Here is a 252,175-nt window from a genome sequence, read left to right as displayed (position 1 = left end):
AAATCATAGACAAGTTGTGGTTTGTATTATTTAGCCTAAGTGTTAAGGATCCAATTTTTCAAACCCTAAAAGGGTTAGACTTTGTTACAAATTACGTAATCAACATGTTACAGCGTTATTTATCACGTTTAATTATATACTAGTTGTCGCCCGCGATTCCGTCCGCGCGGAATTTAAAAAACTTAGTGAGTGGCTTTTGTGTTCTTCCAGACTATGTTCTTCTCCATCTGTACCAAATTTCATCAAGATCCGTTCAGCCGTTCTGGAGATACCTTCAAACAAACATACATCAATCGATCCATGCATCTAGATATTCGCATTTATAATATTAGTATGATATAGGAAGCCATATTGGTGTTATTATTTAATATAACTAACAGCTATTGAGTTAATGACGTCACTATTTATTACCGGAGTACCCATAGAGTAATTTAATAAATTCCCATCCTGACTGGGAAGACCGTGCCAAGGAGCTAACAAGTAATTATAAATTTAGAATTAATAAAAGTCTTGATTTACAAATTATTTAGGTATTTAAAATAAGTAAATACATTTTCCTACGCATTTGTTTTGTTTTTCTAGAAATTGTATTGTTTGTTGTAATTGCGCGCGGACGAAGTCGCGGGCGACAGCCAGTATATAATAATTATACGTATTGTAAATAAATCAAGTGATATAATTATTTTTCTATATGTCACCTCTATGTTGCGATGATGCGTAGCTCTTTGTTGTATACTGAATTACATTGGAATATTTAGGTTGAGGTTTTGAAACGCCCTCTGCACGGTTGAGTGCAAAACGCGTTCGTTTTCCGTCACCAATTTAATTAAGTGATGATAAGAGTGAATTAAATTAGCTTTGTCACTTTATATGTGGATTTTACTTGATATATTTACTAAGGGAAACTAAAACAATTTATTAGTAAGCATTTAAATAAACACAAATACTTGAATCCGCTAGCATGGAAATTGTTCCACCAGATTGTGAGTGGAATACTTTGAAATGCATACGTAATGTGCTATAATCTATATATATCTCTTAATGGTTTTATATTTAAAATCTTACTAATATTATAAACTAGCTTTTACCCGCGACTCCGTCTGCGCGGAATAAAAAAAATGCACACAAAATAAAAAAAGTTCCTATGTCCGTCTCCTAGTTCTAAGCTACCTCCCCATTAATTTTCAGTCAAATCGATTCAGCCGTTCTTGAGTTATAAATAGTGTAACTAACACGACTTTCTTTTATATATATAGATATAGATATAAATGCGAAACGAAAGATTGGATGTTTGGATGGATGTTTGTTAATATGTATCTCCAGAACGGATAAACCAATCTCGTTGAAATTTGGCATAGATATAGAACATGTTCATGGAAAGAACACATAGGCTATTAATAAAGTTTTTTATATATTTCGCTCGGAGGACGGAGTCGTGGGCGACAGCTAGTTTGTAATAAATAAACAAATAGTTCGGAGTTAATTAAATAATTTCTATATGAGTTACTCCTTACATCCACAAAACACTCTCAAAAGCTCGTTGATTTAATAACATTATTAAAGTTTTGCGCGCGGTCTGTTTTGTAACAATTTTTAAGGTCCTCATACTTTACTTAACTTTATAATTTAACTCTGACCCTTTTAACACTTTGTACAACGAAATATTTAGGAAGATTCATTTTTATTCAGAAAATTGAATTAAATAAAATATTTTGTTTTTAATATTGACATATTTTGTTAAAAATAAAATACCATAGAATGTAATATATGGGTAATATGTGAAACGAAATACATTAAATTAGTTAACGTCTTGCAGTCCTTGAAACTATACAACATATAATGTTATTATAAAATATATCTACGTTACAAAAACTGTAAACAAAACGTAACGTATAATTTCACCTTTACATTTCTGATAGCATTTTATTCCTACCGCTATTGTCTTGTTAAAAAGATGTGAATACGTGCGCTGAATACGTAAAACTGTTTCATTGGGTGTGTGAGTGACACACACACATGCATCTAGTTACATGTCTCTGTTACCTCGCCTTGAAATCAACCAATTGCTAAGAATACGAAGCAAATGTGAACAATCTGGAGATGATATAAACATTTAACAAAAAAAACAAAAAAAAGTTAATAATTTTTGCTGTTTTAAAACATTATTGGCGCTGATATTGTTATACACGGATAGTTTTTGCAGCATTTGTAAAGAAAAACGACTGTAAATTACAGTCCGTGTATGGCTTAACAGCGGTAGCTGATGATACCAATTGCCTGAAGCTTGTTTATGTCAGCACTTAGTTGTGGACATCTTTACGATGTTGATAACGAAAGTCGAAAGTATTAAAACAATTTTCTAACAATTTTCAAGGCACATCGCAGTAAAAAGGGTACCTAAAGTAGACCGCAGCACGTCCCTACCATTTGTTTCCGCGTGGACTCCTCAACGAAATCCCCTGTGAAATTGTCGGCCGCTTTCCCTTGGTTTTTTTATTGCAGGAATCTTACGATGGTCTGCGTACCCGTATACTTTTTACATGTTAGTACTAAGATAGGGAAAATAGGTATAAATTTTGTTTATTGATCCCTAATAAATATAATTTAACTAGCTTTCACCCGCGACTCCGTCCGCGCGGAATTAAAAAGAAGCGTAATAAGGAGCCTATGTTTTCTTCGTTAAGATCCGTTGAGCCGTTTCGGAGTGACCTTCAAACAAACACCCATTAAACAAAAACATTCGCATTTATAATATTAGTATGAAGTATGATTAACAATTAGTTTTACTACTTAATGTTCATGATTTAGTTTAGGTATTAGACTTGGACAACGTAAAACCGATGTCTATTGACTTTATTTATTAGGTCATTATCTATTCACCATCCCATAAATTCAGAATAGCGACAGATATCAAGTCCAATCGCCAAACTTAATTAGCAAATTGAGAGATTGAGACCTCCCCTCAACTTGTTTTGATGCCGCGCAATAAAGGGAATCGAATAGAATAAAGGGAATCGGGAATAGAATCTTAAATGCAAATCGGCATAATATTCAATAGTAATAGTGTTGATGCTTTAGTTATTTTTCATAAAGTAATAAAATCTGCCTCTTCAAAGTTGCTTACACAAGTTTGCTATTAAAATATGTCAGGAGTCATGATTCAATCAAGGCGCCTCAGTCTCAGAATAACATTTGTGACTGTTTTATTTTTTTCAAAAAAAAAAATACTTTAAATGTTTATTTTAACATCTGAAGATTATTTGAATTTTTTGAACTGTTTAAGATTGAATTGAGAGCACCTGCTGACCTATCTTTTTCAATGAAAAATGACTTCTATCAAAAGGCGATATTGACATTTTTATTTGCTCACAGAATATGTGATAAATTGTAAGGATTGCTAGAAAACATTACAGTTGTCTAATTTTTGTATTAAGTTTCATACTCATAAATTATGGAAATATTAGATACATTTTAGACATAGTAATTTTTAACTTAAAGGCTTACACGTCAGATTTTTCTATCAGGACCCCGTATGAATATTTTAAGATGTTTGCCTCATCAAATATGTATTTTCATTTTTGCCCTTCGCCTTTTACGACGTATCGATTTTGTAACACGATTTCTTGAACCTTTTAAAGTACATCTTGTTGAACGTTTTAGATATTATTAATAAGCATTTTTACATAAGAATATTAAGTATAATAACGTTTTACTCTCACGTTGTTAAAAAGTAACAAAGAAACTAAAGGTCACATTCGCCTTATAATTTTTATTTTAGATGTTAGAGAAGCAAATACACTATGAATATTTATTCTTTATAACTCAAGTACTCGTATCTGTCAGGATTCTTAGTTCCACTTCTACAAAGAATATAACAGTCAGTTTTTAACTCTTGAAACACATGTACTAAAACTCATTTTTCTTCTATTCTCTTTGGAAAGAACAAAGAAAACAATGTTTTTGTAGACATGTTTGGGTAGTGAAAACCCAGGGTAATGTTACCCGATTGTAAGCTAAATTGGTAGATGTAACACGTTTCTGTTACGGTATGACAGTACTCTTCCATTTCACCGGCGAGTTTTGTGAAAACGTGACGTCACGCGCTCGCCCCGGGACCTAGCGCAGTGTTGCCAATTTTTCACACATTCTTTTTAATCTGTCCAGTATAAGGTTGTTGTTTTGATTCATGTAACCTCCTCTGTTTTAGTTCGTTCTAGTTTTGAAAATCAAGCCAATACTTTTTTTTTTGTAATTATTACAAATGGCAATAATTTCTTTTAATTACCGCACTAATAGCTGACGAATTTGTTTGAATTTGTAAATCTCAAGCCAATATGATGTGAAATATTCTTTCAGCAGTTGATTAATGTCTAATCAAGCATGCTATTTAACATTATGTCATGGCCCTTAAGAGCCGAGTAGAAATAGATGTAACGCGAGAAGGAAATGTGAAAGATAGAAAAAAAGATTTAAGATTTAACCTCGGTAACCCTTTGTGCCTGTTTCGGATTTCTTTGTGCAAATCTCGAATCAAAGGGCTGTCCGGTGCACAAAGCGAAAGGCAAAGGTCCCTGCCTATCTGATGCCACCCAAAGATTTATTAAAAGAAATATAAAATACACTCTAGTCGACTTTGGATGACGTTTTACATTAAAACTTTCATTTTGATTAGATTTATATGAAAACTACTCTAATTTATGAATAAAATTATTTATTTCACTAACTGTAATTTCCTCCTGCATCCAGGATACTGGGAGTATCCCGTATGCGGGTTGCACATCACCTACAATGGTGGCGATTTTTGGGGGAGGCTTATGCCCAGAAGTGGGCTCTACATGGCTGAAAAGAAGAAGAATTCCGATTATACGTAATTTTTATCAAAAGAATAGCACAATCAATACAATGACTTGTTTTACTAAGACGTTTCTATCTGTGTGTTGAAGAAATACCTTATCTTCATACTGAATCTGCAGTATAAATGTATTAACAAAGTAAACTAAACTAGTTTGAAACAAATTTAAGTTTCCTTCATCACGTTTTGAAATGAATAAACAATGTTAAGCAGATGCAGTGTTTGTGCAGTGTGAATAAAGCTTAAAATCGTGTAAACAGGGATACCCTAGTGTGTTTACAGCTTAATTGTATCTTAGACGAGTAAATAAGTATGCTTTATATGTATTATTCTTGAGCAAGATTAACTCGCGCTATTCATTAACTGTTGCCGCATATGTTCTTAGCTGCAGTGCTGCAAATACTGTTGCTGTCTTGATTTATTTTTACTTGTGAAAACAATGGTTCATTACAAATTCACTTTTAGAGTAGAAGGTAACTAGGATACCAGCAAGGTATTGAGATATTTATGCGGTTGTCGAACTGAAGTCAATCACTTAGAACAATATGTTTTATGGCGGCGTTAAACTCTTGATTTAAATTAGTTACAAATGTGTTTAGATTGTCTTTTGTTCTAATGATGAAAAGAATTTTTATATTTTCTTCAAGGTAACTGATGACATATATACGTATATACTAGTTGTTGTCTGCGACTCCGTCCGCGTGGAACTGAAAAAATAATATTAATAGCCTATGTGTTCTTCCACACTATGATCTACATCTGTGCTAAATTTTATCAATATCCGTTGAGCCCTTTTGGAGATACCTCCAAACAAACATCCATCTATCCATCTATCCATCCATCCATCCATCCAAACATTCGCATTTATAATATTATTTAGATATCTTTTCTATAATATTAGTAAAATGTGATATATTAAAAGATGTGAAAGTCTGTTCAGAAAAGAAATCCAAAGCTACAGAATCGATTTTAAAATGCTTTAAAATGTCAATAATTTATTATCTATTCCAAAAAAAGGTGGAACAAAAGTAACAATATAATTTTGTAAGCATATCATCTGTTATTGGTATCCGGTTAGAACATTAACTTATAAGAACTTTTAACTACACCTAAAAGCTTTTTCATAAAAGTTGAGTCGTAAAAGCATAAGTATTCCAAACTCTTAATATATTTGCTACTAGCGCGGAATAGATTTGTATATACAATTTTTATTACATACTAGAATAACTATTTACTATTGTTTTAATGTAAGTAAAACTGAGCGATATGATTATATCGCGTCTTTATCATAGCGGATTGGATGCTACAATGAATGCCGCACCTATAGACATTTAATGTTCACACAGAGAGTTTCTTAGTGTAGATTTCTAATGGGTTATTCTAGACTGAGGGATCGCGCAAGTTACTGTTAAACGGCCGTTATCATAGTGGATAGAAATCTAAAAATAAAGACACATTGATAACCTTCTTTTTGAAGTCGGTTAAAAAATAAAATGTTGTAAGAGAATTTATCGCTTTTAATTTATATTAAAATAGAAGCACAGTTTAGTAAATTAAAATATTAAAGTTTTACAAAAGGGTACCGAGTACAAGTAAGTATTACGCGGAATTTGAAATTCGTCGCGTCGCGTCGACTGCAGCCTTCCCGTAGTTGTTTAAAATATAATTCCTTTTAAAAGGCAGTTTGTCGGTTTTATAACTCGTAAAGAAAATTAATGTTAAAACAAAATGTTACTTAATGTACTTATCGTAAGATGTTTTTTGTATCTCAGACCTTTTAATAATTTATTCAGATTAGGATATATTTTGTCCGTATTTCAACTGTCGTAGATAACTTATAAGAACACTATAGTAGTCTCTATTTTTTTCAGTGGTAAAGAGAGGGATGGCAATGTGTACAGGCATTATAATAGTAGAGATAATAATAACTTATCTAGCTAGGCAGAATCTTTATCATTCTGAGATTGGAAAACATTGAAAATTTTCTGGAGTGATATATAAATTTTAATGGCACAGGTTCTAGGCTTGTGGCTGTGAACTGGAACTTCGCCAAGAAATAGTTTTCGATCAAAAATATAAATTTATATACATGAGCCATTTCAATTGCATATTTTGAGAAGAATAGAAAATGTAGATGAAAAATTTATTGCTAGTAAAAAAAAAGAAATCTGTTTTTATAAACAGAATAAATTTGAATGGAGTTTTTAAATAATTGGAATATAATGATAAAAAAAATCTTATAACGTCCATCGAAATTTTTAAATATTATAGAATATATCAAAAACTAGCTTTTACCCGCGACTCCGTCCGCGCGGAATCAAAAATAGAAAACGGGGTAAAAATTAACCTATGTCCGTTTCCTGGTTCTAAGCTACCTGCCCACCAATTTTCAGTCAAATCGATTCAGTCGTTCTTGAGTTACAAATAGTGTAACTAACACGACTTTCTTTTATATATATATAGATAATTAATCGTTCTTTGGCGTTTTAAAATAATTCATTCTGATTATGATTTATAGAAGTACAAGAAGTACAATGTAGGCTATATTAAAATGTGTGAGAAATTTACTTGATTTAATGTTTTATGTCTCCGTAGTGGGGTAAAGGGCGTCCACATTGCGCCGCCAGCTCGCTCTATCTAAGGCTCTGCGTTTGGTCTCAAGTGTCACCAAAATGTTTGAAAAAGCAATACAATCATAATCCAAGTTCAGCTTTATTGAGAGAATCAAGAGTATTGTTTGGAAGGAGGAATTTATAAATTAAAAAATATTACATTAAAGTAATTTATGTAATTCCACTGAGCCAGCGTTGTGTCAGTCGTAAGTATCAATTTGAGCATTACGTGTAGCTAGTTAGTGAAAAAAGGGTCCAAGTAACACCGTCAGACAAATTGCTGTAAATATAATCTACTAATTTAAATTTAATGAAAAAATATCAAGACAGAGTTGGGACGACTAATCTAATCTATATATATAAAAGAAAGTCGTGTTAGTTACACTATTTATAACTCATGATCGGTCGATCAGATTTAGGAGAAAATTGATGGGGAGATAGCTTAGATCTAGGAGACGGACATAGGAACTTTTTTTGTTTTGTGTGCATTTTTTTTTATTCCGCGCGGACGAAGTCGCGGGTAAAAGCTAGTCTTTAATAAATGAAATGATTTACATAGTAACGCTTTTAGATGAGTTTTCATGTTAGTGAAAAATTGCAAATTTTATTCATTAAAATGGATATTATGATGAAAATGTTGTTTTACATTAAAAAGGACTTCTAAATTAAAGAAGATCCGCATACTATACTTTTATGGTAAAATTTACTAGATGTTATTTAAAAATGAAATAAAAATATTTTAAACAAGAAACTTAATAAATATTCTACAATTAAATCCAAAGAATAATAAGATTTACAAATTAAATCAAAATATTATTTAATAAGCCAACAAATAATTATAATCTTGAAAATACCTGGAATTCCCAGTTACAATAAAAGTATCAAACCTAATTAAATCTTGCCTATTTACAAATAAATAATAACCTTCAAAAACCAAAGTAACTGTTAAACATTTAATACATAAATAGCGGCGACATCACTGGGATTTCCTAAAAAAATGTTTGGAATAACCAACGCTGATATCAGAGGATACGATTACTATCAGGTTATTCCGGTATATGTTTTTAAAGTTATAACACAATAATACTCCATGATATACAAAAAGAATTACATCGCATAATTTAAACTCTATCAAGCAGTTTAAAGACAAGGGGCAAATAAGCATCTTGAACGACAGAGTAATCTTTGCCGCTCATAAACATGTGCAATACCGGAGGTTTTGCAGATGCGTTTCCAGCCTTTAAGTAAGATGTACTCTCACTTAGGCCCTTTCGTACTACGAATCTAACATTGTAGGGTCGCGCCCCGTTCACACAATGTTGAATCGTCGACGCGAGTCGTTTCTTCGGTTTGCTATTGATTATCTGATCAAATTAAAAACTACTGTCATTTAACTGTTATATATCTAATTATTTATTAGCTAGTACTAGTTATAATATTTACCAACCTTTATCGTTTCAAGACGTTTGAACGTTTTTAAGCTGTAACTCTACCAATGAAGGCGACTAAATAATTTGAACGAATACCAGTGGAAATATCATTAATTAACGACGAATCTTACTGCCTCACTCAGAGTCTTTACTTGAACGTTAAGAAAAATAATAAATCTGCAACTAAGAGAGACGACTAAATGACTCTGCAGCAGTAGGCAATATTGTCGGGATCCTTGGTTTTTTTAATTCATTTTTTTTTAATATGATATACTATGGTAACTTTATACATTGTTCAGCTTAATCGTAGTGTAACAATTGTTGTGTTATACCGACCTTGTGGAGTTAGTGCTCGTTAGCAAAAGTTTAGCTACAATACCTCCAACGCCCGACCAAGAGCACACATGTGCAAGATTAATGTCCGAATTACAAAGGATCTTGAACCGTTCAACGCTTTCAAGAGACCCTTATCAAGTTTCAGCAAGTTCTTACATTGTGCAATCGTTAAGCAATTAATAGATATTTAAGCCTGCTCTTGTCCCAATAAGGGTCGGCACAGTATGTACTACTCTTACATACATATGTACATCTCTATTAGCCTTATATCTCAATTCACTAATTTCTTACACATATCCTCTTTCATACAATCCATCCATACTTTCTTCTAGTAATAAAAGATAGGTTTGCAATATACTTGCTATGTGAATTCGTTTTTAGTCATGTCTTTGTATAATTAATAATAGTAATAAGAGTTAATAAATAAATACTCCATCAATCTTTCAAAAGGTGTACTTGAGCATAGTTACTCTACGATGTATAGACAAAAAAGGCTAACCACCTTCTGCACCTTTCTTAAATCTTCATAAAAAATCGTGAAAGGTGAAAATTGAGTCTGCAAGAGTATATCCATTTTATCTAGGAAAATGGTACATACATGTTCATACATACAATGTATTCTGTAAAACTTCTAGAGTCCAGTACTTATCGGCAATTATATGTTGCGTTTTGGGACGTTATAAAAAACGGAAACGAGCGTCTGACTTTAAACACATCATTAACGTCTGAATAACAAGATAAAGGGTTTTAGTGTTGTTTTTGCCTTCTTATTTCAATAAAAAAACAACAATGTAATAATTTTCCTCCTTCAATATAAAACGTATTAGATATAAATGGTTTGCTTAAACATATAGGATAAAATCCCATATTTACTAGCATTTTCTATAGCAGTTTTTGGTTAGAGTTGACTCGTATATCAACTTAAATAAAAACATTTATACGTACAAATCGTCATCTCCCAGTCCTTACCAAACTCCTGTAGGCTCGACTCACCAGTTTTCGTCCTCCATATCTTCCGTCATTTCAGTCATTACTCCTTTCTTAATCATGTCACTTTCCACACAATCCATCCATCTCTTCTGTGTCCTACCCGTACCGATGTACTCCTCCATTTGTAATATTATCCATAAAAAAATGCATACATTTTCCTTAATTAAAAAACGTACTCCAGTCGGGCTATAAAATTAGACATAATGAAATTAAATAAAACGTATTTTTAGTTGATAGTACTAATATTATAAAGTATGGTTGATAATACCTATATAATATGGTCAAATATCAAGCGGGGGAACTGGTTTGTCGGTGCGTCATTTTATCAACATTTATTATTTTGGCGTCTACAGTGATGCATGTCTTTATGTACTACTTTATAAATAAATAATATTTATTTAAAATGTTTACAAAATTTTATATATCGCAGGCATTTTTATTAACCGTACTGGGTATGTTTCTGTGAGTTGTTATATGATTCGTTTTAAATAATTTTATTTTGTTTTAATAGTTATTGTATAAATAACGGACTATAATATATTCTGTTGATTCTTTTGTATAAAAATGATTGCTAACAAATGACGTTATTTTAGATGTTGTTTTTTTACATCAAAGTCTGTTTATCTATTGATCATTTATTTTTTGTTCCCAGCACTCACATGTGCTCAATATGCGAACAATCTAACTCCAAAACAGCGATCAAGAATTAGGTCGAATTATAATGATGACACGAATAACGTAAGTATTACTTTTCATTGACTACTAGATGTCACCCACGGCTTTTTCAATGTAGAATCAAAAAAATCCGATTTCACACTATAACATTATGTGTTCCAAATTTCGTAAAAATTTGTTTAACCGTTCTGAAGTTATAGAGTAACAAACAATCATATCTTTTGTCTTTCTAAAGTTAGTAAGTATTGCTAATGTGTATGTACACTTAGATCTTTTCCTTCTATTGTTTTGTGAGCGTTTTCTGGTTATATTGAACGATCGAATCTTACTAATACTGAGATTTTTTAAATTTGTCCAAACTGTCACCTTGAAATATCATTACAGTTAACCTCAATCGATTTAAGTTCGGCGAATCTATTCAGAATAATTCATCGTAGGCCTGAGAATAGAGATCTTGAGGTCGAGCCGTGTGAGACTCCGAAGCTAGTTATGCCCGACTTTCGAGGCCCTGGTCTTCGCCTTAGTGATGTCAGTAAGTAACCTAGTAATTCTTGTTCGGTTCATTTACATCACTATTGAGGGACTTTAGCCTACTAATAAATGACAATTAGACATTGGTGCTTTGTCAAACACGTTCGCCTCGCTCGCCAATAGTATGCATTGTTTGACAGGACATATCTTTGAATTTCTTAGAAGAAACGTAAGTATGCGTAGGTTACATTACAATGTTTTCCTTCACTGCATGAAGCTAATAAGTAATTATTATTTGAATGACAACTTCAATATTCTTAGCTACATTATGTTATAAATATTTATTTCTTATTTTCAGAATGTTTAGAATATTTATGGAACATACGGTACTACGATGAAGCATTGATAAGTGCAGCACAGTGTAAGTTATTCCTTTAGCGTAAGTTCACATTACCGCTCGGTACTATGAGGCACTGCTGGTTGCGCGCATTCACAAAACGGCGTCATAATCTCAGCGGTAATGACTGACTCTATAGTCATTATTCCTTTTAAGTTTCTGCCTCAAACCACACAAAACAAATGAATGGACGAAAGTGGGGTCGAAACATGTCGCGCGGGTCTCAATGGTGGCGCACGGTAAAGTGAACGAAAAGTATAATTCCACTTAATCTTGTCGTCGAAAATCTCATTTACACTGAGATATAAAAGTCAAAAAAATGTGTTTTAGCCTTCGGTTTTGTGCCTGTAATTTATTAGGACATGTATGTATAGATATATGGAGAAGGAGCGACAGAGGTGTGCCACGATTGCGGTAACTGAAAATCCGTTAATCCTGCCTATACGTCAGGGTTACATTCAAGTTTTATATTCGTAATGAATTTTTAATTTTTTTTAAGGTACAAATAACAGCAAGTCGACAGAAGTGTACAGTATAGTGACAGCAGTTGCCGGTGGACTGGATGGGATTGCTGGAGAATTTCCTCACATGGTATGTACGCTAATAACTACATGTACACAAGAAAGAAATGACATTGAACATGGCTACAAAGGTAGAGAAAGACTTAGGTAAGTAAGTACAGTTGTATGGAAAAGGATATGCTTTAGAATAGAGTGAATATGATAGTTGATAGAGTTGTATATAGGAATACGAATATGAGGAAGATGATGATGTTGAATTCAATACTAACCGCCTTAAATAAGTACTTTGTATCCAGTAGCTAATATATTAATTAGGTACTATAATTTATGGAGTTCTTCTAAATGTAAATTTTAATTAATTTTCAACCATGTTGTAATTTTTTTCTGATGATATATAGATAACATGTACTTAAGACATGTGGCTGACATGATGATGACGATGATATACTTATATTCTTGAATGTCCTTGGTTATACATACATAATTGCTGTTGCCGACTTTACCAATAGTATATTCTCTGGCAGGGTGCTATAGGTTGGGAGACAGTGAACAATACTTGGTTGTTCATATGTGAAGGAGCGCTAGTTAGTGAGAAGTTCATGGTGACTGCTGCCCACTGCTCGCAGTTGCCGACGCCCGACCCAAGAGTTACTGACCTCTCGCCCAAAGTTGTTCGCTTAGGAGATGTCAACATATCTGATGAGGTACGACGTATGCTCTTTGTAATATTAATATGTATATGTTATATGTTATATGTTGTATGTTGTATGTTATATGTTATATGTTATATGTTATATGTTATATGTTATATGTTATATGTTATATGTTATATGTTATATGTTATATGTTATATGTTATATGTTATATGTTATATGTTATATGTTATATGTTATATGTTATATGTTATATGTTATATGTTATATGTTATATGTTATATGTTATATGTTATATGTTATATGTTATATGTTATATGTTATATGTTATATGTTATATGTTATATGTTATATGTTATATGTTATATGTTATATGTTATATGTTATATGTTATATGTTATATGTTATATGTTATATGTTATATGTTATATGTTATATGTTATATGTTATATGTTATATGTTATATGTTATATGTTATATGTTATATGTTATATGTTATATGTTATATGTTATATGTTATATGTTATATGTTATGTTATATGTTATATGTTATATGTTATATGTTATATGTTATATGTTATATGTTATATGTTATATGTTATATGTTATATGTTATATGTTATATGTTATATGTTATATGTTATATGTTATATGTTATATGTTATATGTTATATGTTATATGTTATATGTTATATGTTATATGTTATATGTTATATGTTATATGTTATATGTTATATGTTATATGTTATATGTTATATGTTATATTTTATATGTTATATGTTATATGTTATATGTTATATGTTATATTTTATATGTTATATGTTATATGTTATGTACATTTTAATAGTTATATAGTGCGACAAGCTTATCTGGGCCGGTAAGAGTGGCGCTGCTGTCGCCGTTAGTTCATTAACAAACTATGTAAAACCTATATAAGTAAGAAAGTGATAAAAAAAAATCAAGACAGCTATAGTACGATAAGGCTCTTGTGACACTTTTTGGAAATTGATGAGGGCCCTAGTGAGTTATGAGTGAGCTCACCAGGTTAGATAACTTTGTTGGTCTATATGCATTATTCTTACTTATTAACTATCATGCTTGTACTTGTACATTTGTGGTGTGTCAGTTTGCTTTTTGCGTAGTCATTTGTCCAGTGGAAACAAATGTCGTTTTACATTACTTCGTTTACTAAGATTATTTACAAATATATGTTAAATTTATAATTATTTTCAGGAAGGCATCGGAAAGTCACCCAAAGATGTTTTAATACACAGATTTATATTACATCCTTACTACAATCATGCGAAGCCATATTACGACATAGCTCTTGTCGAGTTTAAAAATGAAATTTCGCTGTCAAGTAAAATGTATCCAGCTTGTCTTTGGACTAACATTGACGACCTGACGGTTCCTGTGGACTTAACTGGCTGGAATACGATAGAATCAAGTAAGAAATATTAATTTTATTATGCTAGAAATGGGAAATAATCTCAATTGAGATCGCTAATATTATTTTTTGCTATAGATAAAACGGTTGCAACCAAGGAGTTCATCAGTGACAGTTTCGATGTTTTCACGAGGCTCACTCTCTTATCCAAAATTTCCGATAAAGACCGAAATAAAGGTAAAATATTATATTATGTTAAATTATTGTAATGTAATACTACTAGTATTCTTCCTCGCAATGTCAGACGGGCTTATCGATATTTTTTTATATAAGTAAGTTACTTTTTGTTTATAGATCATAATGCAAGTAATCCAGTGTTACAACTCGCTAAAGTTAACATAATGAGCTCAGAGAACTGTGACAAATTGATGCATCGGAACATAATATTCCATCAGCTTTGCGCGGAACGAGACGCGGAGAAAGAATCTAATTGCAAGGTGAGAAAAATTTATTAACAGCTGCTTGATAATCCTCTACGAGCTACTCTTGAGCTTTAATAGCTGGATTTTCGCAATTTCAGGATACAAGTGGAGTGCTCGAGGCGCGGCTCAATATTCCAGAATACACGGATTGGAATATGCATTATTTGATTGGCATTAAATCTTTTAATCGTGGATGTGAACGTGGAACTAAAAGGCCATTTGGTGTTTACACAAAAGTGTCCGTTTTCACTGATTGGATTGAAAAAATTGTTTGGGGAAAAGAATAATGCTATTGAAAATTAAACATAGAACATACTTAAATAATATTTACTAAGTGAAACCTAAGAATTGCGTCGTTGCATCACTTCTTCGGATAGTATTCCACATGACCAAATGCCGTGGCATGCAAAGCAGAATGACACATTGCTCGTCATTCTGAAGATCCACGAGTCATAGGTATTAACGTCGCTTGATATTGGAAAACAATGCACAATCAATCTGGTATTTTCGAGCGTCACGCACCTCAAACACAAAATGATCAAATTGCAAAAGAAACGTAAGTTATTTTATATTTCTTTCATTTAAACAATTGTTCAAAGTAATAAGTAGGATTTATTAGTGCAAAACACGTAATAATAATATACATTATTATTATATATTTGAGGTGTTTAAAGAATTTCAGACTTTTTATTAGTTACGCATTGTATGTAATTATAAGAACTTGTGACATTGTAAGGAAAAAAATGAACAAGAATAATTTTGTCCATAAAATAATATGGCTACATGGAATTTTCTTAATAACACAACAAAACAACACAATTTTACAACAGGCGGAATTACAACGTATGCTTGAGGAAAATATAGCGTATATTTTATTGATAAATACCAGCTTTTACGTCACGCTGCGGTGGTATTTTTGATTTTCCTTATGCGTCCACAGCATGGTAACAATTTTTTTTAAACTAACAAGGACACGATAATTAGAACACGATTTTACTGTATGCTAATTATGGAATTTGGTTAGTTACTTAAAATAAACTATTTGCAACAAAGAAAATTTTTATTTTATTTACAAAATAAATACATCAATTTCCTTTAGTTAGTAGTAGAGATTTTTATATCAGAATTAGTTCTTTCCTCGCCACACGACGTCTTCGATCCAGTCTATAAAACTACTAACTCTGGTGTAGACGCCGGGCTTATTTGCGCGCGCGCAGCCGATACCAAATGACGTCACACCGATAACGTAGTGCATGGCTCCTTCACTGTTCGATGGCAAGTCTATTTTCACTTGCAACGGACCTCCTGAATCTCCCTGCAAATGGCAGTTTTGCTTTCAGTTTAATATTAATTAAGCCTGAAACTAAAAATCGCGATCGCTTTGATGACAACATAAAGTTGACGAGAACGAGAGAGAGGGAGGTAGAGAGAGAGAGGGAGAGAGAGAGAACGAGAGAGAGAGAACGAGAAGGAAGAGTTTCTTTTTTAAATGGTGGAAAATAAGGTAGAAAACTAGTTAAATTAGCAAAGACACCGCTGGCCATGGACATCAGAAACAAGTCAAAAGGTAGCAGATACGTTACCTACAGCTACCATTATTATTAATAGATAGAGAAGTTATACAGAAGGAGGTAATTTTCCTTTCCCATCTTTTCTTAATAAGAAAATAAGGAAGAGAAGAGGACTGAAAGGAAGGAGGAGGACTAGATAGGAATCTAGACTGAAAAATTAAAATTTTCAAGAATTTGGAAATATTACGTTTAGTTAATAGTTATATACCTGACAAGCATCAACGCCACCTGCTAATTTTCCGGCGCAAAGTTGAGTTTCATTCATACCGCACCAAAGTCGGGTACAAGATGGCTTCAATAAACTGTCACAGACCTCCGAACTTAATATGTCTACTTCTGCAGCCTGCAGTTCAGGAGATGTTAGAAGTCTTGCTGCAATATATAGAAAAGCCTTAAAAAAAATGCAAAAGTTGAAACCGTCGGTCTGATGTTAAATTGCGTGACCAATTCTTAAGTGGTAGGAAAGTAAAAAGAGATATCAAAGATAGCATTAATAAAAAGACAAAACGCATATATTTAAGCTTTCAAAGGATCACACCACGCACACCATTAAAACAAAGCATCTTTTTACCATAACAAAGAATCCGAATGTTTTATTCAGTCCCAAATTTTCTTTGTTTTTTTTTTTCAATTTTACAAACTTGTGTATTTTTCAATTTTATGAAAGTTTCTAGTTCTTGATTTGTTGCTTCACCTATGCATGTAGGAATTATTAGTTTACCTGTTTCAATGACACCCCATCCAGTCAAGGTCGCCTTCGTTCCCAGCGGACTGGTGTCGTACCTTGGCCATAGACACGCCGGCTGAACGTATTTACTAAAACGCACATCTGTTTGCAATTCTATAATTGCGATGTCGTTATATTTTTTCGGTGGGTTATACAGCGGATGATTTATGATTTTTTTAATTATCGCATTAACTGGATTCAATCCATTAGAAAACTGAAAATGAAACATCAAGATCTATCATACCTAGTAAAGATTATATTTTAAGATGTCTATGACTTCGACTGCGTCAAAATGAAAAAAGTAAACTGAGTATTGAATTTATTGTTTAGATGTTGCAAAACTTTTTACGGGATAAAAGGTAAACTTAGCCCCTTCATACACAAGGCAAAGTAAATCTTCGAAAGTAATACTGTTACCTTGCGTCGCGAGTATCGCGTTGCAGATTGCGAGCGGTTGACTTTGGCGGTGAAAGAACAAAATATTAACAACGCTTTCCTTTGTACGAAGCTAAATTAAATTGCATTGCGTGAGTCGCTTTACGACTAAAATCGTCGAGTTTCGAAGAATTATGTTGCCTAGTGTATGAAGGGCCTAATTCTTTATACTAAACCGCAATTTCTTCTTCCATATCTGTCGTTAATTTGTTTTGAAATTATGTTTTGACAAAAATCTGTGTATCTATCCAAAATGTTGCATTTATATTATAAGTAGAAGTAAGGTTAATTAGCTATAATAGCCAACGTCAGGGTTTGTGTTATCTTACTCGACTTCGCATGACCCAAATGATTACGATAACTTAGATGCTTATTCCACTAGCCGCTAAAAATTATAAGTTTTTTTTAAATCAGAAAGCAACTCACCTTATCAATAATATTCTTATCACCCAATCTCACGATTTCCGGTACTTGCCTTGCTACGGAAGTATCTCTCGGTGATATTTTAGAACAATGTGCCGCTGTGAGCATAAACTTAGAACTTATCAAGGAGCTGCCGCATTTGAATATCCATGTACCAGTTGATGATCTCCACCCCACGGCACCCTGGAACAAAGGCATTTTAGATACGAACGAGTTTACTCCCAATTGTTTATGGGCGCCTAGTACAATTATTATATTCCAAGAAGAGAAATGACTAGTTTTCATATAGGATAAAAAAATATATATTATGCATGTTTTGGTTGTTATATGTTTTAACTTCACAAAAAAAGATTCTTTCTTAAATTGTATTTTAGATTTTGTAATAACTATACTTTGATAAATAAACTTTATTTCTTACCATGTGGGGGAATTCACCTGGCTTCGTTATTCTACCACCTATCGCAAAATGTGGCTTGACTGGACTATGTTCGTATTGGTATAATGAACCTGCCAATAAAAATAAATATTTTAACTCTAAAATATCGCGGTTTATCTTTTGAACGCGGTGATTAATAAAAAAAAAATATCTTGCATTAGCAATAAATTTTAGTCCCTATTAAACGTTTAAAACATTGAAAGATATGACTAATTGTTCTTGAAATAGATATATTAATATATAAATTGAAAGAAGATTATCTTCTTTCATATTCATATTTTCCAAACTCCGACTTTTATTTCAAATAGTTTTATATCATAAACGTATTCGTTTATTAATTATGTTCAAATATTCTAACAATTAATAAATTTAACGAAAAAAATTACTCACATTCGCGCAAATGCTTGTTGTCATATCGCCTCTTTTCTATTTCCCAAAGATATTCATAGCATTCTGTAAAGAAAATGTAACTATTTAAATATTTTGTATTCAGATTATTATAATTTATTTCATTTAGAAAAAAAAAGAAAAGAAAAAAGTGAAGTTGTATCTTAAATAATAGCGAGAGAAATGGCAACATTACAAAAAAGGTAAAAAGTCAGGAAAAAAGGTATGAAAGAAAAGATTTGGAATAATTAATCAAAAATATTACGTACAATGTACAAGTTCATAGACATATACTCACTCGCATCGCTAATTCTCCGGCCGGGTATTTCAAAAACAGGTTTTTCAAGTTCTTCGTACATGCAAGGATTATTCTTATCATTGGTAGTATTTTTTTTTGTTGCTGATGCTCCATTCTGATTAATTTAAGTATTATATTAAGGCTATAAAGGTAGAGTAATGCTGAAGGTATGGATAGATCGTGATGAAGAGAGTAAATTTAGATATGACGTCCGATAGAAATGTTTGGATGATAGTAGGCAGGTTGATGATGATGGTGCATTAAAATTACAATTTGATTTTGATTTTGGTAAAGTAAACGGTCATGAATTAAAAAAAAGTTTATTCTATGGTTAAAAATAGTGAACATTCGATATTGAATATTGATTATTGTCAGCAGCCGATGGACAAAATTAACAGGTATTTATAAAATTCTAGTAAAAAAGTGGACAAAAATTATGCCTAGTCTACTAAATGTTATGGAGGAAAAACAGTATACTATTGATATTTTTTTACGCCGAAATCCCTTAGTAGAAATACTATTACCAATTTGAGCTATTCTGTTTGAAGTTTTAGAAACTTACCCGTTTTGACCTTGACATAGGTTTCGATACATTAAAATCATCTTGAGGCCGAATCCCTCCTACTATTATAACTATAGGTGAGATTACTGAAATAGAAAGTACATTTTACGTGATATTAGTAAATTAACGGAGGTTTTGTTCACATTAAATTTAATTCGAAACACTTTAAATGAAATATTTTGTTTGCGAAACTAAAAAAAAAAACTAACATTAATTAGTTAAATAAAATTCTATTATATTATAACCTAACTTTTCTTATAATGCAAAAATATCAGGTGTATAAAACTTTGAATGTTAAACTTACACAAAAATGTTAACAATTCCTTGTCACACTTCATTTTGTTTTAAAATACACTAAATTCTATAACACATTTATTCAAAGTTATGCACTGAATGCTACAAACTTGTCAAGATGTATCCCACGGTATGGATACTTATCGAAAGAGCCGGTTTTGTGATGTCAGGTGCGCTAAACCTGTTATAAAAAACAATCATTGTAATATATCATGAGTTTTTGAAATAGTAGACTATAATGTGCGACATAACGATGCGTATTATTTAACCAGTTTTTAGTTTCGTTGTCCGGTTGACAGAAGAGTAATGTTTCCGCGCGTATGTAATTATTTTTGTATGTATGCATATTCATTGCAGATAAAATTGGATTATGGTAAAGTCCTAGTTTTACGTCTATTGCGGCTTCGTGTACCTAAAAGGTTGGATCGATTTTGACAAATGAAATACCTAATTACAGATTATATAATGGCTTTTATTTCCTGAATGAATATTGGAATTTTATTCTAATCATTCTGAAATATGTACAAAATATCGAAATAAACGAATATTTTAATTTAATACGTTTTGTTATTATAAAGAAAAAAGGTTGCACGGTGGATATTATGAATTAATTGTATTTGCCGTGAGTATATTATTATTTGATAAAATGTACCAATAGTTTGTTACATCTGGATATTTGTATTAGATGCGTCTAGTAATCTCGGGATTGTTCCGTACAAAGATCGAATGAATGTCATCATTTACTTAATAAGTCAACATAAGGTTCTTTTTTTAACTTAATGTCTATTGTTTTTAACAGTGATAGATCCCGCAACAATAATATTTGTGGGGTACACGAATAGGCCGGGTCGACAGGTGAATTACCACGACCACACAGAAGACAGGCGTGAAATGGAATCAATTCCGTTTCGTCCGATGAGTGTGCGTGCTGGAGCCCTAATTTTAGTCCACCTCCCTTTTTCCTCTAACTTCTTCCACCTTTTTCTATTAGGAAAGGATAGGAAGGGGAAGTGGATTTGATGGAGGAGGGGATGCATAGCAAGAGGATATATCTCTCTTTCTGTGCGTCTCCTCCTCTGTAGATTAAGGGTAGGCAATGCATCTGTAATTGCGGATATCTATGGGCAGCGGTCACTCCACTTTTTAGGCGTATTCATATGGCTGCTTGCTCGCTTGCTACCTTAGAGGTGGTGGAGGTGGTCGAAAAGGATTGCAAGTGGTTGCTGGTGTTTGTAATCATTTGGAAGTTGTTGTACGTATTCATTAGTATAATAGTACAAGTTATGAGTGGAAAAATTAAATTACAATTCCATTCCAGGTATCATTCTAGTTTCATGCCTTATAAATGACGTAGACATAGAAGAAATCTAAGTATTCTTCTTAAGGTATCAGAAGCTCAAACCTTGTCTTCTTTGACGAAAAGAATTTTATTTTTCTTTTGTTTTAAATAAAATCTTGATATTCTCCGTATACTTTACTCTATTTGTCTTCATATTGTAATAAGCTATGGTGTGTCATAAGCGGGAAAATGGTTATAACAGAAATAAAAGACGTACAGAAAATTAATTTTCTTTTGCATATCAATCAAGTAAAGAATAAAGTCACTAATCAGTATATACCTATATATAACAAGACCTACAGTCTTTCATATATTTTTGCGAATTCATTTTCTGATAAAATTTCCTTTACGTAATGGTCTTCGGGCCAAACTATATCTTCTATCCAATTGACAAAGCTTGAAACTTTTGTATATATATTGGGGTTGTCAATGGAGTCACAACCAAAGTTCTCAGACTGTATGGCCACTATATAGTGAATTGTAAAGTCGGAATAATATGGATTAATAATGGGCATCATTAAAGGACCTCCAGAGTCACCCTAGAAAAAAACAAAATAAATATTTTCAACAAAAAATCTAATATATAAAATTCTCGTGTCACAGTTTTCGTTCCCGTACTCCTCCGAAACGGCTTGACCGATTCTCATGAAATTTTGTGATCATATTCAGTAGGTCTGAGAATCGGCCAACATCTATTTTTTTTTTTTTAACTGCGCGCGGACGGAGTCGCGGGCGACAGCTAGTAACTTATATAATACTAGCTGTCATCCGCGCTTGTCACTCCGTCGCTTATATGTTGTTCCAAACTGTGATCTATATCTATGCCAAATTTCTACGAGATCCATTGAGCCGTTCCACGACATATCTTCAACAAACATCCGTCCATCTATCCAAACATTCACATCTATATATATAAAAGAAAGTCGTGTTAGTTACACCATTTATAACTCAAGAACGGCTGAATCGATTTGACTGAAAATTGGTGGGCAGGTAGCTTAGAACCAGAAAAAGGACATAGGATAATTTTTACCCCGTTTTCTATTTTTTATTCCGCGCAGACGGAGTCGCGGGTAAAAGCTAGTTTATTATATTAATAAGATTTATTATAGGATTCATAAAGTGCTTTTTAAAAAAAAGACATAATGGTAAAAGTTACAAATATTATTTTCTTCAATGTACTATACAAATACTACCAACCTTACACGTATCGTTGGCGTTAAAATAATTTGCACAGATTTGATGAGGTAGTTGTATTGAATCAACGTGTAATATTTCCTTTAATTTTTCACTGCACACATTCGTATTTATTACTTCGACGTCGTCTATCTGATATTCTGGTTGATGATCCGAATCTGAGAAACAGAATTTAAAAATCCTTTTTTGCCATTTATACAAATACAAATATACTTTATTGTGCACTATCATGGAGTTACAAAAAAAGAAAGTACATTAGGATTTTCACAAAAGGCGGTCTTATCGCTACGCAGCGATCTCTGCCAGACAACCTTTGGGTAGACATTAAGCTAAGTAAACCAAATCGGTAGGGTGCACACGAACAGTGACAAGAAAATAAAAACAATTATAATATTTCAGCAATCCTACTATATATAGATTGTTGTTGTTGTACATTTATATTGTAGTTTAAAAAATTTTCATATAGTTTTTATCTCAGTTTGCATTAAGCATGTATGAATTCTTAACAAATAATAAAATTTATACCTGATTCCACGACACCCCATCCAGATTCATAGCCTTTTCCAAATAATACGTCCCCTTCATATGGCCAAATACAAGACGGATTAGTAAAAGCTTTAAATGGAATTATATCTTCTACCTCAATTAGTGCTATGTCATAATTTTTTGATGGTGGACGGTAATTGTCAGGTACTATAATGCTCTTTATAAAAACATCTGTTGGTCTTTTCTCGTAATCATCCTGTATCAAATTTAAAATACTAACTACTTAAAATGCCTACCACATCGTATAGGTTACCTATTGTCGATAATGATTAGTTTCAGACCAGTCAGGGATCCCCAAAGACTGTGTGACTTATTTGATAGTAGCTGATTTTAATTAATTTATAATTGTAAATGAAATAAGATACTAAATAATTATTTACCGAGTCCAAAATATATTTGTCTCCGAGTCTTATTATTTTAGGCGATGGATTGATAACTCTATTGTGGTGTGCAGTCGAGCAGTGCGCGGCGGTCAAGAAGAACTTGTCACTTATCATCACAGCACCACACAAAAATATCCAGACCGGCCCGACTGACTGCCAGCCGATAGCTCCCTGAATTAAATAAGAAATCACACCCGTGAGGTATGCAGGTTTTACGGATATTACGAAGGTAAAAGATCGAAACTAGTTTTTGGATGTTCTAAACTAGATATTTCAGAAATGATGATTTGAATATCTTGTTTACTAATGAGTTTTTCAATGGAAAATACGTAGCCTTAACACTTATATCACCAATGTTAACTATTGTTAAATGTATGAATTCGGAATGTACTTGCTGACCTTTATTGCATTAAAATGTTTAAGCAAATAAATATAAGAAAGAAATGTGTGTGTATTTTTTATTTTGGTATCGACGGATGGACGAGTTGCATAAAAAATTTCGGGAGTTACAGGTCCACTGGGTCGAGACGGTGCGGGATCGGAGAAAGTGGAGATTATTTTTCTTTTCGGAGGCCAACGCCCACTTCGGGCCACTGCGTCATCCTAGTTTAGTTTTTTATTTTATTATTTAATTTAACTTACTGTATGAGCAAATTTTCCAGTTGACACTTCTTTACCCCTGTAAATTGCGAAACTGACATATGCATTTTCCACACCAGATTTACCTTAAATCATAAGAAAGGGTTAAAGTATTTTTTATACTTACTATTTTGATACTGATTTTATTTAGGAACAAATTACTTACATCTTACTTTTTTTAAAAGCAGTTGATCGTAAAATCGCATTCTCCATAAATGTTCAAGACATTCTGGAATTAAATGTCAGTAAAACATTACTAACTACAAACATGTAAACTCACAATATAGTTAACTTGTTTCTTTTTAAATGTGTAATCTTGTTAATCTGTGAGAGGTGGGTAATTTTGAGATCATTCGATTTGTATAGTCCAACTAATTTATCTGGCATGATGACAGAGACGCTGTTTGTCGTTTAATTCTGTCACGATATATGTATATAACACAAAAGACAAGACATGACAAGACTTCACTTATGCCCACCGGGATAGATCAGTTTATAAGAATTTTTTTATTGATTAATTTAAACATTTTATATTAATTAAAATGTTGCCTGTTTTAAAATCTATTACTTACTAACTTCACTAATACGTCGATTTGGTGCTCTGAAATCTGGCAATTCTTGTTCCATCACAGCGCATGATGTTGTATGGAAAAGATAATTTTGCGGTAGATCGTCTATTATTTTGAACAAATTACGGGTACGGATATCGATTGGAGTCAACTTAAAAAAAATTGCCAATAGAATTATTTAAATGCATATAAATATAACATATCTAAATTCCAAATCGGGACCTAAACTTGTAAATGAATGTTAGCAGTATCAGAGGGCCTAGCACGAATATTTGCGATGCATGGTTGTTGCCTGTCGTAACGTCATCGGCAAAATATGTCAAGTTTTTTTTACTTGTTTGGTGTTTTATAACCGGTAGGAGTGCTGCAAAAATTTTAATACCAATTTTGTCGATGATGTTACGAAAATTTCTCCAAGAATATTAGTGATAGACCCTCTATTGACCGCTCGCTCATTAGTCATCTTGTGGCCTAAAAAAGCACAAAATTAAAGACCGATCTTGCTACGTTTGTTTACAAAGCTTAGGTTTTAATTTGGAATAAGCTGTACGCATAAATATAATTTTGTTACTCACAGTTTCATTACCATGTCGTCTCTTGTACGGTCTAAAAGAATTATATGACATCACTTGTAATAGGTTAGAGAAAATAATTAATGCTGAAATTTTATTTAATGTATTAATAAGTTAGTATTGTTTTTTTATTAACCACAAGTTATGTACAAAAGCGTTACTCATAGCGAAACTTCACTATCTAATATATAAAATTCTCGTGTCACAGTTTTCGTCACCGTATTCCTCCGAAACGGCTTGACCGTTTCTCATGAAATTTTGTGAGCATATTCAGTAGGTCTGAGAATCGGCCAACATCTATTTTTCATAGCCCCCCCCCATTTTTTTTAACTGCGCGCGGACGGAGTCGCGGGCGACAGCTAGTATTACTATATTAGTAACCCTGTCATTCTTTTACAAAAACACATTGAGGGTATATCACGAATATTTACGATAAAGTTAAATTGGCATGAGATTTGTCGTTATGCATTACGTCCAATAGGATGCGCTGTACAAATCTAATACAACTTTTGTCGATAACGTTACGAATACTTTCTAGCAAATTTTCGTGCTAGGCCCTTATTTATTTCGAAATATTAAACGAATAGTCACTAATGTAAAAATGGTTATGTCGACCAAACGTTTAAAAAATGTAATTTTTGCAAAAAAAAATCTTTTTGTATTATTATGGATTTATCTGTAGTCTATTTCCTTAGTATATAGATCTAAAGTACATACAATGTAGCAAATGATTAACGATACAGTTAAAATAATGAGTTTTTGATGAAGTCATATAACTATGGAAGGAAATGAACATAAAATTACATTAAATACTAAAACAATATTTTCAACTAACTAGTTAAAGGAAAATAAACATACTATAAGGAAATAACAGGATTAACGTTTATTACTAATTTTGTTGTTAAATTATTTAATCTTAAAGTAGGACAGGTCTTAAAATGGAGAACAATTCATTTATTATTGTATTTATTTCAAACTAGGTGTCGCCCGCCACTCCGTCCGCGCGGAATATAATAATAATAATTAACCTATGTGTTCTTCCAGATTATGTTCTATATTGATGTCAAATATCATTGAGATTAGTTCAGCGGTTCTAGATACCTTCAAACAAACATCCATTCATCTAAACATTCGCATTTATAATATTAGAAAGATTACGAACAATAATGATATTTCTTGAACAAGATTTACCGAACACAAAATTTACCAGAGTAACGAAATTATCAGTATACCAACAAATAACACAATCTCTATTAAATTCATAAGAAATATCTTTCCCTTAAAACAAAATATTAAGAAAAATACATACCAAAATAAATCTTTACTATAATTAACACAGATGTGTTTGAATGATTTGCCATTTTATTATTCGAAGTATTAACGCGACCGTCATAGAATAACTCTAAATCACAAATGCGAATAAAACTAATAACAATTATGATATGACGTAGTTAAGTAGTTTTTTATTTAATTTACTTATAAATATAAACAAGAGTACTAGACTCACGACTTTGACCAGGTGGCCGAGTCAAAAAATTACTAGTGGTAGAAAAAAAAATCAAAAATTAAACAATTCGAGGGAAAATTATTTTTACATACACAAATTGAAAGGAAGAAAAAAAAAAGAATTGATAAAGCCGCCTGACACTATCGTGAAAAATACTAATCGATTTACATTTCACTTCTTATAATTGTTTAGATTTTACAAACATACAAACACACTGACCCAAAAACATTTATATTTCCGCAAAGCATTCTCTATTGTCAGTCGGTTATACTATGTTCTGCTCTTTCTAAACTCTTTAGTTAAATGTTTTAAACTTACTTAAAAATTACTATTATGTTTATTGTCGGCTGTTGACTTTATAAACTTTATGTTCAATCGGGTCAGATGTCTGTTGTTATCTGAGATGCCCTTGTAGAAGTAGCTCACCCGTTGTAATTTGTGTATTTATAACTATACTAGCAGTCGCACGCGACTCCGTCCGCGCGGAATAAGAAACATGTAAGTAGCCTATGTGTTCTTCCAGACAATGCTCTACACCTGTGCCGAATTTCATCATGATCCGTTCAGCCGTTACCGATACCTTCAAACAAACATCTATCCATCCATCCATCCATCTAAACATTCACATTTATAATATTAGTAAGATGAGATTGTAATTTAATACAAATAAAGACCGACAAAGTTATCTGTCCCGGTGGACATAAAACACACTAAGTTATGAGAGCTCACACACACTGTCATAAAACGGTCTTGTATTTTTGTAGTGTGCAATGTGCTTAAGTCTAATGTCAATATACAGACAGGTCTCAGTGAAGGTCGAATATTCAATTTGTTTTAATACGTATTCTTTGAGGCCAGGTCTCGTGGACTATAGTACGACAAGCTTACCTGGCACGGTAGAGAGGCAGTGGTATCGTAGTCAGTTCTCTTAGAAAATATATCATCATCATCATCATCATCAGCTCACTATACGTCCCCACCGAGGGGCTCGGAGCCTACCTCAAGTTAGGGGTGACTAGGCCATAGTCAACCACGCTGGCCAAGTGCGGGTTGGTTGACTTCACACATATCTTTGAATTTCTTCTCAGATATGTGCAGGTTGCATCACGATGTTTTCCTTCACCGTAAGAACGTCGGACAAATTTACATATGTAAATCGAAAATCGAAAAACACATGGCGGGATTCGAACCCAGGACCTACAGATTGCAAGTCAAGTGCTTAACCCCTGAGCCACCGACGCCACAGAAAATATATAAAACATAGAATATATGGAAATTTCCATAAGTTGAGTAAAATTTAACAATCAGTTTCAACAAGAAATAAAGAAGATGAGGTAGATAATTAAAAGTCGTTGAAATATATTACAGGAAATATATTGAATGCAAAATCATATTTTGTTACAAAAATCACATTTAATTAATTTTTAATTTCATATATATTTTTAGCTCTAAACTTAATGTTGGCTTTATTCATGGTCACAACGTTGTCCGTTTAGAGTTACTCTGCAAATATTGCTCTTTTATCATAGGAGTGACAGACGCTTACGTGATTCTGTAATACAATAAAAAAAAACATAGTACAGTTGCCAACCTCTGTCACGCTAGAATTTGTGGCAATGATATACTCGTACATACTCTTTGGTATCTGGAAGGTGAATGTTGTTTTCTAGAAACTTCTAAAACTAATTTGTTTTATTCAGTCTCAAATAATCCTCTTCCCAAACGATACTTTCGATCCAATCCAGAAAACTGGAAACTCTGGTATAGACACTCGGAGTGTTAGGACGTCCGCAACCGTAGCCAAAAGATGTAACTCCAAGAACATAATGCATGTTCCAATCTGTAAATCCTGGCATTTTGATTTGCATTTGCAATGGACCACCGGAATCACCCTGTAACAATGAAAATGTTTTGTGAAAAGTTAAAGTGACAAGAAAAATTGTTGTCAAGTGTTAAAAGTAGAAATTAAAAGGGAGAACAGCTGTAGATTGATGATGTTCAATGGCGATAATGTTTAATCACCGTAAGAAACGAGCTTTTGTAGTCCTGCTAACATTTTATGACGACCTAAAATATACAGAAGAGAAGAGAGGAGATGAGAAGAGAGAAGCGGTGCTCAGGATGTAGTTGGAGTTAGCTCTGAGTCTGCAGAGCAGCGAATCAGACTTTTTTGTAATGATGGCATGGCATCCATCAACTCCTGCCTGAGCGAGCATACCAGATGCACTGTAGAAACGAGGCAGCCCCATCAGCATTCTGAATCCATTATTGTATTGGACCCGTAAAGCGCTGACAGCCCGCTGCGGATAGTTGGCCTAAAGGCTGCACGTGCACTACATCGGACTGCCAGCGCCCTACGCTCCCTCTCTATACCCACTTTATTTAAGGTCGGCAGTCACATAATGACCTAGATATTTTAACCGATAGACGCGTTTTAGTTCAGTACCATTCAGTTAAACATGATCAGTCCATAGCATTAGATCTTATTAGATTAGAATATAGATCTCTAATTTTTTTACCTGACAGGAATCAACTCCACCAGCTAAGTGTCCCGCACACATCTGATGGTAGACTAGTCCGCGCCAGTTTCTGTTGCGACTAGACCGCAGCAACTTGTCACACTCACGCACCGGCACCACATCCACCTCCGCAAATTGTAAAATGGGATGCGCTTCTTCGCTACCTAAAAATGTCAAAATCTTAAAGAAACGGTACACTGACAGCATTCTCTAGCACACCAACTACTTGAAGTTGTCTGTCACAGAGGTTCTTGAAACTAGGCACCACATTATAATATCAACGAAACAAATAATTCATTTCGATTTTTAAGCAGATAAAGGACAAGTTAATTATGATGACATATTACTTAAAAGAAAAACCTAGAAAACGAACTCAGAAGATGGCCTACAAGATGACAATTCCCTCTTTATCCACAGAAGCTGTTGCTTATAAGGTAATACGTTTACCTAATTATGAATAAAACACAAACCTGCTTCAGTAATACCCCAGCCAGTCAGTGCAGCTTTTCCAAATACTTCTTGATAAGGATTCGCCCAAACACACGCGGGATGGCTTTTCAAAGTAAACGTTATAGGTGTCTCTAGTTCTATTACTGCAATATCATAGTATTTTCTTGGAGCTCGAAAATATGGATGTACAATGAATCTCTTGATGGGTGAATCTTGAGGTGGCTGTTCATCTTTACTCTGCGGTAATTAAAAATCAAACATGAACATCTGAGAAAGAACGATTCACATTTAATTATAGATGGTCTTCTAAATCGCATATTACAGTAGTCATAGAAGGATGGCAGCCGTTGACCGAATCCGATTTCATAGAGTCATTTGTTATGGGCTACTGAGGTACTGGTGGATTACAAACCTTCCCCATTTACCCTGGGGTTTATGAGGAAAACGTATCTAAGTAGTAGCTGTACATATCAGATATTTGTAGGTAACTTTACTTACTTAATATCTAATAAGAAGCATGCATTTATTAAATGCGTTAAGTTAAGAGAAAACATGTTTTTTAATTAATTTACGTTACTTACATGCAAGCCAATATTTACTTCTCCCACTCGTACTATTTTGGGCACAGGATCTATGATTTTGGTCTCAGTCCTCTTCGCTCGAGAACAATGAGCTGCAGAAAGCATGAACTTTTCTGTCACCAGTGTACCACCACATTTGAAGGTCCAGGTGTCGTTTACTGACTTCCATCCTATTGCCCCCTGGAATAAATGTTTAGTTTTTATATATATGGTGGCTTTCTAGTTTAGCTTGTTCTGTCGCATTCCATTATTTGTCTTCACAAGGTCTGCTAGGATCGATCAGTACGGAATAAAAATTGATACCATATGAGGAAATTGTCCAGGAGTTGCATCTTGCCCTCCAAATATAACGGTCAAACTGGGATCAAACGTGGCGCCACCTGGAGATGATAAAACATTACTATTCTGTAGAATTTATTTTTTTATTTTTAAGAGACAAGTATCATCTATAATTCAGTAACTTGTATAAAAATATCCATTTTTATAGATATTTTTAAAAATGATTTCAGTAAAGACGATTGACATTTATGTCTATTTATCTCTTAGTCGTTGTATGTTATAAGTTTCGTTTTATATAACCTATGATCGTCTATCATTTATAATTATTATAATAATATTAATACTTTTTTAGTTCAAAAACTTACATTTAATAACTCTCACAAGCGAATGATCGTAATACCTCATCCGCCACAAGTATTCAAGGCATTCTGAAACATTAAATAAATTGTATTAAAAACAAATAAGAAAAACATAAGAGCTACAAATAGGCAGCTTTTATATTTCAGATTACTGTAATTTAAAAAAATGTATTGCATAGGTATTTGTATAAAACGGTTAAAATTATAAAATATACTTCAGGCGTTTTAAAAAGATAAGCTTGCTTTTATTCGTACGGAGGTAAGGCTTCGTATAAATTACTCGTCCACACTTCTTTATCAACCATCATATGTGAATTCACTATCCTCTTACGTATAGCCTCTTTCCCACAATCTATTTATACTTTCTTAGGTATTTTAAAAATTGTTTTTTTTTTGTTTTTAAACAAATAAAAGATTTAAGAAAAATCGAGCATTAACGATATTTAGGGGTGGATCTAGTCGGACGTACATATACGTAAATTCATTGATAATATTAAAAACTACGTACTTGTCTCGCTTATTCTTCGGCCAGGTTTAGAAAAGTCCGGCATTGTCGATGAGATCGGATCGCATGCGTCCGGATCGAAATTTGGATCGATCTGATTTAGTTCCGTGAATAAATTCTCTGATGTTAGATGAACCAAATTAAGCTGTAAATGTTTTATAAAACAAATTAAATTAAATAATCTTTTCAAGTATTGCATATATATTTCAGTACTTACGGTTTGACTTGCATTGACATAGTGTTCATTTAGATTGAAGTTCCTTTTTGCTGATGCTAAGTTCAAAATGAAAACAGTAACTGAAAAAAAAACAGTTTAATGTTAATCAGTTATTTTAATCGCAGTTCAATTGATATTACTGTAGCGGCAACGTCGGCCCCGGGGTTGAGTGGCCTGTGCGCACCGCGCTACCTTTTTTGTATAATTATTTTTCTTTCTTTTTTCCTCCTTCTTGACATTTTATTCATTGTTCTTGATTTAATAAAAATCCAGTCTTGTCAACATAAACAGTTTTTTATTTTAATAAATATAAAAATATACATTTTGCTATCAACAATTACTACCTTAGATTGAGTAGTTTTGAACTAAATAAAAACGGAAATTATATCAAAAATACAAAATGTAAAGAAAAGAAAACAGTTTTTTGTTTTTTTTTTCTATATTTAACACTAAAATAATATGAATTATAACATACCATAAATTAATACTAGTTTCTGAACAAAAATCCTGTTATTAAACATTTTTAAATTGATTTTGCGATGCGAGAACAGAAATACGTGTGATTCTTGTTAAATATCCATTGTTAATGTTAGCAAGAATTCGTTCTTACAAGTATAACTTGTTTAAGGCTTATAGCGCAGTGGAACCCATGCTAAGCTTTTTAATAGCATACCTTTTAGTGCGCAAATTACGTCAAACACATGTTTCTATGTCACAATATAATGTTTTTAAGCGGTTTTAAGGGTATTTATTTAGTAAATATAATAATTAGAGTAAGATTTTGTCTGTTAGTGTATTCTATAACTATTCAACCGGTTTTAATAAATGTTTTGTGGAAGAAAGCGTTTTTTGAATATGTATACATTATGTATCAAAAACTATTGAATGCAGTTTTGGTAAACGCATGCAAATTTTTCTTATAGATTTTTTTTTGTAATACACAATTCTTCATAATAATCGTATAAAATTTAAACTTAATTATCTACTTAAATAAACAAAGATATCAAAGACTGCATTCTTATGTTAACTTTACGCAGCATTTGCGTAATAAACTCAATCAAAATAAACAACAGCCCCCTAAAACTATTAGGCCTTACGTAACCAAATCTTCGAATCTCTGCAATTTTAGTCGCTAAGACTTACGCAATGTAGTGTCATAGAAGACATATGCCTGTGTCTGCATATTAAACACAGGTACGCGTCGCCGAGACTTTATTTATAGTCATAGATTCACGTGGCCTTGTGTACGAAGTGGTTTACTCTAGGTACCGACTTCAGTGTCACTCGTATGGACACATATTGCAGTCTCTGTTTCCTCAGAGAGAATGAGAGGGATGACAAATGTTAATACAAGTTTCACTGCAGTCTAGATACACAGTTAAATACAGTTATGTTTTAAAACGGACAAACCGGCGCGTAATGATTATTTTAATCAGAACGTATTTTCCGTAGTCAGTAAAAGTCCGTTCACACAGACCGGGGAAGAGCAGATTTTTGTCGTAAACAAATTTGAGCGTTATCTTATAGAAACAAGGTATCATTTTTCTTTTCACGTTATTTTTTACGCTTTATTTTTTGTTGATAAAAGATGTGCAAAGTAAAATTAAACTTTGTTTTAATCATGTAATGCTCAATTTTATTTGCGACAAAAATCTGACCTGTTCTCCATCCCGGTCTGTCTGAACGGACCTTAAGTGTTGGTGTGCTTGAGATCGAATAAAGTGTGGGATTTTTTAATGTTAAATGTTCTGCTCTTTGGATTCTCCATATTTTTATATATGGAAATAACACAACTGGTTTTTATGTTTTTTAGAATAAAAAAAAATCAACTGATCAAAAAGATTTTACTAATTAACCAAATTACTTAAATTACTAATTAATTAAATAACTAATTAATGAAATTTTTTACTAATTAACTTCAGAACGGCTGTATAGATCTGGGTGAAATTTGAATAGAGATACATAACAGTCTAGGATAACATATAGGTTCCAGTTAATACCGAAAAATGTGCAGTTTTCGTGTCATAGATTTAATTTTTTTCTTTCACGTAATAGAAAAAAAACTAAATCTAAATTCACAGAGGAAATAAATAATACTATTTTTTTAAATTCCACTTGTACGAAGTCGCATGTTAGTGTTATTTTACTAGCTTTATTATGTAGTTATTATTATTCATTTACGTAATGTAAGACTAGTTATTTTTATCTAAAACATTAAGAAACCACATCCTTTAGCGTTCAAGTTTATTTACGTTTTAGATTTATATAAGGAAATATTTACTTCATAATTAACTGTTATGTAACGAGTACATAGTATAGCTAAGCTAGTGAAATAAACTTGTGTACGTTTTTGAAAATGCAATGTAATTTTTTTTAATTTAAATTGTTTCGTATAATTAATTGTGTTTTATTTTGAACATCCAATTTTACATTCTGTTCTACGAGAACTTAGGACATTATAGTAATATTAAATGTCCTTAATCACACTTCAAAAGCCTTCCTTTCCAACTTTTATTATGACAACTCTTTCTTTTGTTTCCTATACCCACTAAGCGTGGGTTTTGAGACCAATATCTCTGTACAAAACATATCGTCATCCCTGTCATTATTTCTGACAAAACAGAGATAAAACAGGTATTCTAGTCTCAGAAACCGACGGTAACATGAATACAGTTAAATCATACAGCCGATTATGAAATTAAAAAAAAACGTACAATGAAAAACATTAGTTATAATTAATTTTAATATTTTTTTATAATTTTGTTAGTCATTACAACATTTTCTAGTCCGTTTCTTGATTAACTAATGACTAGAATTCAAATAAGATATAGCTCTAAGCAACTGCAGTTAAAAAGCCTCTGTTGTTATGCCAGTTTTACAGGAAGGTAATACAGTGAGGCAGAGCAGTAGACAATGACACACAACAGTGCTGTTTTGACACAGAACAGTAGAACAATTGCAGAACTGCATTATTATACTATTTCTCCTCACTTTGATACCCTCGTATGAAACTAATATTACCGCGTCAATGTTTGGCTTCGCGCCAATTAAATGTACTCAGCCGTTGACCTGCGGTAACCGTTTTAAGATGATTTCTTGTATGTATTTTTAATATTCCGATCTTGTAATATCTTGAGGTATTCCGTTTTCATGTATGTATGATACTTTTATAAATCTGATGTTAATACATCAGATTTGAGCTTTGGCATATTAATTTCAATTTATGTCTAGACTAGCTGTCGCCCGCGACTCCTTCCGTGCGGAATTAAAAAATAACTCATAAAGAATGCTTTATTTAAGACTATGTTCTACATCTGTGCTAAATTTCATCAAGATCTGTTTAGCGGTTACGGAGATACCTTCAAACAAACATCCATCCATCCATCTAAACATTCGCATTTATAATATTAGTAACATATCTATTTATTTATTGCATTTTATTAGTACATTTTATTTAAATTCAATTTTATTGTTTTTATGCAATCTATTAAAACCAATAAGATATGTATAATAACCCAGACAAAAAAAATTATACATCTTTTAAATGTAACAAATTATGATAATATATACAAGGAAGAAAGCTTCGTGAGCCTGTAATTAAGCTATCCCTTAGTGAAGATTTCTCTTCTTAATCTCGATCCCCGTTAACCTCCATTAAACTATTCTAACCGATCTTTTTATAAACCATCGAATATCTACAATCATTTTATACTTATATATAAAACAACGGAATCTCAAAAACTAAATTCATTAAGCGTCTTCTCAGTTAAACTTGTTAACATAGACAAACAATTGGATGGAGCGGAACACTCGAGTCCCCAGACTAATAAATATCCAATGATTTCAACATCCAATTCGCTTGCTTGAATCTCCCCGATGGGAGTCGTGTATCACCATTCGATACGACACAATTATATTTCTCACAAGAGGACGATTAAAAGACTCCAACTCGTCTGATTCTTGAAGCGAAACGAACACAATTTAGTCTAAAAATTTTGTTCTAAATATACCATGTGAGTTCCACAGCTGTACAATTTGCATTGTTTTCTTAAAAGTGAGTGAGAGGTATAAAGAATTTATACTTTTGAAAATATGTTTCTGCAGTTAAAATCCACGATTACGCTTTTCATCATAATTACAGATAATTCAGAAGAAGAGCGTCGATGGCTCAGGGGTTAAGCACTTGCAGGCGGGGTCACGGAAGAAAGCTAAAGCGTTCCCGTGGCGCCCGCCATAATGCGTTAGAGGGCAGTCAGGTTTTAGTGGGTATTCCGGTCACCTTCTGTGGCCGGCGAGTCCCACACTCCCTACGCCATTGCACAGCCCGGCGTAGGCGTGCGTAAATGCATTTCCTGACTATAAAAAAAAATAATAATAATAAAAAAAAAAAGGGGTTAAGCACTTGAATTGCAACTTGCAGGTGCTGGGTTCGAATCCTGCCATGTACCAATGTGTTTTTCGATTTACATATGTACATTTATCCGACGTTCGTACGGTGAAGGATAACATCGTGATGCAACCCGCACATATGTGTGAATTCCCGGGGGGAAAAGACGGCGACGTGGCTCGCCACCCGTCACGTTCCGTCTCCCGAAATGGATTGTTTGGCCACACTTAATGGGAACTCCATTTGGTGATCTCTGCCTACCTCTCTGGGTTATATGCGTGAGTTGTGTGGACAGAGAATTTACAATGTTTTTTAATACTGGCTGTCGCTCGCGAATTCGTCATCGCCGACTTAAAAAAATGGTCTAAGTGACTAAATCAAAAAGTGAATAGGTAGCTCGTTTCAGTGAAAGTCCCATCGAAATCGGTCCAGTCGTTTCGTATAAAACCTGGAATAATCTTGAATTTGACAGGCAACATTTTTAATTTGTTTTTCGTTACAAAACACTTTATGTCCGCGAAATATATATTTTCATTTCAAAAAGACACTAATAAAGAAATAGTTGACAACAACAAAAATAAACATAAATTGTCCGTGTGTTCGTATTCGCTGGTTCTGGTTGTGTATCAAGATAAATAATTCCACTACATCTAGTTCAAACATTGGTCGAACTTTATTTACGTCACTTCCCGAAGCTGACTTCTTGTAAAGTTCAGATAAAACTTTTGAAGATAGTTAATAGTCGACAACGCTAAACAACCAGTATAATAAGACCCGTAACATGACAACGAATTAAATACGGCAGTTGGAATAAAATCATAATTAAACCGGGTCTTACATATCCTGGTCACTCAGAGAAACTGTTAACGTCAAAACGTCTAGCATTTAATTAGCGTTCAGAAGAACTAATTCTATCAATATTAAATAAAATTCTTCATGCAATAGATTTTCGATAGATATATTATCAATAACTAAAAATACCTTGGGTAAGCAATAGATTTATAGATTTATTACAAGATTTGGGCCCTAACCTTCGAAATCTGTTTACTGAGTTCATTTCACTATCATATGCATCATAGTGGCCACTATGAGCATATAGTTAGCTTTCAGCTGCTACAATCACGTGTATTGTACGCCAATTAATGTTCCAGTACGTCAACGTCTGTGCTGTAATTGTTGAAACTGGTTCACACTACGGCACCTACCAATCAATATCGTCACTCAATCTAATTGCATCTATGATCCTGGGCTTCATTAAAACTTCATGTATTCCTGATGTTTTTGAAAGTTATAGTAAAAATTCGTTTTCACTAGTGGCTCAAATAAATGGTCTTGTGGTTTCGCGTACTACGATTTTTTCTGAACTTCTAAATGTCTTACTTTGATTCAAACTCTCTATTTTTTTAGCAGAATTTCTCAAAATTTGGTAGACTAGCTGTCATCCGCGACTGCGTCGGCGCGGTATTAAATAAAGACTTAGTAAGTAGCCTATGTGTTCTTATAGACTTTGTTCTACAGCTGTGGTCCGTTCAACTGTTTTGCATTCACATTCGCATTTAAAATATTAGTAAGATAAAAGCATACATCTTCATTTTATAGTGTTAATGGCATTTCTTTATCCTTTCAGTAGTCTTTAGTTAATTTATCTTTTCCTGTCTCGTATTTAACGCTACAAAATTGAAACATTATTTTGATATAATTACAGACAACAACGGAGCCCCATAACACATTCTAGTCGTCGCTCGAATTTAGTTCAACGTCTGAGACAATGTCCGCAGTAAACAAGGAATATTTAAACAGCGACAAGTATTCAAGCTATCTTCTTTGATGTTGCCGACGTTATGCTCCGCTTTCGCTACCAAATGAATTATGTTAAAATAGTTTGCCTACAGCATTTTGCTATGGTTGGTATTCAAAAACTGTTTTTCATGCCGTGAAATGTTACAATCGTTATATATTTTGTAAAGTATGTAAGTACTTCTTCGTTGCTTCGTAAGAGGAAATAAACAAGTAGTATTTCAAAATAAAAATGCCATATTGCTTCCAGTCTCTAATTCGATAATGAAATAAAGTGTTGTTAGATAGCCTATAATTAGGCGCGTAATAAAAAAAGACGCCACTGGTAATATACTTATAAGCGCCAAAATTTCTAAAGAAAATTGAAATCTTCTCAGTCTAGATAATTTAAACGAATCGTACTCAAGTTAAACATTGAAAATATCTGAGTTTTCAAACCCGCAAGAGGGAAAAGTGGATCAAATTTTCTTTTTACAATTTGCGGTACGACGCTTCGTTCAAACAACGATTAAGGACTCCATTTGTAATATCTCAAACGTTCGTGGCTAGAATTCAAAGTTGTGGATTTGAAAGACGTAATTTTTTTATTTGTCCCTCAATGTACGTTGGACTGTATTTTTAAGGACGTTTGAGGACATCCTTAGAAAGAGAGAGCGAGAGATACTTTCGAGAGTTTTACTTATACAATGTTATACCCTTGAATCCCAGTTGGCTTGTGACAATCATTTTTCATTTATTATCACTTATAATGAAATTTTTTTTTTCACAGAAAGGGACCAATTTACGATGGTCCTTAATAATATTATTATTTTTCTTGACATTGGTTTAATATTCCGGTATTATAAAATAAATTACAGATGTAACCAGTTCATTTATGACTCTTATCTATAGTGTAATCCAGGAAATTAATTCAGATATGGCGGCTGATAGAGAAATATGGAAAAGTATTTTATACTCTGAAGGATAATAATATAATGCAGTATAAGACTGACATCGTCACTTTTTGTAGTGTCATTCGTCGGAGACAGATTCATGATTTGCACACACTGCGGCCACAGTAACGTCGTACAAGCGATTGGCAAACGTCCAAATCGTTCGCAGCCTGTTACATTTCAGGTTTTGCTTGGAATGAAAGCTTTTAATTCCATTGCAGTCAAATTTGTTAATTTGTCAGCTAGTAGCTTACGGTTTAAATAAAAAAAATATCATGTCGAAGTCTCTGTGGATTATTTATTATTACTTCCTACATGTTGTCTAAATGTATATAGGTAAAGTCAATAAATAAATGATAGAAGTAAATTTTTAGTACATTTATTAAGACCAAGAAACTTTTAAACATTATGATGTTTCAAACACTATATAATATTAATATCCAATTGAATTATTAGGATGTGGCAATAAGATGGTGTAAATAATAACTCAAGGAAACAATTGCACAATAACTGCATCTACAAAATATAGTTTGTGTTACAGGTACAAAAACTTAATTAAAATAATATGTGGAATACAGGTCAAAATCCTATTTCTATAACAAGCCCGTCAATATCTCGACAATATTCCATAAATACTGCATTCTAATTAAAAACTGGTTTGGACTATAGATATCAACGGTGCACATGATTTATAATGAGCAAATTTAAACACAGTAAATATCAGACTTAATAATTTCCCAATTTGGCTTCTATTCTATATCTAACTTTTATTAATCCAAAAAAACATTTAAAACCCATTTCCAATAAGACGACTGGCCGCATATCTTCTTAGTCTACACACTACTACTAAATCTTCATAGAGGCGATCAAATTTGGGAGATTAGTCGCCTAGTGGAAAAGGGTTTTTACTTAACATTTAACAATGTAGACATAACGACAAAAATCTTACGCTAAGTGTCTCTGTCACAGCCATTTTCTTCGACTAGAGAACTCTCTTGTTACGATACACGTCTAACGAGGGTTTTCCATTAAAAATTAAACATAACATGAAGTATTTTCCTCGATAAGCACTTAAGTACGAAATTACATCGAAATACAACTTCGCGAACATATTTGGTTCCATATGTTTTACCCACCTTTTTTTGTTCGTTTCAATAACCCTCAGTACACTCTAATGGTAGGTTTGACAGTGTTAACAATAACTAACAAATAAATTGACTGACGTAATGTTTCCTGTCAAAAAAGCGTTTAACAGCTTACTTTGAGATTGTGAAACGCCATCGACGACTTTATGTGAAAAATAAGTTCCAAGTAGTTTATTCAGAACTTACTTGGACATTGTTAACGTCTTATATTATATGACTACACTTTGTAAATCTATTGTCAACTAACAGACATGTAAAGATAAAAAGTTTTCATTAATAATTTCTAAATTGTCTTATTTGGCTGAACACTAAAATCTAAAGAAATGAAACACATACAGATACTATCTTAATTAATAACAATAATAGCTTAATTTCACAGCCCATTTTGGCTTTTAAAGTGCAGTTCCTAGCAAAGTTTATGAAAAGTTATATTAATAATACAATAATTCTCGTATCCTATCGAGTGCATTACAAATGGTCGTTCAGAACAAGTTTTGTTATTGAAATTAACTGGATTGCTAATAAATAATTTGCAAACGTAAAACACATTTTTTTCTAATAACTATACTTTGGCAATCACCAAAATTTATGAATTTCAAAAAGTATAAAATCTCATATCTATCATAAAAAGATTTGAATTACAAGATTCTATGATTCCATTGTATGAACTCGGAATCGTAAATTTATGATTCGTGACTTAAGAATCCCCGCTGTCTACTGGAAGAAATTGTTGCTGGGCCACAGATGACAGGACCATGTCAATAGGTTTAGTGTCATCGTAGAGAGAGGGCGCCTCGCAGAGGATGGCGAATGTGCCGACAATCGAAGCGATGGTGAAAATCCAAAGGAACAGCCTGTCCAATACCATTGCTACGAAACCCCAATCTTGATCTTCCTGGATAAAAAAAATGCTTCGGTTAATTTATGGCATATAATAACTTTTTTCGTCTATTAATAAATAGCTAATAGACTTCTTTGACGACTTAAATAAAAAAATATCTTTCTGTCTTGAGATATTTCTGGTGTTAACAGTTCTTTATTCAACTCACCGCATTAAATTCATCTTGCCGCTGCATGTGGTGCTGTATGAACATGACGTTGTGAATGGCCTTCTCGAGTTCGAAAGGGTACTTCTTGCGAGGGGCAACATCGCTCAAAGAATCGTCCAGGCCTGACATCACCGACGGAAGACCGTTGTACCCCGCACCCAAACTTCCCAGAGCACCGACCAGTCCACTAAATCTAGTTTAGTAACATTTAAAAAGATAATTAAAGATTGACATAACTTAAGACCACTTTAGTTACAAATTTTATTGATGTTTGATGATCATTTAGGATGACCTTTAGTCACTTGTACTACTACTTGCTTTTGCATAATTTTATGTATAAAACTCTCACATTCATCTTAAGAAAATTTTTTCTAGTCCTTCGTTAAATAATAGCTTATGATTATTTGACTGTTTGTCACATAATTGTGCATACCTGTTAGTTGCAGTAGTAGTATGTAGGCCGTTACATCCGCCGGGCATATTATGACGTAAAGAGTCCGGGCTGGATGCATTCGAGTTCGTCTGTTCCACCGCCGCCAAAGCGTTCTTGAATTTATTCTTCTTCATACTTCTACCAGCTATTTTCTGAGCAGCCAGATCTCTCAGCAGATCTTTCGGTACTCGCATAAGAAGTAACTTCGGTAGTTTTGTTATAAAGAATTTTCTAACCCACGGCGCCATTTTGTGTGTACTCGGCTTACGATAGTGTACGTTCAGTATTATTATCGTTATAACTACTGACAATCCAACGAGTAACATTGTGAATAATAAATATTTACCTAAAAGCGGTAGAGCTAGAGACGTGGAAGGTATGATTTCTGATATCAGTAAAAAGAACATGGTCTGCGATAGTAAAATCGAAATGCTTAATGCTATCTTTTCCCCAGAATCCGCGGGTAAGTAGAACACGAGAACCGAAAGATATGATATACCCACACAGGGGACGATAAGGTTGACAGTATAGAATAATGTTTTCCTCCTCAATGTTATGTTAAAGAAGATATCTGAAACAATGAAATGGTCTTAGATATTGTGAATAATAAATATGATTACTTTACTTTAGCAAAATTCAAGTATTCATATTTGTTAATCTTTGTTCAGTATAACAATGTTACAAAATATAAAAATCTTCCGTCTGGAAATGCAAATCTTATAATCTGCTCCCTAATCCTTTGTTTCAACACGTTCTTTTATCAAAAATAAAAGCAGCAAGGCCATAAATTTCATTCTGGAGGTCGTTCTTTTAGCCGAGCATACCCCATACATTAGAGTGTCGGGATACCGCGCTTGTGCTAATCTCCTCGGTGGCTGTAAATTACATCGCAGCCTCGACGACGCTTATCTATGCTAAATTACTGCGTTTTACTGCCGACTTGAACAGGTTAAACGCTTGTTTTGCTAACGCTACAGAGAACACTTAAGGGCCGCGCTGCGTGAATACTGATTCGCTTGAACTGTCTACTTGATTTATTTGTTTTTAATTTGCTTTGTTTAGATAGTATTTTTTTAAGCGACGTTCTATCACTCCCTTTGTTCTTACATAGAATTTAAAAATCTCAGTTTCAGTTTTGTTTATTGATGGACTTTGAAGGTCACTTAACACTAGATGAACTGCTTGTTTGATACTCTCATGTATAAAATATCGAGTTTCTTGAAGTTTATACAATCGTTTTCATGGTACTTGGAATTTTGAATTTCACACTTGATCAGGGTTCAATTTTTAAATACATTTTGATATTATCTTACTTAACATTATAAATGCGAATATTTAGGTAGATGGATGCATGTTTGTTAGAAGGTATAACCAGAACGGCTACATACATCTCACTAAAATTTCGCGAAGATGAAGAACATTGCCTGGAAAAGTGGCGGGTGACGGCTAGTGTTTCTATAAACATATTACTATTTAAGAAATTATATACCTGGATATGGTTCTTGACAGCAAGGGTAATATCGTTCATGTCTTTCAGCTGGAACTCCAAGAATATCCCACTCCACAGAGGGATAATATTCACGTAAATCAATACCAACCTCCACCATATCACCTTTCTTCTGATTTATATGCTTTAAGTCAATCTAAAAAATACATAACACTTAAGACTATTCATACGCGTAAGTAGTCAAATTCATGAATGTAACATATTTTCCATGTCAATGTTATAATTTTTATCAGCCGCAAATTCCATAATAAATTAACAATTGCGTAGATGTCAAGTCCTTTGTTAAGATTGAAAGTTGATTAATTTTCTTTTTATTATAATATACAGAAGATAATGTAAAAACTCACCTGATCTCCATCGTAACTCCAGGAACCGAATTTCAGGAAGCATGTTTGTTGGTCAAATGGAAAATATCGTACATCGATTTCGCAGGAAGACTTGAAGATCGCCGGCGGAGTCCACAGTACTTTACCAGTATGGTGCAGCACTGCTTTAGTCATCGTTGTAACTACGTATTCTCCATCAGCGCTGTTGGAATTTGCTTTATTAATAGACGAAATTTTTTTTTATTACTTATTATAAAGTGGTAAGCAAGCAAGCGGTCACTTGAATTCGCCGAAATAGTGCCCATAGACATCCTCAGTTGCAGATGCGTTGCACATATTTAGTCAACGGAGGATCCCTCCTGCATCAAATCTACTTCCCCTTCCCATCCTATCCTTATAAGAAAAGATTGGAAGGTAAAGAAGACCAAAATTAAGCCTACGAATGTCCGAATGTCAAGGATTGGATAAGTAAAAATTATTCTAGACCAAATCTTGATTTCGGCTAAAAGTTTTATGCAAGAAAGAAACAAACGAGCAAAGCAACGTAGTTTAGGGAAAAATTAACAATAACAACAATCAGAATATTATTCTAATTTTATTGTTCCAACTCTGGCAATTTCCATAACATCCTCATGTATGGAAAATTCAACAAGCAGGTTAAACTTTAGTTTTAACTACGAGGAAACAAATACTTGTTTTCAATATGTAGTCAATGCGTACATATTTATCAACATGTACGTAATACAATATATACTTGGATATAAACTTTGTTAAATTAAAAACAAACAAATCTGTAGCCAAAAAGCGAATGAATGCATTTCGACTGATGTCCTCGCGCTTTTCCCACAATAAAAGGATGGGTAAAGGGGTTCCACAGGTGACGGGAAGGTTGTGCAATAGTGCTCTTTCTGTTCTTCCCTTTATCTGTCCATTAAAGTTAAGCAACGTATCTGCAACGTTTAAACTTGTAGATAACTACGTCAAGTGATCACTTCGCGATTCAAGTGATATCAGTTAACCGCATTCTCATTTATCAACTTATAACATCTTATCTTACTAATATTATAAATGCGAAAGTTTAGATAGATGGACGGATGGATGTGTGTTTGCAAGGTACTTCCTTAACTCTCAACGGATCTTGATGAAATTTGGCACAGATGTAGAACATAGTTTGGAAGAACACATATGCGACTTTTTTTTAAATACTGCGTGGATTAAGTCCCGTGCGACAGCCAGTAACAAATAAATAAAAAAAAAACTTGAGAGGTGTCAAGGGACACCCGGATGGAACGAAGTTCCTATGAATTTTCGTTATATATTGTCACGTCGTTGCCATGGTTACTATAGCAAAAAGTGTCGTGACAACTTTTCGTAAGAATTTTTTCCGTCTAGCCCCCTTTCACAACGCGCGATAAGGAACTTCGTTCCAAAACGCTTTAGATCTTGGTAACATATCGTGATTCTTATAACTTGCGTCGTCGACCGTCTTTACTCAGCATAAGATTGGCACGTGCGTCTCGTATCCTGGCTATGATTAATAGCCGCCTGACGGTCGTGACACAACAAGATGTATTAGTGGCAGTTCAACGCTTTCTTATCGATATACTCTGTCAGTTAACTTTTGCACCGGCCTTGCGTTATTTTATATGATTGATATGATGTATAAAAAGGGAGTTTATACATGTTTAGAGCGACAAGGCTATCTGACACGGTGGGCATAAGTCAAACTTAATTATGATACCTCGTTAGCACGTTACAATGTCTTTCAGTCAACTTTTGGAACGAAGTTCCTTATCGCGCGTTGTGAAAGGGGGCTAGACGGAAAAAATTCTTACGAAAAGTTGTCACGACACTTTGCTATAGTAACCATGGCAACGACGTGACAATATATAACGAAAATTCATAGAAATAAAATGTACTTCTTGTGAAGACTTAAGTTTTTTATTCATAGAATAAACATTGGTTCCTTCACTAATTAATTGAAAGGAACTTCGTTCCATCCGGGTGTCCCTTGACACCTCTCAAGTTTTTTTTTTTACATTTTGCGACAATATTTTCTTGACAGTTTTTTTTAAATTCATAAAAAGACTAAATACATTAGCGTTATTTTATAATAACATGCATACATTAGAAGAAATAAAGAAGGCTATTATTTTCAAAGTGCAACAATATAGTACATAGTGTTGCAAAATCGTTACGTTAGGATTATCTAGGGCTTATTTCCTCAAATAACAGAACCGGAGCAAAGCCGAAGTGCTGCGGAGATGCAATATACCTCCGGCATTATCCTACTAACATTGAAAACAAAAACAGCATACGATATTGCAAAAATATTTGTATGTTTTTCTGTATTGTTAAAATTTCCTGACATTTAGAACTAGCTTTTACTATATAACCAAAGAGAAATCTAGTAATAAAATATAGCCAAGATTACTCAGTGATAATGTAGCTTTCTAACAGCGAAAGAATTTTTAAATCGGCCCAGTAGTTTTTGAGTTTATTCAATACATACAAAACTAATCTTTCTCTTTATTAAAATTAATTATAGTAGATAAGAAGTTATAAAGTACAACAAAATTTCTAAGCACCTTGTAACTAACAGGATTTAAATTATACAAAGAAATGCCCTTGTAATAGATGAGAATAGGGGCCAATGTTTATTAACCTTCCCGTCAGCTTACAAGCTTGCATCATTATTCACCAATGATTACAAACGGGAGCGATACTGCGTGACGTAGATAAGCAAAATGTTTCTAACACCGGATACACAAGGATATCTGCACAGAAACATGGTCACCACTCTTATTTCCTTTCCTTTAAAAAATACCGAAAATCTATTAAAAACTAGCTTATACCCGCGACTCCATCCGCGTGGAATAAAAAAAATGCACACAAGATAAAAAAAGTTCTTATGTCCGTCTCCTAGTTCTAAGCTACCTCCCCATCAATTTTCAGCTAAATCAGTTCGACCGATCTTGAGTAATAAATAGTGTAACTAACACGACTTTCTTTTATAATATACTAGCTTTTACCCGCGACTCCGTCCGCGCGGAATAAAAAATAGAAAACGGGGTAAAAATTATCCTATGTCCTTTTCCTGGTTCTAAGCTAACTGCCCACCAATTTTCAGTCAAATCAGTTCTACCGATCTTGAGTTATAAATAGTGTAACTAACACGACTTTCTTTTATATATATAGATAGATAGATATATACATTTGGAATAGCAAATTACTTTAAGTCTTTACTATTTGAATTATTTCAAACAAAGGAATTGAAGCTCTTCGTTAGATGTTCTCTAGAGAAACGAGGAATTGAGAAATTAGATTAGTATAATTTCTATTGCAGTTTCTCCCTCTGAAATACAATCAAAATACCTTTTGGTTTAATAGACGTAGTTAATTCGTTTTAGTAGAAGATAAATTAGTTAACTTATATAGTTATTCCAACATTTTACGATGTAAAAATCTACTTTGGTGCATTTGTAAAGCCAAAACTAATAACAAATTTGCATTGTGCTATAAATAGACAGATTCATTTGGATCATTACGGTTCAAAAATAATATTTAAAAAATACGATATATGATGAAATTTTCTGTGTCGCCTATCCTTTACTTAAATTTTCTATTAATATAAATATTTATTCTCGTGGTATATGGAATTGCTAGTTACTAAAATTACCATAGTAAGGTAAACTCTCTCAAACTGTCCAATATAATTCTGTTCATATTCCACATCCGTTCTCAAATTGCTCTTATGAAAGGCAAGTAATTGGTGCATACCGCGTACACCAACTAACTTGGTCTTAGAACGTTGGCAAGAACATTAACTACTAAATTGCATTGTTTAGGCCAACTTGTTTGAAAACTATAGTGCTCGGTTCGATGTGACCATATTATAGTGAGGTACGAATGAAAAGTAGTGAGTACGAGAATATTTAAATCAAAAACTTTCAAATCTATATATATAAAAGAAAGTCGTGTTAGTTACACCATTTATAACTCAAGAACGGCTGAATCGATTTGACTGAAAATTGGTGGGCAGGTAGCTTAGAATCAGGAAACGGACATAGGATAATTTTTACCCCGTTTTCTATTTTTTATTCCGCGCTGACGGAGTCGCGGGTAAAAGCTAGTTAATAATATATTAATTATAGTAAAATATTGTTACAATTTGTTAGAGAATTTTTGTTAAACTACACTGTTTTTTATAACTCATTTAATGGTAAATTCTTGACAATGGTGTTCGAAGTTAATTATCGTAATGAAAAGTCATTATTTGCTTATTTGAATGTTTTTTTTACGTTTTTTTACAGTACTGTTAATGTTCATAACAGTACTGTATGTCATTATTAAAAATAACAAATGATTTTACCTACATTAAAAAAAAACTTGAGAGGTGTCAAGGGACACCCGGATGGAACGAAGTTCCTTTCGATTAATCAGTGAAGGAACCAATGTTTATTCTATGAATAAAAAACTTAAGTCTTCACAAGAAGTACATTTTATTTCTATAAATTTTCGTTATATATTGTCACGTCGTTGCCATGGTGAAGTAGCGCTCATTCGTCGTTAACATACTTACTATAGCAAAAAGTGTCGTGACAACTTTTCGTAAGAATGTTTTCCGTCTAGCCCCCTTTCACAACGCGCGATAAGTAACTTCGTTCCAAAATCACGTATTATTAGGTGTCTATATATTTTTTCATCACATACAAGTTTTACAGACGTATATGCTTGTAATATATTCTACAGGCAGTACATTAAAAATCTCATAGCGGATAATAAAATAGCTGGGACTATTGCAATCACTTTGTGCTCTCCGACGTCATATCCGTTGCCAAACCACTAAAGTATTCATTCATTATACTCTTACGCCGACCCCACCCGCTACTTCCTAGCAAACTCTTTTCATACTCAGCTTTAATCTTTAAGCTAAAGAACATATACTTTTTTATTTACTAGTAATCCATAGAAGTAAGAAATACCTTGAGCTTCATTTATTTTCTTGAAAAATTTCTTCAAATTCTAGTTATGTAAAATTGTGCATTCGTCATTTATTTCTGTTCATTTTCTTGTGATGTATTTCTTTGCATATGTTTTTCTTTTAATGATGTAATATACTTTGTTCGCAGTAGCTTTATTTTTGGTTTTTATCAATTCATTTTATAAATCTCATTTACAACTTATCATTAAAGGACTACTTTTGACAAAAAAAATAGAGTTACGTTGACCACAATACTTGATCTTGTTTTTAAGATTTCTAAGATTCAAAAGAAAGAAAGCGGTGAAACATTTTGAACAAGAGTATATAAAAGTACTTACTTATTGTACAGAACAATATCAGGTAGCCAGATATGTTCAGATGGCACGTAGAGTTCCTTGACCCCACCATATTCGTTAGGGTCCCACTTGAATTTATGATCTTCCCATTCCTACAAATTTTATTAAAAATATTAAGTGTTTTTATGTTCAGATCGTATAATTCTTTTGCCATTCTATGTAACCTTTAAACGAAACCTTTAGAAACGAGAGTAATTTTAATCTTATTACTAAAGTAGAGGGTCTTTCAAGCAATTGGACCAACAAATAACGTAATCAACTCATATAGGTAGAATGGAACAAACTGTTCAAACCAGTTGCTATACTTGCCAATCAATATTTACATTTGAAATTGTATGTATATAAATACTTACATGCTCCAACCACACATTCGTAGTTAAGATTTGATCCTTCAAATTCTGAAACAAACATATTAAAACATTAAAGTCCATTTCCACTGGCATTACTACATAAAAGTTACTCAGGACAATCGATTTTTGTTTGGCCGAACGCCAAGTGGTTCTCCTAACTCATCAAAATGAATGTGTAGGCATCGTGAATAGTGTTACGTACGTAGAATATCAAAATGCTTTTATTAGGTCGTATAATAGAGGAGAATAAAATACGAGTTAAGATGTTATGCTCGAAAAAAATACATTTATTTCAAGGTAAACTAGAAGATTAACTTACATTCCTTTTCTTAATGCTATTAACGCTAATTATTGGGCAAGTGAAATAGACATACAAATAGACTCTTTTGTTTTTATTTATTTTAAAATGTAAACACGAACCCACGGTGGTCGCCAATGGCATAGCGCCATCTCATTGCAAGGTAAGAGTCGACGGGATCTCCGTTCGGAACACAACCGTCACCTCTTAAACGCTTAGCTAGTTTCTTTGAGCCAGCTCCTTTTCAGTTTTGGATTTAGCCACCTTCTCAGGGCTGTTTAGTGTCTTTGAACATCCTGAATCCTCTGAACGCAAAAGAAATCCCCTAACCGGAGCGGACAGCTAGTGGAGTAGGTGCGGCTGCCCTACAATGGCTATGCACTCACCTAACCACCTAAGAATCTAGGATTCTAAGTATATCCACATTACATCTTACTAATATTATAAATGCGAATGTTTTGATGGATGTAAGTTTGAAGGTATCTCCAGAACGGCTAAATACATCTTGCTGAAATTTGGCAAAGATGTAGAACATAGTCTGGAATAACACATAGGCTACAAATTAAGTTTTATTTTAATTCCGCGCGAACAGAGTCGCGGGCAACAGCTAGTAACATATAGATTAAAAAATTATCCTCTATCGAGCAATAAAAACCTTTAATGATAGTTATCTAGTATTTGTATAAAAAGGCGTTATGTTAACTAAAAATATTTTATCAGCTTTACTCCCCTTTGTAGACCCCATGTTTAACATTCCGACGGCGACTTGTCAGAGAAACGCGCGGAATCCGGACGCTCTGAAACTTTCAACGGAATCTTGTGGTAATGTATAGGACGCGAAGAGGCTTGCCTTGTATAAGTGTCGAAAGAATTATAGCTCTATTTCATTTTTGAGTTTAATCAATATTTTAAATTAAAAGAAGATTGCTAATTCTGTACCATACGTGAATGTGTTATGTCACTAATTTTGTCGTTACAAGTTTGTTTAATATACAACTGATTTGAGAGGGTAATTGTTTTCGGGCGTATGTATGTTATTTCAACTACCATATTATCAATAACTAAAAATACCCAAGGTATTTTTAGTTATTGATAATATATCTATCTAAAATCTATTGCATGAAGAATTTTATTTAATACTAGCTTTTACCCGCGACTCCGTCCGCGCGGAATAAAAAAAAAATAGAAAACGGGGTAAAAATTATCCTATGTCCGTTTCCTGGTTCTAAGCTACCTGCCCACCAATTTTCAGTCAAATCGATTCAGCCTTTCTTGAGTTATAAATAGTGTAACTAACACGACTTTCTTTTATATATATAGATTGTACTATCAAATCATGTATATGTTGAACGTTATATAGCATAAAATGTTTATAATTTAGTTGAATATCAAAACAGTACCTTGAGCTTGTCACCTCGTTAGCAGGTTAAACACAGAGTTTAATTAGTGAAGAGGTTTGTTTTAAATTCACAGAGGGTTCTGTGAATACTAAATTTAATCACCGTCTATTGCGACTGACTTTGTTAGTGAAAGTTATTTATTTTACAATAGCTCTAAGTCTGTTTTAGTACTGCATCTGTTGTTAGGCAACTAATTAATTTTATTAGAATATGTGAGTTATAATTTCTATTAACAACTCTGAGTATGAAAGGCCAAATCAGATTTAAAACATAAACATGGCCTGTCATTTGTTTTCTGATCAGTTAGTTATGGTGAGAGGTTTGGAGATGGTCAATTGAGACGTTAAAAAAAACTCAAGCGCCCTTCAATGAACGCACAGCGTGCCCTAGACAAGAACCTGACCGAGTAGCATTTGCATAAACTAATGACCAATTGGGGCGAAAGAATAGCGGCCAAGTATAGATACGCGAAAAAGTAAAGCGTGATTTTAAATTTATTCATATATGATCATAATTGAATGCAAGTGAGAAGATAATATGTTATTAGAGGTTTCCAGTTTTATGCTTTTTCTCTGTAAGCTTTACCCAATGTATCCAAAGCCGAAACTCTTGTGCGAAAATCTCTGTTTCATAAAAGAGTATGAGCGGGATGCCAAGATGTTTTTCAACAAGACTTTTGAAAGTGAAAACCTATGTTTTTTTACGCAAAACACACAACATTACTTTAGTAAAAGGACTTAGATACATTTAAAAAAAAAAAAGCAATTAAAAAACTAAGCGGCCACCTGAATCGGGAGTCGGGGACGTACAGAAAGGGGATATTTCTCCTTTGCTTGCTTTCTAGCTTTCTAATGACGAAACATTTTTTTAATCAAGTGATTTTTTTTTAAATATTAAATTATAACATACCAAGTCAATTAGTTGAGAAAGACGCAGTCCCAGTTTAACGAGCACAGTGTTATTATTTTTGTCCACCGGTCGAATAAGTCTATTGTAATTGCTCAACAAGTCATCGTACAGTCTCTTTGCGTCGGGATTCGCGTAAATAACACCACATGTTGCAAATAACACGATAACAAATAATTTAATCATTACGTACAATAAAATTTCACGTTTTAAGGTTATGAACCACTTTTAACCTCAATATCTTTGTTTAATTTATAACTTAACACATTTTATCACTCAATATAACTAGATATCAGAATTATAAGATTAATTTGAATGTTTTCATATCGATCTTATGAGATTTTAGTATATTTTTGACAGCTCCGCCCCGGAGGACGCGGCGACTGTGGCGCCACGACTGGCGGAAAAAGTCAACTCGATGCCTCGTACTGCGCCGAATCGAAATTGTTTTGCTAAATTAGTAAAGAATGCGTAGCGAGTTTATAAATATTCCCCTTTAAAATTAAAACTTGTTAAACTGTGTTTAGAAATTTAGAATGACTATTAATCAAAACAAAATACTCCAATCAACATGATCATTGAGAAATGGAAAGCTTCTTAGTAGTCATAATGAAAGAACTTTAAAATCATACTAATATAATAGATACGAATGCTTAGATTAGATGGATGGATGGATGTTTGAAGATATCTCCTGAATGTCTCAATGTATCTTGAAGAAATTTGTTGTAAAACAACAAACTTCCCGTGCCAATGTTTCTCGGGCTACTGCCGATGAGAACCGGACCAAACTTGTGTCTGAACTGGAGACCCTACTGGGTGAAGTTTCGGATTGGGGTCGACGAAATCTCGTTGAATTCAATCCCAAAAAGACACAAGTATGCGCCATTACCGCTAAAAAACAACCCTTTGTCGTAGATCTTCGTTTTGAGGGCACTCCCCTGGTTGCCTCAGCCAGTATCGGTATTCTCGGCGTTGACATATCGAGTGACGTTCAGTTTCGCGGTCACTTGGAAGACAAGGCCAAGCTGGCCTCCAAAAAGCTGGGTGTGCTCAGTAGGGCGAAGCAGTATTTCCAGCCGGGCCACCGCCTACAACTGTACAAGGCGCAAGTTCGGCCCCACATGGAATACTGCTCGCACCTCTGGGCGGGAGCACCCCAATACCAGCTTCTTCCATTTGACCGCATACAACGGAGAGCGACTCGAATCGTCAACGACCGAGCTCTTACCGATCGGCTTGATACTCTGGCCTTGCGGAGGGACGTTAGTTCCCTCTGCATTTTTTATCGTTTATACCACGGGGAGTGTTCCGAAGAACTGTTTGGAACGATTCCTGCCGCCGAGTTTCGTCATCGGACGACCCGACAGACCGCCAGGTACCATCCATACCATCTGGATGGCTGGCATTCCACAACAGTGCGGTTCTCGCGAAATTTCTTGCCGCGCACGGCCGCGTTGTGGAATGGTCTGTCCTCGAAAAAAAAAAAACTGTAAGTAACTGGAAGAACACAAAGGCTACTTCTTAATTAAGTTCTTTTAATTAAAAACTACACTGGCCTAATAAAAAAATCTGTGAAATAAAATAATCCACATTTGTTTATATTAACTACAATATTGAAATTCATAAGCTTAATCGTAGAATTCCACTGTCGTAACTTTTGTATTGTATATAAATTGTCTCTAGTATTTCCACATATAATATATTGTGATATATTTTCGAATTTTAACATCCATGTGAGTACACGCGCAGAACTGCATTGCGGCCGACACACTACATTACGACTAGAATTATACATTTACTGCTTCAACAAATCCTAGTTTTAGTTCAGAATTTGAGCTGCTTTCCTTAGTATTTATATATTTTGGAATTTCGTATAATTTTTCCTAAAATAAACAACTTTCTTTTAAAGTTACTTTTATACAATAATAAGTTCTTGATAATAAATAATGTACGTCACTCTCTTGGTTAATATAAGACATAATAAGACATTCGTTCGACAAAAATATTTTATGTAATAGTCGTTGCTATGTATCGAATATTTTGTAAATAACATCAAATTAAAAATCTTAACTAATTAATTGTATTAGTATATTTTAGTGTATTTGAAATGCTGCAGCATTTCGTACAAGGAAAGATCACAGGAAAGCGAAGTGTAGGTCGAAGACGAACATCCTGGCTTAAGAACCTACGCCAGTGGTTTGGATAGAGTACCAGTTCGCTTTTCAGAGCCGTGGTCTCAAGGGTACAAATTTCCTTAATGATCGCCAACCTTCGAAAGAAGATGGCACTATAAGAAGAAGATATTTGAAATAGACAATTTACATTCACTCTCAATTTATGGAAAGGCCTTAGTTTGAGATTTACAAACATTGAAACTCTCGTTTCTATTGTTCTAAAGAATACATATTTCGTAAAACTCTACTGAAATGTAAATAAAGAATTTCGTCATGTTTAAAATATTCAGCGAACTACAACAAACCCTTTAAACTAATTGGTCCATTTTAAAGCTGGATTTTTGTATTTTCCTCTTTGGTAAATAAGTTAAAGAATTCGTATAGTAAGCTCTAGTCTAGAAAATCTCGTGTCTGAGAAATGATATCGCTTTAGTGAGGCAGAGAAGCTGATTTGTCAACTGTAACGTTGCTAGTGTACGTGAAGTTGACGGAGAAAAGATTTATTAAATGTTGCCATTATTTTTGCTACAATAAACTGCTTGCTTTATCTTTCGTATGTATTAAGATTTTAAGTTAGTACAATACAAGTGCATTGTGATACGGATAAATTGTATTAGTGTGGATTTCCACTGTTGAAATACATGTAATCAAACATTTGTTTTCTTCTTTTTGAAAATACTGAGGCAAAGATATTCTAAAATATAAGTTTGTGACCTCAGGATATCAAACAGGACAGATTTATCAAACGTTTTTAATTCTATTTTCATAAAAAAACCATAGTTTTATAATTAATAGCTTTTACCCGCGACTCCGTCCGCGCGGACTAAAAAATAGAAAACGGGGTAAAAATTATCCTATGTCCTTTTCCTGGTTCTAAGCTACCTGCCCACCAATTTTCAGTCAAATCGATTCAGCCGTTCTTTAGTTATAAATAGTGTAACTAACACGACTTTCTTTTATATATATAGATTTTTGTCGATTTATAAAATTTAAAGTTATTTTAATTTTATTTATTTCAATTTAACTGAACGTGATTTAATTTTTCAGATTTGAATTATTCCAATTTAAGGAATGTACCGGGTTTAAAGTGTGCGGCAGTGTAAGCTGCAATGCGGCGAGTTCAGTACATAACAGCCTGTTGTGAATTATGCAGTTACCGCATATTCGCTAGCCCACTTTGTGACTGGATTGGATTTTATTAGGTACTTAAAAAAATTACTAACCGTGGGTTTCTGAGTCCAAAATCTCTATTTAAAAACGTATTATTATCTCTGTTTTGCTAAAATTAAAAATACGTTTTATACAGAAAGAGTCTCAGTCTCAGAAACTCACGGTTAATCTTAATTTCATTGAGTTACATAAAAACATAACTAACTGGGATACCAAATTTTCCGGGGAAAGAAAAATGGTTAAATATGCTAATCCAGAAGATTCTGTTTACATAATAAATCCAGACGTTTTATAGTTAAGTAGTAATCCATCCATAGATCTGTCCAAAATTCAGCTTTTTTTAAACGAAATAAAATTTATTATATCGGACTCAGGGACACCCGTAACAATATTTTATCTAGTCAAATTATTCTATATAATTTTATGGGACATAGTTCTATTTTAGGTTATTATTGTATTGCAAATAAATAAATAATAATAAATAATAGTGCCACAGATGATAATTTTTACAATTCACTTCTATCACCTAACTAATAAAATAAATCTTTGTTCTTACAACTTGATAAACAGACATTTTATTTTGACAACTAAAATTAAATACTAGTTTCGTTTCGATAGTCCGATTCACACTACATAAATGTGTATATTTCCTGTCAGAACAATTCTATATCATCAATCGTATCCTAAACAAACATACGGAAGTAATATGTTTCAATTGAGATTTGAAAACATCGAAGAACTGTGATACTAAACGATAACTTATTCAAATAGCAATAGTTCACGGGACGAATTCATATTTATTCTTATTGTATTTTGATTTACGAGATATCTGTCTGTATATTATTCAAGTTTCGATATTACTTGCCTTTATCTCGTATAATTTTTAAATATTCGCCATAAATCTTGACTGTGAAAGTTATAAAATATATATTTTATATATGTTCGTATTGAGGTATTCGTATTACTTATTCATGTATAAATATCGTAGTAAAATAGTAGTCAGAAGGCGTAGATATATAGCTACTAGTTGTTACCCGCAACTCCGACCTCGTGGGATTAAAAAAAAAACTTAATAAGTAGCCTATGTGTTTTTCCAGACTATGTTCTACATCTATACCAAATTTCAGTGAGCTCCATTTATCTGTTTGAGAGATACCTAATAAAAAATCATCCATGCATCCATCTTAACATTTGCATTTATAACACGAGTATTTGTAAGATAGATTACCTAATGTTATTAGTGTGCGTGATGCAAATTAATGGGGATTCGAACCCCAGGTCTTGCATTGCAAGTCGAGTGCTCAATCTTTAAGCCACCGACGATCATTAATAAAATGACAGTATTGGGTAATTTCACCACGAAAAGGCTTTCGAGGGTGTTTCACTTGCTTCTTGTTTTAATATTCATAATTATATTTTTTGTTACCGATATTTCATAAGCAAAGAACTTACAAAAAATAAAAAACAGTAAGTTATCATGTAACTTATGACTATATTATGAACAAATTCCCGATCTATTCGATTTTTTTTTATCAATTCCCGTATCAGTCACGTTTTGTTTTTAAGAATTATGTCGGCCAGAATCATAGAATATCTTAAAGTTAGTTTCTGAGACCTAAAGGCCTATTTGAAACATATTGTTATCTCTGTTTTGTCAAAGTTTATTCCAGGGATGACGAATTTCTACAGATATTTTGATCTCAGAAACCAACGGTTAGTCATTTATTGGAATCTATAATTTGATTGGTAAGTCTGTAAACTTTTAGATAATATGATCGAAAATTTACATCAACTACATTGTGTTTTATTGCGATTACAATTTAAGATCGTTTAAAATATAAAACTTTTCAAAGTTTTGCACTTGTTGTGGAAAGTTTGTCTGGAGTCGATGTATTAGCATAAAATTTGAATATTTCACATAAGCGTGCTTGGTTCATTGTGTACTTTGATAAGCTGAAATTGTATGAATAATTTAATTTATCGCAAATACTTGAAATGTGCGGACGCTTCGTTACTTTTATTTAAATTTTTAGAAGTAAAATTCTTTATACTATTTCATTGTAAACTCTCTATTAAAGTACTGCAATTTTAAAATAGCATTTGATTAAATGCAAACTAGTATCATTGATAAATACTTCTTTATTTTGTTGTTGACAAATAAACTATTTATAATTATTAAAAAAATCTTGCACTTTTTTAACTGACGGCGTTCACATTTTTATTTTTATTTGTCTACTGCATTCTCGGTGGCCAGTGCGGGATTGACTATTCATCTATATTATTATTGCAACCTAAATATTTATTATTTTACAGTTTTCTATTTTATTAAATACATTACTTTTTAATGTAATTGTGCTTTTACGTTTTTAATTAATATAAATTCATTGCAATATCGATCAGCGCCATCTAGTATTCGATATGTACTGAACAGCATTATCTTCTAAACTATTTGAATAGCTTCAAATAATTTATCATCATCAACATTTTAAATGAATAGGGCAATCTAAATTGAAGATGATTCATTTTATTATTTTTACTAAATCATTTTGCTTGTAACGAAAACGTTTCTTACCCATCTTTGCTAAAGAAACAGTTATGCACTTACAAATTTGTCCGGTGTCGGCACCGACTAATTTCGAGTCCATAGGGGGCCCTTCATTACGGTGATTGGGACTGGTCTTATTTCACGGACGCGGTCCGTAGCTCACTGAGTGTGGAAACTATTCGGTGCCAACATCGGACAAATACGTGAGCTCTTAGCCGTTTATATATAAGTTTATAATAATGTCTCACGAAAGTTTAAATGAGAAAACAGACTCCATACTTACATAGTAGAAGTTAGTTTGATCGAATTTACGAGAAGATTTTTCATTGGATTTCATATAATATTATTCACGCGTCTAATAATAGTATATTCAAAGTGAACCCCCTTTCGTCTACACTTAATACTTTCGTACAATGAAAACCTGAAATAATTTCAATAATTCATAAAGTTTTAATAGCCAGCGCTTTTCGAGTTTCGTACTACTAAAATTTAATGTATTGGTCTCGAGTTTGCGAAGTTTCGATAGGGTTTATAAAGTTTTGTAATATTTTCGTTTTTCACATTCTCTGATTAGTTTATTTTTAACAACATTTCATTAAATTTTAATTTATGCATATTTATACAAAATTCTTCTAAATTTTAAAACCAAAATAAATTAATAATAAAAAATGTATGAAAGATTAGTTTTAATTTTTGTATTAAAATTAAAAAAAAAAAAATCTTTTAACTTTAAGCAAAATTTAAACAACAATATTTTATAAAAGTTTAATTTTTCAAGATTTCATTCTAAACTAGCTTTTACCCGCGACTCCGTCCGCGCGGTAAATCAGTTCGACCGATCTTGAGTTATAAATAGTGTAACTAACACGACTTTCCTTTATATATATAGATTTGCTAGTAAATATTATTAATAAAATGAAACATTTAAACTTTGTCCTATTACTGAAAAAATTTAATATACAAGTATGTTCCAGTTCAATTTTTCTTTATCAAAGCTACTGAAAATATGACGCCTTCGAAACTTATTCGCAGATGTGTTCAGAATTTTTACATACATAAAACATGCGGGGGCCGTGAACCCAATAATATTGTATATTGTTTGACGTAGTCGCTGTATCGACCGAAATTATGGTAAAAAGAACCTTTCGAACTTATCGGATCACAAGTACGTGATGTGACGAATCGATTGTGACTTGCGTCGGTCACATTACGGTCAAAAGGGAAACTGTGTTAACGAAACATTTTTGTTGTAAAGTTTGTACTATTATGAAAAAAGTTGTTATGAAATTTTATATTTATACTAGCTGTCGCCCGCGGCTCTGTCCGCGCGCACTTAAAAAAACTTAATAGCGGTATGAAAAATAGCTAGTAGCCAATTCTCAGACCAATTGAATATTAATATAAAAATTCATAAAAATCGGTAAAGCCGTTTCGGAGGAGTACGGTAACTAACATTGTGACATGGAAATTTTATATATAATACTAGAATAGTTTATTTTTAGAATACTCAGTATTTTTTTTTAAATACTTTATACTGACTGTTTATTTACAGTTTATTTATGTACAGTTGTTAAATTAAAAATAAATTGTGTATTTTACAACAAATATTGTAAAAGGTGCATAAATATCTTGAACCACGTGTTATTTAGACTGAATGCAGAGAATCACATAAAATAACAAATTACTTTGTTATTGGAACGAAGTTCCTTATCGCGCGTTGTGAAAGGGGGCTAGACGGAAAAAATTCTTACGAAAAGTTGTCACGACACTTTTTGCTATAGTAAGTATGTTAACGACGAATGAGAGCTACTTCACCATGGTAACGACGTGACAATATATAACGAAAATTCATAGAAATAAAATGTACTTCTTGTGAAGACTTAAGTTTTTTATTCATAGAATAAACATTGGTTCCTTCACTAATTAATTGAAAGGAACTTCGTTCCATCCGGGTGTCCCTTGACACCTCTCAAGTTTTTTATTATTATATTTAACAAAAGACATATTTCAAGTGAAATTTTGAAAATCACCATCTTAGTCAATTATAATATACCAATTTAAAAGAAAAGAATTAATTTGTTAACGATTAATATTTAAGAATCCTTTCTCCGCATCACCACTAAGTATTATGGAATTATAAGAGTACTTTAGTGAAAGAAGCTTCAAACGTGTTAATATCATTTAAAAGTTCTCGATATTTCATTTCTCAGAGTAAAATATCGTTGAAATGGAACTGACATCTGCGTCGCAGGCTTGTACCTGAGTGCCGACCCTACGTAACTCAATTACCCTGATTCTGCAGCGATAGCCCCGTATTATTGCATTTGCAATCGCGCTGTATCGTTTGAGGTTATTGCATTAGATTTTTACTTAATAATTTTCCAATATCATGAACACAGTATAAAATTACTTTGATTAATATTTTATTATATTAATATATTGTGGATAGGTATCTTTGGGACCTGCATGTCCGAGACTGGGTCGGGACGGCGCGGTATCGAAGAAAGTGGGGACTTCTGCTGTCGGAGACCAAAGCCCACTTCGGGTCACTGCGTCACCCTAGTTAGTTAATATATTCGTATAGATTTCTGAATAGATAATTTCTTGAAAATATTTTTATATTTGTTTTCAATAAAGGATTCTGTTTATAGAATACATGGCCAATGAGGATATAATGTACAATGATTCTAGGGATTTTTTTTATCCTGATCAAGATGGACGCGAGCCATCGTTAGGATCATGTTCGTAATCTCTGTCTATAATTCAGAGTTAAAGCGAATGGATTTTATTAATATAGATATTTAAATATAAGTATGAAGAGTATACTTCTTTTATCTCATTAATGTTCTTTTTATGTACAACAAAAACTTACAAACTTGTGTCTTTTAAGTTTATTCTAGAACCTGCATTGCGGCGCACTACGTTTTCGTACTGTGAATTACAAATAAGCTGTACGTTTACGAGACGTATTTAAAATTAGAATCTTGTAATCAAATTTTACTGAGTACATGTTTTACAATGTCAAATTAACTTCTGAATAAGTTATTTAAAACTTATTTGTCGAATAAAGTAACCGTTGGTGTTTCACACGTCCCAAAATATATAGTCATATATTTAATATAATATATTATAACATATTATATTAAATATATGACAATTATACTAATATATATATCATATATAGTCAATATAAATGAAATTAAATGGTGAAGTAGCTTTAATATTTAAAATGAACGTAGTAATAAGCTGTGGTAAGTGCAATGGACAGGGCAATGCACGGAATCTCTCTACGTGATCGCATCAGAAATGATGTGATCCGCAGCAGAACCAAAGTTACCGACATTACCCGAAGACTTGTAAACCTTAAGTGGCGATGGGTCAGCCATATTGCAGAATGGACGGCCGATGGGGCCGCAAAGTACTGGAATGGCGGCCACGTACAGGTCGACGCAGCGTGGGCAGGCCTCCCGCAAGATGGACCGATGATCTGGCCAAGGTTGCGGGAATATCCTGGATGCGGGTTGCACAGGACCAATCATTGTGGCGATCTTTGGGGGAGTCCTATGCCCAGCAGTGGGCGTTACGTTGCTGAGAAGAATAAGCTGTGAACCAAAAACTATTTTGATAGTAAATATTATGTGTCAGTTAATTTATTTGTTAGTAAGTTATCCAGCACTTTACTCGGAAATTTTGAAATATACTCTGAAAGTTATATTCTTAATCTGAACAGCTATTCAAGTACCGAAATAATTAATTGTAATATTAAAGCTATTTTGGGAAAGCTATTAATAACGACGAGTCTCAGTTACGAGTAGTGATACCTGTATAACAATGTTGCCATTTCTTTCATATTTTATAAAGAAAAAAGAGAAGGCAATATGCATGACTTACTTCTGTCAAAGTCACGTTAACACAGTACTTATTGAGAACACTTTTGACACAGCTTTACTTTTAAATGAAGGATTAATTTACAAAGAAAATTTAATAGAAAAATGGTTTTTAGGTCACTAACTTTGATATCAAAGAGAGAGACGCTTTCTGGTGTTTTTTTATAGTTAGCTTTAACTGTGCATTAAATTAAAGCTTATCTTGAGACGTTATCCGAGATTAGATATGGTATTACATTTTCTTTGTAAAATGCCGCCGACGAAGACGCGTAATTGTTTTCCTGTTTCTAAGAAAAAGGATAGGGAGCTTTTAATTTAATTTTGAAAAAGGTCGGAATTAAATTCTGTGATAGTAATTTGGGAGCAATCTAACCTGCCTTTTGTGTACTATGATACAATTTTGTTATGTGTAAGGAAAAATAATTATTATTTCTTTCCCACTTAGGATTCTTTAACGTTCAGGAAACCTTCATCAAAAGAGAGAAAGAGAAAATTGACAGAAAACAGAAGAGAAAAATGGGTAGGAAATAAATGTCCTCGACTGTAAACTTATATCTAAAGTAGTTATAACGTCTTTCTTTACATAGACTGTAAGAGAAAGCGTATTTATTTTAAATGAATGTAAAGTCATAAATTTTTTCATCATTAGTTTAGAGTCGTCCTCACTTTCGGGGCTCGGAGACTACCCTAAGTTAGGGGTGACAAGGCCATAGTCAACCACGCTGGCCTAGTGTGGGTTGTTTGACTTCACATATATCTGTGAATTTTTTCTCAGATATGTGCAGATTGCATGACGATGTTTTCCTTCACCGTAAGAACGTCGGATATATGAACATATGTCAATCGAAAAAAAAAACAAACACATTTGCTCATTGCGGTATTCGAAGCCAAGACTTTCAGATTGTAAGTCTTAACCCCTGAGCCACTGACGTTCTGTAAAAACTAAGTAGTCCAACTAAATAATAAATAGTGATAATGTAATACCCATTATGAAGTTATAAAAGTAACTTTGATGAGCTGAAAGGAGCTATATATAAAATTAATTCAATTTTTTTCATAATCTGTAGGACGCAGCCGGCGGCAGCGGCCGTGGGATCAAATTTAAAAGGCATTTACAATATTAACGATGTCATTCGCAACTTTTTACTTCAAAGGAAAATTGAGGTTTGAATGTACTTTGGAAATTCGCCGAGCGGCAAATAAATTTGAAATACATCCATTGAAATGTAAAGCTATATTTTTCATTATTATTTCCAATTCTAGGTGATAAATAAATTATAATTTAAGTTTTAAATATAAATTTGCGTTACCTTACTAATATTATAAATGCGAATGTTTAGATGGATGGATGGATGGATGGATGGATGGATGGATGGATGGATGGATGTTTGTTTGAAGGTATCTCTAGAACGGCACAACAGATCGTGATGAAATTTGGCACAGATGTAGAACATAATCTGCAAGAACACATAGGCTACTTTTAACGTTTTTTTTAATTCCGCACGGACGTAGTCGCGAGCGACAGCTAGTTAAAAATAAAGTTGAAATTTAACAAAGCTGAAAACAGAAATAGTATTTTTTATCAACAATATAGCATTTTATCAAATAGTAATAACAATTTTTTCACATTTTTTCCTTATAAATCTGTCAAAACTTCAATTAACTTCCTGGGTATTAAAGGTTTCGTTCGCTACGCGCGGGATATTTCTTTTGATATTGTTGTCGAGAGTCCACTTTCTTTTAAAAGCAATAAATATAATGGCTACCCGATAAAATGAGAGCCAATAGGACTGCCCTTTTTGATTCAATATCAGAAAGTGTTCGAAATATGATACGTTTCTATTTCAATTTCGTTATTCTTTTTCGAAATAGTCGGTAAAAAAACAACACAAAACCTTATTTCAGTTAATAAAAAGTACATACCATTTTAGTGACAATAAATGAGTGCTAAAACAATACATATCTATTATGTTTTTGATAAAGACGAAATATAATGACTTTTTAAGGAAATTATGCTAACAGTTGAACGTGAAATCTAACACACATAAATGTAATGTGAAGAAGAATTATGAAGCTATTTAAAATAAAAATAAAATTAGGTGACTAATACGTTATTGGCTTGGATCAATTTTTAATATATTCAACGACATGTATGCTTTTTTTTTTTAATTGAGAGTTTAGTACACTTTAACTTTAAAGGAATCCATAGTAATATCTACTAATATTTATTAAAAAAGAGCAATTTACAACGAATGAATCAGTGAAAAAGTTTTTACTATATTAATTCAAGCGAAGTTACAAAACTCAAGAGAAATGACGCGTTAGATTTTATTAGCGCACTGAGCCCAGAGCAGAACGTGGTTATTAAACTTTGACTATAACCGAAATTATGTCAGATTTAGGTAATGTTGGAAATATAAAACGGCACTGACAAAACTTCGAATGTACAATTAAAAATGGTAATTGCACATGTGGGTATAGAGAATTTGACTATAAACTGTCATATTTTCTCGGTCCGTTGCTCGTTTGCCCCCTTCTCCTATAAAATATTTGTGTGTCAGTCAACAGTCAATATTATTTTTTCAATTCGTATATATAACAAACCGAACCTTACGCCCAAAAATATTCTACTAATGTAGGAGTTGGCGAATGTCGGTACCGACGATTTTCGTACTGTGCACTCATTAACTAGTATTTTTATATGTGTACTTGAATATCTTAATTAAGTTATTACTGAATAGACCTTACTTTAGGGGGTAGCAACCAAACACTAGTCAAATTAATTTTTGAAATAATTTAATAATGTACTAATTAATTCATTTGATTGTAACTTGCTCCTTTCGATGGGATAAATTAATTATGAGTTATAACTTCCGCGGCGGATGCTTCAAATAAATTACCGCTGAAAGCCAGAGCTAAATTAGAAAGTAACGAATGAATATTAAGGTTAAAGAAGCCTGATTTTAATTAACGGATGTTTTTAAATAATTATAGTAATAACTTTTTTTTAATTTATTTTTACACTATTTAATTATCTTTAGACAGTTTTTTTTGTAAACAATTTTTTGTATGTGAGCCAATTAAAAAATATATGATTAACTAGTTTCCGATAATAAAAATCCTCTTGAAAATATATTGCTATCTCTGTTTTGTCAATGATAATGACAGGGATGACATTATTTTTAATACAGAGATTTTGGTCTCAGAAACCAACAGTAAGGTATCAAACTTGAGAATTGTATCGAGAGCAAGAAAACACTTTGAGCAAGAAATGTCATAGACTTGAAATTGTAAATTTTATTTCTATAAAACCCTTTCCAGGTATTCAGACGCTACTGGTTTTAAACCTAAAAAATATGCTATTCGTAGAGGTAATAGAAAAAGTTACTTGTTTCATGAATTGCTTAAAATATTTTTGGAACGAAGTTCCTTATCGCGCGTTGTGAAAGGGGGCTAGACGGAAAAAATTCTTACGAAAAGTTGTCACGACACTTTTTGCTATAGTAAGTATGTTAACGACGAATGAGCGCTACTTCACCATGGCAACGACGTGACAATATATAACGAAAATTCATAGAAATAAAATGTACTTCTTGTGAAGACTTAAGTTTTTTATTCATAGAATAAACATTGGTTCCTTCACTTATTAATCGAAAAGAACTTCGTTCCATCCGGGTGTCCCTTGACACCTCTCAAGTTTTTTTAAATAAATGAAGTATTTATTTTTATTCCAATTAACTTATATATGAACGGCTAAAACACTCACGTACATATGAAGTGTTAATATATATTCCAATGTATATTGACGCGTTTCTCTTGGTCTGTGCATTCGTAACGCATCTGGCTAGTTAAAAGTTTTGAACTGAACGAGGGTAAGCCGCGAAACTTTGTTAACAATGTGGCTTTTACTAAATAAGGCAAAATCCAAATCATTATAATATTATATTTGTTACAAAACTTTGATTACGAAATAAATAATAACAACGAACAAGCTTACTAAAGTTTTTAATTGTTTAATTTGAAAACAAAAAACCCTGATGTATAAACACGCTACGATAGCCTCAGAAGATGTGAATCTAATGATATATCTCTTTTTAAAATTAGTTATTCCGATTAAGCTATAGAAGGTCACAAAAGAATGGACATACTTCTCCTGGACAAAAATTAAGGCGTTTCTAATGAGTTAATAAATTAAATAATAAATTAATTACATTTAATTTCTTTTTATTGTAACTAACTGCATCGTGACAATTATTGCATTAAATATTCACGTTTTAATTTTCTTTTAACATTACCCCCAACCGTTTTGAAATTGTTCCTCGCTTTGCTATTCCAGCGTGTGCCGAAGCGACCCATTGACTGCGTAATTGCTTTCCTCGCTTCCAATAATGGGGAAAACAATAACTGTTGTTTTTCCTCTAAGAAAATATTTTGCTTGTATGATAATTATTTGCAATTACTTCTTTCCACTTTGTTTAAATGTAACTAAATTATAACGAATATTTGTTTTTATTTTTACAAAATTATGTTTACTGTCAAATTTACGAAATTTCGCAAGCATTTTAATAGGTAGAGTTATATATTCAATACTATATAATTCGGTTAGCTTCCCGCAATCCTTGGGTGTTCAAATCAGGACTTTTTAAATGGGATACAGAAAATGACATATTAAATATTTTCTGTAAGAAAGAGAGTAAACGGTTCATTCTTAAGTGTAAACTTACTTTATCAATAATTAAAAAATAGAAGTTAGAGCTTGGCAATTTTAAACTTTCAACAGACTGTAACGAGCAATCTTGCGGTTTGAAAGTTGCCCTTCACTGAGCGATGCCTGATTGATTGCTTATTAACAACTTTGAGGTACTAGTTGCGTAAAAGAGTCTGCTAGAAATTGTTACCAATTAAGTAACTCTGTTTTATTAATATACTTAAACACCGAACATCATCTGTTCGTTCAGCTGGAATGATGACGAGTTAAGTGATCTGCAGGAGCTTGAAGGCTTACTGTGAGGTGGCGCGGAGCCGCGATAGGTAGAAATGTCCATGGTGTCATGGTAAGAGTCTCCTTTGGGTTGATACCTCCCCCTATATGAGAGGATAGGAAATGAGTTAAATTTACTTGATTAGTAAGAATGTAACTGAGTATTTAATTACGTAAGTAATTACGTACTCCAAAGCACGCTGTAGCATTCTCGTAGACTGTCTACGAGATCAGCTACGAATTGTCCTATGTACGTTAATTTGTTACTTGTGTCTATATACTGTACTATATTAATAATACATTTTAAGTGACATTACGCAGAAGCCACGAAAGATGAAGATTTGTTTGAAATGAAAAACGGTTCAGTCGTTTTAGAGTTTTAATCCAAAGTTTATTTCATTCGTTAAAACCTTATGAACAAATGCTTTTTCATGCAAGGCTGCTCTATATTTTCGTCACGTGCGACGTGGCGGTTAAATCACTTTTAAAAATGGTCAACTACTGTGAAAGCCAATATCGAAGTTTATTGGCAGATAATTTGGAATTGAACCATTAGATGGCTACGTGCTACGTCTAGAAAATAAAATAAGAAAGGATTTCACTTTTATTTCATAGGTTTACAGATTAAAAATGAATTTCGTATGGTTTTAATTTTCTTTCCTAGCCGAAGCCAACATATTAAATTAAATCTCTCAGTTTTATATACAAATTATAGTGCAATCAAAGAGTTTAATTAAAACTAAAAGACTTTTTTAGGGTAAGAAGTTTTTCTTGCGTCTATTTTTTTTCAATTCACCACAATACGTCCTGTTGTCTAGGCCCGTGTCAAGTTTTTTGGTTTTAAACCCCCTCAACTGTCTTGTCCTGGCATGTCATGCCACACATTGACTACTTCAAATTGCGTTCAGTCAGGTTTTTTTTAATCAACCATTGGTTATTGTAGCAAAGGTTATGTATGTTTTTAACAAAGAATACAGTACTAGTGTTCGTTTCATTTAGTGTGAAGTTCGCGTATTGTGTAACTACGATTGTTTTAAAGTAAAGCTCGGTATGTGTTACAGATATCACGGGTCTGGCTGTAAGCCAGTGCTAGTGCACTACATTGCCAATTTTATACAAATTGTGAATCCTATGTAGATAACTGGTTGAAATAAGAACAATGTTATTGCAAGGAATAGATACATAGTTCAAGTAAACTAATGAAAAATTTAAACTTGAAGCCGATCTAGGTCAACATTTTTATACGAGTACTGGCTTTTACCCGCGACTCCGTCCGCGCGGAATAAAAAAAAGAAAATGGGGTAAAAATTATCCTATGTCCTATTCCTGGTTCTAAGCTACCTGCCCACCAATTTTCAGTCAAATCGATTCAGCCGTTCTTGAGTTATAAATGGTGTAACTAACACAACTTTCTTTTATATATATAGAGATAAGGGGATAAATGAACTTTTAAGTAGTGACGTCATAATTTTGTTATGATTATTGAACAGATATATTTTTTTGTAAGACTACTGGAATACAAGAACTCGGATGCAGAAACTATTTTGTTTTGATATAAATATTTGAGTTTAAGCAAATGTCAGTCAGATATTTACTTATACTCGTGATAAACCGTAACACAGCATCCATTTGATACAACGAACGCCATCTGTGGATAGACTTTGTACGATTCGAACTTTTGAAGGGAAAACAATGAACAATATTATAAAGTTTAAATATTCTTGCTTAAAAATAGCATCAATATCAAAATATTTAAGTAAATAAATAGATTCTGTAAGTAGTAAGTACATTATAGTCAATAAATATAAATATTACATAGTTTACATAAACAAAAGCCAACGTAGCATGACATGATAGTCTGGCAACATGGTGCACCGACTCCACATAGAGTAGGATAACACCAGTGAGATAAAAGTTTTAATATTCATTAAATAATTATTTTAACTATGTAGAAACGCATTATAAATCGTCATTTGTCACTAACCTATGTCTATTCAAGACTAGATACGTCTTTTCATATTTAGAACTGGACAGATACGGGACCTTGACAAATGTCACCACCGTTAGGTGCTACACCAATCAGTCATCCAGCCTCCGATTATGGAAAAACCGGACTGAACCCTAAGTGCATAGCTCTATTGTCAGTTGATTTTAGTATTTTTTAATACCTGGAGTCATTAGAGACCAAATTGCAATACTTGATCTCCAATGCCTCCAGGTTGCCGAACGTTGCTCGATCTCGGAGGTGTATCTATCAGGGTAAATAAAACACTACCGTGTTGCAAAAGACTGGTAGCGACGTCTGTTGTCGGAAAGCGTATTTCAAGATTCAAGCCTGCGCAGTACTGAAGGCTTACGGGAAGTTGTATGCCTTTCATAGTCTGGGCGGCACTTTCAAATTGAATGTAATGGAACAAGTAGGCGACAGAATTAACGCGTTTTACATTAGGTATTCCAACTGTACGCTACAACACACTGTACTCTACAAAACAAAACTTATAGATTTATAATCTGTATTCGTTATATATTTTATAACATCACTCCAAAAATAAAGAATAGAATATTAAACCAACATACTGTTTTATGAACTCTTGAAGTCAAGTTATAAAATTTTAATATATAATAACATCTTTTAACGCACAAAATCATTAAAAAACTTCCATACTCTATCTTTGTCAATAGGTTTACGACACAGTTAAAAACATAAAAGTTTTATCATGCGTACGATATTTAATATCAATTATGTACAACTTATAAAGTGAACATTATTGCTTGTGGAAATAAAACATTCATTTTTCAATAAAAATTTGGTGAAATTACACGGATTTTTAACGGAAAAAAGCGTAGTTCCAAATTCAAAATAGAACTTTTAATTAGTTAGTAATAATATTTCAAATATATAGTCTAGATAACAAATCTATTATTATTATATTAGGACTAGCTGTCGCCCGAGACTCCATCCACGCGCAATTAAAAAAAACTTAATGGGGTATGAAAAATAGATAGTAGCCGATTCTCAGACCTTCTGAATATGCATAAAAATTTCATAGAAATCGGTCAAGCCGTTTCGGAGGAGTATGGTAACTAACATTGTGACACAAGAATTTTATATATAAGACTAGCTTTTAGCCGCGACTTCGTCCGCGCAGAAAAAAAAATACACACAAAATAAAAAAGTTCCTATGTCCGTCTCCTGGCTCTAAGCTACCTCCTCACCAATTTTCAACCATATCGGTAAAGCCGTTCTTGAGTTATAAATAGTGTAACTAACACGACTTTCTTTTATATATATAGATTAGGAATATGTGAAATTGAGAGAGAATCTGACAAGATTTAACTTATCGGCAACAACCTACATCAGTCAATTTTCACGCACGGGTTAAGTTATGTCGGAACTTCATAAGTTACTGTTAAGTTCTTGTTATGACTTGAAAGGGCAATTCGATGCCTATATGCTATGCTAGTCGGAATGTTTAACCTGTCTTACATTATAACAATCACTAGTCATAGCTTCGCTCTTATTAATAACCGGCTATAAACCCTCTCCTCCTTGATATGAGGGTTGACTTTCCTTAGAGTTATTACACACACTACATAATATACTATGTGATTTACCATTTTACATATAAAAAACTTAGTATCTTAAAACCTAAAATAAAATTCTAAATTTACCTATGTATGTCGTAGCACATGTAGCATAGCTACGATGTGCTACGTCGTAGCCAACCATGATGCCCGAATATTTTTCGTTGCTATACTTTCATTAATTTTTGAGCTACGTCACGACTGGTTTTTAAATTAAATTCCTAAATTCATCACTCACATCTATGACAGACGAACTTATGTAAAGTTCGACTAAAATATGGAATAATATTCTGGGTAATGTAAGAAACAATTCTTAACATTCATCGACTTTACTTCATACCGGTGATTGATGTAACTTTTACAAACTTAGTACACGTATCGACTGGTTAGAGTTTCCAGTAAACGTAAAATTTCCATTTAAACGTTTAGCGATTGCGTTGAAAAGTTTCACAGGTAAATATCAGGCGTTAGACCTTTTATTGCTTTGGAAGTTTAATTTTAACGTAAATCGGCAGCAAGTTTATTTTTGCTTGAATATATGATAAGGTAATGTGGATGACTACAGAGGTAGAGGAAGACTATAGATATATAGATGGATTGTATGAAAGGGGATATGCGTAAGAAGAGTGTAAATTCAGATGTGACGGCTTATGGAGGATTAGTACATACTGTGCTGACCCTTCATAGGGATACGGGCAGGTTGATGATAAAGATGATAAGGTAAATTGAGCTGTAGATAGTACTTTAGATCCGTATATTGATATTTCGAGTAGATAAATAAAGTACATGTACTAAATAATAATAATTAAATTTACACTGACCACTCTAGTGTAGTTTTTGTGAGAGAAATCCATACAAAGGGACTGTATAATCATAAAGGGAAACTGAGCATGGCTGTTAGTCTAGTAATCTTTAACAATCAATAATCATTTATAATTAAATTTTCATTATGTCTCAATCGTAGTTCAAATTGACTTTCGCATCTCTAGTAAGGATTTATTATTTTATGTTATTGTAATTCGGAGCATTCATGATTCAGGGGTTAAGCACTTGACTTTTAATATGTAGGCACAGGGTTCGAATTCCGCCATGTAACAATGCGTATTTCCGATATACTGAAGGAAAACATCGTAATTCAACCTGCACATATCTGCGGAGAAATTCAAAGATATGTGTGAATTCAACCAACAAGCACTGAGCCAACGTAGTTGACTACGGCCTAGTCGGACCTAACTTAGAGTAGTCCCTAAGTGGGGACGTATAGTGAGCTGGTGATAATTATGACAAAGTCAATATTGATAACACACTTGTCTACACGTATCGTATGAAATCCTTTCGAATTAAATCTTCAAGTACATTATTAATACCAAGAATGCCGTTCAAGTTAGCACGCCTTCGCAGAACACGATACTCACTTGTTAAACAAAAAGCGAATAAAGAACTTTATCATTTTCACTTATAGTCTCTTTTCGTTTGATCGATGAAAAAATTTAAATGAAAGCCTTATTCGAATTACTGAGCTCTTTCTTCGGCATCAATAAAACATTTCGAAAACATGATTCCATTTGAAAGAGCTCGAGGTGTTTTAAGACTTTATTTTTTACGTCATTTTTATTTCATATTTATTTTGTAAATTGTAAGAAATATAATAAGCTTTTTATGTATTGTATTTGATTGTTTGAAAACCGAGAATCAGCAAAAATACTTGGATAGACACTTCATTGTGTTATTAAAAATCGTTTAAAATTATTTGTTTTTAAAGTAAATAAAATTTAATTGACGTAGTACTTTAACTTAAGTTAAGTAAAATTAAGTTATATTTTGTAACATAAAATAAATTAAGGGGGCATTTACAAAAAAGGCAGAGAAAGACTAAAAAAAAGAAAGACTAAAGAAACTCTCTTTTATACCTACAGACATGTCTTTGTGACAACTAACGGAAAAGAACTAACTATATTTACAATATAAAAAGACAATTGTTTCATAAAAAGGACATGCCATCTTTTTTATTTTAATTTTAAGCCGACTTTTGTTTAAACTTGTCATTTATTCAAAGTAAAGACATGTGACATTTTACACGAAGTCTATCGAAAACTTCATGAAAGCGTCGTCGTGAGCTCGAAGTTTGTATAAACTGTTTAGCGACGTTCCTCGTAGCGTATTGTGTTACGTAATCATCCTCTCTCAAGCTACACTCAAAGTTAAACTTCGTGCTAATTTTTCAACTATACACCTTCGTTAAATATTTCTTTGAAAGACTTTTTTGATACTATTTTATATGTAAAATCAACTGTGCTGGCGACTTCATCCGTGTGGCAAGACTTTGGGTAGCAATTTAAAATGGTAAGGACTACGTTATTAACTTACAATCAATCAGTTAAATGTTACATCAGAGTAGCTATAATATTTTATCTCATGTCTCAAACTTATGAAATATTCACATAAACCTTACAGATTTCTGTACAAACTTAAATCCCCTATACCCTATTGTTATTTTGAACATTTGAAGGTTTTTTTATATCGAATCAAAAGCCTCAAAATAAGTATTAAGCTTCTAGCTGTATAAATGATGATACTTCCATACAAATTTACATTCCATCCTTTCAATCTCGTTTAACCTTTTTTCCATTAAAAAGTAACCTAAGTCCTTTTTCAGGCTCTAGACTATCTGTGTATTGAATTTAATTTAAAAAAGTTCAGTAGTTTCGTCGTGAAATTACAACAGACGGACAAACAGACAGCGTTACTTTCGCATTTATAATAATAAGTAAGGTATATCAACACAATTTTAGTGAGTCAAATGATGTGCCCACTAAATCTGGATTGGATATGAGAGAAAAGTAATCCGAAAAATCATTTGAGTAGGAAGGGAATATAGTGTCGACCCTAGTATGGAAATGGGATGAAAGATGGTAAATAAATTTAGCCAATGTTACTCTTTGGTACTGTAATATTTTAATGGAGTAAGAATTTTGCAATCGGTTAAGTAGTTTTTGAGTTTTTTGGTTCCAAACATATGAAACTACATTTTTTTTTTCGTTTTAATTAATGTGAAAATAAGTAATTGTGAACCTAATTGATTATAGAATAAAAACAAATCAAATCCTTCAGCTGGGATCGCATGTTCGAATATTGAATAAATAAAAACATTCTACCTCCCGTATCGAGGTTATTGCTTTTATAAATTTGGCTTTGAGGTCGTCACATGCAAAACGTATCTATCAATCAAACGGCAATTGCAGTGACGAACGCTCCAGATTGTATAATATATTGAAACAAAAAAGCAAAAGCTTTTAGAACATAAAAAAATATTTTTAGTATCCTTTTTAATGGGGACTTTAATATTATTGTAACGATATAATTTTAGAGTACTAAGATTGTTAGAATTTTTGTTTATTTATGTGTTTGTTCAGATGTCTGTGAGTTCGTGCGCGCTAAGCTCTGAAACAGCATAACCGATTACGGTGATGTTTTCACTAGTAAAGGGTATTAAGTTACTAGTATGATATGTTGCTTTATTATGTTTTTTTAATTGATAGAACAAAACAATATGTCCTATGTAACTATTATAGGTATATAAAAAAGGTAAATAAAAATAATCCAACATATTTCTATTGGTTTCGCGGTACGCGGTAAAATATCAATTTTATTCTCGACTATCGAATAGTTTCAGTTGTTTATTGAAACTGGTGCAGGCTGTGCGGTTTTCAGCAGAGGCAGATCGCTGATTGACTTTTGTCTGCGAAAGCGTTTTTTTTATTTGTATGAACACGCTATACAGGTTACCAGGATGGTTAACTAGTTACGTAGATACGAGTACGTTGCTATTTTAGATGAAAATATTAAAAACTGAAAATTCAAACTTTCATAGTATAAACAGACTTTCTAAAAGAAAAGTTATAAATGTTGAGTTTTTATAAAACAATTTCATTATTTTTTATGTTTTCAGAAAAAAAATCAAATAAATCCTCCCGATTATGATTGAAATATTCCACCCATATTATATTAATGAAAAGAGCTGAAATATCTTAGTAACGAAATCGTCATAATATACAGGGTGTTTAAAAAAGTGTTCAAAATGATACGTAATTATTCAAAGCAATTTCTGTTAAGTACTTTATCTTGTAAATAAGTACTTAATGTGATTGATATGTATTTATAAGTGTGAAAGATATTAGAAAAAGATATACAAAGATATTTATTTGCTTAAAATATTCAGCTCGAAACACTAAGTGGGTACATTAGTCTAAAAGAATAGGCATAAAGGTTCGTAAAGATTTTACGTGAAAACATTCAAAAGTCCATGAGTAATTTAATTAAATATGTAAAGGGTATCGCCCTTTACATATTTAATTCGAATTAAGTAAAAGTTCATCTCAAAATATTCTTGCCTACATTTGTTCAGTTTCAAATAAGTCATTTATATTCATCATCATCAGCTCACAATACCTCCCCACCGAGGGGAGCCTAACCCAAGTTAGGGGTCACTAGGCCATAGTCAACCACGGCCCAGTGCTGGTTGTTTGACTTCACACATATCTTTGAATTTCTTCTCAGATATGTGCAAGTTGCATCACGACATTTTCATTCACAGTAAGAAAGTCGGATAAATGTACATATGTAAATAGAAAACACATTGGTACATGGCGGGATTCGAACCCAGGACCTGCAGATTGCAAGTAAAATATACAATTAGATATAATTAAAAAAGTAAAATATCAGCGAAACAACGGACGGGATGAATAACCGGCAAATCGAATAACAAATATTCCTTTCGGTTTCAAAAATATAGAGTTAATAAATTAAAAGTCAGTAATATATCAGGGAAGGCGACAGTCGGACATATTTATCACCAATTAAATGGTAACATTAAATATTTATGGGTCAAATTACAGACACATTACGTTTAACCGTAAAATGGTTATTTCAGTGCTTCTATTGTTACAAATAAAAGTTGCTGGGAAACCGATTGCTAGTTTGCTAGTCATATATGTTTATTAATAAAGAAAAAAATTGAGATGTAGTTGTTGTACATAGCGTCGGTGGCTCAGGGGTTAAGCACTTGACTTGCAATCTGCAGGTCCTGGGTTCGAATCCCGCCATGTACCAATGTGTTTTTCGATTTTCGATTTACATATGTACATTTATCCGATGTTCTTACGGTGAAGGAAAACATCGTGATGCAACCTGCACATATCTGAGAAGAAATTCAATGATATGTGTGAAGTCAACCAACCCGCACTTGGCCAGCGTGGTTGACTATGGCCTAGTCACCCCTAAATTGGGGTAGGCTACGAGCCCCTCGGTGGGGACGTATAGTGAGCTGATGATGATGATGATGTTGTACAAATACAACAATTTGTAAAAAAAATCTTGAGACAGAATGAACTGTAAGATTCTCAAATTATATATGTCTAGCTGTTGCCTGCGATTCTGTCCGCGCGAGTTAAAAAAAACAAGTAATAATTAGTCTCTGTGATCTTACCAGACTACATATATCTGTATCAAATTTCATTAAGATCCCTTTTTATCTAGACTTTCGTATTTCAATTATTAGTAACATTAATAACTCCATAAGCACTATTGATAACATGGTAAAAGTTAAAATTAAACCATGAAATATCAAGTAATTACTTTGTCAATAATTATAGTAAAAAAAAAAATCTTAAACAATCATGTTTTAAAGTTTTCAGTAGAAGAGCACTATCGTTAATACAATTCAATTCGATCAAAGAGATTCATTAAATAACAAATTCACATGCTCGTTAATACTGAATTTTCTCAAGATGTTCAGTGACATGGAAGAAAAACTGCACAGCAAATTGCATTCTACTGGCATTTACCAAGAACGGGCAAAGTTCAGCCATCTAATAAATGGACGAGTCTCGATCAGAGAGCCCGCTACTCACTAAAGCATTCGACGAAAAATAAAACTATATTTCCTTTCAATATTAAGATTTTAAAGTTTTAAAAGATTTAAGAAAATACTTCTTGTGCAATAACATATTAAAGTTGGTGATATTAAGAAGCAATGTCGTTATAATTTTATATAATAATTTTAAACTTTGAAATGAATAGAATACTCGTATGTACTTAATTAAGGTGAATTTGCGGGTTATATGATCCTAATATTATGTATATAGATAACTAATATTATAAATGTGAATGTGGGGGTGGATGGATATTTTATGGATATTTGTTACCACGTTACTCCAAACAGTTGAAGGGATATATACGTGGTTTCATACATAGGCAAAAAATGATACTATATTAGTAAATAAAAATCATTATAGAATAGAAAAAGAAAATATTTTTCGTCACTCGATATAATCTCCACTCTATATAACGTAAATACTAGCTCCCTTGAGCGACGTTATATAGAGTTTAAATAATATTTACAGGCAGTACCTAGTATCATCATCATTAGGTATGTAAAATAACATCACTTTCAAACATATAACAAACAAAACATGATCATTTAACCAAAATTTAATTAAATTTGACTATACACTAGTTTTGCCCGCGAATCCGTCCGCGCGGAATAAAAAATCATAATAAGTAGTCTATGTGTTCTTCCAGAATATGTTCTACATCTATGCCAAATTTTATGAAGATCCGTTAAGCTGTACTGGAGATATCTTAAAACAAACATACATCCATCTAAACATTCGTATTTATAATACTAGTAAGACTTAACACTAAAATAATTCTAACTAATTAACTAATAGTGCTCATCGAAATGATACGGTCATAGCAAATATATTTCATTCCAGCGGCTTTATAATACTGCATAAATAACTCTTGTATCGTAAATTACGCTTACAACGCCTATTAACAATTGCTATATAATTCACGAGTAATCGTCGATATAATATTAATTGATTGCTGTTAGAACGTGATTTTTAAATGAGATTCATCCATTGAATGTATTTCTTTGAGATTGGAAGACAATAGGTTTGGTCGATCAAACGATATATTTTTTCATCACTAGTTTTGTCTCTGCACTGTTAATTCATATAAAGTTATTATTTCTCTAATATTGTATGTATAACTTGCTACCAAATAGTATAAAAATCTTAAATACTTGAAAGACAAAATCCATTTTGATATCATATTAATTTTGTTGAAATTTTCGAATGAATTTCCACACAATATAAGTCAGATTAATAACACTTATCCAGACAAAAATTAAACACATTGTTTAATTTATTTAACTTTATAAAATGATGTTGATGGTGGTTGGAAAGCTTTTAGCTTTAACCTATTTTAACCAAATGAAATATCTCTGAGCCGCGTCACCTGTCACGAGTACTGAACATTTTTCAGACTTTGATGCTGAAAACTAAAAGCTGATCCCGCGGAATTCACTTGCAGAGCATGCCAGTTAAGTCAGGGTGACAATCATTTCTGGTTTCTCAGGCAGTTCTTTTTATCACTAATTTTTGCCCAAGAGATACTTCGGATAATCTGTACTTATATACTCCTGGTATGTTAGCATGAATTTTGTGTGTGGTGAAATTCAATTTATATAAATAAACGTATAAGGGTGCGTTAAAATATCATTAACTGATCCGCAAAATTGTAGGAGTACACCGTAATCATCACCTTTATCGTATCCGACTCACACAGGGTCAGCGTACAAGTTTTTATAAACCTTAATAATTTGGTTTAATTATTACGGCCGGCTGCATGCTTGTCGTCAACACCACTCGGGATTTAAATAAATATGTAATTAAAAAATAAATAAATAAATATAGCTAAATACTCAAATATTAATTCTTAAACTACACCAACAAAAAATAACAATTAATATGTGTAATGAAACACGATAAATAGAACAAAACTTAACAATAATCGGCATACAATTTTTATTTTATTTTATACTATAAGTCTACATTTTATGGTCATCGTACCAGACTGAAAGAGTTTGTCAGTATGTCCATGAACCTAACGATGTTTGTACCGCGGTATGAATATTGGATTTTTTGAACTGAACACGGAAACAAAACTTGAAAAAATTCACATACAAAGATTGCTCTCAGTAAATAAATTGTGATTTTTTAAAGTTCATTAAAAATTGAGTGTTCTATGTATTCCAATTTAAAATACTCAGGTTTCATTGGAGGTAATTGAAGACTTTATAAAAAAACATATAAAACATAATATTAACATCTCTTGGATTTTTGTAGTTCCTAACCATGCTATATTAAGGATATATGTAACTATTTTGAAATGCTTACTTATTACATGACTCTATTCACTCTCCTGTTAAAACGTCAGTGCAAAAACCGTAACAATACATCGCACGTAATATCATTCCGTGTCCCCTTCACCGAACGTACGGTGGAAGCACGCTCCTAAAACTAAGTTATGAAATATAATAACTTGCTGAGGCGCATAAATTCGCTCGACACTCAGTTTTCTCGTCCCGTTTTCTTAACGAATGCACATTTAGAACGTTGTAAATAAACGTCACAGGTTTTTCGTTGTATAATGTAAGGATACATTTATTTAAAGAGATAATTAGGAGTTAATAATTATAGCTTAATTTATTAAAAAAATAGTATAGTTTATTAGATGTAATTTAAACAGAAAATATATATTAGTTTTTATTGGAACGAAGTTCCTTATCGCGCGTTGTGAAAGGGGGCTAGACGGAAAAAATTCTTACGAAAAGTTGTCACGACACTTTTTGCTATAGACGAATGAGCGCTACTTCACCATGGCAACGAAGTGACAATATATAACGAAAATTCATAGAAATAAAATGTACTTCTTGTGAAGACTTAAGTTTTTTATTCATAGAATAAACATTGGTTCCTTCACTAATTAATTGAAAGGAACTTCGTTCCATCCGGGTGTCCCTTGACACCTCTCAAGTTTTTTTTAAATTTCTTGTCACTGTTCTTATGCACCCTACCTATACACCCTATTTGGTTTACTTAGCTTAATTTCTACCCAAAAGTTGTCTGGCAGAGATCGCTGCTTAGCGATAAGCCCGCCTTTTGTGAAAATCCTGTTGTACTTTAATAACTCCGTGATAGTGCACAATAAAGTATATTTGTATTTGTTTTACCAATATTTAATGTACTATGTGAACTATGAAATCGCAAATTGATTTGTTTATTTTGGTAGTAGTTTTACAAATTACACGTTTTGATGAAACTAAAATTATTTGTATCTGTTCTTAAATTAAATAGACTTGGTAAAATAATAAAAAAATGAAACCAAATGCTAAACGAAATTAGCGGCGTCGCGAGAAGAACCCTTAATAGGCAGAACTGTAACGGATATATTAAGTTACCGGTTGCCAACGAGACGAATTGATTTCGCAAATCTAATAAGAGTGGATATCGAGCCACTTGGAGATGTTCGGGCGACGGAGATGTTTGATGTCTTGCTTCCATCGATCGTACATTACACATAAATTTGTTATTTCTATCACTACGTATTTATAGAAAACAGTAAGGGAAAACTAATTTCTTACACATTTTTAATTGGTATATTAGATTATAATTATAATAAATGTTTATTACAAAACACAGTTATACAGATACTAGCTGTCACCCGCGCCTCCGTCTGCGTGGAATTAAAAAAAAACTTAATAAGTAGCCTATATGTTCTTTTAGACTATATTCTGCAACTGCACCAAATTTCATCAAAATCCGTTCAGCCGTTCCGGAGATACCTTCAAACAAACATCTATCCACCCATCCATGTAAACATTCGCATTTATAAGAGTTAGATTTTAGGTTAAGGCATCCTTTTAAGTAAGTATACAGAGTAACATCAAGTAACGTCATAAGTGTGTTGTAAACATTACGTTAGCTCATCGGTATAGTACTGCAGTTTTTAATGTCGTAAAAAGGATAGGGATTTAAAAATGATAAAGTTAAAGGTTTTTGTTAACCAAGATTACATAGATATAGATTTAGTTGGGTTTTAAATTCTTATATAGAAACGGCTAAAACGTATATATATATATATATATATATATATATATACGTGATATACGTGATATATACATAACAATCATTCATATATATATATATATATATATATATATATATATATATATTTTTTTTTTTTTTTTTTTTTGCTTATTTACTCAATACGTAACTCACAAAAAGCACAAATACATATAAATATAAAGGTTAAAAATATCAAATAAATGATTTTTGGGTTTATTTTATGACAAATTTATTTAATTTTCCACCGAATACTAATAAATTTTATTGAACAATCAATTTTTTTATAACAAAAAACAATATTCAACAACAAGTAATAAAATTTATATCTAATATATTTACGCAAATTAAATTAATAATATAACGGATTTAAAAAACAATCAGTATCAATGAAGAAAGACAATGACGAGAAGATATAATAAAGCGTTAAAAGCAGAGCAACAAAGTGAAGTTGGTACCGAACGGCCAGTCTTACCAACACAGAGCTTATTAGCTACACTACTCAGATCAAACGATTATACTACTTTTGTCGACAGAGCTAAATAAAGCTCTGTCGAATTTTTTGAATGGAAAAATTGATCAAATTTTATAGTTGATTCAATTGATTTAAAATATTTACATACATTTTTTATTATTTTGAATAAAATGCAATGATGAGTGCTTGGTTAGTTAATGTAATGAGGAACTTTACATTTTCTTCTTACAAAAATTTATGAAGTTTATGACACATAAAATAAATTTGCTATAAAATAAACCCAAAAAATCATTTATTTGATATTTTTAACCTTTATATTTATGTATTTGTGCTTTTTGTAAGTTACGTATTGAGTAAATGAGCAAAAAAAAAAAATTACCATCTCAGGCAAACAAAATTCAAGTGATTTTACAGAAAAAAATAAGATAAATATAGGGTATGATATTTTTTTGCAGTTTTATTGGAAAATATTTGAAATTTTTGATTAGTGTTATTTTTGATCGCAGATATCTTTGAAACGGTTGATCTGAGGAACTTTGACCATAAGACGTTTTTTGTAGAGCGTGAAATTTCCTATAGACCCTTGCTTTGAGATGTAGCGCAAACAAGCCAATCCAAAGTAATTAAAATTTTAAAATAAAAAAAAGGTTTTCCCGTGTTATTTAAATAGAAAAATTACGAATGAATAGAGGCAAACCTTAATATTAATATTAAGGGCTCTACTAGGAGCTAAAATTTTTGTTTTTATGTGTACTTTCAACTTTTCGACACCATTAAAAAAAAAAAAAAGTTTTTTTATTGAAACACCCTAATATATATATATATATATATATATATATATATATATATATATATATATATATATATATATATATATATATATATATATATATATATGAATGATTGTTAATAGAACGTTGTTTTATTTTTGTAGAAATTTCCACTGATGTGTTTTTTTATGGAAAAATTAACAATAAAGGTAACGTAAGGCTAATAAAAATAATACCAGATGTTACGTATGGCGCTACAGGGAATTAAAGGTTTAATCCGATTTGAGTAAATGAACAATTATTATTTTTTCTGTCTGAAGTGGAGGGTGCATTATTATTATAAATTCAATTTGACGTATGTCTACACAGGGATTATTCTGTTTCCTTCGTTTTTAGCCTTCGATTGGATGCGATACATACATAAAAACCTTAAAACTGGAAATTACCGATGGAGTGCTTTATTATTTTTTATTTGTCGTATGGATTGTAGTAAATTTTTTTTTTAACAGTAATTCGGTTAACAGCTAACTTATTCTTTGAATTTCGTGGGCCAAAGGAAAGCGTTAAATTTTTTGTCAAAAACATCAAAGGCTCTCTCTGTGCTCCGTAAATGGTTTGGTGACTTTTCATTAGGCACGCATTCAGTTAAATGACGTTGGCTTTTGCATTTAGTTAGTCTGTGAGCCACAACTTGTTCATAGTAATTTTAACTATCTTCGACCTAGTATAATTTTTACTCTACGCAGGCTTTATGCCGTTAATATTGGATATATCTCGTAGAACATGCTGTTCTTGTAGATATGACACACGTAGACATAGTTGACTACGTAGACACCGTAGACTGCGTAGACTTCGTAGACCGTATAGATTCCGCAGAAAGCGTAGACTTCGTAGACCGTATAGATTCCGCAGAAAGCGTAGACTTCGTAGACCGTATAGATTCCGCAGAAAGCGTAGACTTCGTAGACCGTATAGATTCCGCAGAAAGCGTAGACTTCGTAGACCGTATAGATTCCGCAGAAAGCGTAGACTTCGTAGACCGTATAGATTCCGCAGAAAGCGTAGACTTCGTAGACCGTATAGATTCCGCAGAAAGCGTAGACTTCGTAGACCGTATAGATTCCGCAGAAAGCGTAGACTTCGTAGACCGTATAGATTCCGCAGAAAGCGTAGACTTCGTAGACCGTATAGATTCCGCAGAAAGCGTAGACTTCGTAGACCATATAGATTCCGCAGAAAGCGTAGACTTTTAATACACTTATCGGTGTCTGTCAAAAAGGCTGACATTTCAATGAGGAAGTGATCAATTAATTTTAAAATGTAAACTTAATTTGAAAGCTCGCCTCTGGCATTGACGAGTTTCAGCATTCAATCACTAAATGCGTTGAAAAATGTATCGGCCCGCCCACTTAGCGGATTGTTCCAGCGACGGGAACATATCAATTACGGGTCTAGAGTAGGTCAATGTATTGATAAATTAAGATAGCTTCAACGGATAAGCTTGCCAATTGCATTAGATTTAAATATGTAATTTATTTTAAACTTACAAATTATTCACATACATATAAATAAAAAAAAGTTTATTACAAAAAAGTAAAAAAAACAACAGTAATGAGAAATTCATTAAAATCATCTCTTTACATTCTAGGACGTTACTAATGTATTTTATTAAATTGAAATTATCATTGGTCATAATTTTGAAAGCGGTATAAAAATGTCATGGTTAACTATGTAACATTAATTTTAAAGCTATATTTACTTATATATAGCTGTATCAAATCCTAAGTATGTACGTTTGTAAAACTAAAAAATGTTTCAGTAGTTGTAGTTTGAGATTTAATTTTACGTATTTCATCATATTACTAGACCTTAACTCAAGTCAAGTATTCGCTTAACGAAATTTAGAGAAAAATTTACGTCCTAATGGAGCGTTCTAAGCTTTCTTACACGATCGAAGAAAAAGTTCCTTTCGCTTTCATCTCAATAAAGCCTTTTTATATGTCCGAAGAATAACGTTATTTCAATAGAAAATGGTGGAAGCTTTTAGGCATTGAGATTTATAATTTTTGCACTTTGTGGTCTTTCTTAGATAATGAAAGATTATAATATGATATATTGGGCTTAAGCATAAATAAATTATCGTGGGTTACTGAGTTCAAAATCTTCGTTTAAAATATATTGCTATCTCTGTGTTGTCAAAGATAATGACAGGGACGACGATATGTTTTAAACGGAGATTATGGTCTCAGAAACCAACGGTTAGACATTTTGATTTAAAATGTTTGAATGTCAAACCTTTTATCGCACACTGATATTAGACATTACCAGAAATTATTATTATTGAAATACGATTATGCGTAGGCGTCCGAAATACGATCCATACAAATAAATAACTAAGTACTTATACAGGGAGCAGTTTTGTTGATACATATTTTAAGGTAAAACATACTCTTTTATAGCCACTTTGCCGTACATAATATCTTCGGCGGTTAAAGGGTTAAAATACGTGTTTAACTAAACAGTATCCAACTGTATTTTTTTGGAATAATATGGATTATAATATGGAATAATATGGTCCAGCGTGGTTGACTATGGCCTAGTGACCCCTAACTTGGGGTAGGCTCCGAGCTCCTCATTGGGGACGTATAGTAAGCTGATGATGTTTTATTTAGAGATGCCAAAATTAAACTTATAATTACTTTCAGTATTTTTTATTGAAATGATACGTACCAATTTACTGATAGAAGAAATATTAATTTAACTAAAATGTTCTCATCCCAACGACAATTTGATTTCAAATTAAGTTTGAATTGTAGACGTACGAAAACCCTTTATTACAATTCAATGATCTGATTGCTTTTGAAGTGAATACTAAATAATTGTTTACGGTTTCCTAATTAAAAGAGAAGCGATAATTTAAAAAAAAACATATCAAACGACTCATTTATGTTTTATTAAAACAAACATATCTTACTAATGTTACTAATATTTTAAATACGAAAGCTTGGATGGATGGATGAATGTTTGTGATAAGGTATCTCCGGAACGGCTCAACAGATCTTGATGAAATGTGGCAAATATGCAGAACATAATCTGGAAGAACAGATAGGCTACTTATTAAGTTTTTTTGAATTCCTCGCGGATAGAGTCGCGGGCTACAGCTAGTATATTATAATTTGGGAATAGCGACGTAAATTGCGTAATTTATTTATTAATTTATTCCATGTCATAGAAATGTTATTGTTACAAATATCAAATATCACACAAATATTACGAAAGCAGACGACGCATAACTCTGACTAAAAGTCAAATAAAATGGCATGAAATAAAATACCTTTCAACGCCTAAACTCTAAACAAATAAGTTCAAATTCCCGAACTCTTGGCGCGAAATATTCGTAAGTATTTTGTATGGTAATTACTTCTCTTAATAGCAACCGTGATGGAGTCGTGAACATTTTATGATTGAAATGCTGGAATTAAACACGTATTTGCTGGGGTTTAAATTAATTTCAACCTTTACAGACTTACGATAGACTCACGCCTTTGTATAAGTCATAATGAAGTCGTTTAACACATTTTTCCTATGCATTGCATTCATTTTTGGCACATTACAGTAAAAACTGACAGAATAAAGGTGTAATTAAATGCACATCTATTTACTATGATTATCCACTGCACAAACATTTTTTTACAAAAAGAGTAAACGGTAAAAACCATGTTTTGTCGTGTATACTCGTAGATACTAGTATCAAGCTTACATATGCAGTATTTAATACAAGTTTGACGTCTAATCCAGAGCCGATTTTTGAGTTGTTATTAGTGTGCGTGTCGAAATATTTTCCCAGTGTAAGCACTGCTAGGGCCTTTTTTCGTCTCACCTTTACGCTTTGGATCTGTTGTTTTTATATAAATGCCTCTACAACAGAAAGAAACGCGGGAATGCTCATAATAAAATGCGGTACAATAAAGAAATATTAAACTTAATATAGATGTGTTTTTAATCAAAACAAATAAACTTTTTTCTTATTTCTCAAGCCTGCCATTATTAAAAGTTAGCCGGAGAGAGATAAAAAAAAAGAATGAGATGCGTATTGAAGCCATCACCGGTAGCAGATCGCGAACAAAACTGATTACTGAAATGAAGCTACTTTGAAATGATAAAGGCGCGCGGATAAATTGCAAACTGCAGTCTGGTCTCATAAACAAAGCGAAACGTTTATTTACAATAAGAAAATTTTATTGAGTATTAAATTTTCTTATTCAACGACTATCGAAGAAATATACGACTTTTATTCCTTTAGATTGAATTTGTAATTGAATCGTGGACAATTTTGTTGTAATTCTTTATTTCTTTAATTATGTAACTTGTTTGTTTTCTAGTTTATTTTATATCAATAAGAATCATCATCCTGTCATCTTAATCATAGATGCGAAAGTTTGGATGGATGGATTGTTATTATTTAACTTCAAACTGCTAAAGGGATCTGAATGAAATTTGGAAATGGGTTAGATTACAACCTAAAATAGCGCATGAGCCATTAATTAAGTATACATATTTATCATTTCATGTGGACGTTAAAAGTAGTGATTTTTGTTTAATTACGAATATACGTTGATACACTTAACGATTTTAGGGTTCGTATATAAAATATCCAGGAAACGAAAATGTGAGCCTTGAATATTGTAATTGTAAAGATTGTAAAAAATTGTTAGTTACATAAATAGACTTATTAAGTATCACATTTTCGTTACAAGTTGCTCAGTAATTTTAGTGTACTTTTTTTTATAGGATTATTTCAAATGTTTAAAAACATGACATTCAATTGTTCGCCTTTCATTTGTTTATCGTATAAACCTTTATAAAAATTCAAGTAAGGTAAGTTAGTTAAGCACTAAGTTAACGTTAAGCGTTTTACATGAGTAGAAAATAAAACGACAACAAACCGATGTTGAATTTCAATAGGAGTTGGAAACACTGAATGTTATTACAGGAATTAGAACTTAGCGGCAACTTGCAGCCAAGTTAGGAACTTACAGTTCAATGTAAGTTAGTTTGTTTTGTTATAGTTTCCTTCAATCGATTGTATTACTTTTTATTAGATGTTTCAACTATTTTATAATTTTTTTATATAAATTACACAGTAATGTAGAAAAGTGGTTTGTGGTTGGTTATTGCTATGGGTTCTACATTAGATTTCCATTTAACGGATATAGCAATATGTTTTTTGGAAGTGAGGAAATAAATCAAAGAATAAATCTAATTGTAATTTTCACTGCCGAAACACGATCTGTCTCTGTTTTTTATTTGAATAAGATAAGGGACAAGAACTTGTTTTTAAAATGCTTTGGCGGTCGAAACTGTCTAAATTACTTTGAGTGCTGAGTATATTTTTGTTTACTTAATAAATTTATGACATAAATAGATTTATTATGTCATTGAATTATTACATTTTTTTAGAAGTTGTAAAAGATATTAACGATGTCGATGTCGGCTTTACGTATCTAATTATTCTTAGAAATAACCTCAAGTGTTTCTTTTTAGGTTTAACATTTTTTTCACTTATTATTCAGCTAATAAGAAAATATGAATCAATGTTAAAAACGATAATCTAATTTTTGCGGCCCCAATATAAGTTTCCATCCTAATTTTTTTCAAGTAGTGCAAATATTAAATTAAAATATACCTTTAAGTAAAATAATTTTCATTTCTATAAGTACTCTTACGAATAAATGCAAAATGCTTACTTAAAAATAGTCCGCGTAATCCTTAATTAAATGTAATTATTATGGGTTAGTGTCTTTGTTCGGCAACCGGGAGTTCAGTGGAGACGGCCTTATCGACTGGGCGGCGCCGGTCGCGCGCGCTCGGCCTGCCTCGGGTGCCCCCCGCGCTCCTCGTCAGCCCCCGCGCATCCCGCGATCGCCCCCTCGCCCTGACGCAACCCCCGCCCGTCCAACGCTACGGCGCCCTAGCTACGCTGGAAATATAAGGGCTGCGTTAGAAATTTTCCGACGTGCGCTGGAACATAGCAAGCCACAAATGTTGGATATTTTAGAAACGTGTTGTTAATTTACGCTATTAATGAAAATGTAAGCCCGGTATTTGTGTAATAAAGTAATTAGAATTCTAAAATTGTAAATTTTAAACTGGTCTTTTAGGGATTGTTGGTAAGTTTATAAATAACGTGTCACGGTAGTTGATGAAAAAACTTTAGTATTAAAATTTTCCATCGGCGACAACCCTTTTGGTGACGAGGTCTCCGGGCACATGGCGGTAGGGTGACGGGGAGCGAGGTGCGCGCGGGTGCGGCGCGGGGGTAGTTTGCGGGGGACGCGGGGGGCGCGTTCCCGGGCCGCCCCTCCTCAGTGGCGGGCCGCAGTGCCGACGACGCGCGTGTCGCTCTGAAGCTCGTACCCGCGCGGCTGATCCTCACTTGGCAAGCGAGGCCGCTCTCGGCGCGCCGGCACCCGCGGCCACCCGGCCGATGCTCTGCGCCGGGCCGCGGCCCGCGCTGCTGCTACCGCGACCGCGACCCGCCATGTGACACGCCCGCACGGTATGATCGCGCGCCCGCTTGTTTACGTTGACTCCAGTTGATATCGGAGGCCGACGCTGGCATGCTAATGTGAGTATCCGAGATCGATAGCGCGTCGCACAAATGTTTTTAACACAATCCTAAAAGTGAGGCCGTACGAAGGCGCGCAGACGGCACCGCACGAGGAACGTTTTTCTGCATTGCGACAATGTAGATGGCGTACATTATTTACATGCGAGCGCGTGCCGGGAGGGCGGCGTGGTAGGCGGCGTGACGCCGGGCAGGGTGAACGAGCGGCAGAGGTCTGGTAGTGACGCGTGTGTTGTCGGCAGTCGGGGCGTGCGGCGCGGGACTCGTGGTCTGGAGGCGCTGGGCTGCTCGCGCGGTTGGCAGGCGCGGCTCGGCACGCGCTGCGCCCGGGGGATCGCGGCCGGCTGGCGCCATGCGGCGGTAGCGCGGCGGCGCGGCCGAGCGGCGGGCGGGCACTCGTGCGCTCTCGGCTATGTGCCCCCTTTGGACTACATTGTAAGTACTAAATCCCCTAAAGTATTTACAACTAAACTGAAATTCTGGATGTTTTCAAAAAAATCATAATGAAATGGAATGCATTAAAAAGTAATTCGATCTAAATAATGTTGAGTAATCGCGTATCACTTAATTACCTAAGATTTCTAGTAGATTGTGTAAAAACTGCAATCTACTGTGTAATTTACAAAAGCACAAAATTTTAGGTTGAATTTAAAAAAATTACAATTTCGATCTTTTGTAATGGTAAATTGTTTAAACTTTTACTACTCCTGCGAAAAATTCGAAACTAGTTGATATCTTCACGAGAGTTGTAGAGAGAGTGATGTTATTAAGTTATTCTGTTATGATTTTTTTTTAATCTCAAATTTTACAAATTTGATACTAAGATTGCACAGTTAAAAACGATATCGACTTTACGCAATAACCATGTTTTTAGTAATTTGTATACGATTATATTTATTTCTTTTGAAGTACTATTTTTGAAAACGGTAATTTCATGTTGTTCAGGAATAATGCCCTTTTATTCAACATGAATACATTCAATACAATAGCAATGTATTAAAAATTATTCTTAAATTTGTAGTAGTCATAAAAGACCGAGGTATTCAGATACCACACTAATAAAATATCTGAAAAATAAATCAACAAAATGGCGTCGATGAACACCTTGGTGTTCCCGCTGCTCGTTTGCCCCTTCTGTTATAAAAAAAAACATACGTGAAAATTAGAGAAAATCGTAAAACAAGTTTAATCAAAATTTTTGCACACAAAAAAAAAATTATTAACATAAAATTCCTTTACAAAAAGGAATATATTTCACCGTACAAATGATAAATAAAAAAAACGCATTTCTTTTGCAAACAGTACAAAACAAATGAGCATCTAACTCGAGTTATTTCTCCATTTATCATGTAACAATCAAAACTAGGAAAATATGAGTATTCCTTTCCTTGTCTTTTCTACTGAATGGTTCACGATATATCGAGTTTTCGCACATTGATTTGCGGTTCACGTTCTTAATTCAAGGAATTAAAATTGAAATCAAATGCACTCTTTATTGACAATCAAAGTAGTTCAAACCTAATAACGCTTATAAGAGCTCTCTTGTATTAGAATACGTAGGATTTCTTTGCAGCTGATTTTATTGAAAGATTTTTTCATTGCGCTCAAATCTTTTATTCTTGCTTGTATCTGTTGGTATCGACTTACGTGACATTTGTATTGACACATATTGTCTCAGTTTAATTCAAAAATAATGTAAAAGACGACAATATGATTATGTAGGAGTGTTTCCAAAATCCACATTAAGAATGGTCCTGGCATTTCCTCGAATATATACTATGAACTAGCTGTCGCCCGCTACTCTACGCAGAATTAGAAAATAGCCTATGTATTATTCCAGGCTATGTTCTACATCTGTGCCAAATTTCATCAAGATCCGTTGAGCCGTTCCGGAGATACCTTCAAACAAACATCCATCTATCTAAACTTTAGATGGATGGATGTTTGATATTTTATATTTTAAACATTCGCATTTATATTAGTAAAATTTAAATGTTACACTAATAATGAATGCACAAGAACAGTTATGTAAAAATAACACCTGTTTTAATTTATATTGGTTAATAAACGGTGTTAGATTGTAAATAAAATGAGCTGAAAACATCGTGAGCGCCATCAGTTTACATAAAAGCTTTTCTTCTAATCGCTAGCTGAATAGCGGAAAATCGATATTGACTTTAAACAAACGATATAACAATATTAAAGTTCATTATTTTTTGAGTCGAAGTAGATATTTACGCGTTTTGAGAATGTTTTAAAATTGATCTTATTAATATTATAAATGCGAAAGTTTAGATGGAACGGCTATACGGATCTTGATGAAATTTAATACAGATCTAGAACATAGTTTGGAAGAACACACAAACTACTTACTAAGTATTTTTTTAATCCACGCACGCACCCACGCAGTCGCGGGCGACAGCTAGTAAACATATAAAAATCTCACAAATAGTTTAGATAACAATAATATATAGTTTAAATAATAAGCGTAATTGAAAAATCGCTCGCTCGTATCATATCTGGTAATCTGGTCGATCGCCTGGCGCAGACGTGTTTATAAGATTTTTGCTACGTAATAACAAATAACAACGAGAAGGGTACTGATATGACGGAAAAGACATCAAAGGTATTTTCTTTGTCAACCGGGTAAAGACAGAGCAGGACACTAGTCTAATCAGAAGGGTAAAAATAAAATTATAATCTCATTGTTTCTAAAATTATTCAAGTTCATCGCGTGGTGCGTACAGCAATAAAGCAAAGACGTTTATTTCAATGTTTCACAACACATGTAAAAGGGTAAATACAATTTTATAGTCATCGATAAAGTGTAGTATTTTAATAAAGATCCAAAATTATGTACTTTTAATAACAAACTGAACAGCTATTGTTATGTCAATATCCATTAACACCAGACTATGGAATATAGATTTATACGAAGAGCCGGTTAGCACTTCAAACTTGTATGGCTAAGTATCAAATATGTGGTTTTTTTACGAGAGCCCTTGTCCTTATTGTTCGGGTATATTGTTTTGTCAGCTCGCTATAACTTAAAAGATACCTCTGAAGTGTGTATCAATATATCTATTCAAGTTACGACAAGTTGTTACACTTATCTAGTTTCAAGTTATTATCTGGTATAAGTTTCTTTATCTATTCATATGTTTGTCTTTCTGAAAATAACACTGTAAGTGATTGGTAAATAAATATTTAGATCTTTTAATGCAAAAACAGTCACAATAAGTAGTACAGTCAGCTGCATAAATGTGTATATATTTACGAAGCTTTTGAAATCTGTCCATGTCAACAATTTCATTTATATATGAATTATCTGGTTGTATGCTTCTGACTATAAATACATGTTTATGACAAATATCCTTACTTATTTTTTAAATTGAAGGTCTATACGAGTTTCTAAAGTTTCTTATATTAATACATACTAGCTTTTACCCGCGACTCTGTCCGTGCGGAATAAAAAATAGAACGGGAAAAATAAAAACTATCCTATGTCCGTTTCCTGGTTCTAAGCTACCTGCCCACCAATTTTCAGTCAAATCGATATAGATATAGATTTATGCAGCTGACTGTACATTGTTTTAATAAAACGAGTAACTGGTAACGTCTGACGCTTTGAAAATAATTACGCTTTGATATATTAAACAAACGACTAAATTACAAAAGAAAGTATTGTTTTAAAAACTTTCATTTACCTTTTAAATTACAATGATTTGATTTCAAAAGTTACTAAACTAAAAAGACATAACTCGAATTTTGTTTAAAATGAAAAAGTAGGTTTTCAAATTCCGCACATGCTATCATAGGAAGGTACATAAATTCTCTATGTGAAAGGCGTGAAAAGCAAAAATCAGCTTTGGACTACGTGAACATTAGTTATCTGCAGAGAACGGTTCGTATCCACGAACTATAGATAACGTTGGCCATTTACGACAGTCGCAGCCGATTCTGAATTGGCACGGCTACAATAAACTTGAATAATTTTCATGCCTTTGTTACTGTTAAAGTATTCGACCATATAGCGGAATGAATTTGGCAATGTGCTAAAGACTGCAACATTTTAAAAATATTAAAATTTATATTAGAAAAATAATTACAGTTTTAAGTCAGAATTAAAGGCTAACAAGAACTTTTTGAAAAGTCATCAAAATCTAAAAGTCTAAAACTTAGATATTAGTAACAAGTTTAACTACCAACAGAGACCTAATTTTATCTTCTTTCCCTTCCCACCCTTTGTCTTATAACGAGAGAATTGGAAGGGAAAGTGTATTTATAGGAGTAGGCGATGCATAGGAATGGGAAACATTCTCTTTTTTTGCGTCCCTTCCTCCGTCGATTAAAGGTAGGCAACGCATCTGCAATTGCGGATATCTATGGGCGGTGGTCGCTTGGGTATTTAACCGCTAGCTCGTTTGCCACCTTATGATATAAAAAAAAAAACAGAGAGCCGCAGGTAAGGGCGTCCTTTAGTATGAAATAGTGAACATTGAGGAATAAATATCACTATATAGTTATACGGGGTGTACTAAAACTACAAAATAGGTTCTTTTAACATCCTATGATATATTGTTAATCTGTAATCGATCATAACAGTTATTAACAAAAGACACATCAGTTATCAGATCAATTGGTGCAAAATTAATACTGGATGAGTGATCATCGCTTCCAAAGTAATTGGGATGCTGGGAAATTATATTATCCCCTCCCCTACCCCTCATCCTGAGTTCTTTCGCTTCGGGAAATCGTAAACCGCCTAACGGAAGTATATATCTCATTGGAATTCCCATCGACAAGGATATGATTCGAATTACATTTTGATTCGATCCGCTGATTTAGATTCAGCTTGTTTTGATCGCTTAATAATTTAAAGATTAGTTTTTTTACGAGGAATAAACTAGCATTTGTTAACTAGTGATGAAGTACTTGCTAAATACACTTTTTAATTTAAAAGCTTTTACATTTGCTTTGTATATAGTTTACTCTTAAACGAGGTTTAGACTAAGCGCCATCTGCGCCCGGCCATCTCAAGCCCGGTGAAACTGTAAATGCCTCCTCAAGGCAAACAGTGACTACTCAGTCACAAAAAAAATTGTATATAGTAAATTTAAATAACCGTAGGCTTCCACTGATGAAACATCTCTTTTTTTTTCAAAGAAAAAACAACGGTGACAAAAACGCATCAATGTCTTTCCTGTTATTTTAACAGACTTTAAACAACTTATATACATATTTAAAGAAAATGTGTTCATTTAAACAAAACAGTATCCTACTTATAAAGCTTTTTAAAGTCAAGGTATTGATCTCGACTTCTGAGTAATAAAGCCGAGTCTTATCTTTTGTTAATAGCACGCACGGGATCTTCGAAGTCATGCCCTTTATTGCCTCTACTTAGCTCACTTAACTACTACTATTCTGCACTTAATAACTTTATATAACTTAATTGCGTTACAATTATACAAATGTAACTCCTTTGTCAAAGAAATGGTAACAATTTTCAGATAAATTATTTAATTATTAAAGATTTGGGTTCAAAATAGATTCAGTTAAAAGCAGATTTAAATTATGGTTATTGAGTTAATATTCAGACTTTAAAATACACAGTTAATCCTTTTATGTAATGTTCAATAGAGAAAATATTTAATTAGTTATCCCTACAAAAACTACAGATTTTTTTTTCACCAATAGAAAGCTCTTGAATTAGCGAGCGTGACTCTTTAATCGTTAGATTATATCGTTGAAGTACGTTCTTTTGATAGTGCCTGAGTACAATAAGTTTATTGTAACTTTCGGTAGTGTAAATTCACAATTCTTAGGCGACGACGCTGAGACAAGTACCTAGACTTACAGCCAATGTGAATTAAACGGCCAAGTGAATACAGGTATAAGTGGCGGCGGCGAAGTAAAACTCATGTCCAACGGGCCCTGACCTGGAAATTATTGTAACGCGAAAGTGGCGGTCTCGTTCGCGCTTGCGGCCAATTGAAATAACACAGTAATATGAAATGAAAATAACATAAAAAACATGTTCATATCTTTTTACTGTTGTTCAATAAAAATTTTACGCTCCCCCGAGCTGTGAACGTAAAAAGTTAAATGTAACTTATTTTTATGAATTTCTTTTATTTTATTATTTTTTTTCTTATTCTACGTCAAATAATACGAAGAAGTAAAAATATGAATTGATCTTAGTATTTTAATTTAAATTTGTATTTCTGTACGATTTTCTACACACAATTAATTTATTATTGAGCCGCGAAATAACTCTTAGGCTTTTGAGGTTTTTTATATTTATAAATACAGGAGTACAAAAAAGAAATAACAATTATTTAGTAAATACTTTTGCAGCATTTCATACAGACGTTGTATTAAAAAAAAAGAATTACATTAAAACCCTGCAATGAGTATGGCAGAATAACAAGTTATTAAACACATAGTAAAAGTTGAATTGAAAGATCTGCGAAATTCGATAAGATAAATGGGTTAAAAAAATTCTTCAGGCGTTAAAATTATTTCATAAGGTTATTAAATAATTGGTAGATATGAAGACCATGATTATACATATCTTTTATTATATGTTATTGTAGATATACATATAATTTATCATACGATTTAAATATACATCTTTAATTTCTATGATAAAACATCTACAGCATCCTCTTTGGGTCTTTTATTCCAAAACTCGAGTAGTTCATACCCCTTGAATACACCTTAAAACGCGAGAGTCGTTTGAGTTAAAAGTTAGAACACGTGTGACACTCAAAAGGATTCGGTGGTTCACCCTCGAAAGTTTTCACTTTGTTTTAGGAAATTTGCGAAAGTGCTTTTATGAGTAAGGGCTTAGGTTGATGTATATGTTGTGTGTGAAGGAAGCATTTTACTAAAAAGAATGATTGATATTGGGACGAATGTGCTGGAAGGAAAAACAAGGTTTAGGCTAAGCGCCATCTGCGCCCAGCCACGTCAAGCCCATCGAAGTTGTAAATGTCTTGTCAAGGCAAACAATGAGTCACAAAAAAAAAAGAAAAAAAAATGGAAGGAAAAGTTATTAGTTGAAACGGTTTAGTAGTGAATTTTTTATCTTTTTTTTTATAAATAAAGAAAGGTATCACGTATAAAAGATTTACAGACTACGATTCTTAATGATTACTATCAAAAAAAAAAAATTAAATCTTACACATGAAAGTCGCTTTTCATGACTTCTGTTTGACTCAAATGTTCTGTTAAACTATTAAACGGATCAAAATAAGCTTTTCACCATCATGCAGGTTATGTATTACGGATGATTTTTATACATACTTAATTATAATTAAAATTTAGTATACTCGTACATACAGTGTATTTCTGAACCTGTTGAAGTTTGCCTTTTTGACTTACGCTAACTAAGCCTGTGGTTATGTGAACCTGTGGATTATTTTAATTTTTTTTTAAATTCGTTTCTTATTTTTTTTTACTTTCTTCGATTATAACATCAATAATGAATATGTCTACAAATGATCAGGTTAAGTAAATTATGTACCGATAGAAAAGTTGCTATGTAACGTGAATAAAAAGGAATAAAACAATGTTTGTGGGAAAAGAATAAAGGCTAAGATAATATTAAAAAAACCTTGTTCAAAAACGTAACAGAAAAATAACAAAGGTTTAAGGTGAAAGGTTTTTGTTGTACACGCCATATTGAAATGATTGGATGTTATTGTTTGTTTCAGTTTTATAACAGAATACGGATGAATTTATAAGAAGACATTATAATTTTAAACGAACAATTTACTTAACTTTTATTTCATCCCATTTTTATTATTTTACTTTGTACTTTTATATTTTTATAAAGAAAAGAAATTAAATTAAATATTAAAAATCTCAAATACTAATCTGAACAGGCAGGTTAGTTTAAAAAATACTGAAAAATCACTGATACGTAAAAAGACAAGACAAAATATTACAAGACAGCTACAAGCCGACGAGTATTTTATGACACTTTTTTGACAGTGACAGGTGGCGCTGTTGTACTTTAATTTTATTTTTGTCCACCAGGCCAGATAAGTTCGTCGCACTATATTTTATATATCTTTGTTTTAACGGAAACGTATGTATGTTCCACTTTGAATTCCATACTTTCTTTCGCAGTGTTTATAAATGAAACTTAATAAATATAAAAAAAAGATAAAATGCTTTAAAAACAATTACAAACAGAGTCATATTTTAATTGTGAATGGAGCAACTTGTCAACAGTAATACCAACCCAAATCATCTATTTGTCAAGGAAAAAACAGCCTTTGTAGACCCACAAAGGCTGTCGTTTACGAATACAACTAGGTCATAACTTATATTTATTTTGACAAAACGACATTTGTTTCGCTAATAAAAACAATAAAACTCATTTATATCGTTAACTGAAAGAATTTGATTATTTGTCTGTTCTGCTTCAACTCAGGAACAACTCGCATACTGCACTGTTAGAAAGAAACTTAGACTATAATATCATGTTTTTAAATAATTATTTCTCCCTATAACCGTAAATATAAATATAGGTAAAGTCTAGATCAATTTTGTCTGACGTTGGTTAGTTTTTGCATTTTTAGGCAACTGTAATTAACGCCATCTATTGGCCAATATTATACATACATATATATTTTAAATGTTTCAACTTAAATACCAAAAAACTACAGTATACAGTGTTACAGTATGTATGCAATGGCCAGTAGTGAACGCGTCCCAGAGAAACTTGGACGAAAAATTGTAAATTTTTAACGATTCTGTTCGTTTATTCTTTGCACACTTCCTCTGTGTTGGTGCAAGTGAAAGGAAAAGTAATATTTAGTTAATAAAATACAATATTTGTTACATTATTCATTGCTTATAAAAAGATAGACCATATAAAATTGAATTACCACTGCCTAAAGATATTGCTATAACTGTCTTTTTCAATAAAAATCAAAATGTGTCTTGATGTTGGCAAACCGCGGTTAAATTTCATAACATCGCTTGAGTTTTGTTTTGTACTTTATCCGGTACAAATAAACATTCAATAGTTTAGCTTGAGTAAAGTTTACTTAAGATAACATTTAAAATGATAATACGTTGCTGAGTAAACAGAAAATAAAAGAGGAAACAGCCAATGTTAAGAAACTACCAGAAAAATAATACTGCGAAGGAGATTTTACCGTCGTAAACTTGCCAACGTTAGCAGTTAAATTGTTTTATTTTCGATGAAAATATTTTTATTTATTAAACTACCATGGTCATTGATCTTTGTTATTTTTTTACTAAAATTATCAAATCGTTCACATTTTGAAATTCATGTTTTTTTTTGTAAAATTATTTAATGTAAATTTTGTTTCGGTGTTTCATTTTGTTCTAGATACGTTATAAACAGTATTTTTTGTAACGATTTCCTTCGAAAAATCCTAAACGAATACAGTTGAAAAGTTTTAAGTGTTCAATAAAAACTAATTTTCAAGTGTAACATTTGAAAGAACTGAATCCGCTTTCGATTATAACTTGGGCCACAAACAGTGGCTAGAACTAAAGGCATTCTTCCAACAACAGTGGTCCTAGAAAATGGCTGCAATGAAGTGAAGCAGTAGGTTGGGGGAGATAAATTTCTGTATTTCGTATCACTTTTGTCCACACTTTGGAGTGAAATTAACCGTTTAAATTTAAACTGCGAATTAAATAAATCAACGCGTTTTGTTTTACACTAATTTTCATGTATTATTTTTTTAAGATTTACTACTTAATGTGTTAAAATTTCAAATTCGAATACTTGCATTACTTTACTTAATTCATTAATTTTATCATTACATTTTGTCGATTATAGTTCCAATAAAACAGCATTGTTTTTCAATATTGCATCAGTGTGTTCACCAATTTATTAATTTTATTATGATGTTATTCATAGAATGCCAACGTTGCGCGTTTTTTACATGGCAACATTGGAGTTGAAATTAAAATGGCATACTTTTATATAGCACGAACCAGTATTCAAAGTGGGACTTGGAATAGTATAAAGGTTTACCTAGCATAAATTCAGAAAGCATTTCAAAATGGACTTATTTTAAAAAAGGGTCTAAGGACATGGCATAATGCCATCTATTTCGATGACTTCGACGTAAATAATCGTAACCCCTTAATTATTTCCATTGGTTTATAAATTGATGCATAGATTGATGAATTGATTGTTTAATGTTTTTTTTTTAAATTATCTTTTTAAATTAAAAATTGGCAAACTAACAAGCCTGGATTAGACGAAATAGCGAAGTGGCCGCTATCCATAGACACCCGTATTCACTTTAAAGTATTAAAAAAAGTATCATATACGCGTGTAATTGGCAATGAAAGTTCGCTCACACGTGTAAGTGTACAGTAACTGTGTAATTGCTGTAATAACTGAATATAGGATGCAAAATGTTAGTTCATTTCCCATAAATATGTTGCGAGAAAGCTTATTTAAAATAAAACTCATAGCTCGACTGCAGAGTAAGCAAATCTAACCCAGTTTCGCAATAACTAGTCGTAAAACAACCTCGTCCCTGCCCCTAACCTCGCGCGAGCGAAGCCCGAGCGTTAAGAAAAAATGAAAAAAAAAAAAACACATTCGCTCATTTATTTACGAGTACCGCCTTTAAGGCTTGCTTGCTTGGGGCCATTAGCAGGACCGCTATGTCCATCCTTTTCTAACACACTGACTGCTGTTAAGCTATCTCTGACATGTTGCTGGGTCTATTATTCTTTGGGTTAAAACACTTAAACTTTGCACTAGTGTAGAAAATGTGTTAGTAAGGGCACACTTTCGAGTTCATTTGTTCTCTGGCGTATATGTAATGGTCGCCGAGGTAATTGCCATTGTTTACTTCAGTTGACAGTACGAGAGAACTCACAATATTTGCTCTACAATTTACATTTGGAGGCGAAAAAGATTTCACGTTTTATACAACGTACGAACAGAATTGATACAATTTTTAATTAACACAAAGGTAATATAGTCAAATAATAATGATCATTAAGTATCTGTAAGAAAACATATCGGCAAGAATTTAATAGACAAGTAGAAAATGTCCTTGTTTTAAAATCATATTTAGGAGATTGATAGAACAGAGAAAAATAGAACGTTGAAGATAATATAATTGTCCATAAAGTTGAACATGACTGCAAAAATTTTAAAATTTTGTAATCCATTTAGTGATGACGCATTAATATCAGGCACTAAAAGTAACAGTGGAGAACTGCTCCATATCAAAGTTAACTCTACACCAAACAACAAAGGCCATTTCGTATCCAACGCTTTGGAATACTTATTATTTATATTTCCGCTTCTTTGTGTTTAAGTGGTGCCTTACCCTAATCATTTATAATAAACCCCAGTGGGGATTGTATAGTGTAATACTGCGCCAGTTTTGGAAGGTATCCTTGCAAGGATTTCATAGGATCAAATAAATCTCGCAACGAATACTATCCGATAGTTTTCCTTGACATAATTGCGATCCTTGGATATTTTTCCTTTGTAAAAAACCACTCTGGATTTAATAGATCGTTATCCAAAAGTTTCCTTTTGTTTTGAGACAAAGATGCGGTAAGAAAACGGATCGAAAGTTTTTAAACTTGATATACTTTTGTTCGATTATCATTTTTATGAATGAATGAATATAAAGTTGAAATAACCGTGGCTTTCTGAATCCAAAATCTTTGTATAAAATATATCGTCATCCCTGTCATTATCTTTGACAAAACAAAGATAATCTATCTATCTATATCTATATATATAAAAGAAAGTTGTGTTAGTTACACCACTTATAACTCAAGAACGGCTGAATCGATTTGACTGAAAATTGGTGAGCAGGTAGCTTAGAACCAGGAATAGGACATAGGATAATTTTTACCCCGTTTTCTTTTTTTTTTTTTTTTTATTCCGCGCAGACGGAGTCGCGGGTAAAAGCTAGTATGTTTTAAACGAAGATTTTGACATCAGAAAACCCACCCTTTTATGACCAGACTAGTGTTTTTTTTCACGAATTATGATTTCAGTAAGATTGGAAAGCAAATATAGTTAATTTGTTTGGTTTGGTTATTTTAAATGACACTCCCCATTCAGCTAATCGTTACATATTAACATTTTTTTAGTTAATGATTATACAAAACATACAATTACTATTGTAATATTATCCAAACACTTAATGTCACCTTAATATGGACAAGCCGAAAATCCCTCAGGACTCAAGACAATAATCTCAAGATTACATTTAGTGCGTATGCAATACGCAATTGTCAAACTTGAATAATTAATACGAAATTTTATTGCCATTGAATGAAGAATATTTAAGACTAACTCTTAATAGCATATCATTGAGAACTGTATTTATTACAGCTAGAATCCCAAACAACGAGAGAATGTTTACTTCCAATAGATACCAGAGATAATTTCATAGTAATATACTTGATATCAATAGTTTTTTTATAATAAGTTAACGCTTGATCACAATCCCACCTGATGTTAAGTGATAATATGGTCGTAAGATGGTACGCGCTAGCTTAGTAAATGGCTATTCACTCTTCACATGAAGACCCCCACGTCATAGTTATACGGAAAAACTGACGCTGGCAAATTTTTCCAATATTTTGCAGTGAAACGATTCAAACCTCTTTATTCGAAAGCGTGGTTCGTTTACTTCATTAAGAGGGATTCCCTCCGTATGTCTAAACGGTTGATAGAAGAATTGTAACGGGGGAACTATATCATGTTATTCATGTAAGGTAAAAATGACGTTAACTAATGGTTCATCCGCAACGCAGCTAAATTTAGTCTACTGCAAATGATTTGAAGCCAAGTCTTCAAGTACCTGATACAAACTAGCGGTACTTTCGGTATTCTGAATATCTGCCAAAGCCATGACCTTTGCGATTGCATATTTCTGAACGACGACGCTAAGTAATACTTGTCAAATTCTGTAATGCGAAGCTACAATTCGGTTAATTGAAAACAAAAACACAGTTTAAAAAATTGTAACATTTTTTTTATTGTGTTTTATGAAATATTTCTAATGTAATATAATATATATAAATATAATCTTAGTAATCTTTGTTCTTAAAAATCTGTAAAGTCTTTATAAGAAATAACATTTTTTTTTCTTTCGTCGAAATAACATACATTCCAATTTGGTATGTTTCTTTTCCCCTTTGTAGCGTAGCATTTTATTTTTATGGTCCTGTCTTTCCGAATATTTCCTTTTGCCTCGCAACCCATCGTAATTCCAAAGAATTCTCAAATACTTGGCAACGTTTCCTGCGTGTAAGGCAATAGTTCCCTATGACTGCCGTAAATAAAACGGGACTGAGTAATAAAACTTGATGAATAACAAAACTTTAAGCCCTTGTTGCTTGGTAGTGATCATCATATACACTTGATTCAGTTTTACTGTCATTTTTAATCACCTCAATATTCTTGATAACCGTCTTCAATTGGTCTTTTAAAATTTTATTCACTCCAATAGATGAGGTCGATCTGGTCATTCGAAGCAGATGTGGCAGTATGTTGGCATTATCGAGTGTAAAACCTTTATTTTTCGGTCCATATAAATTTGATATTTTTGTTATTGAGTACTCCGATGATTCTAGAAGCTTTGCAGTATAAGAAATTAAACTTCTGACGCCGCAGGCCACGACGAACAAGAAGAGAGAAAATCCACCCATGATATATATTTTTTCCATGTTGCTGACAATAATCAATTTTTCATATTTATCCTGTTGTCCGCCGAATATAAGTTTTAGTGTACTCATTAATGGAGTGTACATACCAAGGTAAATGACCACTACAAAGTAAAGGAGCATCGCAGTCAAGTAATAATTTTTATATTTTCTGACAGTTTTATTAATACATTTTGTAATCTTACGGACATCATTGGCTGGGTTGAGGAAGGCACTGACCAGTGACATTTGTAATACCAAAAGACATGTCAGTACAAAGAAATACAAATCCATATTGATTGTGGTTGTTTGCAATTTTTTAAATACTTGAATACATTTTAATTTGTTTTTTTGATGTGTTTTGATGGTTTTAGAATTTTGAGTTTATTTGACATGATAGCGAAATGATAGATTTGACAAAAGAATATTTGAACTATTTTTTTTTCATTCGTAATGGTTAAGTCGTCAATTAAATACTTTTTTGTTCTAAATAAATTATTATTATCGCCCTGACTTGTACACCTCTTCTATATATTTCTGTATTTCTTTCTAACTACTTATTCTTCTTCAGTGCTTCAATTTCCTTTCCTTAAACATTTTCCTATCTACAGCTCATCGATTCTACCACCCTTCAAACGTTATTATACATAATTGCGTACACGTAAAGTGCCTCGCTTCCCCTCGCATGATTTAATTTGTTATCAAGCTTTCACAATGCCGCATCGAAAGCGAAAATTGTAACGAGACGCCTATTTACCCTGTTGATACTTTGCCTTGGAACAAAATAACGGGCCGGTACGACGAATATATTACGCAAGCGAACATATGTCGAGCGGCCTCTAACACCCACGCTGTGCACGTCAGCCATTAGAGTGAGAGAGTTGGCTGTATCGTTGTTCTTCTCTAGCACACCACGTGTTTCACCTGCCCCCGTGTGTTTCACCTTCCTTTATAACGACCTATGTCGATTCAATTATTTTGAACTGTTGATTTTGCAGATGTCGATATTTTCAAGGTCCATATTATTCATTATTCCTATTTCTAAGGAACGTCATTTACTTTGAATTGATCAGATCAATGACAGGAATATCTAAAGTTCATTTGCAAGGTAGTTGCGCCAGAATTAGAACCTTATATTTATACTAAAATTATCAGTTATTGTACGTAATAAGCATTAGCTAATTCATAAAAAACAATAAACCGTTAATAGTAATAGACGCCAGCAACAACAATATTTGTTGCACGAAAAGGTCGGCTCGTCGATTGAACGTAGGCAACGCATCTGCACTTGCAGATGTCTATAAGCAGCGGTCGCTTTGACATTTTGGTGAATTCAGGTGGCCACTTTGTCACCTAAAAAAAAAAAAAAAAAAAAATTCAGTCGAATTGATAACCTCCTTCTTTTTGAAGTCGGCTAATAATATAAAAAAAAACATCGAAATGAACTCCTATAACCCACCGAGATAGTTTATAGGTAATGTCCATGAGAATTCACTATTCATAATTGATCAAGCATAGACTAGTAGCTCACAAAGTATAATACCTGTTAAAAACATTACTCTGCACAAACTCCGATAGAGCTTTACTTACTCGAATATAATATTGATTTCACTTGTTGCTTCTACCGGAAATGGAACAGATTATTTCATAGAGCTGTGATACAATTTTGCATATTCTGGAATTCAATGAGTTAACTTTGACGAATTTATTACGAGTATTTTGAAAATATCAATATTCGAGTCAAATTAAACTGAGAAATTAGAATTGACATATCTGTTGGTGAATTTTTGAAAAAGGCAGAATACAAGAGGAAGGAAAAATTAAGTTAGATATAAAGAAGAAAGTAAACGTCGTATCATGAAGTTATTATAAAAAAATATCTTTGTAGAAAGGAATGGAAAGCAATAAATCGACAAAAATGGAAATGTTCCTTGAAAAATAGGGAAAATGAATAATTCGCCCACATTTACAACTGTGAATATATTAAAAAATGTACCTTATATACACATAATTATATTTGTATATTTTGTATATTTGTATATATGTTTATGGTATCGTGTGTGTCATCATTATCTTTGAAACGTGACACGAAGCGGGTAGATTTCAGTTGACTACATAAAAAATCTGTTTCGTGAATACCCATTCAAATTTCAAGACAAATCATGGAGTTTCATTGAAGTTACATATTAACCGATAATACTACACACAGAGTAAAAAAATTAGGTTAATATGGATGTTATTTTTCGGCTGATTTCAAAATAACAGTTTTAAAATAGCTAGACTATTGAAATACCAAGAATTTGGCTATAATTAGGATTCATTGGATTATCACAGAAATCTATATGCAGCAGATTTCTTAAGTCAATAATTTCTGTCGATTGCTTGTTTTTCATCTTGGCAAAAATTAAAAGAGGTTGTATTAAAAATTATGTACTCAATAGGTCTGTACTCTTGTTGCACATATATGGTTGCTTACAATAATGTAAATACGCTGAGTCCGAATATGAAGCATCCGTGACAAAGGGAAAAAGGTCAATCGTGTTACGTCCACTCCCTTGAAGGTTGGGATAAAAGACATATTACAGTAATATGGTGCCTTTTGGAAAACAAACTATCTAACGCTCTGGTGATGAAAGTAGGTTTTGTTTTGGATAATGTATTACTAAGAGATAAAGTCAGAGATAAAGGAAAATATTGTTTATCAATCTTGTACCGAGTTTTTCTAATCTGATAAATGTAAAAGGTTTTAAATTTCATTCAAGGTTAAAACCTATTGGTAAAAGAAAAACACAACTATTGAAGTTGAAAAACAAACAAAATAAAGAAAGAACATAGAAAGCACACAATAAAATTAGACTAGACTAAATAATATTAAACTTATACTAAAATATTTTAAGAAGCCTCAATAGAGATGTCTAACAAAAGAGGGCAATGTAGAGAACATGAGAAAATTAGCTCGGGCCTCCGATACAAAACATTGAATGGACAAACTTACCTCATGAAACTTCGAGAGCCGCAAGTACAAATACGAAGTTTACTCGACGTTAATGCATAAGTCATACTGTTGCTGTGGTCTCGTTTACTTTCGACGAATCTACAAGTTTGAACAATCATAACAATTTGAAGTTTTCATTGCACAAACTGTTCTAAAAATATTAACATACAAATATTTGCTTTCTAAAAACATTTCTTTGTTTACTTTAAAATTGGGTTTAAAGATTTATAAATAAACAAGCAATTAACTGAATCAAATATTGTTATGTATGCGCATGTACAATGCATAAATTGGAACGGTCGGCTGCGCCCGACCGCTATGTCGTAGTGACGTAATTAAAGAGTCTGCACTAAGCAAGCGTTGTTTCAATTACTCCTACACATACTTATCATTGGCGACGAGAAACCAAAGTACCCGCGTTGTGAAAAGTTTTTTTTTCAAAATGTCTGTTGGACAGTTTGGTGTTTTGTCTTGTTTTGATCACTGTGAACAGACGTGGAAAACGTACAAGAGTCGCATAACGCAATGGTTTATTGCTAATGATATAAACCATTTAACCGATGCGACGGGAGTAAAGCGACGCGCGATATTGCTAAGTGCATTCTCAGAGGGTACCTATAAATTAGCATCGGACTTAGCGTTGCCGAAAGAGCTGCAGCAGGTGCCCTACCCGGACATCCTCGAACTATTGGATGCCCACTTCACTCCGAAGCGCGTCGGCTTCGGGGAACGGCACAACTTTTACTCGGCACTTCAGCAGCCCACCGAAACGTTTACTCAATGGGCGGCTCGACTGCGGGGGCTCTCCGCACACTGCGGGTTCAGCAACCTCGAGGAAGCTCTCCGCGACCGCTTCATCATGGGAATGCAGCACGGGATCGAAAAGGAGAAGATCTACGCCAAGGATCTGAGCGGCCTGACCCTGGCAAAGGCCGTGGAGTTGGCGGAGAATATTCGATGCGCGCGGGCGGGCGCCGCCGGCGCAGCCGCCGCGTCGTGCACCAGCATCGACGTCGCCGCGCCTTCGGATGTGCTGTACAAAATCGGACATTCCAGTGCTAATGTACAAAGTGCTACTGAAAGTCGGTCGAAAAAGGTGAAGTGTTCCGTGTGCGGTTATAACCACAGGTCGGTAGACTGTCGTTTCTCCAACTACTCCTGCAAAAAATGCAATCGAAAAGGTCATCTCCAGCGAATGTGCAAAAAAGTGAACCAGGTGACGTCAGCGGTGATGAATGAGTCGGACGAGAACGACGACGACGGTGAGTGTTTTCATATCCGATCTTTTAAAGGGGAGCCTATGGTGGAGAGTATAGAGTTGAATGGGGTTAAATTAAAATTTGAAATAGATAGCGGGTCCGCAGTTACCGTAATTTCAGTAAACACCTATAGACGGCATTACAGTAAAACACAATTGTTGCCAACTAAGAAAAGGTTACTTGGTTACTCGGGGGAAACGATTCATTGCCTTGGTGTTATGACCCAATCGCGCATTTCGTATGGAGGGCAAACCCGTAGTATAGACGTATACGTGGTACGTGGCGGGGGCCCGGCGCTCCTCGGTAGGGACTTTATTTCAAAATTTAATTTACAGTTAGCTCCTGTGAACTATTGCGACTCATCTCTGTCAATAGAAAAGCTCCAAGCTCGGTTTTCAAAAACGTTTTCGGATAGGCTAGGTAAATTTAATAAATATAAAATCAGGTTACTTTTAAAAGAACAGTCGAGACCACTATTTTTCAAAGCGCGTCCGATAGCGTTCGCTTTGAAAGAGAAGGTTACTAAAGAAATCGACAGATTGGTCGATTTAGGGGTTTTGAAGCCAGTAGATCATTCGGAGTATGCGTCGCCTATAGTGCCTGTGCTAAAGCGAAACGGCTCCGTGAGGATATGTGCCGATTACGCTGTCAGTATAAATAAACAGTTAGTAGTTGATCAGTATCCTTTGCCTACGGTGAACGAACTGTTTTCCAAATTACATAGCGGTGAACAGTTCACAAAATTAGATTTATCGAGTGCGTACAATCAGCTTTGCCTCGACGAGGAGTCGCAAAAGTTAACATGTATTAATACACACCGGGGACTGTATCAATATACGCGGCTCGTGTTCGGTCTGTCCTCCGCCCCGGCTATCTTCCAGCGCGCAATGGAGACCGTACTGTCGGGACTAGAAGGCGTGTTGTGTCTACTCGACGATATTTTGGTTACGGGCAGAAATAGGGAAGAACACTTGGCGCGATTAAGTTCGGTGTTGCAGAGACTCGAGGAGGCAGGATTGACGTTGCAGAAGGATAAATGCGAGTTTTTCAAAGACGAGATTAGTTACTTGGGCTACGTTATAAATAAAAATGGGTTAAAAAAATCGCCCGAAAAGGTGAAGGCGATTGTGGATGCACCTGTGCCGACTAACGTCAGCCAGTTGCAATCATTTTTAGGGCTGGCCAACTACTATAGGAATTTCGTGCCCGGCGCATCATCTATACTTAAGCCCTTATATGATTTATTAAAAAAAAATAATAAATGGGAATGGTCTCAAGAGCACGCGGATGCGTTCGTTTTAATAAAAAACAAGCTGGCGTCGGATTTAGTGTTAGCGCATTTTAATCAAAACGCTAAACTAATCTTAACAGTGGATGCTTCTCCCACTGGTCTCGGGGCGATATTGTCGCAGGTGGGGGACGACGGCGCTGAGCGGCCGGTCTCGTTTGCGTCGCGCACGCTCACGCCCGCCGAGAAACGGTATTCGCAGATACAAAAAGAAGCGACAGCGATAATATTCGGCGTCCGTAGGTTTCATCAATATTTATACGGCCGTACGGAACCCTTCGTTTTACGAACCGACCATAAGCCATTATTATCTATATTCGGTCCGCATAAAGGAATACCGGAAGTATCTGCGAATAGGTTACAAAGATACGCAATGTTTTTAGGCGCGTACAATTACAACATAGAATATGTTCGTAGCGCTGATAACAGCGCAGATTATCTGTCGCGCGCGAGCTTGGCGGGTGTGAGCGAGAACGGCGCGGGGTCCACGGAGGTGGGGCGCGCGTCTTGCGCAGACGCCGCCGCGGCGCTGTGCGACAGGGCTGCTTATGTTTGTTTTGTTGTCGACGGCTCGTTACCGATTACGATTTCCGAATTGAAAAATGCAACATCGCGTGATATAATTTTTAGACGTGTTATAAATTATATATTTAACGGCTGGCCTACTAAAGAATCTGATCCCAATATTAAGCCATATTTTTTGTGTCGGAACCAGCTGTCATTAGAAAATGGTTGCTTGATGAGAGGTCATAAGGTCATAATTCCGGAATGTTTACGTCCAAAAATTTTGAACGAGTTGCATTCGTCACACTTAGGCATCGTTAAAACCAAAGCTGAAGCTAGATCCAGGTTTTGGTTCCCGGGCGTTGATGACGCAATTGAGCGGCTGATAGGGTCGTGTGAGATATGCAACCGGTTAAGACCTTCGCCACCGCGGGCTAAGATGGCACCGTGGAAGTTCCCACCGCAACCATTTCACCGTTTGCATATCGACTTCCTAGGTCCGCTGAATGGTCACACCTATCTGGTTATCGTCGACGCGTACACTAAATGGGTCGAAGTGTACGACATGAACGCTAATTCGAACTCGAATGCAGTAATAGAACGTTTGTACGACTTCATGGCACGGTTCGGTCTTCCGAAAACTATTGTTAGTGACAACGGTACATCATTTTGTTCCCAACAATTTTTAAATTTTTGCGCGGGAAATGGTATCACACACCTAACGACGCCGGCTTACCATCCTGCTAGTAACGGTCAAGCGGAAAGTTCAGTAAAAGTTATAAAAAAGGGCATAAAGAGCAGTCTTTTAGCTAGCCGATCGGCAAAGGAATGCAAATTACGACTCTTAAAATTTTTACTTGATTACAGAAACTCTATTCATTCCACCACAGGCCTTTCTCCCGCCGAGTTAGTTTACGGGCGGAAACTTAGGACGCGGTTAGATTTGATTAAACCTAGTTCACCGTCGTCTTCGTGCGTTCCCCTTGCTGAATTTGTAAAAAAAAAGCAGTGTTCGCAAATTGAAGCACACGGAGGCTGTAATAAACAATTTTTTACGCCGGGTGACCAGGTGTTATATAAAAAGTTTGCGGGAAATAACAAATTCACCTGGCATCAAGCAACAGTGTTGAAGAGACTCGGAAAAGTTTTATATGTGGTGCAAGACAACACTTCGTCTATTAAGAGTAAAAAGCACAAAAATCAATTGTGGCTGTACAAAGGAGACGTCAAGATAGACTCGTGGGACTATGACGATATAGGCTCAGAGAGTCCCACATCGTCGGTGTCGTCCGAACAACAAGGTTTGGCAGACGCGATGCAGGACTCCGCGTTCGCTGGCTCGTCGCGGGGGGAGGATGAGGAGGCAAGATTGCCTCCAGACACGCCGCCTACCAACCACCCCAACGTGACGGTTACTAGAGGGGTTAGGCGCCGCATGCTCTCAGACGAAGAAGTATAGGGTTATATTGTCTATGTGTTCTGTTCTACTAATGTATCTGTCTTCTTTAACTCTCTTTGTATTGGGGTTACATTCGTTATCTAAAAGGGGAGGGGTGTTATGTATGCGCATGTACAATGCATAAATTGGAACGGTCGGCTGCGCCCGACCGCTATGTCGTAGTGACGTAATTAAAGAGTCTGCACTAAGCAAGCGTTGTTTCAATTACTCCTACACATACTTATCAAATATCAATAAATATCACAAAATGGATCGACTGTGTAAGTATGTGGGGTTTTTCAATTCGTCCCAATACTTGGATTAACAATTCTTTTTTTTGAAAATCAAAAACACTGCCTTGAGCGTTCGTATTAATTCTATTTCAGAAACTTTGTTACAAATTTATCTGATTCCGTCTCTGCTTCGAAGTTTTAAATATCCCGAGACCCTTAACTTATAAAACTGAAAATTTGTCCCTTCGCTTTGTTAGAAAAATTCTTAAAAAAGATTTTTATCTGACTGAAAGTTTCTTTTTCATAAGAAAGGAAAGGAATAAAAAGGAACCCATAAAAATGTAAAACTGAATCATTTTTCACATTCAGTATATTCAAGAAAACGATTACCTAAAATATTAAATTACAACGATATGAAATTAATTTTCACCAACATTTAATTTTTAATCAATTAGGATCAAAATTTTATAACATACAATACATCTTACTAAAATAATAAATGCAAAAGTTTAGATGGATGGATGGATGAATGTTTGTTAGAACGGCTTAACGGATCTTGATGAAATTCAGCACAGATGTAGAACACAGTCTGGAAAAACACATAGACTATTTACTATGATTTTTTTAATTCCGCACGTTCGGTGTCGCGGACGATAGCTAGTTTATATAACTTAAAACTGTATACAATATAAAATAATATTCAATTATGATTATCACAAGAGTGGACTGGAATTTGACGATTTATCCTAATTGGAATTCAATGCGGAATCCAATAACCGCAACGAATTATGTCCGATACAGCTACGGTGAATTACATACAATTTCAACTCACTAATCCAACAATATTTGTTAAATAATAATAAATTATCATTATTATTATGATCACGATGACTAATTTATTTGCAGCTTATTACCAAAATAGGTAGTTATATTTGTGTAATCTGATAAACACGATTGTTATAACTTTTATGCAATGTTACTTTTTTCGCTTTATTATGTTCTCTTATAGATATACGAATGTGAACGAGGCGAAAATAGTCTACTTGGACAGCGGTAAAGAACAACCTTAATCTCAGCTTACACTGGGTTAAGGGAGTTAGTTGTGTTCTTGTACTCCTGTTTCTAAGAACGATCCGTTTTTTAGAAGACTATAATGAAATTTATGTCCTTTTTCCACTCATGGGTGGAGTGTGACAGCGGTTGACCGCGCGATACTAGCCATGCGACCTCTGTTTCGATATACGATTTGATTTACGGAGCGGCTAATACTCGTATGTTTGATTTCCCTTATACACAACTTTACAGTCGGTGTCCGGTGTTACAATAAAACCAAAGTGGAAATTGCCATTACAAGATAACCACTTATAAAAATATTAAATAAAACTAATTGTTTAATACGACACTACAATTTTAACCCACTTTCGCAGTAATTACGGAAGTACTCGGACGTTGGTACTTGTACTGTAACTTGTAATTTTTAAGACAATGCAGCTATATTATATCTTTATTCCTTCATTTAACTTTATTGCTTATTCATTTATAGAGATGTGTTAAATTAATTTAATCGCCTCTATGACGAATAATATATTATTCGATTACAAAGACATTTTATTCAAACAATTCTATTTGAATTTAAGATTTTTTACGAGATTCAACGTGTAAATAAATACGTACATTTCATATTATTAAAAAAATGAAAAACATATGAATTCGTTATATAAAACATATTTACGACTATTATATTGCATTTAAAAATACATTCTTTTTAATTTTTATTTATAGTCAATTTTAAAAATAGCTTGATGTTTAAGTAATCATTTTATAAAAAGGTATTAAGAGATTTCAACTTTGATAAATTTACGGCCCCGCTACGGCCTCGGTGATAAGTGTCAAATATGACAGCGTTTGAATCTCCGGGGCCCAAGTTAGTGACCCTTTATCATACCTTCTCCGACAACGCGTCAGTTTACCGAAGGTCTAAGGAACAAGTCTTATTAATCATTTTGACCTTCGTTTATTTGCATCTTTAAATTAGTTTCCTTTTCGTGTAAATGGAAATATTTCGTATAATTTTTTTGTAACATACTATATTATGTACCTTATTAACTTTTTGTAAGTGTGTAAGTTTGTGAGTGATTTTTAGAATGTCTATGTGTGTGTAAAATTTACATAAAGGATGTTGTAGGTCAGTTTTTTAGAACGAGAAAAGAAGAAAGTGGCCTTATTGAATTGGTATGTATAGTTCAAAACGTATTATTGTGTGTTTCCATTATCAAAATATTAGTATTGACGTCTCTTTCAATGTCTATAAAAAGATGTTTTTTTTGCCTTGTTTTGTGGAAAACCACAAAGTTTACGCACAAAAACGTGTACATTTTAAGTTCATTATTTAAATAAAATGGTCTTAAAAATTAACATAGTTTACGTGTCACATTATTTTTATGGGTGTCACGTCGGCATTGAATTTAGGCGAGTACAGCCACCGGTGTAATTCAGTTTGCGCCCCTCTTTGCCTACTCCAATTAAGCTTGTTCTGTGTTTTAATATATCTTTATTTGGCGTCATTCTAAAACGTTTTTTGAATGAAACTCGCGTTGTTTTTAATAATTATATACCTATTGGAAAAAGTGTTACAATATTTGTGTAATGTGTTATGAATAGGCATCTATTACCTGGATCTGTTGAAAAAAAAATCGTTTTGAGAGTTATAAAGTCTCAATGGGGCTCGGGTTCATTAACCGCATTGGTATTTTTATTTGGAACGTACTTTACTTTATAGGTAACCTGAATATTGAATTTCATAAAAAATATATGTATACAAATATATTGTAGTGTATGAATTTAAGAATTATGCGCTTATGTTAAAAAATCGAAAAGTAACAAAAAAATCACAACACGTTGTTCTAAGGGAAAAAAAATTCAGTGTGTGTTTTAAACCAAAGATCGTTACCGATTTTTAAATCAACCTCAACATCATTCCAGGTGGAATTCGAAGTACATATTAGCAAAAGTTCAAATTCCCTGCAGCAAATTTTTGAATAGAGAATTCACGTTGAAACATCGGGAGGATTGTTTAAAAATCGTTTCGTTTCGTCGTAACGTCCACCATTTACAGAGCGAAATTGGTCGACCCTTTTATCTTTCATGCATGACCCGTTGCTGCTTGTTGAAACGTGAATTCATATACCGCAGTTAACGTAAAATAGTGTTCACTTTGAAAATTAAAATGAATATATTTGTAACTAAAAACTTCACGTTCAACTTCTTCAACCTATTTGTTAGTATCAGAAAATAGGAGTAGGTAAACTAAGAGATGAAGCGAAGAGTGTTTCGTTTGCGTGTATTTTTTTAAAGTTATAAATAACATATCAAATCATGATGAACTGTGACACTTAGACATGAGTCATTGTATACAAAAATTAGCAATTTACTCACAGAACTCTCCACTTAGGAATTGCCTAAGTAATACTTTGAGTGTAGAGGTAAACAGATCTATGATAAAAAAAAACTAAAGTCACATCGAAAAATAAAATCACAAAATAAGCAATAAAATCATCTCTGAATATTCGGGACAATATCAACGTTAGTAACGAGCTTGTCCCCAACTTTACTGGTTGCGTATTTATTGATCTGTTTACACGGATGCTTCGTGGCTTGTTTAATGGCCGGCTGTCTCGGTGACTTGCGTTGCGTATTTTATGTTCAAGTTATTTATCTCAACATTAACTATTGTTAATAGAAATGTATGGAATACTGAGATAAGCTTTTGTTTTTTCTCTAATACTTTAGGCATTGAAGGAATGTTTATCAATTCTTTGGTGTTGGTAACCGTGATTTCTATTCGGTGGCAACACATAGGAACACTATTACTGTGGTACATGTACTCCAACAGTTGAGATTGCGTAAGGGACATCCTTAGTAACCATCAAACTGACAAAAACCGTTATCGCAAAGAAAAAACATAATTGTAAACAAAAACGAATTGTCCGATACAGTGTCGACAAAAAGTACCACAACGAAAATGTCCAAAGCAATGTATTTTATTTCGCCTCACTAGTTATATTCTGATAAATGAATCCGGGTGATAAACTGTTCGTGGAAAGGCTTTTTTGTTTCCGCGCTTCTGTGTTTTGTTTGCTTTGATTTTATTTTATAAAACGGCCTATTTCTGATAACAATGCGACCCGTTATTTGCGTACTCCTGTCTTCACCATATGGAGTGTTTACATTTCAATCTTTTGAACTAGATATTATTGCGGAAATTGATTTTTGCTTTTAAGTAATTAATGTACGAAGTTCCACATATTTTATACATGTTTCGTTAAATTATGTACATATATTATTATGGGTAGGTGACACGACATAGTTACAAATATCACACAGTTAACTGCTTCAAAATATATATTACGAGAATGTACATTAACATATAGTCCCAATTTTGTAACATAATTTCTATGCCATACTTTCTTGTATATTTCGTTTGCTTTTTCTTGAATTATATGTCTATAGCAATTACATTACATATTACCGGTGGCGCTTTTTCCCAAAATAAATGTAATTTGATTTTATTTTTTTTTATTTTAAATGATATATTTTTTATAAGTGAAAGATGTAAGTAGAACTCATTGATATAATTCTAAAATTGTAAATAGATTAAAGAAAAAATTCAAGCCTTGATATTTGCAAAGACACGAAGTGGGGGCGCAGCAATATCAACCGTAGCGCCTCGTTTACACAGTCAGCAATAAACAATGCGGAGCATCTGCGTCAGGCCTACACGATCGTAAATTATCTCACGCATTTCTATAACATGCTAAAATATACTCTAAACCATTCTAATAAGGTACATATTGCTGTTTATAGTACAACAACTGAGTTTCAGCTTGAAAACTGGTTGCCACATATAGCCTACGTCTTCCCAGAAAAAATAAACCAACATAGTAAAGTTTTCGATTGATGTTCAGGTTATGTTGTGAAATGTTCTCAAAATTTGTGGGAGTAATGCTAACTGACCAACATTTGTCTTGCTGTAAATAGTGTTTGAAAAAAAAAATATTTTTAATTCCCTTTTTTCCCATCAAGAAGGCGATAAAGTTAAGTGAACGCTACCCACAGATACCTGCATCGAAATAATCTATCTACCTTAATTGTACAGAGGACAAAGGATATAAAGAACGAAACCAGTATAAACTTACAATTCCTTCACAGATACTGAGTTTACGCATTTTTTTATTAAACATAAGGTGGCAAACAAGCAAGCAACCACCTGATTCGCTGAAATAGCGAAGCGACCACTGCCCATAGACAAGCAGATGCATAACCTATCTTTAACCATCGGAGAAAGGGCCGTACAAAAAGGGAATATTTCCCCTTACTATGCGTCCACTGCTTCGACAAATCCCCATCCCATTCGCATCCTTTCCTTTATAAGAAAAGGACAAGAAGGGAAAGAGGATTAAAATTAGGCCTCCGACACCACATTTATCAGACGTAACGCGGAATTGCTTTCACTTCACCTCTGTCTTCTGTGTGATAGTGGTATTGCACTAGACGAGCCGGCCAATTCGTGCAACAGATGTTTTTGCTGGCATCTACCACTGTTTCGTGAATAAAAACTAAATATTAAAAATAATGTTTTTGTCTCGAGTTACAAAATAATTCCTTCATTACACGTATACAAAACTGCGATTACTAGATAGAAGAGCTCTCCGGAGCGTACTTGGGAGCGAATGGCTTCTAAAAGTTTAATACGTTCTTAGTATAAAGATGTAGTAGAAATTAAACTAGCCCCCAGCAAGTTTGCATTAGTTAAGCGCTACTTACGTCCCGCGAACCGATTTCAGACAACTTCTACTATTTAGTACAACGCTCAGAAAATTCGTGCCATCTGAGGTTCCTAAAACTTCGTAAAGTTTCAAGGTTCTATGACTTATTGTGTCGACTGAAAGTTTTTACGAAACAAATTTAAAAAAATACAGTTGACACTATTTAGTTAAACACGTATTTTAACCCTTTGACCGCTGGCGACTGATATTATAGACGTCAACATGGTTAAAAAAGAGTATATATTACCATTAAAGATAAATCAACAAATGTGTTTCCGTATAAGTACTTTCGAGCGTCTGTGCACAGGGGTTAAGCACTTGACTTGCAATCTGCAGGTCCTGGGTTCGAATTCATCGATTCAGATTTACATATGTACATTTATCCGACGCTCTTACGATGAAGAAAAATATCGTGGTAAAGAGTAAGAAAAAATATCAAAATTCAATGATAACTGTGAATTCAACCAACCCGCACTTGGTCAGCTTGGTTAACTATGGCTTAGTCACCCCTAACTTACTGTAGGCTCCGAGCCCTTCGGTGGGGACGTATAGTGAGCTGATGATGATAAGTACTTTGTTAAGCATTTAAGCATACGCGTAATCATATTTCAATAATCATGATTTCTGATATTGTCTTATACCAGCGTGCGATAAAAGAGTTGACATATGTTTAAATAAAAAAGTTAATTGAAACAGTGTAAACATTTTTTGGTTATCATTCTTCATTACCGCTTAAAAATTTAATTTAAGTAAAAGAAGTAATACAAAATTACAAAGATAAATAAAATAAAAATCATCGAAATGTTCCAACTTCTGACTTCTAAGCATAAGTGAAAAGACAAACGATTGTTCAATTAATACCCGTCGACGACAAATAACTGACCGGTGTAATTGCGAACGTGTGGAGAGCTTCGAGTAATGGGTTTAGAGAAGAAAACGTGTAAACCCGATCGACTGAGAGAAAGCACTTATCGGAATAACCTAGTTGGATGCATACTAAGTGTTCTTTAATTTAAAACAAATCTTGTTAACTTGTAATCAATAATTCTATAAACTTGACTGAAAACAAATGACGTAATACTATTTAAAATTGTTTGATCGGTTAAGATTATAGGAAGCTACAATAGTATAGACATTAGACATACATATCACAAAAATATGTTTCGCTTTAATCAATTGGGTAAAAAATACATTTCATAGTTGTACTTTTTAATACACACATACAAGAACAAACCACTAACCCTACCCACGTTAGCCAGCAGTTATTTTCGATTTTTATATATGTATTTGATATCACAAGAGGTACAGTAAAATAGGCCTAGGAAGAGATGGATGAATTGCGTGAAAGGTGACATGATCAAGAAGGGGTTGACAATGGAGATGACAGACAGATTTATTTGGAGAACGGAAACCTGGTGCATCGACTCTACGTAGCTAGGACTAGGTCAGGTAGATAATGATCACAAATAATTAAAAACTTAAACTGTGATTACATCGTTACGCACATATTTGGTGTACATAACTTGAACTTGATGACATCTAAATTGACTTTCATCGCAATGACATCAATCATTTCAGTCAGTCACATGTCATTGCTCTCCCCTGTCACAGAGCGGTTGAATAATCGACACTTAAATCGACAAGTTTGATTACATTTCAATCGAGCTAAAATCTTATCATGTCTTTAAAGGTATCTCTTTATACTTTAATGAATCACAGATTGTTTTCTAGGTTAAGATGTTAAAAAAGACCTAGCCTAAAAAAGAGCCTAGTTTTTTTTTCTATTATTTATAGAGAGCAAATAACCTGATGATAATTGTTGCTAGTTTTTTGTGAACGCATATTTTTCTTAATTAAGTAGGAAATAATGTAGGAAATAAGTATTGAAATGCATTTTACTTTGATTGTATTTTTAGTATAATTAATATTAAATTAGACTATTTATTTTATTTTAATAACCGACGCACAATCAAGAATGTGATTCAAATGACACCTGACCCTGCAAGATCAGTTCAGTCGTTGATGTGAGCAGGTCACGATATAACTTACAAACCCGCATATATAAAAAATAAACACCTCCATAGCCTCCTGAGTCAGTCGGGTAAAAAGTATTTAAAGGATCTTTGTATTAAATGAAATATTCAACCCTAGAGATCAATAGCCAGACGTCTTACGCTGGGGTCATCCTAAATCTATTGTATTCTTGGAGATGAGAATTAACAATAGCAAAGAAACTTAGAATTCAAATTACTTTGACTTAAACAGAGAGACATTGGAGCGAATAAATCCCAACGAATTCAATATACGGTGAGATCATTGAACACTGAACAGCAAACAGACGAACCTACTCTAGGGAATTTGATACGACCGTCTCTAGTTTTAATCTATCGTCGATGAAAGCTGATTGTCAAAGACTTGGAAATTGTCTTTATTTTATCGATACGCTGATATTACTTTTCACTTTTTAATTTTTATAAAGAGCATAACCATTTTTTTAATTACTACTTCACACCTACGACTTTACAAAGAGGAAAAAACATTCTTAACTTTTTGTAACAAATAAACTCAAAAACTACTGAACCGATTTGACCAATTCTTTCACCATAAGAATGCTACATTATCCTCGAGTAAAAAAAGCTTTATCACAAACAATCACTGCGCAGCCAGGTGGGTCTCTAGTCTTTCTTATAAATGCAATACAAGTGTTTAACTTATATTGTTGAGTCTTTTGACTTGCAATACATTTCATTTGTATCAAAAATAATACGAGTATTTACTTAATATAAAGGTCTGAAGATCTTAGAAAAGATTATACATTAAACATTTATTTTTAACTTGCATTATAAAATATGCGATGTCCTTTTACAAATGTTTCTTAACAATTTCTCCCAAAGCCTACAAACAGAAACAATTCCTATAAACGGCGGAATCCTAAATATTCCGTCAGCTTTAGTCCTTGAGAGGCTTATTTGCAAGTTATTGTTTCGCAATACGAAGTCAATACGCCCGTGTAACCTTCAGCACGTCCAAGAGTGGGGCCGAGCTTACAAGTTCTCTGTGCAAACTTGTCAATATTGTATTTCACACTGACTGTCTTGAAAGACGAGTAAACATCGTCATACCCTGATATTGTTGCTGTTTTGATGACGTCATATTGAAGCTTTAAATTTTACAAAGATTTCATTGAAGTTATGTGGAATGATGATGGATAGATGTTAAAGGTTAAATCAGTCGACCAGGTACTTTTTATGTCAATTACAAATGTAGTTTTACTAAACTGCTTAAACTCTAGTGATACATTAAAATAGAAACGGCTGCATTCATGTACACTTCGTCCGAGTTTCGAACTCGATCATGTACTCTTCTTCAGGTTCAGTAGGATTGGTATCGCGATTGCAGTCCGTCTCTCATTGAGTGAAACCGTCATCGAATTATGTGTTTGCGAGTGTAGCCGTTTTTATGTAGTTATAGTTTTATTATTTGTTACTCCGCACTATCTTAAGTTTAGTAGGTCATTCACTTTGTTAAAAGTCACCATTCATTCGAGGAGCATTCTACAAAAAGAACATTTTTTTTAATCTTTATTACGAAGCAATTATCGATTTCTAATAGAAATAGCACAGATAAGGAATAGCAGTAAAAGATGAAAATGCCAATTAGAAAGAATGGAAAATTTTCGAATCTAGCTTAAAGACAAAAGCGATGCCTTCAACGTAGTAGTTAGATGACGTAACAAGGCTAATTTCTAAAGGCGACCACTAGAGCACGTTCTATCGCCGACAAAGGGCGACGATGCTTTCAACGTGCGACGGTTAGCGACCATTAGACATCTAAGAACTTCCCAGAGGAACTACGTATACGTTGACGCGTTAAATGCATGGACAAAAAAAGAAGTTATACTTTGCCGTGCATGGAAAGGTGTTAATAAATTGCAACTTTGAAGCTTGCAGTGAAAAGTAAAGCTATAATAAAACCAAATCAAATAATAGTATCGTTTATTTGAAGATATGTAACGCTGGCCATTGATTGAAATTATCTGATCCGGTGCGGGGTAGTGCTCCGAGACGAGCATTACAGTATCTTCCTCTTAAAAGGAATAAACAGCCTCACAACCATTGATTAAATGGTAAGAGTTTAGAACACTCCAGTATGACGGTTCCATTTTCATCAGAGATATTAAAACCCTTTCTGAAAAGCTCAGGGCTTGTCACTGATGCCATATCAAAGCTCCTCCTATAATCCACGCTAATAAATAGTCTATTTCACTGTTATAAAATTAAAATATATTTTATAGGATTAGTTGAACATTATGTAATAATATACTATTTCAGCTCATATACATGTCCAGCAATTCGAGTCTTTCTTAAGTTAGGGGTAATTAAGCCTTAGTTAACGCTGGCCATGTGCCTGTACTATGTGACTAAACACACGAGAAAGTGTCGTAAGTATGTCGTATCGTTGAACTTCAAAATAATATATTAATGTTATGGCATCAACTTTCTCACATATTTTTAACGTATTATTGTTTCTCAATATATTTTCTATAATCTAATAAATAATTCGCTTATACTCATGTTCAAAGGAATGAATTAATCCAAAAGGCAATAAAAAGATATGTTATCGAGAAGCGAATTTAATGTCCAATCATGAAATACAACGATATTACGTTATAAACTTTCAATATAATATCTAAGTATCTTTTTACCTTTGTACCCATAAAATGCAATTTATTTTGTAAACGTGGACCGTTTTAGTCCGTCTTATGATGTTTTTATTGTGAGGTGGAGCGAAACGATTCTGGTCCCTTATGTTTATTGTATTTTAACTTTGCGGTTACAATTTTTATGTCAATTCATGGATTTATTTCGAATGTAGAGCCTTTTTGAAAATAAAAGTTTACGTATGTTTTAATGTAGTCTTAACCGATCTTTTTAACAAAATTAATACCCTAAGTTATTAGTGACTAGGATATAGTCAACCACGCTGACCCAGTGCTTTTTGGATTGTGCTTGAATTTCTTCTCAGATATGTGCAGCTTCACTGTAAGAATGTCGGATATATGTGCACGTGTAAATTGAACATCGAAAAAAACTTTGGTACATGGCAGGATTCGAACCCACGATCTGCAAGTCAAGTAGTTAACCCTCAAGCCAAGTGCTTAACCCCTGAGCCACCGGGTCTCAATATTCATATATTTACATATTTTCTTATTAGTACTTTACCAAACTCAAAAAAATTCTTCAGCAGTCTTTCGAAAAATTTTTAAACTACTATTTAATTTTAACTACTGACATACATCTTTTTAATGAAGACTTGCATGTTTATGATGTCGCGATAAAGTGGTTTCGTGAACGTTGTAATTCAAAGAGTCCTTTGAAATGTGGTCACGGCGTTCCCGTCATTTCATCATCGCTGTTGCGTAAAAAGCGTTGCAGAGCGCTAATGGTCTCACCACACAGCCAGTGGGACGGCAACGAGACGTAGCCGGGACAAAATACCATCAGTAGGACGATGACGTGGGAGGGATTATACTGTGGGCGTGGTGATCCCGCGGGTGTCAGACCCGTTGTCAGTCTGAATTGTTAAGTAAGTGATTCCCAAAGTGATCCAGGTGACCCTCGACGTCTAAAGGAGCTTCAGCTAAGGTGTATGAGGGCGGCATGAATTTAAGGGTTCATATGTTGATGAAGAAATGTATTAAAAGGGTTTGTACTATAATTAGTTAAATTTTGTAAGTTATCTTCGAAAAAAACAACGTTTATTTAGTAATTTATACAAAACTACTTTTCTTATTACGTCAGCGTCTCGTCGTCGTCCCGTTACGTGTGCAGTGTGGTGATGGCATAAACGATTTGTCTAAACTATCAATATTAATTGGATGCAGTATACGCGTGGACAGGACCAACATTATGTTCCTGTAATTGTACTGTTAATCGAATTCATTTTCATAATGAACGCTCGATGTTGGGTTTTAATCTCATTACGTTTTGCTATTTTGAATTGACAAATGTAACTACAATTTTCAATATAATACATTTTTGCTAACGGTACGATAAGAGACCTTATACATGTCTTTGTTTTAATTCTTGTTGATGACATTTTGTTTTCTACTTTCAGGTAAGTCTCGATTGTTCGATGACACTGCAAAGGAGGACCCATGTCTTACTGGTAGGCCTCGTATATTTTCTTCATAAGTATAAATATATCAATTACCGTTGGATTTTTAGACTAAAGTTTTAAATAAAATTTTATTTCTGTACCTGGGTAACGATACGTTTGAATCAGAGAACTTGGTCTTAGAAATCAACGATTAGTCAATGAAATTCAACATACTTTTGTGTGGACGTGATCTTTATGTTTTATGCAAGTTTTGAAAGCCAAAGGAAAATTTGTTATTTACCTATATATCTGGAAACATGAACGAAACGTCGAAAAGAAATTTAAAAGTATACAATTAATGTAAAATAAGTTTGCCAAAAATGGTGGAGGTACGTGACTTTTTCCATGTTTCCACAATTTCCGTTCCAGACTTTCTCCGTTACATTTACTTTTCTTTCATTGTCATTCGAAACACATTTAGTCTACGGTACTTATGTTCTTAGTACTCATTTCCACTGGGATCCTGTTTTACAACTTACCAGCTAATTACAAGCTTTCTTGTAAATAAGTTATGTTAGAGGATGCCGCGTTCATCGTCATAGAGTAAATGCACGTTAAATATAAATATAGTCATTTTAAAATTAAAAACATTAAACTTATGATCACTTGCTGTTCCTAGCATACATTTTAATTTGACATTTTTTAAATGGATTTATTTAGTATTCGGCATACTATAGTAGTACACACATACAATGAAAAAATTATAAAACAATACAAATATAATGCTAGTCCATAATGTTAATACTCGTAGTAATCCTTAGCTGTGTGTTAAATTAGTGTTTCATAAGTGAAAGACCACGCTGAATCCTTCGTATTTTCAAATTGAATAATTAAATCGCTGACCTGTTCATAATTGTATTGGCAATTAATATTAAAAGTATCAAAATGGTTTTATTTTGTCATTTTGACATAATTAATTAACACAAGTGACAAATAAATGACGAGCGAATTGTAATAAATTGATTAAATACCGAGATACAAAGTTTTAATTTATCTTAATGAATCTTCAATTATTACTCATAAATATTTACCATATAACTTAATATTATAGTTAAGTTAGCGTATCGTTAACCGTGAAATTAGTTTGCTAACTTCAAGTTAACTTGCTTACTTGAACGTGGCACAAGTTTTAGTTTCCCCGTCGGCATGTAACCTGTATCCAATCAATTTTCAAATGGTCTGTTACGTAGTTCTATAGACTACATTATCTGAGGAACTTTGATTTAGTCGAAGTCATTATTGGATGCGTTTTGTTCTAATTTTAGGAGGAAGGTAAGATGCCTAAAGTTAATCTTTTCTGTTCTACCATAATACATATTACAGGTGACTTAATTATAGCTTTTTCTAACAAAATTGTTACGTGTGTACAAATTGTTATTTGTTGAATATTGTGTGGTAAATCTCGACGTGTTTGAAAAGGTATAAACGAAAATGTATACATAAAAAGTTGTATAAAACATAGATCGGCTCAGTATCATTTAGCAAAGTTTTTCCAATAGCACTTGGGACGAGTTTTTACGAAGTTTTTCCGAAGTTATATTTTGTTCTTAGTCCGTGCCATCGTTACTGCGGATCGTGACTCTTCTGATTAATTTATTCGAGTTCATTGATGATTATTGTTTCTTATTCTTAAGCCTGGAAAAAACTCGCTAATGGCTTTTCATTATAAATCACTCTTGGCACTTTAACGTAGAAGCAATGTTAGGTAAATGGATTTGACGAAAAACTAAAATGTTTTTAGATAAGCTTATACATAATAGAATTGATAAGTTTATTCAAATGTGACCCATTGGTCCAAATTCAACCTAACGGGTCCGAAACTAGTCGATGCCGTCACCGGACGACCACACGTGAGTTAAGCCGTTCTTAATTAATTTATTATTATGTCTCATAAAAATTTAAACATTTTAATTTAGTGAGTATATAGGTAAATGCGTTAGACTTGCATAAAATCTGCGTCTGGATGTGCTATTAAAATATATCTGAAACACTTTGTGTTTACTTTGGTTTTAGACTATAAATAAAGTGATCCACAAATAAAATTTAGTTACACGGAAGTATGTCTAATTACAATTGTAACGTTTTATGACAATCAGTTAAAATAATGTGAAATGTTTATAGAAAATTACGAAAATAAATGTTACTGTACATTATTATTGCAAGCTGAGGAAGGTATATGCCGCTTACAATATTTGTTCAACGTTTCGTATTTCCAACAATCTCCGATATCTCAACGTAAACATACAAGCAATGAGATTCGTTGAAAAATTCCAATAGAATTGTTTGCAGATATTTAACAAAGAGCATTCCCTGAGCAATCGTTTAAAGATAAAATCTGTAATAGGTCCGAGATCCTTTTAAAAATGTTTGCGCCATTACCAGCTCTTTGAACTCGACAAATTTACATATCGCTCCGTTGTACTCCTTTTATTTGAATTTAGGAACGTTACGAGTTTATCACGGAATTGTCTGAACAAACAACACATTGGAAATTGTGCAATTCACTTGCACAATATTTAATGCGCTTATTATTTTTATTATTAACGACTGTAGAAACCATCTATTTAATAAATGTAAATTTATTTATAAAAAAAACTCTATAGATTTAATTCGTTGTGATAGATTAGTTAAAAAACACTTGTCTTATAAATTAGTTGGAATTTTTAAAAAATATGTTGCACACGATCGTAGAGTGGGAAGTTCACTCCAATTTACGTTTACTCGACCGCAGTGCGTGGGTGGCCTATGACGTCACACTTAACCTTCACAAAGACTTTCATTCACTTACACCCTCTACAAAAAGACTTCACAAAACGATTACTATTTTAACTTATGCAAATAAGTTGAATAATAATTCGAAAATATTGGACTAAGTTGTCCCTTTTGAAACTCATTATCACTCATGGTCTACGACCTACTTGTTACTTACCGTGGGTTTCTAAGACCAAAATATCTGTATAAAAAATAGCGTTATCCCTGTCATTATATGACAAAATAGAGATAACAGTAAACGTGGATTTTGGTCCCAGAAACCTTCGGTTAATCTTTTAGAGGGTGTCAGAATTAGACTGTGACTTAACTAAAAATGTTTTTGTAACATTTTACAGAGTTTATTACATTAAAATTTTAAATTGTAATACCTTATTATGTGCTACAAAATTTCCTTTTAACTCAACATACAAACCTATCAAGCTTATATTTACGTTCTCTTTTATTAAAGGTTTTTCTTGTTGAATATTATATACAATAGCGTCGTTACTGCTCTATGTCTTTGTTACGTATGCTATTTGTCATAAAACCGGTGTATTATGCTGGCAATGGGACAAAATAAAGCTGATAGACAGAGAACAGTAACCGAGTCTTGTTTACATTATGTATATTTATGTACTTTTAGTATTTCATTACGTTAAATGTATGTAGTTTGAAATTTGTGAATAATGTCTTAAGGGTTACCGCATTGGTTATCTATATATATATATATATAAAAGAAAGTCGTGTTAGTTACACTATTTATAACTCAAGAACGGCTGAATCGATTTGGCTGAAAATTGGTGGGTAGGTAGCTTAGAACCAGGAAACGGACATAGGATAATTTTTACCCCGTTTTCTATTTTTTTTTATTCCGCGCGGACGGAGTCGCGGGTAAAAGCTAGTATGTAATAAAACTATATTATACTTTTTAAAAATACCATCTAAATTAGCCGCTACTAAAGAAATCTTAGCGTGCTTAAATTCACAAAGTTTAAACAAACTTCGTGGTTTTTTTTTTATCTTGTCAGATTTTACACGGTTGCAGCGAGATTTAAAATATTCTTTTCAGCAATTAGGTGAAAACCGTCCCTTCTTGAATTGTTAATAAAAATATTTGCATCAAAATCTGCAGCGTACCTAGCGATGGAGTTAAATTGAAAGTGACGGCGATTATCAATTCAGATATTGGATTTTCTATTTGGAGCTGAAATGTTTTTGCTACTCCAAATGGAAGTCTAAGTTAAAAAGCTCTTAAATTTCTGTTCTCGATTCAAGCTCTCTGGCATATCTAATTGTCACGTTAAAACGTTCTAGAATGCAAATGTTTGTTTCTAATTGGAAAATTAGTATAGTTCCGTTTTCATATTTCTTTGTTATTTTAGATTTAAAAATTGAACATTCTAATTTTTGTAATATATTTTAATAAAGTTATAAAATATATACAATACAATATCTTCTAGTTTTAAAACAATAATCACAAATTAAAGAAGTTATGATTTGTCCTATTTTTGTTAGTAGTTTTTTGTTTATTTGTGATGTAAAATAAAAAGATAATTTTGTAATACTTGGATAAAATAGTAAACTTATTTTAACTTAGTTTATCAACTAAGTTAAAAACTTAAGATATTTTAAAATAGGAAAATCGGGCGAGACATAGTTTAATCTCCAAAAGCAGTCTTTTAGAGTTGTAACTAAAAGCGACTGCTGGTTAAAGTCGATTTAAAATCTCGATCAGTGATTGCGGCGCGACGGTGGATCCGCTTAATGCGATTTCTTGCCAATTTCCAAGATAAATTTTCGAATTTTATCGAAAAGATTAACTTCTATCAATGAAATAAATTTTCAATAGTTTGGTAGATTGACTAGCTATATTTTAGGTAGAGTTTTATATCCGTTTATCTAATAGCTTAATTAGTTTTTCTTTTTCATTACATTAGTATTTTGTACTAACCCAATATTTCCTTGAATATTGACTACTGTGACATTTATTTAAAAACATATTATTGCATTTGTTATCTCTAAGAAAATGTAAGGGATGAAAATATGTTTTTACACAAGTGTTGAAGTTGGAATTCTACTATTAGTCACACTTTTTATGCACTACTAGCTGTCCGCGCGGATTTAAAAAAAACGTAATAAGTAACCTATGTTCTTCCAGACTATGTTCTACATCTGTGCCAAATTTCACCAAGATCCGTTGAGCCGTTCCGGAGATACCTTTAAACAAACATCCATCCATCTGAACATTCTCATTTATATTAAAGTAAGAAGTAAGATAGCATTGTCAAATTAAAATGACCCTAACAACCAAAAAACCAAGTGTCGGAGGACAAGACCCACTTTGGGTTGATGCTTCAGCTACTAACAAACAAAAAACTATATAACATATCGATCGATATCTTTGGTAAAATTATTTAAGCCACACATTTAAATAATAAGTAACAATTATTTATATTTTCCATAAAAATTAGTGGAAGTATAATCTTTTGTTTTTTGGATCATTATATAGCTTTATCAAAATTCCGTATCCGAGTCAACATTAAAGCCCCCCAAGAGACTCAACAGATCCAAAAGCTAATGAAAGTGAAACTTTTTAAGGAAGGGTACAAACTTCGTTAATGGTCCATACTTTTGATTGGCCAAAACGAAAACGGCCTGAAACTGTCACAATAAAGATACTGCTTTAAGTTGTTTTAAAACGACTTATATCTCCGTAGAATAAAGGGATCACGGAAGTATCCCAGAGATATTTGGACCCGAGAATTTAATTACTTCTCCAACTATGTTTAGGGTATGGGTATTAATAATCAGAATTTATTGTGAAGAGACTTGTTGATTGAGTACAGACAGATGAATCACTCATTATTCTTAAGGAACATACATAATTTTATTGTAATATACATTATTGTAATCGATGGGGGAGTCCTATGTTCAGCAGTGAACGAACCCAGGCTGATGATGATAATAAAAAAACTTGAGAAGTGTCAAGGGACACCCGGATGGAACGAAGTTCCTTTCTATTAATTAGTGAAGGAATTGTAATAATTTTTTTTTATTTTTTTTTTTAAGTCGCGACACCACATTGTTCAATGCGAAATAGAAATGAAAATATCTGGCTTGCTTTCTATAAGAGAGAGAGAGACAGACAGAGAAACATGCGACGCCGCACAGCTTACAATAGCTTACTATAGCGAAAAAACTTTTCGTAAGAATTTTTTCCGTCTAGCCCCCTTTCACAACGCGCGATAAGGATTTTCGTTCCAATTATTGTACATACTCTTGGATAAGATTTTATAAATTTACTCACTACATTTGACATGCATTAAAATGAAAAATTCAAGGTACCGAAAAAAGCGAAATAAAAAAATAATTTCAAATAATGTATTAGTGTAAGGAAAAAAAATTGAATTGATAAACATTTTTTTTTTAATTTTTAAATTGAAGCTTTTCACTGGTACAGTTAAAATTTGTTGTCTGCTTTCTTTTGATGTTCTGTCAAAAGAATTTTAGCAAAACATAATGCCCATAGCTAATTTATAGACTTCATTTTATTAGACAGATGTTTTCAAATTTGGAACAAAGCAATTCAACTAATGTTGATTTTGGTACGCAATAGTTTACTATTTTCAGTGTTACAATAATAATTTAATTGTTATTGTTTTATTTTAGTTATATTTATTACTTTGAACGTAATATTAAACGATGCTTCTAAAAATGTACGCAAAAATGTACGCGTTCTGTTAATTATGTCACACATAATAACTTAATAAAGTTGACTAAACTACCTTTAAGATGATCTAAGTAAATGTACTGTAAGACATAAAAAGGGATAATAAAATCTTTTATATCTTTTAAAGTAGTCCGGACCGGCGGCTTTGAGTGCCGATTTGAAAGGGAAAATAGCGGCTGGCAATCAAACTTTAAATATACTTTATCGCGAAAGTCAATATATATGTTGTTTTTGTTCATTAGCAGAATATCAGGAGATGTCCCGATTTCTGGGGAGATGTTTTTTTCGTTAAGTAAAATTAAAAAATAATGAAATAATTTCCTAAGGTTTTAATTATTATAAATCAAGCTTAAAGCTTGTGCTAAATTAGTAAACGAACGGATTCAAACTCATGAGGGCATGATTTAAATACTTTCCTAAACCCTTTAGCTATTGGCGCTTTATGTATTTATGTAGCATTATTGAGACAGCACAGGAAAGTTATGCAAAAAGCCAATACCAATTTTTGAGGCATTTTAAATTTCAATTAAAAAATTTCAACCTTGTTGACCTACTAACATATTTATTTACCATTCATGATCTATACGTACCGTAAATATATTATTTAAGTATTATCGTTGGTTTCTGAGACCATAACATACATAATGTATAAAACATATCGTCATCCCTCTCATTATCGTTGACAAAACAGAGACTCTCTCAGTTTATATATCCTTGTTTGACTATATGTAATCAAATGTCAAACTAAAATTATAAAAAACACATCAACTCGAGCGTAGGTACTCAGAACGATCTAATAACGTTTCATAGAAATCAGTCCATAACTTTAACAACTCATAAACATATACAAATTGATTTTAATTCTTAAATAATCAATGACATTTAATATAGACTATCCAATTTATATTAACAGAATAGAATAAATCAGTTTCTGTTGCGGAAAGAGTTTCCATACATATTGTATTACAATTCTCGGCGATCAAAGACAAAGCGATTCCATATTCGAAAAGCAATACCCTACGCCTAAAAACCTTAATATCGTCCGACTGTCCTATAACAAGAAAATAAAAAAACATTCTTGACACGTTCCCGAAATAAAATCCCTTTTTCTTTGGTTCCTGCGTATAAAATGCGTCGAGTTACGTACAAGCTTCACGCCTCGCTGAGTTTTCGTGTACACTGCTGTTGAATTAGGATCGCTCAGTCGACCGTCTCTCAAGGAATCGTCAATGTATAACGTTTTTTTCTTAATTCTGACCTAGATTGTAAATTCTTTGATTACGTAATGTAAAATAAAACCAGAATACTTCCAATTTATCCACCTCATAGAGATAATAAAACTATAAATACACGTACCCGAGGATTGCGACTAGCACAATTCCTCGATCTTTTGTTTCTTTCGGAAACTTATATTCTTAGTTTAAATTTCTGTCTAACAATCGAGCAGGCTCACTCGATGTGATATGAACATTACCCATATTCAAAAACGATTTCATAACTTATTACAAAATTATTTTCCAAGTTACTACATATATCTATATAAATATTCCCTTGGGTAATTGCCACTCAATATTTCAAGTTGTGTCCAACAATTTATTAAGACTGATAGCTTTGTATAGAAATTTCCAATCTATTTTCCTTTATCGTAATATTTTAAGATTTTTTCTTCTTCGACATTTACCATCAATCAATTTATAAGATACCGTAAGTGCTTTCGGCAGTTTATTAAAGTGAAATAAGTTAGGTAAATATACATATAATGCTAAAGAATACAGGAGGAAAAAGCAGTTACAAATTATTTTAGTTTAAAGATTCAGAACAAATCTACTTCGGGATATAAATAACTGAAATATTCAATTAATTAATATTAGAAAGCCAAATTTCGATCAACAACCTTGTAACTGTTTATCATGGCAAACAACATTCAGCGCAATCAAATAATATGGCCACTAAGATTATGTCATATAAAATTTTATGACCAACAAATAACATCATGTATGACGAACTCTTGCTATAATTTCCTGCGGTGTTTTATATCGTAATGTTTTGAATTTATCGCCCAATAATAATGTTGTATTGATCCCGTATGAAAGACGATATATTTTTCCTTTAGGATATATTCATAATTTATCGCTTTTGCGTTTCTAAGTAACTGTAAATTTTCTGTTATTAAAAAAAAACAAGGACTAATAACCTAGGAATACTAAGATAGGAACATAGATTGCGGATAGTAAATTGGGGAAGTTTGGTTTTAAACATTTAGGATAAGAGATGTTAAGTTTTTCTTCAGTTACATATCTATATATATATATATAAAAGAAAGTCGTGTTAGTTACACTATTTATAACTCAAGAACGGCTGAATCGATTTGACTGAAAATTGGTGGGTAGGTAGCTTAGAACCAGGAAACGGACATAGGATAATTTTTACCCCTTTTTTATTTTTTTATTCCGCGCGGACGTAGTCGCGGGTAAAAGCTTGTATTAAAATAAAAAGATGCTAAATACATACATTTAATCACGGGAACGGGCACACAGCGAGATAGTTTAGCTCCGCTCGCAAAAAACTGCACTCCCCAGACAGTGTATCTCAGAGTTTCGCGAACAAAGGGACCCCCAGTGCCGCATACACCTGCGGGGTCGTTACCCCCAGCACTGAATAAGACTGCTCCATCATTTGAGGGTTACACAGGCATTTTTGTTTGGGAAGCATTACGTGAAATACTTATGTTTTATATTCAGTGTACTATATAAAATAAATCAGAAAAAATTACGTTCAAGTCATTATATACTCTACCGTCGTCATGAGTTTAGAAATTCAAATTGAACAGATCTTTCCAGAAAGCTTTTCATAGAAAAAAAGTCTTTCGCTAACACTAACAAATTCACTTACCGCGGGTTCCCCGAGACCAAAATCTCGGTTTAAAATATATCGTCATCCCTGTTTACAATTATCTTTGACAAAACAGAGATAATAATGTTCTAAACGTATATTTTGGTTTCGGAAACCCACTGTTAGTGAGGCGGCCATTGTACTATTTAATTATTTTTCTTCGGGTTCGACTTAAAGGTGAAAAATAATCTTTGGTACGTATTGTACCTAGGTACAATCATTTTATATTATTTTCTCCACTGGATAGTGTACTTTATCTGGTTTTTAAATCTAGGTGACCGTGTGTGTTACAAACCTGAATAACGGCCGCATATGAAAATGGGATGCGGGGCGAATGTAACCAAGCCAGGTCAATGAACTGAAATAATAAAAAAAATCTAGTATTCTCTAATCTAATATCTTATATATCCTAAATTTAATGACTTGATATAAAAATAAAATTGTCCATTTAGATTAAAACACATTTTAAACATTACGTCAAATTATTTGTTGGTTAGAACGCGATTAAAAAACATCGTTTTACAGAAAAAAAGCAAGATAACTCACGCCCTTGTGTAAGGTAGGCAGTTGTTATGGATTTCTATTTAAAGCGATCCCTAACCTCTCATCTCTTACATCTTACTTCTATTTTTTAGCCGACTTCAAAAAGAAGGAAGTTATCAATTCCAATGGTTTTTTTTTATGTGTGTTACCACGATGCTCCGCCTCGTGGTGGTCCGATTTTGATATAACTTATTTTAATTGAAAGGAAGTGCTTGCTGATGGGTCCCATTTTTTTTTTAAATAACTAGAAGACTAGTAGATTTTAAAGTGTCTACTTAACATTTGATTATCATAATTTGTTAATAAATTATTCACAAAATAGAAACTGTTTTTAAATATCCACCTTTAAATAGTATTAATACCTTTTTACTCACGCTAATTTTCGCATTGCGGTAAAAGTTAGAGTTTGATAAAAAATATAATGTGATAGTTGTACATAGTAGTTGTGAAAAAAGTGCGAACATAAATTAGTTGAGTACAGTTATGAACCTTGACACGAAACGGCGGGCCTTGTCGGGTTTCGGATATAATGAGTATGCTCATATTATAAACATAAGTCAACCTTGCACCTTTATGACTTGACTATGTCTGACTAAATAACATTATGACGTCATTTTCTTTATGTTTAGAGGTGTTGTGGTGTGAGGTGGATGTTAACTTTTACCTTATGATACAACTACGGGTATAACGCAGAGGGGTAAGTAAAATTTACGGATTTCAATTTGATGTAATCCTGGCAAATCTTACTTGCATATATATCTCATCTCCACTTACACGCCCATAACATACTTATCGTTAAAAGGTACTTCTTACTTTTTCTTTTTTCAGACTGTCAACACCTTGACTAAACTTTATACTAATATATAAATGCGAATGTTTATATGAATGGGTGGATGAATGGCTGATTGTTTGAAAGTATTTCTAAAACGGTTGAACTGATCTCGATGAAATTTAGCATAGATGTTGAGCTTTAATAGTTTGGAAGAACACATATTTTACTAATAGTTTTTTTTTTTTTATATACTGTTCGTAAGAAACGAGATTCTTACCACAATTAGGCTGTTTGAGTTTGAGTTTTGAGTTTTTTTTTAATTCCGCGCGGACGGAGTCGCGGGCAAACTAGTCATCTAAAAGTTAATTTCTATTATTATTAAAAGATTGAAAATTTAATAATTTCTAGTTAGGAGAACTTTACGCTAACATTAAGTTTATTGTGTATAATTTTTAATTTTTATACAACGTTGCATGATTATGAACAATTTTTGCCTGAATTCCGTTTGCGGTGTAGCGCCATCTAGGGGAATATTTATGAATAAAGAAATATAGTAATTATTTCGTACGAATGGTTCTTTTACTACATAATAAGTGAATTACAATTTATAGTTCGTTTAGATTAGTAGCAAAATTGTACATTAATTAAACCGTTTAAAACATATTATTATCTCTGTTTTGTCAAAGACAGGGATGACGATATGTTTTATACAGAAATTTTGACCTCAGAAATCCACGGGTAATCGTATCAATTATTACCCGTGGATAACAAAACATATTACGTATTTGTCTAAATAATTACAAGACCACCTTTAGGTTAGATATTATAGAAATGTGGGAACTGACACACCGCAAATTACTGGTTTATAACTGAGGTTTTGTTCTAATTATTTCAGAAACGTAATTAATATACCTTATAATTATATAATATATATTAATAATTTTTCATTTAAATTTAAATTAGAGGGAATTCTTCATGGATATATAAAGTTTCCTGGATAAGTTAAGATTTAAATCTTTCAAAGGATACTACTCGTAATCTTTTCGATTAATTTCTGTTTTTTTTTCAATCAAAAATTTGACAATGTTATTACAGATATTTAAGCGACCACTTTCGATAATTATAAAGGTAAAATATTGCTTTATTAATTTGTTGAATTTTTAACTGAATTGAATATTAATTGCGTTGTATATTCTGTATACAAAAATATTTGCAAAACAATAGAAAAGCGAACGTAAAATACCAGATTGAAATATTCTTGGCATTTCAAGTAGTTTAAGTTATTTATTTGTTAACAAACGCCTTCAAAGGCGGTACATAGTCTTGCTGTTCTTACAAATTCATGTTCAAACAAAAATAAACAAAAAGTAGAATCACATTTTTCCGCCACAACGTAAAGGAATTCAAAGAAAATGTATAGAGAGGAATGCTTTACAGTAAACATAATACTTTGGTAGATGATAAAGAAATATAACTTTTGAGATTAGAAAATGAAAATTATTTTGAAAAAATAGTTTACATATTGTATACGAAAGTAAAGGGCTTATTTAATAATCATATAATGTCGATTTAGAACGTTTGTGTAGTTTTATTTTGTTAACTAAAATTTGTTTTAACAAACGATTAATACATTATATATACCTTTATAAAAATTCTTGTTATGACAAAGGGTTTGAATTCAATTTCTATTACATTAATATATAATAGAAATTAAGATAAATATGAGTCAATGAACATTAGATTAGTTATATGAAGAATAACGTTCGCTTAAGCGAAATATGGTAGATTAATAAAATAAATCTTGTCACATTGGCGCCAAGGCTAAATAAAACGTACGCCAACCCGCTGCGCCTTCGAAGTTTTCAGATTTATGACACTCCGTACGAATCGAATCGTTACTTGTTTTGTTTGGAATAATTAGTAATAGTAACTTTTACATTTTGTTTATGATGTTTAATTGATTCTCATTTATTTATTAGTTTTAATAATATCGTTGAATTTTTCTACATAATTTTAAAATGCAATTTTTTTGGTTAATAAAAAACAATAATTAAATTAATTATTATAATTGACGATAGTATAAAATTAATTATAATGTAAAAAAAATTATTTGTATAAAATACTGAATAATGAATAACACATAGTTTATAATTGTACAAATTTTATTGAAACAAACTGTTATGAAGCATAGAGTTATTTCAATTGAGTTTACTTTATAGCCATTTAGTTCGCCGCGAAAGTCGTAAAGTGATTTTACTGACGTACTTGCATAGCTTGCTGCGAGGATTGTCCTATTCGAGTAACTGCAAAGATTGGTTTTAAATAAGCGTTTATGTCTTTTCTTCTAATTGTTAAAAAAGAAACTTGTTGCGTCAAGTCTTTATATAATGTTAATGAATAAATGATTTTAAAAACGAGTGTATTTATATTAAACTAGCTGTCACCCGCGACTCCGTCCGCGCAGTATTAAAAAAAACTTAACTCAGCCTATGTGTTCTTCCAGACTTTGCAAACAGCCGTTCTGGAGATACATTCCAACATCCGCATTTATAATATTAGTAAGATTTGTTATTAAACTGCGAGTACGATAATAACTACTAAAATCTAATAGCTGTGACTCTTACGATTAAGTTGTGTTATTTTTGTTACGACGTGTTACATTGTTTGCTATAGTTTAATATTTACAAACTAGATGTGCGATAGACGTGTTAATGACGCAATGTAATAGACACAACAACAAGTTCACATCCCTGGAGTACAGGTCTTTCATAATTAAGCGCTTAGAGCGTCAATTTGAGCCTACAACATCGTTTCGGTTTGAATTTGTGGTTATTGTATTTCAGTTGAAATGTTTTAGAGCAATTTATACATAGTAGATGTATTGTATTTCTTTGTTTACTTGAATACTATGTTTGCCTGTAATTGAAACATGTTTAAGATTACTAATTAAAATGAAACCTATGTCGTATGTTTAATTGTATGTAATATATGTGTTGACAATCCTAAATAAATATGTAAAAGAAAACATAGTAAAATGTTGGCAATTTTAGATTAAGTATGTAGGTTATGAGTAATATTAAAAATATATTTTTAATCTTATACCTAATTTTAGAAATTCATGTTTATGTTTTTAGTTAATTTTTTAAATTGAATTTTATCATGATGTTCTATTAGTAAAATCTTTTCATTTGATACCCATATTGGGGTGATTGTTCAAAAATATGTTATACACCTAGATTCACAAAGACATTGAATGTAAAAAAAGTATAATCATCAGGACTAAAGGTGTGTACCAAATTACAGAAGAATCTAAGATCTGGTTCAGGTTACAAGATAGTCGATGAGAAATAAAATGACAGGAACTGAATTAAAATATCCTAGCGTCTAGGACGTAGAGTATAGAACAAAATCATAGAATGTGTATCATACATCTCTAGCTATTCTCCGTAACATTTAACATACATTGCTGCGTTGGCAGTAATGTACATCATTACAAGCCACGATTGCGCAACTGAGTTATTGTTACACAGACGGAATAGGTCACGACGCTGGCCCATATTTTACTTTTATAGAGGCCGAGCCTGTTTGTCGAGGGTAGGTAACGCCAAGGGGGCTGTTTAATCCCTTACCGTGCTCCCCCAGACTTAAATTGAAATTCCTTTTCCTTTCCAAGTTGTATTAAGGGTATTGTTCTAATGTCAATTTAAAACTAGTGTTGATTTTTTAGCTGAAAAATTGGATAGAAAGATGTGCGCATTCACTGTAATTTTACATTTCAAAATATAAATAATAAATTACATTTAACATTGTAAAATGCAATTTTTATTTATGTTCGTCGTTGGATAACGTTTATTGTAAAATTTGTGTAATTATTGGTCGGTAATATTTATAAATAGATTGGTATTGTAATGTTAACTCTATAATATATTCGAGATTTCAGAATATATTTATTATAATTATTAATATTATTATTCCAGTTTAATTATAATCAGAAGATATTCATAAGTTTTTTAACTCACTCAAAGGTATAGTAAATTACATAAATTTAAAATTCATGAAATCTAAAAACTTTTCTAGACTTCTTATTATGAAACTTACAAATCTAGAAATTAAAATTTAAGCAAAAGCTTGTTAGCATATTTTCTTACTTATTTCATTTTGTTACACTAAGGTTATTGGTTTTTTACGTTTTAAATTACGGAATACATAAAAAAATTGTTCCATCATTAATAATATTCCATTCAATTAAAAAGTGAAATTGTTTCAGTACTAGATTTTATTTCAAATAAATAAAGAATGCATACTTAAATTTTATATTTTTATATCTTCGTATATGTCGCCGTGGTTATGTCAAGTAGAAAAATTACTTAAAGTTGAGTCTAGTCTAGACAGTAAATGTCGACAGTCGCGGAATTTTTATCAAAAACTACACTCGCTCACCGCAATGCTTTTAGCACAAGTGTAAGTTTTGGTCCTTCAATAATTTCTAGCGACGTACGTTCACATTTTATGTCGAAGGAAATTGGTTGTAACATTTGTGGGAATAACGAAAAATTTTTCTCTTTTCGGTAGTTGTAAGTGAAGAAAATTATTGAAGTTTACATTAGTTTTATGAATCCTATATAATTTTTGAGAAGAAATTCTTTCATTAGAAATTAAAATTTGAGCAAATTATTGTTTTGTACTTTGATGGGAAAAGTTTCGTTTATGTTTAAATTATTCGTATTATATTACAACTTAAGGACGTTCGATTTCATCAATTACTAAAAAAAAAAAATCAAAATTTGTCTTTCTTACATCTTGTGCAAAGTATCGTTAAAACACATTTAACAATTTGCAAGATTATAAAATGAGATATAAGAGTTTTATATCAATTGTAAAGAACAAAAGCATATTAACTAAAAAAAATATCAGTAATAATAAATCTACTCAACTTGTGTCAAGTCGGAAAGTTAACTAGTGCAGCTTTTCTATTTTCTTATAAAAAGTTATTATTTCAACAAAAACTAGTAAAAAGTCATAAAATGTGATCTCAAGTCTATAATACGCGGGAGCGGTTGCTACATAAACTGTAGCCAAGTTAGGTTAACGTAACTGAGATTGGACGTGTTCCAAACGTCGTAGTGGATCATGCATCGCTTTTATATACCAGTGATCCGTATTCTTTATTATTTTTTACATTCTATTATTGTTTATATATATTATCTCTTTATTATTCTATTAACTGTTTATTTCCTAAAAAAATACGTGTTCAAGCATTATGTTACATATTGTTTTTATTACATCACTAGCTGTGCCCGCGACTTCGTCCGCCTGAAATACTGTCTTCGGGTAGCATTTATTCGCGTTAAAAGTAGCCTATGTCCTTTCTCAGGGTCTAGACTATCTGTGTACCAAATGCCATTTAAATTGGTTCAGTAGTTTTGCCGTGAAAGCGAGACAGACAGACAGAGTTACTTTCCCATTTATAATATTATTTATAAATTTATAATTTATATATTATTTATATATTATAAATTTATAAATTTATAAATTTATAGTAAGGATTTATTTATTTGTATGCTATACTTACCAATCTTCTTTGGTCCATTCTGTACCCTACCATACTACATTCTGTAATCTAATTTAATAAAGGTGATATTAGAATAATGATGTAATCAAATAATTGGTAACGTAATCAAATCTTTGTATCAACAAGCATTATCAATGACGTCATAGTAACATTCAGAAATGTTTCATATAATATATAAGTGAAACATTTCTGTCCTTTAAAACGTAAAGGCATTCAAAGTCGGTACTTTCAAAAGTAATTAAACCAAACATTGTTTTAACTACGGTTAAAAATATATAACTAAGATAATTAAACAATAACTAAAGCGGTTAATGCAGCATAAGTTGATAGCACACAAATGATAAAGTAATTAACAGTTGCCGCAGAACCATTATGTCCATTAAGAAGAAATGTGACATAAAAACAGAGTAAATGAGATAAGTCGACCATTCACAATGCGTCAGTCGCAACTCCAAATTACATTATTAGGATGTGTTCCGCAAACTATACGCTGTGCGGACAAATTAGAGAGATCTTCTACCCATTGTACCAGATCCGATTGTGTTAGTAATAGCCCATTGAATAGGATACTTTTGTGCATTTGAAAATTCATTATTCAATTGTCTTTGTACGAATCATTTTGTATTTGATATTTGTGATTGAAGTCAGTGAAATTATTTAAATAAATTTATAGATTTAAAAAAAAAAGAAGAAAAAAAAAAAAATTTAGAGAAAATATTTAGTTTAATTTATGTGTTAATATGATGAATGATTCGATAGCTTCGCTTTTTTAGATGATTTGAGTAATTAATTTGTAAATGTATAACAAAGGAAAAGATCTTTGTTCTTAAGTTTTTTAACACTTTTTAAACTATGCTACGTTCGTTAGAAGTAATAAGTTTCTAAATAAAAACAATATTTGTAATACATATTTCCTAGTCTAAATATAGTTAGGATATACAACATTGTCACAAAACCTTACATTATAAAGCTAACTTACATATGTTCAGCTCAATAATTTTTATTTTCGTAACATATTTCTTCGGCACCAAATATTACAACTTTAACATCGAAAATCGTACGTAAGTCGTCGAGTAGCCGTCACGAACACGTGTGCTGGCCGTAACATACACTCGGTGCGGGCTTGAGGGGTTATGGGTAGGGGAAGGGGTCACTACAGCCCGGCCAAATTTATTGCCTTTATTGACCGTTAACAATGTTAACAACAGCCTCAAATACGAGCTTTCCTTGTCGCATTAACTTGTTGTAATCTTGTTGAAATTGGAACTCGGTTAAATGTTACAATATTTTAAGGCGTTGTTCAACTGTTTACAACATCTGTTTTCGATTTGTAACACAATATTTATATGTAATTCAATTGTAACGTAAATGGGATCAAATGGTTTTAACTACACATATCTTTTCACAAGACAGTTCCAAAACTAAATAGATTTCAATGGAATAGTTCTAAGTAATTAAATGTCTAATATATCAATTCTCTTTGGCTAAAGCTTGGTCTATGTTTTACTTCTTCACTTTAAGGTTGTTTACTAGACATAGGCCACAATGTTCTTTAGCTATGCATAACAAGATTAAAATATAAATCACTGTATATAGCATGTTATATAACGGGTCATAAAGTACTGCAAATCACTTTATATAACGTTTATCTAGTTTAATGTGATAAAGTTTTAGTACCGTTTTTTTTTTTGTGAACTGTGATAGTTATCTTGCCTATTACATCGGAAGCGGTTTATCATATGAAATTAATAAATGTTGGGAAGTAAAATAAAGTAGATATTCCATCATAGCTGTCAATTAACCTCGGAAGCAGAATAAAAATGTGAGTTTACACTTGAAAATCGGTCAACCGCGGCGCCGGTCCATTAATTTTATACAATACCGATATCCATTTTTTAAATTAAAATGCAAAAAAATACACGAGAGTCAACTTAAGGGGAAACGTGATAAATCACGGATCGTCGATACATAAACGGTTTTGATTTAAATTTGTTTTAAGCTTGTTTTTTTAGATTTATAATTAACTAGCCGTCGCCTGCGAATTCGTCCGCGGAGAATTTTAATTTTTGCTATCGGTCCTGTAGTTATTAATTAATTTTATTCGTTACGTACATACATACATAAAGAATAAATAATAATAAAATACAAATCTTTATTATTATTTATTCTTTATTATTATTTAATCGTTATTATTTTTAAAAGATTATAAGAAAAATGAACTAAACTTAAATTAATAAAAACTAATAGCGATGTTTATTCTACGCCCAAGTCGTAGCAACTCAGAGATGGGTCTACGTCGTAGCACAAAGTTTAAAATATGTTACTTTTTGAAATACAATTTATGATTCTATCTTCTAAGTAACCAAAGGGGTATTATTTTGATATTGCCCTTTCACCTATAATATTCTAGAATTTTACCTTACAACTACGTAGCACCTGCGTGAATCGTAAAATGGAATGTGCTAAGGTCAGGGGAAATATTTTTACAAGGTGTGTAAAATTTATATATGTCGTACCTTAAAGTTATCTCTGCTAGTATTATTTTCCTTTACTCTGTGATTTACATTTATTGTGAATAATCAAAAAACTAAGAGCTCTGATAATTCTACATATACATAACTTCTGATTTCCGTATATAATTTTATTGTGTATTACGGTGACGTAAATTCTACACGTACGCCGTAGCATCATAGATATCGGTCTACGACGTAGCACAAAGTGTAAAATCTGTACCAAATATATAATTGCCAAACATTATAGTGTGAACGTTAAATAATTAAGAAAGAGTTGCGAATACGATGCCAAATATACCGTTAAATCATAAAACCTTACACTGATAAACTTTTCGAGGAAAGATTTAAAATTCGATTGTAACATTTTATTAAATACATTACTAAAATTGATTAAAAACCCAATTTAAATGTAAATAGTATTAATTTAAAAATATATTTGTTCAATTAATTGAACAATCGATGTAATCAGATTTTAATGCAAAGACCTTGTGTCCGTTGCCTTTTTGATAAATAATTAAAAAAGCAATTGTATTTAAAGTAGCCAGTGAATGAGTATCGCGTTATTTTGTCATCGGTTAAATCGGTATCATCTCGCGCGGATAATTGATGCCATTCCGATCATGAGGTTTACGTTCGTAACTGTTGGATTGGGATAACTTTTAATACCTTTATGTAAAGTTCACTTCGCTATTTCGGCGTATTCAAAAGGCGGCTTGCTCGTTTGCCACATTAAGATACAAAAGAAAAGAAAAAAAAAACTTTTTTTTTAAATACTATGATCAAAATAGTCGTTTATGCATAAAAATATTTATAATACTGTTGTATTATAAAACTTCAAATAAGCTACTAAAGAAAATAATGTTATGATTTTTAATCTCTCACTGTATTTGAAAATTTTAAATTCCCTCTTTTCGGTATTAAGTGATGAGCATTAACTCATCTACCATTTATTATGTTTCTCAAGTAAAGTGCACTGAATCTTTTAAGTATAACAAGACGGCGACGACTCATCTCGAAACACTTTGTAGGCGGAAGGCAATTCTTATAAAGCTGTTCTGTGGCTTTGACGGAGTTTCTTTGTGACAATCGTGTGAACTAATCCAAACATGTTTTTGTTATAAATTGCCTAAAATCTTGGTAGTGTAATTATTACCCGAAAACCACAGAACACAGTTTGTGGGTTTTTTTGGTTTATTTTTTTTTTGTTTGTATGTTAATTTCAATTCCATTGTAACCTTCTTAAGCCGAAATAAGTGAAATGATTTTAATAAATATGGCGTCAATCGAATTATATTCTCACTCTGAGTGTCAGTTGGGTTTTTAATTAACAAATAATATATTGATACTTTTTTATATAAATATACTATTTTTTATCCCATTTATACGCCAGACCTGAAAAAGAATAATGATTAAGAATATTCGAAAGGCTGTCGCGCGGTGCTTTATTGGTTAAAATCCACAAGTACATAGTGTGGTAAAACTATGTACTTTAGATATTCAGTTGTCAGTCACTTTGTACTATAGATGTCATGAGTGGACTTCAGATGTATTCGTGGAAAGACATAGCATACACATTATTTCTTCATCATAACAGCTTAACTTAGCGAGGAAATTTATTTTAGTATACAGATAAACTTTTACACGTCGGAAGGATGCAGTCATATCTGCTTGATGTAAACTTCGACTTCCTAGTACTCGTATTATAAATAACTTTTATTGTGAAGAACCAAAAACATTCATATAGTTTCTTTTCATTATATTCTGTTCGAAATATATTTGTTATTTCCATTAGGGGTTACTACGTTTCCTTATATACTATTAACGTTATTAATTATTGAACGTTTAAGTCGAGCAAAACATACTTCACACTTAAAATTCATCTTTAAGAGGACGCTTAATTAAAAAAATAAGATGAAATAAACAGTGAGGAATTGATTATTAAAACATTAAACTATTCTAATATAAATCTTACTGATAAATGCGAAAATTTAGATGTATGGATGGATGGATGGATGTTTGTTGGAAGGTATCTCCAGAACGGCTCAACAGATCTTGATGAAATTTTGCATGAATGTAAAACATATTCTGGAAGAACACATTGGCTACTATTTTTTTTTTATATATTTCTGCTCTGACATGGTATTTTCACAATTGTTATTTTATATCTACTACTTTATATATTAATCGAATGCAATGTTTATATACTTATGTTCTACATTTGTAACGTGTACACTGGGTGCTAAAGCAAAATTTATGATGTGATTAATAAACTAGACAAACACATTCGTTTAATAACATATAGTATATTCATTGTTTGTCCGTTTGAACGGTGCAATGTTTTCACTCCACTCTGGTGGACAATTCACCTAATTTCGAGTTCGCTACTAAAATAGCATTTAATATTTGATGATGCCGCAGAACGCAAGGCCTTTTCTGTTGGTCCAAGTTTGGAAACAGCGTTTATTTTTGGAATCACTTTTTAATTTATGTTGCTATTTCTTAAATTAACTCAACTTTTTTGATTAAATGTAAGCTAGTAACATTGATAAATACTTCTTTATTTTGTTGTTGACAAATTAACTATTTATAATCGTTAACAAAATTGCATTATCACTATAAAACGTTGTTATATTGTTGCTTCACATCTTGCACTTTTTTAACTGAGGGTGTTCACATTTTTATTTATATTTGTCTACTGCATTCTCGGTGGCCAGTACGGGATTGACTATTCATCTATAATATTATTGCAATCTAAATGTTTATTATTTTACAGTTTTCTATCTTATTAAATACATTTCTTTTTAATATAATTGTGCTTTTAAGTTTTTAATTAATATAAATTCATTGCAATATCGATCAGCGCCATCTAGTATTCGATATGTACTGAACATTTATTAAAGAAAGATTGTGTTCTATTTTGATTATACATGTTTTCTGGTTTTCAATAATGTATTTTCCGTGTTTAAATTGACTTAGGAAGGAGTAAAAAGAAAATGAAAAAACAAAAAAAATCATTTCAAAAATATTCTACAAAAATGAAAGAAATCCTTTAATCGTAAAAGAAAAAAAAAAGTTATTTAAAAAAATAAGAAATTGTATTTTTTTAAATAACTTTTGTTTTTTTTTTCTTTTTTAAAAGTCTGTGCCAGTTTTTGCGATCAGAAGAAATATAAAATCTAGAGCTTGACCACGATCTCACTTAATGTTAACTGATAATGTCGAAAAATGATGTGCGCTAGAAAATGAATGCTTTAGTATCACATTCAAATATTGAATTCTGTCTCGTTTTATGTCACAGGTAAATTTTATTAGTCCATTAGGTTGGCGAAAGCGGGCGAAGTGAAACAGGTGTACCTAATGTCTCGGGTTATCGGTCCGAGAATGGGGTTACACTATAAGTCAAAATTCAGTTCACATTTAAACTTTTTATATTAAGATTCATATAAACGCATTATATAATTTACTTGCTATATAATAAATTAATGCTATGATAATATATATGTATATAGAAAAGTATATGAATAAAGAAATTTCGTTTTAAACTCTTTTTATTTTCAGGTCAGTTGTCAGTCTTGGGGAATATAAAATGGAGACTAGGAAATTTAAGTTCGTATATCTCACAAATATTAAAAATGAGAATGTTTAGATGGATGGATGGTTGTTTATTTAAAGTATCTCCGGAACGGCTCTTGATAAAATTTGGCACATATGTAGAACATAGTATGGATACATAGATTACTTATTTTTTTTTAATACAGCGCGGATGTAGTCGCGAGCGACAGCTAGTTAGCAATAAAATGTAACCTTTGCTCTAATTTATGAAGTGCGGCCATTCTGTTTTCAAACTTATGTCCTTGAGAATTAAGACGTTATTGCAATAGTGCTTTGGGGAGTTATAATCTATTGAGTACAGCTATTCGGATAATAGCGAATATTAAACATCTGTCAAATACATTGTTTCCATTAGTTATGGTGATCCCCTAGAGTAGGTTTATATAGATACATAAATACTGTATATAATGTATTTGCCTATGTATCGCATAGTTAAGTAAAAAAAACATTAAATACGTTTCTTTATTGATTGTCAACACCTCAATTTTTAGTTTAATGTGAATTAAAATATGTATGGATAGGTATTGTGGATCGGAAAACTCTCAAACTTAACTGTGACTTATCAATATAGAAAATTAAAATATTAGATTAAATATAATACATAAAAACTAAAATATGTATTATATAGGTACATAAGGACATTCCCCGTACATTAACTTGCTATACAATTTTTATCCCAACATCTAATTTTACATATTTAGTTTTCGTCTGCGACTTAACTCACATTTACTCCTAAACGAGGTTTAGACTAAGCGCTATCTGAGCCCAGCCACCTCAAGCCCGATGAAACTGTAAATGCTACTTCAAGGCAAACAGTGACTACTCAGTCACAAAAAAACACACATAAAAATATCAATTTGTTTAATCCTTTAAAACTACTAGTTTTTACTTTTCATAAAATGATAGTAATAACTTGATACGAATATGACATCACAATCTATTATTATGTCAAAAACAACCCCATTTAATATCAAGACACGTACAAATATTGTCACTTCCGAACGATGTTTAATACAAACCAAAATAAAATGAAACACCCCGTATTTTATACAATGGTCAAATTTTCCTTCAGTAACTGATAGTCATCACTAGAGCGAACAATAACCAGATAACTTTGACCCATTCCACCCCGCACGTTTCCGTAAATCTCTTACAATGGTAACGAGGCACTATATATTTTAACAGCTCAATATAAATTGGTCGTATCCTAAAAATGGGAGGGTGTAAATATAGGTCAAATGTATTTCCCGTTATAAGTCATTTTTCTTGAATAGCTTCAGTAAGCGAGGGCTGAGCTTTATAGCAAAGGGCCGGAGATACCCTAATGTGAGTTTCGACTTGAAGCTAACAATAAAATAATTTAGTACTTATTCTTTGAATTTATATAGACTGATCATTATTTATAAAAAAGGTATTTCATCTACACAATAACTTAACTAATATAACAAGTTATAACGCAGGATCGTAGCAATTATGGCATATTTTTGAATAATTCTTTTTCTAATAAAAATCCCTATATTACGACACGCGTTACGTTATATATTTTGACATCATTAAACTTAGGGGGTTAGCAGATTGACAAAAATTGTTATGCGAGAATCGACAAAAATTGCAATCAACAGCAAACATGGATGGTTACCATGGTAACGATAATTATCAGCCAATGGCGAAGACCTTTGTTGTCATTTCAGCATTTGAATTTCGAATTTCATCTCTACTGTTAACATGTCCTGTAAACAATTAGTCGCACCCTAGTTTAATTGATCAGAACATTTGGATTAGTCCAATTAGCAAATTGGCATATTCAACCATCTATACCTCAAGGGTATCAATGATTTCGTTACCTAAATTGGTAGAGTAATCCCAGAACTATACTGCACTGGTTACTGTATTAATACATATTTTTATTTCTTTCATTATTTTGCACAAAAAAAAAATGTAATTTTACAAAGGAAGTTCGGCTCGAAAATTACATGAATTAGAGTTATAAATGAGAGGAGAAAAGAAAACTCTGCTAATCTCTACAAATCATAATGCTATCCTAGTACTTTTAATTAGAATGAGAGAGACGAACATAATTTTGTATGAATTTTATAGGAAGAATCACGGCTAGGAAATGTCACTGTTAATTTGAAATATTAATCTCAAGATCGAACGTGTTGGATGGGATTACTGTATGTGCTGAATCATATAACTAAACATCTTATCAAGTAAAGCTTCATTAGGTTTTCTATCAACGTACGCGGCCCAAATATAACGACCAACATAAATAAATGTTCGGAAGAAATGAGCTTTGGAAATCTTCCACAGTAAATAGCCGGCCACTTCGAGGATTCCGTAATGCCGTATGAATTATTTCTCACGATCCTGGTTTCCTTAATACGAAATCCGTCGCAGTTTGGTTTAGTTATATATGTATGAGAATCGTTGGCTCAGTGGTTAAGCACTTGATTTGAAATCTGCAGGTCCTGGGTTCAAATCCCGCCACGTAATTTTTTTTCGATTTTCGATTTGCGTATGTACATTAATCACATATCTAGACATATCTGGGAAGAAATTCATAGATACGTGTGAAGTCAACCCGCACTGGTCTAGCGTGATTGACAATGCCTAGTCGACGGAAAGCCGAATGACGATGATAATGTAGGAAGTAGAAAATGAATAAGAAATAAAATAAAATTAACGACGATAAAACGAAGTTTTTAATACGAGCCACCCCCTACAAGCATATGCGAAACTATTACTCTTCTAAATCAGTCGGGCAAAAGTTATTTAATGATGTAATTGTTATATCATCTTCATACCAATGAGTACAGTTTTATATGTATTCAGAAAAGATAAAAAAAGTCTAATTTATTCAAACAGTTTATCATTGACTACATATATTTTTTATTATTCATTTATTCTCTTATTATTTATATAATACATTTTATAAAAAAAAAAATTAACAAAATATATTATATAAAAAATAGTATACCACCGGCTGTGGAATCCCATTACTCAACCAGTGGTGAGGGCTACAGAGACAGGAACCTCCTAACTATGCGCGCGGTTTCTAAAATAACTTCCTTTTGTATCAGGCCCTTAATCCAACTGTTTAGCGAGAGCTTCTTAAGATGTTGGTCGTGACTACATATATTATTATATTTTTGTTTCGATTGTATATTTTAAAATGTATATTATAGACATTTTAGTATAGTTTTAATAATCCATTCAAATAATATACTAGAGATAGAATAATATTCGTTCAAAGCTCTGAACATTGTTTTTAGTCTGAGGGAAATTTCATATCATTTACTTATGAAGTAAATTTAATGCAAAGCCGTTCACATAGTACTGTTATCTGAGAAGAACATCCATTTCCCTTCATAACTTAGTATTATAGCGTATTATTTTATTAATAAGAGAATCTAATAAATTATTATTAAGTAACTAAAAAGTTAAATTGATAGTTTTAATGTTTTGACCTACTAATCATACTAATATTTTAAAAGGCGAATGTTTAGATCAGTGTTTCCCAAAGTGGGCGATAACGCACCCTTGGGGGCGTTTGAAACCTAAGAGGGGGCGATAAGGGGCCCAAAAAATGGGGGGGATTTAAAATATTTAGAGTAATTAAATTATGGTTTTTAAGTTTTAGGGCTGAATTAAAATTAGGGGGCTCTGCAATATAATTGATTTTCAAAGGGGGCGGTGAAAGAAAATAAGTTTGACAATCACTGATTTAGATTGTTGGATGGATGAATGTTTGTTTGAAGGTATCTCCGGAACGGCTCAACGGATCTTGATGAAACTTGGCACAGATGTGGAACATAGTCTGCAAGAACACATAGGCTACTTATAAAGTTATCTTTAATTCCGCGCGGACGGAGTCGCGGACAGCTAGTGTAGATATATTTTTATTGAATTACTACACTGCGTCTTTGGATTTTTGATTCTTGGTCAAACTTTTAAGAAGCATCTTAGGTCTTCTTAGTCTTACCTGATTTTATTTCATCTTATTTTATTTCCAAACACTTACCATAGTACTACCTCTGCTTTACAAATAGAATGAGATGGAATGATAATATTTTTGTACAGTTATTTCTTCAGTTGAAATTCAGTTCAATCCGTTGTTACACAACGTAGCAGAGCTTGGAATTTCATCAAACACCTTGATGGTTGGCATTCCACAGTCGTACTGTTTTCATGCAAATTCTTAAGTCGAAAATCTAGCTTGAAATAATCTTACTCCAATGGTATTTGTAAGCCGATATTGAGTACGATTTTCAGTAGATTCCTATATGATCTTGCTAACGGCTGAAAGTGATAATTTTACTCCATACATTTGTTAATATCTTGGAGCATTTTAATCCATTTGCTTCAAAAGTTATCTTAATTAAGAATCGCAATAGCGATGTATTAGAACTACCTTACTAAAATTATAAATGCGAATGTTTAGATGGATGGATGTTTGTTAGAAGGTATCTACGGAACGGCTCAACGGATCTTGATGAAATTTAGCACAGATGTAGGACATAGTCTGGAAAAACACTTAGGCTATCTTAACTTTCTTTTTTAATTTTGATTAAGTATATGATTTTTTTTGTACTGCCTATTTTTCAAAATACAATAACAATCGGATCAGTTTACAAGTTCGATTGTCAGAAAATCTATGTTTTCTGTAAAAAAATGAGTAATTTGAATATGGAAGTATAAAATACTAATTGTTTTTATATTTTCATTAACAGTGGTAGAGGAGAGGCTTTCGTAATGGGCCGCCTCGACCGGCGAAGTGCCCTAACCTGAAAACGCTACTCTGAAGTACAGCTATTTATAATTCTGCGTTTCGCAATTGGATTAAGCTACTTGCATACCTGAACCCCTCCAAAACCTTCTCTTAATGTATATTATAACATCTCAAATAATTTTTAACAAATGACATTCAAGCAAAGAAGTAATATTCTATATGAAGATTGTCCTAAATAATGTCATTTTTATTAAAATAATTATTGTGTAAAAATTATTATTAATTTAGTAAAAGAAAATATTGTTTTTTATTCATTAAAATATTAGTTTTATCTATTGATAAAAGTATTTTTTAAAATAAATGTAAAACATTACGAAACAAACCGTAAGCTTAAACAAGTCTAGTACTGGTAGAGTTTGGTATATTATTGACACTTGTGACTAGCGTAGCCAGGCGTCCGGATAAAGCCGGACATAGGTAGGCTTTCGATTGCGTGTCCGGCCAAAATAAACGGTGTCCCGGCTTTTGTTAGGCTTTTTACATTTACCAAACGAGAGTGTACCTATTAATACTGAGACATAATCCTAAATAATATAGGTTGTCCGACCTTTCTACCCAAATGTCCAGCCAAACTGGCTGGTCTGTTCGGCTAGTAGGTTTGGCGAGCTGGCAACCCTACTTGTGACAGTATTACTGATGATAATGTTTTTAAAATATTTTACAGAAAGTGCTCATGATGTCCGCTCTATAGCTGATAGCCCATTGTGGAAGCACTGGGTTAATGCCCATGTGCTGATATAAAATATATTGTATGTGTGCCGTACACGACGGGTTCCGGCCCCGCGGCACAACCTGCCTTAGACTACGTATCGCAATCGTTGGCGTAATATTGTAAATATAAGAAGTGGCACTCACCTACTCGATGCCCCGTTCACCGCCTGCAGGTGCCTGGTCACTCTGTCGGTGTCAGTCGAGTCAAGTAAGTCACTGTCATACAGTCTAAAGGCGCCAGCAATGCTGCACTCCTGATGCACCCGATGCACCGCTTCCCGTAAGCGGCCTATAGACGCGTCCTTTATCAAACCGAACGCGGAACCGTAAATTTAGCGACCCTGTACGCTAATTAATAGACACGTCCGATGTGCTATCTAACTGCCGACCACTTTTTATGCTGACTCGATGCGTTCTGTCGACTCACTCTTTCCCCGCACCAGCCCCCCGCCCGTCCGTAGCTGAGAGGGATTTCCAACTACCCGCTTGTGCGGGAGAATAAAATTGAGTCGACCTACCTTCTCTAACAATTAAAACCGCCAAATTCAAAGGTAGCGAACTACAGTGCAACTGTACCGAACAGTATGTATAAGTTATTGTTTTAGATATAAGTTATTACTAACATAGTTTTTAAGTAAAACACTGTACTAACAATTAATGGATGTTTATCTGAAATAAATAAATTATTATTATTATTATTATTATTATTATTATAACTAACTATGTGAATCTTTTTAATATAACACTGAATAAAAGTTCAAGACAAAAGTTACATTGTATGTAAACAATTTATATGTATGTTCATTCTTGAACAATAGCGTTCGCGGAATCTAAGTTTTGGTAACTTACTTCAACATACTACAATTCTCTGCCGCGAGAACAAATGAACGAAGTTTTTATATAAATTACGTAACAAGAACTATCTCACATGAATAAACTCTAAAGATTTTTCAGTTAATTTGACGCATAATTTTACTAATGCTATAAATGTGAATGTTTAGATGGAAGGATGTTTGTTTGAATCTCCAAAACGGCTCAACAAATCTCGGTGAAATTTGGCACAGATGTAGAACGTAGTTTGGAAGAACATATAGGCTACTAATTAAGATTTTTTTTAATACTGTGAGGACGAAGTCGGAGACAAAAGCTAGTATTTTCATAAACTTAATAAAAAAATAGCTTTTATATTTAATAGCATGTTATACAATTTCTAAGTGATGTAATGTTAAAATATACACTGCGAGTGGTCTCGTTAACTTCCTAGTATTAGGAAAGATATCAATAAATGTACTCAGCGTTTACAAGTAAATATATGTATAAATAATTTGATATAAACTATTTTATGTCCTTTATTAGGCTTTTATATAACTTTTATGAGTCGATAAATACATGATCGAATATTTATTAGAAGTTACGTTCACACCATTTTCTGTTTCTACCTAGACAGTATCACATATTGTATTGGGTCAGCTATTGTCGCGCCTAACATTATTTTTGAGAAAAGCAAAACTAATATATTTTTGTACGTTAATCTAACGTTTTACCATTGGGTACCTTGTCAACATCACGATTATTTTTAGAATATTAATAAATAATTAAAAGAGAAAAAATTCAGTTGTAATGAGGACGGTAGGAAATTTTTCATTTGTTCTAAAAGCCTTACATAAGTCGCCCCGAGGGATTTATTTCATTTATTGAAAAGGCTCTGATGTAAGTGTCCGGAATTTCCTTATTCAAATTTGTTACCATGGTAACACCCACAATACCACAGGCGATATTTTAAGGACGTACAAAAATTAAGATTATGTTACAAGTTAAATTAAACGAATCTAAAAGGATTATATTTTTTTATTTTTGCTCTCTCTTTGCTTATTAGGTCTCTGCCGACTGTTAACTATAGGTTTTTTAAGAGACTGGACACTATAATTCTGCTTTGAAGAAGTATGGTGAGAACTCTAGTGGTCTAAAGGTATTAAGCACTTAATTTAAACGAAACGGTTGTATTACCTAAATGCAGATAGATTCCATAAGGGTGAAATTATATTAGTCGATAACTCGGTTGACAATAAACAGTATACGGGGTGTCCCTGCGAGTTAACGACTAATAAAAATAATTGATCGATGTAAAGCAAGCGTCGTTTGGGAACTCGGTAGACGAAAATAATGCACAGCAAGGAAAAATTAACGAAACACATGCAAGCTCTAACGACTAATGCGTGTCCTATCGCATGTGCGCTAACGAATAATGAAACTTCGCCCTTATTTACACATTATATTATAAATCTATATATCTATATATATAAAAGAAAGTTGTGTTAGTTACACCATTTATAACTCAAGAATGGCTGAATCGATTTGACTGAAAATTGGTGGGCAGGTAGCTTAGAACCAGGAAACGGACATAGGATAATTTTTACCCCGTTTTCTATTTTTTTTTATTCCGCGCGGACGGAGTCGCGGGAAAAAGCTAGTTGCATATAAATATAGGTTTCAGCTAAAGACATCAGTAGGTTTCAACAGTCATCTCGCTGATTCTCTATGAAAAAAAAACATAGTGTTGAGTGTCACTGTAATTCCATTAACTTTGTTAAATATTCGACTTAATTGCTTTAAATCGTAGACTATTGGGAAGAAATGCTTCGACTTACTTAATAAGTTAGAGCGGTACATTAACTGGAAATTACGAGACTGGCCTAGAGCCTTAGCTTTTTCGTCGAAACCCGACACTAATGAAATAATAACTTCCACTTTTACAGGCTCTATTCTGTTAGGAAATTTCTTTAATAAAAATTTCAATATAACCAGGGCTACGGATAAGATTTTCATTTTCCCTCTTTTTTCACTTCGATTACTTATTAAAGGAGATTTCTTTTAAATTACATCTATAAATTAACATTGAAATATTACAAATAAGTTAGATAGTGGTTATTAAGTAAAACAATTTTCGTATTTTTCTCCGGAGAGTCACAAGGCTAAAGTGAGGAGGTTTTTACATATATAAAAAAATGATTTTACCATAAAGTATGTAAACGAATAATAATATTCACTTAAGGTTGTTTTTTAAACATATAGATATATCGTAGATAAAATATTTTGAAAGTAAAAATAATATTAATATGCTATAAATAGTCAGAAGTTCACACTTGTTTTGTTCATTGAAGTTAAAAGATATACGACTAAAGTTAGTGCAATAATAAATTCATCTTTATACAATAGCTCTATGCATTCCAGGAATGAGATAGATACGTATCTACTAACAAAATTTACGATCTAACTTGCACGGTGTTGGTTAAGAAAAGGAAAGAGCGATTTCTCATGGTTTTGTGACGCGTGTATAAACATGCGGAATTTTAGCAGTTTTGTTTTGATCTGGAAGATAGATGAATTAAATACTTAGGGTTAAAATATGTATCTTGAATAATCTGTGGTTTTTATTATATTATATATATTTTCATTCTTATTCATTGAAACATGTAAACATGGTGATTCAATTTATACATATCTGAGAAGAAAGATTCTAAGATATATGTAAAATCAAGTAATCTGAACTAGGCCAGTGTTTGACTAAGGCCTAGACCTCTTATTTAGAATAGGTTCGAGTTAACTTTTATGTATACCATTTTAAGTACCAAGAAACCATCAAATAAAAAAAAGAAAACTATCTCACGCCATAGATTCAATAAATAATAACTCGATAACGTCATCATTTTCTATTCAGAGACGCGCGCTGTCGAGATTTACGAGGCTGATGTTTACAATCCTAACGCGCGGATTATGAACATAGAGTGAGCTCATAAATCTTGCAATCTTTGCAGCCTCGCGTCCGCAACGGACACCCACTGCCCATACTGAATACATCGAATAAACAATGATTACTACGCGTCGTATTTTCTACCAACACTATTTTTCATGTTACATGAGAGCTTAAAATAGATGACGTGTTTGAAAGTTCAATTCGAGCTTACATAACCCCGATCACACTAGATTTTCCATGACCGTTTTTACCTTTAATGCTCAACCAACAGGTAACATAGCGTGTGAGCGACAAAAATGCACAGTTATGAAAAACAAAATTAGTATTTTTGCCTTTTTGTATATTGTTTTTCAATTTTTGAGGTTCCATTTCTTTTGACCATAAATGTATGTTACTGTAAAATGTTTCTGTACTTGCATTTGTCATAGTCACATACTATTTAATATTTAAATAAATAGCGAAAGCTTTATTACTAAAGTTACTGTACGCAATTTACACTTGGCATAATTTAAAACATTTATACATCCCGTGGAGACATAAAACCGCGAGATGTATCTCACTGTTGTAATTTAAATGTATTCAGCAAACACATAAGGAAGTCCGTGGAATTCAGGAAAACTTTCATCGTATACCCCGAAATGTCGCTCGTAGACATCAACAATTCTTAAATTCACTGGGCTGGAGCAACAAAGAGGAAATGTTTTTTTTTTCCCAGCCATTCTTCAGTAAGCGGAGCAAATTAAGAACATAAAAGCTAAATGAGGTCGCGATTTCTGTCAATTGTCACGCTTCTTCATTGTACTGTGAAGTTTAATTCGAGTTTGTCTGGAGGTGATTTAAAAATCTTGCATTGGCCCTTCTTTTCAAGTGTTTCTTTAAATTACTTTTAGATATAATTCTATACTTTAAATATTAAATTGAAATAGAAGATGGATCAAATTAAAAAAAATCTAGTAAAAATTCTACACTTTTTATCATAATATTATTTTTATATTGTCTAAAAATAAGATTTTATTAATATTTCTTGGATAGGAAAATAGACTTGTCTAGACATAATTATGATTAAGCTATCTATATATTAAGATGAAATAAATTTTTCATGTAAGAAAATTTTTGGTCTATTAAGATCTCATTTCCTTGCGCGACATCAAAATAAATTTATTTATCTTTTTTATACCACAATATATCATAGGTATACGTAGGAATCGTTATTTTGTTCGTACGGAAATTGAAATGTTGAATCCTCTCGTTTAATTACATCCATTATTGCGAAGCTGTTATTAATATTAATAATTTCCTGGTTTCAATTAGCTTGTTTGACCTGATCAAATATTTACATTATGATGTGATTGTTACACTGAAATTCCACCGTCAAAATACTTGTATTTAAACATATCTTTTATCTTGTTTAAACTTTCGTGAGATATAAACTAATTAAGAACGGCTTAAGTCACGTGTGATCGTCCGGTGACGGCACCGACTAGTTGTTAGACCGACTAGATGGACCCCCGACGGGTCCGAAACTAGTCGGTGCCGTTACCAGACGATCACACGTGAGTTAAGCCGTTCTTAATTAGTTAATTGTCTTTTATATGTTTTATTTAAGTCTTATGAAATTTCACAATGAAACTTATTTATTCAATCTGTTACAATTTTATTTAAGTTACTGACTTGTTTATACTTGCAATATATGAAAATATAAAAATTTCTAGTATGTATATTATAGTATTACCAGAATTATTTTTTTTATCTCTTAGTATCTCTTTAGTCACGAAAAACAAATTAATATTTAGTGACATCATTAACACTGCTTAAAATTCGCAAGCACTTACAAAAGCTCTGCCTGAACATAAAATCCGCAAATGCCATTTTCAATTCTAAATTGTGCTTAGTCCAACATCAGTAAAGTATGTTGCCCCATCCCACGCCCACTAGTGCCATCTGCAGTGGCCATAAAATAAACAGTCGCACTTCTGGCTTGGCACTAAGCCGATAGTGCATCGGAAGGGTTTTTACAGCGAAGCGTCAATATTGTAAATGTGACATTTTATATCTATATTTATAGTTCTGACGTGTTTTTATGCTTCATTTATCTTTTTTATTACTGGTTAATTTTAATTGCATTTAAGTTGCCAGAGTTTAAATGTTTGAAACTAGAAAAAAAAACTCTGAAGTGAGCAGTTAATAAATTATAAATTAAAATGGGATGTATTAAACAAGTTTTTTTTTTTTGCTAGATATCAAAAGTAATTAACGCTTTAATTGTTTTACTTTTTTTATAACTGAAGGGGGCAAAGGAGCGGCTGGAACACTGAGGTGATCAACGAAACCCTTGGACATTCGTAACATCAGAGGAACCGCAGATGTACCGCGGCATTTAAACTTAACGGAATGAAAAGTATTAAGAATATAAACTGTCCTGACTCGCCAATGATAGACTGAGAGCTAGTCAGTTTAGCATATTTTTCTCTATCTTGTTAATTAATCGGCGATGCACCTTAATAATTAGATATATATAACAGTACAGTAAAATCTTAAAGGTTATAACCGCTTACAAATTCGTACAACGCCTTGTCTTTTAAAAATAATTAGAAACAGATGTTAATTACAAGTCATTAAAGGCCGTCTCACTCAAGAGCCGCCGTTGAAACGAAATATTGTCGAATGTCAAATAAAAAGAAATTTAGAAGACGAACAAAAAAGAAAGTTAATTACGACGGGTGTATGTTAATTGTCTAATTATAGAAATTTAAGTCTTTAAGCTCTCAACGACTTTCTTTACATTAATTATTCCTGTTACGAGAGGATTACGGTTCTTTCGTTAAAATTACATAAAAAGCCTTGGCTAATTCGCGATGAAACTAACAATTTTTTCTTCTAATGTTATGTCGTTAATGTAATTTATTTTACATTCACTGCTTTACGAAAGAATTGTGGATCTAGCACGATTATTTGTGACAATCTCCACTGTATCATAGACACAATTTGTGTTAAAATTTGTGCAGCGCTCGTAAGCGCAGCGCAGCGTATCGGATGTAGAGTACACCAAAATATCATACTAACTTTAACATAATGGACGATGACTATATGAAGGCTATTGCCACAAAAATTCGTGCTAGTACTACTGTTGGATAGGAGACGACGAGTACATAGAAGACGAACGTGAAGTGGAAGTAATTCTGCGTTTCGTCTTAAGACTGTCGGAGGCCAAATATTTGCGGTAGTGAAAAATGTGTTGAAATATAAATAATTAACTTGTACCTCGAGTATGAAAGCAATGTTTTTTGTTTTTGAAAGCGTGAATAGAAACTGTATTTTGTCATAGAATTAACACTGTCAAAATTATGCTACTAAAAGTAAGCCCATACCAATGGTATTTTTAATTTATTTCAAAAACACGCCTTTTATAATGGACCTAAGTAAAGCTATTTAAAATCAAATTTCATCAAAATCGTGCCATGTCCGCGTAGAGTAAACGTGACAAAAATATGCAAATGATCAAAGTTATGTGGCCTTTAGTTGAAATAAATTATTCAGACCCTACGCCATGCCTTTACACCTTTTTGTGAATTCGTTGATACAATTACACAATATAATTTATTTGAGTTATCTTTTTGAACACATTTACAATAATTCTCCGGAATATCTTTTTATCGGATATAAATTTTTCTGTGCCTATTAATTAAAGGTACTCAACTTATCTGACTTCGGATAAATGTACTTATGTAAATCGAAAATCGAAAAACACATTAGTGCATGGCGGGATTCGAACCCAGGATCTGCAGATTACAAGTCAAGAGTATCTCATCTCAGAGCCACCGATGTTCAAATTATAATATGACATTAAGTAATTTGATTTCAACTGAAAATGAAGGTATAATGTATTTATATTTCAAGTGAAGAGAAATGCTTGCATTGATTCATTAGCCTTCCTGCGCAATACATTTCATTTACTCAATTGAATTTCATATGTACGAGATTCGAATACGGTTGAATTATTTTATTTTTCCTTTAATAATTCCGTCAATTTATATTTCCGGGGAACGTAAATGTTGTCATAAAATATTACTTTTTTAAGATACGATTTAAAATATTTAACTTAGGACCGTCCATTGATTTTCGTCTTAGGTTTGTGTTTATTAGTGAAAGTAAAAAGGCTATTTTCTTATCTTTTACACAGTAAAATAATCTAAAAGATATCATACTTATTTGTAAAAAGAAATATTAAAAAGTTATATCAATATAATTATTTTAAAATGTCATCAGTTCTTAATACTGTTTTCATTCCAATTGTAGGTGTTACATTAAAAAGAACTTAAAATTTAATTTAGTTTCAGATTTTAATAAACGTTCCGTACTAATTTATTCATTCTCGAGACTGCAATTCGAGCGTATTTATACAATCCGGTGGCACGTAACGTCGGCACGATATCCCATACATCATGCCCACAGACCACAACTCCATTCTAGAATTATGGCGGTTAAATTTCCTATTCGTAGAGCATAAAAGGAGACGTTTCCCTAATACATCGTCTGGGCGGACGTTTCGGAAAAAGATAATGTCACTCGACTTCATATTTACGATGTCATTTTAAATGTTATTACATATACAGTTTAGAGTTGGAGGGGAGAAGAGGGGCAGTAATATTTTTATAGTACCTTAATAACCAAGATCGAATAAAGTTGGCTATTGGATATTGGAGTGAAATAAATATTTTATTTGGTTTGATATAGTCATAAATAGATTAATATTTAATCTATCGTTTGATATCTATAACCAGGATAATCTTATTTTAGTTATAAATCCATTTGAAAAGAGAATACACTAAAATAATTTTAAATACATATTTTTTCACTATAATAAAAAGTGATTAAAATAATTTAAGTGGTGCATTTTTTTATCAACTTTAATAAAACTGTCAAATGTTTATATTCATTTTGGTTTTCAAAGTTTTGAACTTGTAAAAAAGTACAAAGGTGAAATTCGTAATTAACTTTTCCTCAGCGGACTTCATCAATCGCTCTCATATAAAAATGCAAATCCGTCTTTGTGACGGTGTTAATTAGAAAAGCAAAAAAAAAAGTTGGAAGCCTACTATGTCCCGACTATCGGAGCGTTGATCGTTTGGGATCACTTTTGCATCACAAACAGGGCAATACCCAGTTTATTTTAACTAAGGCACGTAAAAAAAGTAGTGGTATGAAAATTCGCGCCCAGTTTTCCTTGATTTGCATATTTTTGCGTTAACAGGAAAGTAAAGGGAACATATACCAAGCCGACATTAATATTAATGGTTTTATTACATTGCTCCTGTGGGACTGAAAATGTCTATTTACACATAAAATACTAATAAAAAGTGTAATAAAAAGATATATTCGAATATTTACATCGGTATACAAGAGAAACCGTACCTCCTGAGGGTTATTTGGGGTTCAGTGCGTGCGTAATTGTGCGTACTCGTTATCTTTGAAAGCGTGTTATTTATATTGTAGTGAATAGTTTGATAAATACTTTTGTGATAAATATTGATTTAAGTATTAAAGTATTAAGTATAAGAGCATCGGTGGCTCAGAGGTTAAGTACTTGACATGCAATCAGCAGGTCCTGGGTTCGAATCCCGCCATGTACCAATGTGTTTTTCGAGTTTCGATTTACATATGTACATTTATCCGACGTTCTTATGATGAAAGAAAACATCGTGATGCAACCTGCAACATATCTGAGAAGAAATTCAATGATATGTGTGAAGTCAACCAAATCGCACTGGGCCAGCGGTTGACTATGGCCTAGTCATCCCTAACTTGGGGTAGGCTCCGAGCCCCTCAGTGGGGACGTATAGTGAGCTGATGATGAATTAGAGTAATTATTTAAGAACGAAAAAAATACTAAGAATTATTTTTCTAGCATTCTAAGAATGATTACATCAAAATGTGTCCACTTGTTTAGACGCTCTTAATTGACACTCAGAAATACTTAAATTTTTATTTATGTAGATAATCAAATATTATGTTAAACATATATGCATATCTTATCATAAACTACCAGTAGAACTTTAAAATATTATATTTATATGAACGCTTTTAACTTAACCCTAACATATTCCTGCAAAAATCTCCCGGTAAGTAGGTTACGTTTGATCTTTATTCTGTGCATGTTGAAGAGTCTTCAGCATTAACGGCTCTGGAAAAAGAGTTCTTAAAATACAAGTCTGTGTCTAAGTATGAACCAAGCATTGGCAAAACTATATTTCTATTGATAATCCTACATACTTTAGGAATGGAATATAAAAATACCTTAGTTAAGTAATGTTAGAGAGAAAACCGACACTGTGTCGGTGTATCGGCGCAACACTATACCTACAAAGTTATCAACGCTTACGTCCCCTTACTACATCTATCTGACATTTGGTTTGGTAACAAAAGCACGCCATTCATTCGAAATGATCTTAACTAATAATGTCTAAAATTAAGAAAAAAACACAGAAAATAAAATCCCTGAGCTTATGCCTTAGGGGTAAAACGCCATTCATTTAAAAATATTAAAAAAAGAGTACAAACCGTGGTCATGTTATGTTCACTTAAAATTTCTTTAATAATTACAAAAGATTGAACCGTGTAAATTTGTAACGTCATTCCATTAGTCTGTGCACTCAGTCGTCTGTGTTAAAAGCATAAGTAATTTCGGTCCACTTTTGTCTCAAAATTTTCATTTCATTTATTGTCGAATTGTTCCCGCAAATTACATGGGATTTTCTCTTTTCCTCGACATAAAATTATCTGCTGGCACTTAGGAATATTAAAGAACGCGATGACGGGAGAGGCGAAAGTAACTTAATTGTCTATCTGAATTCTACGTAAGACGACGTTATATTTCCTTATACTTTAAGTAAATTGACAATTTCGAAACCGCATCAATATTATTCATTCACTATGTAGCATAGTACATAACTGTTCATATTAAGTTCAAATGTACCTATAAATATGTAAACAATTAAGTATATATTTTATCAGATACTATTTAAATATCTTCTAAAATAATTTTTATACCATCACTAGCTGTCGCCCGTGACTCCGTCCGCGCGCAATTAAAAACAAACTTAATGGGGTATGAAAAATAGATAGTAGCCGATTCTCAGACCTTCTGAATATGCTCACAAAATTTCATGAGAATCGGTCAAGCCGTTTCGGAGGAGTTCAAGTTCGAACCCCATGACACGAGAATTTTATATATTACTAGCTTTTACCCGCGACTCCATCCGCGCGGAATTAAAGAATTGAAAACGGGGTAAAAATTATCCTATGTCCGTTTCCTGGTTCTAAGCTACCTGCCCACCAATTTACAGTCAAATCGATTCAGCCGTTCTTGAGTTATAAATAGTGTAACTAACACGACTTTCTTTCATATATATAGATATAAGACGAAAATTTTATATAATATATATTATACGGTGAACAGAATTTAATTAGTTTGTCGTCAACATACTGTATTTTGAGTTAATATTTATCGTTGATTGTTGGAAATTCATTCGATAATTGATAATTGAAAATCGTATTTCATTTGTCAATCATGCACATTGCTATCGATTTGTACATCGCTGCCTCGTGCAATTTATTAAATGATTTCATTAAATTTTTTTCATAATTTTAATTGATTGCGAAACTGTTTACACAACAACAGTGGACAGTTCTATTTGCAATTTCAGTAAACATTTTTTTATTAAATTTCATCCATTTTTTTTCATTATTTTTTAGTTTATTAAAATTTTAAATTTTATATAAATTTTAATGATTTTAATGTAAATTGTAAGTTTGTTCTGAATTTGAGTGTTTGGTTAATCCACAAAGTTAAACATAAAGAAAACTACGGAAACCGCACAACTTAAATCTTACTTCACGACATGCATTTGCAATTAAATTAAATTGTATGTCGCTGGCAGTTACTCGTATAAAACAGGAAAGACGGCCACGAGGTATTTTACGAAACTATATTAAAGAGGTCGCTGCGAAACCGAGCGTTGAACCTAAAAGTTCAATCCGCATTTATCGTGATGTTTTCACGAAAATAAACTTTAATATCTTACAATAAAGTGCAAAATTGTTTAGCATGTATATTGCTGTTAAGTGAGGCTCTATTTGGACTGGCCGATGAAGTCTCGTCGTGAATCCTGTGACAGGTACCGACAGGTCGAAACAGGCGAGTCCGAATCTAACGTTTGACTGAAATTCGCAATGGGTTTTTTAGATTGAAGTTACCGACTAAAATAATCACTTATTTAATATTAATCTCACTAATATTATAAATACGAATGTTTAAATGGATGGATGGATGTATCTTTTGTTACAAGGTATCTCCAGAACGGCTACATGGATCTCTATGAAATTTGGTATAGATACTAATTACACTGAGTTTTTTTTCTATTTGGAGTTGCAGGCGACAATTATTTAATTTAAACGTTTTGCGAGATTTAATTTTGTATTACATAATGAAAGCAGAACGGACTTTTCCAAGTTAAATTCTACTTTTATATAAATCAAATACAGATGAAGAAATGTTAGTTTGAAATGCAAAAAATGCAATAATTAGAAATTTAAAAAAGTTTTTAATTAATATACTGAAATGCAAGCTTAAATGTTATTTATAACCAAAGCATCTCTACCAACGTTTTAATTGACATTAAAAATTAATACTACATTGTTAAATGAACGTATTAAGCTTCATTTCGGCAAAATGAATAAAGTACAGAATCCAGAGCCGTATTCACCAGTGCCAATTAAATCTTGCATTACAATGCAAAGTTTGGAAATGACAGACGGCGGCGGCGTACCGTCCAATTTGCAATCACATGAAGGCGTATAAACGTCCATTTGGCTACGACAAATTCACTGACATCATTGAATTATTTGACAATTCAATATTTACTTTTATGTGATAGAGACCAAGAGCGTCGGTGGCTAAGGGGTTAAGCACTTGACTTGCAATCTGCAGGTCCTGGGTTCGAATCCCGCCATGTACCAATGTGTTTTTCGATTTTCGATTTACATATGTACATTTATCCGACGTTCTTACGGTGAAGGAAAACATCGTGATGCAACCTGCACATATCTGAGAAGAAATTCAATGATATGTGTGAAGTCAACCAACCCGCACTTGGCCAGCGTGATTGACTATGGCCTAGTCACCCCTAAAATTGTGGGGTAGGCTCCGAGCCCCTCGGTGGGGACGTATAGTGAGCTGATGATGATGATAGAGACCAATTATATCACTTGTAATGAATTAGTAAATATAATTAAAGTAAAGTATTTTTTTTATATTGAATAAGCTAGCGCTTGACAATCCCGCCTGATGAAGTAATGATATGGTCTATAGATGGTAGGCGTATGGTGGTATATTTTTTGCAATGATTTGTTCAATTTGATCATTTTGTGAACGTTTCTATTGCGCCAATATGACAATATTAGGACGCAATCATGACATTACTTACAAATCTCTGAGTAAACACAGTTAATATACTGAGATCCATAGCAAGAATGTGTTTGTAATAAAAAGTACAATCGTCATACTTTGTGGTATTCCTTATACAGAAAAATTGCTTTGCATTTTACAATGAAGGTAAAATCCCATATGTTTCAACATTTATATTTAATGTGACGGCGATCTGAAAAAAATACATCCAGTTTAGACAATAGTGCAATTTTAATTACTTTAGTTTCGAGGAAAAAAATTTTTGAGCGTCAGCGAATTGATTGGCATGTAGGTAATTTAATAATTGAATTTAAACTTTTTGATTTCATATATGCTCGTTCGAAATTTGAATGAACTTTAACATTTATTTTACTAAATATATCTGTCCGTCTGAATACCATTAAAAAGTAATAAATGTATTTAAGTATGTAGTAGTTTTTGTCTGAATGGAATATTTGTTTTTTCGTCAGTGTGCATATAGTCTGTATTAATTCCTGGAGTGATCGCATGAATAGTTATTTCTTCATAGAATTATTATATGATTTAAAATTATTCTGCACTAAATCTCATAAGAAGCAGTATATGTTTGAGCCAATATTATTGTGTTCAAAACAATGAAGCTACAACTTCTAATGTACCTTTCGCATATACAAAAATTAAAAATAAAACCACATGACAACAAATTTTGGTAGATTCAGCATACCGATTGGAACGTTAAGTCCAAAATTTTATGACTGGAATAAAAAATTAACAGAGACTAAGTTGTTTTCCGTAAAGACGTGTTTACATTGCATGATAAAGCGAAAATTAAAACAAATGATAAATGGTTTAAGATTAATGATCTAAGTACAACCAACTCTTTCAGTTGCTATTCATAATTTGAGATGTTCCGATTAGAATGGATACTGTCTGGACCGTTTTTGTAAAATGTCGGCGAAAAATATTAAGCTGCCGCAGAACTTTGTAAATTGATTGATGATTGGTCGAGACAACGATATCATTAACTCTTTAAAGCCTTGACAGGATTAACTTTTTTCTCTTTAGATGTAAATATCACCGTAAACTTTCATCTTTGGAAAAACCGCGATAAATTAATTAAATAATTATATATCACTAGTGTAAACTCACCAGGCCTTATTTTAGTCCTCTTTATAAGAAAAGGATGGAAAGGGGAAGTGTATTTGGCGGAGGAGGGGACGCATAGAAAGGGGTAATACGCTCTTTCTGTGCGTCCCCTTCTCCGTTAATAAAAGGTATCGCATCTGCATTTGTGGATGTCTATGGGCAACGGTCGCCTTGCTATTTCGGCGAATCCAGGTGGCAGTTTGCTCATTTGTCATCTTTTGATATAAATTAAAACTGTAAAATTATTTTTTCTTATAAAAATAATGAAATTCGTGTTTCCTTTTCAGGTAAGTTTTGAATGCTATGCAAAGTATGATGGGTAATGTATTATTATATTAATTAAATAATAATAGCATAGTACATAAACAATTGACATGAAAATAGAAATAACAATATGTTTTAGAAAGAGATTTTGCTCTCAGAAACCTACGATAAATGTTTTATTATGTGTAAAAAATGTGAAAACTATTAATCTTTGTTTTTTAAAGATATTTTTTACTTTTTTAATAACTTTTTAATCGTGTGAATTATTTTAAAACAAAAGCAGTTATTCAATAGCATGTAATATAATCTACAGCAGGACGAACATATTTCAAGCGTCGACAAAGTTATGAAACTTTAGGAAAGGCACGTTTGATCCGAACTTAACTACAACTTGGACCACAACGGTTATAAACTTGTTTAAGGGATACTTGTATTGTTGAGAAAATTATCCCATAGTTTGAACATTACACGGAAATACTTGTCAATTTCTACTCGCTAATATGAATTCAATGTGTATTATAAAACAGTTTGGATCCAAAGTGAGGAATAGCTTTAAAATCGTTTTAACATTTTGTTTTAAAGCTATTTACGCATCGCTTCGTACGTTTGTTGGCCCACAACTTTAAAGATAGAATAGTTCAAAATAAATATTTTTATTCGTGCTACGAAGTCGAGGCCCATCGCTGCTAATATTAACGTCGACTAAATAATTCTAACACTTTAAATAAAACTAGATGGCGACTTCGCCTGCGTGATATAATGTCTTCGGGTAGCATTTTAAATTACTTTGACTAATTATTTACATTTATTTAAAAAAAAAGTAGCGTATGTCTTCTTCCAGACTATGCTCTTCATCTATGCCAAATTTCATCAAGATCAGTTCAGAGTTTCCGGAGATACCTTCAAACAAACATCCATCCATCTAAACATTCGCATTTATAATATTAGTAAGAAGTAAGATTTCAACAAAACATATTCAACATACATAACAGTTACATATTGCCATTAAAACTTTCATCCTCTATTCCCTATCGTTCATTTATAACGGTTCAGTAGTTTTGTAGTGAAAACCAGACACAGACAGTCAGACAGAGTTACTTTCGCCTTTATAATAAAAGTATGGATTACCCGTCGAGAGTTGTGACACTCAAAGTTAATGTGAAGAGCCTCAGGTACACTCCATTACCGCTCTTGTCGTAGCCCCTTTTCCGTAATGGAATATTAGAAAGCGACATAAACCCAGCTACAAGCCGACGATACTCGTCATGTTCAATAGATTGAATATGTTTTCTGTAGATCTTAGTTTGTTGGTAAAACTTGTATGTTAGCATATTGATATAGCATATATATAGCATAGCATGATATAGCATAGCATATTGGAATAAATGTGTTCAAGTAGACAACTGAATTTGTTTCATGAAGTTAAAAGTTTATTTGACCATTTTTTGACATTTTATTATTATTTAGTTTACAATTATTTATTATTTACACTTAATATTTCAGAGAAAAAAGTCAAAAAGGGGTTCCGCAATTTTGTAACGTAGCAAGGCTACAAATGTTGCTACAAACGTAGCGTAGTAAAAATCGTAGCCTCGTAGCCTTGCTACGTTTTAATTGTAGAGATTAAAAATCAGAATTTGAATTAGCATTTTCTCAAAAAAATAATTTTAAACGCTATTAAAATCAATTGCGAAACAGACGAGTAGATTACGCTACGTATTTTTTCCACGCAAAGCGTAAGTGATAAATGATATAGGCGTAAATCTCTTAAGGCTTTACCAGTTTTTATCCGACTGTTATAATAAATAGAGGTTTTTTACTTATAAACGTAATCCCATACCATATGATTTTATAGGGATATTTTTATACAGGTATGTTTGTATTGTGTATAGTAATAATCAATAATACTTCTGGCTTTGTTTATATACTACTGGCTGTCGCCCGAGACTCTGTCCGCGCGGAATTAAGAAAAAAATTAACTAGTTTATGTGTTCTTCCAGACCATTGAATAATACTTTATATTAGGCTTTGTTATTATGCTACTAGCTGTCGCCCGCAACTCTGTCCGCGCGGAATTGAAAAAAAAACTTATTAAGTAGCCTATATATTCTTCCAGACCATGTTATACATGTATGACAAATTTCATCGAGATCAGTTGAGTCGTTCTGTAGATATCTTCAAACAAACATCCATCCCTCCATCGATCTATACATTCGTATTTATAATATTAGTAATATTTGTACTACAGTCATTAGTACAGATATTAGAAACTGTTTATAAAATTAAAAATTAATGTCTAAAATAATATCTCAGACATAAGACAGCTTACTTTGATTTTATAATTTTTTTTTAATATTTCAAAATACTAGAAGTAGATACTATATAACATGAAACGGCATAAACCCTAAATACTAAATTATTCTATTCTGTTAATCAAATCTGTTTTATTTTCTTTATAACACAGAGTAAACAGTCTAAATTGAATTATACATAAAACGAAATATAGACAAATAAAATATATGTATTATATCATTTAACACAACATATTTAAGCTACAAAATAAATTAATTCACATATTTTTGCAGCAATTTTTATTACGTATAAAACAATTTAATACGTAGTAAAATGCTGTCTAATACAAAGTTTATAGACAATTTAAAAACATGAGGTAAATTAACATTAAATGTACGAAACCAAAAGCAATTTAACACTTTAACTGTTATAGCCCAAATCAATGTTGTAGAAGGAAATTCGTACTACAAGAATCTACATTAAGGATTTTCCTTAGTATTAATACAATCTGATTTTAACCTTTAGTGAAAAGAAATTCACTTCTATATCCTATGTATGTTGTTGTTTTGTTTAGATCTCCTTTTTCAAACCAAATTAACGACAACCGCGAAGCCAAAGTTATTTGTCACCGAATGGATACGGATACCTACATACCGTTCGTATCCATTCAACTGTCGACACAAGCGTTTATTTTCAAAAAGTCGAAATGTGTCACCGGGAAAAACGTTTATTGCAGAATTCTTGTCGTTGCGTGTCGATTTATATCAGAGTTACGAGATTAATCTGACGGAACTCTTGTTTAGATCTTTTCAAATAGCTAACGCAAGTGGCTGACAAATTGTTGTACTTAGGAAGAAGAAGAATGAAGAAATCTTATCTGTTAACTTTTATTGACTTTTAAATAAATACAAAGCATTTTATATTCATAGAAAAATAACTACTCTTTGTCAGAAATACTTATACGTTTTGACAAATGACTTTAATTTACATAATATTAAAATTGTTATTTTTTTTTATATCATAAGGTGGCAAACGAGCAAACGGCCACTTGGATTCGCAGCAATCGCGAGGCGGCCGTTGCCCATAGCAAATGCAGATGCGTTGCCTACCTTTAATCAACGGAGAAGGGGACGCACAGAAAGAGGATATTTCTCCTTCTTATGCGTCCCCTCTTCCGCCAAATTCACTTCCTCTTCCCATCCTTTCCTAATAAGAAAAGGGTGGGAAAGGAAAGAGGACTAAAATTAGGCCTCCGGTACCACACTCATTAGACTGTACGCGAAATTGCTTCCACTTCACGCCTGTCTTCTGTGTGGTCGTGGTATTGCACCGGTCGAGGCCAATTCGTGCACCCAACAAATATTGTTGTTGCGGGATCTGCCACTGTTGAAGTTAAGTAAATTTCTTATTCTATATATCTTTTATCTGATAGAGATGTATGGAGAAGTAATACATACTGTGCCGACCCTCCATAGGGATAAGAGCAGGTTGATAAATCTTTTATATTGTTGGTCGTTTACGCAACTTTCTTTAATGTTTCGTTCGTCTTAGTCACCAATACGCTTGCAACGCACTTACGTATAAAGTAGAAGGCGTAAGTGAAGTCATGTTTAAAATAATTTCAATTTAGGATAGCAGGTTCATTTCTCTTGGTAATACGGAAATTGTTCACGTTCACGCGCTTATATAATGTTGTTGAATAAATTTAATGAAATCCGCTTTTTGAACGCGGCTGGTGTGAAATGTTTGCTTACTGCTATCCAAATACAGAGTTCTTATTCCAGTTGTATTTTTTAACACTATCATAATATCGGTAATTCTTTCTTTCCTTGGTTAAAAATATTTGGCCTGAATATAAAAAATAGACCGTGTTTCAATTACATTTTATCTTAAACATATGTCAACCTTCATGATCATGATTATTGAAATCTTACTAATATTATAAATGCGAATGTTTGGATGGATGGATGTTTGTTTGAAGGTATCTCCAGAACAGCTAAATGAATCTCGCTGAAATTTGGTATTGATGTAGACTAAAGCTTGGAAGAACACATAAGCTACTAATTAAGTTTTTCTTTAATTCCGCGCGGACGGAGTCGCGTGCGATAGCTAGTATAATTATACGTGGGCTTCCGAAATGCGATCTAAACAAATAAATAAAAAAATGCTTAATAAAGAAGCAGTTTTGGTGATCCATTTTTAAGGGTAAAACAACTTTTTATAATCACGTTGACGTCCATAATATCAACGGCGTACAAAGGGTTAAATTACGTGTTTAACTAAACTATGTCGGACTATATTTTTAAGAATCATTTAGACAGTCTTTAACGCCATGTGTTTTCTTACTTCACCACTCCTAAACTGTTTATATACTGTAAATCATTTACCTAATTAAACCGGGACTTCCCATAATTTTTTTATAGACGAAACTTATTTTCTTTGAATTTGATAAAAATGATATGAAGCGATATGATATAACTTTACTAATCTTGCAATTTCGAAATGTTGTGAAGTCTTGTTTACCTTTTATTTCTTTTCTTGCATACGAAGATTTATTAAGGAGCATAGCTTTGCTCGGTTTTGCATAAAATTGATTCCATTAACCGTCGTCCCTCCGTACCCAGTCATTTTCTCGCTTTTGAATATTCTTTTGAGCATAAACAGTAGGTTATGAATACTAAATTGACTGATAGTTTATTTTAATACTAAGCTTAAGATAAAATATAATTAAAATTGTATTTAATACACCCACGGTATTATTATACCGATTGTTTGCTTTATTAATATAGTATTTAAGAGTCAGTTTCCATTGCCTAATCTCATACATTAAACATTATTAGTCATCTCTATTTAAAAAAAAAGAATGAGAGGGATGGAAATATTTCTTTGTACACGTGTAATAAACGATTGTGCACATACGTCACAAACGATTACTTTCATAAGCTGGTCGATCAAAAAACGTTTCGTTTATTAACGAATTCATCGCTATTTAAAACATAACCAGTAAAACAAACAACCGTTTATAAAATTATAACGCGAAATAACGAACGTGAAAATTTGAAAAAGGAATAAAAAAACGCATCACATCCATCGTTCGAAATACAAATAAGAGAAATTAACTGCATGTCGTCAGTCAGCATGCGATTATTCTCTGTCCGTGAACGCCGCTATTTTTCGAGTCCGCTTTTAATTTCGACGGTTGATGTTTGCGAGCTTTGACTATATAGAAATGGACTAAGCAAAGAGTCTTTTACTAAATAAATTCTGTCACTTTTTGCGTATAGTGTGTTAGAGACCACAATTTAACATGTACATATAATCCTGACTATACATTACGAGTATATCGAAACAGTTTCATGAACGCATGCTGACAGAAAAATTTACACAGGTATATAAAGCGAGAACTCAAGCAAGCAAATTTAGAACTTATTGTTCTTACTTATTGCACGCTTGACACGTCCTGATTTTAATAGTCAAAGTTTGCGAGCAACCGGTTCCATATTGCAAACGGCTAATAATTTATTGGACCGCATCTCCATTTATTGTTAAATGACGGAGCGGATCGTGACGTCGATATCGTTTAAATCCGTCGCCTTTGTCGTCTGCGATTTATTACGCGATTTACGATAACGCTTTTCAAAGATATTAAACAACGAACATTTAAGGCAATCTAAATACAGAGTTGACTTGTTAAATTTGAATAACTAAGAGCAAATTGGTTTTTACTTAGTGTACTTTATCTACTATACATAATAAGAATATTGTTAAGGACTCAGGTAAAGTGCTGTTACATACAATTTTAGCATAATATAAAGAAAAATTAAAAGAAAACAACTACAAAACATAAAATTAACCATTAAATTGTTTAAACTTTCGTGAGACATCATAATTAATTAATTAAGAAACGGCTTAACTCACGTTTTGATCGTCCGGTGGCGGCACCGACTAGTTTCGGACCCATCGGGGGTCCATCTTCAGGGCGAGTGTTTAATTCGAGGACTGCGCGGTCGCGTCGCGTCTGCGACGCGACCGCGAAGTCCCCCGATGGGTCCGAAACTAGTCGGTGCCGCCACCGGACGATCAAAACGTGAGTTAAGCCGTTTCTTAATTAATTAATAAAATTAACCATTTATTAACATCGAAAGGGAATCTCTGAAATGTATGGTCGGTTTAATAAACAATTTGACTAACAATTAATAAAATTAGTTAAATCTATATTTATCCAAACGAAGTACAACAAACAAAAAAAAGCGTCCCATTTATAAATAAAAGTGAAAAATATTTCTTGATACACTCTTATATTTCAACATTTTCTCAAACAAATCGATCAAAACAACATCAAGCTCTGTAAACCGATTCTCTTGGATCTTCTCAAAGAGCAGCGTCAATCACAATAAAGGCTGAATATGAACGGGCGACCGGATTTCCCGGTTGACCGCACACGGCCCGATACCAATCCGCAAGCGCCGCTTACACCGCCTGTCCAATGCACATTCGACTGCGGTTTGTACGGAACATTTACCTTATCCCCATTTACCATTTCGGTGTGATATGAAACCTGTCTTCGATATACCGCAACCTATTGGTACTGACGTTTATTAGCTTCAGTTCCTTCGGCTTTTATACAAATCACCTTAGTTTTAATCAAGTTCTAGACGTTGCCGTAATTGAGAATAGTTCATGCGAGACTTTAAATTGTTTTAGCAAATTGAAAATGTTATTGAAGTTTTGCGATGAACAGTTTTCCGATTTGGAATTAATGTGACAAATCGCAGTTGCTTTGTACGATTTTGTGGTTTAAATGGCAGTCGATATGTTGCGTTCAAAAGCCCGAGGGAGATTCATTCGTGTTGTTGAAAACATTGATATATTGTTAAACGAATAAGATATTATCTCTGTACAATTATAAATACTATGGGATTAAAATATGAATTGAGACTTAAGCTGTGATAATTATAATTACAGTTTAGTCTTGTCACTTTAAAACAATTGTATACAACGAACACGACGTCAATAAACTTAAGAGCAGGATCCTCGCGATACAGGCTACACCTAATGCGAGGGTACTGATCAATACTTATAAAGCAACCCTTTTGTATCCATAAAGATTCTTAGCTTAACAATGTAAACTTAAACTTAATTTTTCTGGATTGCAATAAATTATTTTTCATTTTCATTTTCATAAATATCATTATTTCACTGTTATATTTTCGACTTTAGTATCAAACGTTTGGTAATTTTGTCTTAGAAGTAAAGTAAGCAATTTAAACATTCGAAACTAATTATAAGAAGATTGTACACATCAGATACATCACAAAGTAATAAAGTTAATTATTATAACTCCTTTGATAAAGACTCGCTATATTACAGTTGTAATTAACAATAAATTAAACTGTCAGCTAAGTCATTACATCACGCTTCCTGAAAATAAATAGCTTCGTTAATTATTGTAAGACAACAGCAAGCTATGGGCGACGATATTAATATAGAATAATCGACTTTTAAAAACTGAATACAACAGCTGTGTTCGATTGTCAATTCTTTTATGCAGCAATTTGATTTAACATTCAGTGCACATTAGCTTTTAGTATATTTAGTTTTCATAAGTAATTCCTTTCTGTCATCAACATCTTATCGATCTCGTCATATTGACAAAGTAAAATATAACTTATGCTTCATGTTATATTTATAGGCGAACTAGCTTAAAAAAAAACATGGATTTAATTTAAATATAATACATAAAAACTAAAATATGTCATTAAAAGGTGTCCCTTTAGGCAAGGTTCCGAAGATACTGGCAGCGTTCCCCCTTTGAATGGCTAGACTAATTCTTTGTCCGAGGTAGCTGCCAGCTCTTCGGTCAAAGTAAATAAATGTCTACCTAAACTAATTGTAAAAAAAATTATTCTATAATAAAATTGTAGTGGTTACTTGATGTTAATACAAAAAAATATATATTTCAATTCTTTTTTAATTCTTCTTCAATTATTGATATCTTAAACAATTAAGAAGTGTAGAAACACAAAAACTCAAAAGATTATTTTAATATCAAAGTTACAAAACTTCTAAATATTATGCAACAAAAACAAGGTATTAAATCCATAAATAACTACTTATAAATTCTATTTGAGTACGTTCACATGAGTTACACGGACATGTACATTAACTTGGCACGTGACTAAAAATGTAGCTCTCGTAAATCAACGACTCGAATCTATTATCCTCTTATGTTCTCAAAGGAATGGTAGCTTTAAGGTACAATTCTTTCATGTGACAAACTATTTTCTATTTCAAAAATAATACAATACACGCAAAAAAAGGAGTAGATTACAAATTTCTTCTGTAAAAATTATCATTATTATGATTTGGTGGTATATATGGTTTTATTAAACAAAGATTAATCTATATATATAAAAGAAAGTCGTGTTAGTTACACTATTTATAACTCAAGATCGGTCGAACTGATTTAGCTGAAAATTGATGGGGAGGTAGCTTAGAACTAGGAGACGGACTTAGGAACTTTTTTATCTTGTGTGCATTTTTTTTATTCCGCGCGGACGGAGTCGCGGGTAAAAGCTAGTTAATAATAAATTCTTTTAAGTGTTATGTGGTAATTTGATTCTCTCCTTTTTAGATATAGATAAGTATTTTTTTATAAAACCATGGATACGTTATCTCTGTCAATCCCGAAAAAAAAACACAACAACAGAATTTAGTTACAAAATTGATTGGGAAATAGTAAAAAAAAAAACACACCCTCAGTCGCGTTCCCCGTTCTCTGGTTTGTTATTATGCCCGAGACTTCGTCAGAGCGGAATTAAAAAATATTTTATAATGTCTATATTGCTTAAAGTATGTTTTTGTAATGACAAAAGAATTATTGAAATTGGTCCAGTAGTTTTTAGTTTATTCGTACCACAGGAAAATACAAAGTTTCCTTCTTTATGTAGTGTAGATGAAAAATATACACTTAAGGTCTCTCTTAACCAATTAACGTTTCTGAATGTGTCAGTAATAAAATTACACATACGCAAACACATATAATTTGGGTTGACAATAAAACAAGAACCACTCTTGCTGAAGAAATTAAATACGATTGGACAACTGCCAGAACAATATTTTGTCCCGAATTTGTTGATCCGCGAGTGACAGACGAGCGAGTTACGTGATATTAAATCTAGTCCATAAAACTTATTTTTACCCATAAAATTACATCTTTAGTGTAATAGAATTATGTTGTTATCAAAGAGATAGGTATAAACGTTTAAGGCGAGCTTATCTATAAATGTAAAAACTAACAAGTTTTGGAACCTTTGACCTTGAATATTCTATGACAATAGTGTTCCGAATATTACTACCTATTTTTATCTATATGAAAATTATTGCAGTTTCACACCTTAATTTTGCTTATCTTGACTGTGCTTATCTTATGAAATTGAACTATTATACACTCGTATAATAGTTCAATTTCATGTTAGATGTTGATAGGCAAAATGCACGGCGCTTTCATGCGTAATCAAGTCGGTACCCTACTTCTTTGGTAAAATTGATGGAAATTGGTCCAAAAGCTCAGGAAGAGAGCTTTGTAAATACCGCTTTAATGGAATTTCTGGCTCAATGTATATGTATGTGTACACATATAAACATCCGGATGAACGGATACGTAACGCAGCCCGAGCAATACGTCTCTTTGAATTTGAATTTGGAAATAGGGAATTGGCTTTTTATTTAAATGACCATTCACACGAATTAGCATATTTGACGAGATTTAATTAAAAATTTGTATCATTCCTTCTTTGTATCTACACCAACGGTTTTTTATTGCTTGACTGATAGAACAGTTATGTTTTAAATATATAGAGTATCCGTTATATTGTAGCCTATAGTCGAAAGACATTGACGGTTTTAACGTTTGACTTGTCATTATATTCATATCCCTGAGGTGGATGAAGGCAGAAAAAATAATTCTGTTAACGCGAACGAATTATTGTTTAAGTATTTTAAAGTCTTATTGTAAATAAAACTGTACAAAGCGAAATTAAAAAGTGCGTTAACAAAAACATCTAAAGAATCAAACGAAGGCAGACGAACAACCAAAAACAATTTGTGATCCGACGAATACACTTCGGAAGTTCTCCTCCGGTCTTGGCCCTAAAAAGTTTTTCAATTAACCGCGCGCCGTTCGCGTCGGAGCGTACAATGTAAATTCTTTAAAAAAAACGCTATGTCTCTTTTATTTCAATGCCAACTTCGATTCTCTTTGCCTTCATGTTTGTAATTCTATTATTATTTTCTTCATTAAAAAGTCTAGTTATTTTATTTTTATTATTAAACATAACATTTAGACCTAGAGTTACTTCATCTGATAATTCGGGGATCATCAGTCAGGGGTGATCAGGCCATAATCAAAGGCTCTAGCCCAGTACGGGTTGGTTGACTTCAAAAATATCTTTGAATTTCTTCCCTGATAGGTGCAGGTAGCATCACAACGTTTTCCTACGCCATAAGAACTTCGGGTAAATGTACATATGTAAATCGTAAAACACATTGGTATTTGACGGGATTCGAACCCAGGCTCTGCAGATTGCAAGCAAAGTGCTCAACCCTTGAGCCACTGACGTGCTGTGCGCTCAATTTGGAAATGATACTTTTTAAATTTATACACGATTATTTTTATTTAACTATTTATAAAAACAAACACTCTTATATTAAATAACTAGCTGTCGCCCGCGACTCCGTCCGCGCGGAAGTAAAAAAAAAACTTAATAAGTAGCCTATGTATTCTTCCAGACTATGTTCTACAGCAGTACCAAATTTCATCAAGATCTGTTGAGCCGTTACAGAGATACCTTCAAACAAACATCCATCCATCCATCTAAACATAAGCATTTATAATATTAGTAAGATATATCAATCAAATTAATTGCGTACTGGGAAAATATATTCTTGCGTTCGATCGTGTTTTATCAAGTCAAACGCTTAACAAAATTGAAATGGATTCGAATTTTATTGCGTCGAACACTTGAGTCAAATTGACTTCAAACAGGCATAAATTTCAGTACACAGGGTTGGAGTTAAAGTATACTTCAAGAGGCAGACACAATTTTAAACTCATAATAAGCGTTCATAAAAAAAAGTCACAATTTTATGGATTATGAAACGAAAGGGAAATGTTTTGGCTAATTTATTATATTGTACATTCAAAAACATTCATTATCTATACATATTTCAGTGAGATGTTTCTTTTTTTTGATGCTCAGAACATAATTAGATTAAAAATATATATTGTAACATATAGGTGTTAGCTCCACGATAGATTCTAAGTGTGAAACTACTAAAGTAATTTATTACAGTCAAATAATAATAATTAATAAAATAATTCAATCTAATTGTATTCGGAGAATCAAAAAAAATACATTTCACTGAAATAGGTAGTTTTGAATAGTAGTTTTACTATCACATTTAAATGACATATTTTTTTTTGAAGCTAGCAACTTAATTAAATTTCGTACTGCAGAATGATTATTAAGTTGCCTAATAAGATATACGAATACGGCCTAAATTTGTAAATGAAGTCAAATGCTCAAGTATAGTATTCTATGATTTGGCGGAAGGGGGGACGCATAGGAAGGAGAAATATACTCTTTCTGTGCATCCCCTTTTCCGCTGATTAAAGGTATGCATCTGCATTTGCGGATGTTTATGGGCAACTTAATTAGGCAAATTAATAATATTTTAAGGACGTATCATCGTTAGACATTCTGTTACATAGAAGACAATGTAATATTTAAATGCTATACTAGAATACAAATAACCAATAAACAAGACAAGCAATTCCATTTGTGTTGACAGTGTGGACATGGTCCTGTTACTGAATGCATGCTATGTTCTCTCAGATGTACCAATGTTGTTAGTTACACAAACAATGTTGAGACAACGTAAGGGACAATCAGTGCATAATACACTATATTATTAATCCTTTGGATACATTCGAATTAATTTACAAAATTCATTCGGTAATTTAATTTCCGATTACGAATTAATATTTAGGTAAATTATAATAAACAAAACTTCTTATTACTATTTTTATTCTAAGACACCTCTATATGTATATATATACAATTGAGCATCAATTTATATAAGTATAAAATATTATTGTACATAAATTACGCGTAACGACTCAAACATACATAATTATTGTCTCAAATCTTGTCTCCAAGATAAATAATGTTAAAAAGGTCATCCGGTAATGGAATGGAAACGCAAAAAAAAATCTATTCGGTCGGCCATTATCTTGCTCGCTACGTAAGCCTAAAAACTCACGCAGTCCGCCGCAGTACGCTGGGCCAATAAAATGCCGCTGATATTTTACTCCCAACGGATGGAGCGCGTATTATGCCTTCAGGAAGGGAAATGTTTGTTAGCTAATGGCTATCCTGCTGACATTTTGTTTACGGAGACAGTTTCATTTGATGTCGTGTTTGTGAATGGAAAGCTTTTACTTTAAATTATTTCAGGTGAAATTAAATTATAAACAAACTAGCTGTGCCCGCGACTTCGTCCGCGTGAAATTCTGTCTTCGGATAGAATTTTTTAAGGTTAATTATTTTACTTAACCGACGTGCTATGATTTGATGTATGGATGTAGAAGAACATAGAGAGAGGTGTGCCAGGACCGCGCCAAATGTCTGGCCCTGGGTCTCTGCCTACCCTTCTAGGTTACTGGCATGAATTTTGTTGTTGTTGTGGTATTTTACTTAAACTTATAAAAAATTACAACAAAACATATTAAACTTACAAAATATTCACATAAAACCGTATATTCCCATACAAACTTTCATCCCCTATTCCCTTTTGTAATATTGCATCCTTGAGGGTAAAACTTTTACAAACTTCAAATGTCAATTTATTTATAACAAATCAGCAGCCTAAAAAATAAGTTTCAAACTTCTAACTGTAAAAATGACGACACTTACATTAAATTTTCCACCCCCACTTTCAACCCCTTACAACGCTTTTCCTGCGTTAAAAAGTAGCCTTTGTCCTTTCTCAGGCTCTAGACTAAATATTGGTAAGGGTAACAGCAAAACATATTAAATGTGTTTTGACATTCACCAAAACCTCACATATTGATAAACAAAATTTCATACCCTATTGTTATTTAGCACCCTTGGGGGTAAAATTTTTACAAAAATTAATTTCATATTTTATATCAAATTAGCAGCCTTAAACATAAGTTTCAAGCTTCTAACTGTAAAAATGACGATAATTCCATACAAACTTTCACCTCCACTTTCAACCCCTTACAACCCTTTTTGTGTTAAAATGTAGCCTATGTCCTTACTCAGGCTCTAGACTAAATATTGGTAAGAGTTACAGCAAAGCATATCAAAACAAAACATTCACCAAAACCGAATATATTGCCAAACAAAATTTCATCCCCTATTATTATTTTTCACCCTTAGGGGTAAAATTATTACAAAAAATTAATTTCGTATTTATCTATATCAAATTAGCAGCCTTGAAAATAAGTTAAAAGCTTCTATCTGTAAAAATAACGATAATTCCATACAAAATTTCACCCCCACTTTCAACCCCTTACAACCCCTTTTTCGCGTTAAAATTTAGCCTACGTCTTTCCTCAGGCTCTAGACTAAATATTGGTAAGGGTTACAGCAAAGCATATTAAACAAAATATTCACCAAAACCGAACATATTGCCAAACAAAATTTCATCCCCTATTGTTATATAACACCCTTGGGGGTAAAATTTTTACAAAAATTTAATTTCGTATTTATCTATATCAAATTAGCAGCCTTAAAAATAAGTTTCAAGCTTCTATCTGTAAAAATAACGATAATTCCGTACAAAATTTCACCCCCACTTTCAACCCCTTACAACCCCTTTTTCGCGTTAAAATGTAGTTTACGTCTTTCCACAGGCTCTAGACTAAATATTGGTAAGGGTTACAGCAAAGCATATTAAACAAACTTTCACCAAAACCGAACATATTGCCAATCAAAATTTCGTCCCCTATTGTTATTTAGCACCCTTGGGGGTAAAATTTTTACAAAAAATTAATAAAACATTCACAACAAACACAAAATATTTATTTTTATCAAATTAGCAGCCTTGAAAATAAGTTTCAACCTTCTACCTGTAAAAATGACGATAATTCCATACAAACTTTCACCCCCACTTTCAACCCCTTTTTCGCGTTAAAATGTAGCCTATGTCCATCCTCAGGCTCTAGACTATCTGTGTACAAAATTTCATTTAAATCGGTTCAGTAGTTTTTGCGTGAAAGCGAGACAGACAGACAGACAGACAGACAGACAGAGTTACTTTCGCATTTATAATATTAGTAAGGATTACGTTAATCAAACGAGAGAACATTCAATATTTGTAAAACCCCAGTCTAAACAACAGTTTAAACAATTTCTTTAATGTTTGTTTGCCATGACTTTAAAAATATATTTAATATTACAATATTCCGTTAAATAAAGTAACAAACAGTACTTGAAACGACTACGCGTCATTAAATTAAAGAATACTTTCATTGTATGAACGTGACACCATAACTGCGATGCACCAAAAAGCAGCATTTTAGTGCGATGATCTACTTATGTGTGCGTTAAAATAGCCGTCGCAATGCACACGGGCTTAGACTATTCGCAATTTTGTATGAAATGTAGTCTCTGCTTGTTGAAAATCCCAACGCATTGCAGGCTTTTGTTAGGCATTAAAATCGAGTGCAAGGTATTTCATTGTTACGTAGCAGGGATGGTATTATCAAATCGTTTTTAATCAGTATATTATTTAGTTCTATAGTATATTATTTTACTTTTAAGCTTGATATTTGTTTGAATAGGATTATGCTTATTATAAATACTTATAATTATTTAGTATACATGTAGTAAGAATTTGTGTTATTAAAATTAATTGACTTGTAATCTGCAGATCCTGAGTTAAAATCCCGCTATGTAACAATGTATTTTTCGAATTTCGATTTACACTATTTTCCGACGTTCTTAAGATGAAGGAAAATGTTGTGATACAACCTGTAAAGTGATCACGCACTGAGCCAACGTGGTTGACTAACGCCTAGTCAAACCTAACTTAAGGTACGCTCCTAGCTCCTTAGTGTGGACGTATAATTTAGCTGATGATGGTATAAAATACTATACAAAATATTTCTAATTTATGTATTTATTCATTTCTATATTTTTACTTTTTTTGACCGAACATGACATACTCAATTTATTATAGGTTGGTTGCCAGATGATGCAATAATATAGTCTATATCTCTGATATCCTGTCTAAATAAAAATGAATATGACCTTAAAACATCGAAAATAAACAATAACAATAAGAGAGTTAAATAATACAGAATAATATCGGAAAGGCAAATAATATTCAGAAAAGCATCATTTTAGCGCTCCTCCTTCGGGCGAAATACAATAAATTGTGAATTAACCTGTAAATTATCCCTTTTAAAGAGGAAAAAGGTTGCGGAATATTAATTTCATTCTAACCACACACTACGAAGGTGCACCTCGAGATAATTGGTTAACACTTTACTCAACTCTTTATGGTAACCACGCCCTTCCTTTTATTAATTATATCATATTATACTAACATTACAAATGCGAAAGTTTAGATGGATGGATGTTTTTAAGAAGGGTTGTATCTCCAGAATGGTTGAACGGATTTCGCTGAAATTTGGCATAGATGTAGAACATCTGTAATAACATACAGGCTACTTACTTAGTTTTTGCAGGCGTCAGCTATTTGATAGAATTTTGTAGTGCCAATAAACAAAATCTTTCAACGATTTTTATATTTTCAGAGGTGTAAAAACATCTATTTTTTGTATTAACATCTTACGATTGTACTACTATTGAGAACCAAAGATAAGTTTTTATAATAACATACAGTGCTTTAGTAGAAATATTTAGTTAAAAATGTAGTATATTAACTAATAAATACTACAGCGATAAATATTTGATAATGATCAATACTTCATTAATATTAAATAAATTTTGTTTTGTATTTTAGGTTACTGCACTTTATAAACTCTATGTTCTTTAGAAATTAATCACGTGACTGTATAAATATACAATTTCAATTTACAATGCGGCCTCATATCTCATTCGTCAACTTGTATTTACACAGGAGTGAAACTTTTATTTGTTCAAGCAGTCGTGCCCGCGGCAACCGCGGTATAGCTATGCATGATTTTATGTGTTTCTATTTATATATTATACCTACAGTATATTATATTTATATATTAAGTTAATGCAGAAATTATCAAATTACTTTATATTACCTGATAAAAACTAAATTAAGATCATAGTTACAAATAACAATTATTATAGTCGTAGTGTATTAAGGTTTTAAATAATAAAATGCTATTTCATTGCAGCGAATAAAAATTAAAAATTTAATCTATTTGAAATATAATTTTACCACTAATAATGTCTTTTATGGACAATAAGATTGAATGAATATTTTTTTCTTTACAAAGAAAAGATTTGCTATTTTTTTTTTGTAAATTTAATCATAAAATAACAGCGTTACATAAAAAGCTATATCTTCTCTTCTATCTTATAATTACAAAATGTAATTGAATAATACTTCTATAGTTTACGTTAGTTAGCAGAGATTAGAGTTATTCTTATCTATGTCATTTAATATCGTAGTCAGTGTACTGTAAAGCGGGAACTGCTGTAAATTAAACAAGAAACTATTCCGTTATTTCCCGCGGGCCTATGTAGGGGCAGGGACCGGCGATTCCAATCTACCCGCAAGATTATATTCAAAATAGGCTAATGTTTTAGGTGACGTCACAATATTCATGATACTGTTGTTACAGATATTTTTTATTGCTTTAGAAGTGAATTTGGATGGCGTAATATTGTAAGTAGGTGAAGTGACACTTACCAACTCGATGCCACGTTAACCGTCTGCAGGTGCCTGGTCACTCTGTCGATGTCAGTCGATTCAATTAGTCTATAGGTGCCAGCAATGATACCGTTGCACCGCTTCACGTAAGCGTGCTATAGACGCATCGTCACGTATGTGTAACTCTTTACGTCAAGTGTCGATACTGATTCTCAACTCTACTGACTCACTTCCCCGCACAAGCCCCGTGGGCCCCGCACACGACCGTAGTTGTGAGGTATTTGTAACTACCCGCTTCTGCGAAAGAATAAAAATGAGTCGAAACTACCTACATTGACATTTATAGCCGTACCGCAAAATTCAAAAATTTAGTTCATCATTGAATATGACGAACCACAATGTAACTGTACCAAACATTCGGTATAACATTTAAGAGTATGCTTCAAATGTATTTAATTTTAAATATTAAATATCATCATACATTTATCAAGAGTATCAAATTTCACATGAAAACCATCGACAGTTTAAACAGCGTCGCTCAAAGGGTAAACATTTTACGCCAACCGCTAAGCGTGAATTACCCGGTGCACAGTCACAGAGCCTCATCATCCGTTGATTATATGTCAATAACTGAAATAGTCTTCCGAATTGCTCCATAAATTATCGACTCAAACCCTACCAATACACTCCTGTACACTGAACACCGTTCGACGTCCGGCGCTAGCCAAACTCATTTCAGCGTTTTGTTTGCAAATAGTTACACCCACTCGTATGGTAATAACATTTGCTGCGATCATTCAGATCAGGGTTGTCAATTGTGTTCAAAATTTTTGAAACAAATCTAGCGGATACTTGTACAGACACAATATAACTCTTGAATTTAATTGCAGACTATAAAAAATAATGTTTTTAGTTTAATACTCTAATAAAGTTAGTTTTCGTTTCTTTTTAAACAAAAATAATTGCAATTGCTATTTTAAGCTACTCGTATTTCACGACAATTACCGTGGGTTTCTAAGTCCAAAATCTCTGTATAAAACATATCGTCATTTTTGTTTATCCATTATCTTTAACAAAACCAAGATAAATATATGTTTTAAACGGAGAAACGCACGGTTAGTCACTTAATTCGATTGAAGTTTGAACTCTCCAAATTTTATTCGAATTTTAAATATATATCAAAGGCGATTATGTAATACTAGTTTGTTTATAAATCCATCACTCATTTTCTTTTAACATAATGATAGTAGGAAACATATTACTAAAGCACTCTAGCCGTCTTTAATATATTTATTTTCCATTCCATTTGCTTTTAAATAAAGTAGTCACAGATCCCAAAGTAAAAGTTATTTACTTTTCTCTCTTTTGATCCCTTCTTTTTATTTCAACAAAGAAAAATGTCCTTTCCGCTCATTTCACGGTACGAAAAATTCTCAATTTACTTCTGTCTGATTTAATCCGGCTTGTGTACCGTTTACAAAACAACGGAGATTTTACTGCGTAGTAATATTTACAACAATGACTAGTCGATTTACAAAGATTTAGTTTCATACTAAAACTAGTCGTGACATAATAAAATTGATTTTAAATTTTATTTTTCACGCTAAAAGCTTGCGGGAATACATTTTATTAGTAAGCTTTCGACGTTAGCAATTTTTTTATCTTACTAATAGAAATTTATTAGAATAATTATTTAATACAGAGAGGATAAAAATATTTCATGTATTATTTACCAACTCATAATTTATCTAACAAATTACTGTAAGTTTATCATAAAATTATTTTTTGTAGTAAAAATCATCAAAAATAAATATTTTGGTATCTCATTTTTTTATTAAGATAATTTTAAATTTATATTTATTTAACACATCCAGATCATAAATTTAGTAATGTTATGGAATGGGGTAGATTAGAACATTATTCCCATCTGGCTCCCGCACTGAGTGGCCGCCATGTTACATTAAGCTTCCATATTAGAACATTAATATGCGCGTACGTGTAACATTTAGATTTCTTGAGTAGCTATGTGTTATAATTATAAATATTACATACTAGCTGTCGCCCGCGACTCCATCCGAGCGGATAAAAAAACGTATAATGTAGCCTATGTTTATTCCAGACTATGTCATATACCTACCTGTGCCGAATTTCATCAAGATCAGTTGACCCATTCTGGAGATACTTTCAAACAAACATCCATCCATCCATCTATCTAAACATTCGCATTTATAGCATTAGTAAGATGAGGAGTTACCATAAATATTACACGATTAATCTGAAGGAAACCTGTGAGAGTGTCATATTACATTATAAAAAAAATATTAAAAAGTTTTATAATACAATATTATATCCTCTAAATCACTTTCATTAATAGGCTTGGGTTTATGCTAATGATTAAGTTAAAAAGTAAGTAAGAAAAGCGTCTGGGGCTCAAGGGTTAAGTACTTGACTTGTAATACTGCAAGTATTGAGTAAGAATCCAGTCATGTACCAATATTTTTTTCATATGTACATTTATCCGATGCTCTTACGGTGAAGTAAAACATTGTGATGCAACCTGCACATATGTACGAAGAAATTTAAAGATATATGTAAGTCAACCCGCACTGGACTAGCGTGGTTGACTATGGCCTAGTCACCCCCGACTTAAGGTAGGCTCCGAGTCCCTCAGTGGCGACGTATAATGAGCTGGTGATGATGATAATTTACTTAATTAGTCATTGTCGATGTGTGAAAGAGCAATAGTATTTGTTAACATTATCATAGAAAACACGTGAATATAAAATTGTTTTTTAACATAGACATATTTAACACGAATCATAAAATCCGAAAGTACTTTAACTTACTAGTATTTCATTTGCCGCACCGCAGTAGCTGTCATGTAAAGATATCATATTTTTTCTTTTAATACGTGCTTCAAATAAAGTTGTACCAAATAAAACAAGCGGTCGACAGCCCTGGCAACGACACGGCCAGCTCGCTCGGTCAGAATTTCAATTCAGGATGTTTCGCCTTCAACTCGGCTTTAGCCACGTACTACCACGAGTTACGAATGAATTTTAAATTAGAATTCCTCTTTCGAAATTTAGAAACGAACGCTTAGTAACGTAACTGAAACGGGATTAAGTTCTTTTTCCATTTTTCCTTCTACTAACTTTGAGATGCGAAATTCATGACGTCGGTTCTTCTTTTAACTTCTCTAGGGAAAGTTTTAAGGTTAGGATAAGACCCGGAAAATAATTTTGTTTTATTTATTAAGCTTAAGTATTCATAGTGTTTTTTGCGATCTTGCTTTGCTTGGTGTCATTCGTATGAATTTGATAACGTTTTACATATAATATATATGCAAAAATATGTTTCAGTTAACCTGATGTTTCATATTTAATGAAAATCGTATAATTCTGTTGTATTTGATTAACATTGAACATAAAATAAATTTTACTGATAAAAAAATTGAAGAAAATAATCCTTTAATTGTGGATTTTTCATGTACCTGATCATATCATTACATCATTTAGATTCTGGGAATCAATAGCTTATAATAGCTTAAATAATGTACAAATAAGACTAAAATGAAACTAATCTCACTGTTAACTGTCTAATAAATAACAACTACTTAATATTTTAATGAACAGTACAGTTTTAACAGCACAAGCAAAACAAAAAGTTGCACTCTTGGAAGCATCAGATAAAACATATCGTAGAGGCATTGAAAATCATAAAGTCGACTAGACTTTCAAATTGAGTGGTAATTTGAATATTTCACTACATGTCAAATGCAGCTGACGATGTTTGCGGCTCGCGACAGAGATCGATGCGCCAACTAGATTAAACTTAGATTTTTATATAAATTCTATTTCGATATAATAATTTCCTTGTTTTTTTTTTTAACTTAACACTTAGCACAAAGAAAGATGGTACAATTATCAAATATAAGAGTGTAATGAGAAGTTTTAGAGTAATTTATACTTTTGATATAGTGCATGCGTTGGATGAATTTTGCGCCCTTTTCAAAGACATTTTATTAATCACATAATACTTGATAATATCACAAAAATAAATGGGATATAAAATACCCTTGACTTGGAATTTGGTTTTATTCAAATGAGTTTTGCTTCGAAAATTAAAATAAACATTTGGGCATAAATTACAGATTTCCAAAATTGAAATTAAGACGTTTTATTTCAAAGCCGTTTTATAGTCTAAAGTTTCTTATTTGATTATAACAAATCCTAAATTAAAAAACTAATATTATTAGACAATTTTTTAAAGGTTACTCAAAAAACTTATAAAACAAATTTCTCAAAAGCATTGCCTTTTGAATGTTTAAAAGAGAATCTGTAAGGACTACTAAGGACCTCTTTAAAGTAGCTTTGTTAAGCAATTGTCAAATATTTCGTGTTTTTTTTTTTAAAGAATTGAAAATGAGACATTCGGGTGTCTTGCCAAAAATTATTCATGACTTAAAGGTAAGTTACTGCACGGCCGGTTTAATTTTTGTGTGTTTCAACAATGGACTCGAATGTTGGTACAAATGCCATTTTCATTTGTTAAAAGTGCTTTTTTTGTAAACAAAAAGGAATGGAATTTCAAAATGGCCGACTGAAACATTGTTTGTTCAAACAATTGCTTTCTTTTTACTTTTGATTATTTTTTACTGCAGGTTTTTTTTATAAAAATAGGTTATCACAATTTTACTGTATATATAATTAAATATTTTACAATGACTGTTTTTTAGTATTATTTATTTCATATATTGATTATTTTATTACTTTATTGTGGCCCTTATTTAAATTAAGAAAATAATATAATGCATGTCCGAAATTCAAATAAATCACTTGAGTAAGTCACCAAAATATTGAATATTGGAAGCAAAGATTAAATCTTATTTAGTATTAACTGCTATTCTACCGAATAAAGCCTTATAGTATAATAAAGTAACTATCTAAACCACGCAGGCCTGCATACGGCTCCGTGAATCTAAGCCGCTTTACAATGTTTCGATAATATTCTATACTATTGTAATATTGCTAGGAATGTGTACTATTTATTAACTCTATAAGCTAAGTTGTTGCAAAATATGATAGAGCCTTAAATTATTTCCGAATAATACAATAAAGCAAAAAACCGACTTTTCACAGTATATGCTTAAATTATACAAAACTAAAGGCGAAGAAATTCAATGTTGTGTTCAACGTCATGTACCGCTTACTTCCATATATCTCTATCAGCTGTTATATATCTTACAATCTCTTAGCTTATATCCTCTTTCATACAAAACTTAGTGTGTTATTTATATTTGAAGAGCTAGAACACTCGATATAACCTCAATCCATAACTTCGAACTAAACAAATTGAAGTTCAAACTTCGATCAGAGGAACTTCATAGCTAAGTGCATGGTAGTTATCGCCGTTTCAAAGTTCAGAATTGAATAAATTGAAAATCCACTGCCTTTGATTCCATTACGGTAGACTTAAGACACTGCTACGCTTGTTCTACGCCATTGCTACGCAGGTACTACGATATGGCTACGCTGTCGTAGCAGATAAACGGAGCGGAAAATCGGCATTTCCTTAATTTGTGTGGTGCAAGTATAAAAACTTCGTCTTCTTTGAACTAACATTCTTATATTCTGATAAATATAGTTTGAACAGCTACGAAATAATGTACTGTCTTTATTATTTAATATTGTTTCATACCAGTGTAAAATGGTTCGCATTACATATTGTTTAATGTTATCAATTATGTAGACAGTTATTTTTAATTACCAGAACATTTTATTTAATAATTACTAAATAACTGTGCATATAATATAATTTAATATTATTTCAGATATTACTTTACACATATTTTAAGGACATTCCTCCACTTTTCTTTCAGCCTCAGCGAATTTAATGAATGTAGTGTTAATTCTACTTTTTTCAAAGTCATTCAAGATTTTAATCTTTATATTTTTGGGAAACTTAAATAGTAAGAAGAAAGAGATGTTGCTTAGAGACATAATTCAACTATCGCAATATTAGAAAGCAATTTATTGTTATTTATTGTTAGTCGCTGAAATCTTTTCACTTAGTCTTTATTCTAACTTGAGCCCGAGATTGTGTGTAATTTGAAACTTGATCAATGCTTAATCCAGTTGTCGGCGATATCTTCGATGCTACTTCCCTTACCCTTCCGCTCTTCAGTTAGAGATGAGTCGTCTGTTTTAAACTAAGTAATAGAGATTGTTGATAAGTTAATTTTAATAATTGTCCTATTAATTTAAGTGCGTAATTTCTTAATTAATGCAGTCGCTATGAAGCGAATTTTTATCTCCTATTTTTTTTATTTCATTTTTATTTTAATTAGTTTTTATCTTATATACTACCTGAGTTGTTTTCTCGATAAGGTACATGTGTTATGTACTGTATATATTATGAAAATTGATTTATCCGGGACATACTTAATATGTATGATAAGTGGAATATTTGTCATGTTAACAACTATTTAATTCTGTATATATCTATGATTGGGACGAGTTTGTTCCATTACCAAATAGCTGGAGGTGTTAAAATTAATTGTAATCAGCCTAATGTTGATCGCTGCTATTGAATTTAACCGCACCGCGCGGAACACAGAAACGATAGTAGATCCGAACTATTTGGATCATTTTTCAATTGATTAATTTGATTGTAAATTAAATTTTGTAATTTTGTTTTACATTGTTTTGAATGTGATAGAAATTTGTGATTTAACGTTTAAATTTGTGAGCCAAATCTCGCTTATTACTTGTAAACAAGTTCATTACAATTTTTATAACATACCATAAACATGTAACTGACTAACTGTAACTCTATGTCTCATGGTAACAACACAAATCGTATGACGTTTCACTCTTCAAAATCGGTCAAACTAAGATTTATCTACAGGATGTAGTAATAATAAAATAAAAAATAAAAACACAATCCTATCAGTACAAAAGTATTTAATTGAATTAAAACAATTTATTCACATTGGTTTCCAAAGTAAATGAATTTCAAAAGCGACTAAAATAAACATACATGGTCTGATTTGATTCCAAATTAAGTCGGGCTGGTTGTAGAGGGCTTAATTAGTCGCTGTCTGGGGCGTTGACGATCAAAGACGTCAACTCGGAGGGATAGCACGCATCAATATATACTTAATGTGCTAGAACTCGAATTACGGCTTGTATTGAGAGTATTGGGACCGCGAATTCGGTTAGACAACTGCTAATTAAAGTCAGCTTAAATAAGTAAATTGGTATTTCAACCCTTATTATAATCGACTCTCATTAAAGAAATATATCGGATGTAAAATAAAATTACATTTCATCGTCTAACTTAACAACTGTTAGATTATTGTGTAAAGATGAGTACGACGTGGGGGCCTTCAAGAGTAGTGTGCATGGGCATTTGCAAAGCTAGCGCGTACTATCTTTAGACCACATCATCACTTCATCGGGTGGGATCGTGGTCAAGCGCTAGATTTTTCAAAATAAAAAAAATAAAAAGATTTGTAGAAAACATAGTTGTGACTGATTATTAATTTTTTAAGTACGACTAGTAAGTCATTTGTATGTTCTCTAGTATTTCAAAGATAATATCTGACATGGATAAGTTAAAATGACATAAACATTCTTGATATTAAATTAGTTATGGTTCTAATCAACATTTTTATAATCTTGATAATCTACAGTTCCAATGATGTTGCGGTTGTCAATGTGTGTCGTTGATCACCTTGGTGTTTCCGTCGATCGCATGCCCCCTTATACAAAAAATCATAGCCTCAGTTTAAATTTAGTTTAATTTATCCCCACATAATTTGTTCTTGTTGTATGCTAATAATCCGTTAGGGAGTTTTGTTCTCACTAACTCTTTATATTATAATAATTTTAGAATTAACCTATAGAATTGTGACAGCAACAAAACAAAATATGAACCCTTGAACGAAGTAAATGGAAATGGTAAAATTATATTAGAATATTCGTAAAGTTTTCATTCTTCAAATGATTAAAATGGATTTTCAAAGCGATATGTTCAGAGTCCCGCGTATCGTCAGGTTTAAATTTCAACAGGCTTTATCCAACTGTGGAATAACTTTCTCGGCGAATTATGCATTTCGTTAACGTATTCACATATTTTGCTGTAAAATTATTTCAATTGTTTTCAGCTATCGCGAGAAAGATTGGAATTATAACTTTTATATGAATTGTACATTCTGCAATTGCATTTTTATTAAACTACTTGTTCAGTTAATATAAAATTTTAAAAATTGATTCTCCATTCATTTCGGATTTTAAAACGATGAATGTTTTTAAAAAGCCCAATCAAAGATAATAGTGTTATTGTCTTTTATTTTACTTCATTATTTAAATAACTCGCTAATATTTCATCAAATCTACCATGTAAAGAGTAGAAGAGTGAAATAACAAGAGTAAAAGAGAGTAAAAAGGATGCTATCCATAAAAATTAATAAAACCAGAATTGCTAATAACATAGATTGCTGTATTATTAAACGTTATTTGTTCTTAACCTAGATTTTATAAGTCTTCTAAAGCGTTCGGTCATTTTAACATAAACCAAAAAAAAAAAGATAAAAAAGTTATAACTTTTGAAATAAGACGTAAATCCGGCAATTCTTCCTTTCTCCGGCTTTATTACTGTCTATAAACTTGTTGCTGAGAAAAAGATAAATGATAAGCCTCGAAGGCTGAATAAGTTTGTTCGTTACAGCGGTTGGCAATCGTAAGTATAAATGTTAGAATTAAATCGTCTTAGAGCGGGTACATCGCGGGCTTTCATAAGCGAGAACTGGGCCAAAGTCATCAAAGGCGTTGCGAAATTTAACTTAAAATATTTTACATTTTCATATTTTATTCATTAACCTTCTTAGCGATCCACCTGCGTTAGTATATAACATAACGAATAAATAAGTAACACCTGTACAGAAAGCCCTTAATATAAGCAGTCTTTATTCTAGAACTTTTAAAATTCTTAAATTACATATACGAAAATTATTCCATATAGGATATTCCATATTCCAAACAATAATAAATACAAACATTGACATCTTCCAAAGAACATATTTTAACGCATTCAAATCACTGTCATATCTTCCAAGACGTCAGTGACATTCGTCAGGAAATTAATTTTAAATTTCGTTATAATCAAGTCACTTTTTAATTGTAAAAGTTTCGGCACATTCGGAATTTTCTCCGGCGACATATTGAATTAACGCCCTCCCTGACATTCCAATTGAGAGATTGTCACATAACGTAAGGACTGATCATATTATGCTGGAAAGTTTGCCGACTTTTAATTAAATTTGTAAACGCAAATATTTGTGAAGTATTTCATACTAAAGAATTTAATTTAAATTTATAATGATTTGAGATCAAAAGTCGAATATGTTATAACTTTTGTATAACATTATTTTATTAAGTTCCTAACTTAATAAACTTAATAATTTACACAACGCGTTAGCAATAAGTATTGATTTTAGGAGATAAAAAGTATTGTAAATTTTTTTGAATTTCGTTTATCATTATTTAGTAGTTTTTTTTTTTTTTTTGTTTTTCACATATAAAGTGTCTGGCGCCCAAATATCATAAAAATAGCTCTCAAAGATTCATAAAAATCTAACTAATAGTTTTGAAATGTATAGAGGACAACCGAACATAGAATTTTTATTATAACCTTATCATAAACTAATTAATTCATTCCTTTTTATATTTCTACTTCAATGTTATACGAGTATTTAATATAATAATTTAACGTATTTTTATTAGCTCTTAATTTTATTTTGCCTTTAAATTCATACTTGTTTCTTAATTAAAAGTTTAATATTTATGAAAGCGTAAAGCTGAAAATATGCAATCTTACTTTAACGATTTTATAATTGTACTGCAATAAATCTACTGAATAAGTTTCCATTTGTGACTTATTTCTGAGTTTTATTTTGGATAACATATATTTTATTGATTGGGAATCTTAGATAGTTTTGTAGATGTGGTATTGAATTCAGAAATTAAAACTCCTATTCAAGTGAAATTTAACTGCTTTAATATTTTTAAATAAAACAAGTTCCAATTTGAATAAAATACTACTAAAAAAGTACACACCTTAAGGTGTAGCATGCGATCACCTAATTCTCTAAAATAGAGAAAAGACCGCTGACTATAGGCATCCGCAATTGCAGATGTGTCCTACCTTTAATCAACAGAGAAGGGACGCATAGAATATGGTGGGAAGGGATAAAGGACTAAAATTAGGCCTCTAGCACCAACTACTTGACAGTGCTTGATACTTTTTTACCAAAACTTTTTTTGGAACTACAAAATGTCGTTACAGACTACTGGCAACAAAGAAATTAAATTCTTGCTGTACACAATGATTGTAATCTATTTTTCATTGTTAGTCGAATAACAATCCGACTATTTGAAAAAGGACCAGAAAGTGTCGAGTGTTCTAGAATCTTGGCGTTGATCCAGATATCTGTAAATAACATAACAATAGTAAATACGAATTTTTATCGTTATTTTTTGTCTTTTTTGTAACATACAGAGATATTATAGTTAGCTTTGCTTGTAAAGTCTAAATGTTCAAAATGTAGATTTAAATAAAACCAAATTACATACTACATAATGAATTTCCATCGTCGAAGCACTTTTATAAAATCATATCGTCGTGCCTCTCATTCTTATTGAAAAAACTGAGACAACAATACATATCTAATTCAAGTGCAGCGCCATTGCATTACAAGGCTTAAAATGAATCATGGGTACAGACCGACAAGACTATCTAAATTATGACTATTCACTAGCGCCCTTTTCGTACTGTAGCTGTCATGTTTTTATTTTCTTTTATGTAATTTTCTATGCCCATGTAGGATTTACATTTTTTCTGTCACAACTAAGCGCGTCTGCAACGCCCCTTTCATCGCCTCAGATATCTTTGTTGGACTTTACTGTTAAATAATTCTATTTAAGACTATGATAAAAAAACTCTTTCTTATTTATTATTTCAACAATGACCAACAACGCTATCTGAACCGTATATATAGATAGATAGATAGCGTTCAACACTCTGTAAACTGACAATTCAGGATATTATCACTTTTGAAACATAAATTGCAACATATTTCTGTTTCGTGTAAATTGAAAGACTGGCTATTCTAGCTTTACGTCATGGAATATTTATGAGATACAATATCGCCTGAACCGCGCTCCTCTCTCGTATATATCAAAAAGTTTTAATAAAACTTTGCTATATTTTAACTGTGAATAGAGCTTTTTAAAACCTAAGGCAACCCTTGAAGCGCTGTCCTCTATCAACTGAAGTATTCTAAAACGTGAGATTTATGTTGAGAAGTATTAAGTTTACCATCAACCAACAAAGTACCTTTAGCAAACATAAAATATGTTAACTTATATAGAAACGGTTAAAACACTCATATGTATATATATATATATATATATATATATATATATATATATATCCGGTGTCGTCACCGACTAGTTTCGAGCCCTTTGGGGGCCTTTCATCAGGGTGAGTGGGACTGGTATTATTTCGCGGACGCGGCCCGTCGCTCACTGTTTTAGCCGGTTCTATATAAGTTAATGATAATGTCTCACGAAATGAATACTTTAATAAAATATGTTTCTTATAACTTTTAATATTAATAAGATAAACTCTTGTAATCTTTATTACTGCTACACACAAGTTTAGGGCCTCTGACTAAAAACTAGTCTGTGCCTATAACGGATTAACTATATCATATGACTGTAACCGTTTTATTTACTTTTTATAAGATGTAGAAAGCGGCCACCAGAATTCTACAATTGACTGCAATAGATATCTACAATTGCAAATGCGTTGTCTATCTTTAAATGACGTAGGAGAAGACGCGTAGAAATAACATATTTCTATTCCCTTCCTCCGCCAAATTCACTTCCCCCTTCTATCAATTCCCTATAAGATAAGGAAAGTGGGAAGTGAAATAACTAAAAGTAAGCCTCCGACACACGCACTCATTAGACTTAACGCGTCGTCTGCGCGCGTGTGGCTGTGGGCTTACCGGCCTGTTCTTGCACGAAAAAAAATAATATTGTTTCAGACTCTTCCCCTATTACGTCTGTTCAAGCTACAAATATTCCAGCGGACTGACATATCTAAATGGTTTATTTATTCCTACAAATTCCACTACCAAAAACTTTTTAAAACGGTATATTATGATTGTTTTCCAAACAAGTAATTAAAAGTACTAAAGAACAAACCTTATTACATGTAACTTTATTCCTAATGATGTACAAGTCACGTGTAAGCAAAGAATTAATTTAGTAACTAACTTTCTCGCATACTGATTAATTAAACAAACTTTAATTAAAGACCGACCATAATTCAAAGCGATGCGACCGCTATGATACGGCAACTGGACACTTTGTTCGCCTTCTGATCATTAATAAATCTCCTTTTTTGACGTGAAGGCAACGGGAAACTTTGTGTTTTCGATAAATTAATACAGTTAAAACATTGCAAACGAGTTGTTTGGATGTAACTAGATTTATTACCTTTTAAAATAAAAAAATAAACCAAAACGGTACAGTTAAAGTAAGTTAGATACTTTTTTTTATTAAGTACGTACTTTTTTATAAACGGTGTGAAGATTTAGGGATTGTTTTAAATTTTTCTCGCCAAGCAAGTTATATCTAATAGTGTGGTTTGTAGCCTCGTTATTTGGAAGCTTATTTTCTTATGATTGGGAGAACTCTCTTTATATCTAAGTGAGTATTATATTTAAAAATATTTATAAGAATCTCTAAACGAATGGAAAAAATGTATGTTTTCTGTTACTGACTAATAAAAATAATATTACAAGTGACTCTTTTTGCCGTGCATTATATAAAAAGTAAAACTATACGAATCAGGTTTAAGATAACAAATATCATGATGTCATTTCAGCTAAAAAAATAATTTCAATGTCGTGAAATATCATAATTCCTACCAGCAAATAATCTGGAATATCGCCTACGAGGCTGAAAACTGAACAATCGCTGGATTGCTTTAGTAATTCAATTTTTATCGAGTGATAAAAATGAATTGCCAAAGTATTTAATTTTTTCATAATGTTCTTATAGTTTTATGGTTTACGAGTAAGCAATAGTAATGATTAGATATCACGAAAACGTTCTATGTTTCGTTACTTTTATTTCTTACTAGCTTTTACCCGCGACTCCGTCCGCGCGGAAAAAAAAAATAGAAAACGGGGTAAAAATTATCCTATGTCCGTTTCCTGGTTCTAAGCTACCTGCCCACCAATTTTCAGTCAAATCGATTCAGCCGTTCTTAAGTTATAAATAGTGTAACTAACACGACTTTCTTTTATATATATAGATGAGAAACTTCTTACTTAATTAGATTAGCGAGAGAATTATTTGTTAAAAAATAAATAATCAGGTATTAAATAAAATAAATAAATACAACTTTTATGGCCTTACGACGCTACTCAGAGCTGTTTAAGTGGTACTAAAACAGTCGCTTCCTCGTACAGATGGAGTACGAGGAACCACTTCAAGACCTTGAATCTATTATTTAAAATAAAAAAAATCATTCATAAGTAAAATATCTAATTTTTTCGCTGCCTCGTAGCAACCCTATTTCCATAACATCGATTTTCAAGTTTCTCCGTCGCTGTTCGATGTTACCCCGTTGGGTAGATGTTACCCAATTTTGTGGGTAAATTTTCCCGCATATCCCTAGCGGGCCGTCGTGTCTTGGATTTAGAACCTCCGCATCTGCGGACTCGGCATAAATTGGAGTACATGTACAATGTTTTCTCTTCATTACAATATGAAAATATTGTTCCTTGAACGGATTTAACTCGATTTTTTATTTAAAAAAATTAATTAAGTTCTGCTAGAGAGGTATAATCATAAGGCGATAGTATCTCTGTAGCAATAGTAGGTAGATATAAGTGAGATGAACTTCGTCCCATGAAATAAATAGTACAAATAAAACTATTAAATAGATACAACGTGTTAAAAAACGAATGATCACTTGTTCGACCGTAATCAGTCAGTCATTCATACGACTTCGCTCACTCATTCACCCGGTCAGGTAATGGCCAACCTTTGTACACGCTGGCTTACGGGCTACATTTAAAAAGCTGCTTTTAAAAGCCGTTGGATTTCATTGGCCGCTTAGAAGTGAGAGAACGCATTTTGCTTTTTAAATAATGAGTAGAAATAACTTTAAAAGCTTTTTTCATACTGCATTAAGCATCTAGCTTTGTATGCTATGATGGAACCAACTCATTTGGTATAAACTTTTTTTTTACAATTACATTTACTAAAGTAACTTAAAGTTTAAGAGATCTTAATAAAAACCGTAGTATAATGAAGCAGGACTGAGTACACTTGAATAAATTTAAGTGTATTAAATTTAAACATATTAATAAGATTGAAGTGTCTGTATGAAATATAAAAAAAAAACGTATTTTGTATACATTTGCGTAGCTGATAATGAAAAACCATTTTTTTGTATGTCTGCGGTCTGTATGCAAGGCTTCGTTTGTCTCGGGTAATCTCCGGAATGTCTGGACTGACTTGACGGGATTTGGACGAGAAGGTTATTATGGGTTTCACTTTTTTTTAATTCCGCGCTGACGAACTTGCGGGTAACCGCTAGTCTTATATCGCCAAAAGAATTACTAATTAAAATTATGCCTCTTAAATGTTAATCTCATAGAAAGAGCCTCACTTTTTGTTTTCTAGTTAAAGCTATTTATATCAGAATTAAATAAAATTCCTGTATTTTCAAAACTAAATACGAAATATAGTCAAAACAAGTTTTATCATCTTCAACAAATTATCAAAACATACGACGTGTCCCAAACAATATGTTGTTCAAAGTTTAGAAGTTTGCCAACATCGAGACTCTAGTTTCTTAGAGAAGTGACTAAACTTTATACATTTATTCGCGATTTTGCATGTTTCGTAACAAATGAATAAATATTTTAAGTCACTAGTTTGTTTAAATTAACTTCAAGAATCATATTTTATATAGAGACATATAAACTAACTTCAGCTATCAGTCATTTAATTTTACTTAATCATTTCCTTAGTTTAAATTTATCATAATATATTTCTTACTTCCCCAGAGAATCTTCCATCGTGACTATATGTGTCATCAGAGTCGTCATCGTTTAGTGTTTAATTAGACAAAACACTTAAATGAGACTTTTAGTTAAGTTGAAGAATATTCGAGCCATCGCCCTGGCATTTTTCACCAAATTAAATATTTAAAAAAAAATAAAAATCTTGAGAGGTGTCAAGGGACACCCGGATGGAACGAAGTTCCTTTCGATTAATTAGTGAAGGAACCAATGTTTATTCTATGAATAAAAAATTTAAGTCTTCACAAGAGGTACATTTATTTCTATGAATTTTCGTTATATATTGTCACGTCGTTGCCATGGTGAAGTAGCGCTCATTCGTCGTTAACATACTTACTATAGCAAAAAGTGTCGTGACAACTTTTCGTAAGAATTTTTTCCGTCTAGCCCCCTTTCACAACGCGCGATAAGGAACTTCGTTCCAAAAAAACACTTTTTAAATACATCTCTAATACAGAATCATTTGATATATAACCGTAGATTTCTATTGTCATGACTCTTATATTTGTATATATTGACTCCCTTTACATTCTTCATGGAATACTAATGTCACGGTAGTGTAACACCACGGTAATTATAAATAACTAGTTCAAAAGTCAACAAGGATTATTAAATTTCATCCGAAATGACATTTAATTAAAATCAGTAGCTCCCGAGGCTTGATAAATAGCCCTCCGCGTCACACACAGGCTACGTTTGCATTAGCTCATATGTTTTTAGTTAGCTTTCAACGGCTAATGGCTTTATTCTAGTTATAATACCGCTATTTCTACTCTCTTCGTTGTTACTATTTTGAATTTGTATTAGCAGTGTTAATACTTTGAGGTAGTTAGAACATTTTACACTTGATTATATTTCCCTTGGCCACGGAAGGAAAAGTTTGAAATATTATAGATATGGAAGGATGAAAACTCGGTGCGCCAATCTCATCGTCATAGAGTTGGGTATAGACTGGGAGATAATCACCATCATCAGCCAAATAGCGTCTCGCTGAGAGATGATAACACTTAATTATATTTATACGTCCAATCTGTCTTCGGTTAAAACAATAGAATACTATGTTCTACTTTTAGATAAGTAAAATTATTTTTATATACAAAAGATCGAGGGTAATACAAATCTAGCTGAACCATACACTAAAATCGAATTCCAAATGATAAATTTTGCCAAGTTCGGTCGGATCTTTGCGACTACGAATTACAAGATTTTCTTACCCGAGAGTAACAAATCTCTCTCATCCAATGGAAATGCGTCATAGCCTCAGTAGCATTAGCTAAATTTATGTCTGAGGAACGAAACGGGCGTTGTTTAAGCTAGCAAATAGTTCGTGAGCGAATCATTCTATGTAGCTTTAGGTTGATTAGAGGATACCGAATCGGGATTGTATCTTGATTTGTTCTAATTTGTATCTGCTAATGTTCTACGATACTTAGTAATCGGCATTGGCTTAAGATTGTTTTAGGATTGTTTATAACACGTCTTTGAGCTACTTTCTTTTGTTTTAGTTTCAATGTTTCACATTTGCAGCTGGTAATTAAAAATATGTCGCCCTCGACTCCGTAAGCGCGGTATTGAAAAAAGAAAAAACATAATAAGTAGCCTATGTGTTCTTCCAGACTATTTTCTACATCTGTGCCAAATTTCAGTGAGATCTGTTTTGCCGTTCCGCAGATACGTTGTAATAAACATACATTCATCCATCTAAACTTTCCGTATAATAATAGTAACATTAAAATTTGTACTTACGTACATAGTTTTCAATACAATCTTCCTGAAGTGTTTTTAAAACTTCAAAATGTACTTTAAAACATCGGTACATTTTACTATGACTACGATTTAAACACATAAAGAACACATTTTTTAAAACCAAAACAATTTAAATCTGCGCATTCTGAAATTACACTAATAAATATTATCTCACCTGTGGCAGTTGCACAGTCGCATTTGGTTTCCCAAAATTATATCAAATGTTATTCTAAAGCGAGTTCCCACAGATAAGTTGCAGCTAGTTGCATAAACTTCCTACTCTGTTATTTTAACAAAGATTTATACACCCCTTGTCGTCTGACGCGTTTATACGCTATTACAATAGTTGCTAGATTACGGCCCTGGTATTGTACATATTTCAGATTAGTAACTACATATACAGATTAAAGTACCAACATTAAAACATAATTATTATGTTTTGAATATACATAAATCTTAGTTGAACATATCCATCCAAGATATTAAAATATATACTTGATCCTTAACATACTTTTAAAGCTATATAACTAGCTGTCGCCCATGACTCCGTCCGCGCGGAATTAAAAAAAATGTAATAAGTAGCCTATGTGTTCTTGCAGACTATGTTCTACATCTGTGCCAAAGAACAATTTTTTTTTTTCACCTTTTTTTCTGCCATTGTTCTTTCATCAAGATCCTTCAAACAGACATCTATCCATCCATCCATCCAAACATTCCCATTTATAATATTAGCATGATTATAACATTTTATTACATTGATAAAAAACATTGACATATAGTCAGTAATAAAATAATCAAATTCACCATGGCAACGACGTGACAATATATAACGAAAATTCATAGAAATAAAATGTACTTCTTGTGAAGACTTACTAATGTTATACATAAGAAAATTAAAATATTAGATTAAATGTAATACATAAGAACTAAAATATATCATTAAAAGGTGTCCCTTTAGGCAAGGTTCCGAAGATACTGGCAGCGTTCCCCCTTTGAATGGCTAGACTAATTCTTTGTCCAAGGTAGCTGCCAGCTCTTCGGTCATTTACATTTACATTTATACATCTAATTTCATATTCGTTAAATAAATATGAAACTTGTAATATTTTTTTATTCAAAATACATTAATATTTTCTTAAAAACTTCATGTTTGAAGTTTTTCGATACATACACTTTATAAAAAAACTAAAACATTACTTATCTATACTATGCGTGAAATAAAAAAATGGATATAGTTCGAACATGTTATTAAAGGGTTAAACGATCTCCTAGACCCTTGACATTTGACACTTAACCCTTTGTCTGAGATAGGATCGCATAGGAAATAATGAGGTGTTGTGGGTCTAAGTTGATGGCAATTCTGATTTTATCCGACCCGAATATTCAATAGATTTTGTAATTGAACATGTTGTCGGTCTATAACAATATATTTAAATGCCTTAAAACGTATTTTATATTGAAATTTAACATAAATATTATTTCCTGGAAAGTCATGTATATGTGAATTAAATAACATGAAATTTCTAAGATAACAATATTACCAGGGTATGACTTACATCTAACTGTCGTTTTCAATTGTATGTAAGCAAGTGATACATAAATGTACCAAAAAGGAATACATAACCAAATATAATATATAACCAATTATATTAAAACTTTTAAACTCATGTTATCATACAGCATTGAAATATAAATCACGAGATCGGAACCTCAACAAACATCGTATCATTTAAAGGAACTGTGAACTGAGGGCGATGGAGCAGCGGAAATCAAATGACGCAATTCTCGCGCCGGACATCTGGCGATGACGCCATTCCCTCGCTTCCGTTTGTCGACTGAACGAATGGAGCTTTGAATAGAATCACTCCAATGACTTCGCGTATTGAACTATCGAAAATTCGCTTATAGATTCGTAGTTTTCAAGATAAAATACAGATAAAAAAACTAAATCAAAAAGAAATGTTATTATTTAAATAATTATTTTATAAATAACTAGCGACCCGCCCCGGCTTCGCACGGGTGCAATGCAAAATATACCTACTACAGAATAAATGCACAATTTATTTAGTGTACTTAAATGGATAAGGATTAATGCTGTTTTGTTTAAAATCACTTCGTAAAAGAATAAAAATGGTTATGCTGGGTTATCCCTAAGAGATAGACATATACCATCGCGGACTTTTTTGTTGAACTTTTTAAGGTGAACAATACTGTAGTACATTATTTTGGTCTATCTCGTAGGGTTCAGCCAGCGTTTGCAATATAAGCGCAAAAAAACGTGCTTATTTACGACATCACATTAGAAAACTTTAAATTTATCAGTGTTTCTCTACTATATTATGCATTTATTATACATACAAACCTTCCTTAAGAATCACTCTATCTATTAAAAAAAACCGCGTCAAAATCCGTTGCGTAGTTTTAAAGATCTAAGCATACATACGGACATACAGCGAAAGCGACTTTGTTTTATACTATGTATTGATGATGAATAATATCAAATAAATCATAAATTCTAAAATCTTTAAAGTTGCAAAAAACAGACTTTCTGATCGATTCGATTTTGAGTGCCCATTAAGTCATTACATATTATGTATTCACTTGTAATACACTCAGAATCGTTAATTGATCTCCCTTGATGTATATTTAGTGTTATAAATCTTAACTAAGTAACTTATTAACTATGAATGCGATATAATCTTACTTTAAGAAATATACACATAAATTATCTTCACACAAGTACTACAAAAGTATCTAGAAAATTGAAAACCCAATTTTGAACTGCTAACTGAGCTTGAACTAAGAAAGTTGCTTTGCTACAAAGATGCCGGATTCCGGATCTTCTGCAATACAACTCGGACAGGTTGACCTGTACTCAGGAAACGATAAGTCGATTTTCTAAGTTTGGGATTCTGAATATGCTTAAGGTATATTCTTGGACGATGTAATAACATAATTTTTTATGTAATAATTATGTTAAGAGTGGAGTTGGTTATTCAAGTTATTTGTTAAATCCCTTCTTTTTTTTTAATAACAATTTGGGTACTACACGTTGAAAACAGAGGAGGATACCTTTTAGTTTTAAGACTTTTAATTTTTTTTTTTTTTTTTGAGGAAGAAGACTTTAAAAAGGCAAACTTTGGCTTAAGTATTACCCTTAAAAGGTTTATTGTTCACATAAATAAGAATATAGCAAAAGAAAAAACGGTTCAATATCTTCAGTGAACACTACTTTAACAACAACGAATTAATTTACTTTACAAAATTAAACAGTTAAATTCAAAATGTATTAACATTGCTTAGTATAATCATGTTAGAGACGTGAGTCTAAAATTATTATGCGGGCACTTGATACTTGGAAAATTTTAATTTAAATATGAGATTACAGTGTCGAGGTAAGGGTTTAGATTACGTACGTCGTTGCTATAGAACTTATGAGGGTTCCCTTATCTGAGTAGTACATTATGATATCACACGTTGTACTGAACAAGGAATTTTGCCTATCTCGATATTTGAGAATATCAAGTTAATTATCTGTTATAACAGTAAATTATGATTAAAATCAGACGCAGTATAGCCACGTGAGTATATAAGCGATGTAGAGACAAAGCTTCTAACTGCCGCACCAATCGGTTGCACTACCACTAGTACACGTATGTGTGCGTGATAATTATCTGTTGTCGCATACGTGGTGATACTGGAAAAACCCGGTTTAGCTACTAAACAAAATCAGGGTTCCAAATTTGAATAATTTAATATTAATAAACTATAACATCTTTATTACTGATCAAATTTATGTGTGTCATGTGATATGTTGCATTATTATTACTGATCAAATTTATAAAATGTTTGTATAAAATTGACAAAGAAAGATGTATATTACTAAAAACTTAACAGACTTTCATCTAGTTGTTAAAGTCTATACTTTCAGTGCCGAATTTATTAGGAATTGGATACGGAAAAGTCAATATTTTAGTGTGCGATTTGTTCATGTAGCAGCGCCTTAATTATTTAAGCTACGCAAAATACTAGTTTAAGAGACATTTTAATCTTCATATTTACCGAAAAAACTAAACTAAAATCATATCTCTACAAAATTTACGTAATCCCCGGTTTACCTTCTTATATTCACAGCTCACGTAAGCGGTTTTCATTTAAGTAATCTCCCTTCTAGATCGTTCGGTGGCTTCCTAAAACACGTTATTAACTATAAAGGGTCAGTGTTCGGTGATTAACGATGTACCCTACAACTAAAAACTGGTAACCAGAGTATTTTGACCTCAATTTAAATGCCCCTGGCGACTTTTCATTTTGATTTAGTCGTTTTTCAGGCTCAGGGACTTTACCCCAGTTGTGTGATTAATTGGAAATGATGTAAAGATAAAATATACGTTAATATTTGTTAAGTTTATGTTACAATTTGTATTTGGATCAAACATTTATTATTGTGTCGATTTAATAGATTACATTAGACACTCAAAATAGAACAACGTAACATTGTAACGGCGGGCATAAAATAACTATTTTTTTTAATTTCGAATTCGTTTATTGTTACAATGACTATCGAACATCGGTAAAACGTTGAACGTGAACCCTTTTTATTTTTATAAACTAGGATGTTAAAAAAAGACGGAAAAAAAACATAAATTTTTCATTATTAGTACTTGATTCACATACTCTGGACTGTGTCTGGTAGTTTTGTTGTTGCACTTGTTTTATTCTTATATAGATGTAGAGTACGTTTGTTTTGTTAACAATTAACACGATATTGTAAGGCAACGACAAAGTTATCTTTAAAACATTTCTACCGTGAAATACTATTGTGGTGCACTTAACGCAGACCACAAACCAAATGGAATTAGGATTTACTTCGTCTCGTAAAAATAAATCAAGAGACTTTAAAATCAAGATCTCGAGTAATGTCTCTTTCTATTACCTTTAAACCGCGTCCTTTGTAGGAATACAATCCATAAAACCAAGTGCTTTGAGGCTAAATTCGCTTGTTGCTTTTGAACTGTTCCAATTTAGTTAAGTCCCTCAAGAATTCATTGATAGCAAACAGGCATCTATTGTAAAGTTTGTAGAGTTTAAAATCGCATGCATTGTGGACACTAAAGTGATATCTCTTAAATGATAGATGTTCCCTTTTATTTGTACGTTTTCCTTTTAAAAGATTTGTTTACAAACATTTTTTCATTAGAAATGTAGACACGTTTCGCAAAAGAATGGGAGATCTTTCAATTTTTGAATAGCATAACAGTTTCCCTTATATTCTTGCGCTACGTTTCTTTGTTATTTGTTAACCTTCCTCGCAGCATTTCATATTCAACTCTTTGACATCAATTTCACTCAAATTTCACTATAACAAATCTTTTTCCTAAGTAAGCAATGAAATTTTTCACAGACTAGGGAAGTGTGAAATTATCACATTCATCGTGAGTTTCCACTAGCAAACATCAGTATGAAATTATATTGTTGTCTCTATTGTATCAAAGAAGTTGAAAGAGATGACAGTATGTCTTATACAGGTGTTACCATACAAGTCTAAAATACTTCAGTCTGTCACATTATGTAAGGCACTTCGTACACAAGGGAACGTTAATATTCAAAACTAATATAGTATCCTTGCGTTGCGAATATCGCGTTGCGCGCGCTCCGTATTAACAACGTTGAATTGTCGACGCGAGTTGTCTATTCGGTTAGTACAGCGCAGCGACTTTTCTCACGACGATTTTGTCAAACTGGTGGTGAGCGATTTTGGCGACGAAAAAAAAATGGCGATCCGTTCCAGTTTACGAACCTCAACAATTGTATTTATTAAGTCGCGTAAGACAAAAATCGCTATATTTAGAAGATTTGCGTTGCGTTGTGTACGAACAGCCTAAATGAATAACGAAAAAAGCGATTTTTCTTTCATTTTCCTTGTGTACTTTCCCTTTGACAACTGAGACGTCAACGTTCTGACAAATTGTATCTAATACTTTTGACATTAAGTATATCTTCGTCACGTGTGATATTACCTGTGAATGAATAATATTTTTGTACTTATGTGTGATATATGATATATGATATTAAATATTTAGTTGAGGATTCCTTTTAATACTCAGTGTGATTCAATACCAATATTTCAGGAAAAATATCATCCAAAAACAAATTGTATTATTGTTATTTTTATTCATAATTGCTTCTATTTCTTGAGATGATCTTATAAAACAACTAGAAGTTACCCGCGACTTCACTCGCGAGGATTTAAAAAAAAATATTAACATATATATGTTAATCACAAGATTTTTTTAATTATATTTTGATTTTTTTAATTTTATATCTTTAGTTTAGTCAGACCAACAGTCAAATCTTTTCTCTTTTTTAAATTAGTATAGACCAAAAATTGTGCTAATTTTGTTGGAAAAATGTTGGAAAAATTCACATGGAATAAATAAGTTTTCCAATTTTTTACACAAAGTTTTGTTAGTCCATGTTTCTTAACACTTTATACATCTCAATCTATCCACGATTATTGTTTTCTAATTGAGCCTTTACTTAGTTATAAAATCGAACTCGGCCCATTATCTCGGATAAGGATAAAATGTTCCGAGTTATCCTGCGCGTTAACTCAATTGTGTAATCCTAATAAATTTGGATTACATTTTAAAAGTTACGACTGCGAGTGTTCTTTAGTAACAACTCTTGTAATCTGTCAAATGGAATCTGATAAATTTATTGATTTCAATCACTATATTGTACTGGATTTAATTTTCTGTAATCACGACATTTTCTTTTTTTTTTCATTTGCATTATTTGTTACCCAAATTCACTTTAAGTGACTATTTTTAGTCACATTATCTATCTATATAAAGTAAAAATAAGATATTTTATGTACTATTAATGTTAAATACAGTTGAAACTATACAAAATTGCGAATTTAACTCAATTTTCTCTGTATTATTTTAAAATTAATCAAATAAATCAGACTATATTGAACTTGTCTAGTTGTTCACATCTACTTATCTGACATTTCTTTTGTTTCGATGCTCACTTGTTTTTTCTTTTGTTAACAGGGGTGGTGTTAGCCTAAGATGGTGTTGGCGCTTGTGGTCGGAGTCCTGTGCGTGTGGGGCCGCTTGAGCGACGCGAACCCTGAAGCTAAGCGGCTGTACGACGACTTGCTGTCCAACTACAACCGGCTCATCCGCCCCGTTGGTAACAACTCAGATCGCCTCACTGTCAAGATGGGACTGCGACTCAGTCAACTTATCGACGTCGTGAGTATACCTTTCATTAATTTCAACGCAATCGTTATTTTAATCGTCATCACCAAAGATTTCTTGTAAGTTTCTCGTGTCAAATAATTTGAAGGTGTTAAAGGTGAATTTAGGTAGAGCGTTACCATTGTATGTATCCCTTGCAATTCGATTGCAAGAATTTTTGAAAGCAATTGATTGAAGACGATTTTTTTATATCATAAGAAGGCAAACGAGCAAGAGGCCACCAGAATTTGCCGAAATAGTGAAGCGACCGCTGCCCATTGATATCCGCAATTTCAGATGCGTTGCCTACCTTTACGGCGGAGGAAGCACAGAAATAGAATATTTCACCTTCCTATGCATTCCCTCCTCCGTTAAATTCACTTCCCCTTCCCATCCTTTCTTTAAGAAAATGGTGAGAATGGAAAAATGACTAAAATTAGGCCTCCAGCACCACACTCCTCAGACGAAACGCGAAATCGCTTCCACTTCACGCCTGTCTTCTGTGTGGTTATGGTATTTAACCGAGCGAGCTAGCCCATTCGTGCAACAGATGTTGTTGTTGCTGGCGCCTACTACTGTTAATCTTGTAGTTTGCATCATTTTGGAGATTTTTTCCTACGACAAATGAATTAATAAAACTTTACGTGTTATATTTAATTTAAAAGGAAAATTGGTAGCAGATTCACATATAAAGTCCTGTAAGTTGTTGTGAAGGATATCGCTGCTTTATGTTTATTGAGAAGAATTATTTCAATTTATTGAATAAGTAGGAAGCAAATTTAATCATCACAAAATAATTTAGGCGAGTCCTCATTTCGGAAGTAAATTTAATGGACAAACTACATTAAATATTTTTATACCCTTATAAAACTTAACCCTCCGTTACGATAGAAAGTGTCCCGTTTAATGTTGTTAGGGAATTTCAATAAAACAAATTTATATTTGCCGCCGAGGCAGTGCAAAGTCCGAACGAAATGGATTATACAAACAACCTTTAAATCCCTTCATTAAAAAGGAATACCTCTCTATCACTTCTGATTCGTTCGGTTCGGTTGTTAAAACTTTGCCTCTCGTTTTAGAAATTACGACGGTCGTCAAAGTAACTCAGTTACATTTCATACGTATGTCAAATTAAATATATTCACATTCTAAACTTCATTATTTTATTTACAACACGTTTTGTTTTTGATAATTATCAAACATGTCACCAAAAGGTTTTTTATTCCATAAAATCAACAATGACGTCACAATTTCGAAAATATTCACTTATCGCAAGCAAAGCAAATTAGAACTTTGGGTTTTACAGGATATAGTGGAAATTGCATTGCGCCGGGTTAGAGTTTTAATGGTTCGCATTTCGCTAAGGCAGATGGCGTCGTAACCGAAAAGGGAATTCCAGCTGAACCACTTATGTGTAATTGTTGGCGTAACTTCTGGAACACCTTTGCGGCTTTAAGGCTGTTTGGAATTTAGACTACAGCACGGTTAACAACTCTTTAATTGTTTACCGTAATTACAAGAATTAAACTCAAGCTATTCACGTTCAAAATTACAATACAATTTTTCTCTAATAATAAAACTTATTAATATTAAATCAGATGCTTCTTAGTAATTCGCTTTATCTTATGTGAATCCTTAATTTTGGCATCAAACGTAAAATTTATTGCATCTATGAAAATAAAATGAAGAATACATAAGAATTTTACACATGAAATAAAAACGCAGTAGTTTAGTAAAGAAATACAAATTTTAAACGTTTGCTACAAGCCAGAAAGCGGTTAGTTTGTAAACCTTAAAATAATTAGTATAACTTTAATAGACAAATAAATAATATATCGCTCAAAAACTATAACACAACGGTTGAGAAATCCATTTAACTTTCAAACAGTTGACGAGCAGAACTCATTTAACACGACCGCGGGGGACGCGAGCCAAATTCAATTCGGCGACGAAATTCGCTCAGTTGGTTAGCTCGGTTTCAGTTTTAAATGGTAAAACATGAAATTGTACACTCTGAAATTAGTCTTTAACATTTAAATGTTGTTCACTAGATACATAAATCATAGCTTGAGCGTACAAAGTATAAAAAAAAACAATGTTCTTTCGAAAACTATTAAATGGAAAAGAATTATCGTTTTTTACAATTCTTTCCGTCTTACAAGTATAGGTTGATGTTTTTCCTAAAAATTTCAGTTACTTAATCAGGTAAAGTAATAAAAATAAAAATTATTTAAACTTATCAAAAATTTTCTAAGGTTATGTAGGAGTAAAATTAGATTTATTAGTATTATTATTATGTAATGTTTTTCTTTTAATTCTAATCATTATTAATCATATTAAAAGTAAGTTCCTATTTGTTTAATTTTTATAATTATATTATGGTCAATTGAATTTGCTTCATCCGAAGCTAGCTTTCAATTCTGATTAGTTAATAAATTCAACAAGTCTTCAAAGATCTTATTGGTATTTGCAATACAAGCACGAATAAATTCATAGTCCAAGTCTTTCGATAACTTATACAAGTCTCACTTCTTGCCTACCAATGCCTGTTTTGCGCTTGGAATAATAAGGTGTATTTCAATCGACCTATAAACCTCGCCTTCGAATTGCTTCATCTAGATTCGGTATTGAATCTATTCAAGTGTGTATTATTTGCTTTAATATACTGTTCACAATCTTTACTAATAGCCTTTCGTTTAAATATAATTATATATTTCGTAGATATATAAATAGCCAATATTTTTAAAACGTATTCGTGTCTTTTTCACAGATTAGATGTTAGCAACATGTTTTACACAAGTTCAAAGCAGATATCCATGTTCATATTATTAGGATATCCTGGGTTATAACTTACTAACTAAACTCGATATTCATTACATAACAGTTTTAAATATATTTTTTGAGACTAAAACTCTGTGCGGTGTCTTAATAATATTCTAAAAATTTCATAGCTTAGGGGAAAACTAGCAATTACTTTTATTCGAATAAGCTTATTATAATGTATAATATTTGTAAGTCAGTATGAATTGTTATATATATATATATATATATATATATATATATATATATATATATATATATATATATATATATATATATATATATATATATATATATATATATGTGTATATATCGTAAAGTACATAATGTATTGTAGTCTGATTCACTCCAATAGAGCAGAAAGCAAACAGCTATTTGCCCGTTTAACGGCACTTCAAAGGCACCGCGAACGGAATGTCGAACATTTCCAGTGAACTATTGCTTAAACAACAGAAATGTCGCTTTCAAATCAAATAACCGTCTACCTTTGATATTCGGATTTTCTTGGTAAAATAAATTCTCTAATTGCAATATTGACTTTAAGCTGTTTTTTGCCTAAACAAATTTGTCTTTAGTAATATTTTTTATTATTTTAATTATTAGAATTATGAAAAGGACATGGTAAATTTTTAATTCGATGCACGCCTCATTAATTTCTTTGCAGCAGCTTTTATCTAGAATGTTCCTAAAAATATAAAGTTTTATACCTTTCAAAAAAAAAAAAATTACGAAAACCATCAGCATTTACAATTGATATCATGTCGAGAATTTAATTAATTTAACCATCGTTGAAACCCAGGCTGTGTTGACCAAGTAATCAAAAGATCGCTCCGAAACAGAAACAAAGCTATCCAATCAGAGTGAGCTTAGGAGGTATTAAAAAAGAAACAAATGTACGAAGATCGGTGGAATTGTTTGCTTTAGCTTATTCTGGGAATGGTTCTGACGTTGAGTTATATGTAAACAGTTGTTTAGTTAACCTATCAGTGTGTCTCAAAAAATTTATAAAACATATTTTTCGTCTGTTTCAGTCTCTTTTAAACAGTAGAGAAAATAATATGTTTTTGTACAAATGTTTCGATAGTGGAACCACATATTGTCTATCACATTATCTTTAACCAAATAGAGACAACAATATGCATAGATGTACTAAAGCAGTAACAACCAAAGTTAACTTGTTCTTGAATGGAATAATTCGAAACGATTGGAAATATCTAAAGGCAAATCGATTTAATTAAACAAAAACATCTCTATTTCACTTTGATATTAAATTGGGTATACGATATAAAAATAATGCCATTATTTTATGTACGAAACCATAGACATGTTTATATTTTTTGTGTACGTTCTAACATCGTTCAATTTAATTGGGTTACGATAATGCTTTTATGCGTAAAAAATGTTGTCCCCCTTTTCATTCCCTTTGAAAAAAAAACAGAAATAACTGTGCTAGTTAAATTTAATTAAAAAAATAATTATGGCTAACACTAGTTCATCGTTGTTTATTCCTAGAGTAATTTAGTAAATTAAACACATGCGAGCTTTAAAGAGTGACATACATTATACCATACAAATAAACCTATTGCAAATTGTTTGAAGCTATTCCTTTCCAAAGCGAAACGAATTGAACAATCTCATCAACCAATTCCAATGTATTTGAAGCCTTATGAATAGGACTCGTCTCTGGCTCATCAATTTGAATATCGAACCATAAAACGAACGCTTTGATATTCCAATTTTAAAATTCATCAGGTTTACTTCAAAGTGGCGACGGGCGAAGCGAGATCTTTGTTTTTATGAGGCTTGTGGTTTCTATCAGGGTATCTTAATAATTTTGTTAGAAAGCTTTTTTAATTTTTCCCACTAATTAAAATCGATATAACTTCTCATTTCATTTTTAATACAGTTAATTTTTTATTGAATATTCATTAAAGGACATAGAAGCGAACCTACATGTTTGTGTTTCCTTTTAAAAACTATTTTTATATATTTTTGGTCCTACTTTGTGATCAATTCATTAATTAAAAATATTCACTTGATCATCATCATCAGCTCACTATTTGTTTCTAATGAGGGGCTCGGAGTCTACCCTAAGTTAGGAGTGACTAGGCCATTACTCAAACACGCTGGTCCAGTGCGGGTTGGTTGACTTCATATATATCTTTAAATTTCTTCGTAGATATGTACAGGTTGCAGGTTCAAAACGTTAAGATAAATGTACAATATGTAAATCGGAAATCGAAAACACATTTTTACATAGCGGGATTCGAACCCAGGACCTGCAGATTACAAATCGTGTGCTTATCCCCTGAGCCACCGATGTTCTATTCACTTAATACATCTCTAAAATATTTTAATTCATTCAAAGCATTTCATTTTACATCCATTGCAATACGTTGCTGGATTTTAGTCTACCGGAGTGGTTGGTTTTGAATACGGTATTTCTATAAATAAAGTGCATCCATTACTATTCAGAAAGCTCCTAGGTGATACTAAAACCTGTACCGAGCTTACAGGATTTCAATAACAGAAATATTTTTGCATTGAAACTGAAATTATTTATATACAAATGAAGTTTAAAAAAAATCGTGCAATCCTCAAACAACGTTAATATTAAATTAGCCAAGCAAAAAAAAAAAAAACAAAACAAAAAACATTGACATATTTTTTTTTTATTTCTGATGAATATAGTGCAAAGGTTTGGGCTTTTAACTTAAGTGTTTCAAGAATAATTAAAAAAAATCGAAGCAAAAAATATTACAAATTAAAATAGCGCATAGGCTACTTAATCAGTTTTGTAATCCCATCCGAATAAAATCGCGGGTAACAGCTAGTAAAGTATAAACAAGCGTTTTAATTATTCAGTAACGACAAAGTGGTATTTTCATTTGGTTGGTGGCTTTTAAATATTCCCTTAGCATTTTCACATTTTGCCGCATTTACTAACAAGTTCTCGATAGCTAAGCTGCTCTTAGAGGAACGATCTGTAAGATAAAACTTTCATTTAAAATTTACAAGGCGCTAGCTGAGAGCACTGGCCCGACGGAGAAATTTCAAATTCACTCGACAACTGCGCCAAAGGAGACTGGCATAACTCAAATTTAGACGTATCTACCATCTCCTTTGGACTACGGTTTGTAATGCTAGAATTTGAAATGCAAGTTTATTTTTTTATAGTAGCCGTGTTATTTTAAATGTTCTAAATTATTTATTGAAGTTTCTGTGACCTCACACTTAATATTATAAATGCGAATGTTTAGATGGATGGATGAAATTTCGCATAGGTGTAGAACATAATCTGGAAGAACACATAGGCTACTGATTAAGTTTTTTTACGAGTAATTCGCGCGGACGGAGTCGCGGGCGACAGCTAGTTTTATGTGAAAATATTTTTATACAGTCCGTTACCAAATTAACAATATATCTTTGGTTAAATAATAAAATGAAACAGAAGACCAACTATTTGTTTTAAACATATCTTGACAGATTTGTGGGGAATTTTATTTCTTTAGAAATATTGTCACCTTATAAGCATACACCATAACCCGTAAATTTTTGCTCACTGATCAATAATAGTTAGATAGTTTTTTATGCAAAAATGTTATACGTCTTATCCATGCATTGGATGTCGTAAAATCTAACAAAGGGACATAAAATTCAGTGTTTTCTTCAAGTTATTATACGACGTTTATGTACTGAATTCTAAAGAAAGAAGTACGAAGGTTTCTCCTTTGTATGAATATTCGATGACATTTCTTATTATACTAAAAACCAGAAGACTATTAAAAAGAACTTCCATATATTTACTTTAATGAGAAAGGTCTTTCCCTATTCTTAGTGTTAAATCGTATATACACATATAAAACGGCATACTTCTAAATTTAACAACATACTCGTACAATTATTGCCTATTAGAATCTTATTCCAATGTAGTAACTTGCAAGATTTCTTACCATAAATTAAATTTATTAAGAAACAAATTAACAAAATTTCTAAATATTTATTATTCAATGAATAACATATTAAGTTACAAGGAAATAGAAACGATCGTTTAATAAACAAAATTAGTCTAATAAGTGGACTGTATAAATTACCTCAATTAACATCGACCTTTACATTTTAACGTCTTCTCAATTTGAAACATTCAAGAACATTTTATTTAGTTTCATAATAAACAGGTTGAAGCAAAAGATCTTTTAACTAAACAAGCTAAAAATACCAATAAACCAATCATCAATTCCACTATTTTAATAGTTCCTGCTAAAATATCCATACATATTTGTTATCGTTAATTATTTCAAATAGAATAACCATTATAAAAAGAATACTAAGGTGGATTTTATAATTGAATTTCAACTAAAAACCTCTCCACTAGTAGGTGGTAGGAATTTTTTTTTCATCTACTCGAGAAAAGTTGGAAGGCCAGCATTAAAGTACTCAAACTAAATCCTCCAGCTAACTGACGTCGTTAGATTTGAAAGCGTTTTTAGCACGGAACTTAAAATTTCATCGACTCTAGTTTACGTTTCATTTTTTAATGCGTCACAGTTATTTATATATATGTGATTGATATCACACTACTATAGACGTAACTAAACTGTTAGATAGATTATCCACTATCTACTTTTAACTCTATTTTAATACATTGAAGGTTCAAATCAGGTTAGCTTTAAACTAAAAGTAACCAAGTTAGAAGCAGTAACGTTCAAATTATGCACGTTACTAATCGTATAAAAATACCAAATTGTATCAAAGTAGCCGACGTTTTCGTATAATTCTATTATATCGCATTCGTTGGCCGCATTTATCAAAATTCAAAGGAGACCAGTGAAAAACTACGTACAGTTAACTGAGTAATACCTCGCTAGAGGCGGCCCGACGGTAATTAGTACCGCCCGGTCGGTGGTGGCCTGATTAAATTATTTTCGCTTCCCGGAGATGTATGCTAAACATTAACGTCCGGTACCACTAAGTGACTAGTCGCTAGCTGCTGTAAAACTTATTTTCCACTAACTTACTGACTGCACCACCATGATTTTCACGTATACAGCGACGTGAGACAACAAAATAATAACCATTAACTGCTATAAGATCCCTTTTTAACTAACCTATTAGCTGCACTGTGAAATGGATATTCCAGCTCGGTAGCCTGCCAATCTGGTAATAAGAACGAACTAATAGCCCGTGTCCCTAATAGGTCTTGAGGGAGCTTTCGAGCCTAGTTACTTTCAAATGTGGTTTAGGGCAAGCGCCATCAACAATCTCAAGCCTGATGGAGCTGTAAATGCCTCTTCAAGGCAAAGATTGACTACGCAGTCACAAAAAAATGCCATTGCCACTTGTACCACAGCGCGCCGAAATAGTTGTCATGTAGTCGCGCTTAGTGAAAACAGGGTCTATTACGAAAATCCAAGGCAAAATATGTTAGTGTCTCGCCTATGCTTAATTCAGAGATTAGACAATCTAGCAGCGTAACAGAACCGCTAATGGCTTGTATTAATGGACATAAGAAAATCTCTTTGTGTAAGCTTTGGGAGTTAATAATTGAGTATGTAATTTTGAATGATGGTGCATTTTAGGCAGTATTTTAGACAAGGAAATAAAATATTTTCTTAGCTAATATGATGCTCAATGTAATGTTAACAACAATGTGGTATAAAAACAAAAGTCAAAACAACATAATCTAATATATAAAATTCTCGTGTCACAGTTTTCGTTCCCGTACTCCTCCGAAACGGCTTGACCGATTCTCATGAAATTTTGTGAGCATATTTAGTAGGTCTGAGAATCGGCCGACATCTATTTTTCATTTTTTTTTAACTGCGCGCGGACGGAGTCGCGGGCGACAGCTAGTTTACTACATTTATTCATTTTTTGATTGCATAAACGCGTAAATACTTTTCATGTACATTCATACAAATGATTCTTTCTTCAGATTACTTTAAATTGATACACGAAAGTAATGTTGGTTATTGAACTTTTGCTAAATTTTCATTAGAGAATTTATACCTATATATATAAAAGAAAGTCGTGTTAGTTACACTATTTATAACTCAAGATCGGTCGAACTGAATTAGCTGAAAATTGATGGGGAGGTAGCTTAGAACTAGGAGACGGACATATAGGACCTTTTTTATCTTGTGTGCATTTTTTTTATTCCGCGCGGACGAAGTCGCGGGTAAAAGCTAGTTTATTATAAAAAGTTCAACATTCATTTTATGAATATTCACACAAAATATTGGCAACTAAACGCGTTCTATTTTCAAATCATCTTCACTCTGCCCTATAGCCTACAGATGGTCGGCACAGAGTATACTACTTCATACATCTCTATTCGAATTCCCTTTCAAATGATTAAAAAAAAACTACATTATTTTTAATACAGAGTTTGTAAATGTTTTTGGTGTATCTACAGTCTCGGGTGCCAGCTGGTATTTTAATATTGTGTATTTCAGACTCCGCCCCGTCTACTTTCTTTGTTATACAAAAACAGTAATGTCCTCGTAAAATCTCCTTTTTATTTGATCCGTGCTCCAAAAAACGATTCGTATTTGCAAAATTTCCATATAAATATACATTTAAGTGAGTTTTATGTATTCAGATAGTCTTTTTAAATTTAATTTAAATTTTTAGTAACATTTCTGTTAAGGTAAATTCAATTAAAGATTTTTCTTTTAGTAAATTTGGAAATTAACTGTGAATTATTGAAAATCACTGAAACGTATTTTATTATTTACAATTTAATTTTAATCATCTTAAATTTCACCATATATTGTATTTAATTTAATCTCATTTAATTTTAACGAAATTATTTAATAACAATTTTATTTAAATTATTTTTTAATTTGCAATATTTCTAATTTAAAAACAATACTTGCGATTATTTTCTACCTAATTAATCTGTATTATCAAAACTTTACTTTCACATTACATGAAAATTTAAACATGTTTCCCGCAAATCGATTCTATCCCGAAAGGACTTCGTAGTTCGGAGACAAACGGGACATGTTACTTGATATTGGAAACATGTCTGGACGTTGCTGCTATATTGATGAAACTGTTGAATTTATACAACAATGTGACTGTTGTTTGTATTACGTACAAGTCAATTTACAGTCGACTGTCGACAAGAACTTGTACTTTTATTTACTTTTATTGAGAGAAAATTTTGGCTTTCGTTAAATTATCTTGCTTTTCGTATAATTAATACAAATAAAAGCACAATTGTCAAAAATATTTTATTTTTATCATAGAAGTGCGCATCATAATTTATTTTTACTGGCTGAAATTTCACGAAGGTACATCCGTAATTGCATCAAAGCACAATACTAGGAGTGAAACTAACTTGGTACATTCCCAATGGACGGGGCCGAGCGGTGCAAACAATGCACTCAAATGATCCATATTATGCAAACACGGACTCGGTCTTCAATAAAAGTGTGAATGCATATTTCATTAATGGTTTAAAGTTAAAATAAATTAACAATGTGTTGAATGTTCCTAATTACTAATATTATAGATGCGAATGTTTGGATGGATGGATTGATTTTTGTTTGAAGGTATCTCCGTAACGGCTCAACAGATCTTGATGAAATTTGGCATAGACGTATAAAATAGTCTGGAAGAACGCATAGGCTACTAATAAAGTTTTTTTTTAATTGCGCGCAGACGGGGTCGCGGGCGACAGCTAGTATATTTATAATTGCAATGTATTGATTTCAAACTCAAACTCGAGTTAATTCACATTTCGAAATATTCGGATTTTAAGCGAAATATCGTATATTGATTTATATTCATGTTCTCGTACAGAAGATTACAAAATTGTATTTTTAATAGACAGTAAATTAAACACATACGTAGCTTTAAAATGACTAGAATTTCATATATCACTAAATTTATAACTTACTATTTTAATTTTAATTTTAATACCTTTAATCTATGATTCAATTTCGATATTCGAATCTAAAACTTCATCTAAATATCCAATTCCGTGTCTGATGCATTTAAAAGAGGATAAGGCACTTAGGTGGTCGTCTTGGGACGTTTTGAGAGTTGACGGGAGCCAAGAGACGTTTTAACTTTTCATAGCAAGACGGGAAATGGTGAATATGAGATGATGCAATTTTGGAACACTAACACTGGATGAATATGCACACTAAATTTTGCGACTATTCTAAGATTAAATGCCTTTGGTAGAGAAATATGACAATTTTATTTATCATTTGCCACATTTAGCATTTTTGATTTGATTTCTCTTCGTACATATTTCTATTTATTTTTGATGAAATTTAATTGTATTTTTTTTAAAGATAATAGGGCAAATGTGTAACTGGAAAACCGAGGTGCTCACTCATGGTCCTTCAAGAAATATTTCTTCTTGAAGGACCATGAGCGATCTCTTTGTCAAAGGCCGGTAACTCATCTACAGTTCCTCTGGTGTTGCGGATGTCCATGGGCGTTGATGATCACCTCGCTGTTACCGCCGCTCGTTTCCCCCCTTCCCTTATTAAACTAAAAACAGCAACACTCGAAGAACTGTAGATGCGTTGCATTGTTCGTAGAGAAGTAACACAGGTACTTAAGTTAGAATACAGTCTGTAGTAAACAAGTAGTAACATTCAACTGAACGTAACGAAAGATAATTTCATTTAATAAAATCTTCACAAATCGTTCCTTGCATTATTTTCCAAATAACAATAATTAGATATTAGTTGAAACATTTTACATATACTACTTACTATCTATTATATATTGAAAATTAATAGTAACTTGTAATTTTTACAGTGAAAAGAAATATAAAATAAAATACAAAAACTTTTAATGTTTTCATTATTGTTTTTAATTTATAAGAATCTTATAATGCAGTAAAAACTCCTTCAGTATTTTTTTTATTTCAATTTTTTTAACCGAGTTCTGTTTATTCCGTTCAAAGTATACCAATATTAAGTACGTAGATGCATCAGTTAACACAGTAATGTATTACTCAGTAGGAGTTGCAAATATGTTAACAGGTGAATCGATCTTGGAGTTTGCCAACTCAGGGATTGTTGAGATGAAATTTGTTAGAGGCAAGTTAGCCGCATGGGAAATGTGGGCGCCAAGTTTGTACCGAACTAATTCATGCTCGTACAAAACACTATTCAGTTATTTATTAATATTTAAAAATATTTAAATTATTAACTTATATGACACTTTTACGATAAATGTGAAAAAGTTATTCGCTCTGAATTAATTCAAAGTAAAATCAATGCTTACATATTTAAAACTATTAATTTTTTATTATACCTATTTTATATCTGCGTGTTTTTAAGGACGTGAAAATTTTTCATATGTTGCAATAACAATATCTTTTAATAGACACCGTTAAAATCGTTTTCAAGTTAACGCGAACGATAATGTCGAAAGTTTAGAGACGAATATATTTTTTTATGAGTTTGGGAAATAAAAATTTAGTTGGTATCTAAGAACGCAAGTTTGACGATGTCGTTGTAACGAAATCGCCTTATTATACGAAAGACGTCACAAATTGATAGCGTTGTCTTATTCGCGGTATTTTGTGAAACGAATTTCTACGAAAATCATTATTATTATCTTTACTAATATTATAAAGAGAAAATATTTCATTGTTTATTTGCTTGCATTTGATAGGCTCCGAAAATACTGAACCGATTTGAAAAATTCTTGAAAGTTACACTATTCCGGGTAACAAAGACTTAAATGCCACGCGGATGAAGTCGAGGGCAACTGCTTATATCTAATAATTTGATTTTGTTTTTTGTTTGTCGAATCATGTAAATCATGAAATCATTCGAATTTTTAAAGTTTAGTTTACTTTTATGTAAAAAATAAAAAGGAGACATAAAAATTAAAATAAATATTATGCAAGATTTGTTTATATTCGAGTTGAATTTTAATTCTTGAAAATTGGTTTTAAACTAATTTATTCCGACATCAGTTTGTCAACAGTGAGTTGAGTACGCATAATTGTGATCGTCACCATCGATCGTCACCGACGATGTTAACTTAATTGACGATGACGATACGAGGGCAATTATCTTAAATCACAGATATTTTCCCTACAGTTATATTGGACATATAACAAAAGGAAGTCGTATTTTTTCTCGCTTCGAATGCTCGGAAAAGTCAATAGGCGCGTTATGAACTGAACTTCAATTACCAGAAGTCATTAAACGGGCAACTTCGTACATTTGTCACCCTCAATTTACTCCACAAAGGGCACAAGAGGGAGATAAATTCAGCAACTGCTGATGAATTTGACAATTTCGTACCTGAGGAATCTCTGTCAGACTAAAATGTTCTTTAATGGGACGACAAATTAAGAAATTTTAGCATAATATGTCGAAGGAAAATTTTGAATTTTGTACTTTGTACATTTTAGTTATTTAAAAATATGAAAATAATCGTTTGAATTCTTATATTAGAATTTTTTGTACTTAATATTTCTTTGTTTGAATTATAAACTTGTATAAAGCTCTGAGTTTTTACTAGAGAAGCACTTGTAGCGAAACAACCAGTATCATAATTATAAAGAAATATATAACTGTATTGACAACATTTTGAATTTTTTGAAAAAAGGTATCTTAATTATTAAAAAATTAAAAAGAATATGACAAAATAAACCTCAAAAAAAAAGAGAAATATTTACTAAGTAAGGAAACGCGGCTTAGACAAAGGCTTTGATCTAGATCTTAAATAAATGCGGTTTTGTTTAACTTATTTCGCTTGTCAGAGTTTGCTTTTCGTGCTAAAGTTTCTCGTCTGGAGTTTTAAATGAAAATTTATGGTTTCAAAAGCTTATAAGAAGAAACATAAATATGATCTTGCGGTTTATTAAACTAAAAATATTACATCTAACATACCCCTGTAGTGAAAAGTAGGTGGAGATAACAGATTTACATTTTTACTATGAAAGATTCCAGTTTCATTGAATTTTAATGAAAAAAATAATAATTTATTTTTCATATGAAAAAAATGAAATGAAAAATCATAATTTAATTATCATTTAAAAACAAAGCATCTAAAAATAATGAAATGAAAAATAATAATTTATTTTTCATTTTATTAATTAAAAAAATAATAATCTATTTTTAATTTCATTATCACAATAAAGTTTTTAGTACAAATTTAAATACAATTCCACTTTTTTATTTATTATACTTATTTTATTAATAAGATAAACGATAGAAACGACATTTTAATCGCGTAGTTTTGCATTTTCAGCGCTGAGAAAACGAAACAAGAGTGATTTAAAAGAGTTCGTCGCTCGATATCCGCTAATGCCGAGTTTTATCGTGGCATTAAAAAAGCCCCCGTACAAATGAGCGCTTACGCAACAAAATTCAACATTTCCTAGATATTCTTAACCGTGCGTTCCATGCCAGTCGTGTGGGCACTTCCCTTATATAATTGTCGGTTTAACCTAGATGTTTGACGTATGATATGGTCTCCAGTTAGCAAAGCTTGCATTATATACGAGTTGGGACATTGCAAGATCTCATTAAGTCCCCGAATCATGTCACCTATATAGGTCAAATTGTAATTTTAATTAGACTCTATTATTTCTGGCAATGAATTGAATATCACTTGCTGTATATTAGTTTGAGGTACTAAAGACCAAATTAGATCCATTGGGATAGAGTCGGTGAGGTTTATGTTAAGCGTAGAAAAAGAGAGGTTAGGAAAATTATTCATTATTGTCTTTGCCGGAGACGACTACTAGTTCATCATCATCACTAACCTGCCCTTATCCCTATGGAGGGTCGGCACAGTATGTACTACTCCTCTATATATCTATGTGCCGTCATATCTGAATTTACTCCCTTCTTACGCATATCCTCTTTCACACAATCCATCCATACTTTCTTTGGTCTTCCTCTACCTTTATAGCCATCCACATTTAATCTCATTACTTTTTTGTTCATATGATCATCATCCCTCAGCGTGACATGTCCAAACCACGCTAACCTTCTGCTCCTCAATTTCTCGATAACTGGCGCTTCTTTCAAACTTTCTCTGACATACACATTTTTAACTTCTTGTCCACCTTAACATACGCACCACACATCCATCTTAACATACGCATCTCAGTTACATATAATCTTCTTCATCTGAATCCTTGGTGGCCCAACATTAAAATTAAATTTGAGACGGCTATCAGTTATAAAACTATATTGACTATTACATTACAAGTCGTGACTCTTTTTAAATCGTGTATATTTATTTTTATTTGCTATCTTTCCTTGATCAAACCTTATCAATACTCGTTCTATTTCATCTATTCAATGTTTTGTGTTCCGATATATTTTTACAAAGTCGAGTGCAGAATAAACAGTTCCTATGGCGCAAAAGATAGTACGTGGAGAAATAGTTTACCCAACTCCAATATCGGACGGTGTAGTCGCAATTTACTATGTATGATGTCATCACTTACACTCTTATGTACACGTGTTAAGAGCTAGAATCGCTTGGCCATAGAAGCTTTTTCGTGTTCTTTGTGTTAGCTTGTGTATCGACATCGAGTAGTGTTTGGATTTCTCTGACTACGTAATAAAACATCGATTGTAACTTTAGTGGATGCCAGGTGAAATATTACAATTTCAAAAACGAGAACGATTTTGCTTTACGAAACTTTTGTTTCTTTTTGTCTTTTTATCTAAAAAAAAATAAAAAATTGTTTATTTTAAAACAGAAATAATTATAATTAGATTAATAAGTGAATCTAAATGTATCTTTGTACCCGTTTCTAACAAAACTGCGCTGAACACAAATTTTAAAGTTAAGGTGGGAAAGAAGTGCATAAAGCTATTTCTAATTAAAAATAATAAAAAGTCTTTTATTGTGAATTAATATTAATTGTAAAATTTTAACTTAATTTATTACAATACAGAGTTTATGATGAGATCTATAAAATTTAGGCTGCGTAAGCTACGGGGCTTTTAAGAAAGAAAGAAAAAATATTTATTGCCACTCAAAAAATACAATCAAAAAAGGAAAAAAAAGCTTTGAGCCGGCTTTTGAGCCAAAACAACTAGATTCAGTAACTAGAATTATTTAGGTTGCTGTGAAGGTTATGTATTGATGATAAGTAGACGTTTTAGCATCGTTTGAATCGAATCGAATAATTCGAAAAGGTTCGAATAATATCAGAATTTTCGAATAATTCGCCAAAAATGCGGGCAAATCACGAAATATCGAAATATGATAAATAATGTATGGTAAATAGTAATTTAATACTAGGAAGAAGTCTTATTTATTAATTACATACATATACCGCATACTAAGTATCCACATTTGAGGAAATAAAAAAAAACATAAAATCTAACTGACGGTAAAATTTTTACAACGCGATGTATATTCAAGAAAGCGTTTCCTTCGGTTTCCTGCACTATACAAATAATGTCGCGTAAGTTAATAGAAAAGAACTCTATTACCCCAGCAATGATAATTAGCGGTGCAATGAAAAAAAGCAATTAATGAAGTAATTTAGTGTAGCAAGCATTTTTGTGCTATAACGATGTTTAACTTTCGAAGTCGTTGGAAATGCAAAGTATTTCTTTATTATAAATGAACTGTGATAACAAATATTTTTATTCTGTTGCCCGCGACTCCGTCCGCGCGCAGTTAAAAAAAACTAAATGGGGGGGGGTTATGAAAAATAGATGTTGGCCGATTCTCAGACCTACTGAATATGCTCACAAAATTTCATGAGAATCGGTCAAGCCGTTTCGGAGGAGTATGGCAACGAAAACTGTGACACGAGAATTTTATATATTAGATAGTAAATCGAGTAATACTATGTGTAGATTATAAAACATTCTCTATTTTTTTGGTGGAAACTCATCTTAACATTATAAAGCTGAGAACGCTTCACTCAGACAGAACTATAAAGACCTTTAATTATCTACTTAAATTAAAAGTAGCTGGAACATTGAAAAATGCAAAGAGAGATGCAATGACGTAATTAGGAGTAAAAAAACATTACTCCACATAGTGCCTTATATTTTTTTCGTCCGTTCTATCTCATTAACATTTCCAGCGGTTACTTTATGTTTGCCGCATAAAGCTTCGCTGCACTTGATTTTACTTACTAGCTAATGAGAAAATGTGAGCAATCTACTCGCCATGTCCCTCTGCTTTATATTTTTAATAGTTCTAACTCAACCGTGTTAGTGTAACAAGAAATAATAGTCAAAGGTTTCTCTTAGCTCTTATAAATTGATCTTTGTGCGAAACAAGAATTTACTTCTTAGAATAAATAAATAAGCTCTTCTTTCTTATGTTAAAGGTTCTTAAATGCCTAACGAAATAATTAATTAATTAAGAAACTGCTAACTCACGTGTGATCGTCCGGTGACGGCACCGACTAGTTTCGGACCCATCGGGGTCCATCTTCAGGACGAGAGTTTATTCCGAGGACTTCGCGGTCGCGTCGCGTCTCGCACTAAGGAATGATGGACCCCCGATGGGTCCGAAACTAGTCGGTGCCGTCACCGGACGATCACACGTGACTTAAGCAGTTTCTTAATTAATTAATTATGATGTCTCACGAAATTTTAAACAATTTAATTCCTAACGAAATTATAAGTTAAATTGGTTATTACAAACCATTTAAATGTAAAGATTTAAGTAGAATTATACGGACTATATTAGATATAATATATTCGACCACGAATCTGTGAATCTTCTTTAATATAATATGTATCGTATCATATTCGAGTCATATTCTAACTGTGGCGCTTTCGTCGCATCTATTTCAAGAGGGATAATTATTTTGAATCGTAAAACATAAATTTTTTATGTAAAAATCGATTGTGTTTTTTTAAGTACATAAGTACGTAAATAATATATATTATGCTTGCTATTTAGGAAAATACATTATTGTTAATTTTGCATCACAAATATTATGCATCTTTATTACTTGCCTTTTAATTTTTTGTACATATTTTAGAATTAATAACCGAATACCTTGTGATATAATTCTTTAAACATTATTTATAATTCACACAACACAAATAATTTTTCATTACTATTGTATAACAACATATTAAGCATTTCGCGAAGCCATTCGTCATATCATGCCGTATGTTTTGTCCCTCCCCTGTCATCCCCGAGGCAATATATTCCGCAGTACACACGGGTTGCACTCCTCATCCACGCTTGTTGTTGACACTATGGAAATTAGGATCTTGACGTTGGTTTTAATAAAGATAGAGTCGGTATATTACAAGGATAGCTATTTTTAATATTATGCAACTAAATTGAGAAGTAGCTTATTACAGTTAGCTACTTTACTAGCATATTTTATGTAATCTGCAATATAATGGAGTAGTGACGCAGATCGCAGAAATCTCAGTTTTAAAACATATTGTATCTCTGTTTTGTCAAAGATCATGCCGTGGATGGCCTATAGTTGGTCTCTTTTAGAAACATATAGATGTTTTACATTTGGTTTTAGGTCTCAGAAACCCACAGTTAGTGTGGCTCTTTTCTAAATAAGTTAACGTTACTGTTTATTTCCATTGTCCAAACACTTGTACAAGAACAAAATTATTCTTTACTTCGCTATAATTCTCTTGGAATAAAACAGAGACACAATTATTTTAACGGAGGAATTTAATAATAAAGAAGTGTAAAGAACACTTTAAAAGTATTAAATATATTTCCAATCGTTCAATTCGAGGAGCTTATTTTTTTCTAAAAAGGTTTAATGTTAAATTCCATTAATTCGGCCACATAAATCCCTGTTAAGGCTGCAGAGGGTATCGGGCCAGTGACGTAGGGAGCCCAGTATACTCTGAGCCCTCGGATTTAAAGGTAATCTCGAGGCTGTTGATAAATGAGAGCGATGCGCAGTTTAATTTCTATCAACAAAAATTTGATTAAAATGCTTTTTTATTTCTACTAGCTGTCGACTGCGTCTCTGTCCACATGGAATTTTAAAAAAAAAACTTAATTAGTAGCCTATATGTTCTACATATACGACCAAATTCATCGAGATCTGTTGAGCTGTTCTGGAGATACATTCTAACAAACATTCATCCATCCATCCATTCAAATTTTAGCATTTATAATGTTAGTAAGACTTATTACGCGAGGTATATATTATTTTAGGCTTGCAACAACCGTCATATTGGAGAATATAACGAACGAAATCTTTGCACCAATAGCATATTGGTTTAGGATACGAAATAGAGTTAGTTACGATAGGTTCGAAGGACTATGATTCAAACTATCTCCTAACATTAGTATAAAAAATTGAAATAGTAAAAAAATGAGATCTCAAAGAAATTATTGGATCTGCCACTATTAAAAAGTCTACCACTAGCTTTGTAGCTGATTTGTACGTCTTAATTTGGACTTTTGGAATAAATTGGTAGTACTGAATGTGTTAAAATGGAATTATTTCATTGTAACGTTTTATTTTATTGGTAGATACAACAAAATAATCAAAACATGTTTGATCGCGAGTTAATGAATCATCATACCAATATCATTTGTTTATAAATTTGTATAAAGCGGGCCTTTAAATAAACGATCAAGTTTATCGTGTTGGAACACCTTAACTGCAAGCGGAATCAATGAGATGGCACGGCCCCGGTAAATTCGGACGCGGGTTATCTCGCCGCGTCGTGTGGCACAACCCTAATTAAATTGGATGGGACGTTGAGTGCCGGCTCCGACGATGTTTGCCTAAATCTAATTTGTTTGTATTTGCTCGCACGGAAGCATTAAGTTCTGATTCTTATGTAGCCCACAAAACTTAATTCGTTATTTTTTTAACATTAAAGTACTGAAATAATAATAATAATCTTATAAACATATTATTCGGCACCTTTGATGATCAGACCACTCATGGTAGTTAATCTTCTTTATGGATTTTGATAGATCATACCTACTTAATCTGCTCTTAGACTCCCTTAGTGAGATATTAACGATTCTAAGTGATTTCGTTACGGAAGCATAGGTACTTACAATTATATTTCTGCATATAACAAAATAATAGAATTTAAAATGTTCATCTAATTATTTCAAGTAAATAACTATAAGCGAAATAAGGTGACAAAAATAATTTGTAAGATTTCAGAAAAAGTTGTGGAAAATTTCAATAATTCATACCAATTTTGTTTCCAAATTACATAAAACCTGTGACCTAACCTTTCTAACTTTAATATGCGTATTTGCTTTCATTATCATAATACTTTTTAATTAAATTTTTAAAGTTCATTTCTTTTAATATTCATAAGAAAAGTAGGACACTCAAATATCTGAGTAGCAAGTGGTTGCGTTACCAAAACTTTATAAACTCAGCCAAGCGTTCAATTTCATTTAAGACTACTTTCGAGATTACTTCGTGGCTATTTTTTTCGTTCTTTCTACTTTTAATTAATGTTTTGCATTTGTAGAATGTTTTTCAAAATAATTAAATTAGTAAGCCCTTAAAAGATAAAACGAAATTAAATTAATCAATTAATTAATTAAACAAATTAATAAATTATAAGGTTTGTGTTATAATGTGATACATTTAATCTTTATCTTGAGTTACTCCACTACTAAAACTCCTACGTAAAATAAATATCTATTTTTTTAAAGATTTTAGTGATAGTTAACAAAATGTTTTTGTTAGTTTTGATGATAATAATAATAATAAGGCAGAGACAGACAAGGTGTCAAAATATTTGGATCTCGCGCACGAGATTACAGTCATGTGGCATATGGAGTCAACAATTATCGTACCGATAGTGCTATCCGTGAACGGATTAATTGCGAAGAGCTTCGATCACCACCTAGAGAGGCTCTCGCTCGGTAAGTGGGTGAAGGGCCAGGCACAGAAGGCGGTACTCCTAAGCACGGCACGTATTGTGAGGAGGTTTCTGTTTCTGGAGGCTTAATCGCCGGTAGCTTGGGGCCAAGGCTCCGCTGCCGACGTATTTAGATTTTTAATATTTTTTGTTTTAGATTATATTAAGAAAAATGTATAAAATCAGACAATAAAGAAGTATGTGGTCATAATAAAGATTCTTTAATGCATACTTAAATGATTACAGCATCTGAGAATATTGATAAGCACAAAATATTAACTTTCACACAGAAGGTTTTGAATATTTATTCCACTTCCATGTAATTTTCATTAACACTTGCGTTTAGGTCTGTCAAAAATAAATAGCATGATTCACAACACCGAGGATGACCGTTAAAAAGCAATTAAAAGTTTTATTCCGCATAAAGTGGTATTGTTCATTTCATTTACAACAGGTGTAGCTTTGATAACGGACTGACAGATTTTATTTATATTTTATTGTAATATTTTTCATGACACCCAACTTTATGGCCTAACAAAAATTAACGAGATTTTTACATAAATTAAATTTTGTTAGACGTTTACGAATTTTACTTTCCTATGAGATTATAGGACGTTCCTAGGATGAAGGAAAACATTATGATGCAACCTGCACATATCTGAGAAGAAATGATATGTGTGAAGTCGACCAGCCCGCACTGGGCCAGCGTGGTTAACTATGGCCTAGTTACCGCTAACTTGGGTAAGGACGCATAGTGAGCTGATGATGATGAGGTTATAGATTCATGAAGTGTTCCACTTGTTGCAAATGCAGTTTAAAGTCAGGTTAGAGCTTAAGACTCTCCAAAAATTGCTGTATTCTGCTGTTGATTAAGTTGTCATTTTTACAAAAATAATTCACACATATTTATCATAGTAGAAAACGTATACCTAGACGCAGTAGATTCAACAAAGCGTCCTTTTAACATACAAAATGTTTCTGGTCCAAGGTAAAATGAGAAAAAAAAAATTCCTTTCAACAGATCGTTCGTCAATGCTTTTTCAGAGTCGGATACTTTTAACAATACAGACTTTAATACATTTGAATCATGGAACGTTATCTCTTCAAAGGGCCTTCTTTTCTTTGTCTACTATTTTAAACACTCACTTTGTAAACACAAGCAGGTATATTTTTTCACAGAATTACAGATAGAGGACAGAAATATTTTTATTAACATTTCTTTTCCTCCTAAAAGTATGATTTATGTTTTTTAAATGAAATTATTGCCAAGCCTGAAGATAAGCAATATAAGAACATCGATATCAGAAAAAAAAATTGCAAAACTCGAAAGTTTTCGGACAAAAAATTAAACTGTCTGATGCAGTTAACGTCTAAATTCATAGTTCCAGATTGCGAACGGAACCCGTTGCCAATTGTGTCGTCTGACCTATGACGAATGAAGCTGGAACAGCGCCAGTGCAATTCTTCGTACAATGAAAAATCTCCTTTACAGCCAGGTCATGTACAATCATATAAATTCGTTTATACTGTGCTGGTTTTTGGTCCAGTTTTGTTTGTTTTTTTTATTGTGAATAATCATAGACATTTTTCTCTTCAAATGCAATAACTCGTCAATAATGTTATGTTGAAAAATTCATATTTCTTTTTTGCTAGGAAATAAGCACAGTAAGAATAAAAGTGTAATAATAATTGTCACAGTTTTGAAAGAGAGTTTGCGTCTCTGTTTAAATCTCATTGACTGCACACTCCTTTACATAATACACAGTAAAAGAAATTAATTCGCTTCCCACTTAAGATCGAATATGCAGTAATCTGTCATCACAATAGTTTTGATTTAAAGGGATGCAGAAAAGGGAATATATCTTTTTCTGTGCGTCCCTTCCCCTGTCGATTTAAGGTAGGCAACGCATTTGCAATTGCTGATGTCTATAGTCAGCGGTCGCTTCGCTACTTCGGCGTATTCAGGTGGCCACTTGCTCGTTTGCCACCATATGAAACAAAAAAAAAAAAAAAAAACTTAAAAAAAAATCATGTTATGTTTCAATAAGGAACCTGTTATATAAAGCCGACGACGACTATTGTATAATTAACCAAACATCATTGATATCTTGTAAAATATTATCTACGTCAATGTTCTTCATAAAATGTATATAAGTAGAGATCTTAGTGAACTGGCTAACGTAAACTATCTTGGTCACGTGTATTACAAAGGAGGCTATGATGAAGGTTCGTTGTTATTAGAAACGTCGAGAACTCAGCCTTTTTATTTATGCCCGCCCCAACAAGGTCACCGTAAGTCAGCGTAACGATGGAAAAGGGATATTTTCTTATCCTCCTGAGGCGTGCTCGTAAAAAATCTTCCCTCTTTATTTTCTGCGGATGACGGCAAAATGGCGGCACAAATCGTGCATGCTAATAAATATTCTCCAAAGAATACATGTAGTTATACTTTTTATATAATACATAAAATGTATTTAAACAATTATATCAAAAGATAGAATGTTAAAGAAAAACTAACCTTAAATACAAATAAGCAAGTCTCAACATTGCATTTATATAACATGTTAACATTCTTGAAATAGTCATCTTACATAAAATTAAATAATATTACAACTGTAATAGTATAATAGAATATTTAAGTAAAATTTTCTATAAACTTTACAGAATTCATTTAAAATTTTAAGCAAGTTGATTCCGGCCCTGACTTTAATATGGAATTATAATTAGATCTTAAAGTCAGAGTTAGCTTAACTAATTATTAATCTATTATCACACTTAAGGTCAATTTCAGAACCAGACAGATTAACTTACAATTATTGTTATAATCATCCAACTTTAATAACTAACCAGTTGTCAACCGATCCGTACGGACGTTCTGGAGTTGCGTAAAACATACATTCAAAATTTCGCATTTATAATAGTAGTATAATTAATAATTAAACCTATTACTCGTACAACTAGTTTCATTGTAACGAGACAATGTTCACTTACTGTTGGTTTCCACTGTTGAACGGATGCAGAAAACACAAATAACAATACAGGTATTACGCACTGGAAACTAACCTTTAGAAAACATTTGCGGAACGGACACTAATTAGTACACAACAACCGCAAGCCTAGTTACACGTGTGTACGACCCTAAGGAGCTTACAAAAGATTATCTCACCCTTCGAACATAAACGCTACAACACACTGCGGTTTGTTTTTGTAGAACTTATTGGAGTTTTGTAACAAATAATTATATCATAAATAAAAATGAATATACGAAATAAAATTAAAATATTATTGATAACTAGTATTTAGCTCTGATTAAATTAAATAACCTAAGTTACTCGTCGTAAAGTGGTTTCTTTTGATGAAAGTTTTTAGCCGACTTCAAAAAGAAGGAGGTGATCAATTCGACTGAATTTTTTTTACTATGTGTGTTACCGCGAAACTCCGCCCCTGGTGGTCCGATTTTGATAAAAATTATTTCAATCGAAAGGAAGTGCTTGCAGAAGGGTCCAATTTTTTTTTAATAACTAGAAGACTAGTAGATTTTGAATTTAGCTTCAAAATTTGTTGCGAAAATTAGGGACATTTTTGCATTCAGCGCTTACGTAGGCTAAACTGTAGGACCTACATAAAAATGATGTATGGACGAATTGTTGCTCTTTAAATGTGCTAAATAAAAGTCCACGATAGCATATATCTATCTTTTATAGTTTTCTCACAATAACCATTTTTTTCCTTAGAAACATCAATTATTAACCAGCCTTCACCTGTCCCGAAATTTGTCATCAAATCATGTAAAATTGATTCACTTCCCGGCTATCGATTAAGCTAATTTTATTTTAAACTCAACATTAGTTTTTGAGTTAAAGGGAAAATTATTATTTTTAATACCCCTTAACCTTTAATTACGCAGGACATATTAACGCATTTAACATATTAATTTGTTTATATAAGAGTGAACAAAGTACGCCAACATATGATAGAATACCTTTTTACGTAATTTAATTTAAGATACCAAATCAAGATATTAAACGGTATAATACCGAATTATATAGGTAAACGTACATCCATTAGTATCTTAATTTTGATACTTCAAGCGTTAAATGTGTGTGTAATTGTGTGAATTACGCGAAAGCTTCACTCATTTATGTTCAAAGGAATTGATCTTTAAACTTGGCAATCAGAAACGTGTTAACACTAATTAAGATCCTAACATGTACCATTAATTTAAGAACATTCGTATTCATCTTTTGTTTTGCTTTTAAAATGATATAATTTATTGTAGCATTTTATCAAGCGACATGTTCGCTTGTATTATTAGATACTAGTTCTGCCCGCGACTTCATCCGCGTGAAATATTTTCTTCAGGTGACATTTTAATTAAGGCTTATTATTTTACTTAAACTGAAAAAACATAACCATAAACCTTACATATTCACATACAAACTTTCAACTCCTATTCCATATAGTTATTTTTCATACTTGGGGGGTAAAACTTTAACAAACTTTGAATCGATATCTATATATATAAAAGAAAGTCTATATACACAATTTATAACTCAAGAATCGATTTGACTGAAAATTGGTGGGCAGGTAGCTTAGAACCAGGAAACGGACATAGGATAATTTTTACCCCGTTTTCTATTTTTTATTCCGCGCGGACGGAGTCGCGGGTAAAAGCTAGTTTAAAATAAATTAACAGTCTAAAAAAATATTTTTCAAGTTTCTAATTGAAAAAATGACCTCATCATTCTTTAAACTCGCATTAAAAATAGCATATTGCTCTTCTCAAACTCTAGACTATCTGTATACCAAATTACATTTAAAACGGTTCAGTAGTTTTGGCGTGAAAGCACGACAGACAGACAGAGTTATTTTCGCATTTATAATATTGATTAAAGATTGCTGTCTCTGTTTGTCAAAGCGAATGAACGTTACAGCAATATATCTCAATACAAATTTCATCATACGTTTGAATATATAACCGCGCAAACTGACTGTGAGGAATCATCATCTCGCTGGCTTTATCCCACTCACGCGGTGTCGGCACACAAGGTTTTATAAACCTTAAAGTTTTGGCTTAATTTTTTACAGCCGGCCGCCTGCCTGTCTCCAACTCTAGGGACTGATTGTGAGGAATAAAAAATATAATTATTATACAAGATTTACGATAATATAAATTCTGCATAACTCGAATTATAGTCACGTGTATAATTATTAGATTTGTGATTTCAAACTAAAATAATTTTTTATGCAAGACATTTAATTTTAAAATTATCGATAAATGCTAGTGATGTCGAACGAGTAAACCCATCCCTAGCCGCAAACAAAGGGGATATGATTCCGCACATTATTAAAAAGATGTCAACTTGTACTGGTCCGTTTGATTTATGATACGCTTTTGTGGTCGTAATAAAAGGAATTGTAATACAGCAAGAGCTCATTAGTGTAATAATAAATGGGTACGGAATTGCCTAAGCTGTAGACATCTTAATCGTGTAACTGCTTGATTATCTTTAAGGCTTTCATTAGCTTCATTACGTACTGGGTAGAAATTAGTAATGTCACCTTTGAACTCGACACGTTACGCAAGTTCATGAAATCCTACGTATTAACATTAATAACTTAATTTTTAGGTAACGAATACTTAAGTATGCTTGCTTATTTCAAATTGAATCTCAAGTGGCAAATGTCTACTTTGTTGTCTTCATTTCATAAAAATATTTTGACTTTGGCTGACATTACTTTTTTAATTTCAAAGTAATGACTACAACTTTAATTTCGATTTTATTTTAGCTAATTTGCTTTAACTTGCCTATTTTAATCAGTAGATGAGTGGAGATACAGAAAAATAATTTTTCACCTCCTTATGTGTCTGCCATGATATGCTCTGTATTTTGTGTGATTTTTTAATATGTTTAACACACTATAGTTTTAAATTACATTTCACTCAAATGTACTCATTACGTATTTTAAACTTTACCTAAACTAATGTACGTAGTTAATAAAATAAACAATTCTAAATAATTGAATGCTCGACCCTTCGAACTTTCATCTCAACCCTTTTACCGAAATTTTCTAAATGTGTTCTCATAGAGGAATATTGTGTTTTGAACGCGTACAATTTTCACAAAAGCTCTCATCGCATTTTCTAAATTTTATACATGCATTGTGTTTATATTTTAAGATACCCTTTATGTTTCAACATCTGATAAAACTCTTGAAAGAAAATAAATATATCTCACATTTAAATATGTATATAAAATGTAATAATTTTATTTTTTCGAGGTAATACGAGTAGTGTGGATATTTATCTTAATAAATAATAGATAAGATAAATATCTATATAAATTTAATACTGAATACTAAAGGAAAAATAATATTTAATTTGGAACATGATACATCTCTATAATTCAGACACATTCGCGACTTACATCTAAGTATGCTTGATGTCTACATATATACTTAATTAATCTCCAACTTAATCCCATAAGTACGTTACTTATCTGGTAAGTTTATGTGCTTTCTAATTATTTATGTAAATGAGTTTATCTTTCTTTTATATTTGAACATTCTCTTTACTTTTCAATTCTCATACAATTATATAAATGCTAAACAACAGTAACAGAAATATAAAAAGTTAATAAGCATGTAAAAAATATATTTTAGTTCTTAGCTCTTCACACTAGTATCATAACCTTCAATTTAAAATTGTGACCAACGCCATCTAGTTTAAAAATATGAAAATAAAGCTTAGAGGACTTTTTAGTTTTCAATCTATTAATTTTTATCACATTTAGTTATAATGTGTGATTTACTATTCAGAGTTTTCAATAAATCACTAACGAGATAAGAAGTTCGTGGAACAGTTGGCTTGCGCCCAATCTCGAGCTTTACGCCGCCGCCGAGAACTTAAGAATTCTTGGTAATTGTCGACGCTAATCAACACTCTAGAAATTACTAGAATTCCCTCGATGTCTTTGTGAAAACATTTAACACAGATAGTGGAATCTTTTAATTCAAGACGTTGTAAGATAAAAAAAGAATATGAAATCAATAAGAAATATTTGAAATTAATATGGAAGCTACATAAACATACTTACTTTTGTAGCGTTGAAGATATTAAAAGCTCTTAAAAATCAGATAGTAACCACATATTTAATTCGTTGGAAACTTTCAATGACAATGAAGTTTCTATACTCTTTGAAAAAGAAGAAAACAGCATTTTAACTTAATTAACCATTTTAATAAGTTACGTTTGCCCGACAATTGCTTCTGAAACAACTCTTATTTCTCTCGGTCGCGAGCTCACGGAGCCTGGCTGACCTCGACTCATCCAATTACAAAGTTTAATTACTCATCAGCTGCGTCAGCGCCTCTGTCGCGCTCTACTATAAGTTCAGCGTTTTCACTTTGTGAATACTCTAGTAGCACAAAGGCGGTGCTAATGTTTATAACTCGTGAAACTAAACGTATCATTTTTCGCTTTGAAGATTCATTAATGGTTCTTGGATGTTTGTTTTTATATCAAAAGATCACAAGTCATCCTATCGGTTGACAGTGAACGATTTATCAGACAACCTATTTGCAGTCAACTGTCTGCAGGAAAATTTCTTCTCTATTCGAGTTACGTGATTCACGGATCTCAAGAACCGTAAACCATTCTTCGCATTTACCTAGATTTCAATATATCTATTAGTTGATAAAATTTTAATACCTTTTTAACATTTTATCAAAAGCACAATGTTATAACAATATCAATGGATTATTGGAGCGTTCTCTTTGTCTACTGTATACTTCAATACTAAAGAAACTACAGTAGTACAGAAGCGTGAGTTCCGTAAAGGAAAACATCAGGAGTGATTCTAATCGTGTTTTCCTTTTCGGCCTTTAATATATTCGAGGAAAAAATAAATTGCTCATGAAAGCATTTGTGGTTGATAAAAATGGAAATACGATACCCAGAGGACGTCCCTTACATTTGATTAAAGATATCGAAAATCTTTTCTGTTAGCAATGCTATAAATGCGTGGAGGGCGGAATTCAAATAAACTAGATGTTGGGGGGGGGGTAAACTATAGATTACTTTTGTTTTATATATTCCAATATTTGGAATACCACCGCTTTTTTTTAGAAAATAGCCTGCTCTCGAAGAAATGTCTTTTTCTCTTTTACTTTTTAACGGTATAAATTTAAATATGTTTTATTTTCTGAATAACAGATGGCACTTTAGAATACAGTAGACTACTACTAGAAAGTAGAATCGAAAATCAATCCTTACCTAAATAAACAAAGAAAATTAGTTTCTACCAATTAATGTTTAATCGAATTTGTCGTTTCTTCTTGACACTTTATAAAAGAGGGTAGGTAAATGAAAGGCACGTGTGAGTGAGGACAGTGTTGACATGTCATTAAACTTTATAATTGGCCCCAGCGAGGCGGGGGCGGGATGTCGGCCGGTCGATATCATCCAACGAGAAAGATGCCGAGTGTTAAGCTAGTTTCACACGAAGGTAGAACACTGTAGCAGAGTAGAAAAAAATTAATTCTCCGTAGGTTTCTCAGACCAAAATCTCCGTTTAATAGACATTATTATCTCTGTTTTATATATAATGACAGGGTTGACTTGTTTTAATACAGATATTTTGGGTCTCAGAAAACAACGGTTACTTAATAAGCGATAACGCTAATCAATAAGTAAAAAATTTATGGGTCTGAAAATAACATTGGATATTAACGTACTTGTCACATATTTATTCCTTGATAAATGTTGACGCCAACCCAACCAGCACTTGGCCAGCGTGATTGACTATGGCCTTGTCACCCCTAACTTAGGGTAGGCTCCGAGTCCCTCGGTGGGGACGTATAGTGAGCTGATGGTGATGATGATGAAATGTTGACGATTCTACTATATCGCTAATCACACCTTAACTTGTCAAAGAGCGATATCGCTAATCGAATCTTACTTTTTTCTACGCGCTCGGTAATATTTTGACCGTGTGTTTAAACAATAACAGCGCTACACTATCTCCTCCCTCACTTCCGCCTTCGTGTGAAACTAGCATTACGGTCATTGAGATTTTAGCTCAGCGCTCCACTTGACATGCAAATTGAATTTCACTTTTTAGACCGGGTTAGGGATGAAGTGTAATGCACTATGTGTAGTTCTAATTTATATTTCGTTAATCGTTTTATAGATTTCATATATTCAGTTTCATATACACATATATAAAGATGATATCTCTTTACTTCGCGTGAGTCGTTGCGTAGAACAGAATGTTAGGTATAGCGGGACACTGCGCAGCGCCGCAAAGATCTTAGGCTGCCAAGATATTGAAAAAAGTCGCGGGCGACAGCTAGTATTTTATATAAACATTGAACACATTTATTTGTAAATCTATCTTTAATTAAAAATAATTTACAATAAATCGTTTTCGACAATATGAAATTACAATATTATACAAACTATTAATCAAACTTTAAACGTTCACGCAAATTATAAAACGATAATTTAAATGAAGTTTCTCCTTTCTCAAACTATGATAAAAGCGCGTTGAATAATATCTTTAAATAGTTGGCTTATTTTAAAATATTTCAACTGTGTTCGAAGTTTCTAACTTTATTATATAATATATCATTAAAGCATACGATGCTATAAATTATAACATACTTTAGTAAAAAAAAACTTATTTTAAAATTAAAGGTAAAATTTATTGATATACGTTTTCTATTTTTTTCAGAATCTGAAGAATCAAATAATGACAACGAACGTGTGGGTGGAACAGGTGAGTAGATACTTTTTAAAATCAAACAAAGTCTTTCATTTTTTTTTCTTTCGATTAAGACCGAATATTACTAATAAAAAAATTGTAACTGAATGAATACTGCTGGCAAAAATAATACAATCATGTCAAATTTTTAACAAACTTAAGTCTTTTATTTAATAAAATAAATTTACTTTAAAGTACTTTAATATTGGCAGCATTGATTCTTCAAACACTTATATATAACTTCACTTCACTTGAAGACTACTTCACTGAATCCTCAAAACAACTTAAAGCCCTTAAGCCCGCGTTTCCGCTAAAAGAGCGATTACAAAAACAAATTTGTAATATAGAGCCCATCAGGAGGGGCCAGAGGAAATTAACAGTTTGCATTAGCAAGCAGTAATAAAGTATACTAAAAACAATAAATTTTTATCAAATAGTTATCGGGGACCTAGCACGAAAACCGTTATCGGGAAAATTTTGTATTAGAATTTATGCTACGCCCCTACCGGGTATAAAGTACACCAACAAATCTCATCCAAATTTTGTTGATAACGTTACGAATATATTCTCGCAACTTTCACGTCAATACTAGTGACAGACTCTCTGATTAAATTTTCAAATAGTAATAAGTTTTCTTCGGTTACCAGGCGCTTTACATGGCAAGGAAGTAACTGTTCCTACTATGGACTATACGACAAAGAACAGACACAATATCTTAAAGAAATTATTTGTATAGTAATTGGAGTTATCTTAAAATACTTGCTTTAAATGTATTAAAATATATTCCACGTTCAACTTCAGTGGTAACACAAATTCTGCTCAGAGCTCCCAAGCTTTATTGACGATAAACAAATTATGTCGATTCGTGAACTTCTTTGTAGAGCCTGTTAACCTAATCTTATTAATTATGTATGTTCACGAAGTTAAAATTACGAAGGCGTGGGCTTTCAACTGAGTCGTGATCGACAAACAAATTTAAACCTTCGCGAAATGTACGGATTACAGACGTTGAAATAACTAATATATTTACTTTTATTTATCGTCCGTTTCCGAGGTCAAAAATCCTGTATAAAACATATCGTCATCCTTCAAAAATCCTGACAAAACATATCGTTCTTATTATTTTTGATAGCAGAGATAACAATTTGTTTTAAATGTGGATTTTGGTCTCAGTAACCAACCTCCTTTAAAAATTATTTTTGTATAAAAACACAACCTTAAGAACGATCCCCATATAAAACGGAAACGATTTGTTGACTTAAATACGAGTATGATGGACAAGATTGGGAGAAGAATACTGACTATACCTAAATAACCTTTCCTGTCAAATGTTCTCTCATAACCAATTCAAGTAAGCCTTTGGCCTTCAATTAACATGTTCAATTAATTTAAGTTATACTTTATGGCTGTCTTTGTTTAATCTTTGTTTTGAAAACTGTAACTATTATGTACCATACTGCAATAGCGAAAAGATTCGAATGTAATTTTAAAATCATAAAAAGGAATAGATAATGAATTTGTTACAAGAACTAAAGTCGGTAACTTAATAGAGGCACGTCCGCCTCTACAATATATCAAATCTGTGACAAATGGTGGCCGTCGCTGAAATTGTGACGTCGAACGCTGCGCCGTGAAAGGAACCGAACGTCCCTTTTTCCGATGTCGCCTTGTCAGGTTTCAACATGACTAATAGATTGTCAATATATGTTCCATTTACTTTCCCTTTTAGGGTAACTTACGAGCGTCGTTGTGATGGGATAATTCGTTACTAAATAAATAATTACAATAGTCCAGTCCTACTGATGTGCTCACATGTTCACTAAAGGCCTCAGCATACATTTCGTACGTAAAGTCAACAATTAGCACTGCTAAAGCAACCATTTAACTCTGAATGTAGCAGCAAAAGTCTTCAAATTAAGAATGAAAGAAATATTTTTTTTTCCATCTATTTTAAATATAGGCAATTTGTTATAATATTTTTGATTAATTATTCATTTTATCAGAATATACGTATCATGTACGATTTATTAATAATTGAAAATAACTGTGAGTCGTATCGAATTCAATATACTAGTTCGATTCAACGAATTTACCGAATACAAAAATAAATAATTCGTTTGAAAATAAAAACAAAATGAAACGTAGCGAACGATTGTTTTATGCGGGCGGGAGATTTTATTTTCTTGTCTTTAAAAAGATTAAACGTTAAAATTTCTCTAACAAAGTAACACGTGTACGATCTCTGAGTAATTCTTTTCAATTTCGTTCCGTGTCTCTTTACTGTGCAGTTATTTGTCGCTGAGTTAACTGTGAGTGTGGTAAAGTCTCTTTTTATTTGCGGTACAGTAAACATTTTTAGAATTTGGTCTTATAAAGTTTTTGAAAAATGTATAAATTCAGAGTTTTTTATTTAATAGTTTAATAGTTAACTTCTAACAGCGCGTTTGATTCAGTTATTATATTTTTTCGGGTTATCGATGTAATTTATGATAATTTACAGTTAATCATGCAAAATAATGATTAGGTGTTTAAACTATAATATTTAAGATTTTTTACAACTTTTTCTTCGTGCTGAAGGCCTTATTTTAGTCATCTTTCAATTCCCACCCTTTTCGTACAAGTCTGGGAATAGAACTGTATTTGGCGGGGGAAAGGTCGCATTAGTAAGGGAAATATCGTCTTACTATGTATCTCCTCCTCCTCCTCCTTTGTTCGTTAAAAGTAGGCAACGCATCAGCTAATTCCGATGTCCATATGGGCAGCGACCCTTCGCTATTTTGACGAATTCAGGAGGTCGCTAGCACGTTGTCAACCAAAAAAAACTATTAAAATTCTGTCTAAATCTTACAGAATAGTACGAAACCTCTAGTTGTGTTACGAACTGTGTGAATTTAAAAATTCGTAACTGATTTTTATATACATAATATGATATTTTTGTACCCAAGTATTACCAATTAAGCCATGCATTAACCTACCTAATTGGGCTGCTACTTGTCATAAACTTTTTGTTAAAGAAAGTCAACACATGTGAGAGAAAACTTAAGTTGTTTACTTTATTCCCCTTTATTTCACGAAATGAAAGATTACATTCCGTAGGTTCGGAAACAAGCCCGTCCGCATAAATAAATCATAAAGTCAGTTTTGTGGATCTGAGCAATTTTATTACGACGCACAACTACTTTTTTGAGGCGAGAAAAACTTGATCATTCGCTAGCTAGAGGGGATAAAGAATGGAATATAATTCATCATAAATAAGGAAGAAAAGAATGTTTGTTGGAAGTATGATAAATATAAAGAAATAATATGATAAATGATAGTTAACAAACTGTAGCCAAACGTTAACGGACACAATAATTCTTTAAGTTAAAATGTATTTATTGGAATTAATTTAAAAACAGAATAAAATCAAATCAGTGACGGACCTGATTTTATCGGAGGTGAAGTCAATTTCTGGCCAATTTAAACCATTTTTTTTTTTCATGTTGGTACAATATTATCTATCGAGAGTAAAATGCCGAGTGTTACGCTAGCTTCATATAAAGGTAGAATACTGTAGTAGAAGTAGTAAACAATTAATTCACCGTAGGTTTCTCAGACTAAAATCCCCGTTAAAAAATATATTGTTATCTTAGTTTTGTCAAAGATAATGACAGTGATGACTGTTTTATACAAAGATTTTCATTTCGTTAACCAACGGTTAACCGATCAGAAAGCATTTTGTTATTAAAACATCGACAGTTAATCAAGAAAATACTTTTTTGATGTTAAGTAAAAAATTAAACATGTTTTTTTTCAATTCTATTGCTTGCAAAAAAACGCTGTACATCCAATAGTACATTTCTATGCGTTGATTGACACAAGCTGTCATAACGAGTTATTCCTCGACTATGGTCTGGTTAAACCGAGAAATGATTTATGACATAAAAGGAACAGGAATGACGAAAAACACGCCGTACATAACGTACGAAGGTATATTCCCTTGGTATATAAAGTGTAACGTCTACAATATTGAAATAGTCACTTTGTACCACTTTTCGTGTCTGTCAAAAGGTAAGTTATTTCTTACTAATATTATAAATACAAAAATTTTGATGAGTGGATATTTGTTAGAAGGTATCTCCGGAACGGCTCAACGGATCTTGATGAAATTTGATGACACAGATGTAGAAAATAGTCTGCTACTTATTAAGTTTTTTTTTAATTCCGCGTGGACGAGGTAAACCATAAAACTACAAATTTACGGCAACTCAAAGATGACTTAGGATATTGATGAATATGTATGTATGTAAAATATCAGTTCAATTTTTTTTTTCTATAGCCTAAGCATTTTGAAGATCATACCAATCGTATTCTTCACAGAAGTAGTTAACTTAATGTTAACGTAATTAATCTATCTTTGTTCATTTATCGTCTATAAAATAAAGGTACCATAAATAAATAAACCCGTCTTCTGACGAGGCCAGGATGATGTTTAAGTTGACCGAAATATGTTTAAAAACAATGTAGATGATTAGATGTAATGTGTATTAATCGGAAGGCTTAAGGGGCGTCATGGTCGCATTACGACAAAGCCTCATAAATAACTTAAAAAAAATAAGTAAAATTTATTACTTAGTTTGTATTTTTTATTTTAGTAGAACTATATGACGTGATAAATGCAATTTGTTAACGTCACGAACTCTTAACTATGACGCTTCATTATTTACAAATTTTATTCAACAAATTCCCAGCGAGTGAAGTCAGTGTAGACAAAATTTTAATTGAGTTTAAGCAATTGTAATTATGTCTAACACGACCTACTGAGCTTGCCAAAATCATAATTGAGTTTCCATACTGTGGCTGTTAGCGGTTCAGTTTTGTTTTAGACATTTCACGAGACTGTTGTGTTAGCCAAATTGTCTCGCAATTTAATTCCCTTGGAAACTTGGAATCTAATTCTGATTACGTTTCTTAGAATTTTAATTTTGACGTGATTAAACTTTTAAGTGTCCACGCTCCAGAATACATTTTATTTACAATTTTACAAATTCTTATGCTGTTTAATATACAATGTATTTGAGTACTTACGTGAGTATATTTCACGTTAATAGTAAAATGTAAATTAAATACCTACTATCATTCATTCATTCATCATTAGCTCACTATACGTCCTCAATGAGGGGCTCGGGGTCTACCCTAAATTAGGGGTGACTAGGCCATAGTCAACCACGCTGGCCAAGTGCGGGTTGGTTTACTTCACACATATCATTGAATTTCTTCTCAGATATGTGCAGGTTGCATCACGACGTTTTCCTTCATCGTAAGAACGTCGGATAAATGTACATATGTAAATCTAAAATCGAAAAAACATTGTTACATGGCGGGATCCGAATCCAGGACCTGCAGATTATAAGTCAAGTGCTTAACCCCTGAGCCACCGACGCTCTAAATTATAGTAAAATAATTATTAAAATTAAACCTTGCAATTATAAAAGTATCAAATAACTTTAATTACTAATAAGTAATTAAAAATTAACAAAATGTTTTATATTTCCGTTGCATGAATTGGTAAAGAAAGAATTTAATCTTACTAATATGTTTTATAAATGCGAATGTTTAGATGGATGGATGGATGTTTAAAAGTATCTCTAGAACAGCTCAACGGATCTTGATGAAATTTTGCAAAGAACATGGTCTGGCAGAATACATATGCTATTTATTACATTTTTTTAATTCCGGGCGGACGGAGTCGCGGCCAACAGCTAGTTTATCACAAAAATATGACGTTAATGCAAACAATTTAAACAAAGAGAATAAAGTTTAAGACCATCTTGTTATTACAAATTGGTTAAAAGTATTTTAAATGATTCCAAGAAATCACTTAATATTTTATACACTATAAATATTTATTAATAAAATTTGATCTTTACAAAACAATTGTGAAATCAATCCTTTTGAGATCGTGTTTGATTGTTTTTGTAACAAAGAAGCCCTTCAGAGATATTGAATTTTCTCTCAGTGTTGTTGTCTATTTATTTGATGTTACTTCATTACGATTACAGTTTTATATTTTTACTAGCTTTTGCTTGCGACTACATGCGTGCGGAATTAAACAAAACATAATTAGTAAGCTATGTCTTCTTCTAGACTATTTTCTATATCTAGGCCTTATTTCAACAACATCATTTCAGCCGTTCAGGAGATACGTTGTAACAAACATACATCTAAACATTCGCATTTATAATATTAGTAAAATATTAATAAGATTTATGTAATTAAATAAACATACTAGAATTTAAATTTACATACAAATTATTTTTATATAAGAATACTTGTAATTTTTTATTACAATTCATTATTATTTATTAATTCATATTTCAATTTAATATTTACATACATTTTTAATAAAAAGTAATTCAAAATAAACTCCAAAAAAAATTAACTAAACGATTAAATTGTTTTAGAACAAAATAAAGCTGTATTTAGTCAAAATTTTACCTCACAATAAATTGGATTGAAGTAAATTTGACACCTCATTTAATTAGAAAACTGAACTAACTTTTGTTACTAACAATCTTCCTTTTATCAAAGCGACATTAATAATAGTAATACAGTTAAAATATAAGGGAAAGCGCGCTACGTAACATTTTAGAAAGTCTCGTAATAACCCCGATTTAAGACAAAGAGCGACCTCTGTTGGTACCAAACGCAAACGAAAAATGGCCAAGTCTATTTTCACTTAGAGACCCTGCCTTCCAATTGACAGACCCCGAGGCCGGAAACTAATAAGACACCGCAATTTCCGACGCCTAACCACGGCTCTAGCAAACGGTCTCCACTTTATGCGCCCTTCGGCAAAAACTCTTACTTAAGAATGCCTTTAAGATCGCTCCAACGAATTTCGGACTTAAATGAAAATTCAATGTTAGAAAGAATTCTGTAAACAAATAGAAAATATTCCTTTTTAAATGATCCTTTGATGTTAAACGTCTTAATTTTTTTGATCTGTATTTTCCTCGTTTGTAAATGGATTACAATTCTTGATACTTTTGATATAAACATCAAGGGAATTTTACTGATTCGCCTGTAATTTTTATATCAAAGGTTAATTACCTTTTATTGTAATACCATCATCTTTCATTTGAAAAGTCAATGTCGTATATTCTCTGAATATATTTTAAAAATATCTACACATATAACTTGTAGTAATTTTTAGCATAATTATTTTTTCCGCCCACAATTTTATTTCAAATACAAAGTAAACACTTATTAGTTTTCTCTTCCACAACTTAAATTACATTACTTACTTTTTAATAATTTACAAAGAGCGTTGGCATCTTGATTAACTTTATGAATGAGTTTTATATCGAATTACGTAAATTTTACTGACAGAAATCCATTAATTACTCTCATCATACCGGATTACATACACGTGTTGGGAATTGCCTAATGAATATTCATACATACTCTATTGTTTCTTAATATTTTGTACAAGAGTAAGCTTACAAAGTATATAAATTCATCATAGTTATAGGCGTTCTATTTTGTCGGGTACCAAATCCCACGTTGGATTGATGCGCCTGCGCAGTTAGTAGTCACAAAAGGTTAAATATATTTAATGTTGTCAGGAATGGAATGACTACAAGCTGAAGTGGAACCCGGACGACTACGGGGGAGTGGACACGCTGCACGTGCCTTCTGAACATATTTGGCTGCCGGATATCGTACTTTATAACAAGTAAGTATTTTCCTCATCTAAAGTCATTGAAAAAACAAGCTAAAACTATTGGATTGGGGCAATCAGTAGTTGAAGATCGCTATACACGATCTGTAGTTCTTGCCGTACAACGTGCAAGCGGTCTTACGATGACTGAACAGACGGTGCCAAATACTTAAAGCAATCCTTGTATGGAAGACCTTAGTAAGCTACTGAATAATTATTATATTGCTCCGAAAATTAAGTGCTCACATGTTGAATATTTAGATTAAATTTTAATAAATTAATTTACGAAATTTTACATAAAGTTCGAAGGAATTATATTAGAAATGGAACTATCTAGTCTAGTCAAATTAAAATAATTTAACATAAAATGTTCAGTCAATGCTAAAAGTAAAATGAATCACTGTAATGGAGAGATAAAAAATGAATTTATCATATTAAAGCATAGCTTAGTTTGACGTCGGGTGATCGATGTTTTGCGGATAACTGCATTGGCGTCCATATTTTTTGCCTTAAGCCTTCACGAACAAACGAACTCTATACCCGGTTAAAGCCAAAGCCAATTTTATGATAGCTTTCAAATTATGGAATTGGCCTAAACCATTACACAGAATAAACATCTCGTATTGCTAAAAACTAGAAAGGTGTGTTTCTTGAGGAAATTCAAGTCACAGACGACCGCGTTGTGAAATGGTCTGTCGTCTGTATCTGAAATGCTGCCAACGCATCTGCAGTTCCTCTCGTTTTACATATGTCCATAGGCGTACATGATAACCACGGTGTTCCCTCCGCATTTTCCCCCTTCTCTTACTAATATTATAAATGTGAATGTTTAGATGGATGGATGGATAGATGGATGTTTGTTTGAAGGTATCATCGGAATGGCTCAATGGATCTTGATGAAATTTGACACAGAAGAACACATAGGTTATTTTTAAGATTTTCTTAATTGCGCGCGGATGGAGTCGCGGGCGACAGCTAGTTCTGTATATAAAAAAAGCTATATGGTTAAATCGACAAGCTCATAACTATAAAGTAATTGTCCTTTTATAAAAAAGCATTGCAGATGTATGAAGGGGCAGGAGGGCCTTCATCAGAAATCATATTGTGCGAGTATAAAAGCGGGTATGTCGGCAGGTGGGTGTGAACAGATCACGAGTCCTTGTTGCAATCGCAGTTGTTTAATAAGGGTTAGGTAACTAAAAATACACAGTGGAATGAACACTGTAGTGTCTAACCAATGCGACACCAACTTAATTAAGCGCTAGATTTTAATTGTTAATTAGATGCTAAGCGATTCGTCGCAAGCGTGGTGCGCGGGCGCAGTCTCGAACAACACTGTTCAATGGCCGCCCTCACAACCATCGACAGTGACGCTTCGCTTGGCTGAAAAAGTCAACCAGTCATTTGACTTTGGCGGATACGCCGACACGGCCGGACTGACATTCGACCGTCCTCGGGCGATTCTCTGAAACAATGAACTGCAGTTGTACCTATTCCGTTCGGCATCCTGACGGACTACTCATTACAATCCTCATATGATACTTAAGACTTAAGGCGAGCGTCTCGTAACAATTAAGTCAGATGACACCGCCTTGTCACTCAACAGCATGTAGGTTAACTGTTCACAATCGGTACTATTGGACAGGTCAATCCTTTGGTGGATGTGACCCGGACGACAATATTCGTCTTAACCACAATCTGCAGGGCATCCTGAACAAGTCGACCAACTTAAAGGGCTCTAACTCGGACGACAATAATCGTCTTACCACAATCTGCAAGGCATCCAGAACAAGTCGACCAACGTAAAAGGCTCTAACTCGGACGACAATAATCGTCTTACCACAATCTGCAAGGCATCCAGAACAAGTCGACCAACTTAAAGGGCTCTAACTCGGACGACAATAATCGTCTTACCACAATCTGCAAGGCATCCAGAACAAGTCGACCAACTTAAAGGGCTCTAACTCGGACGACAATAATCGTCTTACCACAATTTGCAAGGCATCCAGGACAAGTCATCCAACATAAATGGATCTGACTCGGATAACGTTTTCGACTATGCACCGAAGATCGTTCACTATCACTATCACTAGACGTAGACGTATCCCTATTACGACCGGCACAACGCCTCCTCTTGCGAGACTCGTTTGTTCGCAGAGGTGGAGTACCTTCCGACCTGCTACGCGATCTAAACCGGTTATGCATCCCGAGCAAATTTTAATTAAAAACGCAAGAGATTCGATTAACAGCCGTTTGTTTTTTTCACCCTCTTATAAAGTAATTTGGAAAGCAGATAGTGGGCTGAAAGGCATATCCCACTTCTGATGAAGGGGCAGGAGGGCCTTCATCAGAAATCATATTGTGCGAGTATAAAAGCGGGTATGTCGGCAGGTGGGTGTGAACAGATCACGAGTCCTTGTTGCAATCGCAGTTGTTTAATAAGGGTTAGGTAACTAAAAATACACAGTGGAATGAACACTGTAGTGTCTAACCAATGCGACACCAACTTAATTAAGCGCTAGATTTTAATTGTTAATTAGATGCTAAGCGATTCGTCGCAAGCGTGGTGCGCGGGCGCCGTCTCGAACAACACTGTTCAATGGCCGCCCTCACAACCATCGACAGTGACGCTTCGCTTGGCTGAAAAAGTCAACCAGTCATTTGACTTTGGCGGATACGCCGACATGTATTTAATAAATCCAAATAAACAATTATCAAATAAAATAAAACTTAATAATCATTAATCTAATAACAAACAAATTCAGAAAACAATATTTAAATGTTTCCAAAGAAAGTGTCCCCATCTGTCCCTAGTTTTTTAAACTAGCTCCATTTCTTTCAATAAGTGCTAAGTTTCCTTACAAAGTCCTATAAACTCTGATTCTATTTAGTGGCCGTCTTATCTCCTTATATCCTAGAGAGTCGCCCCATTATTCCACATTACGTCGACCCGGCGACTTTATCTAACTAACATCTTACTGAGAACAGAGACGTTTGACCTCATTTTTATTCGTGACTTCGTTGCAAATATTATCATCTTTCACTTTGACTTATTAAAATAAATTAAAGGTTTTTGAAACTCAAACATTATATGATTAAGTCAAAGCAATGACTTCGCATGCATTTGGAGAAAAAATATTAGTCTGTTTAATTTGCTTATAAAAGAGACTAGCTGTCGCCCGCGATTCCGTCCGCGCGCAGTTAAAAAAAAACTTAATAGTGGTATGAAAAACAGATAGTAGCCGATTCTCAGACCTATTGAATATGTATATAAAATTTCATAACGATCGGTCAAGCCGTTTCGGAGGAGTATGGTAACTAACATTGTGACACGAGAATTTTATATAAGAAGTATCATTTTATAGAGGGAAATAATTTTAGAATGGAACATCCGAAATGGTCAATAACTTCCCGTCACTTATTTCTAAACTATTGATTGACTTTCAAGCTTCCAAAGCCAAAATTTATATCTTGTTGTCATCTTATCATTTTTGTTCATTTTCCTACATAATATTGCAACTATGTTCACGTGACACGTCTATTTTAAGCATCAAATATTTGCAAAGTCACCCATTATCAACAGCAGTTCATCGCAGTTTTATGCATATTTGATATCTTTCAAACGATTTTACACCTTAAAAAGTAACTTGTAAGGTCGTAACTTGAACGAATAGAATGACATCAAGAGACAGTATGCGCACAACGTTGCCCATGTGGAAGGCTATAAGTGCAAGCTTCTAAATAGTACCTAGATAGTAACCAAGGAATAAACTGTTACAAGATTATAACAATAAAGATGAAAGTCATTTAACAGATGTATCTAATCTTACTAATATTATAAATGCGAATGTTTAAATAGATGAATGGATGGATGTTTGTTTGAAGGTATCTTCAGAACATCTCAACGTATCATAGACTGGAAGTACACAAAGGCTACTTACTTACTTAATTCCGCGCGGACGGAGTCACGGGCGATAGCTAGTTAATACTCGTATTTGTAAATAATTTTATTTTGCTTAAGGATTTGGTGACTGAAATAGTATACAAATTCAATTAAGTTTAATATTAGACTATCACCTAGATATCTATAACATTTGATAAATATCCGTAATAAAGTATTAATAAGTACAGAAGTAAATATTATGTTGTTATTTTTTATGTAGTAATAAAGGTAACTTATATTCTATGTTGTAAAGTTTTCTATAATATCAATTTTCGTTGATGAAATTGACTCAATAAGGTGTATATAAATGTACAATCTTGTAAATGTAAATGTCTATAAATGTAAATGTAAATTGTAAATGTAAATGTCTGTATAATATTCTAAAACCGTTCAATATTGACTATATCGCTGTAGAAATATCAATAGGCGATACATTCTTGCGTGAATAAATACAAAATAAATTTTCCATATATCCATTTTGTCAGAAATTTTATTACATTCACTTCCTACGACGAGTGTGGTAGAATCCCTCGGGAGTAGTACACGATTGCTCAGTATTTTAAAGGTTTCCTGCTATGCTACCACAAGTCATACGCATGTCTTTATTTTTATAAGGTATCTCTCCTTTATTATTTCTAGGCAAATGCTCAATTGATTTGTTCAGACTTTATAATCGGAAAGCCATCATTATATGAGATTAATGTTGGATCTAGGTTATCGATAATCCATTAATAAACAGAGAAGCAGGCACCTCTTGCTCTTTTTCAGTACAACAAATCCATAGGATCCTGTCAAGCTCATACTCTTTTTTAGCCGACTTCAAAAAGAAGGAGATTATAAATTCGACTGTATTTTTTTTATGTGTGTCCCTGGTGGTCCGATTTTGATAAAAATTACTTTGATCGAAAGGAAGTGCTTGCAGATGGGTCCCATTTTTTTGTTTTTTTTAAATAACTAGAAGACTAGTAGATTTTTATTTTAGTTAAAGTTGCGGATAAAAATCTTAACGGCGATAATAAAAATAAAAATAATGTTGTAATATATATTAAAAGTAGAAAAGCAAGATCTTACTTAATGTGTCAGTGATATTTTTAAATTTAAGCGGATAAAGGTTGCCGTATAATGCACCTGTGACTTCCCTAAAAGCTTTCACCGCAAATATTCTGTACAAAGTTTATTTTTAATGGCGTCATGTAAACGTAATGGAATATAACAACAACCTATATATTTTACGGGACAATTTTCATGAATGTGAGAAAGTTGATAACGACAAAGCTTTTAGTGGCCTCGTCTTCGGGGATGCTGAAATATTTTGTGTTTTATGATTGACAGTTACTTATGTATATTTTGTGTTAGTATTCTTTCTGCATACATAAATTATCAAACGCATTTATCTAAACTTATTTAGAGATATTTTTAAAGAAACACTAGTTATTTTGAACTGCATATTTACAATCTAACAGATATTAAATAAAAATTTAAAATACTAACAACTATCAATAGAGATTTGGCAAGCAAATGGTCAACACCATGAGAACCGCAGCTACTAAAGAACAATATGATACTAACCAAATTTTATACATAAAATATTAGAAGTACTTTGAGTTAATAAGCAATCATTCATGTCAATACACTCAATCTTACATAAGGCACTATTTCCTTGTCAAACAGCGATATGATATTTGTCATATAATCTCAACCGTTAAGAGATTACCAGAAACACAAACTCTAATTCCAATGAATCACTTTAATCCACGCTGTCAAACTCAGCAAGCGATCTGCGTTACTACAGAATCAGCCGAGCGCTTAACCACTCGGTGTGTCGACATCAATACGTTAGGTCTGAATTAAGCAAGCGCATTAAATCTCATTAATGTAACAACATTATTGTTGTATGTAATAATAATATGTAACAGGTCAAGAAAATTATGGTAAGCACAGACATACATAACTTTTATTAACAGTAAGTTTTGTTTCAGCGCCGATGGTAACTACGAAGTAACAATAATGACGAAGGCGATACTCCACCACGACGGCAAAGTCGTCTGGAAGCCGCCCGCTATCTACAAGTCTTTTTGTGAGATTGACGTTGAATACTTTCCATTTGACGAGCAGACGTGCTTCATGAAGTTCGGTTCCTGGAGTTACGATGGCTATACGGTCAGTAAAATAAGTAACAGCAAAGATATTAGAAGTTTAGTGAAATTCACGTCTAATCTTTTGTGCAAATATTCAATGAGATATTTATACACGGTTTTACCAACAACATCTTATAATTCTGTAATCAATTACATCCCTCTAAACTATAACAAGTCAAGATAATATAGGTCATACAAAATTATTACTCAATGATGAATTAATGACATTCATAAATTTGTAAATTGGTAATGTAAACGTAGGACACCTGAAGACGGTACTTAAAAAATTGTCAGATTCTCAATAAACGAAAAAAATATATAAGATAGTTAGCAACGAGAAATGGGATGTGATAAAAACTTTGGAATTGAATTTACAGCCGAGGGCCTTAAAAAAGACGAACCCATCAATCCGACTAAGGAAGCCAATAAATCAGTGCGGTTCTAGCTTCCACATAGAAATAACGTTTACATTTGCGCCTTATATAGTTTGCTTTAGAGTTGAATAGGGTTTGTTTCTTTATTATCCACTCTGCTACGTTAGATATTTGTTCGAGATAGTAATAAATGGCGTGAAGGTTGGCGTAAATGGTAAGATGCCTTAATTAGGATATCCTTAAATAAAATCTATTTGATTCCTCACATAAACTCATTCTACTTTAATAATTTTGATTGTCTACGATAGTATATGATGATACTTCTTAATACTTGATCTGATTTCAGGTGGATCTAAGACATTTAAAACAGACGCCGGACTCTGACCAAATACCAATGGGCATTGATCTATCAGAATACTATATCTCAGTGGAATGGGACATCATGCGAGTGCCGGCGACAAGGAACGAAAAGTTCTATTCTTGCTGCGAAGAACCTTACCCTGACATTATTTTCAACCTCACTCTACGGAGGAAAACCCTCTTCTATACTGTCAATCTAATTATTCCTTGTGTAGGAATATCATTTCTATCGGTCCTAGTCTTTTACCTACCATCAGATTCAGGAGAAAAGATTTCTCTTTGTATATCCATATTGCTGTCTCTGACAGTGTTCTTCTTGTTGTTAGCAGAAATTATTCCACCAACATCACTTACTGTTCCGTTATTAGGGAAGTATTTATTGTTTACAATGATGCTAGTCACTCTGTCAGTAGTTGTTACGATTGTGGTACTAAATGTTAACTTCAGATCTCCTGTTACACATCACATGGCACCGTGGGTACGAAAAGTCTTTATTGAGTTTTTACCAAGAATACTATGTATCCAAAGACCCGAAAAACCCGACGATGATGATAATGATAAACCAACAGAGGTAAGAGATAACCAGTTACAAATCATCTAATTGTTAGTTTTATGTATCAGGCGTTGGTGTACTGGAAACAAATTAATGACATTAAGCAAACTCAGTATCTTTTGAATTCAATTCAATAACAAAAATCAAATGTATATGAAAGTCACGTGAAACAGCCACAACAATAACGTTTTTAATTGCCGTCCGATCTAAACATGGAAAAGCTCCTTTCAACAATATTTTAAACCCATTGTACTATGTGTATCGTGAAAATATCGCTTCCAACCCAATTTCATTCCATTTCGATTTTCCTTTATTACTCAACGCCGTCGGGGCTTAACGAGCGAGCGCGGACCACGTTATTTATGTTCCCCTCGTGGCTGCGGACGGATCGGGCGATATACGAGCCGGCTCACGGACAGAAACCGAAACTTCCACTCCAACCTAATTGTGTACTGGCTAAGCCACGGCAGCACACTTCCAAACGCCTCGCCCGATCCTTAATCCTCACTTCTTCAACTTTATCTCGCAATATCCAATATTTCTTTTTAAAATAGTGCTTGTTGTAACAAACATCTTTAAATATGGTTGTTATGAGATAAAACCTGATCGTTAAAACTGTTATATTATTTTAAGGTTTTGACTGACGTATTTGGCGCTGACGAATTGGACGGGAAATATAAAGAGTGGGGATGCGAGGAGTATGACTTACCCGGCATGCCGCCCTCCCCGCCGCCGCCCCCTGGTGGCGATGATGAGCTATTCTCACCGTCACCAGGCTCACCCTGCCGACTAGACTTAGACGACAGTAGTCCTTCTTTAGAGAAACCTTTTGTAAGAGAAATGGAAAAAACAATAGAAGGTTCCAGGTTTATAGCTCAACATGTTAAAAATAAGGATAAATTTGAAAGTGTAAGTATTCATTAATATTTGGTTAAATAAGAAGTAAAAACTGTCACTTTACAATGTAATCTTGATATTTGGCAGGTGGAAGATGACTGGAAGTACGTCGCAATGGTGTTAGATAGAATTTTTCTATTCGCCTTCACGATAGCATGCGTTCTGGGTACCGCACTCATTATATTCAGAGCCCCAACATTTTACGACAACTCCAAACCTATCGACATTCTCTATTCGAAGATTGCGAAGAAGAAATTGGAGTTGCTAAAGATGGGCTCCGAAAGTGACCCGGGTCTCTGAAATTCGTCTTACGTCTTCGGCCACTCGCCGCCGAAGACGTTCTGGGAGCTTATAGTGATGTGGTGGCATGGATGATCAATGTAAGCTTCCCAGCGGGGAACTGTGTGGCGAGAACGTTTTGTGCTCAGTGTGGTGCCAAGCGCCCGGTGCGCTGCGGGACGTCATAACGCCGCGAGTGTGTCCGTAACCGTCTTTTTTATATAACAAAAAAAAAACTTCAATTTTTCGAGACTGTGTCCGTCGATAGTCGAAATGTGAACGCAGAAACCTCAAACTATAGCCGTATTGTGTTGACGTTTCAGCCGTTTTTATATTTATATTTTATGCGAACTCTCATTGATATTGTGTATTTATTTACTTGTGTTTATCTGGTATATTTTAATACGAGCGCACAAACATTGTACAGATTTAATATTAAGTTGTTTTGTTTCCAATTTATATTCATTTGTCTACAGCATTATAAAGGTTTAATTATAATAAATTACAATAAGGTTTACTTCGAATAAAATCGAGCTCAATTTCGTAATTTTAGGTAATCAAATATAAATAAAATAGTTTCATTCAAACGTCCTCAATGAGAGCGGGACATTGTAGATGTAACGTGGGTAAGAG

At 32.6% G+C, this 252,175-nt stretch overlaps 8 protein-coding genes across 9 annotated transcripts; 3 read left to right on the top strand and 5 right to left on the bottom strand.

Moving 5' to 3' along the window:
• The first annotated feature begins 10,435 nt into the window (after positions 1–10,435).
• Positions 10,436–15,362, top strand: LOC106711441 (serine protease snake). 2 transcript variants are annotated; one of them, XM_045682837.1, is made up of 10 exons: positions 10,436–10,532; positions 10,873–10,958; positions 11,280–11,427; positions 11,725–11,787; positions 12,263–12,354; positions 12,809–12,988; positions 14,171–14,384; positions 14,463–14,561; positions 14,679–14,821; positions 14,905–15,362. In XM_045682837.1, the coding sequence occupies exons 1-10, from the start codon at positions 10,475–10,477 to the stop codon at positions 15,091–15,093; spliced, it is 1,272 nt and encodes a 423-aa protein (XP_045538793.1). In that variant the 5' UTR covers positions 10,436–10,474; the 3' UTR covers positions 15,094–15,362. The 2 variants fall into 2 exon arrangements, with proteins under 2 accessions (XP_045538793.1, XP_014359240.2); XM_014503754.2 differs by lacking the exon at positions 10,436–10,532 and adding an exon at positions 10,539–10,672.
• A 95-nt stretch (positions 15,363–15,457) lies between these two features.
• Positions 15,458–20,096, bottom strand: LOC106711519 (serine protease Hayan-like). The gene is made up of 9 exons (XM_045682782.1): positions 19,950–20,096; positions 19,646–19,731; positions 19,084–19,198; positions 18,789–18,851; positions 18,381–18,469; positions 17,966–18,145; positions 17,099–17,318; positions 16,586–16,749; positions 15,458–16,121 (listed from the first exon to the last, which is right to left on the bottom strand). Exons 1-9 carry the CDS (start codon positions 19,981–19,983, stop codon positions 15,933–15,935), a joined length of 1,140 nt encoding a protein of 379 aa, XP_045538738.1. The 5' UTR covers positions 19,984–20,096; the 3' UTR covers positions 15,458–15,932.
• A 1,463-nt stretch (positions 20,097–21,559) lies between these two features.
• On the bottom strand, positions 21,560–26,580 carry LOC106711520 (serine protease Hayan-like). The gene is made up of 9 exons (XM_014503851.2): positions 26,491–26,580; positions 25,185–25,267; positions 24,613–24,760; positions 24,207–24,269; positions 24,044–24,126; positions 23,399–23,572; positions 22,998–23,214; positions 22,476–22,630; positions 21,560–21,817 (listed from the first exon to the last, which is right to left on the bottom strand). The coding sequence occupies exons 1-9, from the start codon at positions 26,540–26,542 to the stop codon at positions 21,575–21,577; spliced, it is 1,218 nt and encodes a 405-aa protein (XP_014359337.2). The 5' UTR covers positions 26,543–26,580; the 3' UTR covers positions 21,560–21,574.
• A 1,543-nt stretch (positions 26,581–28,123) lies between these two features.
• Positions 28,124–32,184, bottom strand: LOC106711518 (serine protease snake). Its single transcript, XM_045682781.1, has 10 exons — positions 32,074–32,184; positions 31,599–31,678; positions 31,385–31,526; positions 30,883–30,945; positions 30,542–30,618; positions 30,239–30,418; positions 29,678–29,894; positions 29,208–29,371; positions 28,324–28,580; positions 28,124–28,240 (listed from the first exon to the last, which is right to left on the bottom strand). The coding sequence occupies exons 1-9, from the start codon at positions 32,117–32,119 to the stop codon at positions 28,371–28,373; spliced, it is 1,179 nt and encodes a 392-aa protein (XP_045538737.1). The 5' UTR covers positions 32,120–32,184; the 3' UTR covers positions 28,124–28,240; positions 28,324–28,370.
• An 8,349-nt stretch (positions 32,185–40,533) lies between these two features.
• On the bottom strand, positions 40,534–51,783 carry LOC106711514 (acetylcholine receptor subunit alpha-like 2). Its single transcript, XM_014503839.2, has 8 exons — positions 51,472–51,783; positions 48,868–48,912; positions 48,497–48,606; positions 43,196–43,376; positions 42,831–42,984; positions 41,342–41,912; positions 40,909–41,101; positions 40,534–40,754 (listed from the first exon to the last, which is right to left on the bottom strand). The coding sequence occupies exons 1-8, from the start codon at positions 51,652–51,654 to the stop codon at positions 40,557–40,559; spliced, it is 1,635 nt and encodes a 544-aa protein (XP_014359325.1). The 5' UTR covers positions 51,655–51,783; the 3' UTR covers positions 40,534–40,556.
• Positions 51,784–100,791: 49,008 nt separating this feature from the next.
• LOC106711493 lies at positions 100,792–101,662 on the bottom strand. Its single transcript, XM_014503812.2, has one exon. It carries the CDS (start codon positions 101,632–101,634, stop codon positions 101,020–101,022), a length of 615 nt encoding a protein of 204 aa, XP_014359298.2. The 5' UTR covers positions 101,635–101,662; the 3' UTR covers positions 100,792–101,019.
• A 3,072-nt stretch (positions 101,663–104,734) lies between these two features.
• Positions 104,735–109,012, top strand: LOC123722135 (uncharacterized protein K02A2.6-like). Its single transcript, XM_045682836.1, has one exon. The coding sequence runs from the start codon at positions 104,778–104,780 to the stop codon at positions 108,843–108,845; it is 4,068 nt and encodes a 1,355-aa protein (XP_045538792.1). The 5' UTR covers positions 104,735–104,777; the 3' UTR covers positions 108,846–109,012.
• Positions 109,013–121,029: 12,017 nt separating this feature from the next.
• On the top strand, positions 121,030–251,882 carry LOC106711522 (acetylcholine receptor subunit alpha-like 1). Its single transcript, XM_014503857.2, has 8 exons — positions 121,030–121,050; positions 204,705–204,908; positions 235,267–235,311; positions 242,904–243,013; positions 248,921–249,101; positions 249,800–250,384; positions 251,000–251,275; positions 251,351–251,882. Exons 2-8 carry the CDS (start codon positions 204,723–204,725, stop codon positions 251,561–251,563), a joined length of 1,596 nt encoding a protein of 531 aa, XP_014359343.2. The 5' UTR covers positions 121,030–121,050; positions 204,705–204,722; the 3' UTR covers positions 251,564–251,882.
• Positions 251,883–252,175: the final 293 nt, after the last annotated feature.

Source organism: Papilio machaon, chromosome 20 (genome assembly GCF_912999745.1).
Source record: "Papilio machaon chromosome 20, ilPapMach1.1, whole genome shotgun sequence".
Lineage (NCBI taxonomy): Eukaryota > Metazoa > Arthropoda > Insecta > Lepidoptera > Papilionidae > Papilio > Papilio machaon.
This window is presented reverse-complemented; position numbering and strand designations above follow the sequence as displayed.

Excerpts from the sequence above, each read along its gene's own strand:
- LOC106711520 (XM_014503851.2), bottom strand. The coding sequence starts at position 26,542 with ATGGCAAATCATTCAAACACATCTGTGTTAATTATAGTAAAGATTTAT. Across the intron at positions 23,215-23,398 it reads ACAAATATATTTTGGACTCG|GATGATTACGAGAAAAGACC; the intron begins GTAAATAATTAT and ends AATTTGATACAG. Across the intron at positions 21,818-22,475 it reads ACGCCAACGATACGTGTAAG|GGTGACTCTGGAGGTCCTTT; the intron begins GTTGGTAGTATT and ends GTTTTTTTCTAG.
- LOC106711441 (XM_045682837.1), top strand. The coding sequence starts at position 10,475 with ATGGTTGATAATACCTATATAATATGGTCAAATATCAAGCGGGGGAAC. Across the intron at positions 11,428-11,724 it reads TCTTCGCCTTAGTGATGTCA|AATGTTTAGAATATTTATGG; the intron begins GTAAGTAACCTA and ends TCTTATTTTCAG. Across the intron at positions 14,385-14,462 it reads CTGGAATACGATAGAATCAA|ATAAAACGGTTGCAACCAAG; the intron begins GTAAGAAATATT and ends TTTTTGCTATAG.
- LOC106711522 (XM_014503857.2), top strand. The coding sequence starts at position 204,723 with ATGGTGTTGGCGCTTGTGGTCGGAGTCCTGTGCGTGTGGGGCCGCTTG. Across the intron at positions 243,014-248,920 it reads GATATCGTACTTTATAACAA|CGCCGATGGTAACTACGAAG; the intron begins GTAAGTATTTTC and ends GTTTTGTTTCAG. Across the intron at positions 249,102-249,799 it reads GGAGTTACGATGGCTATACG|GTGGATCTAAGACATTTAAA; the intron begins GTCAGTAAAATA and ends ATCTGATTTCAG.
- LOC106711518 (XM_045682781.1), bottom strand. The coding sequence starts at position 32,119 with ATGTTTAATAACAGGATTTTTGTTCAGAAACTAGTATTAATTTATG. Across the intron at positions 31,527-31,598 it reads ATGTCAATGCAAGTCAAACC|CTTAATTTGGTTCATCTAAC; the intron begins GTAAGTACTGAA and ends AAACATTTACAG. Across the intron at positions 29,895-30,238 it reads AAGTAAATATTGGCTTGCAT|AGTAAAGATGAACAGCCACC; the intron begins GTAAGTAACGTA and ends TAATTACCGCAG.
- LOC106711519 (XM_045682782.1), bottom strand. The coding sequence starts at position 19,983 with ATGAAGTGTGACAAGGAATTGTTAACATTTTTGT. Across the intron at positions 18,470-18,788 it reads CAACAAGCATTTGCGCGAAT|GTTCATTATACCAATACGAA; the intron begins GTGAGTAATTTT and ends TTTTATTGGCAG. Across the intron at positions 18,146-18,380 it reads CAGGTGAATTCCCCCACATG|GGTGCCGTGGGGTGGAGATC; the intron begins GTAAGAAATAAA and ends CCTTTGTTCCAG.
- LOC106711493 (XM_014503812.2), bottom strand. The coding sequence starts at position 101,634 with ATGGATTTGTATTTCTTTGTACTGACATGTCTTTTGGTATTACAAATG.
- LOC123722135 (XM_045682836.1), top strand. The coding sequence starts at position 104,778 with ATGTCTGTTGGACAGTTTGGTGTTTTGTCTTGTTTTGATCACTGTGAA.
- LOC106711514 (XM_014503839.2), bottom strand. The coding sequence starts at position 51,654 with ATGATTAAATTATTTGTTATCGTGTTATTTGCAACATGTGGTGTTATT. Across the intron at positions 43,377-48,496 it reads GATATTGTTCTGTACAATAA|CGCTGATGGAGAATACGTAG; the intron begins GTAAGTACTTTT and ends AAATTCCAACAG. Across the intron at positions 41,102-41,341 it reads ACTACTACTGCAACTAACAG|ATTTAGTGGACTGGTCGGTG; the intron begins GTATGCACAATT and ends TTACTAAACTAG.